This window comes from Oncorhynchus mykiss, chromosome 20 (genome assembly GCF_013265735.2).
Source record: "Oncorhynchus mykiss isolate Arlee chromosome 20, USDA_OmykA_1.1, whole genome shotgun sequence".
Classification (NCBI taxonomy): Eukaryota; Metazoa; Chordata; class Actinopteri; order Salmoniformes; family Salmonidae; genus Oncorhynchus; species Oncorhynchus mykiss.
Window position 1 is genome coordinate 5,208,570 of NC_048584.1, and position 288,358 is coordinate 5,496,927.

The 288,358-nt window shown below is 44.4% G+C and overlaps 1 protein-coding gene across 4 annotated transcripts; it reads right to left on the minus strand.

The window, feature by feature from the left end:
• Positions 1 to 20,352: 20,352 nt before the first annotated feature.
• Positions 20,353 to 184,532, minus strand: LOC110498837 (retinoic acid receptor alpha). Of its 4 annotated transcripts, XM_036955628.1 has the most exons (10): positions 184,367 to 184,532; positions 148,717 to 149,317; positions 42,336 to 42,484; positions 33,825 to 33,966; positions 31,781 to 31,897; positions 27,842 to 28,002; positions 23,773 to 23,949; positions 23,190 to 23,394; positions 21,724 to 21,882; positions 20,353 to 21,399 (listed from the first exon to the last, which is right to left on the minus strand). In XM_036955628.1, the coding sequence occupies exons 2-10, from the start codon at positions 148,859 to 148,861 to the stop codon at positions 21,197 to 21,199; spliced, it is 1,458 nt and encodes a 485-aa protein (XP_036811523.1). In that variant the 5' UTR covers positions 148,862 to 149,317; positions 184,367 to 184,532; the 3' UTR covers positions 20,353 to 21,196. The 4 variants fall into 4 exon arrangements, with proteins under 4 accessions (XP_036811523.1, XP_021431162.2, XP_036811522.1 ...); XM_021575487.2 differs by lacking the exon at positions 31,781 to 31,897; XM_036955627.1 differs by lacking the exons at positions 148,717 to 149,317; positions 184,367 to 184,532 and adding an exon at positions 84,245 to 85,289.
• Between the last annotated feature and the right edge of the window lie 103,826 nt (positions 184,533 to 288,358).

The following is a 288,358-nucleotide window of genomic DNA, read 5'->3' on the forward strand; positions in this document are numbered from 1 at the left end:
GCCTGCACAAATACCCAGCGGGCCTAGTGCCCTTAAATAGCCTACAAACAAACACTAACTCAAAACAGGTGTACCCAATTAAACCCAATAAACAGAAACAAACGGAAAGGGAATCGATGGCAGCTAATAGGCCGGCGACGACGACCGCCGACCGAACAGGAAGAGGCACCATCTTCGGCGAGATTCGTGACAAAAGGTTAATTACTTGCACATGTGGCTACATCTTGCATGCGATGTCATACATGAAGATGAGATTGATGTTCTTGCCTCTCATCCCCCCCTTCATCTCTCGCAGCAGCTACACTGCATTTGACAAATTACAGAAGAGGTACATCATTATGTATAAACTAAATTAATCAAACACTGGAAAAAAATACTGAAAAAGATAACTGCAATCCCACCTTTCACATTTTTTCATGTTCAGGAAGTGAAGTGGGTGCTCATACTTCTAGGAAACCCCCAACACGCCTGTCTCATCCAATTTCGCTGTTTTGGGTTTGGACCTGATGGCGTTGCTCACTTGAAATCCATGTCAACCCTAAAAAATATAAAACAATACCAAGTACAGGAATAACATACTGAGCAGTGGTACCAGGTTCAGTGCCTAATTGGATGTTGCATGAGACAACCAATAATATTACATTCAACATACACAATACCAACATACCGTCTCCAACCATCAGACCACCAATAATATTACATTCAACATACACAATACCAACATACCGTCTCCAACCATCAGACCACCAATAATATTACATTTAACATCCACAATACCAACATACCGTCTCCAACCATCAGACCACTGAGACCACCAATAATATTACATTCAACATACACAATACCAACATACCGTCTCCAACCATCAGACCACTGAGACCACCAATAATATTACATTCAACATACACAATACCAACATACCGTCTCCAACCATCAGACCACTGAGACCACCAATAATATTACATTTAACATCCACAATACCAACATACCGTCTCCAACCATCAGACCACCAATAATATTACATTCAACATACACAATACCAACATACCGTCTCCAACCATCAGACCACTGAGAACACCAAAAATATTACATTTAACATCCACAAAACCAACATACCGTCTCCAACCATCAGACCACTGAGAACACCAATAATATTACATTTAACATCCACAAAACCAACATACCGTCTCCAACCATCAGACCACCAATAATATTACATTCAACATACACAAAACCAACATACCGTCTCCAACCATCAGACCACTGAGAACACCAATAATATTACATTTAACATCCACAATACCAACATACCGTCTCCAACCATCAGACCACCAATAATATTACATTTAACATCCACAATACCAACATACCGTCTCCAACCATCAGACCACTGAATCAACCAAAATACCAACATCCAGCCATCAGACCACTGAGTCAAACAGATGAAGTGGAGGGAAAACTGCATCATTTAAATATGAATTAGTGGCCAGGTTTGATATCATGAGTTCAAATCATTCTAGATTTAGTTCACATTCCCTTCCAGTTGTGCATAAAATAACAATGGAAGGTATCCTTAAGATGCAGTGCATATTACATTCAGGAATCACCCCCGTTGGTGATATGGGCTTACAAACTAATCGATGCACATCAGCTTGGTTTGCAAACTACTTTTCTCCATGTTTTGATGGCTCATAACTTGATCCAGATGACTTTTTCCTTGGCATACCAAAAAGCCTGCTACCACCACTGTTATCCTGTACAGATATCTCTAATATACAACGGAATAGTTTTTGGACCTCAGGAAGAGTAGCTGCTGCTTTGTAACAGATCATGGGGATCCCAATAAACAAATGTTATTTTTATTTTTTTATTTCACCGTTATTTAACCAGGTAGGCTAGTTGAGAACAAGTTCTCATTTACAACTGCGACCTGGCCAAGATAAAGCATAGCAGTGTGAACAGACAACAACACAGAGTTACGCATGAGTAAACAATAAACAAGTCAATAACACAGTAGAAAAAAAATAAGAAAAAAAGTCTAAATACATTGTGTGCAAAAGGCATGAGGAGGTAGGGGAATAATTACAATTTAGCAGATTAACACTGGAGTGATAAATGATCAGATGGTCATGTGCAGGTAGAGATACTGGTGTGCAAAAGAGCAGAAAAGTAAATAAATAAAAGCAGTATGGGGATGAGGTAGGTAAATGGGTGGGCTATTTACCGATGAACTATGTACAGCTGCAGTGATCGGTTAGCTGCTCAGATAGCAGATGTTTAAAGTTGGTGAGGGAGATAAAAGTCTCCAACTTCAGCGATTTTTGCAATTCGTTCCAGTCACAGGCAGCAGAGGACTGGACGGAAAAGCGGCCAAATGAGGTGTTGGCTTTAGGGATGATCAGTGAGAAATGAAAGACTAGAAGTCTATTAGTCTGTCCTATTGTTTGACAAAATTGGAACAGATGTTTCTAATACATATTTTGTGTTAATAAAAGAGGGAGACATCACAATTGATAACTTATGTTTGATGTGTTTTTTTGGGGGTGATAAAACATTTAATAGGTTAAAAAAATACAACCAACCTTGGGACAGAGCGGGCACTGGGTTCCATTGGCAGTTTCTGGGGCCAGACGACGGCAACAAGTTCCGACAGGGCAGTATACAAGTCTCTTCCCTGAAGTGGATGAAATTAGTCATTTAAAGGCATTCATTACTGCATTTCATCAGAGTAGGCCATCAACACATACAGCAAATGCATCTTCACATACAAGTAGCACATGGTTTATATGACACATCTGTTTATCAAAGCAGGAATTTGGTTACGAACGTTTGCAGACAAAGTAGACCTAGTATAGAATCAGATTATAACAGTGATTACTGACTGACCTATGAGGAGCATTTTATGACAGGCATATGGCTCTGAGTGAAACACCACTCTCAAGCTGCAGGCTGGTTATCTGTGAGCAGTAGTGAGCAGTGAGCAGACCACTGCAGTCTGAGGCTGGCGTGGTGTGCAAGGCCAGAGCATGTACCTGACCAATGACACTGCTTCCGGCTCACACTGGCAAAGCCCTACTCGCACATCATGCACTCGGCCTGAAAGAAGAAAAATAGTTATTCATGAAAAGTTCCATAAAAAATCATTTCCCCATTGCAAATATAAATTGTTTTCTTTGACATATCTGTGATGCGTAACGGCACAATCCGCAGTCGGGAATTCAGTTTCACCGTCATTCAGCGTCAACAACGTAGAAATCTTTGCATTTCACATAGTAAACATAACCAACAAGTGTAAGAAGTTTAGGTTTTGTGAAAAATGTACGGGAAATAACGTTAACTCTGGGTGCATTATAATTAGCCTTGTCCCAGCCATGACAGCCCATAGGGAAGAAGCCTTTCTCCTGTGTCAGTAGTGTGAGGCAACTCGATATACAAGTATACCCCTTGGACAGGTTGCTAGTGTGGGCCGACACCCCAAGGCCACTGAGTTGATGGGTGCATTCTGCTTTAAATAAACAACGTCCGCTGCAGATTGTCAGCTGTTGTAACCTAAAACCTCAAGTCACAACTTTCTCCTTCCATGATTTGAGGGCAATCACTTACCGAAACTGTCCTGTTCACTTTTAATATCTGCAAAACCATGTCTTCCGAGTTGTAAAGGGGTGGCCAGCCACAATTAGTTATGAGTCTCCCATGACAACAACAACTATCCCATCGACTATATCCAGTAATAGTTTCTTATTGTTCTATTTATAATATCAGGACACAGTTACGTGACTACAATTAAGGCACGAGACATAATCAAGGGGTATTCACTGAGTAAACAATCATTGGGAACACCTTCCTAATATTGATTTACGTGACATCAATAAAGGATTGTGTATTTTACCTGGTGAATCTATACCATGGAAAGAGCAGGTATTCTTAATGTTTTGTATACATCATTTCTAAATGCAAACAAAATTGCCTTGAACTTCTCGTGGAACAACATTTTCAAAGGAACTAAAAAGGTTATGTAGAGATGAAGTTGAAAATGTTTTGTTTACTGTAAGATATTACTAACAAATGCTTTATTATTTACCAAAGTCATCAAATATCCTCAGAAGTCTACTGTGGTAGACTGAGCCACTTATGGCCATCTCTCCGCCTCCAGGGCCAATCAAAAGCAAACAGAAGGGTCCTATTAAATTGACCAACCTTAAGGGGAAGAGTATTGGTTAAGAGTGTGGGCTTGGTTTCAGTGATTTAGCCACAGCTAAAAAAATGACCTGGTGAAAATAAGCACATTGTGGGTGGAAATATGTATCAGATAGACAGAGAGCAAATACATGTCGTTGTTCAGTTTAAGTGCAACTGCAAATAGTACAAATGCTTGGTTAAGGTGATGACTGTGATCTTCTGTGGGATAAACCTCTGCGAAGGCCTCAGACACTGACCATTTCACTTAACTTATGTTTGAGAATTGGGCACATGATGAAACATTGTCGATGATAATTACCTGCCAGATCTTCAGGCAGCGCACAATCTTTTTGTCTTTGTGGGTGGCCACCACACAGTCACAGCGAACTCTTGTCTCAGCCCCACAGTCAGTGCACCGCCAAATGATCTCTGGCTCGATCCCACACATGGAGCAGATGGATTTTACTGGGGGGGCATGTTCTCCACAAGGATGTTGTGCAGCTGCTCCCTCATCCCTCTCCATGCAGCCACTGTTTCCCCTTTCCTCCTTTGAGCATTGGTAGTCTGGGTATTATTTGGAGCTGGACATTGGTCCTACCTTTGGGCTTGAGGAGGTTCCGAGACAGAGGTGCAGCACTGAGGGACAATGTGCCTCTTTTGCATCAGAGCCTTGCCCAAATTTGGGAAAACAAAAATCTTTATCGTGGGAAAGGAAATTCCATTGAGAGGCATTGTTGCACAATTCTAAAACAAAGAAAGTTATGAAGAATCAGATGAAATACATATAGATGATCACAAACTCAAGGAAGGCAAGAAGCCAGAAAATTCTTGTCCACTTTCAAAAGGTATTCACCATATGTCTGTGATGTTTCACAAATCTTTTGACAAGACTTTTGGCAACATTTAGGGCAGGGAACATCAACTAGATTTTTCTTGAGCGCAGAGTCGGGGTGCCGGAACATAAAACAAATATTTGTAGATTGCAAATTGACTTCAAGAAGCCTAAACGGCTATAAATATTTGACTAAAATGGACATTTGACTAAAATTGACATTTCCCTGCGTAGGGTTCCGTCTTTCGGATGGGACGTTAAAACGGGTGTCCTGACTCTCTGTGGTCATTCAAAATCCAATGGCACTTATTGTAAGAGTGGGGGGGGTTTACCTCAGTGTCATGACTAAATTCCCAACCTGGCCACATTCAATCATGGTCACCTAATCATCCACCTCATTCATAATTGGCTTATATCACTCCTCACCTCTCCACCTGATAGATGATGTGGTCGTTTTGGCACAAAAATGGTTGGGTACTACACAATGATGGTGGATGAGGTGAGTTATACCTACTGCGCTTTGAGTATCTCAGTTGGTAGAAAAGTGCTATATTATTTATTATTTGTACACGATCACAAATGTCTCTCTATTATGCGTGAGAATTTTTGGGAAAAGATTTCCAAAATTAAATAAATTGCAAGCTGATTTCCTGGTGTTATTAGTCTTATGTACAACAAGAAAAAAATATATAAAATTATAATACCCCCCCAAAGATAATAATAACCATTCAAAACTTTGGGGTCACTTAGAAATTTCCTTGTTTTTGAAAGAAAAGCTGATTTTTTTGTACATTCAAATAACATCAAATTGATCAGAAAATACAGTGTAGACATTGTTATTGTTGTAAATGAATATTGTAGCAGGAAACGGCTGATTTTTTTATGGAATATCTACATAGGCATACAGAGACCGATTATCAGCAACCATCTGTGTTCAAATGGCATGTTGTGTTAGCTAATCCAAGTTTATAATGTTAAAAGGCTAATTGATCATTAGAAAACCCTTTTGCAATTATGTTAGCACAGCTGAAAAATATAGTTCTGATTAAAGAAGCAATAAAATTGGCCTTTAGACCAGTTGAGTATCTGGAGCATCAGTATTTCTGGGTTCGATTACAGGCTCAAAATGGCTCGAAACAAATAACTTTCTTCTGCAACTTGTCAGTCTATTCTTGTTCTGAGAAATGAAAGCTATTCCATGCGAGAAATTTACAAGAAACTGAAGATCTCGTACAACGCTGTGTATTACTCCTTTCAAAGAACAGTGTAAACTGGCTCTAACCAGAATAGAAAGAGGATTGGGAGTTCTCAGTTGTCATCACTCAGTAAAACATCTGTCAGTCAGCCGGAGTCTGCAGTAAAGCAAATAATGGATATTCGGAACTTCTACCAAAATGTGTGGGGGGGGGGGGGGGGCAGTGAATGAAGTGGAGAGGGCAGGACAGCCAGAAAGTCAAAGTGCAGCAGCAGAGTTAGCCACATGTTTAAGCACTCAGCATCCTTAAGCTATTTGGGTGTCAGTCAGTTATTTAACAGCATATTTAGTGAATGGGCAAGCTAAGGACGTTGACATAAGTCATGATATTAGGAAAAGCATTTATGTCCAGCTAGTGTATTTGATGGGTTTTGTTTCTGTAGGTAACTTGGCTGGCTAGCCACTTTGGTAACTAGCTGGTTAGCAGCTGAGATGAAGCATGAGAGAAGGTTTTTCTGACTGAAGCATATATACAGTATCTTCTGACAGTGACAGTGTCCCCCTGTGGACTGAAGCTGAACTTTACTACAACTTGATTTAACCCTGTTTACAATAGGCAGTGTTGAGGTGGTTGAACTTACAGAATAGGAAAGGGGATACCTAGTCAGTTGCACAACTGAATATAGAGGTCTTATAACCTAGGTCCATTCTACAGGTAAACATGCTTGACTCATGTCTGTTATTTCCACATAGGCTATGTATCTATTTGTAAAAAACGACCTATTATTAAATTGGTGAAATTATTGAATTGAGCTTTTATTTGATTGATTCTCTTTTTATTCACTTAGCTACTTACTTTTTCTATTGTTGTGTAGCGGGTTTCATATGTACCACAGGAGAACCAAGAAATGAAGAGCGACACCACGTTCTTATGTACCACAGGAGAACCAAGAAATGAAGAGCGACACCACGTTCTTATGTACCACAGGAGAACCAAGAAATGAAGAGCGACACCACGGCTGTCTTTTAGGCTTTTATGTTGATCTGCAATAGTATTGTGAAAAGACAGGACAGGAACACATCAGTCTCCAATGCACCATCTGACAAGTTGTTCTACACAGGAGCATGAAGAAAGGTAAAACCCATATCCTGTCTCACATCCCCAATACATTGCTAGGTGCTTTCAGTGTTGACAGAACCAAAATACAACAACTCATGTACAAAAACACTGCAACATAAACAAGTTACAACGTGAAATCGCCTCTATTCCATTCACACCGTAGATGACCAAACTACATCTCCCATAATGCAAAGCATGCACCAGTCGGCAGCTCAGCTAACCGTCTGCATCACAGAAAGGCATGCTAGCTAGCAACGGCAGCACTTTTAGCACTTTGTAAACTATAATAACAACAATAAAACTCTGAAAGGTACATGTTTCAATACTCTCACACTCCCTTATAACAATCTCTACAGCATTAACCATGGGATTTTTATTTATTTATTTCACGTTATGGACTTCTACAAAGGAGTAAACTGCAGCACATACCTTACTCTCTCAGTGTTTTCTCGGACTGAGGAGACCGGGAGCAACGGGTAGTACCAGGGTGTTAGTAGGTGACGCAAGCACCCAGATGAAATAAAATACATTGAATGAAACAAAACCCGAAGATGTTAACATCATTCCGATACTATAGCAGCCTACCTAACATCAACAGGCAGCACCAGAAGCGCAACAATTAAAAATAGACACCAAAAGTAAAGTTCCTGGCGATCATAGCGATCTGACTCCCCCCTTCTGTCTGAACTTGGAATATTCATGTTCCCGGTTTTGGCCACAACTTCTTCCATTTGAGAATGATGGAGGCCAATGTGTTATTGGGGGACCTTAACCTTTGGAACCCCTTGACAACGAAGACAGCGCGCAAAATTCAAAAATATATTTTTAGAAATCTGTAACTTTCACATATTAATTTAACAAGTCCAATACAGCAAATGAAAGATAAACATCTTGTTAATCTACCCATCTGTCCGATTTCAAAAATGCTTTACATCGAAAGCACAACATATGATCATGTTAGGTCATAGCCAAGTCGAAAAAAAAACAGCAGTTTTCCAGCCGATAATTCGATAATGTGCATATTTATATCCAAAAATCTCAGTTTACATTGACGCCTTACGTCCAGTAATGTTTTGATTCCAAAACATCCGGTGATTTTACAGAAATACTCATAATAAACATTGATAAAAGATATAACTGTTATTCACAGAATTAAAGATAGACTTCTCCTTAATGCAACCGCTGTGTCAGATTTTTTTTTTTTTTACAGAAAAAGCATAATCTGAGAACGGCGCTCAGAACCCAAAACAGGCAGAGGAATAGCTGCCATTTTGGAATCAACAAAGTTAGAAACAACACCATAAATATTCACTTACCTTTGATAATCTTCATCAGAAGGCACTCCTAGGAATCCCAGTTCGACAATAAATGACTAATTTGTTGAATGTTGGAGACCTAGCTCCCCCACAGCCCGGTTCGACCTGTGCCTGCGCTCTGGAGGTGCCGGGCTAAAGTGGGCATTCAGCCGGGAAGAGTGGAGCCAGGGATACGCACCAGATCTCCAGTGCTTCCCCACAGCCCGGTCCATCCTGTGCCTCCAAGGACCAGGCCTCCAGTAGGTCTCCCCAGCCTGGTTCATCCTGTGCCTCCTCCAAGGACCAGGCCTCCAGCGACTGTCCCCAGTCCGGAGCCTCCATCGACGGTCCCCAGTCCGGAGCCCCCAGCGACGGTCTCCAGTCCGGAGCCCCCAGCGACGGTCTCCAGTCCGGAGCCCCCAGCGACGGTCTCCAGTACGGAGCCTCCAGCGACGTCCTTCAGTCCGGAGTCTCCAGCGACGAGGGTGCCCAGTCCGGGGCCAGCAGCGAGGGTCATGGGGGGGGGGGGGGGGGGGGGGGGGAAATACTGTCACACCCTGACCTTATAGAGCTTTTTATATCTCTAATTTGGTTTTGTCAGGGTGTGATTTGGGTGGGCATTCTATGTTCATTTTTCTATGTTTTGTGTTTCTTTGTTTTGGCCGGGTATGGTTCTCAATCAGGGACAGCTGTCTATCGTTGTCTCTGATTGGGAACCATACTTAGGCAGCCCTTTTTCCCACCTGTCTTTGTGGGTAGTTGTCTTTGTTTGTTGGCACTATAGCCTTAAGGTTCACGGTTGGTTTGTGGATTGTTTATTGTTTTTTGTCGGCGTCATATGAAATAAAGGAATATGTACGCTCACCACGATGCACCTTGGTCCAGTTCTTTCAACGGCCGTGACACAGACTGTTTTCTCTGCTACCACACAACAAGCGGTACCAGAGCACCAGGTCTAGGTCCCCCCACGCTGCTGATACTCTCTGTTATTATCTATGCATAGCCACTTGAATAACTCTACCTACATGTACGTAATTACCTCAATTACCTTGACACGGTGCCCCCGCACATTGACACATTAACTCTGTACTGGTATTTACTGCTGTTCTTTAATTTTTTTGTTATTCTTATCTCTTAATTTCAATTTTTGGGGTATTTTCTTAAACCTGTATTGTTGGTTATGGCTTGTAAGGAAGCATTTCACTTTAAGGTGTGTTGTTGTATTCAGCGCATGTGACAAATAACATTTGATTTGATGGAAAGAGACTCTAGAAGAACACAACAGGCCATAATAGAAGAAGATAGACAAACGAGAAAGTAACAAACAAGAACCTGAGACAGCAAGAGACAAGACACAGACAAGACAAGCAACAGACAAGACAAAAAGAAAGTGAAGAGATGGAAAGAGAACAGAGGTGGGTTGAGCACACAGTAGACTGTATCATTTCAAGTTGCTCTATAGATTATAATTAGTTTTATTTATTTACACAAATTCTAACAGATGACATAGAGACAGTGAAAAAGTAAAGCATGGTTTACAAAGAATTTGCAGGCGAGGTGGAAAAGCATGTGAAATGACTTAAAACAATTATTGACTTTTACACATTTCACAACCAGGACAGAACGAGAGAGGATAGACAAAAGACCGCAACATAGAAGTGTGAGAGAGAGAGAGACCGTGTTTGGGGCTGTGGCATTCTTTAATCAGTTTGACTCATTGGACAGGTCAGACTATGTTTGAAGTTGTTGAGTGGTATGGAGGGTTTTGGCAATACACTGTATACATCCACTGTCTATGTATCTGTTCCAGACTAGACCTACAGTAGCTGCTGTAAAAAAACAATTTTACAAGGCAAGTCAGTTAAGAACAAATTCTTATTTTCCAATGACAGCCTAGGAGCAGTGGGTTAACTGCCTGTTCAGGGATAGAACGACAGATTTTTACCTTGTCAGCTCGGGGATTTGAACTTGCAACCTTTTGGTTACTAGTACAACGCTCTAACCACTAGGCTATCCTGCCACCACCCACTAGTCTACCCTGCCGCCCAATTGAGTAGTTGGGAAGGTGGCAGTTGGGAAGTTGCAAGTTACCTGAAAAATATCTAATCTCTCAATGTTAATCTCAAAGTGCATCGTTTAACTGTTGAAATTCTTTCTTTTTTTCAGGGGGAGGATGCCCCCAGGACCCTCCCAAATCCTTGAAATGCCCCTGCTGTAAAATAAATGTAATCTGTAGCCTAATAAACTGAAAACTTTCCTGTGTAGTGGGAGCCTTCATGCAACAATGACTACCGCCCTGTAGCACATACATCTGTAATCATTAAGTGCTTTAAGAGGCTGGTTATGGCACACATTAACTCCACCATCCCAGATACCTTAGACACACTCCAATTTGCATACCGCCCCAACAGATCCACAGACGACGCAATTGCACACTGTCCTCACCCACCTGCATAAGAGGAATACCTATGTGAGAATGTTGTCTACTGACTACTGCTCAGTGTTCAACATCATTGTCCCCTCCAAGCTTGTCACCAAAACTTAGGACCCTGGGACTTGACACCTGCCTCTGCAACTGGATCCTTGACTTCCTGACCGACCCCAGGTGGCGAGGGCAGGCTACATCACCTCTGCCAAGCTGACCCTCATCACAGGGGCACACAGTGGTGTGCGCTTAGTCCCCTCTTGTACTCCCTGTGCACACACGACTGCGTTGCCACGTACAACTCCAACACCATCATCAGATTTGCTGACGACGCGATGGTGGTAGGCCTGATCACTGGCAACAATGAGACAGCCTACAGGGAGTTAGTGACCTGGCAGTGTTGGGCCGGAATAACAACCTCTGGTGCGGGTCGAGAGCTTCAAGTTCCTTCGTGTCCAAATCACTAAGAACTTAAAATGGTCCGCGACAGTGCCTCTTCCCCCTTAGGAGTTTGAAAAGGTTCTACAGCTGCATCACTGCTTGGTATGGCAATAGCACCGCCCTCGATCGCATGGTGCTACAGAGGGTGGTGCGGACAGCCCAGTACATCACTGGGGGCCATGCGCCCTGCCATCCAGGACCTCTATATCAGGCGGTGTGAAAGGAAGGCCCGGAAAATCGTTAAATACTCCAACCACCCAAGCCATAGACTGTTCTCTCTTCTTCCGCACAACGAGCGGTACTGGTGCATTAAGTCTGACACCAACAGGCTCCTGAACAGCCTCTATCCCAATGCCATAAGACTGCTAAATAGCGAACTAAATGGCTACAGGGACTGAGTTGACCCTTGTATTTTATTCTTATTTTTGCACACTCACAGGGCCCTACACACTACACACACTGACACTCCAACAGGCATACAAACACTCACTCTATCATTTGCTCACACACACATAACATGCACACACATTTACACTAACTCTACAGAAACCCACTCACATACAATCATCATATACACTGCTGCTACAGTGTATATGATGTTTATCTATATGTTTATCATATATCCTGATGCTTAGCCACCTTACCCCTATAAATACACTATATATACAAAAGTATGTGGACACCCCTTCAAATTAGTGGATTTGGCTATTTCAGCCACACCTGTTGCTGACAGGTGTATAAAATTGAGTGTGACAGTATAATTTTAAACCGTCCCCTCGCCCATACCCGGGCGCGAACCAGGGACCTTCTGCACACATCAACAACTGACACCCACGAAGCATTGTTACCCATCGCTCCACAAAAGCCACGGCCCTTGCAGAGCAAGGGGAACTACTACTTCAAGGTCTCAGAGCAAGTGACGTCACCGATTGAAACGCTATTTAGCGCACACTGCTAACTAAGCTAGCCGTTTCACATCCGTTACATGAGCACAATCAAATCTATTTACAGTGCCTTGCGAAAGTATTCGGCCCATTGAACTTTGCGACCTTTTGCCACATTTCAGGCTTTAAACATAAAGATATAAAACTGTATTTTTTTGTGAAGAATCAACAACAAGTGGGACACAATCATGAAGTGGAACGACATTTATTGGATATTTTAAACTTTTTTAACAAATCAAAAACTGGAAAATTGGGCGTGCAAAATTATTCAGCCCCCTTAAGTTAATACTTTGTAGCGCCACCTTTTGCTGCGATTACAGCTGTAAGTCGCTTGGGGTATGTCTCTATCAGTTTTGCACATCGAGAGACTGACATTTTTTCCCATTCCTCCTTGCAAAAGAGCTCGAGCTCAGTGAGGTTGGATGGAGAGCATTTGTGAACAGCAGTTTTCAGTTCTTTCCACAGATTCTCGATTGGATTCAGGTCTGGACTTTGACTTGGCCATTCTAACACCTGGATATGTTTATTTTTGAACCATTCCATTGTAGATTTTGCTTTATGTTTTGGATCATTGTCTTGTTGGAAGACAAATCTCCGTCCCAGTCTCAGGTCTTTTGCAGACTCCATCAGGTTTTCTTCCAGAATGGTCCTGTATTTGGCTCCATCCATCTTCCCATCAATTTTAACCATCTTCCCTGTCCCTGCTGAAGAAAAGCAGGCCCAAACCATGATGCTGCCACCACCATGTTTGACAGAGGGGATGGTGTGTTCAGCTGTGTTGCTTTTACGCCAAACATAATGTTTTGCATTGTTGCCAAAAAAGTTCAATTTTGGTTTCATCTGACCAGAGCACCTTCTTCCACATGTTTGGTGTGTCTCCCAGGTGGCTTGTGGCAAACTTTAAACGACACTTTTTATGGATATCTTTAAGAAATGGCTTTCTTCTTGCCACTCTTCCATAAAGGCCAGATTTGTGCAATATACGACTGATTGTTGTCCTATGGACAGAATCTCCCACCTCAGCTGTAGATCTCTGCAGTTCATCCAGAGTGATCATGGGCCTCTTGGCTGCATCTCTGATCAGTCTTCTTCTTGTATGAGCTGAAAGTTTAGAGGGACGGCCAGGTCTTGGTAGATTTGCAGTGGTCTGATACTCCTTCCATTTCAATATTATCGCTTGCACAGTGCTCCTTGGGATGTTTAAAGCTTGGGAAATATTTTTGTATCCAAATCCGGTATTACACTTCTTCACAACAGTATCCCGGACCTGCCTGGTGTGTTCCTTGTTCTTCATGATGCTCTCTGCGCTTTTGACGGACCTCTGAGACTATCACAGTGCAGGTGCATTTATACGGAGACTTGATTACACACAGGTGGATTGTATTTATCATCATTAGTCATTTAGGTCAACATTGGATCATTCAGAGATCCTCACTGAACTTCTGGAGAGAGTTTGCTGCACTGAAAGTAAAGGGGCTGAATAATTTTGCACGCCCAATTTTTCAGTTTTTGATTTGTTAAAAAAGTTTGAAATATCCAATAAATGTCGTTCCACTTCATGATTGTGTCCCACTTGTGTCCCACTTGTTGAAATACAGTTTTATATCTTTATGTTTGAAGCCTGAAATGTGGCAAAAGGTCGCAAAGTTCAAGGGGGGCGAATACTTTCGCAAGGCACTGTATAAAGCCCTTTTTACCTCAGCCGATGTCACACAGTGCTATACAGAAACCCAGCCTAAAACCCAAACAGCCCAAACAGCAAACAGCAAGCAATGCAGATGTAGAAGCACGGCGGCTAGGAAAAACTCCCTAGAAAGGCCAGAACCTAGGACGAAACCTAGAGAGGAACCAGGCTCTGAGGGGTGCCCAGTCCTCTTCTGGCTGTGCTAGGTGGAGATTACAGCACATGGTCAAGATGTTCAAACGTTCATAGATGACCAGCAGGGTCAAATAATAATAATCACAGTGGTTGTAGAGGGTGTAACAGGTCTGCACCTCAGGAGTAAATGTCAGTTGGCTTTTCGTAGCCGATCATTCAGAGACAGCAGGTGCGGTAGAGAGAGAGTCGAAAACAGCAGGTCCGGGACAAGGTACACAGATTACAGCCATGCAATCTTCATAGACAAACATTGTCAGTAGAATGGCCTTACTGAAGAGCTCAGTGACTTTCAACGTGGCACCGTCATAGAATGCCACCTTTCCAACAAGTCAGTTTGTCAAATGTCTGCCTGCTCAGCCGTGAAGTGGTAGGCCACACAAGCTCACAGAACGGGACCGCCGTGTGCTGAAGCTCATAGTGCATAAAAATCGTCTGTCCTCGGCCTCAACACTCACAACCGAGTTCCAAACTGCCACGGGAAGAAAAGTCAGCACAATAACTCTTCGTAGGGAGCTTCATGAAATGGGTTTCCATCGCCGAGTAGCCGCACAAGCTTAAGGTCACCATGCACAATGCCAAGCGTCAGCAGGAGTGGTGTAAAGCTTGCCGCCATTGGACTCTGGAGCAGTGGAAACACATTCTCTGGAGTGATGGATCACGCTTCACCATCTGGCAGTCCGACGGACAAATCTGGGTTTGGTGGATGCCAGGAGAACGCTACCTGCCCCAATGCATAGAGCCAACTGTAAAGTTTGGTGTAGGAGGAATAATGGTCTGGGGCTGTTTTTCATGGTTCGGGCTAGACCCCTTAGTTCCTGTTAAGGGAAATCTTAACTCTACAGCATAGAATGACATTATAGAAGATTCTGTGCTTCCAACTTTGTGGGAACAGTTTGGGGAAGGCCCTTTCCTGTTTCAGCATGACAATGCCCCTGCACATTTTAAATATGATACTGGAACTAACCCTGTATATAGTATGCTTACTTACTTTTTTCAGGTTCTTCTTATTAGTTTTTGTTGTTGATATTGTGTTTTTGTTCTACCTTGTTATTTTTAGTATTACATTGTTATTGATTACTGCATTGTTGGTGTTAGAGCTAGAAATAAAGGCATTTCAATGTACTTGTGCATGTGACCTTAAAACTTCAGCCAGATGACCACAGAACAATTATGTTTACTTCAATATCATGGTCATTCTATCAATATTTGCGCATTAAGGCATTTCCACCGCTATTGCTGGTATAATTCCTTTTACAGACACAAAAAGATCACCAATGTCAATCAAACAAATTGTCTGTCTGTTACAACACTTCCTGTTTCCATCCCAACTATCGTGATTTTTTTTAATGACTTTACTCGCATAAAACTATGGATGAAAACTTGGTTAGAGAGTCAGTTATATTATTAGCCTAACTAGTACCTATCCAATCTTGGTATGAATAGTAGGCTCTCTTACATGAGTCTGTAAATACAATACCTTATCATAAAAGGTATATGTTTGTTGCTTCCCTTAACTTGAAACTCACGTGCAGCCTATGCTATGGGATAATGTTGACTGTCAAAGTGCCTGCTTGCTACTCCGTCAGAAGAACTCAGTAGCCTTCATTGGTGGTTGAGGGCCTAACGTTTGTATGGTCGTTGTAATGCCCCTTGCGGACCCAGGTGCCCCAGTATTTGCTCTTTTTAAACGGTTTCCATTGCAAGACGTAATGAACACACCCACGATAACACCTGCTCCAATAAGGGTTAACCCTTTTGGAGGGGATGTTAACAGACAATAGGTGCAACACTATCCCCTCCATTCAGGAGAGCGAGCCCCCACACTTCACTATACCAACTCCCTCACGTGTGCACGCCTCTCCGATGGCCCCAAGGCACCATCCCAGCTCTGCCACCGGTGTAGCGATTATTGCGAACGGCTAGTGTAACGCCCCTTGCTGGTCTCGAACCCAAGTATCCCAGCTCGTAGGCAGACTGTATAACCACTGAAATGATTGTCAATAAATGGTAGCAGTTGCCTCTATGACTACATTTCAGAAGAGGTGTGTATCTGACAGAGACATGTCTCTACATGCCTGGTAAGTAATGCGGGTCAAGTACATGACTGTGGTGCAGAAGACTCCTCTAGATGGCAGTATAAGACTATTTGACTAATTTCTTTATGTCTGAAATCAAATGGATATTTAATCAAACAGGCACAAAGAAACAAACACTGCAATTATTAAATTCCGATTTCATTTGGTTTTAAGTCGCCTGATAAATCTTGACAAAAATTGCAACGTATTCCAGACTTTTCAAATCGAGGGGAGTCTGTTGCTATTCCCGATTTGCTGCCGAGGGAGACGTGCGATGTTGTGGACAGGTGTAGTCCTCCTGATTGAGGAAGAGAAGTAGCTTTGACTGGATGAAAATAAAGAAAATACTAAATAAACATTTATGATTCCTAGAGACTCCATATTGACATCCTCTTCGTCGCTCTTGCTGTTCAGACCAGTCTCTCTGCAAAGTCCCGGTCTAGCAGGGTTAAATAGAGTGATTGTAGGGTTGTAGAACTCAGGGGCTCAGTAGCAGGGGTTTGTGTGTGTCAGTGTGTGCGACCGAAGGCGGGGTGCAGCACAGTGGAAATTCTTACAAAGAACAAGCGACACACAGAGAATGATCCTTTCCTGAGACATCGGTTTGTGTACAGTGATGAATGTTTGAGCGAGCTGCATGTGAGAATCAAAAACTAGCCTCAGTGGTCATGTTTGGCTTCTACGAAGAATCCCACCAGGGGGTGGGGGGGAATTAGTGTTTCTCACTGTACAAGTTCAGGTAGACTCTCCCTGAAATTGCAACTAAGTAACATGTTCGCTGCAAACAAACAGAGTTCAAAAAGTGTTCTAAGTCCATTTTCTTTTGTTTGATGCCTAATGTATACGATCCAGTGCATTCGGAAAGTCTTCAGACCCCTTCACATTCTTATGTTACAGCCATATTCTAAAATTGGTTAAATACAACATTTCCTCGTCAATCTACACACAATAGCCCATAATGACAAAGCGAAAACAGGTTAAAATGTTTGTAAATGTACTAAAATAAAAAACTAAATACATTATTCAAGTATTAATATACCTTATTTGAGTATTCAGACCCTTTGCTATGAGACTTGATATTGAGCTCAGGTGCATCCTGTTTCCATTGATCATCCTTGAGATGTTTCTACAACTTGGAGTCCACCTGTGCTAAATTCAATTGATTGGACATGATTTGGAAAGGCACACATCTGTCTATATAAAGGTCCCACAGTTGACAGTGCATGTCAGAGAAAAAACCAAGCCATGAAGTTGAAGGATTTGTCCGTAGAGCTCAGAGTCAGGATTTTGTCGAGGCACAGATCTGGGGAAAGGTACCAAAATGTCTGCAGCATTGAAGGTCCCCCAAGAACACAGTGGCCTCCATCATTCTTAAAATGGAAGAAGTTGAGGCACCAAGACTCGTCCTAGAGCTGGCCGCCTGACCAAACTGAGCAATCGGGGGAGAACGGCCTTGGACAGGGAGGTCCAGTTGGACAGTGACCAAGAAGCCGATGATCACTCTGACAGAGCTCCAGAGTTCCTCTGTGGAGATGGGAGAACCAGAAGGACAAACATCTCTGCCCCATTCCAGCAATCAGGCCTTTATGGTAGAGTTGCCAGACGGAAGTCAGTCCTCAGTAAAAAGTCACAACAGCCTGCTTGAAGTTTGCTGGATTCACCTAAAGGACTCTCAGACCATGAGAAACAAGATTCTCTGGTCTGATGAAACCAATATTGAGCTCTTTGGCCTGAATGCCAAGCAACACGTCTGGAGGAAACCAGGCAACGCTCATCACCTGGCCAATTCATCCCTACGATGAGGCACAGTGGTTTCAGCATCATGCTGTGGGGATGTTTTTCAGCGGCAGGGACTGGGGGTCCTCAGTCAGGATCAAGGGAAAGACGGAGCAAAGTACAGAGAGATCCTTGATGAAAACCTGCTCCAGAGCACTCAGGACCTCAGACTGGGGTGAAGGTTCACCTTCCAACAGGACAACAACGCTAAGCACACAGACAAGACAACGCAGGAGTGGCTTTGGGACAAGTCTCCTTCAGTGGTCCTTCAGTGGTCTCCTTCAGTGGTCTCCTTCAGTGGCCCACTGAATATCCTTCAGTGGCCCAGCCAGAGCCCGGACTTGAACTTGATCGAACATCTCTGTGAAGAACTGAAAATAGCTGTGCAGCAACGCTCCCCATCCAACCTGACAGAGCTTGAGAGGATCTGCAGAGCGGAATGGGAGAAACTCCCCAAATACAGGTGTGCCAAGCTTGTAGACACAAGGCTGTAATTGCTGCCAAAAGTGCTTCAACAAAGTACTGAGTTTTAAGGGTCTGAATACTTAAGTATAAACACTTTTTTTTGTTGCAAAAATTTCTCTAAACCTGTTTTTTTCTTTATCATTATGGGGTGTTGTCTGTAGATTGATGAAGGAAAACATGATTTAAAACGGCCATTACGCAACAAACTGTGGAACAAGGGTCTGAATACCTACCGGATGCACTACAGTTGCAAAAGCATAGACAACTTTAGTTCAACTTCTTTCACCATGGAGAGGGAACACTAGATTACTCCCTCAACCACAGGATCATTCTGGAGCTTCTTATACTGATCACTGGAAATACTGTACTCCATCCTTCACATTGTCATCCATGTGTGCCTACTGCCTAGTCTCTGTGCCTTGCTGGACGAACCCAGAACCCTGGATCTCAACTCTCCAACTCCAAACCTTGCCTGGTTACCCTTCCACATCGTTCCAGCCAAATAACATTTCTTCTCCACAATGAGTCTGGATTTGTATGTAGTGATTGATAAAGTAGTAGACATAAATTCAGGGTGAGTAATTAGGCAATGTTCAGCTACAAATCATCATACAGCCTCAATATGGGTACTATGGTTCTCTTCTCTTTTTTTATTCATGGGAATTCTGTTGTAATTTAAAGGGACTGAGAATGAACTAAATTGTGGCTGCTGTATGTAAGAATCATAGTGATAAATATGGACCTGTCCCTCATTTAAGGGGACAAAACACATGGATGAATTTCCTTCAGTAAAATGTGCTCAAAATGTTTTTTTTTTCTTGAAACAGAAACCTATAAACAAAACACAAAAGGTATTCATTTTTGAAAGTTTTTTTAGAAAATCAGGTTAAGGCTAAACTTTTCATAGTTTAAAGAAATGAATGCAGCTTATATACATGAACTCAAAGGCAACTTAAAATAAAGACTCTTCATTAATCTGATATCTTGAAGGACCTGTGACCATAACATACAATCATTTTTTTTCCCATTCTCATTGCGGCAACAAAAAAAAGAGGAAAAACAAACCCAGAATAGTGTGACAATTATCGGAACTCTTTTCTGTGCGTGTCTGTCTGTGTCTGTCTGTGTGTCTGTCTGTGTCTGTCTGTGTGTCTGTGTCTGTCTGTCTGTGTCTGTCTGTCTGTGTCTGTCTGTCTGTGTCTGTCTGTCTGTGTCTGTCTGTGTCTGTCTGTGTCTGTCTGTGTCTGTCTGTCTGTCTGTGTCTGTCTGTCTGTGTCTGTCTGTGTCTGTCTGTGTCTGTCTGTGTCTGTCTGTGTCTGTCTGTGTCTGTCTGTCTGTGTCTGTCTGTGTCTGTCTGTCTGTCTGTGTCTGTCTGTCTGTGTCTGTCTGTCTGTGTCTGTCTGTCTGTGTCTGTCTGTCTGTGTCTGTCTGTCTGTGTCTGTCTGTCTGTGTCTGTCTGTCTGTGTCTGTCTGTCTGTGTGTCTGTCTGTCTGTCTGTCTGTGTCTGTCTGTCTGTCTGTGTCTGTCTGTCTGTCTGTGTCTGTCTGTCTGTCTGTGTCTGTCTGTCTGTGTCTGTCTGTCTGTGTCTGTCTGTGTCTGTCTGTGTCTGTCTGTGTCTGTCTGTGTCTGTCTGTGTCTGTCTGTCTGTCTGTGTCTGTCTGTCTGTCTGTGTCTGTCTGTCTGTCTGTGTCTGTCTGTCTGTCTGTGTCTGTCTGTCTGTGTCTGTCTGTCTGTCTGTCTGTGTCTGTCTGTGTCTGTCTGTGTCTGTCTGTGTCTGTCTGTGTCTGTCTGTGTCTGTCTGTGTCTGTCTGTGTCTGTCTGTGTCTGTCTGTGTCTGTCTGTGTGTGTCTGTAAATTGAAAAATCAATTTCAACTTCTTGACTTTTGTTAATTAGAACATTGGTATGTGATAAAACAATGGAACATTTCTCTTTTGATACTTTTGATACAATTAAAACAGTGGAGGAATATAAGAGCATTTAATCAACAAAAATGAACCTTCTCAAACCTGTTATTCCATCATGTACAAGTCAATCACAATAGTTCCTTACTTTTCTATATATATTTATATATCTTTTGTACGAAATCTGTTTTTCCAAGTTGGAAAAGTAGAAAGACCCAGTCTTTTTGTGTGGTCTTCTTTGACAAGTCCATGCCTGCAGTCCTCCTCTGAGAAACGCAAAAAGTGTCTGGTGTTAGTCTCTCTGCTTGTCCTGTCCGTTTGTCTGTCCCCATTTCCGGCCAGCCTCTCTGAGTGGACCAGTGTTTACAACTCTGACTGCTCCTTCCTGTTCCTCCCCTCAGTCTTTCAGGTAGAGGTGGGGAGAGGTGATTGTGGAGGAGGCAACGGACGGAGGAGATGTCAGCAGTGTTCCACAGTATGGTCATTCAGAGAAATCCTTCCGCCACCTTTACGCCATTTTCCAGACAGTGTCTTTCAGGGGGAGTTGCGGGAGAGGGTGTGTCACGCGGGGGGAGGAACACTTGAAGAGTACGCCGGTCTCTGTGTCCAGCGAGGACCCCCCCAAACCACAGGGAGATTGAAGAGAATGAGGAAAAAGGAGGGCCTGCTACGGCGACTGTGTGGTGGGGCTGGGGCTGCTTTGGGCGGAGCTGGGGGACAGGCTGGGGCTGCAGCTGCCTGGGGGGGCCCCGCTGGTCCGGGTGCCTGTGGCCCCGCTCTCCAGACCCTCAGAGTTCTCCAGCATCTCCTGGATGAGAGGGGGCATGGAGCCCGGGATCTCCATCTTCAGGGTAATGACACGCTCAGCTCCTGAGGAAGGGTGGGGGGACAGAGGGGAAGAGGAAGGCATTGATTAGGTAGGAGGACCAATATACGGTGTTAGTCTGTTGTGGGCATTCAACCCCTTTATGAATTAGTCACATTTGACTTGGATCTACAATACATTTGCAATGACAGAATAGATCATGTAGACCTTTACAATCCTTTATGGACAGTTTAAACGTTCATGGACATTGCAAAGTAAGTACCTTAATTGCGATACATAGTAGGAAATATAACATAAGGCTAATTGACACAGAAGTATATGACTGATCCACAGCTGTGTGTAGATCGATGTCTCGGACTGCCTCTCACCTTTGGCGCTAATGCTCCTCAGGTCGGTGATTTTCATCAACATCTTTGGGAACATGTGTGGTTTGTGAGGCCTCCTCTTCCTCACGTAGATCTTCAGAGCCTCCAGTAGGGGCTCCTGTAGTACGTCCACCTTGTCTGCCTGCTCCAGGTCCTGCCGATCTACACACAGCCAAACACAATACCGGGTGTGTTCAGTTAGGTGGAACGTAATAAAACAGAGCTCACACTAAGCTGTATTCTACAATGCGGTTCATCATATTTGCACGACATTACCAGATTAGCTACACCTCCTGAACTATCGCCAGGTAGGTCAATACTGAGAATGTCTAAGTACACATTGTAAAATTTGTACTGTTAACCCTTAGCCTACAATTTCTACGGCCCTGGGGAAATTCTAATCGTCCGCCGTATCTGCGGTGAAAGGTGGCAGAGATGGAGCGGTGTCTGTCAGACCACGAGAAAATCCCCAAAATCAGTCTTCTCGTGAAAACGTGTGTAGCGTCCGAACGGTTTGGCCTACACACTAATATGACCCCTCTGTGGACAGCTGAGACTGAACTGTTTGGCCTACACACTAATATGACCCCTCTGTGGACAGCTGAGACTGAACGGTTTGGCCTACACACTAATATGACCCCTCTGTGGACAGCTGAGACTGAACGGTTTGGCCTACACACTAATATGACCCCTCTGTGGACAGCTGAGACTGAACGGTTTGGCCTACACACTAATATGACCCCCCTGTGGACAGCTGAGACACACATTAGGACACCCCCAGCCTCACAAGACTCTTCTGCAGGTCCCCTGAGACCAGTTTAAAAAATGGGAGATTGTTTAGTGCCTATAATAAGGGGATGAATACATGTCATAATTTCCTGATCTTGCTTATATCTCTCAGATATTGTACAGACACTTCAGAACTAACTTTCTTTACATTAATTTGTTGGACCATCTATTGTTGCATGTAGTGAATATGTTATTCAATGTGTTTCTATTGGATAACAGCAGTAATGCCAAATTCAATGTTTCATCAAATAATAATAATAATAATAATCCTCCTGTATTTCTTTGATACCTTAAGGGGTCTTAAAATTCTAAATCAAGTAGATAAATGATCCTTGGTATGACCATCTTAAAACAACTCCATATGTTAGCTTGGAACCCCCTCGGCTTAGACTCTAGAGGTTTAAACCACTAAATGGTTCTCAAGATACAGCACTAGTCCACATTCCTAGTTTTGGGCCTGTCCAATGTGTGAATGCTGGAATACGATAGTGTTAGTGGCCTATAATGAGAAGAGATGTGACCAGACCTATTTGTTTAAGACGGAGACACCTTCACAGCCAAATGAAGATGAGGCAGATTAACCCCTACCCTACCTGGACACAATGTCATTGTCAGCTTCAATCACTGTGTATGGGTGCGTGTGTGTATGCAGTAGTATAGGGTCCAAACAGCCGCAGTACCTCCACACAGCAGACAGATGGCGCTGAGCAGCCCCGTCTCGGCGTCGTCCATCTCCAGGGGGAGGAGCTGGTTGGCGAAGGCGAACACCAGGTCGGTGAGCGGTCCGAAGCCGGCATTGTGCATCTGGGTGCGGTTTAGCGTCAAGCCATCAGAGAACGTCATGGTGTCCTGCTCCGGCGTGTAGCGCGTGCAGATCCGCAGAATCTGAAGGAGCATGTCAACAAATCCAATGTGTGGGCCAATCATGCATAGCACAGGGATGAATCGATAAGTAGCTGACACGTCAGCAATGCTATGATCAGATGTTATATAATAACAGTGGTCACCACTCACTTATCCTGGGCCTGAACGACTAGATGGTGTGCAGGTTTTTACACCACCCCAGCACTAATACATTCGTTTCAGCTAATTAAGGTGATATGGTGTTTTAATGCTGGAACAAATGCCTGTAGTCCCCCCTCAGATGGACCAGGGCCAGTGTTGGTGAGCCACTCAAACCTGACCCTGAAGAGCGATCTGAGATGGTGCGCAGGAATTTGTTCCAGACCACCATTAGCAGAGTGAACCAAAGGCGGTCCTTACCAGTATGTCCAGACAGGCGGCCTTGAGCAGGGTGATCTGGTCAGCGATGGTGAGCGTGGTGAAGCCAGGAAGCTGCTTGGCGAACTCCACCGTCTTGATGATACACTTGGTGGACAGCTCACTGAACTTGTCCCACAGGTCCACGTCCAGAGCCACACGCCTCTCCGAGCTGTTACTCTGAACGAGAGAGAGTTAAGAGTTTGAGTGCTAACAAGTATTTATTGGACGAAGTGTTACATTCAAGGCTCCACACAGACATGTTTTACAAAACAAATCAAATACATGTACTCTGGATATGAGCATAAAAGGTAGCAGCACCAATAAGGTTCTGAAGCAATACTTAAACAACACTTTGAAGAATAATTTGGTAACCCTTTTACTGCAGTGGGCTAAATCAGGGTCACACAGAGTGTTTCTTTGTAGTCTTAAACAAAATAATACAATGCCTTTGGAAAGTACTCAGACCACTTAACATTTTGTTACATTACAGCCTTATTCTAAAATGGATTAAATGAAACATGTCATTAATCTACACACAATACCCCATAATGACAAAGCGAAAACAAAGAAATACATTAGAAATACCTAATATACCTTATTTATTTAAGTATTCAGACCCTTTGCTATGAGACTCAAAATTGAGCTCAGGTGCATCCTGTTTCCATTACTCATCCTTGAGATGTTTCTACAACTTGATTGGATTCCACCAGTGGTAAATTCAATTGATTGGACATGATTTGGAAAAGGCACACACCTGTCTATATAAGGGCCCACAGTTGACAGTGCATGTCAGAGCAAAAACCAAGCCACGAGGTTGAAGGAATTGTCCATAGCGCTCCGAGACAGGATTGGGTCAAGGCACAGATCTGGGGAAGGGTACCAAAAAATGTCTGCAGCATTGAAGGCCTCCAAGAACACAGTGGCCTCCATCATTCTTAAATGTTAGAAGTTTGGAACCACCAAGACTCTTCCTAGAGCTGGCTGCCCAGCCAAACTGAGCAATCGGGGGAGAAGGGCCTTGGTCAGGTAGGTGACCAAGAAGCCGATGGTCACTCTGACAGAGCTCCAGAGTTCCTCTGTGGAGATGGGAGAACCTTCCAGAAGGACAACTATCTCAGCAGCACTCCACAAAATCAGGCCTTTATGGTAGAGTTGCCAGACAGAAGCCACTCCCCAGTAAAAGGCACGACAGCCAACTTGGAGTTTACGAAAAGGTACCTAAAGACTCTCAGACCATGAGAAACAAGATTCTCTGGTCTGATGAAACAAAAAATTGAACCCTTTTCTGGAGGAAACCTGGCACCATCTCTATGGTGAAGCATGGTGGTGGAAGCATCATGCTGTGGGGATGTTTTCAATGGCAGGGACTGGGAGACTAGTCAGGATCGAGGGAAAGATGAACGGAGCAAAGTATAGAGAGAGATCCTTGATGAAAACCTATTCCAGAGAAGTTAGTATCTGGTAGCATTGCCTATAAATTGTTTAACTTGGGCGTCCCACAATAAGTTGGGTGAATTTTGGCCTATTCCTCCTAACAGAGCTGGTGTCACTTAGTCAGGTTTGTAGGCCTCCTTGCTCGCACATGCCTTTTCAGTTCTGCCAACAAATTTTCTATAGGATTGAGGTCAGGGCTTTTTGATGGCCACTCCAATACCTTGATGTTGTTGTCCTTAAGCCACAACTTTGGAAGAATGCTTGGGGTCAATGTCCATTTGGAAGACCCATTTGCGACCAAGCTTTAACTTTAACTGATGTCTTGAGATGTTGCTTCAATATATCCACATAATTTTCCTACCTCATGATGCCATCTATTTTGTGAAGAGCACCAGTCCCTCCTGCAGCAAAGCACCCCCACAACATGATGCTGCCACCCCCGTGCATCACGGTTGGAATGGTGATCTTCAGCTTGCAAGCCTCCCCCTTTTTCCTCCAAACATAACGATGGTCATTACGGCCAAACAGTTCTATTTTTGTTTCATCAGACCAGAGGACATTTCTCCACAAAGTACGATCTTTGTCCCCATGTGCAGTTGCAAACCATAGTCTGGCTTTTTTATGGTGGTTTTTGGAGCAGTAGCTTCTTCCTTTCTGAGCGGCCAGGTTATGGAGGACTCGTTTTACTGTGGATATAGATACTTTTGTACCTGTTTACTCCAGCATCTTCAAATCAAATCAAAGTTTATTTGTCACGTGCGCCGAATACAACAGGTGAAATGCTTACTTACAGGCTCTAAGGTATGTGTGTTTGTGTGTGTAGGTAAGTAAAGAAATAAAACAACAGTAAAAAGACATTTGAAAATAAGAGTAGCAAGGCTGTATACAGACACCGGTTAGTCAGGCTTATTGAGGTAGTATGTACATGTGGGTATCGTTAAAGTGACTATGCATATATAATGAACAGAGAGTAGCAGTAGCGTAAAAGAGGGGTTGGCGGGTGGTTGGACACAATGCAGATAGCCCGGTTAGCCAATGTGCGGGAGCACTGAATGGTCGGGCCAATTTAGGTAGTATGTACATGAATGTATAGTTAAAGTGACTATGCATGTGATAAACAGAGAGTAGCAGCAGGGTCTTATAGCTTGGGGGTAAAAACTGTTGTGAAGCCTTTTTGTCCTAGACTTGGCACTCCGGTACCACTTGCCACGCGGTAGTAGAGAGAACAGTCTATGACTGGGGTGGCTGGGGTCTTTGGCAATTTTTAGGGCCTTCCTCTGACACCGCCTGATGTCGAGGTCCTGGATGGCAGGCAACTTTGCCCCAGTGATGTACTGGGCCGTACGCACTACCCTCTGAAGTGCCTTGAGGTCGGAGGCCGAGCAATTGCCGTACCAGGCTGTGATGCAACCATGCTCTTGATGTTGCAGCTGTAGGTCCTTTGCTGTTGTTCTGGGATTGATTTGCATTTATTGCACCAGTACGTTCATCGGGCTGTATCACCGCCTGGTACGGCAACTGCTTTGCACACAACCGTAAGGCTCTCCAGAGGGTAGTGAGGTCTGCACAACGCATCACCGGGGGCAAACTACCTGCCCTCCAGGACACCTACACCACCCGATGTCACAGGAAGGCCATAAAGATCATCAAGGATAACAACCACCCGAGCCACTGCCTGTTCACCCCGCTATCATCCAGAAGGCGAGGTCAGTACAGGTGCATCAAAGCAGGGACCGAGAGACTGAAAAACAGCTTCTATCTCAAGGCCATCAGAGTGTTAAACAGCCACCACTAACATTGAGTGGCTGCTGCCAACACACTGACACTGTCACTGACTCAACTCCAGCCACTTTAATAATTGGAATTGATGGAAAATACATAATTAGCCACTTCAAGCAATGCTACTTAATATAATGTTTCCATACCCTACATTACTCATCTCATATGTATATACTGTACTCGATACCATCTACTGCATCTTGCCTATGCCGTTCTGTACCATCTCTCATTCATATATCTTTATGTACATATTCTCTATCCCTTTACACTTGTGTGTATAAGGTAGTAGTTTTGGAATTGTTAGGTTAGATTACTCGTTGGTTATTACTGCATTGTCGGAATTAGAAGCACAAGCATTTCGCTACACTCGCATTAACCATCTGCTAACCATGTGTATGTGACAAATACATTTGATATGATTTGGAATTTGATTAATAACAAGAAATTTGTGGAGTGGTTGAAAAACGAGTTTTAATGACTCCAACCTAAGTGTATGTAAACTTCCGACTTCAATTGTATGTGAATTTCAGTTTATTATTTAAAACGTTGGCAAAAATGTAAATAAAAGACAAAAAAAGACACCTGTATCATGTCAGATATAGAGTTGAAATGTATTCCATTTGGAGTTTGCATGCCAATATTACACTTTATATATATATATAACAGAAGACTGAAATAACAAAACCGTTTGACATAGAAAGACTAGATTTTTTTTATGAATCATGAAAAATATGAATAACATTCCACCCATGAGGCCACTAGGTCATTAGACTGCAGGAAAGGGCTACAATATCAAACAACAGATGAGTGAATTCGCTGCACTGGTTTGTCTAGAAGATTGTATTGTGGTGCTCACCGTAGTGTATTTGCCCAGTTGGCAGAGCGAAGGGAAGGTCTCCTTATGCGCCTTGCTGACCCTGTTGATCATCTGCTCCGTCTCAGTGCTCAGCACGTAGCTCTCTGTGCTCTCCTGCTTCTTCTCATCCTTCTTCTTCTTGTTCCGGTCGTTCCTCACCGCTGAAGGGAGAGAGAAGGAAGAGAAGCAGGGTTTAGATACAGGGCGGATATTTAGTAGTGGAATGTAGAAAACATTTCATGTTTTGTTGAAAAGGGGGCTTTTACAAACAGTCTAGGAAGGATACTGCATTTCCCGCCTAAACTAGAAAGCAATTCTGATATCAACGACAGAAGGAAAACTTAAATCAAACGGCAAGACCATCAGTGAAATTAAACTGTGGGTGAAGCACCCAGGACTTCACTTGTGTTGGAACAAATCGTGGAACATTATTCAAATTGCGTGGGTATCTAAACCGAAACCAAGAGGGGACTGAGATATAAACTAGAGGTAGCAAAAGGGCAAGAGCAGGAGGTAGTGTAGGTAGGCTAGCTAGCAGGACAGGTACACGATGGAAGAGGATGATTAAGTTGAGGTAGGAGAACAAAAAGCTGCAAGGGCCACTGTAGCTAAGAAGCCACAACACATTCCAGCTCTGATCCCAGCTGGGAAGATAAACGACCATGAGAGGTCAGTGAAGGGGGGGGGGGCGATATTACTGAGGAAAAGCCCTGGAATAATCCAAAAGGAAAGCTGGAGAAATGCCATTCCCTCCGCGAATGTAGCTACACTTACTCCCGAAATGACAAACACACCAGGCGTCGGTCGCTGTTTTAAGGACTGGAAAGCCATTAGGGTATATCCAGCCCTCTCCCTCCTTCCCCCACCCCCTCCTCGGGGTGTATAGGTCTGACAGGGGGGTGAAGGGGGGCAGTGGGGGGAGGTTAGGTGATAAATAGCGTTGGGGGATAAGGTTGTACGTAATGCTGATAAATTGCTACTGCTTTCATTAGAGGCTCCGGCTAATCTAATAACATAATATGACAAATATCCAGGCAGTAATGGTTTAAAGGGCTCGACTGAGCCCACAGCCCGCACGCTGCACAACCCCCTCCAGCATTCGCGCTCTCACTCACTCACTCTCTCTCGCTTTTTCTTTCTTTCTTTCGTTCTTGCTGTTACACATTCCTCTCTTGCTCTTGTCTAATCCTCACTAGCTAGCTTGCTCCCCCTGTCCCGCTCTCTCTCTCCAAGCGTCACATGTTATCTGATAGCTCTTCCCTGTGTTTTTGTTTCCCTCTTCTCTCCTCCCTCTCTCTCTAGTCACCAGCTGTAGCCCCAGTTAGTGGTGTTGTTCTGTGCAGACCCAGTGGTCCCAGATTACGACCCAGAGGTTACCCTTACAGATCTTGGATCAGCTTCCCCTTGTCCAAATCCTAACCTTTAACCATTAGAAGGGCACACAAAATTTACCATAGATTAGTGTCTGTCTAAGGGCAACATCTGACAGGGGGGGACTGGCCCAGGGCCAGCCAGAGAGGGATTCACCATACAGGGACAACGCTCATTAATCAGTTCACAGACAGGCCTCCCTCCCCTGGATTACTTAGAGAGACAGGGGGCTTCAAGTCTAGGAGTCAAACATTAAACAACAGCAGAACCTTTGCTTTGCTAAGTAAGCTCACCCTCACATCACTAAGACACAAGGGACTGCAGATGAAATTAGCCAAAAAAAAAAAAGAAGCTGTAAAGTAAAGAACTTTCTTTACATCTACACAGCTATGCATGGCCAAATGCTATTTGTCCTTACCACGAAGTCCATCCACCTTTAAAGGAACTGCCAGGCGAGGAGAGTTGAGAATTCCAAGTGATGTGAGAATGTGTGTGCATGTGTGTGAGAGAGAGAGTGTCTCGGGCCCCCCTCTGCTCTCTGTGGCTGCCACAGTGACTCAGCGGCCCCAATGCCATGTGTGTGAGAGAGAGTGTCTCGGGCCCCCCCCTGCTCTCTGTGGCTGTCAAAGTGACTCAGCGGCCCCACCGCCATGTGTGTGAGAGAGAGTGTCTTGGGCCCTCCCCCCTGCTCTCTGTGGCTGTCAAAGTGACTCAGCGGCCCCACCGCCATGTGTGTGTGAGAGAGAGTGTCTCGCCCCCCCCCCCCCCCCTGCTCTCTGTGGCTGTCACAGTGACTCAGCGGCCCCACCGCCATGTGTGTGAGAGAGAGTGTCTTGGGCCCCCCCCCCCTGCTCTCTGTGGCTGTCACAGTGACTCTGCGGCCCCACCGCCATGTGTGTGAGAGAGAATGTCTCGGGCCCCCCTCTGCTCTCTGTGGCTGTCACAGTGACTCAGCGGCCCCACCGCCATGTGTGTGAGAGAGAGTGTCTTGGGCCCTCCCCCCTGCTCTCTGTGGCTGTCAAAGTGACTCAGCGGCCCCACCGCCATGTGTGTGTGAGAGAGAGTGTCTCGGCCCCCCCCCCCCTGCTCTCTGTGGCTGTCACAGTGACTCAGCGGCCCCACCGCCATGTGTGTGAGAGAGAGTGTCTCGGGCCCCCCTCTGCTCTCTGTGGCTGTCACAGTGACCCAGCGGCCCCACCGCCATGTGTGTGAGAGAGAGTGTCTTGGGCCCTCCCCCCTGCTCTCTGTGGCTGTCAAAGTGACTCAGCGGCCCCACCGCCATGTGTGTGTGAGAGAGAGTGTCTCGGCCCCCCCCCCCCCCCCTGCTCTCTGTGGCTGTCACAGTGACTCAGCGGCCCCACCGCCATGTGTGTGAGAGAGAGTGTCTCGGGCCCCCCTCTGCTCTCTGTGGCTGTCACAGTGACTCAGCGGCCCCACCGCCATGTGTGTGAGAGAGAATGTCTCGGGCCCCCCTCTGCTCTCTGTGGCTGTCACAGTGACTCAGCGGCCCCACCGCCATGTGTGTGAGAGAGAGTGTCTCGGCCCCCCCCCCCCCCCCCCCTGCTCTCTGTGGCTGTCACAGTGACTCAGCGGCCCCACCGCCATGTGTGTGAGAGAGAGTGTCTCGGGCCCCCCTCTGCTCTCTGTGGCTGTCACAGTGACTCAGCGGCCCCACCGCCATTAGGGGTCTGCTGGAGACGTTAAATTAATTCCTAAATAAAAGTAGGGCATCCTTAACGCAGAGACATTACCCGTGCTGACAAATTGGCACTGCAATCATAAGCCGCACAACACAATTTAATGCAGTCATTAAAGAACCATTAGCCGGGACTCGCGATCAGTCATGGAGAATTGCCGCGTGCAATAACTGGCGGGAGATCCATAGCAGGGCTAGCGAGGAGGAGAAATACAACAGCCATCCGCATTGTTTTGTGTGTGTGTGTGTGTGTGTGTATAAACCGTGAATAGTGTCTACGTGAATCCTTTGTCTGATCTATGAGGGATTACATCTAGCATTCTCAAACGGTATGAGCGTGTAGCAAGGTCTTGCCCACTGATATGAACCAAATACTAGCAGTATCTTTATTGTAGCAAACAGTATTGTATTGTGTGTGTAATGCTAGAAGCAATACACAGACTCCCATCAATCAATAGTGGATTTCATAATACTGAAGGCTACTTTTGACAATGTGTCTGCATGAATCTGTATGAATATGTGCACGTGTGTATACGCCTGTATGTACGAGAAAGATAGAGGGGGCCGGCAGACAGACGGATAATTTGAGGGAGGAAAATGAAAACTGCGACAGGTCGTCCGTCACACAGATTAAATTCAATGGAAATATAAAAATGTCAACGTTCCCCTGCTTCTCCTGCCTGCCTCTCTCTCGCTACTCTGTAGCGGTGGAACAACGATGAAACTTGTTCTCCCTCCCGCTCCTACCCTCCTCTTCCTCTCATACACGCTGGAGATGCTAGGGCACAGCACGGGAGATGAAAACAGGGGATGAGGGATGGAGGGAAGAGGGTACAGAGGAAAGGGGGTTGGGGGAGGAGGGGGCTGCTTACCCGGGGGAGCTGCCCTGTCCGCCCCTGGCCCCCCAGTCTGTCCCCTCCCGGTCTCCAATGGTGGGGGCGGCGGCTGGGGGCCCAACACCATCCCGCCTTTGGAGCTGGTGCGAGGAGCTGAGGCGACAAAGGAGGGGCACAGGTTTACCCCCTCGACAGGGCACAAAGTAACGAACACAGGGCTCCCCCTAGTGCAGTAAAGCCAACCCCACCCTACCACAGTAACACAGGGGGGAAAGTTAATGCTGGCAGGATGGGGTCATGTATACTGAAATGAACCATCATATAAACTGAATGTTAATAATACAATTCAAAACAACTCAACAAACCCTACAACTTGAATGGGCACATTCTCTGTCTCTGTCTATATTCTACACACAAATTCACCGGTAGACAACAGATATCATACAAACGGAATAACATGTAGTACATCTGGCTCACTTAGTTAGAAACCAAATACAACCCCCCCCCCCAACTTCATAACATAAATCAACTCAACATTCACACGTATACAGTAATCACCAGCAGGTTTGTCAGAGTTTCAACGGAACGCCTAAGAAGAAGAAAAAAAAAAGGTAAACATTGACATTAAAAAAGAGCATTTACCAGCCCTGCCTTTCCTTGACACCACTCAGGCTCTCTCAGTCTTTCCATAGTAACCCACATCCCTCTCTCTCTCTCTCACTCTGCCTTGGCATGGCCATCTGGCACTGGTACTGGCAGTGATGTTGGAGTTGTCGAGCGGATGCAAGGTCACCGAGATGTCCCCTAGCAGAGTGGCCGGTCCTCCCAGCCTCCACGGTGGCTCCCCGCAGGCCCCCAGATGGCCAGATCCTCGCCCCCCCCCCCCCCCCACCACCCCTTTCGAAGTAGCACTGCAACACGGCTAAAGTTATCAGCCAGGACACAGGCACACAAATCAACACTACACCCTCACTTACCAGACACCAACATAACCCTCTAGTACAAACACACACAGACACAATTACTAAATAGGAGGGAGTATGGGAAAAAGAGTGAACCTATATGGGTTCTTCTTTAACTTGACATAGAAGTTAACCCTTAACAATTAGGGAGATGGACAGAAGAAACATCTGAGCCTGTATCGGTTGTTTTTAACATCAGCCGTGCACTAGACTATCTCCCGTCTGTCCCTGTTGTGGGTGTTGCAGAGCTGCCTGCCGTGATCGTTATAACCATGATTAATGGGCCCATTCAGAGGTAAGGAGCGCTGAGGATAACTTACTTTGCAGTAAGCCTCAGACAGCCCGCCGCGTGGGAAACTCGCAGAGCATTACAGTATCATGAAGAGGGTAAATACCATAGCAGAGAGACGACAGAGAGAGGGATGGAGGAGGGAAAGGGCGGTGAGGGTCTGTGTGTGCTTGCCTGCGTATGAGTGAGTATATTTACTATGTATACAGTTTGGACCTGTGTGTGTGTGTGTGTCGGTAGGCTGAGGTAAGGCCCTTCCAGCCATAGGTCTTCCCTATCACCTCCACCAATTAGCTTGGGTGGTCTGACAGTGTGTGTACTGTGTGTGTTCACACAGCCCCCGGGATGCCCTGATCAGAGGCGAAGCCTGCTCTTTCACTCTCTGCAGGTGCTAACATATTCATCACAGAGGCCCACCAAGCTACCACCATTACTGTGCAAAGCCAAACTGTGCATTGGGGCAGTGCCGCACGCACACGTACACATTTATGAGGCTTTATGACAGAGGATGATGGGGATCGGAGTATGTGTTGCCTGTTGGCTCAGAGGTTATAGGCTGGAGTGGCTGGTGTAGTGTAGTTCAGTGACGCATGATATCTTATCAATCAGAACTCAATCAAATAGCTAGACATTTCATCCCAGATGGGACCCAGTCGAACGACAATGAAAGGACTGTCCCGATCCTCTGTGCATAGTTTGGATGACGTCCTGCCCTCTGACTGCAGTGCGGTTGATGACATGACTGGAAGGTGTAGTGTATAGTGTACCGAGGTTAGGGTTGGCACTGTCAGGGTGCTGTAGTGTAATACAGTAGTGCACTACTACTCACACTCCTTGGACATGCCCACTTCCAAGCATTTCTGCAGGCGGCAGTACTGGCAGCGGTTCCTGGTGACCTTGTTGATGATGCAGTTCTTCTCCCGGTGACATGTGTACACCATGCTCTTCTGGATGCTCCTCCGAAAGAAGCCCTGGAGGACAGAGGGATGAAGAAAGAGAGAGAGATAGGAGAAGAAAAAGAGGGAGCAAGAGAATGGAAGGAAGGAGAGAGACATTGTCAGTGTGTGTGTGTGTGTGTGTGTGTGTGTGTGTGTGTGTGTGTGTGTGTGTGTGTGTGTTTAGATTCAAGAACCTATAGATAACAGTATGAATTGTGGCCATATGCTCCACAATTAAAGGCAATGAGCTACCAAACACTGAGCTCTTGAAAGTCTTAGCAATGAGTCATCTGTAGGATAATAAATATTAACTCATGTTGCCATCTCATGAGATCACCCTCCTACCTTGGCAATGGAGCACTGGGGACATTGAGAGATGCTTTAAGGATGTTAAGTAAGTCAGAACGGTTTGGGGATACAAAACGCAGAGTCTACTAGCCTCTAGCTACCTATCAATGCCCTACTTTAAATCTTGATATGGCCCAGCAAAAACAATTCTGGGTGGAGGCCAACATCATTACAGAGAGAACATTGGTTTAAAACGCTTACAAGTACTCTGAATCTAAAAGGATGAGCGGACATCTGAAACTAAATTAAAGGACAGGAAGGGGGAGGGGGGGGGGCGCTCCCCAGCAAGAAAGCACATCAAAATGGTCTCGTCTCTCATTGTGAAGAATAGACACTAGAGTGAAACCTTTGTCTTTTTAAAATGAATCAAGAATGGATATCACAATACACGAAACCATGAGTCTCAAAGCTACAAAACCTAAAAACCATAGCAATACAATATCGACCATTCGAGGCATCCACCCACTTTGTGTATTCCCAAAGAACGCAATATGGCACAAAGGCAGATACTGTAGAAGATGCCAGGAGGAGATTAGCTCTCTGGTCGACAGATGGCCCATGCACTAAAGACCACAATTTGTCCTTCCTGGATCATCATCTATCCTTCGCTCTCCTGGTCCTCCCCTCCTGAGAAGAGAGATGGGAGGCTGGTGGGACGCGTTTCAAGTTGTTTTAGGTCGTATGTACAGGACACACATTGTATATACTGTCCAACGAAATGCTTATTTGGAGGTTCCTGCTCGACTATGCAACAATAAGACATTAAATAGAAGAATAGGAACATAAAGTACATGACTCAGTAGAATAAACATTTAACCATAAGTATAATACAGGAAGGTATGAATTATACTACAATATTTACACATGTATCAGGGAAAGAGGGATTGGTGGGCAAGTGTTTAAATTGTGCACTATTAGCAATAATAAATAAGCAGCTGTGATGTGTGTGTAGCATGAATGTGTGTGTACGTGTATATACGTGTCTATGTGGGTGTGTGCGTGCTAAGGTGTGGAGAGTCAGTTCAGGTGGTCTGTCCAGTTCAAGTGTTCAGCAGTCTGATGGCTTGTAGATAGAAACTGTCCCTGAGCCTGTTGGTATCAGACCTCATGCTCTGATACAGTCTGATGGTTTGTAGATAGAAACTGTCTCTGAGCCTGTTGGTATCAGACCTCATGCTCTGATACAGTCTGATGTCTTGTAGATAGAAACGGTCTCTGAGCCTGTTGGTATCAGACCTCATGCTCCAAACCAGTCTGACGGTTTGTAGATAGAAACTGTCTCTGAGCCTGTTGGTATCAGACCTCATGCTCTGATACAGTCTGATGTCTTGTAGATAGAAACGGTCTCTGAGCCTGTTGGTATCAGACCTCATGCTCCAAACCAGTCTGACGGTTTGTAGATAGAAACTCTCTGAGCCTGTTGGTATCAGACATGCTCTGATACAGTCTGATGGCTTGTAGATAGAAACTGTCCCCTGAGCCTGTTGGTATCAGACCTCATGCTCCGAACCAGTCTGCCCGACGATAAGGGAGTGAACAACTCGTGGCTGGGGTGTGTGGGGTCCTTGATGATGCTGCGGGACTTCCTCAAGCACCATTTCAAGTAGATGTCCTGGATGGCTGTGAACATGGCCCCAGTGATGGACTGGAGGGCCTTGCTGTCGTTGACTGAGTGATTCCTGTACCAGGCCGTGATGCAACGGGTCAAGACGCTCTCGATGGTGCAATGGTAGTACTGAGAGGGCCCGGGGGTAGCATTTCTTTAGCAGCCGTAGGACGAAGAGGCGCTGTTGCGCCCTCTTGACATGAGTGGTGTTGTTGTTGTTGGTCCAACTCAAGAGGAGGGACTTAAAACGGCCGACTCTCTACTGCAGTCCCGTTGATGTGGATCTCTGCAGGCCGGACCACACCCGGCCTGCACAGCGGAGCAAGGAAAACAGCTCGAGTCGCACAATATTCAATGTAACGTTTCAGATTACGTTTGGAATGACACATTTTCATATGTACAACGTCTAAAGTACCGTATCACTATACTGAGAACAGTCTTTTTTGTCCATGTTTTTTCAGGGCCCCCATACTGCACAACGAGAATGAGGAAGTGATTCACTGTCTGGGGTAAGTTTATCAAAAACAAGTGAAATCACAAAAAAGGTGTCTGGACTCTCCTATAACATACCATTTACATGAAGAAAAACAGATTTGGTTGTAAAAAATAACTTATCCTTTAATGGATTATCACTAAAGATATGCAGGTTTGTATGCCGTCCCAAAATAGATGGGAACGGGCTGAGACTCTGTTTCCAAGCTCTAATTACACATTTTTTGCACGAAAGATATATTTGAACAATGGCTTGTTAGTCTTGCATTAGAGCACTAACAAATACCTACAAAAACCTGCATAGCATCAAGACTACTTACATCTAGGCCCGCTCTCTAAACAAATTAGGATCCACAGTCATAACATAAACAAAATACACGACAACAAGCTACGGCTTCAAAGCCAATCAATAGCCGATATCTAACGACCTGCCAGTGACCCCGGTGCGTCTTCCTGTGATCCGTTGGTGCCCCGACCCTGACCCTGCTGGCCACGGGAGGATTGACCCAGTCCCTTTGACGTATAAAAGGGGACAACCCAATCCCTCCAATTCCACGCCTCAGGTGGCCCAGGGGATTGGACCTCTCCTCGTGGTTAGCCATTGTCCCTCCCCTCTCCATCCCCATTAGGAGTCATTGCTTCCTGCGCGCCTTAAGCCTCTTTGTATAAGCACTAATCCGCCAGACGACAAGAGCCCTCAGCAGGCCTGTCAGCCACCCTGCAGCGTTCTGAGGAGAGGAGCCCGGAGAGATGAAGGGGGGGAGGGAGGAATGGAGAGGAACGGAGGAGATGGGGCAGGAGGGGGGTTAATTATGTATGTGTGTGTGTGGCTTGAATAATCCATTCTGTGTACTGCAGATCTGCACCTGATGTATGGGCGGCAGGTAGCCTAGTGGTTAGAGCATTGGGCCAGTAACCGAAAGGTTGGTGAATCGAATCCCTGAGCTGACAAGGTAATCTGTTGTTCCGCCCCTGAACAAGACAGTTGACCCACTGTTCCATCATTGCAAATAGGACATCATTGTAAATAAGAATTAGTTATTAACTACCTTACCTAATTAAATAAAGGTTCAATAAAAAATAAAAAACAGAATTTCTTGGCTTGCAATGTCTCGCAACTTCAGTAAAGCAGGATTGGATATTGTACACGCAAAAGACTAAACACACTCCTATCATTAGCGAAGAGAAAGTGCAGGGAAACCATCTGCACTGTGATTAACATTTTGAGGGGGATTTAAAAATGTACGGAATGTGTGCGCGCGCGTGCACGTTTCTACATTTGTATGCGTATGTGGGTATGTGTTGTTTATTAATTTACTGATCAGTCTATGAAATGCCCTTTTTTAACCAATTTAACCAGAATTATGCATAACGCACATTACCTAATAATGACTAACTTCTTGTAGCAGCCATTATAGAACATTAACACAGATCTCATAAACAAATCAAGCAAAAGCCCATGTGCTAGTGAGTAGCCAGCTAATCTTTATATTTCAAGTTGAGCGAACTTGGATAGATTTGCAAGCTAAGAAGGTAGAACGGTTGAATTGTTATGAACACACCCTTCTGTCCTGTCCGTCTCCAACTGTTTTAACAGCATGCTAGCCTGTCCACTTAGTTCAGATGTTCAAATCAAGTGCCCTACCCTATTTCTCACAATGAGAACGAGTTTCAAAATCCTTACATAATTGTGTTTCATGCTTATTGCACATGTATAAAACACAGACTAGACAGCTAGTATAATGGTTTTTGGCTAAAATGCTGCTGGTGGTACCGACAAGACTGAGCATACATTTTCCAGAATCAATGTTTATTGATACTCCTGTTTTAGTAGGTCTGCTGTGCAATTTGAGGGGTTGAGACATAAAAAGGGTTCATTAGAAATAATGCCTCAATGTGTTTCAAATGCAAGTAGCGAGTTAAAACCGCTCGTCACAAAGGAAGAAGTGAGCTCTCATCTTTGTTGTTGTGAGTGGCAGGAAGAGGGGCTTGGTGTGTGTGTGTGTGTAAATGGGAAGATGCACACAGCACAGAAGAAGCGAAGGAGTCCAGACCAAAAAGACAACATGTGAACAAGCGGACATAAACGCCCATAATAACAAATGATTCGCGTGGTACTGGCATTTGGAATATCGCGCTAAAACAAATGCAAATGAATTTGATCTAAAAATCAGCCAACCCTACGACAGGCACATTACTAAAGATGTGAGTCTTTAACAAGGCCAGCTAAAAACACTGCAACATTAGAGAGAGGAGCGATGGTGGGGGCTTAAGATGTTAAGTGTCTTCGCGTCGCAAAAAAAAAAGAAAGAAGAAAAAAGGCTTCATGTTGTGCATCGATGCCTCCGAGACAATAAATGAGGAGAGCGTACACATTTTATGTTAATGTGTTTATATCTAGGAGAACGAGAAGGAACGAGAGATAGAAAAAAAAGAGACTCCACTTCAACAGCAAACAAATGAGCCATCTCTAAGTAGTTTGGTCTGACATGATTTCTCACCGCACCCTAGGGTTGGGTTTTGTAGTTGGGCTAGTTAAGGAAATGCTAAGTTGCTAACCGTCAACTTACCCCAGTCTCCGATGAGTGGCCTTCGCAAAGTATTCAGACCTTCCCCTTTTCCACATTTTGTTACGTTACAGCCATATTCTAAAATTGATTCAATTGTTTTTTCCCCCCCTCATCAATCGACACACATTACCCCATAACGACAAAGAAAAACAGGTTGACATTTTTGCTAATTTATTAAAAATAAAAACTGAAATATCACATTTACATAACTATTCAGACCCTTTACTCAGTACTCTGTTGAAGCACCTTTGGCAGTGATTACAGCCTTGAGTCTTCTGGGTATGACACGACAAGCTTGGCACACCTGTATTTGGGGTGTTTCTCCCGTTCTTCTCTGCAGATCCTCTCAAGCTCTGTCAGGTTGGATGGGGATCTTCACTGCACAGCTATTTTCAGGTCTTTCCAGAGATGTTTGATCGGTTTCAAGTCCAGGCTCTGGCTGAGCCACTCAAGGACATTCAGAGACTTGTTCCGAAGTCACTCCTGCATTGTCTTGGCTGTGTGCTTGGGGTCGTTGTGCTGTTGGAAGGTGAACCTTCTCCCCAGTCTGAAGTCCTGAGCGCTCTGGATCAGGTTTTCATCAAGGATCTCTGTACTTTGCTCTGTTCATCTTTGCCTCAATCCTAACTAGTCTTCCAGTCCCTACCGCTGAAAAACATCCCCACAGCATGATGTTTTCACCACCATGGTGCCAGGTTTCCTCCAGGCGGGAAGCTTGGCATTCAGACCAAAGAGTTCAATCTTGATTTCATCAGACCAGAGAATCTTGTTTCTCATGGTCTGAGAGTCTAAGTGCCTTTTGGCAAACTGCAAGCGTGCGGTCATGTGCCTTTTACCTAGGACTGGCTTCCGTCTGGCCAATCTACCATAAAGGCCTGATTAATGGAGTGCTGCAGAGATGGTCCTTCTGGAAGGTTCTCCCAACTCCACAGAGGAACTCTAGAACTCTGTCAGATTGACCATCGGGTTCTTGGTCCCCTGCCTGACCAAGGCCTTTCTCCCCGATTGCTCAGTTTGGCCGGGCGGACAGCTCTAGGAAAAGTCTTTGTTCCATTTCAGAATGACGGGGGCCACTGTGTTCTTGGGGACCTTCAATGCTGCAGACATTTTTGGTACCCATCCATCTGTGCCTAGAAACAATCCTGTCTCAGAGCTCTACGGACAATTCCTTCGACCCCATGGCTTGGTTTTTGCTCTGACATGCACTGTCAACTGTGGGACCTTCTATAGACAGGTGTGTGCCTTTCCAACTTTCCAATATCCAATCAATTGAATTTACCACAAGTGGACTCCAATCAAGTTGTAGAAACATCTCAAGGATGATGACTGGAAACAGGATGTACCTGAGCAAAAAGTCTGAATACTTATGTAAATAAGGTGTTGTTTTTTTTTTTTTTTTACAAATCCCCCAAAAACTGTTTTCGCTTTGTCATTATTGGGTATTGTGTGTTTAAAAAATCTATTTTAGAATAAGGCTGTAACATAACAAAATCTGGAAAAAGAACCAGGGGTCTGAATACACCTGTTGTGTTGAAATATTGAGGATACAAAGCTCCCTCATCTCCTGTTTAGAAGACTAGGAGAGAGGAGGCGGGGTGCGAATGCTGAATTTTTCAGTTCTGCTCTCCCCAGGACGCCCGGCTGGGGGTGGAGACTAGCAGCTGGCGTTGGGGTAGCTACCACCCGGAAGGGATGTGCACACAAACATGTACGTATGCACGCACAGCATCCTGAGTCAGTGAGTTTAAGCAGAGCAGGAAAGTGACCTTAGCATGGGTGCCAGTTGGTTTCTGATTTAGCCAACAAAGTCATACCCATGCTTTCACACTGACTGAGACCACACACACACACACACACACACACACACACACACACACACACACACACACACACACACACACACACACACACACACACACACACACACACACACACACACACACCCTTATTAGCCTATTTAAATCAGGGCCTATTAGTGTGAAGTTAAGAAACACATTAAAAGCTATTGAGGACGTGCAACAGGCAACTCCGTCAAGTGGGGCTTTTCAGCCCCAAAAAGGCAGGTTAAGGCTTTATTTACTTGGTATACATTTCTTTTAGAGGTTCAGTTTCAATGAACGCCCAGAGGCGAGACCTTGCCTCGTGCTACTGTGTTAAAACAGGACTGTGTGCTCAAGAAAGTCTACTCGTTTTTTCTCCCCTTTCCATCATCTCGACTCGCCTCCTCTCCGGTCCTGTCCATCTTCTCATCTGTCCTCTCCTCCTTACCGTCAACTTAATCCCCTCATCTCCACTCTGGATGCAACCAGGTTCCCCCCTGCAGCGCCTCTCTCCAGCCATTCCCCCTACAAGCCAGGTGTTATCTTCCCTGGGCCCAGCCATGTGAGGCAGGCCTAATGGGCACCTGTCACCACCACAGCCAGTCATCCAGCCTCCCTCTGCCTGCCAGTCTCAGACCATCGCCCTGCCCTCAACTTCCATGCATTACAGATGAACAGCGAGTCCTCCAGAGCACCACTGCTAATGCAAGCTTTCGCAGGCTTCCACAACCCCGTCTTGTGAAACACGGTGCTACAGATAAGGAAGCGGCAGCCAGATACCACTTCAGAGCGCAGACGGTTGCCTGACAGGACAGCGTGGAAGTCAGCGTAGCCGGTGTTCTCGTAACACGTCTCACATGAAAGGCTGGACAGGCCGTATTAAAAAAGGGTAAGACCGGGAGGAAAGGACACATATGATATTCAAGGACGTGCTGGAAACCGAGATAACGTATGACACAAACAAGGAGAGCGGTGATGACAAGGGCCCACGTCGACACTTGCTGAATGAGGGCGTAGCTCCTGGATTAAATGCCACCTGGCAGGAACACCCACTCGAAGACAATGACGTCATTTGGAGTTGGACAGATACAGCAGCTAGATAGTCAAACTAAAGCCACTTAAAGAAACAACTCCTCATACAGTTAATGAGAAGTGTATAGGGCAGTATTGAAGCATAGCCCAGATGATCTGGCAGTCCCATCATGTATAGATATAGGAGGGAAGCCATAAGCAATGACATACGCAATGGCCCAGTTCACTCTTTATAGGGCGTCCCCAAATGCACCCTAACCAATCTAGGTATATTCTGAACTTCAGATCATGCTGATGCTATGCATAGTATGTGCATGAATTATAGTAGGGCCTTAGGGTGATGGCCCCCTGGGACTGGGTACTCCCTTTCCAAACCAGGACAAGTGTTATAAATATCAACATGGGCACGCCAATATGCATTGGTCCAGCCCATTTACAGAAAACCCCTCAGAAGCAACTGACAATTTAACCCTGGATCAAATAGTATAGAACATAATGGAATAGAATGTATGGCTACATACGGGTGTGTCTCACCTTGCAACCTTCGCAGGCACTGACTCCATAGTGGTATCCTGAGGATTTGTCCTGGCACACGAAGCAGGGCTTGTAGACCCTCGGGGGAGGAGGCGGCGATGGCGGGCTTGGCACTATCTCCTCTGAGCTGGTACTCTGTGTCTCTATCGCTGCGGGAGAGAAAAGAGAGGGAGGCACACACACTCAGTGACAGAGGACATGGACAATATCTTGACAGGCTACTTCCGTATCCTGGACAAGAAAGACTACTCTGGATGTTGGCGAGAGTGTGTGTAAGAGCACTTGGCACAGTGAATCAAAGCAAGGCTGGAGATGCAGAGAAGAGAAAAGCAGGCCATTCTTGTTTACCAGTAACCTTAGTGGTTCCACATATCAATCAAGACAACGTCAGCAGTGGAGAACACAGATAAGGGTGTCCTGAATGGCTGTAGTGAGAAATTGGCTCGCCTATCAGGGAAGGAACTAGACATAATAGTTCTCTCTCTAGGCTGTATTAGAGTTAAGTGTGTGTGGCCGGAACGGAGTTGTATCATCATGTTTTCTCAAAGAGAGAAAAGGGAAGGTGACCTAAGCTAAGATTAAGGTGGACATTGAGAACCAAATACCAAGGCTGTCCACACGGAGTCAGCCTCCCGACCTTCCCCCTCTTCCTCTCTTGCCCTCGTCCTCTCTCTCCCTCTCCCGCCCTTGTATTCTCTCTCCGTCTCTGGGGAAAATAATAAACAAGACTAAAGACAAGAGTCACTCTCCCCCACGTTCTCTTTCCCTCTCTCCTTCTCTTGCTCTCCTTCCCGGCCCTGAAAACAAACAAGGCTTAAGACGGGAGAATTAACTGAGATAAATCAGTCGGGATCCCTTGTTACGAGACGTAAGATTATTATTCTTGAAATAGATAGGAACGAACAGCTGACTGGAGACTGTGCGGCCAGGCGTTCGAGTCTGTTTCTGCGGTAACATGGACTCTTAACGCGATCAAACTTTTTTACTCCTGGCAGAAACAAGCAAGGTGTTTGCAAACTTCAGTTACCTAGGCAACACTCCCCACAATCCAGCAGCAGCAAACATAGCATGAAAAGAACAGGTTTGGAACCTCTAACCCTGGCAATTTGACTGGTAAACTCATGGGTACACCTGCAACGGCTGCCTGGTATTGTGATCCAATAACTTCCATGGTCATGTAGAATGTTCATTCAAATGATGTTAACTGATGTAATGGAAAGTCTTTTTTTTGTAATGTAAGTTGAGTTGAATAAACAAATCACAACACAAATTGAAGGGTACTCTTCCTGCTTTTACTTCCTTTGCTCCTATGGGTACATTCAGAATGGCCACCAGTAGGGTTGGGTGGTTTCCAGACTTTCATATCTTCCTTCTCTCATTCTGGGATTTACGGCTTAGTACACAAGGGGGTGCCAAAAAAACACAAAAAAGACCATTGGGCATTTGTTATCAGAATGCTACTTAAATTAGCAAAACTAATAGCGAATACCATACATACATACATACATACAATATCTTATAATGACAAAGCAAAAACAGGTTTTTATCCATTTTTGCAAATTAAAAAAATAAAATAAAGAAATACTTTATTCACATAAGTATTCAGACCCTTTGCTATGAGACTCGAAATTGAGCTCCGGGGGCATCCCATTTCCATTGATCATCCTTGAGATGTTTCTACAACTTGATTTCAGTCCACCTGTGGTATATTCAAAGGTGTACATGCTGTGTCAGAGTAGAGTCACGAGGGCAATGGGCCTGCCTGCTCTGCTAGGAGAAGATTGGGGAGGAGCCGTGTTGAGAACAGAGGAGAAAACGGCAAGCAAATCCAGATAGCAGTGGCAGCTGTACATCCAAAGGGCTTTGACTTCTCAAACACGGCAGAAAGCTTACCTTACACAATACGATGCCCTGTCACCTTATTAAATTAGTCAATTACTAAGTAGCAAGTTAGGGGTCACGTCAACGCAGAACTGTTCTTTCTTTATGCGGAAAGAAATAAAATACGGCTCAGAAATCTCATGCAGCGTTTTGTAAATGCAGATCTAAAATGCTTCTTCCTATTCATTTCTGCCGGGCAACAGACAAATGTTGTGCTTGAGCACTAGGGCTGATGTGTAGCATTTTACTTGGTGTAGACGGACTACTGTTCTCTGGTAAAATAACTGAGAAAAATATTAGGAAGTGTCGCTGGCCACAGCCATTCTATGATAAACATACAAAAAATACGATGGTCATGCATTGTTTTTGCAACAACAAAAGAAGTTTACCCCTGTAGCTGCCAGCCAAACAGCGTTCCACGTCTGTTCATGAAAACAAATATTTCAATATAAATGCGACCCATCAATACACAGCTGGGCTCACCTGCTCCCGTCTTCTCCCGTTGTGCTATTTACAAACACGTGACTGGCTCAACTGTTCCGGGGAACTAAACATCATTTACATTATGAAGCTGTAAAGGGTGAAATGAAGAACGTGCTTTACAGTGGAAAGAAAATGATGTGAAACTTTTGGAATTACCTGGATTTATGCAGAAATTGGTCATAACATTTGATCTGATCTTCATCGAAGTCATAACAATAGACAAACAGTCTGATTAAACAGATAACACAACTAAAAATTAGACATGTTCATGTCTTTGTTGAACACACCATGTAAACGTTCACAGGGGAAAAGGGAAAAGTATGTGAACCCTTGGATTTAATAACTGGCTGACTATTCTTTGGCAGCAATAACCTCAACCAAATGTTTTCTGTAGCTGCGGATCAGACCTTCACAACGGCCAGGAGGAATGTTGGACCATTCATCTTTACAAAACTGTTTCAGTTCCACAATATTCTTGGGATGTCTGGTGTGAACCGCTCAAGGTCATGCCACAGCATCTCAAATCGGGTTGAGGTTAAGACTCTGACTGGGCCACTCTATTTTCTTCTGTTGAAGCCATTTTGTTGTTGATTTACTTCTGTGTTTTGGGTCGTTGTCCTGTTGCGTCACCCAATTTCTGTTGAGCGTCAATTGGCGGACAGATAGCCTTACATGCTCCTGCAAAACGTCTTGATAAACTTGGGAATTCATTTTTCCGCCAATGATGGCAAGCTATCCAGCAAAACAGTCCCAAACCATGATGCTCCCTCCACCATACTTTGCAGCTGGGATGAGGTTTTGATGTTGGTGTGCTGTGCCTGTTTTCTCTACACAGTCTTGTGTGTTCCTTCCAAACAACTCAACTGTAGTTTCATCTGTCCACAGAATATTTTGCCAGTAGCGATGTGGAACATCCAGGTGCTCTTTTGCAAACTTCGGACGTGCAGTAATGTTTTTTTTTGGACAGCAGTGGCATCTTCCATGGTGTCCTCCCATGAACACCATTCTTGTTTAGTGTTTTACGTATCGTAGACTCATCAACAGAGATGTTAGCAAGTTACAAAGATTTCTGTAAGTCTTTAGTTGACACTCTAGGATTCTTCTTAACATCATTGAGCATTCTGCGCTGTGCTCTTGCAGTCATATTTGCAGGACGGCCACTCCTAGGGAGAGTAGCAACAGTGCTGAACTTTCTCCATTTATAGACAACTTGTCTTACCGTGGACTGATGAACATCAAGGCTTTCAGAGATACTTTTGTAACCATTTCCAGCTTTAGGAAAGTCAACAACTCTTAATCTTAGGTCTTCTGAGATCTCTTTTGTTTGGGGCACGGTTCACATCAGGCAATGCTTCTTGTGAATAGCAAACTGAAATGTTTTTTTTTTTAATAGGGCAGGGCAGCTCTAACAAACATCTCTAATCTTGTCTCATTGATTGGACTCGGGGTTAGCTGACTCCAATTTGCTTTTGGAAAAGTCATTAGCCTAGGGGTTCACATACTTTTTCTAACCTACACTGAATGTTTAAATTATGTGTTCAATATAGATACGAAAAATACAATGACTTGTGTGTTATTAGTTTAAGCACAGTGTTTTTTTAGTGTTGCGACTTAGATGAAGATCAGATCAAATTTTATGACCAATTTATGCAGAAATGCAGGTAATTCCAAAGGATTCACACACTTATTTTGCCACTGTATATCCTAACGCTTTGCACAAGATGACAGCGAGTATTTACTTAAAGAAGCTACAAATATCAAAAATGTATAGAAATAGTTCAAATAAATAGCTTCAACGGTACTGAAAAACCATCCTGTGGTTATTTCCAAATTCCCCAGTATACAGTTTACCGCCCAGGCCTAGCCGCCAGTCCCCCCACTTAGCCATCCTCGACTTGAATGGGGACGCCCGCTCTATTCGATGGCAGCACATGCATCAGGAGAAAATGTGCATCCCACAAAACGTTGCTATTCAAACGGTTATTACGGCGACAGCGGTCATTTCGCTGGCCAATTACCATCATCCCAAATTCCATTGCCACCACAGCCCTAGACACACACAAGCAGACGTGGGTGCCTGCATGCACACACTCCTACGCAGAGACACATATACAATAATCACGGTTGCGTAAGCACAATTATAACATGTTCTGTGCTGTGAAATTATTCTATTTTATAAAGCGTGGGTTTTTCTGTGTTTGTGTGTGTATGCTCTGCGTCATGACCTCTCCCCTTCTGCGTCAGCTCTGGTAGTAAGGATTGTGACGTCTCTGTGCAGCCCAAAGGCCCGGGCAGCACTCGTGTGTAAATAAGCAATCTATATTTAACACAAAGCTCACAGGTTCACCAGGCCGGCAGTTCAGCTGGCAATGGGACGCCATGTGACGCGGCAGACAGACGGTCACACACACACACACACACACACACACACACACACACACACACACACACACACACACTATTTGGCTGACAGCCACAAAAGTGTTTGTGTCTTACGCGCACAGACAAACACTTATATCCATCGTCCACCTAAACGCACTCCGTTGCTCTTTCTCTCTCACGCACAGCCACAGCTTGGGCTCTCCTTTTAATGTGTCCATGGATACCTCTGCTTGTCGATCCCAGTGGACATGCTCCTGAAAAACACCTGGGAAGACTATATTCAGTCAACCAAAAATAACCAGGCTGATACAAACCAACATGCTCACTGCCAGAGAAACAATTGAGAAATGTTATGCTAAAACCAACCCCAGATTCTCCCATATCAGGAGACAAAATAGCAAAATGCCTTTCAGATCCTGATAGCAATAAAGCAGCTAACTGTAGAGAGAACTGCAATAAAGCAGCTAACTGTAAAGAGAACTGCAATAAAGCAGCTAACTGTAAAGAGAACTGCAATAATGCAGCTAACTGTAAAGAGAACTGCAATAACGCAGCTAACTGTGAAGATAACTGCAATAAAGCAGCTAACTGTAAAGATAACTGCAATAAAGCAGCTAACTGTAGAGAGAACTGCAATAACGCAGCTAACTGTAAAGAGAACTGCAATAAAGCAGCTAACTGTAAAGATAACTGCAATAAAGCAGCTAACTGTAGAGAGAACTGCAATAACGCAGCTAACTGTAAAGAGAACTGCAATAAAGCAGCTAACTGTAAAGATAACTGCAATAAAGCAGCTAACTGTAGAGAGAACTGCAATAATGCAGCTAACTGTAAATATAACTGCAATAAAGCTGCTAACTGTAGAGAGAACTGCAATAAAGCAGCTAACTGTAGAGAGAACTGCAATAACGCAGCTAACTGTAAAGAGAACTGCAATAAAGCAGCTAACTGTAGAGAGAACTACAATAATGCAGCTAACTGTAGAGAGAACTACAATAATGCAGCTAACTGTAAAGAGAACTGCAATAAAGCAGCTAACTGTAAAGAGAACTGCAATAAAGCTGCTAACTGTAAATATAACTGCAATAAAGCTGCTAACTGTAGAGAGAACTGCAATAAAGCTGCTAACTGTAGAGAGAACTGCAATAAAGCAGCTAACTGTAAATATAACTGCAATAAAGCAGCTAACTGTAAAGAGAACTGCAATAACGCAGCTAACTGTAGAGAGAACTACAATAATGCAGCTAACTGTAGAGAGAACTGCAATAATGCAGCTAACTGTAAATATAACTGCAATAAAGCTGCTAACTGTAGAGAGAACTGCAATAAAGCAGCTAACTGTAAAGAGAACTGCAATGAAGCGCACATTGCCGGGACCAACAGCAACACTAATCAGACCCAGGATATGAAGACAATCTCACTCCTGTCTCTCAGTGAAAACTGGAAGGAAAATGGAGAGACCTCGGTCTTCAACAAACAGCATATTGTAACATGTGAGAATAGTTTTCCAGTATTACTGATCTATTGGTTGACAGTATATGTGGCCTCTTAGTTTAGCATTAGGGGAGAAACTGAAGTTTATTTTGCTAGTGTACAGGGTGGTCTTCATTAGTCAACCCTGCCAGCAATGTCCCACAGTTATTACGAGATCAATTCTGTGGGTTTCTGCTAAATTCCACATGCAACCCTTGTGACTCTCTACAGAATGCCATGCCGAGTTCTTACCCAGTCAAGTCAAAACCACACACAAGGGACACGGACTCAACGGGGCACTAACCGCACCACCGGTGTATGGAAAACGACCTTTAAAAACCTTCTCATCTCAGGAAAACATATATTTTTTTTCATCCCTGGGAGGGGGGGGGGGGGGGGGTCTTGCCTGTGTGTAAAAACAAACCAGCCCAGGAAGCACTTCAAAGCCTATGATCGGCCTGTGCCTTTAAAATACTCCTATAGAGGAAATTAAAGGTGATCTCGCAAATGCTCCCTGGGGGTTTCTACTTCTGTACATCTATATGTGCCCCCATTGCACTCACTGGTTCTTTTAAAGGCATTTTTTAGTGTCATTCCGTCAGACATGGAAAACGACCTATACTATGACTAGGTTTCAAAGACTAGAGGATGCAGCCAAGATGGAAGCACCTGTATGGCCAAAAGCAAGGCTGCACGATGAATGTTTAGCAAGGAGTCTGGTAGGTAGTGAACTATAAAGTCTATAGGCTTCCTATAGTAACCAGGCCTGGTCAAGACTGGAGGCAAATTGACAGTTTACTGCAGCCTTACTCACATGGCCCTCCACCGTGGTCTGAGAGCGAGCAGGGAAAACTTGTTGTTACATATGCCTAAAGTCTCTGATACACCTTTGTGTCGTGCTTCATCCTGTAAGCTCATCCAAACGAAAACCAGAGCACTGTTTATCATGACTTCCCTTTATTGCTGTGCATACATGCAGTAAACAGTATTAACCATGTTATGTATTGGTTTACTTAACCCAGAGGACAAGCTTAGAGGGAAGGCGAAATACAGAAAACACTCAAATCGGCATGAATGAAATAGGGTCCGCTATTCGTTTCAACTGATGGGGGACAAGACGAAGCGAGCTTAAAGACCTTTCTTTCCATCAGGACGTGGATCAGGGAACAGGTCACACGCTAGTAAACAAAACTTCACCTTTTATCAGCTAGGCGGTAATGAATAGCTCGGGGGCAGTTAAGGAGAGATGCACTCAGAGCACCCTCTTTTTCATTTGGGGTGGGGTGAAGGGTTGAGGGAGGGAGGGATGCAATCTTTTGCTTTCATTGCCCTTTGTTATTGTCATCAGTGCTGTCAGTCTTTGCTGATGCCATTGGCCCTGGCTGCCAGTCATTACGCTCATGTCAAACAAATTAAACTTAAATAGAGCAATCTTTACGTAACACACCACATTTTCTCTCATTAGCAAAAGCGCATTTGCCATTTCCCTTCCTCTCACTCGCCCTCTTACTCTCTCTGATGTGGAGCCATTACAACCTTGCATTATTACCGGGACATTCACCCATATTAAAGCTGCCTTCATTAGACATATGTATACAAACACACACAAATGTACAGGACACACGCACACAAGGGCAACAGCCCTTCAGCACACACACACACACACACACAAACTGCCCTAATGAAAGCACACAAATATTTTTGTAGAAAAAATCTGAGCCAGAAGGACAAGTCTGTGAGGGGACTGGCTACTGTAATTAAACACAATGGCTCAGTTCTGGAGTGCCGAGCGGAACAATGCTGTTCTTGTGGGATGGAGAGGGCTGACTCAGGAGGACAGAGCCTGCTGCTACTGCACAGGGCCACACCAGCTCTACCAAAGCACGGACAATAGAGTACATCTGGGCAGTTGTTACCCAGCACTGATAAGGCTAAAGCAGCCTCTGTAGGCACCATGAAAGAGAGGGTAACTTTTCTAAACTGTATAAGGGTCTGCTAGATAGAGGACAGGCTAGGTCCTTTTCCAATCATCTCGACCTCTATGACCTCTATGAGTATGTTTACATGCAGGGTAATAAATTGATATTAAACTGATTATGGCAGTAAGCGTGAGGTCAAAATCAAAGTATACGCCGATTAAAACACCTGGTTTTCTGAGCAGTCTTTAGAATTATTAGGACACGTAAACACCTTAAAATCGGCGTTGCAGTGGTGTATTTGATCTGCGCATCTGCTACAGTAGCACCAGCTGAGCGAGCCCGAGTTCGGAAAACAACTGAATGTATTGCGTCTTATAAGTAGTTCACATTCACAACTTTATAATGTCCGAACTCAATCAAATATGCTTACCAAAAATAATATGCTCGCAGTGGCAGGACGTTTATCTTGATTGGCGTTTTTTCTGCATTTATCAGAGTGCCATCGGGCAGCTTGATTTCAGTGTCCATGTAAACAGGATTATTAGAGACGTCGGAAAGCATTCAAACTTTATAATAGAACTATGATTTTAAATCTGATTCTCCACAATAAATCACATTATATGTGTGCATGTAACCGTACTCTACGACCATGATACAACAACTCGTTGATTTCTCAGAACTCCCTTTGATGTTCACATTCCCAGACAAACATTCGGAAACAAAGTGTGTGCTGTGTTTTGTCGGCAGCCAAAACATGTTAATGGTTTAACTTAATGTGCTTGCAGGGCAGCGGCACCTAAAGCACCAGTGATTTAATTAGCTTGAGTGTTAAGGGTCTCAAAATGTCACTCTTCAGATTCACTTTGCATATTTGATGAGTCAACCATTGTGCTCACATTAGACATCTCTTCAGTACTCCGAACAGCAGGACGAAGGGATGATCCAAAGAGGCATAATCACAACAAGGTAGGCTATATCAAAAGTTCTGATAATAATCCGAAACTAGCCTGATTACCAGTCAATTTAACTCCTCTGTCATTGGCTAGTGCAGAAACAGAGTGGCACCCAGGCTATTTATAAACGCATATGGACAACACAACTGGCCATCTTGTAATAAAGCTAGGCATCGTTCTTTGGCCTATTCCTGGTCTGTGTAAGGTTCAGCTCTGGGTTATAGGCCAGGGAGATTTTATTAACATCATCCCCATGGGTGACTGGGCCCAGCTGTGAAGCATATTAATGAGATTTCAGCGTCATTAGGGGGAACGGTAACTACATTAGCGAACGGGCTGGCGAGGCTAGCAGTCGTCGGGCAGGGTGAGGGGGCATTCGCGGGGTCTTCCAGTGTACTGTCCTTTACCACCAGGCACAGGATTGTGTGTTTTCTATTACATTAGACCCCAGACACACACAGCCAGAGATGAGACCAGACCAGACCAGACATGACAGACCGTATTAGGGACTCGTTGATGTCCGACCAAAATAATGAACAGAGAACATGATTGAGAATGGATGGAAAGTGTCTCGTCTACAGCAAAGGGGTATCTAGTTCTAGTCAAAAGTATCATAGTTCTCAAGAGTCCAGACAGGCTTCACATTTACAGACCTTTGATGTGTAGTCAAATATGGTATGGCCTAAGAGGAGAGAAACAGAGGATGATAGAAGATGCAGCTGTGTTTTTTCTGGTATCGGTGTTAGAAATGTGGGTAAGCAGGGAAGACACACACGAGGATGCTTGGTCAGCGGTCTACTAACTTCTGGGGAAAATGGGGCCTTTTCCTACCCCAGAGGGAAGTCCTGTCATTCACCAGCACAACTTGAAGCCAGATCCCGAACAACTAATAGATCATCAACACACACATGGACAGGCAGATGAGACAGAGAAAGAGAGAGTTACCCAGGGGAAAGGGAGCAGAGACAGAGTCTTTCACATATATCGTCTCTCTCCCTCCTCCTCTTCAGCCCTCTTGCGCACAGTGCATGTGTGCATGCCTGTGTGAGTGGTGCACGAGTGTGTGCATGCTTGTGTGTGTCTGTATTACTGTAAGAAAGAGTGAGTGTGACGATTACCAGTGCAGGGTAAGCACCCCACAAAGCTGCTGCTTGTCTGCGATGAGTCGGGCTCCCTGTCCATCTCAGCCACATGTGCTCTGGTGACGAGGAGGAGTGATCGGCGCAAAAGTCTCCGCCCCCCCTCCCAGATCCACAAAGCGCAGCCCTTCCAACTCCCGGATGCCCCGCCCCCTGGCCAGATTGGAAGGAGATTTAAAAAATATACATGTTTAGATGAAATAAAACTGCAGCCCATAATCCCGTTTAATACGATTGGATGGGAGCGTGAGATTTATTATGTCCAGGTAGTGTTAGGAATCTGGGATTCAGAGAAATTAGGCCCTACCACTTGTTGGACTGGGAGCTATTAGATTGCAATTGGTGGGGGGGAGGACACTGAGTGAACAGCTTTCAAGTTCTCAGTAATGCAAAGACAATTATAGCAATAATTCTCAAATGTCTATTATAAAGAGTGGACAAATGGACAATTTTGCTCAGTGTTTAAAAAACGTTTAAAATTGTTTTTCCCATTAAAATGGTAACAAAAAAAATAAAATGTGACGTCAATTCACAATGCAGGATAATGGTCCTATTACATATGTATGACCACTAGGGCAGGATAATAAAGTTAGATCTACCGCTGTCATAGACCATTGAAAGCGCCTCGGCTACGGCATGTTTGTTTGTATGTAAGGGCACACCACGGCTTTTTAAATGCCAACACTAAACATTTTTCTGTAGATAACTTCAAAGCGCCACTGAACGGGTATTATACTTGTCTGGAAAGGAATGCGGCTCCTGAAGCAGTACTAACGTTCATCACTTGGAGTCCAGAACTGTCAATCAAATCATCTCAAGCTGCTTGCACACAAGACCACTCTCTCCTAAAAAAAAGTACTTTCAAGTTTGTTACATACCATGACTTACCAAGACATTTAGTAGAAAGACTCCTAAGATTCACTATTTTTGTAACAGAGGTGACTGATTAGTTGCCGTACTTCCAGGAACACAAATATTTGCATCTTTCATGGTGAGGGACAGAGTGAGTCAGAACAGTGTGCCCATCTATCGGCAAGCAAAACCTGAATCTAGCAATGATCTACTGTATTTCGGGGCGGCAGGTAGCCTGATACTGAGCGTTGGCCCAGTAACCGAAAGGTTGCTGGATCGAATCCCCAGGCTGACAAGATAATAAACTGTCGTTCTGCCCCTGAACAAGTTCCCCGGTAAGCCGTCATTGTAAATAAGAATTTGTTCTTAACTGACTTGCCTAGTTAAATAAAGGTTAAATAATAATTCTGAATTTCTTGGCTTGCAATGTCTTGCAACTTCAGTAAAGCAGGATTGGATATTGTACACGCAAAAGACTAAACACACTCCTATCATTAGCGAAGAGAAAGAGAAGGCAAAGCATCTGCACTGTGATTAACATTTTGAGGGAGATTCAATTTTTTTCTCTTTCAATTAGGCATTTTTCTTAACTTTAAGGATCCCAATTTCATTTAAACGTTCACCAACCCACTACTCAAGAGCCAAAAATTAAGTCAAACCCGGTACAGACCCCTTAATGGACGAGGGCCCCAGGAGAAGCAGAAGGGTACAGGTAAGAGTGGGCCAGGATCACTCCTCTCCTGCAGGAAATGGCCATGTTAGAGTAGAGCCCGAACTGGGGCAAACGCGGCAGGCTGCGTATTAGGAGGATCATTTGTGCTGTCTTTACACATGGGTGAAGTGGGAGGGGGTGTGTGGCGTGAGCTCTTTTCTTATCTCCCAGGTCTGGATTGAATCAGCCAATTGTCTAGGACACTCAGACCAGGCTTATGTTTTCCTTTGTGTTCCCAGCCCCTTTCTCAGGGGCCCAAGTTAATTTCTCGTCACTGGCAGGATTGTAATAATGTTTCAGTATCAGCCCATTACTTGTTGGTGCAAAGGCAAACGGAGGAGACTAAACATATGTGGCCAGACTGGGCTAGGGGGAGAGGATCGAGGAGCAGATGGAAAAGATTAGGTCGAGAGAGCGAGAGTCAGAGAGATCTTAGCCATACTGAGTTACAGAGCCTTGCGAAAGTATTCGGCCCCCTTGAACTTTGCAACCTTTTGCCACATTTCAGGCTTCAAACAAAGATATAAAACTGTATTTTTTTGTGAAGAATCAACAACAAGTGGGACACAATCATGAAGTGGAACGACATTTATTGGATATTTCAAACTTTTTTAACAAAAACTGAAAAATTGGGCGTGCAAAATTATTCAGCCCCCTTAAGTTAATACTTTGTAGCGCCACCTTTTGCTGCGATTACAGCTGTAAGTCGCTTGGGGTATGTCTCTATCAGTTTTGCACATCGAGAGACTGAAATTCCCATTCCTCCTTGCAAAACAGCTCGAGCTCAGTGAGGTTGGATGGAGAGCATTTGTGAACAGCAGTTTTCAGTTCTTTCCACAGATTCTCGATTAGATTCAGGTCTGGACTTTGACTTGGCCATTCTAACACCTGGATATGTTTATTTTTGAACCATTCCAAGATGGCGTAGCAGTAGGATGTGTCGTGTTGTCGTGTCCCTTGTATATATCGTTTGTTTTCGTTTCGTTTTCGTTTTTTTTTCTTCACATATCTTTAAAACTTTTTGCTGAACCTCAACTTCTTCTAAATACTCTCCTGCAACCCGCCTCACCCAACGTAGCTTTTTTCCTAAAGTATTTATATTTACTTCGGATCTGGAACCCCTCAACTGAAGCTAGCCAACTAGCCAACTAACTACCAGCTTCAGCAAAACATTGCTAGCGGTCTTCAGCTAACCGGTCAGCTAACCGGTCATCAGCTAACCTTTAGCTCGGAAAGCTTTCGCCAGTTCGAACAACGCGACTCTAACCAGAGCATAACGGACCTATCTATTATTTTATTTTTATTTTTCACCCCCGGATTCCCATCGCAAACGGAACATTTTGAGCTCCTGGGCTACATATCCAGACCCACGACCGGTCCATTGATGTCACCGCATGAAGAGGAATAAACAGACTCCCCCCATCGCGACGTCCCCAAAGGCTAACTCTCTAGCCCTTGCTATCGCCTTGCTTGCAAATTCGGCCTGCTAACTGCTAGCTTGTTTAGCCCGGTCCGCTAACTGCTACCGTGTTTAGCACCGTCTACTAACTGTTAGCTTGTTAGCACAGGCCTGCTAACCATCTGAATCGCCGCGTCCCAAACACTCACTGAACCCATATTTACTTTCTATCCCTTTTCGATTTTTAATTTGTTTATACCTTCCGGTAACCTGCCTCACCCAATGTGATACGGAACCGCTATTATCTTTACATTTTTAGAACACACTCAAGAACCTTCAGAAGCTAACAAGCTAACTGGATACAAGCTATTTAGTCATTGTTAGTTTTCTAACCTGGATAACACTCGCCAGTCCAGCTTCCCTGCCCCATCCACCGCTGCCCCTTGGACACTGATCACTTGGCTACATAGCTGATGCATGCTGGACTGTCCATTAATTCACGGTAATCCATTCTGCTTGTTTATGTTTTATCTGTCGGCCCCAGCCGCACTTAGGCTCTGTGTGTAGTTAATCCGACCCTCTCTGCCTAATCAATCGCCATTCTACCTGCTGTTGTTGTGCTAGCTGATTAGCTGTTGTTGTCTCACCTACTGTTTTAGCTAGCTCTCCCAAGTCAACACCTGCGATTACTGTATGCCTTGCTGTATGTCTCTCTCAAATGTCAATATGCCTTGTATACTGTTGTGCAGGTTAGTTATCATTGTTTTAGTTTACAATGGAGCCCCTAGTTCCACTCTTTATACCCCTGATACCTCCTTTGTCCCACCCCCCACACATGCAGTGACCTCACCCATTACAACCAGCATGTCCAGAGATACAACCTCTCTCATCATCACCCAGTGCCTGGGCTTACCTCCGCTGTACCCGCACCCCACCATACCCCTGTTTGCGCATTATGCCCTGAATATATTCTACCATGCCCAGAAACCTGCTCCTCTTATTCTCTGTCCCCAACGCCCTAGGCGACCAGTTTTGATAGCCTTCAGCCGCACCCTCATACTACTCCTTCTCTGTTCCGCGGGTGATGTGGAGGTAAACCCAGGCCCTGCATGTCCCCAGGCACCCTCATTTGTTGACTTCTGTGATCGAAAAAGCCTTGGTTTCATGCATGTCAACATCAGAAGCCTCCTCCCTAAGTGTGTCTTACTCACTGCTCTAGCACACTCTGCTAACCCTGATGTCCTTGCCGTGTCTGAATCCTGGCTCAGGAAGGCCACCAAAAATTCTGAGATTTCCATACCCAACTATAACATCTTCCGTCAAGATAGAACTGCCAAAGGGGGAGGAGTTGCAGTCTACTGCAGAGATAGCCTGCAAAGTAATGTCATACTCTCCAGGTCCATACCCAAACAGTTCGAACTACTAATTTTGAAAATTACTCTCTCCAGAAATAAGTCTCTCACTGTTGCCGCCTGCTACCGACCCCCCTCAGCTCCCAGCTGTGCCCTGGACACCATTTGTGAATTGATCGCCCCCCATCTAGCTTCAGAGTTTGTTCTGTTAGGTGACCTAAACTGGGATATGCTTAACACCCCGGCAGTCCTACAATCTAAGCTAGATGCCCTCAATCTCACTCAAATCATCAAGGAACCCACCAGGTACAACCCTAACTCTGTAAACAAGGGCACCCTCATTGACGTCATCCTGACCAACTGGCCCTCCAAATACACCTCCGCTGTCTACAACCAGGATCTCAGCGATCACTGCCTCATTGCCTGTATCCGCTACGGAGCCGCAGTCAAACGACCACCCCTCATCACTGTCAAACGCTCCCTAAAACACTTCTGTGAGCAGGCCTTTCTAATCGACCTGGCCCGGGTATCCTGGAAGGACATTGACCTCATCCCGTCAGTTGAGGATGCCTGGTCTTTCTTTAAAAGTAACTTCCTCACCATTTTAGATAAGCATGCTCCGTTCAAAAAATGCAGAACTAAGAACAGATATAGCCCCTGGTTCACTCCAGACCTGACTGCCCTCGACCAGCACAAAAACATCCTGTGGCGGACTGCGCTAACATCGAATAGTCCCCGCGATATGCAACTGTTCAGGGAAGTCAGGAACCAATACACACAGTCAGTCAGGAAAGCTAAAGCCAACTTCTTCAGGCAGAAGTTTGCATCCTGTAGCTCCAACTCCAAAAAGTTCTGGGACACTGTGAAGTCCATGGAGAACAAGAGCACCTCCTCCCAGCTGCCCACTGCACTGAGACTAGGTAACATGGTCACCACCGATAAATCCATGATTATCGAAAACTTCAACAAGCATTTCTCAACGGCTGGCCATGCCTTCCGCCTGGCTACTCCAACCTCGGACAACAGCTCCCCCCCCCCGCAGCTACTCGCCCAAGCCTCTCCAGGTTCTCCTTTACCCAAATCCAGATAGCAGATGTCCTGAAAGAGCTGCAAAACCTGGACCCGTACAAATCAGCTGGGCTGGACAATCTGGACCCTCTATTCCTGAAACTATCCGCCGCCATTGTCGCAACCCCTATTACCAGCCTGTTCAACCTCTCTTTCATATCGTCTGAGATCCCCAAGGATTGGAAAGCTGCCGCAGTCATCCCCCTCTTCAAAGGGGGCGACACCCTGGACCCAAACTGTTACAGACCTATATCCATCCTGCCCTGCCTATCTAAGGTCTTCGAAAGCCAAGTCAACAAACAGGTCACTGACCATCTCGAATCCCACCGTACCTTCTCCGCTGTGCAATCTGGTTTCCGAGCCGGTCACGGGTGTACCTCAGCCACGCTCAAGGTACTAAACGATATCATAACCGCCATCGATAAAAGACAGTACTGTGCAGCCGTCTTCATAGACCTTGCCAAGGCTTTCGACTCTGTCAATCACCGTATTCTTATCGGCAGACTCAGTAGCCTCGGTTTTTCGGATGACTGCCTTGCCTGGTTCACCAATTACTTTGCAGACATAGTTCAGTGTGTCAAATCGGAGGGCATGCTGTCCGGTCCTCTGGCAGTCTCTATGGGGGTGCCACAGGGTTCAATTCTCGGGCCGACTCTTTTCTCTGTATATATCAATGATGTTTCTCATGCTGCGGGCGATTCCCTGATCCACCTCTACGCAGACGACACCATTCTATATACTTCCGGCCCGTCCTTGGACACTGTGCTATCTAACCTCCAAACGAGCTTCAATGCCATACAGCACTCCTTCCGTGGCCTCCAACTGCTCTTAAACGCTAGTAAAACCAAATGCATGCTTTTCAACCGTTCGCTGCCTGCACCCGCACGCCTGACCAGCATCACCACCCTGGATGGTTCCGACCTTGAATATGTGGACATCTATAAGTACCTAGGTGTCTGGCTAGACTCTAAACTCTCCTTCCAGACCCATATCAAACATCTCCAATCGAAAATCAAATCAAGAGTCGGCTTTCTATTCCGCAACAAAGCCTCCTTCACTCACGCCGCCAAACTTACCCTAGTAAAACTGACTATCCTACCGATCCTCGACTTCGGCGACGTCATCTACAAAATTGCTTCCAACACTCTACTCAGCAAACTGGATGCAGTTTATCACAGTGCCATCCGTTTTGTCACTAAAGCACCTTATACCACCCACCACTGCGACTTGTATGCTCTAGTCGGCTGGCCCTCGCTACATATTCGTCGCCAGACCCACTGGCTCCAGGTCATCTACAAGTCCATGCTAGGTAAAGCTCCGCCTTATCTCAGTTCACTGGTTACGATGGCAACACCCATCCGTAGCACGCGCTCCAGCAGGTGTATCTCACTGATCATCCCTAAAGCCAACACCTCATTTGGCCGCCTTTCGTTCCAGTTCTCTGCTGCCTGTGACTGGAACGAATTGCAAAAATCGCTGAAGTTGGAGACTTTTATCTCCCTCACCAACTTCAAACATCTGCTATCTGAGCAGCTAACCGATCGCTGCAGCTGTACATAGTCTATTGGTAAATAGCCCACCCATTTTCACCTACCTCATCCCCATACTGTTTTTATTTATTTATTTTTATTTTTCTGCTCTTTTGCACACCAATATCTCTACCTGTACATAACCATCTGATCATTTATCACTCCAGTGTTAATCTGCATAATTGTAATTATTTGCCTACCTTCTCATGCCTTTTGCACACAATGTATATATAGACTCCCCTTTTTTCTACTGTGTTATTGACTTGCTAATTGTTTACTCCATGTGTAACTCTGTGTTGTCTGTTCACACTGCTATGCCTTATCTTGGCCAGGTCGCAGTTGCAAATGAGAACTTGTTCTCAACTAGCCTACCTGGTTAAATAAAGGTGAAATAAAAAAAAAAAAAAAAAAAAATTGTAGATTTTGCTTTATGTTTAGGATCATTGTCTTGTTGGAAGACAAATCTCCGTCCCAGTCTCAGGTCTTTTGCAGACTCCATCAGGTTTTCTTCCAGAATGGTCCTGTATTTGGCTCCATCCATCTTCCCATCAATTTTAACCATCTTCCCTGTCCCTGCTAAAGAAAAGCAGGCCCAAACCATGATGCTGCCACCACCATGTTTGACAGTGGGGATGGGGTGTTCAGCTGTGTTGCTTTTACGTGTTTGCAAACATAACGTTTTGCATTGTTGCCAAAAAGTTCAATTTTGGTTTCATCTGACCAGAGCACCTTCTTCCACATGTTTGGTGTGTCTCCCAGGTGGCTTGTGGCAAACTTTAAATGACACTTTTGATGGATATCTTTAAGAAATGGCTTTCTTCTTGCCACTCTTCCATAAAGGCCAGATTTGTGCAATATACGACTGATTGTTGTCCTATGGACAGAGTCTCCCACCTCAGCTGTAGATCTCTGCAGTTCATCCAGAGTGATCATGGGCCTCTTGGCTGCATCTCTGATCAGTCTTCTCCTTGTATGAGCTGAAAGTTTAGAGGGACGGCCAGGTCTTGGTAGATTTGCAGTGGTCTGATACTCCTTCCATTTCAATATTATCGCTTGGGAAATAAAGCTTGGGAAATATTTTTGTATCCAAATCCGGTATTACACTTCTTCACAACAGTATCCCGGACCTGCCTGGTGTGTTCCTTGTTCTTCATGATGCTCTCTGCGCTTTTAACGGACCTCTGAGACTATCACAGTGCAGGTGCATTTATACGGAGACTTGATTACACACAGGTGGATTGTATTTATCATCATTAGTCATTTAGGTCAACATTGGATCATTCAGAGATCCTCACTGAACTTCTGGAGAGAGTTTGCTGCACTGAAAGTAAAGGGGCTGAATAATTTTGCACGCCCAATTTTTCAGTTTTTGATTTGTTAAAAAAGTTTGAAATATCCAATAAATGTCGTTCCACTTCATGATTGTGTCCCACTTGTTGTTGATTCTTCACAAAAAAATACAGTTTTATATCTTTATGTTTGAAGCCTGAAATGTGGCAAAAGGTCGCAAAGTTCAAGGGGGCCGAATACTTTCGCAAGGCACTGTATGTGTTCATCGGATCTGATGGTACGATAGCCTTGTCTATAATAACAGCTTTTGAATGATTATTTAACCATATTCGGCTCCGATTCTGAACACAAACAAAACAGTCAACTACAATACATTGACTCAGATTAGAAGAGTTCAACAGATGGCTTCGATGTTGCAACAGGCTTGTGTTCAGCACATCTGAGTAACATTTGAGCTGTAAGAACAGCTTTTGAGTTTCAGAGCTGAACACATGCATTAAGCTAACAGTCTTCTACTGTCCATTGACTCAGATTAGAAGAGATCAACAGATCGACTACTACCCACTGTGGGCAAACAACTTTCTCTGGCAGATCAGCTGTCTAAAGCTGCTGATTGACACCGGGGTCATGTGTGCTGGCACCTGCCTGGGGTGACTCAAGACATTTGGCATGAGCTGATGGTGGGGGACAACATGGCTGAGAGATGGGGCAAAGGGCAGCCGTAACAGGGGATGCCAGGGCATGGAGGTGCGTGAGTGGCGAGTGGAGAATTTTGCCCTTCACACATGATGTCGTCCAGTGTTGGTGCAACTTAGGCTCAGTCAGAAACATAGGAACGCTGGTAAAAGAGCTGTGTGTGTGTGTGTCTATGTACGTGTTTGTTTCTTCCATAATGGCAGGAAAACTGTGCGGTCATCTCTCAGACACTGCTATGCTACATTATATAGAACGCCAGCGCTTACAGTGTTTCGCAACACAATCATCTCCTTGGTCTTTCCCAGAGTCTCTATAAGAGCCGTTAAAAACATGCACTTCAACAGTGACACAGGCTGCGTCCCAAATGGCACCTTATTCCCTAAATAGTGCCCTACTTTTGACCAGAGCCATACGGGCCCTGGTCAAAACGTAGTGCACAAACAAAAGGAATAGGATGCCATTTGGGACGCGGGCCAGCATCAACACCTACAGCCGAGTTGGCCCACATACCGCCTACTGCAAGGAGAGGAGAGACATGATGATCTGAGCTGGTAGACGGCTTAAGGAACGGGGAACTGTGACACGAAAGGAAAACATGTCAAAAGGTTCCCGAATAAAGCCCTGAATGCCGGCTTGTTTGTTCTAGAAGGACTGTGTTAGCACTAATACAGCCTAACTTTTGGCAAATCCCTGCCCTGTACCGCCCCATACCTTGTGACACACTTCTGCTGTGGACTGCCTAGCCCTAGTTAGCCAGGGTCACGTGACAGTAATCGTACACCAACGATCGTTATGCTCAACTGTGAATTAGGCTGATGTCTTAACAAACCAGCTTTTAAAATGAGAACTGTGTCAAAGTGTGAAAGTGCTGCATCAAACATGGAGATGATCCCTCTTTTTTAAAGGATGCGTTAACTGGGTGGAACTATGTAAGAGTGTGTGTCTCACGCTCTCTCTCTCTGATGTGCAGCTGCAGACACAAGGCCTGTGCCAGCAGACATGAGGCATGGTGGGGCATCGCATAATAGTGCTGTCAAGGTCAGGTCTGGAGATGCATTCAGTGTGTGGCTGGACTGACTCTGTATTCTTCAGTGTGCACTATGCAGTACACTAGAAAACAGCAAAACATGTGCCCCCTCCAAAGTTCTCAGTCTTCAAAAGTAAACAACAGGGTATCACCTCAAAGATCAACAACGATTAGCAAAGCACTCACTTAATTAGTAGTTTTCAAAGACTTTTTAAATCCATAGAGATACAAATCTCTATGGATTTACTATGCCACGAAAAGCACGTTTGTGCGCCAACACCCTTTAGTGAATTTGTATATTAACTAGGGCTAATAAACTGCATTAGCCCAACACCACACACAGTGACAGGGTTCTCACGTCTGTGGGCCGACAGAAGTTCAAACATACCTGTGTGTTTGCTCTCTCCAGAGGTTCTGCACATTGATAGGGCCTAATCCATTGTGACAGGCATTTATTCAGCCCACTGTTCTCAAACGCATATTCAACACTAGAGGAAGTGGGCCAATATATGCAAGGGGAGGCTGGGTGGGGGGGGGGAGTTGAAGTGGAGAGGTAGGGGAGGGTTATGAGGGGATGGGTGAACAAGGTATTGAGAGAAAACAGAGAGAAAACAGAGAGAGAGTCAGTAGCGAATTAGTGGGTTGCTGAAATCAGGCTTTGTCATGTTAAACTAAAACTCCCTGCCTCGCTCTCGCTCAACCTCTTCTTATTTCTCTCCCTCTGTGTGGAAGACAATAGTCTTTTACAGGGGAGAGGATTACCACCAGTTGATCTCTGCAAACTCTACGGTTAATTAACTTAATAATAATTGATTGGATTTCTATAGTGCTTTTCTACCAACTGAGGTAGTCAAAGAGCTTTACATAGTAAGGGAGAAACTCACCTCCTCCACCACCACAGTGCGGGACTGACCTGGGTGATGCACGACAACCATTTTTGTGCCAGAACGCCCACACACCAGCTATCAGGTGGAGAGGTGAGGAGTGATACATTCCAATTAGGATGATTAGGTGTGTGTGTGCATGACTGACTGACGTGTGTATAGCATCGCGACCGGATCATCTCGTTTCCATCTCCGACTTTAGATCGCAGATAACAAGCGATCACTTGTCAAAGTGATTTTAACCTTAATAATTCTAACTGTCATTCATGTATGTTCTATCTCCATAGATGTCACAGCTCGATAATGGTTCACATTCCTGTACTGCCCAGTGTTGGACAGAACAGGAAAAGAATGGACAGGACAAAAACAGTCCCTACATAAAGGACAACCAGCACAATGTCAGGTGCATGTTCAGGTTAAAAGCAATAATTGCTGTGGTAAATCCAAAGAAGACAACCCATGTGTCTTGAGGAGTGGGTGTTGGGTTAAGACAGGAGAGAGACAGTGAGTGTGCGATTATCCTGTCAGTAGACAGTTTTTTTTATTTATTTAACCTTTATTTAACCTTTATTTAACCTTTATTTAACTAGGCAAGTCAGTTAAGAACAATTTCTCATTTACAATAACGGCCTACCCCGGCCAAACCGTAACCCGGACGAAGCTGGGCCAATTGTGCGCTGCCCTATGGGATTCCCAATGACGGACAGTTGTGATACAGCCTGGAATTGAACCAGGGTCTGTAGTGACGCCTATGCCTAAGCCTATGCCAGTGCTATGTCCCAACCGTCCGACCCCGTCGTTAGCCATGGACACACAAACACGACTCAACAGCTGATCCCTGTTCTAGTATTTCTGTGTTAAGTGAGAATTGGATGTTAATCAGTAAAGGAGACTCGGCTCTTAAAAGAAGCACAACACACACGGTCGTTTTTTTATATAACCAAAACCGTACATGACCGCACAGAACACCAAAGACGGACAGCACAGACCTAGCAAACAGAGCTTCATTTTGTATTTGAACCCTAGCCACCCAGCCTATGTCATCATGGAGGAGCACAGTAGAGCAGAGTACAGCTACCCCTGCCCTCAGATCAGCCTCCTCCTCATTCCCCCTAATGATGACTGATGACACACATTTGATTCAGCTGTCTGCCGAGCCGAGTCAGGGGGCTCCTTAGCAGCGGATTTGGGTCGAGCTAGGGGAGGACAGACTCATTTGTCTTTAGCACAGGTCGCTAATGTGGAAAAAACAGATATAGTCCCAAATGGCATCCCATTCCCTTAGCCTGACGACTCACACCGAATTCTTCCGCAGCACAGTCATTCGCTACACACTTTATTTAGTCTGAGACTGTCGTCACTGAAGTCGTTTGCGGTGGGTGACGAGAGGCACGAGGGGCGGTGCACAAAACAATGTGATTCGGATCGTCTCTAACCAATCACAGTATGAAAGCCAATGACAGATTTTCAAACCACCACTTTACCCACGTGTGTTCTGGCCCAACCTATCGGCTTCTGGACCAGCCAGACGACCCTGAATGTGTTTGCTTTCAGTGAAGGGTCAGGGAGGAACTCAGACCCAGACTCATTTCAGAGAGGAAACTAATGTCCGTGGGTGTGGCGTAGCGTTTGCCCAGAGCAATGAGTCTGGGTAGCCAGACAACTATTCCTGTCTGGGGGATATAACAGGGATGTTTCCAGAATTTAATGAAGGACGTTAAGCTTTGTCTGTCAGTGTTAATTTCGTTTTTCCCTAGTAGTGTGTGTGTCAGTATGCATGGAACAGACAAGCATCCCCTCTCTCTGCAGACACTCATTTCCTGCATGGATCCCTGACCTTTCCACAAACAGCCTGAGGGGAGCCATGTAATCATGGCTGTAACACACACACACATACACACACACACAGCTAGATTTCCTCTGACATGGCTGGCCACCAGCATGTCCACTGGTACTAGACAATGATATTCCCCTGATCCTCTCTCCCCCTGACAGCCTCATGTGGAGGCAGTTTGCATGTGTGCGTTTGTGTGTCTGCATATGTTTGTGTGTGTGGGTTTAATGGACTGTGTGCGAAGAGTGAACTCGGTGGTAACCTGAGGCTGCGGTCGGCCAGGTGAGAGGCGTTAATCATTCCCCGTTAACCTGCACGCCCGTCTGACCCCAAACTCAACGTTTGACCTGCCGGCCGTGTAGCGGCTACACCTGAGCCTCCAGGACCTTCCCAGTGAACTGTCAATTAAGCTAAGTGGCCCATCCATAATGCAAGCCTCCCCCCAATGCCTTATTCACAGAGCGGGAGCTTTTCAGAAATCATGGCACAGTAGGAGAGAATGGGATGCAGTATAGGCTAGGTAGAGACCCTAGTTTCTATGCTAAGCTACAGGATAGGACAGACAACCAATGGGGGGGTGGGGGACAATACGAACGTGAGTCTTATGCAGACGTTTTATTTTTTAAAGAGCCCTGCCGAGAGGGTTGAGAGATGGGAGCTGACAGAGTAGGACAAGAGAGAGGCAAATAGCAGTTGGCAACAGAGAGATGGAGGAGAGTCAATGGAGAGAGAGAAACAGAGAGGAAGAAAGATAGCGAGAGAATGAGAAAACCGAAAGAAAGAGATAGACCGAGCATTAAAAAAAGCGACGTAGCGGTGGCTGTCTCTGCGTCAGTCCTGAGGGGATAGCGAACGCAGCCATTAAGCCTCTGCACAGAAGGCACTGGTCCACATCCAGCAGAGTGTAGTGGTGTCAAGGAGCCTCCGCTGAGTTGACTGGCTGCTTCACAATGAGATCAAACTGACTGACTACAGCCAGGCTCAAAAAGAGGCCACGTCAGGGGAAGCAGCAGGTTGATCAGGCATCTGAAGAGAGGGCTCTGTGTGGCTGTGCCTAGGAGAGTACAGGTAGCCTTTACCAGGGGAATCCCAAACCCTCTTCTTCTCCATCTACCAGACAGTCGGCTGACCATGATTCCGTGCGCCTTGTTTTCTCTGTGTTGCACAAAAAGGAGAGGTTAGTTATAGCGTTCCTCTTCACATGATGAGGTACTCCTAGTGGCCTTCAACACAGATAAGGCCTTGCCACCTACTGGATTTTAGTGGCATCTCTTTCTCTCTTTGGGATTTAGGAGAAAAGTGGAGAATGGACGAACTAGCCTATATTCCTTACCTCAGTCTACCTCTGCACGTTTTAGCCGTGGATGTCGGGCGAGGTGCGGGGGGCTTTCGAGCTGGTCTTACCCTTTTTTTTTTTTTTTGTGGCCCAGGGTGTTCCAGTCCCTTGCATCCTGCTGCAGACACCTGGTTGGTCACCTTCGCACCGACAACAGCGCAGCAGGACCAAGACGTTTGCGGGGGGGGGGGGGCTAATTGCTGCATTACACCCAATCCATAATTCACACAGAAGATTTCACCACCGAGAGAGAATTTAGGCAGCCATGCAGACGGCACGCATAGCAACACACCCTTCGGCGACAGGCGACGACAGCTCAATGACTTAACGTGGGCAGCCAGTCAGCGGTTCTCGCTTCACTCTGCACAGCTAGTGTATGCCGGTACCGTCCTCCGTTTTTGGGGCAACATGGACGCGGTTTCCAAATTGTGGAGCGGTGTCGATGGAAACTGCCCTAATCGGAGGGCTCTTTGTGGGAAGGGTAGAATCAACAGAGTCGCTGCTGGGTCATTAGGATTGTGTGGGGCTTTGGCACCATATGTCACAGGAGAGGACGTGAAGAGGGTGGGGGAGGGTGGGAAAGGCGGATGAAGATAAACATTGGCAACGGTGTAATGCTGCTAAATAGGACGGCATATAGGTCATTCAGTACCAGACTCAATTTGCCAACGGGCCCGTTTCACAGAAAACTGATTCCAGGCCAAGTCTCCATCAGTCGAAACATAGAGCCCACAAATAATGAGTCCTTCCAGCAAAGCCTCTGCTCTCACTCTCTTCCTCCCTCACTCGCTCCCTCTCTGTCTCTCAACCCAGTCTCTTGGTTTTGTTCAAAGAAGAAAAAGGGCAAAATACCAGGAGCCAAAAATGACATTAAACCGTGCGACTGCTCCAGAGGGATGAGGGTTTGAAAATGCCAGCAGCACGTTTTCTCCAAGTGAAACCTCGCCGCTCAGGGTGCTGACAGAGTAATCCGTCGCTATTGTGTATCAGCCGCGCCTGTGCAAAAAGGTTTCACACGTACGTTATGAGGGAATAAAGACCTGTCTGTTGCGTGGAGGCAGCAGGGATTCAGAGACAGCGGGACTACACTCCAGTACAGAGAGCAACTAGTCTACCCAGTGTGGTGGCTCGGTCACGACAGTTTCAATGTGTCACCGACGTTTAGTCACATCCTCGGGTGGAGAGAAGGGGAAAAGTAGACTGCTGTAGTAAGAGTGTTTCCTTAACTACCGATATGATCGGTGTTACGCTGTCCAGTACAGCACCCTCTCAGTTCTGGTCTTGATGTGTCCACAAACATTACTCACTGTGTGAACACAGGTGTGTACGAGCAGAAAAGGAAATATTTGCGGCTGGATATCCTGTACTTGCAGCACTTTGTGAGACTCTCATTGGGCAACTAACTTCAGTTATATTGGAACATCGGAGATGGTGTTGCTAAACAGCGAGGTGTTTGTTTGCCTACAACGGAACAGCAAAAATAGCTAAATAAAAGTCCAAACAATCATATCAAAAGCTATTCTCTTATGAGACAAATACATAAATGCCTCCTTTCTCTGCCCTCCTCCTTTTTAGCCTACTCTCAAAAGCTTCCCTCAGGTTCCTGACAAATTCCCCCTGATATAACACAACCAGACTCCCCACCGCGCAGACGGCACACCATAAAGATCATCAAGGACAACAACCACCCGAGCCACTACCTGTTCACCCCGCTATCATCCAGAAGGCGAGGTCAGTACAGGTATATCAAAGCTGGGACCGAGAGACTGAAAAACAGCTTCTATCTCAAGGCCATCAGACTGTTAAACAGCCACCACTAACAGAAGAGTGGCTGCTGCCAACACACTGACTCAACTCCAGCCACTTTAATAATGGGAATTGATGGGAAATGATGTAAAATATATCACTAGCCACTTTAAACAATGCTACCTAATATAATGTTTACATACCCTACATTATTCATCTCATATGTATACGTACAGTGCCTTGCGAAAGTATTCGGCCCTCTTGAACTTTGCGACCTTTTGCCACATTTCAGGCTTCAAACATAAAAACATAAAACTGTATTTTTTTTGTGAAGAATCAAAAACAACAATCATGAAGTGGAACGACATTTATTGGATATTTCAAACTTTAACAAACAAAAACTGAAAGATTGGGCGTGCAAAATTATTCAGCCCCCTTAAGTTAATACTTTGTAGCGCCACCTTTTGCTGCGATTACAGCTGTAAGTCGCTTGGGGTATGTCTCTATCAGTTTTGCACATCGAGAGACTGAAATTCTTTCCCATTCCTCCTTGCAAAACAGCTCGAGCTCAGTGAGGTTGGATGGAGAACATTTGTGAACAGCAGTTTTCAGTTCTTTCCACAGATTCTCGATTGGATTCAGGTCTGGACTTTGACTTGGCCATTCTAACACCTGGATATGTTTATTTTTGAACCATTCCATTGTAGATTTTGCTTTATGTTTTTGATCATTGTCTTGTTGGAAGACAAATCTCCGTCCCAGTCTCAGGTGGTCCTGTATTTGGCTCCATCCATCTTCCCATCAATTTTAACCATCTTCCCTGTCCCTGCTGAAGAAAAGCAGGCCCAAACCATGATGCTGCCACCACCATGTTTGACAGAGGGGATGGTGTGTTCAGCTGTGTTGCTTTTACGCCAAACATAATGTTTTGCATTGTTGCCAAAAAGTTCAATTTTGGTTTCATCTGACCAGAGCACCTTCTTCCACATGTTTGGTGTCTCCCAGGTGGCTTGTGGCAAACTTTAAACGACACTTTTTATGGATATCTTTAAGAAATGGCTTTCTTCTTGCCACTCTTCCATAAAGGCCAGATTTGTGCAATATACGACTGATTGTTGTCCTATGGACAGAGTCTCCCACCTCAGCTGTAGATCTCTGCAGTTCATCCAGAGTGATCATGGGCCTCTTGGCTGCATCTCTGATCAGTCTTCTCCTTGTATGAGCTGAAAGTTTAGAGGGACGGCCAGGTCTTGGTAGATTTGCAGTGGTCTGATACTCCTTCCATTTCAATATTATCGCTTGCACAGTGCTCCTTGGGATGTTTAAAGCTTGGGAAATATTTTTGTATCCAAATCCGGTATTACACTTCTTCACAACAGTATCCCAGACCTGCCTGGTTTGTTCCTTGTTCTTCATGATGCTCTCTGCGCTTTTAACGGACCTCTGAGACTATCACAGTGCAGGTGCATTTATACGGAGACTTGATTACACACAGGTGGATTGTATTTATCATCATTAGTCATTTAGGTCAACATTGGATCATTCAGAGATCCTCACTGAACTTCTGGAGAGAGTTTGCTGCACTGAAAGTAAAGGGGCTGAATAATTTTGCACGCCCAATTTTTCAGTTTTTGATTTGTTAAAAAAGTTTGAAATATCCAATAAATGTCGTTCCACTTCATGATTGTGTCCCACTTGTTGTTGATTCTTCACAAAAAAATACAGTTTTATATCTTTATGTTTGAAGCCTGAAATGTGGCAAAAGGTCGCAAAGTTCAAGGGGGCCGAATACTTTCGCAAGGCACTGTATATACTGTACTCTATATCATCTACTGCATCTTTATGTAGTACATGTATCACTACCCACTTTAACTATGCCACTTTGTTTACATACTCATCTCATGTATATACTGTACTCAATACCATCTACTGTATCTTGCCTATGCCGCTCTGTACCATCACTCACTCATATATCTTTATGTACATATTCTTTATATTTATTCTTTATCATATCTTTATTCTTTATTAGCTAGATTACTTGTTGGATATTACTGCATTGTCGGAACTAGAAGCACAAGCATTTCGTGACACTCGCATTAACATCTGCTAACCATGTGTATGTGACAAATCAAATTTGATTTGACATCTCCATTTTCTCCCAGATGTAAGACAACAGCCAGTGGATGAAAAAAAGAAAAAAAAGTGGCCTAAATGAGGAAGGGACAGTCATAGTCATTTAGATATTTCATATGTCTGTCTGAAACGTCTGTCTGAAACGTCAAAACACGGAGCTGTAGGCTAGAAATCCCCAGGGTGCCGTTTCTCCTCCTTCACTGAACAGTGTCTGTCTGAAACGTCAAAACACTGGGAGCTGTAGGCCAGAAATCCCCAGGGTGCCGTTTCTCCTCCTTCACTGAACAGTGTCTGTCTGAAACGTCAAAACACTGGGAGCTGTAGGCTAGAAATCCCCAGGGTGCCATTTCTCCTCCTTCACTGAACAGTGTCTGTCTGAAACGTCAAAACACTGGGAGCTGTAGGCTAGAAATCCCCAGGGTGCCGTTTCTCCTCCTTCACTGAACAGTGTCTGTCTGAAACGTCAAAACACTGGGAGCTGTAGGCTAGAAATCCCCAGGGTGCCATTTCTCCTCCTTCACTGAACAGTGTCTGTCTGAAATGTCTCCAGATGAGAAGTATAGTATTCCTATCGAGGTCCATAGCCAGAAACTGGACTATGAAGCAGTGAGCTTTAGCCTAGATATTACACTTCTTCAGGAGATGGGGTCTGTCTATATAGCATTACTGCTAACCTACCATAATATCTCCACAAATACTAGTGTTGTCACGATACCAACATTTCACTAACGATACTGGTACCAGGCCTAGTATCGCGATACCACGGGGGTATCGCTCCCACGGGGGTATCGCTCCATCTTCCAGACGCTTGTTCCGGTTTTCTAAATGATATGGTATACACAAAAAACCTGTCACTGATATTCACTCTTCTACTCAAGACATGTAGCATTTAACTTCACAATGTATAATACAATACTGCATAGAATGGCTGAGATGATCATATTTGCAAAAGCCTACCTGTGATTTGGCTGGAGGAATGGAAGGTATATACAGTGCCTTCAGAAAGTATTCAGACCCCTTGACTTTTTCCACATTTTGTTACCTTACAGCCTTATTCTAAAATGGATTAAATAAAACATTCATCAAGCTACACACAAATATTCCATAATGACAAAACGGAAAATGTATTAAAAATAAAAAACAGAAATACTTTATTTACATGGGTATTCAGACCCTTTGCTATGAGACTCAAAATTGAGCTCAGGAGCATCGTGTTTCCATTACTCATCCTTGAGATGTTTCTACAACTTGATTGGATTCCACCTGTGGTAAATTTAATTGATTGGACATGATTTGGAAAAGGCACACACCTGTCTATATAAGGGCCCACAGTTGACAGTGCATGTCAGAGCAAAAACCAAGCCATGAGGTTGAAGGAATTGTCTGTAGAGCTCTGAGACAGGATTGTGTCGAAGCACAGATCTGGGGAAGGGTACCAAAAAATGTCTGCAGCATTGAAGGTCCCAAAGAACACAGTGGCCTCCATCATTCTTAAATGGAAGAAGTTTGGAACCACCAAGCACGGTGATGGCAGCATTATGCTGTGGGATGTTTTTCAGCGGCAGGGACTGGGAGTCTAGTGAGGATCGAGGGAAAGATGAACGAGGCAAAGTACAGAGAGATCCTTGATGAAGACCTGCTCCAGAGCACTCAGAACCTCAGATTGGGGCGAAGTTTCACCTTCCAACAGGACAATGACCCTAAGCACACAGCCAAGACAACACAGGACTCTCGGAGTGTCCTTGAGTGGCCCAGCCAGAGCCCAGACTTGAACTCGATCAAACATCTCTGGGGAGACCGGAAAATATCTGTGCAGTGACACTACCCATCCAACCTGACAAGACTTTGAGAGTATCTGCACAGAATAATTTGAGAAACTCCCCCAAATACACGTGTGTCAAGCTTGTACAGTAGCATCATACCCAAGAAGACAAGGCTGTAATCGCTGCCAATTTATGTAAATGCGACACATTTGCATACATTTCTAAAAACCTCTTTTTTGATTTGTCATTATGAGATATTGTGTGTTGATGAGGGGGAAACAATGTTCATCCATTATAGAATAAGGCTGTAATGTAATAAAATGTGGAACAAGTCAAGGGGTCTGAATATTTTACGAATGCACTGTACATACGTCTTCTGCATATTCAGAATATGAAGATCACATTGAAAAGAAGGGTCGCTTTGTGGGCTGATTGTGTTCAGATCTGGGTGCGGATTCTCCTCAGTCTGGACACAATCAGGCTACCGAAAGCGCATACAGTGGGCGATGCCATCAGCACTCCTCCCACAAGTCTCCAGAAAACGTATGTTGTGGGACGGAGAGACACCTTTTCAGTAGTGATGCACCGATATGACATTGTTGGCCGATACCTGATATTTCCTCTCCCCCAAAAAAATCAGATACCCAATATTTCAATATTTAGCTGCCTTTTAAGCATTCTAGAACAGTTGAAAATAGTTCACACACACACACACACACACAGGTCTACGGCACCGCATCTCAGTGCAAGAGGCGTCACTACAGTCCCTGGTTCGAATCCAGGCTGTATCACATTCTGCTGTGATTTAGAGTCCCATAGGGCGGCGCACAATTGGCTCAGCATCGTCCGGGGTAGGCTGTCATTGTAAATAAGAATTTGTACTTAACTGACTTGCCTAGTTAAATAAAATGTTACACACACCAAAAAGTTATTTTGTTGTCATTTACGTATGTCCTCATTACCAGTAAAACATCATCAGAACCTATTTCTTTCACTTACTTGCTGTGTTGTTTCATTGTTCATTTGTTCAGTCGTTTCATTCCCAACCAGGATTTCTATGGAACGCGTTTGGTTCTTTGCGTGTCAAAAAAGACACTATTTAACGTGTCAAATAAGCTTGTTGACCTATCAGGACCTGAATAGCATTCATACATTTTTTACGCAGTTATTACACATTGATTATACTATCACTCGTATTACATATGTCACAACGATTCATTCATCAATACATATGCTATGATGCTGGTAAAGTTGTCTCGCGCACCTACAGTGCAGGTCATAACAAAAAGCTAGCTTGCTCATGGATGCAAACAATGTTCTTCCCCAAAAACACAGCAAAACAACAATCTGTTTCAGTAGTTATATATATATATATATATATATATAGCTAACTTGGTGTCATCATCTAAAATAACTAATTTATAAGACAGTTCTTAGCTGATTAATGGTGGTCGGACCATCTATGTGAAGCTAGCCACAATAAGGATTCGCCACAATAGTGGAATTTGCGGTTAGCCTTCAAAATAAAAGCATGGAATAATTATACTATTTGTTTTCATTTGCATCACTGTCAATGACATACTTTTATTTTGAAGGCAAACCGCAAATTCCACTATTGTGCCTAATCCTTATTCTGGCTAGCTTCACAATACATAACCCGGTCTGGTCAAGCCTCACTAGCCAGATGAAACTAGCTAACTGCTTATAACGTTAGTTTTGGGCAACAGGGTTAAGTAGTTGACTAGCTATTCATTTTCATGAACTGAAGTTCAATTTCAATAGGCGAACAACTTGACAAGTGGCAACCTTGCTAATACTTACAAGGATTCCTAAATCATTGCTAAGAATAATGAACATGGCTGCAGTTTCCACTGGTCATTATTTTCAGGCTGGTTGTAATTGGTGGTAGCTAGGTACCAAGCAAAGCTAGCTACCCCAAAAGTTACGGTCGAAAAAACGCTTTATTACCAATGCGGTATTGTAAACACATCGTTCATGGCCATTATTTGCTTATTTTTTTGTACAGCTTTGACAGTGCTACTGTATCTTTTTTGACACACAAAGACCCAAACAGCGTTTCATAGTATATACATGTCATGAAGCTAATAGCAGTGATGCTATTACTGTGTAACTCCGGTAGGGCAACATCGGAAAAATAGCGCACTTGGTAGTGTTAACCGGTGCTCGACCAGTCAGCCAAAGTCAACATCACCCACGACAGAGAGCGGTTGATTATCAAGGGCAATGAATTCTATTATCTTGGCTTTAATGGATTTCGCCTTTGAGTTGCCTCGCTGAAATGTTGTTACTCTTTCAAATAACTGCTCGACTTGTTGACTGCTTGATCCTTACAGCAGACATTGTGGGCTAGGTTAGGTGTTGCACGTATAGCGCAAAATTTTACGTGGCGTATTTACGTCATGTACATTCGTTATATAGGTATACAAGTCAGCTTTGACATCGGTTTTGCACATTGGGCGTTAAACTAGACATCGGCCAGTACTGATGTAATTTTTTGTGAATATCGCCAATTCCGATATGTTCACCGATATATCGTGCATCCCTACTTTTCATTATAACGTAGGAGGAAATTCATTCCCAGCGTGTGAGAAATGTTTTTGCTGGACTTATGCTAAACCGTTTGCAATCCCTTTAGCGTTGCTTGCTAGCTAGCGACAGAGATTAGCTGGCTAGTTAGCTACTGCCCTCAGATGTCGTTTTGTTATTAGCATATTTAGCCAATTACAACATTTGAAGAACGCATACTGGCATTTGAATATACCGCGGGAAAAGGGAATCTGGACACGCCGTAGACACAGTAGACATTTAAATGTAGGTGTAGCGTTCGGAATTCCATGATCAGAACTCTGATCACAATACTAAAGCTGCATGAACTGTCAAGTCTAGACACGGCCTCACAAACACAGACAACACTATTGTGACGGCAGAGCAAATAAGGAACCAGCTTCTGTAACCGCAATGAGATCATCTGAGCCACAGAGACTCAATGGCTTGTTTCTTTTTGTGCTCAGGCACGGGTTGGCCTCCTATTATTAAAACTAGGTCCTGGTGCAGAAAATGAGACGGATACACTTTCATGAGAATAAATAAAATAGATTGTGGATATATGATATGACCTTCAATTTCAAAAAAAAATTAAGAGCAGTATACAGTCTCCATAATGTAGATGTATTATAAGCTCCTCCTGAGTGCCTATTTTGGCGAGAGATTAAAACTCACTTTGGTGGCAGCAACTCTTTCTCTCGCAGATGCAGGAACACTGCCATTATTTTTAGCGTGCTAACCTTTGCCCCATTTTCTGGGCTATTCGCAGCATTTGGTACGGATGTCCCACTCTCTAAATTCCATTGTGTGGAGACATACAACCTGAGACGTACACAGCTGGCTGGCTCTCCATGTGATGATGTAGCAACATTCAGACTCTCCAGAGGAGCACCAGAGGGCATGGCGATTGGCAGACGCCAGACGGACATCTTGTTTTGCGTCAAAGGGATAGAGTTTGTGGGGGGTATTTCACCCTGCTGCAAGTGGAGAGAATTATGCAGTTTCTGATGAAATATGATGACTTTCCTTGTAATAACTCCATGTACAGAGAACACATGAACAGGAAACTAGTGTCAAATAAGAATAAAAATGAGGACAGCCTAAAGACGAATAATTCCAGACCGAGAGGTTCTAGATTACCACCTAGGCATCATGTGAAAGAATGCAACCATGGAACAGGCGGAAAAAGAGAAAAACTTTGGGAATGAGAACACCTGCTAGATGAAATCTGGGGTGATAAATGTCCTCGGTTCGATACCTCAATGAATTTATGCATGTTCTATTATCAGGGGGTGTGGATGAGACACGAAGAGGGTGGTGGGGAGAGAGTTATTGAGAGAGAGACCAGGAGCTCTTCTCAATATGCTGTGTAGCCAGCCAAGCAGAGCACATTGCGAACAAACCATCTGTAGAGATAAGTAAAGAGGTGATTACAACAAGCCGGCTCAATTTCTGACAGTCTGACGCTTGGCTGCCTTCATATACCCAGAATTGATTTAAATAAAGAGGCTATGAATATTTTAAAGTAGAACCACCTTAACCTAAGCCATTGCAATCGTCTGTCTGTCTGTCTGTCTGTCTGTCTGTCTGTCTGTCTGTCTGTCTGTCTGTCTGTCTGTCTGTCTGTCTGTCGACAGAGGGAGAACGTCATTATCGATAGTGAGATTACGGCCTATAGTCACAATGTCTGCAATTACCAGTCCCCCTTAAGCTCTAATGAATCAATGACACTGACTGAATCCATTCGGTCCGCTTTGCTTTGTTCATCGAAGTGGGCTTTGCAGCATAACCCACCCTTCTCTGGGGATTTAGCGTCAAAACCAGATTGCGTACAGTACTCTGACCAATGCCCCTGGCTAATTCTCTCTGCAAACAAGCCGGAGTCTGTTGTTGGATCCAAGGGTGAGTTTGTGAGCATAAACACAATCTCCGCACAAATATGCTGAATTCCCCTCATGATTGAGGTCTAAAGAGGTTCTTACTGTGCCGCCCACATGACATTAAAACCCTTGAAGTCAGCGCTGTTTTTTGTGTGTACGTGAAACATGTGCAGTGCCAAGTGCCAATACTGAAGGTGATGAACCACACACATTTAGCTCCTTTTTAAAAAACAATAATGCGTGAGTGTGCCGCGTGACCTGGATGCCGCTGGTAACCTGGTTAAAAGAGGCGTCTGTATTTGGTCAATTATGCATGGCATTAAAGCGATGACTGCTTTGAAGGTTGACAACAGGGGGCCATTTGAGAAGGCGAGTGACGGCAGGTTGTGAAATGCTGCCTCGCGGCCTTTCCCAGGCACGGCGCTGAACTCCTTTCACCCCGCGCCATTACAAACATACCTTGATGACAAAGCAGGTTATTGATGTGCACCTGAAGGTGAAAGCGGGCGTCGTTCTGTGGAACATTGCGCTCTGGGCTTCCAGCCGTCCGGCAAGGCCACTAAATCACTGTCTGAAGGGCTGACAGGAGCAGGCGGACGCACGTGAGACTGTGTCTGCTACTCACCCTGTTAAAACAGGGGACCTTGCCCAACACAGGCCTGTCCATCCATCTAGCCTGTCCCATCAGGTTCAAGTCCACACAGTCTCAAGGGAAAAAGACCCTGTCCATAAAAGCACTAAAAGGTACTCGAGGAGTCTGGACATGAAAGAGTATGCAGAAAATATATAGGGACATGGCATTGACACAAAGGGTAAATGCTGTGGTTCAAAATGGTAGGGTAGCAAAAGGCCTGCAGTATTCTAGTGAAAGAACACAAACTCAAGCACATGACCAGTGATTTACAGTAAACTAATCTATACTGAACGAAAATATAAACATCATTTTACTAACTTACAGTTCATATGAGGAAATCAGTCAATAGAAATCAATTCATTAGGCCCAAATTTATGGATTTCAGATGACTGGGAATACAGATGTGCATCTGCTGGTCACAGATACTATGAAAATAATAAAGTAAGGGTGTGGATCAGAAATCCAGTCAGTATCTGGTGTCACCACCATTTGCGTCTTGCAGCGCCACACATCTCCTTCGCACAGAGTCGATCAGGCGGTTGATTGTGGCCTGTAGAATGTTGTCCCACTCCTTTCAATGGCTGTGTGAAGTTGCTGGATATTGGCGGGTACTGGAACACACTGCCAGACATGTCGATCCAGAGCATCCCAAACATGCTCAAATGGTGTCATGTCTGGTGAGTATGCAGGCCATGGAAAAACCGGGACATTTTCAGCTTCCAGGAATTGTGTACAGATCATTGCGACATGGGGCTGTGCATTACCATGCTGAAACATGAGGTGATTGTGGCGGATGAATGGGCCTCAGGATCTCGTCACCGTCTCTGTGTGCATTCAAATTGCCATTGATAAAATGCATGTGTTTGTTGTCCGTAGCTTATGCCTGCCCAAACCATGACCCCACCGCCACCATGGGGCACTCTGTTCACAACGTTGACATCAGAAAACCGCTCTCCCACACCATGCCATACACATGGTCTGGGGCTGTGAAGCCTGTTGGATGTGCTGCCTGATTCTCTAAAATGACATTGGATGCGGCTTATGGTAGAGAAATTAACATTAAACTCTGGCAACAGCTCTGGTGGACATTCCTGCAGTCAGCATGCCAATTGCATGCTCCCTCAAAACTTGAAACATCTGTGGCATTGTGTAGTGTGACAAAACTGCACATTTTAGAGTGGCCTTTTGACCCCAGCACAAGGTGCACCTGTGTAATGATCATGTTATTTAATAAGCTTCTTGATATGCCACACCTGTCAGCTGGATGGATTATCTTGGCAGAGAAATGCTCACTAACAGGGATGTAAACAAATTAGTGCCCAAAAGTTGAGAGAAATTAGCTTTTTGTGCGTATGGAAAATTTCTGGGATCTTTTATTTCAGCTCATGAAATATGGGACCAACACTTTACATGTTGCGTTCAGAGTATATAGAACATCAGATTCAAAATGCGAATCCATTCTACCACAAGCCTGGTTGGTTTTTCCCACAGTTGTTATGCTCAGCATCTCCACATTGCAGTGTTACAAAACACCATCTTTTTGGGGGTTTAGTGAAACTGCCGTCTTTTTATGCAAAGTTCTTTATGAACTCTTTCAAGTCCCTGGTGCATGCTGCCAGGTGCAGCTTGTATGTCAGGGGCGGAAACAATATCCATAGCTCATTTGCAAAGCCAACACCACAATCGTTTGGCAATGGCAGCGTCCAAACAGACCTGCCACAGTTTCCATGCGCTGTAATAACAGCACAAACAATTACAGGGCATTCTCGCTACGCTGTATGACGCTGTAAGTCCTCAACCCTAGGAGAAACCGCACGGGTTTACACTTCACAAGCAAACTGGAACTCTTCCCCTTAAACTAATTCCCTCTTCACTCGCCCTGCCCAAAATTGCTCCGGCTATTACAGTCCTTAGCATTGGAAAACAAAAATACCATCTGTTTTTTCTACCAAATTCCCCCCACTCCGAAAGGACTTCCGCACTTAAATACCACGAGTCCGATTAGGCAAGCAGTTAACAACCCCCTCCAATACAGGCGATTAGAGCCAATAGGTCAGTATTTGGCAGCTCTGCCTTGATAAAAAAAAAAGAGTCAGTCAAAACTCTGCTCCCATGGGCTGGTGTCGGCCCGCAAACCCAACAAACCATATGACAGCCTCAGAGATGGAGTCCAAGCCGGAGTTCTCTTGCAGTGACTGGAGCCCACCATGTGTCATCCTTACCCCACCACCAACCCCCCTCCCCGTGCAGTGTGTGACAGTCATGTGAAAAGGGCCATGCGCATTCCTTCACGCATGAGCCAGTAATTGCTGTAAGGATTCTGGCGGCAGCAGCCCTCTTGAAAGGAATGGAATCAAGTGCATTTAAATCTGCTTGAACCCGTCGATGAGACCTGGCATTGTTCTACAACACAATAACAGATTACTACTGCGGTTGTTGTTCCCTTTGATGAACGCGACTCACTGACATGGCTGGATGGTGACAACACCGCTCACCTGGAGCATGTGAATATATAATACGGTGACTAGTGGCAGCTGATCATGTTTCTTAGAGGCAGTTTTAGACTGATTTCACTGAATGTACTCAGAGTTGAGAGGACTTCTGAAGGGTCATCTGATGAATAATGGAGATAGGTGCACCAGACATTGGACTATCCTAGCCCTCTTTGGTTAAGATATATACCCCCGCAAATAGAAACAGAATCTTGTACTATTTTTTTTTATTTTTATACCCGTTATCCAATAAGCCTCCAAAGCCATGTGATGACACCAAAGGACATTATGTACACCCACACCAACTCCCTACCCTCCGACTCCCTCCAACCCCCCCCAGTTTCCCCCATTGGGCACTAAACTTTTTATCGCGTCCAGGCAGTAAGGCAGACCTCTCCCCACTGCTCATATGAGCACAACAATGTGTACCAGAGCTTGGGGTCAGAGATCTTTTCCTGGCTTTCCCCTCAGCTAGCCTTTCGCATATTAGCTCACATGGTTCAAATCAATGCCACGACTAGAGCCGCTCACTGGACCAATACAATAATAGTGTACAGGGTGGAGTCCACAGCTCAGTAAGGGCTTTTGATGCCTGTGTGGTGTTGCCGAGGAGTTGTATTGCTTTAGAGATGTAACCTCCCAAACAAGACCAGCAGCATGTGAGGAGTTTGTCTGTGATTGGTGTTGTTGTCAATATGGTTCTCAATGTCTAATCCCCATCCAAACCTTATGACTTTTAGTAAACACAGAATCAGGTCAGGCAGGACGGATATTCATATGACAAACCCTGGGGCCTGGGTACATTTGTCAATACCCTGATGAGAAATACACGTTCTCATTTACATAGTCCAGATTTACTGAGGATATGTTCCGTTCTCAGGATATGAGAGGCTGTTTTGGTCACTCAGCAGTAATGAACAAGCAGACCACTTCTACCTTAAAGTTCCAGTGTGCTTTGTCACTAGTGGCACAGCAGGTTACCCCCAGCGGAGGTAGAGAATGGTACTTTGTTGCCACAATAAAATGATCTCCATTGCTCCAGATATAATCTAGAGACAATTCTGTGAGTGCAGCAGGGGGGACCATTTTCCTCCACCTGTACACTGTTTATAGAATAAATAATAACTTCTGATGACATTTGGTCATTGAAGCACTTTTTGTTGTTGACTTATATGCTATGCTATATGTTCAGCAATATGCCACTATCCCCATTTGACATATGGGGATAGCCACAACTGTCAGTAAGAGTGTCCATGATTGAGTCTATGAATCTCTTCCTTCAAAGAATCAATCATGGACACTCTTACTGACTGTTGTGGCTGCTTTGTGTGATTTATTGTTGTCTCTACCTTCTTGCCCTTAGTGCTGTTGAGAGACTCTAGACCTGCTCTGACTTTTTGTGACGCCATTTCCGGTCACAACTTGCAGACTTGTTTACGTGTTGCTGTGCGTTTTGTTGCCAACCTTACTTTGCTACCTGACAACTTTACGGTTTTTACTTTTTAATTACAGTTTATATTTTTAGTTTTCCATCACTCAACTTTTTTCCCATTCAACCTTTTCACTCCGGACGCTTTATCTGGACGTGGTTCGTCAGGACCTCCAACAGCCGAAGCTAAGTAGTAACATTAACATGAGACGCCGAAGACTCCCACCATTAGCTCTGACAAATTGAAAACTCTAGTCATTGGCGACTCCATTACCCGCAGTATTAGACTTAAAACGAATCATCCAGCGATCAAACACTGTTAACAGGGGGCAGGGCTACCGACGTTAAGGCTAATCCGAAGATGGTGCTGGCTAAAGCTAAAACTGGCGAGTGTAGAGAGTATAGAGATATTGTTATCCACGTCGGCACCAACGATGTTAGGATGAAACAGTCAGAGGTCACCAAGCGCAACATAGCTTCAGCGTGTAAATCAGCTAGAAAGATGTGTCGGCATTGAGTAATTGTCTCTGGCCCCCTCCCAGGTAGGGGGAGTGATGAGCTCTACAGCAGAGTCTCACAACTCAATCGCTGGTTGATAACTGTTTTCTGCCCCTCCCAAAATATAGAATTTGTAGATAATTGACCCTCTTTCTGGGACTCAACCACAAACAGGACCAAGCCTGGCCTGCTGAGGAGTGACGGACTCCATTCTAGCTGGAGGGGTGCTCTCATTTTATCTACCAACATAGACAGGGCTCTAACTCCTCTAGCTCCACAATAAAATAGGGTGCAGGCCAGGCAGCAGGCTGTTAGCCAGCCTGCCAGCTTAGTGGAGTCTGCCACTAGCACAGTCAGTGTAGTCAGCTCAGCTATCCCCATTGAGACAGTGTCTGTGCCTCGACCTGGGTTGGGCAAAACTAAATGGCGGTGTTCGCCTTCGCAATCTCCTTCGCAATCTCACTAGGATAAAGACCTCCTTCATTTCTGCCATTATTGAAAAAGATCGTGATAACTCATCTCAAAATAGGGCTACTTAATGTTAGATCCCTTACTTCAAAGGCAATTATAGTCAATTAACTAATCACTGATCACAATCTTGATGTGATTGGCCTGACTGAAACATGGCTTAAGCCTGATGAATTTACTGTGTTAAATGAGGCCTCACCTCCTGGTGACACTAATGACCATATCCCCCATAAATCCCGCAAAGGCAGAGGTGCTGCTAACATTTATGAGAGCAAATTTCAATTTACAACAAAAAAATGACATTTTCGTCTTTTTGTGGGCTATACTCGGCCTTGTCTCAGGATGGTAAGTTGGTGGTTGAAGATATCCCTCTAGTGGTGTGGGGCTGTGCTTTGGCAAAGTGGATGGGGTTATATCCTTCCTGTTTGGCCCTGTCCGGGGGTATCATCGGATGGGGCCACAGTGTCTCCTGACCCCTCCTGTCTCAGCCTCCAGTATTTATGCTGCAGTAGTTTATGTGTTGGGGGGCTAGGGTCAGTTTGTTATATCTGGAGTACTTCTCCTGTCCTATTCAGTGTCCTGTGTGAACTTAAGTATGCTCTCTCTAATTCTCTCTCTCTCTCTCGGAGGACCTGAGCCCTAGGACCATGCCTCAGGACTACCTGGCATGATGACTCCTTGCTGTCCCCAGTCCACCTGGCCGTGCTGCTGCTCCAGTTTCAACTGTTCTGCCTGCGGCTATGGAATCCTGACCTGTTCACCGGACGTGCTACCTGTCCCAGACCTATTATTTCACCATGCTGGTAATTTATAAACATTTGAACATCTTGGCCATGTTCTGTTATAATCTCCACCCGGCACAGCCAGAAGAGGACTCGCTACCCCTCATAGCCTGGTTCCTCTCTAGGTTTCTTCCTAGGTTTTGAGATAAAAGCTGATCTACGATGGGCTATATAAATACATTTGATTTGTCTGTGCCCAATAATGTTTGTACCCTGTTTTGTGCTGCTACCATGTTGTGTTGCTGCCATGCTGTTGTCGTCGTTGGTCTCTCTTTATGTCGTGTTGTCTCTTGTCGTGATGTGTTTTATCCGATATTTTAATTAGATTTATTATTTTTAATCCCAGCCTACATCCCCGCAGGGGGGCTTTTGTCTTTTAGTAGGCCCTCATTGTAAATAAAAATGTGTTCTTTACTGACTTGCCTAGTTAAATAAATGTTAAATAAAAACAAATAGAGCAAATTCCAAAACAAAATAGTGTATTAATACACAAAAACATATCAATAATCATATAATGACTACAGATCTGCATAATTACCCGTACAGGTCTTCAAAAAAACATTTCAGAATTTTTAATGAGGTGTGTATCTAGAAGAGCTTATTGCAGTTCTATTTTTTATTTATTTAACCTTTATTTAACGAGGCAAGTCAGTTGAGAACATATTCTTATTGTCAATGACGGCCTAGGAACAGTGGGTTAACTGCCTTGTTCAGTGGCAGAACGACAGATTTGTCAGATCAGCTCAGGGATTCGATCCAGCAACGTTACTGGCCCAACGCCCTAACCACTAGGCTACATGCCGCTCAATAACGCCAGCAGGAAAGTTTGATAGGATTATCTTTGGTATGCCTAGATAAAACCTCGTGATTATTAATCAAAATCCAATGGCTTGGATAACATTGCCTGCTTTATAGGCTACCGTAGGCTTTATTGCGATAGAGATATCTTAACATTATTGCAAAAAAAGCTGAACGTGGGTTTTTGAAGGCTGGAATCCAAACGTGGGTCAATTAAATGCAAGGTTATGATGTAAGTAATACAGTAATTACCATTTAATAGGCTACATGAGATATAAACGAGTGATTATTAACCTGATTAAAACGAATTTAATAGGCCTAATAGTATGCTATATGTGAAATAAAATGTCATCCGTTACAAATGAAAGCGCAATAATTCACTACACTTCAGAGAACAAATATCATGAATATTTAGCTCAGAAACACCGTGGCATAGTTGAGCGTAAAGGGCTTCGTGTGAACTTCGCCAATGAGTGAAATGAAATGAACAAGGCAGTGAAAATGCCACCTACAGTGATTCGAGCCGTTCCAGTGTTGATTTCTGATGGACGTGCTGTAGTGATGAGGCGCTCCGGGCACAAGTCCTTTCTCTGGGATCAAACATCCTCTGCTCTGGTTGTAGTAATCCATCATTAAAAACGGGTTCGGGCTGGGATTCAGTCCCACGACGTCCACACTCTCATACATCGTACGTAGAGAGAAAGCGGGACGATTGTTGTCCGAGGAGAGCGAAAGAACGTCTGCTGCGCGCAACGAGTTGGGCACACGAAAATAGGAGCAGCAGACGTGTGGTTTTCAGTTTGCCACCAGTAGACTGTGCAAAAGGGTAAAAACTACAATACATTCAAAATAAAGGGAATAAATCCGTTCATAGACACGACACTTGAGGATTCGGGTCCACTAGTTGTTTAGAGTCAATCCGCTAAAAAAACTAAAATAATTGTATGGAATATTGACCCACACTCAATTTGAACACATCATTCAAAAGAATGGCCAACGTCATGTCAAAAGTGAGGTTTGAAATGCGCCGAACGATTCGTTTAATCGAAAAGCCGACCGGAATAACTTCATCGGATCAGTTCAATGGCCTTGCCTCAAATAGTAAACTAGATCGAAATCTAGATAATATACCCTACAAACTCCAATAATACCTGAAATCACGCCAAGGGGTCCAAGTCCATTTCAATAACACAGCACCCACATCAGAATAGGCAAAAGAGATCAGGTGCTGATCAATCAGAATGAAATTCCGTATTTAGTTCCAACTCGTCCTCTGGCATAAGTAAAATAGTCCACACAAATCAAGAGCGCAAACGGGACAATCAGCCTGCTGTCTGTCCGCCGATCCACTTATTTTGTCTACCGTGCAACACCAATGCACGACTACTCGAGTTGCTACATATCTTGCCCTTCTTGCATTTAAAATGTCCTGATTCGCACAACACATTCGGTTCTTCTTGTTTTGTATTTCGAGAGGAGCCGAATTCGCTCCCACACAAATTGCGTGGCTATCATGTTCTGCAGAAAGTGACCAGGCACAGCAGCTGGCATGTGGCTCCACCTACACTCGGTTCTTCTGTAACCCTTCACAGACATCCCCAACCAGAGCGGGGCGTTGGAGAGGGAGGAACGAGGCCCGCAGGCGCCTCGGCCTGCCTCTCTCTATTACAGAAGTGCGTATTGAAAGATAATTAGGTTTAGTAAACTCTTTAAATTAACCGTATGTATTTTCAGCGAGCTCATTAACATAATTGATTATTCCATGTGCCTATAACTATTTTCCTAAAAGTTTTCTACCCTCCCTCGTCATTTGGGCTCGTCCTTCCAACTAATTTGACTCCTTCTCCGTGTTCTCATCGTTCACTACCCTCCGTTTTTTCCCTCTCAGTCTGCTAATTCGCCTAACGCTATTCGGCTGAACTTTTCTTGAACTCAAGGAAACAGGCAGCCTCACCTCCAAATGACCCAGATGCTGACTCGGATTTGCCTCTGCGCTTCTCACCTGACATCATTCAAGGTTTCCCACCTTGTACACCCGATATTACACAATCACACTCCCTAAAGTGCTGCTCAATGAACAAGCGTAGATTACTTCTGCTTTCTGCTCAGAGGCTAAGAGTCACAGTCAACCAGGCACTGTAACCAATAACGGGCACTTTTTACAACCACAATCAAATATATAAAGTTGTTTATAATAGTTGAAGGAAGTTGTCGACATCAAGTTGGTGTGGGTGCAACATTGTTGCCACTTCCTTAAAGGAATACACAACACTAGTTTGTATTCAATTGTTATAACCATGTTGAAACACCTTCCATTTCCATCCAAATAATAGATAATACAAACTTTATAACCATGATGATATATATATATATATATATATAATATAACTATCATATAATAGGAAGAATTCAGAATAAGTTGGAAAAGCAAAAAATGCCCATCTTCTGTAACCTCTTCAGACATCTATCCAATATATTAGCCCATCACACGATACATTTCTGAAATCCTCAGCATGTTTCCTAATCACACACAAAAAAACTTGGCATCATATTCACAAGAGGCATGACACACCCATTTACGTAGTCGAGTCAAAACCATATTTTCAGTTCACATTTGCTAGACTGGGACAGCATGTTAGATAAACTGGGACACCAATATTATAATACTAATTGTACCCCAATGATAATCAACTTGAATGTTGTGTGATTGGGAAACACCTGAGGATTCCAGGAATGAACAGTATCATGTGTTGGTTGGGCTAGAATGTTGGACAGATGTCAAAATAGGTTACAGAAGATGGAAATACAACACCTGTCCCATTCTGTCTGAATTCACTCAAATAACAGACCTAATAAAAGCACTACACGAAACAAACAGGATATAGTTCTGCAAGAACCAGAGCCCTGACTAAAATGTACTGTACAAGGGGTCGCTAATGTAAACGGGTTGCATTTCCTCCATTGGAAAAGCCTATAAGACTGTCCCACTTTTGCTACTCCAAGGTGTCCTACTTTAGCTACATATGGCTGGTAAAGCAGGACAAAAAGACAATTACAAAATTGAAACATAATATTGCCTTTACTTTTATATTTTGATGCACCAGTACACCAGTGCATCGTTTATGCAGTTTTATAACCCTAACATCAAAACGGAAAAATGAACTGTCACTGATCTTACTGTGTGCTTCGCTTCCTGTTTGAAGCTTGCTCTGCCCCCCTCTATGATGTCACACCAATGAAGTGACATGATTTTGATCATGTGGTTTTTCTCTGCAAGGGTTTAGTAACAATAGTTTTGATTTTCTCGTCAAACAAAGAAATAAGTGCGCCAGGATTAAGCTGTCCCAGGTTATATGATGTCCCGCTCTTTCAGAATTCCCACTACATGTCGTTTCAGGCCTGATACCTGTGTATATCACAGTACAGGTTTTAGCCAGTTCCCCATCCAGGGCTCATAATTGGTAATAATGATGCGCGGGTTGACTCACAACCCGCAGTCCCCACGGAGTGGACGGGTTTAGGATCACAAAATGTGTGGATGAAGGGTGGTTGGGGTGGCGGGTTAAATAAAAAGAAAACAATGCATAAAAACAAATCCATAAATGTATAATTCTTGTGCAATTCATATCTAAAAGGCAACATTGAGGTTTTTTATGCACTAACTTGTGCGCGCTCCAAATGCAGATGGCCTAAATGGAATAGTAACTGAAAGTCTGGAAACTGACTAGGTCTATAATCTCTCACATAGCCTAATATAATATCAACTCCTGCAGAATTAAGCATTTCTTGCAGTAATACGTTACACAAAATGTACATTTTGACTCTGGAAGAGGAGTGGAGAAATAGGATCGATTTCTTTCAGCATCTTAAGAGAATGAATGACTGGTTAGGGACCATCTGTAAAGGTCCTATCTTTATTAGCATCATAAAAGCTGATAGTATTTACGCCACATAAAATATGCATTCAAGCCGAAACTGAAATCTTATAAGAAACATGTTGGGTCGTTTTCACATCTTTCAATTCACTAAAAACCAGTCAAACTGATGTCATTTGGAAATTCTTTACATTTATTGTTTTGTTATTGCATTAACTCTCCGGTCCATAAATGGCTTTGCTGCGAGAGAAAAACCGAGATGAAAGAGAAATCTTTACAGATGAAGCTAGACTCCTAGATTGAAACATTCATTATATTGATGTATGACATTGTATGGTGAGCAACAGTTTATTTAGTTTTCTAGGGCAATAAGTAATGACATGCAGCTTCTCTTCTATCTAATTACAGACAAGTTGAATAACAAATAGCCTACCAAAATGTTGGAAATTATAAGCAGAAACCTACCTAACCAGGCTTGAAAAATAAATCCCGCACCCCCTGTCCAAAAATCTTTATGCCATCTCTGACTGTACAGCGCATTTTCTGTATTTGCAGGTTAGGGTCGGGTGCGGGCCTCAGATTTTCACTTTATCACATTCGGGCCGTTGCGGATGGATTATTAGCAACTGTGGGCAGGTGAACAAACAGCTGACCCACGCATCACTAATTGGTACATCCCAGCGTCTGGCCTACACCTGAACCCAATGACAGTATATATGTATATATGAATGGACAATGCTATTGATCACGTGACACCACCATGTCAAATCAAATGTATTGTTCACATACACAATTTATCAGATGTGAAGCCAAGGAAGTCTTAAGATGGCGTCTCATGTGGGAGATTTATGTAGACATAACATGCTCAGTTTGAGCTACTCCAGGAAGTGCTGTTGCAGGTTAGCTCAGTGCTGACCACTCTTATTCAGTATCTCAAGTTGATGGCCGAACAGGGTACTGCAGGCTGCCATTATCAACTAAATTATCATAATAACTTCTTCTGTGTGCAATTTTAAAATAATCAGTTCAAGGACATACATCTTGTGTAATAGAAGCCATTTGTTAGTTTTTTTCCACAAAGATTGCCATCTTCCCATTCGCTATAATGGGGGATTCTGTTTTCTGCAAACAATGCCTGCAGTACCAGGGTCAGCCTTGAACTTCGTGGCTTCAATGAGAGGGGCAGTCGTTCTCCCCTGCCTGAACCATGGGGCCATGACTGGGCCTGACTGAGAAGGTGTTAGAGGGATTATTGCCATTATCCACAGAGGGGGGTGGCCTGCTCCTCTGACTGTGACCCTTATCTAATGCAGGGCCCAGACTGTTTACTTTGACTGATAATGAGCCCACAGAGAGCCAGCTCTGGGCAGATACCACTGAAGAAATTCCTTCACAGGATTGGCCTCAACGAGTAATGGTGTCAGAAAACGCAAATATACTCTGCCTGTTTATTTCTCAGATTGGGCAGTGTTTAATTGACCTCTACATTGTGATGGCACAGCCAGAATGGTAGATAATGGTTGACCTACAAAGACTTAAAATGGTCCAAACACACGCGCACAGTCGTGAAGAAGGTACGACAGCGTCTCTTCCCCCTCGGGAAGTTGAAAAGGTTTGGCATGGGCCCTCAGATCCTCTAAAAGTTCTACAGCTGTCCCAATGAGAGCATTTTGACTGGCTGCATCACTGCTTGGTATAGCAACAGCACTGCCCCCAATCGCATGGCGCTACAGGGGATGGTGTGGACATCCCAGTACATCACTGGGGCTGAGCTCCCCGCCATCCAAGATCTTCTTATCAGGTAGTGTGAAAGGAAGACCCGGAAAATGGTTAGACTCCAGCCACCCAAGACTGTTCTCTCTGCTTCCGCACGGCAAGCAATACCGGTGCATCAAAGTCTGGCAACTGATAAATAGCTAACAAAATAGCTCCACGGACTGAGTTAACCTTGTATTCTCAACCTTTTTTTCCTTCTCAATTGTTGTCTCTATGCACACTCACAGGGCCCCACACACTCACACACACACTGCATCATCTGCTCACTCACACATAACATGCACATACATTTATACGGACTCTACACACATACGCACCACTCACATGCAAGCTGCTGCTACTCTGTTTATCTTCTATCCTGATGCCTGGTCACATATCTACCTCCATGACTCCAGTATCCCTGCACAATGTAAATAGGGTATTGGAACTGACCCTGTATAGTATGCTTACTTATTGTGTTCTTTATATGTCTTATTTCTCAGGTTTCTTTTTCTAGTATTACATTGTTATTGATTTTTGCATTGTTGGGTTTTGAGTTAGCAAGAAAGGCATTTCACTGTGTTTGTGCATGTGACATTAAAACTTGGATTGTTGATCATTTCTCGTCATGGAGAGGAGGCATGGGAAAGCTTGAGGAACCAACCCTCTTCTTCAGGCCTTCTGAGGACGTCACATTGTCGGACATGAAAAGCAGCAGAAGTCAATGCCAAATAGAGTTCCGTCAAAACATAACGAATCATTCTGAATCTATGCAGGCGCCAGGAGACTTAATGAGTGCCGTTTTTCAGGCTGAGTGAGTGAGTGAGTGAGTGAGTGAGTGGAGAGAGCGAGTGAGTGAGAGAGAATGCACGCACGCATGACTAAGTCGCTTCGGATAAAAGCGTCTACTAAATGGCATATATTATTATATTGTGTTGCTTGTCAGCTATGTAGCAGATCGCTAATTGCTCTGATACATCCTCTGCTCCCATGGTGCATTGGGCTGTCCTACTCATCGTCTGACCCCATGATATCAAAAGAGGTGCTTATTCCCTTTCGGCATGGGGATATTACATCAGCGTTAGCTGGGAGAATGAGGGCGCTGGCACGCTGCCATGTGGTGCCCAGTCATATGTGCCCACGGCCCCTGGCTTTCAAGGACAGGTCTCTGGAGCCAGTGGCTCGTTTGGACATTAGGAAGTGAGAGAGAGAGAGTCGGGATTGTCACACGCAACACCGAGCCAAAGGAGGCAAGCTCGTCTAGTTAGAGGTTAAGTGAACGTGGTCAGTGGCTTCTGGCACAAGTTAGCGGGCGTGTGTGAAGGCAAAGCCTAGGAGGAGGAGGAGCCGGTGCCAGCTAGCCAGCCTACTCAAATATGCCGGAGACAGAGAGTGGCTTCAAAAGCTCCACACTCCTGACAACACAGAAAGCTACAGAGATTGGACCTGTGTGTGTGTGTGTGTGTGTGTGTGTGTGTGTGTGTGTGTGTGTGTATGTATGTATGTATGTATGTATGTATGTATATATGTATATATATAAAACTCTATTGCATGGCTCAGGCTTCAAAGCGTGGTTACTTAAAGCCTCAACAGCCCACTGATGGAAAGGCCTTGATTAAAGCACCATTCAAGCATTATTGCCTGGCAGAAATGGCACTGTTATGTAAGTGCAACATAATAAAAGAATATGAGGGTAAACACAATGCCCTTGATTAAGGAGCGAACTTGGAGGAGAGATTGGATGGGGGATGGAGAGAAAGGGTTATTTGAGGGAATTCAGAGTGCTTTAAGGCTGCGGCCTGAACCGTGAGGGTGTCAAACTCTTTTTACAGCCACTCTCTCCTTGCCCCATCAAGGGTGTTAAGAAGCAGTAAAATGTTGTCCCTCACCATTCACCCCCATAGGACAGGAGATAGCTAGCGGTTGGTCTACAGGTTAGAACAAACAATAGGTCATTGGGCTAACTGCTATAGTGCTGAGAGGGTCAAATGAAAAGGAGTTATTTGGCAAAACCATCACAAAATCTTGACTTACAGGCATAGAACCATGCAAGATAAGGAGAATGTTTTTTTTTTGCTAACGTTGGCCACGATTCAGCAACATCTGTCCCTTGATGCTTGTGTTCTCACACTTTTCAGATTTGTATTACCCCACTTACTTCCTGTAACAATATGTTCTTTATCGGAGTGGACAGACAAAAAAAACATACTTTCGTCAAAAAGTCAAGTGTTTTACGGCTAAGTTGGGTAAAAGAGTGGGGAAGTAGTGTTTTCTATCAGTTAGTCTGCTCGACAACACTTAACAGGGAGTAGACCCGTCTGCTGACTAGATAACGACGGACATGTTTGAGTCAGTCCAGCCCTGCTCGTCTAATTTTGGATTTCCCATCATCTGCTAGTATCCAGATCCCCGTTCTCCACACATATCCTCCCCCACGCTAGCTCTAGCACATTTGCCAACAGATGGTTAATACTAGCACCCAGACGAGGAGATCAGAGATAGCTGAGGAAAGCCAGGTTTGCAAAGCTTTCCTTCTTTTTTATAATATCTTATGTGCGACCTAATAAGGCCGACCAGCAGGAGAGACCAAATAGAGAAAGAACTTAAGAGGAAATAGAGGCAAGGTCCAGTAGCTTTGCAAAAAAACACAAAGGCACCGAGACACAGATAGTGCCTACTCGTCTCTATACTCTTCTGCTTTGCAGCAGTTCGTGTGTCCTGCATGTCTCTGCCATTATCCCACGACTGGCATCGCTGCACAGCAAACTTCCTCATGTGTCTGCCAGTACTCCACTTCACAGTGAGCTGCATGTGTCTGCCTGGCCCAGGAGCCCAGGTGTTTTCACTATACCGGAGATGGCATGGGCTTAGCGACATTGCTGTTATCACCCTGCTCCCCGCTGCCAGCCATGTGTGTGTTTGTGTGTGTTTACACAGCTGGTTTTCCGCAGCCCGTGTGCTCGCCGCGGCTGGCCAAAAACAGCAGCTGCACCCACTGACAGTGAGTTGACGGTGTAAAGGACACGGCTCTCCATGTGAGAACAAGCTGCGGTATCGAGAGACATGGCCCCACTTCCACCTCTTCCCCCCTTCTTCCTATGGTTCCATCGGACCCAGGGCAGGAGCCTTCTATGGATCCAAAATCAGAGAGGTGGCACTCAAATGTGTCTGTGGTGGGTGGGGGTTTCTGAAAGGCTATTATGCGGCTTTCGCAGGGATCTTTATGAAAGCCCCATGTCCACTTTAATGCCCCTCAAATAGCAGATTCTGGCATTTATGGCACAGGCCTATCTCCCCATAAAGGCTTTTATTGTTTGGCCCAGTCTATGGCGGCCGTAACCTGGTTTCTTGTTTTACGGGAACCTTCACTAGGACATAATTATCTAGGCAGCCATCAAGAAGAAAACCTATCATAGATGAGGCCATTGGGCATATGGGCGACAGTAAATAATTGCAAATAATCCCCCAAATCAAGAGGGATCACCTTGAAAGGTCAACCTAGAATACAGCCAATAGAATGGGTCATGAATTGGGTTTGAGACATTGTCTTACGTTTAAACACACAAACGGACACCACTGTTTCTATCTAGCGCTTAGAGAGAGGAGGGCCAGTCTTAGCTACACTGGACTGGAGCCTTAGTGCTAATCGAGGAGAAGGATGATTAAATCATGACACAGGAAATAGCAGAGGCAGTCAGGGAGGGAGGAAGAGACGGAACAGGCTTGCTGGCTGGCAGAGAGCCCTGCTCTACCAAGGCCCTACAACCTCATTAGACTTTGATCAGTGAAGCAATTCCAGCTCTTTGTTCATTCCACCCATCCATCTATCTATTGTATTCACCCATCCCGGTCTGGCCTCTACTTCAGAGCATCAGTGAACCTAGAGAGAGAGAGCGAGAGATGGACAGAATGAGAAAACAGAGACAGAGCCCTCATCAAAACAGACTTAGCTGGCTTTGATTCTCTCCTCTTCTCTCTAGTCTAGTGTTTCATCTCTAGCTCTCCCCAACAGAGATCTCAGGCCTGCATCACCGGGGCAAACTACCTGCCCTCCAGGACACCTACAGCACCCGATGTCACAGGAAGATCATCAAGGACATCAACCACCCGAGCCACGGTCTGTTCACCCTGCTATCATCCAGAAGGAGAGGTCAGTAAAGGTGAATCAAAGCTGGGACAGAGAGACTGAAAAAAAAGCATCTATCTCAAGGAAATCATCAGACTGTTAAATAGCCGGCTTCCACCCGGTTACACAGTTGATTTCTTCAAACCAAGCTGCTTACCTATTGCAGTTTCAGTCTTCCCAGCCTGGTGCAGGTCTACAATTTTGTTTCTGGAGTCCTTTGACAGCTCTTTGGTCTTGGCCATAGTGGAGTTTGGAGTGTGACTGTTGGTTGTGGACAGGTGTCATTTATACTGAAAACAAGTTCAAACAGGTGCCATTAATACAGGTAATGAGTGGAGGACAGAAGAGCCTCTTAAAGAAGAAGTTACAGGTCTGTGAGAGCCAGAAATCTTGCTTGTTTGTAGGTGACCAAATACTTATTTTCCACCATAATTTGCTAATTAATTCATTAAAAATCCTACAATGTGATTTTCTGGATTTTTTTTCTCATTTTCTCTGTCATAGTTGAAGTGTACCTATGATGAAAATTACAGGTCTCATCTTTTTAAGTGGGAGAACTTGCACAATTGGTGGCTGACTAAATACTTTTTTGCCCCACTGTATATCATGTATTCTATTCTACTGTATTTAACTCAATGCCATTACAACATTGCTCAATCTAATATTTATACATTTCTTAATTCCATTCTTTTAGATGTGTGTGTTATGAATTGTTAGATACTACTGCACTGTTGGAGCTAGGAACCCAAGCATTTCGCTACACCCGCAATAACATCTGCTAAATATGTGTATGTGACCAATAAAATTTGATTTGCCTTGCTACCTGTCAGGTTCTGCCTCAGTCTCAGCTTAGGGCTTTAGGCCCTGTATAAATGCCTTTATTCTCTCTCTCAGAGCTTGGAGTCTGAAGTGAAGTGAAGAGCTGAAGAGGGAGGATTTCCTATCGAGAAGTGCTGACCGGCGGGGTTCACTTTAAGTGGATTTTCCCTTTCCCCTCGCCTAGGCCCGCGGCATTATGACACCCTCGCCAGTGACCTACACTTGAGACGTGCCCAGGGAGGTGCCAGTAGGCGCTTTGTTGGGCATGGCTGATTGTTGAACAGCACAAAGCCGAAGTGTGAGCAGACGGATGGTGGGTGGGTGTCTGGATGGATGCGCAGTGCAGTTAGCGCACAGCCCTGGGCTGTGCAGTGTGGGTATCATTAGAAATAATGGTATGTCCTGTTTGTGGTCGTACTGTACAGTGCTTCCCTTCCATCCACCTAGTCCAGGCCTGTTGTAGGCCTGACCTGGTGAGCCACCCCCAATTGTAAAAATGTGCAGAGCCATTTCAAATATAAATGGCACATCTAAAATCCCCTGCTTAGCCAGCAGGTTGTGAGGAACAAAAGCCTGCAGCATGACAAATGCTGCTACTGCTGTAGTGCTGTGGTGCTGGGGGGGGGGGGTCGTCTAGGGGGTGGTGGGGTTAGGGTTAAACCCATTGGAGGTGATGGGGTGTGGGGGGAGGTGGTAACGGAATGGATGACTCCATTGCCCCAAACCACATTAAAGAGAAGAGAGGCAACGATGGGGAGTGGTGGTGTAGGGAGGTCAGGCAGGGTGGGGTGGGGGTGCAATCATCAACATTTCAAAAGAATGGGGGCCAGAGAATTCAGATGATAGCGGTGGCTGGGCTCCTCCCACACCCCTTCCCCTGCCTCAGCAGAAGCCCTGTGGCTGATGATGATACTAGCCCGTCACTGTGTGTCTGTGTGTGTGTAGGGGACAATGAGAGAAGAATGTCTCTCCCTCCATCCCTCCTCCACTGGATGAGAGCTGGACATTTTATCCACAACTCTGTGTGGGTCAACGTCACTGGAGACAATCCTGACAGTGGAAGTGCACTATTAGGGGAGAAGAGTTTCATCGAGGGGCGGCAGGGTAGCCTAGCATTGGGTTAGTGACCGAAAGGTTGCAAGATCGAATCCCCGTCGTTCTGCCCCTGAACAAGGCAGTTAACCCACTGTTCCTAGGCTGTTATTGTAAATAATAATTTGTTCTTAACTGACTTGCCTGGTAAAATAAAAGGTTCAAATTAAAATAGCTAGCATTCGGTTAGCTTCAAAAATGGAAGAGACATAATTCCACAGCCTCGACATATCGTTCTTAGTGGAACATGCCTGTCCTATGTATCAACGGCTTCAATGGAGAGATTCTGTAAAAATATTACAAGGCGTTCTGAATTCCACTCATTTTCTTGCCCTTGACAAATTACCTAGTTGGTCGCACATTCAAAATCCAAAACTGTCGTGTCGGCCGTGCGATTAGAATTACATGGCCTTTACTGGATTTATACAGATGAATATAAATGGATAGGTATGCACAAATAAAACTGTCACTCAAACAGCAATAAAGAGAACAACTCAACAAAGCTCGACTAAGTTCCAAAGGGAATCTTTACTTATGCAAATAGTGCTCGACTAAGTTTCTTTGAGAGGTTTCTCCATCTTCAAGACAAGTTCTGATCAATTTACTATTGTCTTGGGAGATGGTTAACTTCTTACCCTTTAAACCGAGACTCTGAATGCTTCCCCAGATTCGCTGACAGTGACAGAGATACATAATCACTATGGATACCCGAACCATCTGTGTTGCAAAGCAGTACAGAGAAAGAGAGCTCCAGTCTCTCAATAGTTGGTAAACAGTGCATTACAAAGGGAATGGCCCAGAAGGAGAGATCATTAGCCTTGCGGACCGTTCTATTCTCGGAGTGCGTAGGGGGGTTTGATACAAAAGAGCCTGATAATATTTAACCAGGGGAGATTGATGATCTATCTTCCCCTATCCCCCCTACTTTCACCCCTGGGTCTTCCCCATTGTCATGCCAGCCCCGGCCCCCATTCACTCCGTATTCAATATTTCAGGGCCATTGTTCCACCTTACATACCCCTCGAAGCTCCATTACTTTTCCCACTCACTCCTCAAAGAAGGGGTTAGCCGAAAAAAAACCATCATATGTTATGGCAGTGTCAGGGGGTAACAAAACATGTCTCTACACTCACACACACGGAACGGAGGTTTGCATGCACACACACACGCCCATACACACCAGCCCCACCAATCCTGACCCGGTGGGTCTCTGCCTGGCTCTTTGGATGAAAGAAAAAGTCATTTATCCGACTCATCCTCGCAGCACCTTCTAAAACACTCTTTATTCCCCAGCCGCCACGTTAAAGCCGCACCTTGCTGACAGCATGATGAAGAGTCACGCTCCTTTTCCCCTGTCCTTTCTCCCTCTGGAGCTTCCCTCACTTCCCATCCCCAGGTCCACTCCTCACAGGAAAATACCAGCTTTTGTGCCCATGCATGTGAAATTGTGTGGAAATGCATAAAAGTATGAGTGTGTCTGCTAAGTGATTGTGTGTTTATCTGTGATCGTAAATTGAAACAAAACTGTGCATGTGTTTGGGGTGTATGTAGCACATGCTGTTAATGCGGTGGGTGAGAAGAGGAGTGTCAGGGGGAAGCTGAGAGGAGTGTCAGGGGGAAGCTGAGAGGAGTGTCAGGGGGAAGCTGAGAGGCCTGGCATGACAGAGCTCATTTGGAGCTAACAGGGCCATCACTCTCTTCTCGCTCTCCTCTTTCTTTTGCCACGTCTCTTTTCTCTCTCTTACTACCGCTCTCTCTCACTCTTTCCTTTCTCTGTCACTTTAACTAATGTTCTACCTCTCAGTCTCCCTCTGTCTCAGTCTATCCATCCCTCCCTCCCTCTCAGCTGGCTGGTAGGGCAGTAGGCTGGCACAGTGCCGGCCTCTGTTCTCATAGAAGCACCCCCAGGTGTGTCTGCCAGCTGGATGGCCAGGCAGCGTATTATCTGGGGTGTTCCTGAAATGCCCTGCTTGAGCCTCAGCCAAAATATGAGCTGGGGAGGTGCCCTGATGGGCTGGTGGGGCGCTGTGTGTGTGTGTGTATGTCTCAGGGTTTCTGAGAAAGAAAAAATAGAAAAAAAGCAGAAAAATAAAAAGTCTCTGGCCAATTGTCCAGGAGAAAATCCTTTTGCAAAATAATACTTTTTAGCCTATTCAATTATGGAAATACCAGTCGATGGAAATACATTTGACCGGTCATGCTTATTGTCGATTGGTTCATTTGCATAATTTGTTGGAATTATATAGGCGCGTGCGTATTTTCGTTAGTCATTATGCATCATGATATTTATCACACGTGCACATCATACAGATACTATAGCGTGAGAGCTGTTGCTATAGAAATTAAACATTGCACAACAATTCTAAATGCAATCGTGTGTTAAAAACAGTTGATGGACACGATTAAAAAGAGCTACTATTGTCTACTGGCAATTGAAGCGCACTTCCCATTCCATCGCATAAGGTAGGCAGGCTTCAACGCGTCTCACTTTGCAACGTGAGCTGGACGCAGTATGAATATTGAAAACATATAGGCTACTGAATTGTGTGAAACCTGAACGTTTTTACTTCACATTATGAAGCATGTCTTACCTTGCTTCAAAGTACCCTAGTCAAAATCCGGACCCAATAATTTTTTTATAAAGACTAACACATGGCATTGAAACAAGTAGCTTATTTATTTTAGCTTAACAAGTAGCTTACTTAGCTCATGTTCACAGATCGCGGTCATGAAAACGCTCGCATTGTGTATTGCGCTTCTGACAACGTGTTTTCCCACTAATTGCACTATGGAACGAACATTCGCGCGTAGCCTAATACCATGTGCGCATTGCGGTTCTTAGGTGAATAATATTCTAATCTGTTGCATCAGCCTTATTTCTTTAAAACTTGTTTTGATGTACTGGTTCTTTGAATTTGGGATCTATCGTCCCACAACTGTCCCAGAGTCTGTTTGGAATAGTCTATTTCTTTCTTGCACAGAACGACAAGTTGACCAATAGAATAGGTCTACCTTTCTACTATGGGGGAATAGTAGATTGACACTCGACTGATTTTACTGTTTGTTACACGTCTTGATGGCTGAGTTTAAAGTAAACGAGGACAGTTATTCTAACATCTTCAAAGTCTGCATTGGAATTAGGTAAGATGGGCGCACATTGCATTCTCGAGTTCAAATCAAAACGTATTAGTCACATACGTCAAATACGTCATACAACAAATACAACCCTACAGTGAAATACCGAATACAACAGGTGTAGACCCTACAGTGAAATACCGAATACAACAGGTGTAGACCCTACAGTGACATGCCGAATACAACAGGTGTAGACCCTACAGTGACATGCCGAATACAACAGGTGTAGACCCTACAGTGAAATGCCGAATACAACAGGTGTAGACCCTACAGTGGCATGCCGAATACAACAGGTGTAGACCCTACAGTGAAATGCCGAATACAACAGGTGTAGACCCTACAGTGACATGCCGAATACAACAGGTGTAGACCCTACAGTGACATGCCGAATACAACAGGTGTAGACCCTACAGTGAAATGCCGAATACAACAGGTGTAGACCCTACAGTGAAATGCCGAATACAACAGGTGTAGACCCTACAGTGTAATGCTGAATACAACAGGTGTAGTAGACCTCGCAGTGAAATGCTGAATACAACAGGTGTAGTAGACCTCACAGTGAAATGCTGAATACAACAGGTGTAGTAGACCTCACAGTGAAATGCTGAATACAACAGGTGTAGTAGACCTCACAGTGAAATGCTGAATACAACAGGTGTAGTAGACGTCACAGTGAAATGCTGAATACAACAGGTGTAGTAGACCTCACAGTGAAATGCTGAATACAACAGGTGTAGACCCTACAGTGAAATGCTGAATACAACAGGTGTAGACCCTACAGTGAAATGCTGAATACAACAGGTGTAGTAGACCTTACAGTGTAATGCTGAATACAACAGGTGTAGTAGACCTTACAGTGTAATGCTGAATACAACAGGTGTATACCCTACAGTGAAATGCCAAATACAACAGGTGTAGACCCTACAGTGAAATGCTGAATACAACAGGTGTAGTAGACCTCACAGTGAAATGCTGAATACAACAGGTGTAGTAGACCTCACAGTGAAATGCTGAATACAACAGGTGTAGTAGACCTTACAGTGAAATGCTGAATACAACAGGTGTAGTAGACCTTACAGTGTAATGCTGAATACAACAGGTGTAGACCCTACAGTGAAATGCCAAATACAACAGGTGTAGACCCTACAGTGAAATGCTGAATACAACAGGTGTAGTAGACCTCACAGTGAAATGCTGAATACAACAGGTGTAGTAGACCTCACAGTGAAATGCTGAATACAACAGGTGTAGTAGACCTTACAGTGAAATGCTGAATACAACAGGTGTAGTAGACCTTACAGTGTAATGCTGAATACAACAGGTGTAGTAGACCTTACAGTGAAATGCTGAATACAACAGGTGTAGTAGACCTTACAGTGTAATGCTGAATACAACAGGTGTAGACCCTACATTGAAATGCTTACCTACGAGCCCCTAGTTTAAAAAAAATACAGATAAGAGATAAAAGTAACAAGTAATTAAAGAGCTGCAGTGAAATAACAATAGGGAGACCATATACAGGGGGTACCGATACAGAGTCAATGTGCACCGGTTATTTGAGGTAGTATGTACCAAAAGGTGGGACCAAGTCATTGTTTTACAAGTCACAAGTAAGTCTCAAGTCAAGTCCCAAGTCAAGACAGGCAAGTTCGAGTCAAGACAGGCAAGTATCAAGTCAAGTCTCAAGTCCTAAACTTTGAGTTTCGAGTCCTAAACAAGTCATAATGTGCTCTTCACCAAATGTAATACCATTTCATATTTTTAACAAGAGTAATAGTTAGTATATTACATTTATGCAAATCATGAATGCTTTTAAAAATATATATTTATTACTTTCCAAATAAACATTATATTTCCATGGAAAAACATGCGTAGCCATAAGAACCCCCCCCCCCCCCCCCCCCCCCAGGAGGACAACCATCTCCGTAGCACTCCACCAAACAGGCTTTTATGGTAGAAGTGCCAGACAAAAGCCACTCCTCCTTAAAAGGCACATGACGGCCCGCTTGGAGTTTGCCAAAAGGCACTTCAAGGACTCTCAGACCTTGAGAAACAAGATTCTCTGGTCTGATGAAACCAAGACTGAACTCTTTGGCCTGAAGCAAAGCGTCACGTCCGGGGAAAACCTGGCACCATCTCTACGGTGACACATGGTGGTGGCAGCATCATGCTATGGGGATGTTTTCAGCAGCAGGGACTGGGAGACATGTCAGGATTGGGGCAAAGATGAACGGAGTAAAGTACAGAGAGATCCATGATGAAAACCTGCTCCAGAATGCTCACAACCTCAGACTGGGGCAAAGGTTCAACTTTCAACAGGACAATGACCCTAAGCACACAGCCAAGACAATGCAGGAGTGGCTTCAGGACAAGTCTCTCATTGTCCTTGAATGGCCCAGCCAGAGCCTGGACTTGAACCCCATCGAACATCTCTGGAGAGACCTGAAAACAGCTGTGCAGCAACGCTCCCCATCCAACCTGACAGAGCTTGAGAGGATCTGCAGAGAAGAATAGGAGAAACTCCCCAAATACAGGTGTGCCAAGCTTGTTGCGTCATACTCAAGAAGACTCGAGGCTGTAATCGCTGACAAAGGTGCTTCAACAAAGTACTGAGTAAAGGGTCTGAATACTTTTGTAAATGTGTCAGTTTTTTATACATTTGCACACACACAAAAAACAACATTTTTGCCTGGTCATTATGGGGTATTGTGTGTAGATTGATCGATTTAATCAATTTTAGAATAAGGCTGAAATGTGTGTGGAAAAAGTCAAGGGGTCTTAATACTTTTCGAATGCACTGTGAATAAATATATGCTAAATTGATTGAATTATAGTATTCATGAATGCATGGTAACTGGTTTAAACACTGACCCATAACCTACTTGGCTGAGGGCCTTGCATTTCTCTCTTTTCTTCATCTTGATCATTCATCACTCCCTCCCGCTCTTCATTCAGACTGCATCCTGATCAGCACTATAATGGACATTACTGTAGGAGGAAATAGTGGTATGATTAGAACTATAGTGTTACTGATATGATGGCGATTCGTGGTATTGTGTCGTGTAGTAGTATGGTGCAGTAGTAGTTGACATAGAAGTAACAGTTGGCAGTAGTAGTTGCCTGGTATTAGTAACCAATCAAGCAGTAATCATATTACTTGCAGTAGTAGTCCACTGCGATAGACCACTCACCACACATCAGCTATCACAGAGTCACAGTGGTCGATGGCACGAGTGAACCCCGTACAGTGTACTGGAAAGTGCTTTGAAACTTAGTGAAAAACCCTGTATAAAATGTCATCCGTTAATAGTAGGCCAGTATCCTCAGTAATATTCCTACGTAGTATGCTGATGACAGTTCTAGGCAGCCGGTGCAGTGTCATGCTCCAGTTGATCCACCCACAGTGTGATGTGATTGGAGGAAGGCGGGCTCTCACGGAGTAAAAGAGTCATCAGGCCTAGGCAGGCCAGCCATGCACGGGTAACAGGAGACAGGCCCCGGCCTGGTGGCCCATATTACGGTTCTGCTTTCAACAGCCCTCAAACCCTGATAGGCTACGGGCAGGGGAGCACTCCAAACTACAGGGACTGTGCTACGGGTTTGATGTTGGTGCTGTGGGGTTGATATGGGGTGTGTGTGTTGGGGGATAGTGTGTGTGTGTGTGTAATCTGAAAGTGTGTGTGTGCGTCCATGAGCACTGCACCGGTGTGTGTGCATACGTGTCTGCTCATTTGCGTGTGTGTAGGGCTCGGTACTGGAGCAGAGATACTGAGTGTGTGTGACACAGGTGAGGAAATAGCGTGTGAATAATTCATCACAAAGAGAGAGAGCGGGACAGTAAACAGGGCTGTGCTAGTCACAGGACACCAGCGCCCCGTCCATCCATCCACTGTACACCCCTTTATCTATCCCTCTCTCTTTTTCCATCATTCCCTCCCTCTGCTCTGGGGAGCTCAGATAAAGGATAATGGATTGGCTGACATTCAACTGTCCCACATAAAGATTCTCATTAAATAACCTGGTTAGTAGGGAACGAAACACACACAAATACTGGCACACACACACACACGTGCTCAAGCCCTCACTAACCTTTTTTTCTACATTTGTGTGTGTGTGTTTATGTATGTAAGCTTAGCCGTTTGTTTGCGCCACACCCAGTGTGATTAACACAGTGAGCTGGTTGGGCACTAGACATCAGCCAGGCCTGCAGCCTTCCACCCGCCCCAGCCAAGGACCTGTGGGTGTTAATTGCAATCGGAAGTAGAGCCGCCACAAAAAAATGGCTAATCACTGGCCATAGATACAAACATGCACACACACAAACAGCAGGCATGTATGACGAGGAGACCTGGCAGATGCTACCTACCGCTGACTGAACGGCAGCTGTTGGCTGTGTGGAGAGCTCGGCCAGCAAGCATTGTTTCAACGTAAATACGCACACACACACGAGAGTAAAATATGAAAGACACACACCCACTGATAAAATACACAGACCCCACACAAACCAACAGCAGGATCACAGCATTAGCAGCGTGCACCCACACAACCATTCCAGCAACATGACAACAATGGAGGTCGGGCTGCTGCCAAAAGAGCCGTAGTCTGTCAAAACAGCTGAGTGGTACAACATCAAGAGCTATAAGCCTGGGGGAGTTCAGACTGTTTACAGTCCACACAATATGCTGAGTTATCTGTCGCACCCACTAAGCAATGTCGCTTCAGTTGGAGGCTGATGAGATGATATTCAGACATTATAAGTGGTTTATAGGCCTTTGTGCTTATGACAAGTCTTACATGACGTGCTACATAACGCAATGTACCGGTTGGTCTATAAAACTGACCTTAGATAAGCTTGTCCTGTTCTGACTGTCAGTCATAGCTATGTCAAGGGTGGGGTGGAAGAGATCTGTATTCCCCCAGTGCCATCCCTCGTGTCCCTTACGCTAAATGGGAGACGTCTAGTTATGTGCATCATATCCAGGAAGACACGTCCGATCTCCTGCTCTCACATTCTCTTTTTCTTCCACTCCCTCCAAGGATCCAGTCCAGACCATATCATTAACTTAACTGCTTTGCTGTCTGCCGATTCCGTTTCTGGGCCAGACCAGCTCTGTGTGCTGCCTGCCATGAGGCGTGCTGCTCAACTGTTCCCAGACTGGGCTACTTACAGGGCTATAAACTCCATCCCCATTAGCTGCCCACTGCCTGGAGACTACAGTCTATAGAGAGCTGGCTACTGTGGGACTGGGGATTAGTAACCAGTAGGTCCGGGGGCAAAGGTTTCCCAGGAGAGAGAGAGAGAGCACGCGCGTGAGACCCACACCAACCCTTGGCTTCAACCAGTTACACCAGCTCTAACTCTACACTGATGTCAGTAAATTGTGAGAATGACTGCTCCCCTTATCAGTCTATGCTCCCTGTGGGCTGCTTCCAGTCCAGCTGTTTTGAGGGGTGGAGAAAAGAGGTCCTCTGTACTACAGTACAACTCGTTTTTACACTGAACCAAAATAAAAAACACAACATGCAAAAATGTCAAAGATTTTACTGAGTTACAGTTCATATAAAAAAATCAGTCAATTGAAATAAATTCAATAGGTCGTTAACTATGGATTTCACCAGACTGGAAATACAGATATGCATGTGTTGGTCACAGATGCCTTAAAAAAAAGGTAAGGGCATGGATCAGAAACCAGTCAATCTCTGGCGTGACCACCATTTGCCTCATTCGGGGCAACATCTCCTTCACAAAGAGTTGATCAGGCTGTTGATTGTGGCCTGTGGAATGTTGTCCCACTCCTCAATGGCTGTGCAAAGTTGCTGGATATTGGGGGGAACTGAAACACGCTGTCATACATGTCGATCCAGAGCATCCCAAACATGCTCAATTTGTGTCATGTCTGGTGAGTATGCAGGCCATGCCAGAACTGGGACATTTTCAGCTTCCAGGAATTGTGTACAGATCCTTGCGACATGGGGCTGTGCATTTTCATGCGGAAACATGAGGTGATTGGCTGAGGATGAATGGCATGACAGATCTCATCACGGTATCCCCGAGCATTCCGATTGCCATCGATAAAATGCTATGTGTTTGTTTATGCCTGCCCATATCATAACTCCACCGCCACCATGGGGCACTCTGTCTCTCCATTCACAACATTGACATCAGCAAACAACTCACCCACACGACGCCATGCACGCTGTCTGGCATCTACCCAGTACAGTTGAAACCAGGATTCATCTGTGAAAAGCACACTTCTTCAGAGTGCTACTGGCCATCAAAAGTGAACATTTGCCCACTGAAGTCGGTTACGACGCTGAACTGCATTCAGGTCAAGACCCTGGTGAGGACGACGAGCATGCAAATGAGCTCCCTGGGATGGTTTATGACAGTTTGTGCAGAAATTCTTCGGTTGTGCAAACCCACAGTTTCATCGGCTGTCCAGGTGGCTGGTCTCTGACTCCAAGTAGGCCAGAGTAGACTGATAAGAGTGCTTGGATTCGGTGGACTGATATACAGTGCCTTGCGAAAGTATTCGGCCCCCTTGAACTTTGCGACCTTTTGCCACATTTCAGGCTTCAAACATAAAGATATAAAACTGTATTTTTTTGTGAAGAATCAACAACAAGTGGGACACAATCATGAAGTGGAACGACATTTATTGGATATTTCAAACTTTTTTAACAAATCAAAAACTGAAAAATTGGGCGTGCAAAATTATTCAGCCCCTTTACTTTCAGTGCAGCAAACTCTCTCCAGAAGTTCAGTGAGGATCTCTGAATGATCCAATGTTGACCTAAATGACTAATGATGATAAATACAATCCACCTGTGTGTAATCAAGTCTCCATATAAATGCACCTGCACTGTGATAGTCTCAGAGGTCCGTTAAAAGCGCAGAGAGCATCATGAAGAACAAGGAACACACCAGGCAGGTCCGAGACACTGTTGTGAAGAAGTTTAAAGCCGAATTTGGATACAAAAAGATTTCCCAAGCTTTAAACATCCCAAGGAGCACTGTGCAAGCGATAATATTGAAATGAGCTGAGGTGGGAGACTCTGTCCATAGGGCAACAATCAGTCGTATATTGCACAAATCTGGCCTTTATGGAAGAGTGGCAAGAAGAAAGCCATTTCTTAAAGATATCCATAAAAAGTGTTGTTTAAAGTTTGCCACAAGCCACCTGGGAGACACACCAAACATGTGGAAGAAGGTGCTCTGGTCAGATGAAACCAAAATGGAACTTTTTGGCAGGCAACAATGCAAAACGTTATGTTTGGCGTAAAAGCAACACAGGTGAACACACCATCCCCACTGTCAAACATGGTGGTGGCAGCATCATGGTTTGGGCCTGCTTTTCTTCAGCAGGGACAGGGAAGATGGTTAAAATTGATGGGAAGATGGATGGAGCCAAATACAGGACCATTCTGGAAGAAAACCTGATGTAGTCTGCAAAAGACCTGAGACTGGGATGGAGATTCGTCTTCCAACAAGACAACGATCCAAAACATAAAGCAAAATCTACAATGGAATGGTTCAAAAATAAACATATCCAGGTGTTAGAATGGCCAAGTCAAAGTCCAGACCTGAATCCAATCGAGAATCTGTGGAAAGAACTGAAAACTGCTGTTCACAAATGCTCTCCATCCAACCTCACTGAGCTCGAGCTGTTTTGCAAGGAGGAATGGGAAAAAATGTCAGTCTCTCGATGTGCAAAACTGATAGACATACCCCAAGCGACTTACAGCTGTAATCGCAGCAAAAGGTGGCGCTACAAAGTATTAACTTAAGGGGTCGAATAATTTTGCACGCCCAATTTTTCAGTTTTTGATTTGTTAAAAAAGTTTGAAATATCCAATAAATGTCGTTCCACTTCATGATTGTGTCCCACTTGTTGTTGATTCTTCACAAAAAATACAGTTTTATATCTTTATGTTTGAAGCCTGAAATGTGGCAAAAGGTCGCAAAGTTCAAGGGGGCCGAATACTTTCGCAAGGCACTGTAGGGTACGTACCATTTTGAGATTATAATTAGAATATACTAATACAATAGAATGGCCCGTACTGTTCTTCATTCACAATTGGTGATGCCACAATAATGCATTGTCCGCTTCCCCTCTCTCATCAACTCACCCATTCTACCCAATCATACTTTACTTCATTTATTTAATTGGCTATTATGTGTGAAATTAGTTAAATTCAGTTTCAAGGCGATTATCAACTGGCCACTGCACCTTCCAATGTTGGGGAAATGAGTGGAGCAGGCCCTACTGTCGGAAGGAGGAGCAAGGGGGGGAAACCATCCCAATAATGATCCTCCTACAACTGGCTATAGCTCTGTTTGTGATACTATACTAATAATGGCATCGCTTTTAAATGCATGCTCTTCAACCGATCGCTGCCTGCACCTGCCCGCCCGTCCAGCATCACTACTCTGGACGGGTCTGACTTAGAATATGTGGACAACTACAAATACCTAGGTGTCTGGTTAGACTGTAAACTCTCCTTCCAGACTCATATCAAACATCTCCAATCCAAAGTTAAATCTAGAATTGGCTTCCTATTTCGCAACAAAGCATCCTTCACTCATGCTGCCAAACATACCCTCGTAAAACTGACCATCCTACCGATCCTCGACTTCGGCGATGTCATTTACAAAATAGCCTCCAATACCCTACTCAATAAATTGGATGCAGTCTATCACAGTGCCATCCGTTTTGTCACCAAAACCACATATACTACCCACCACTGCGACCTGTTATGCTCTCGTTGGCTGGCCCTCGCTTCATACTCGTTGCCAAACCCACTGGCTCCATGTCATCTACAAGACTCTGCTAGGTAAAGTCCCCCCTTATCTCAGTTCGCTGGTCACCATAGCAGCACCCACCTGTAGCATGTGCTCCAGCAGGTATATCTCTCTGGTCACCCCCAAAACCAATTCTTCCTTTGGCCGCCTCTCCTTCCAGTTCTCTGCTGCCAATGACTGAAACGAACTACAAAAATCTCTGAAACTGGAAACACTTATCTCCCTCACTAGCTTTAAGCACCAGCTGTCAGAGCAGCTCACAGATTACTGCACCTGTACATAGCCCATCTATAATTTAGCCCAAACAACTACCTCTTCCCCTACTGTATTTATTTATTTAGCTCCTTTGCACCCCATTATTTCTCTACTTTGCACATTCTTTCACTGCAAATCTACCATTCCAGTGTTTTACTTGCTATATTGTATTTACTTTATCTCACCTCATTTGCTCACATCGTATATAGACTTATTTTTCTACTGTATTATTGACTGTTTGTTTGTTTTACTCCATGTGTAACTCTGCGTTGTTGTTGTTGTTTGTGTCGAACTGCTTTGCTTTATCTTGACCAGGTCACAATTGTAAATGAGAACTTGTTCTCAACTTGCCTACCTGGTTAAATAAAGGTGAAATAAATACAATTAAAATACTCATTAAGGAAAAGTCAAGGACCAGAAGTCCCCGCAAGAACAGTAATCAAACAAAAATGTCCCACAAGGAAAAAGGCTATTTCTAAGGGGTTTAGGGTTAGAATTTGTGTTAGAAATAGAGGTTAAAACGCTTAGGAGTTAGGAGTTAGGGTTAGGTTTTGGGGTAAAGGTTAGGTTTAGGGAAAATAGGATTTTGAATTGGAATCAATTGTGTATCTCCACAAGGTTAGTAAAACAAGGCTGTATGTATTTGTGCATGTCCGGTCTACTTTTCACAGACAGCTCTTAAAGTACAGTTGGAGTGGGAGAGAGATGAGGAGAGAGAGAGGGGGAGTAAGATGAGCGAGAGCAAGACAGAGAGAGAAGAAGTAGAGAGATAGGGAGGGGTGACATTGGCGTACAGCTGCTAGTGCAGATAATCAAAGATGACAGCTAGGCAGCACAGAGCTAAGACATAATTAGCACAAGTGAACATGCATCATGTGTCAGCTGTGTTCTTCATCTTCTCCTCTGACTCACACACGGGGTGGAGACTGGTGCTGGGGCTGGGAACCTCTTAAGGTCTGTATGCTCACTGGTGGGGGTTCGGGTTTTTCTGGGAACATTGTATGACTCAGTAGAGGCTCCTCAGGAGGAAGGGGAAGGAACATTCTCAGTGAAATTCCATAAAAATAATAATTGTAAAACAAAAAAAGTTAACCTTTTTTGATAACTATACTAAATATATTAATATGTCACCAAATAATTTATTAAAGCAAACTGTTTTGCATTCAAGATCTACAGTAACGTCAAAAGCACTCTGGGGTAGCACCATGGTATAGCCGGAGGACAGCTAGCTTCTGTCCTCCTCTGGGTATATTTACTTCAATACAAAACCTAGGAGGCTCGTAGGCCTCAACCCCTTCCATAGACCTACATGGTAATCATGTTTTTTGGAAAGTCTGAGTCTTGGGCGAAAGGGGGGGGGGGGGGGGGGGGGGGGGGGGGGTAACAGTGACCTGAAGAACATCGATCTTTTAGCTAAACGGCAAAACAAAAGCAGGGAGCATATAAATGGCCACATCAGATTCAAGCTTCTGGGGAAAAAGCCGTATCGATCAGGACGAAGGTCTGCGTGTTCAAACTGCACAACACAACAAGAAATTAAGAAGAAACAGATGTTCTCAAGCGGCTTATCAACACCACTGCATTTTTGGTCGTTGAGGAATTGGAGGACACGACGAGAGGGCAACTTGTAGTTGCCAACAAGGGCAACTACAAGGGGCTTGCAGAAGTATTTGCACTATACGATACTTTACATGCTGAACATATTGAACTTTCTACTGTCTTATCTGAGATGTCAAAATCAATTCAGAATGACTTGATAGCTTCCATTGCATCATCCATTAAAAGTTCAATTAAGAGAGAGATTGACGCAACACATTTTCTTTGCGCTCAAGTAGGCTTTCCATCTTCCTCCAGTATTTATTTAGTAAAGATGATAACACATAATCACTCAAGACAGACACAATCACAAACTCATGACATGAATGTTGCAGCAGCCTACACCTAAACATTAGACATCTGACATGCTGTATGGGATGAAAACAAGACTATTTTTCAGTCTGATCAACTGTAGGCTACTAAACATTAGACATCTGACATGCTGTATGGGATGAAAACAAGACTATTTTTCAGTCTGATCAACTGTAGGCTACTAAACATTAGACATCTGACATGCTGTATGGGATGAAAACAATACTATTTTCAGTCTGATCAACTGTAGGCTACTAAACATTAGACATCTGACATGCTGTATGGGATGAAAACAATACTATTTTCAGTCTGATCAACTGTAGGCTACTAAACATTAGACATCTGACATGCTGTATGGGATGAAAACAAGACTATTTTTCAGTTTGATCAACTGTAGACTACTAATAAGAGCAGCTGCATACAGCCTGTGCGCTGTCAATCTGGTCAAGGTAACTAATTGGTGACGCTATGTATTCATAGTCTATTTGTGTGTCAGGAAAAAATGTGAATGTGATCAAACTTGGTTTATATTCAAAATTGGGCTGGCTAGGTTGCCTATACGTTTTCAATCCAAAATTATTGACTGGAATTAATCAACATAATAGTGATGACAGATGTGAGTACATGTTTGTAGAAGCCCTACAGTTGCATAGGCCTCCAGGATGCAAACATGCATAAAGCAAGCTCAGCCCTGAGTTCTATTGTCTGTCAGTTGTCTGTGTCTGGGTAGAGGAAATCCCCCTCTGAATCTAGTCTAAATATCATTTATATGAATAAATATAAGGTAGCCGCAGTTTGAAAGGGTTTTTATCCCTTCCCATGCCAGTTTTTTAAAACCACGTGACCTGATTAGGAAAAACTGGTCCCATCATAGACCTTATTAAACCTTTTTACAACTGATTAATCACCGTCATACCTTAGAGGGTAAGTTTTTTTCCCCCAGAGTTTTCCTGGTTAGGTTAAAAGATAAGGAAAACCTCTGGGCCCCAGGGGGTAGAAATTGTCCCACCAGTCTGCTTGCAGTTGTCAGTTATCATCAGGTATGTGGATGATCAGGGGTTTAATTCAGGAAAGATTATTGGGGTAGTCTGTTTGACTTAGTGAATTTTGTGATGTCTGAGTTTAACTTCATGGAGAAATATGTTATTCAATCCTACGATGGCGCAGCTGTAATGGAATGCATCTGCTATTAGTATTAACAGCGAAGTCCCCTGTTCTCCCTCTTTCCTCTCCAAGGACTGAGTACCCCTATCAATTTTCTCTCATTACTGTATGTAGAGTCAATCTCATACATAATCACATTACTACACAATGATGTTACTCCTTGCTTGGACTAACTCATTCTTAGCTCTGTTGTCTACCTGTGTAGTGTGTTGTGTTATTGTTTTTGTCTTCCCAGTCAAATCCTGTCCTGCACTGGTCCAGCCTCTGAACACCTCAACTCATGCCTCATACCCTCATTCAATCACTGCTGTGATCCCTTCTCAGCACACTGTAAGTAGCCCTCTCATTCCCATTCCCCATAATATTGTACTATTAATGTCTTCATTAAATGCTTTAGGTAAAAAATAATTAGTCTTTGACGATTTTGAAACACACTTTGGTCTCTGCGTTCCGTGACTATACCGTGGGTCTCCCATCCTCCTCATGTTTTCAAGTCACCAGACTCCGCTGATCTGCACTGCACACTATAAATGTCTTTATCAAATGATTTGAGGTTAAAATCATTTGTATTCAATGATTTTTGAAACACACTGTCGTCTCCATGCGTTCGGCACCTTTACCGTGGGTCTCCCATCCTCAATTTCTCAAGTCACCAACCTCCACGGTCATGGCGGTCTGTTACATGCATATGTACATGCACACGCTTACACACAAACAGGCTCGTCGTTAGGGGAGAATCCCCTTTGAACACGCGTGCCTGTAGTCTGCAACATCCTATACTAACCATATGCTGGGGAAATACACAATACATTTAACCCACCATACAGTGCATTAGGAAAGCATTCAGAAGCCTTTTCCTACATTATTACTTTACAGCCTTACATTTGTTCAATTATTTTCTCAGCAATCTACACACAACACCCTACAATGACAAAGTGAACTGATTTCTAGAAATGTTAACAAATTATAGAAAACATAGGTATTCAGACCCTTTTCTATGAGACTCAAAATTGAGCTCAGGTGCATCCTGTTTCCATTGATCATCCACAGTCCACCTGTGGTATATTCATTTGATTGGACATGATTTGGAAAGGCACACCTGTCTATATAAAGTCCCACAGATGACAGTGCATGTCAGAGCAAGCCATGAGGTTGAAGAAATTGTCCGTAAAGCACAGATCTGGGGAAGGGTACCAAAAAATGTCTGCAGCATTGAAGGTACCAAGAACACAGTGGCCTCCGTCAATTCTTAAATGGAAGAAGTTTGTAACCACCAAGGCTCTCCCTAGAGCTGGCCGCCCGGCCAAACTGAGCAATTGTGGGAGAAGGGCCTTGGTCAGGGAGGTGACCAGGAACCCGATGGACACTCTGACAGAGCTCCAGAGTTCCTCTGTGGAGATAGGAGAAACATCCAGAAGGACAACCATCTCTGCAGCACTCCTCAGTAAAAGGCACGACAGCCCGCTTGGAGTTTGCCAAAAAGGTACCTAAAGGACTTTCAAACCATGAGAAGCAAGATTCTCTTGTTACAATAATGCTTGTACGAACTCAAACCCAGGCACAGAGAAAAGAAAGCAAGCAGAGGTGGGGGTAAAGCCAGCTATTTTACTTAAACTCTTGACAGAAACAAGGCAAAAGCAGACACAGGCCAACAGAGGAACCTAAGTAGCAAGGCAACCAGGTGCACAGAAAAGATAATTAACCACAGGTGAAACCAATAAGTAATGATCAGGGTAACCTGGAACCTAGAAAACAAGGGTGCCCTCTAGCGGTAACCAAAGGAAACAACAATCAAAGCAAAACTGACATCTTTGGTCTGATAAATCCAAGCATCACGTCTGGAGGAAACCTGGACCCATCCTTACGGTGACGCATCCTGTGGGGTTGTATTTCAGTAGTCAGGATCGAGGGAAAGATGCGAAGATTCAACTTCCAACAGGACAACAACCTTAAGCACACAGCCAAGACAACGCAGGAGTGGCTTCAGGACATGCCTTTGAATGTCCTTGAGTGGACCAGCCAGAGCCTGGACTTGAACCCAATCTAACATCTCTGGAGAGACCTGAAAATAGCTGTGCAACAACACTCCCCATCCAACCTGACAGAGCTTGAGAGGATCTGCAGAGAAGAATGGGAGAAACTCCCCAAATACAGGTGTGCCAAGCTTGTAATCATACCCAAGAAGAGTTGAGGCTGTAATCGCTGCCAAAGGTGCTTCAACAAAATACTGAGTAAAGGGCTTGAATACTTATGTAAATGTGATCTTACTTACAGTACCAGTCGAACGTTTGGAGAAACCTACTCATTCAAGGGTTGTTCTTTATTTGTACTATTTTCTACATTGTAAAATAATGAAGACATCAAAACTATGAACACATATGGAATCATGTATTAACAAAAATATAACCTGCAAAATGCTGTGGTAGCCATACTGGTTAAGTGTGCCTTGAATTCTAAATAAAATCAGACATAGACCGGTGCTTTGCTGGTGACAAAAATATATTTTGATTTGTTTAACACTTTTTTGGTTACTACATGATTCCATGTGTGTTATTTCATAGTTTTGACGTATTCACTATTATTTTACAATGTAGAAATAATAATAATTACAAACCTGGAATGAGTGGTATGTCAACTTTTGACTGGTACTGTATGCAAACGTGATATCAATTTTTTTTCCCTATTATACATTTGCAAAGTGTTCTAAAAAATGAAACATAGGACCAACACTTTACATGTTGCATTTATATTTGTGTTCAGTGTACAACTAAAACATACATGTTATTAGAGGTCTGACCATCCACGTGTGTCTAAAAAGCTGTAAATATAAAGACGTTCATACAGTACATTTCTCCCTTACATTCCATCATGACGGGAACAGTACTGGTGCTCATCATTGTTTGCATCCCAAATGGCACCCTATTCCCTTTCAGTGCAGTTGTCCCTGGTCAAAAGCACTAGAAGGGGAATAGGGTGCAATTTGGGACATATCCATTAGCTTATGCCTCTCCTTAATGGAGGTGGTTGTGGGATAAGCTTGCCATGTTATTTTAAATCAACTCAGCCATCCGCCAACCATTATTCAGTAGGTTGGTGGATTGGGGAGCCCAGGGGAAAGGAAAGAGGGGGGATCTGATTAAGGGCTTTAGAACAGGGGGATGAAGGGAGGTAGGAGAAGAAAGTACAGGAAAGAGTGAGATATGAGAGATGCAGCACAAAGGAGAGGTAGGGAGGGCCAAAGACATAGGCCCTAGTCCTTACGACCCCGAGAATCCCAAATTAAACAGAGAGGAGAAAAGAGAGGAGGGAAAGAGCAGGAGAAGATAAACTAAGCCTAGGGGAGGCATGGGTGCAGCGCAAATCCAATACTCGGGGGCTCTATGTTCTGATTCCTGCTGGTTGAGGCCCCCTGTGGTGCCCAGTATGTCCCCCGAGGATGGGTGAAATAGGATTGGTCAAGATGGGGGATAAATTATGTGGCGGCAGAGATGGGACCGAGTCCCCTAGTGATTGAAGCGTAATTGTTTGTTGGAGAGGAGAGATTGAAAGAAAGAAGGTTGGCCGCACCGTGATGTAGCACCATCCCGAGGCGAAGCCGGTGTGTGTGAGAGAGTGTAAGCGTCTTGGAGAACAATACTCACACAGTGGCGGCGGAGGGGGGAACAGAGCACCCCTGCTGACACTCAGTGGGATGACACAGAAAGCTTAAAGGCAGGCAGGCGCAGAGAGAGAGACAGAAGAGAGAGGATGAGAAAAAGGGAGGAAGATGAGAAACAAAGAAACAGAAGGAACAGACCGAGAGTAAGGTAAGGAGGGAAACTGCAAATTCCCTCTTTCTCTCCTCCCCAATCCACAGAAGGATGCCCTGATTTGCCAGAAAGGCCCTGCATGCAACTAAATCAAGCCGGTTAAATCATCAGGTTTTGTTAATGACCAATTTTTCCCTGCTCCCCCCTCCCTCTCTCTTCTCTAAAAGCGCTTGCACCCAAGCTCTGTCATCCCTAATTCATCGTCTCAACTGAAAGGGGAGGAGAGAAGGAGGAGGAGGAGAGGAGGTCCCCTGGTCCCCCTACTGCTTACTGTATAAATAATTTCCCAGAGTGCAATCTGACTGCGTTCTGAAATTATGTTGTTCTCCTGCGTCGCTCTGACTTAGGCCCGCTGTGCGCTGCTAGCTAGCATAGCGAAGGCTAGGTAAGTGGATGACTTGTGTGCAGCTATGCTCGCTACAGTAGTGAAGGCTATAGGTGGGCAGGTGACCAAGACATTTAGGTCTTCAAAGTCCGCAAAGGGCACATTCAACTCCAAACATGATACATCCCATCCTCAGTAAGCCAAACAACTGATCAAAGCACGTTGAAAAGGACTGTTGGTTGAAAAACTGTACTGACACTATGGAACGATATCGCCCTATCAAAGATATCAAGTCCAACCACAACAGCGTTTGGTTAAATCCAGCTACGCAGCACTCATATTCAAAATGACTCAACATAGTGTTCCCGGGACCAACCAAGGTTGCATGTTTCTTATAGAAAGACCAACTTATGTAAAGAAAGCATTGTGTTTGCTCACAATGGCTCGGTCCTGTAAATAAGAACGTCAGATATAAATTACAGGCTAATCCGCCATTGATCCAAGATGGCGTAGCAGTCAGATGTCCTTGTCCTGTCGTGCCCCTTGTATATATCGTTTAACATTTTTCGTCGCATATCCTTTAAAATATTTTGCTAAACCTCATCTAATTACTCTCCTCACCCAATGTGGCGTGGATCTGCTTTTTTTCCCTAAAGTATTTATATTTACTTTGGATCTGGAATCCCTCAACTGAAGCCAGCTAACTACCAGATATCAGGCAGCAAACCATTTCCAGCGGTCATCAGCTAACCTTCAGCTCGGAAAGCTCTTGCCAGTTCGAACAACGTGACTCTAACCAGAGTATAACGGACCTGTTATTTTTATCCCCGTATTCCTACCGCAAACTGAACATTTTCATCTGGATCTTCACAACTAGCTAACCACAATCCCGGATGACTACTCCTGGCTAGCGTTTCCATCCCAGAGCAAGCACCAATTTAGCTTGAAGCCAGCCCGGCCAGGGCTCCTGTGCTACCACCGAAGCATACTCCTGGGCTACCACTGAAGCATACTCCTGGGCTACAATCTCGGCCTGCTAGCTACCTAGAGCTACTTGGAACCCTACTAATTCCACGACTGGTCTGTCGACGTCACCGCACGAAGGGGCAAAAACAGACGTACCCCCATCGCGACGTCTCCCCCCCAAAAGGCTAACTTTCTAGCCCCTGATATCTGCTTGCTTGCTAACCCGGTCTGCTAACTGCTAAACTGCCAGGCCCTGGTCTGCTAACTGCTAGCTTGCCTGCCCGGTCTGCTAACTGCTAGCCCTTGTTAACTGCTTGCTTGCTAGCCAGGTCTGCTAACTGCTAGCTTGCCCTGGTCTACTAACTGCTAGTCCTTGCTAACTGCTTGCTTGCTAACCCGGCCTGCTAACTGCTAGCTTGCCCTGGTCTACTAGCTGATAGCTTGTTTAGCTCCGGCCTACTAACTGTTAGCTTGTTAGCATGCTAACTGTCTGAATTGCCGTGTCCCCAGCCAGCCCAACCACTCACTGGACCCATATGTTCACTTGGCTACGCATGCCTCTCTCTAATATCAATATGCCTTGTCCATTACTGTCTTGTTTAGTGATTACTGTCTTATTTCACTGTAGAGCCTCTAGCCCTGCTCAATATGCCTTAACCAACCATGTTGTTCGACCTCCTACATATGCGCTGACTTCTCTCTTCATTACTCAATGCCTAGGTTTACCTCCAATGTACTCACATCCTACCTTACCTTTGTCAGTAAAATATGCCTTGAATCTATGCTATCGTGCCCAGAAAACTGCTCCTTTTACTCTCTGTTCTGAACGTGCTAGACGGACAGTTCGTATAGTCTTTAGCCGTACCCTTATCCTACTTCTCCTCTGTTCCTCTGGTGATGTGGAGGTTAATCCAGGTCCTGCAGTGCCTAGCTCCACTCCCACCCCCCCAGGTGCTCTCATTTGTTGACTTCTGTAAACGTAAAAGCCTTGGTTTCATGCATGTTAACATTAGAAGCCTACTCCCTAAGTTTGTTTTACTCACTGCTTTAGCACACTCTGCCAACCCAGATGTCTTAGCCGTGTCTGAATCCTGGCTTAGGAAAACCACCAATTTACTGCAAAGATAGAAAGTAATACAGAACTCTGCAGGCTAAGTCTGTACCCAAACAATTTGAGCTTCTACTTCTAAAAATTAACCTTTCCAGAAACAAGTCTCTCACTGTTGCCGCTTGCTATAGACCTCCCTCTGCCCCCAGCTGTGCCCTCGATACTATATGTGAACTGATTGCCCCCCATCTATCTTCTGAGCTCGTGCTACTAGGTGACCTAAACTGGGACATGCTTAACACCCCGGCCATCCTACAAACTAAGCTTGATGCCCTCATTTTCACACAAATTATCAATGAACCTACCAGGTACAACCACAAATCAGTAAACACGGCCACCCTCATTGATGTCATGCTAACTAATTCGCCCTCCTAATACACCTCTGCTTTTTTCAATCAAGATCTCAGCGTTCACTGCCTCATTGCCTGCATCCGTAATGGGTCTGCGACCAAACGACCACCCCTCATCACTCTCAAACGCTCCCTGAAACACTTCTGCGAGCAGGCCTTTCTAATCGACCTGGCCGGGGTATCCTGGAATGACATTGACCTCATCCCGTCAGTAGATGATGCCTGGCTATTCTTTAAAAGTGCCTTCCTCACCATCTTAAATAAGCATGCCCCTCTCAAAAAATGTAGAACTAGGAATAGATATAATCCTTGGTTCACGCCAGACCTGTCTGCCCTTGACCAGCACAAAAACATCCTGTGGCGTTCTGCATCGAATAGCCCCCGTGATATGCAACTTTTCAGGGAAGTTAGGAACAAATATACACAGGCAGTTAGAAAAGCTAAGGCAAGCTTTTTCAAACAGAAATTTGCACCCTGTAGTACTAACTCAAAAAAGTTCTGGGACACTAGAGTCCATGGAGAATAAGAGCACCTCCTCCCAGCTGCCCACTGCTCTGAGGCTAGGAAACACTGTCACCACCGATAAATCCCCTATAATTGAGAATTTCAATAAGCATTTCTCTACGGCTGGCCATGCTTTCCACATGGCTACCCCTACCCCGGTCAACTGCCCGGGACCCACCACAGCAACCCGCCAAAGCCCCCACCATTTCTCCTTCACCCAAATCCAGATAGCCAATGTTCTGAAAGAGCTGCAAAATCTGGACCCCTACAAATCAGCCGGGCTAGACAATCTGGACCCTCTCTTTCTAAAATTATCTGCCGAAATTGTTGCAACCCCTATTGCTAGCCTGTTCAACCTCTCGTATCGTCTGAGATTCCCAAAGATTGGAAAGCTGCCGCGGTCATCCCACTCTTCAAAGGGGGTGACACTCTAGACCCAAACTGCTACAGACCTATATCTATCCTACCCTGTCTTTCTAAGGTCTTCGAAAGCCAAGTTAACAAACAGATTACGGACCATTTCGAATCCCACCATACCTTCTCCGCTATGCAATCTGGTTTCAGAGCTGGTCATGGGTGCACCTCAGCCACGCTCAAGGTTCTAAACGTCATCATAACCGCCATCGATAAGAGACATTACTGTGCAGACGTATTCATCGACCTGGCCAAGGCTTTTGACTCTGTCAACACAACATTCTTATTGGCAGACTCGACAGCCTTGGTTTCTCAAATGATTGCCTCGCCTGGTTTACCAACTACTTCTCTGATAGAGTTCAGTGTGTCAAATCGGAGGGCCTGTTGTCTGAACCTCTGACAGTCTCTATGGGTGTGACACAGGGTTCAATTCTCGGGCCGACTCTCTTTTCTGTATACATCAATGATGTTGCTCTTGCTGCTGGTGATTCTCTGATCCACCTCTACGCAGATGACACCATTCTGTATAATTCTGGCCCCTCCTTGGACACTCCAGACGAGCTTCAATGCCATACAACTCTCCGTCCGTGGCCTCCAACTGCTCTTAAACGCAAGTAAAATTAAATGCATGCTTTTCAATTGATCGCTGCCTGCACCTGCTCGCCCGTCCAGCATCACTACTCTGGACGGCTCTGACTTGGAATACGTGGACAACTGCAAATAGCTGGGTGTCTGGTTAGACTGTAAACTCTCCTTCCAGACTCACATTAAGCATCTCCAATCCTGCAAATACGCCAGGCAATCAAACAAGCGTCAGTATAGAGACAAAGTAGAAACTCAATTCAACGGCTCAGACACAAGAGGTATGTGGCAGGGTCTACAGTCAATCACAGATTACAAAAAGAAAACCAGCCCCGTCACGGACCAGGATGTCTTGCTCCCAGGCAGACTAAATCACTTTTTTGCCCACTTTGAGGACAATACAGTGCCACTGACACGGCCCGCAACTAAAACATGCGGACTCTCCTTCACTGCAACCGACGTGAGGAAAACATTTAAATGTGTCAATCCTCGCAAGGCTGCAGGCCCAGACGGCATCCCCAGCCACGCCCTCAGAGCATGCGCAGACCAGCTGGCTGGTGTGTTTACGGACATATTCAATCAATCTCTATCCCAGTCTGTTGTTCCCACATGCTTCAAGAGGGACACCATTGTTCCTGTTCCCAAGAAAGCTAAGGTAACTGAGCTAAACGACTACCGCCCCGTAGCACTCACTTCCGTCATCATGAAGTGCTTTGAGAGACTAGTCAAGGACCATATCACCTCCACCCTACCTGACACCCTAGACCCACTCCAATTTGCTTACCGCCCAAATAGGTCCACAGACGATGCAATCTCAACCACACTGCACACTGCCCTAACCCATCTGGACAAGAGGAATACCTATGTGAGAATGCTGTTCATCGACTACAGCTCGGCATTTAACACCATAGTGCCTGCCCTCCAAGCTCGTCATCAAGCTCGAGAACCTGGGTCTCGACCCCGCCCTGTGCAACTGGGCACTGGACTTCCTGAGGGGCCGCCCCCAGGTGGTGAGGGTAGGCAACAACATTTCCACCCCGCTGATCCTCAACCCTGGGGCCCCACAAGGGTGCGTTCTGAGCCCTCTGCTGTACTCCCTGTTCACCCACGACTGCGTGGCCACGCACGCCTCCAACTCAATCATCAAGTTTGCGGACGACACAACAGTGGTAGGCTTGATTACCAACAACGACGAGACGGCCTACAGGGAGGAGGTGAGGGCCCTCGGAGTGTCAGGAAAATAACCTCACACTCAACGTCAACAAAACTAAGGAGATGATTGTGGACTTCAGGAAACAGCAGAGGGAACACCCGCCTATCCACATCGATGGAACAGTAGTGGAGAGGGTAGTAAGTTTTAAGTTCCTCGGCGTACACATCACAGACAAACTGAATTGGTCCACCCACACAGACAGCATCGTGAAGAAGGCGCAGCAGCGCCTCTTCAACCTCAGGAGGCTGAAGAAATTCGGCTTGTCACCAAAAGCACTCACAAAATTCTACAGATGCAAAATCGAGAGCATCCTTTCGGGCTGTATCACCGCCTGGTACGGCAACTGCTCTGCCCACAACCGTAAGGCTCTCCAGAGGGTAGTGAGGTCTGCACAATGCATCACCGGGGGCAAACTACCTGCCCTCCAGGACACCTACACCACCCGATGTCACAGGAAGGCCATAAAGATCATCAAGGGCAACAACCACACGAGCCACTGCCTGTTCACCCCGCTATCATCCAGAAGGCGAGGTCAGTACAGGTGCATCAAAGCTGGGACCGAGAGACTGAAAAACAGCTTCTATCTCAAGGCCATCAGACTGTTAAACAGCCACCACTAACACTGAGTGGCTGCTGCCAACACACTGACTCAACTCCAGCCACTTTAATAATGGGAATTGATGGGAAATGATGTAAAATATATCACTAGCCACTTTAAACACAATTATTCAGCCCCCTTAAGTTAATACTTTGTAGCGCCACCTTTTGCTGCGATTACAGCTGTAAGTCGCTTGGGGTATGTCTCTATCAGTTTTGCACATCGAGAGACTGACATTTCTTCCCATTCCTCCTTGCAAAACAGCTCGAGCTCAGTGAGGTTGGATGGAGAGCATTTGTGAACAGCAGTTTTCAGTTCTTTCCACAGATTCTCGATTGGATTCAGGTCTGGACTTTGACTTGGCCATTCTAACACCTGGATATGTTTATTTTTGAACCATTCCATTGTAGATTTTGCTTTATGTTTTGGATCATTGTCTTGTTGGAAGACAAATCTCCGTCCCAGTCTCAGGTCTTTTGCAGACTCCATCAGGTTCTTCCAGAATGGTCCTGTATTTGGCTCCATCCATCTTCCCATAAATTTTAACCATCTTCCCTGTCCCTGCTGAAGAAAAGCAGGCCCAAACCATGATGCTGCCACCACCATGTTTGACAGTGGGGATGGTGTGTTCAGCTGTGTTGCTTTTATGCCAAACATAACGTTTTGCATTGTTGCCAAAAAGTTCAATTTTGGTTTCATCTGACCAGAGCACCTTCTTCCACATGTTTGGTGTGTCTCCCAGGTGGCTTGTGGCAAACTTTAAACAACACTTTTTATGGATATCTTTAAGAAATGGCTTTCTTCTTGCCACTCTTCCATAAAGGCCAGATTTGTGCAATATACGACTGATTGTTGTCCTTTGGACAGAGTCTCCCACTGCAGCTGTAGATCTCTGCAGTTCATCCAGAGTGATCATGGGCCTCTTGGCTGCATCTCTGATCAGTCTTCTCCTTGTATGAGCTGAAAGTTTAGAGGGACGGCCAGGTCTTGGTAGATTTGCAGTGGTCTGATACTCCTTCCATTTCAACATTATCGCTTGCACAGTGCTCCTTGGGCTGTTTAAAGCTTGGGAAATCTTTTTGTATCCAAATCCGGCTTTAAACTTCTTCACAACAGTATCTCGGACCTGCCTGGTGTGTTCCTTGTTCTTCATGATGCTCTCTGCGCTTTTAACGGACCTCTGAGACTGTCACAGTGCAGGTGCATTTATACGGAGACTTGATTACACACAGGTGGATTGTATTTATCATCATTAGTCATTTAGGTCAACATTTGATCATTCAGAGATCCTCACTGAACTTCTGGAGAGAGTTTGCTGCACTGAAAGTAAAGGGGCTGAATAATTTTGCACGCCCAATTTTTCAGTTTTTGATTTGTTAAAAAAGTTTGAAATATCCAATAAATGTCGTTCCACTTCATGATTGTGTCCCACTTGTTGTTGATTCTTCACAAAAAAATACAGTTTTATATCTTTATGTTTGAAGCCTGAAATGTGGCAAAAGGTCGCAAAGTTCAAGGGGGCCGAATACTTTCGCAAGGCACTGTATATGTCTATACTGTACTCTATATCATCTACTGCATCTTTATGTAATACACTAGCCACTTTAACTATGCCACTTTGTTTACATACTCATCTCATATGTATATACTGCACTCAATACCATCTACTGTATCTTGCCTATGCCGCTCTGTACTATTACTCATTCATATATCTTTATGTACATATTCTTTATCCCCTTACACTTGTGTCTATTAGGTAATAGTTTTGGAATTGTTAGCTAGATTACTTGTTGGTTATTACTGCATTGTTGGAACTAGAAACACAAGCATTTCGCTACACTCGCATTAACATCTGCTAACCATGTGTATGTGACAAATACAATTTGATTTGATTTGATTTGATCCAAAATTAAATCTAGAATCGGCTTCCTATTTCGCAACAAAGCATCCTTCACTCATGCTGCCAAACATACCCTCGTAAAACGGACCATCCTACCGATCCGCGTCTTCGGTGATGTCATTTACAAAATAGCCTCCAATACCCTACTCAACAAACTGGATGCAGTCTATCACAGTGCCATCCGTTTTGTCACCAAAGCCCCATGCACTACCCACCATTGCGACCTGTACGCTCTCGTTGGTTGGCCCTCGCTTCATACTCGTCGCCAAACCCACTGGCTACAGGTTATCTACAAGTCTCTGCTAGGTAAAGCCCCGCCTTATCTCAGCTCACTGATCACCATAGCAGCATCCACTCGTAGCACGCGCTCCAGCAGGTATATCTCACTGGTCACCCCCAAAGCCAATTTCTCCTTTGGTCGTCTTTCCTTCCAGTTCTCTGCTGCCCATGACTAAAATCTCTGAAGCTGGAGACTCACATCTCCCTCACTAGCTTTCAGCACCAGCTGTCAGAGCAGTTTACAGATCACTGCCTATCTGTAAACAGCCTATCTACCTACCTACCTCATCCCCATACTGGTATTTATTTATTTAATTTGCTCCTTTGCACCCCAGTATCTCTACCTGCACATTCATCTTCTGCCGATCTACCAGTCCAGTGTTTAATTGCTATATTGTAATTACTTCGCCACCATGGCCTATTTATTTCCTTAACTTACCTCATTTGCACTCACTGTATATAGACTTTTTGTTTTCTTTTGTTTTACTGTATTATTGACTGTATGTTTTGTTTATTCCATGTGTAACTCTGTGTTGTTGTGTGTCAAATTGCTACGCTTTATCTTGGCCAGGTTGCAGTTGCAAATGGGAACTTGTTCTCAACTAGCCTACCTGGTTAAATAAAGGTGAAATAAAAAATAAATAAATTCAGACGAGGACAGACATTCTGAAAACAGCTGTAGAACTGTAATTGGAAAAAAGCTCATGTCACAGAATGAGAGACATGATTCCATAGAATATTTTTTTATTTTACCTTTATTTAACTAGTCAAGTCAGTTAAGAACACATTCTTATTTTCAATGACGGCCTAGGAACAGTGGATTAACTGCCTGTTTAGGGGCAGAACGACACGGGGATTTGAACTTGCAACCTTTCGGTTACTAGTTCAACACTAACCACAAGGCTACCCTGCCGTGAGTAACCTTATTAGCGGTTGGGACAAATGGAGTGGTAAAAGTGGTTTCTAGCGGACTGAGCCCATCCCTGGAAGCAAAAACTCAGGAACATGTACATGTTTTATGTTTCCACCTACCTCACAAGCTAAGCTGTGCAGGACTTGTTAGACGGGACAGTGATGAATCTGCACAGAATAACTGAAGGAAATGACTTCATTCTCCACAAACGATCATACATAAGATTGTTTGATGATCATCATCCTTGCCGTTTTCCTATACATTTCTGATGCATTTCAATCACTCCACAGCATACTTCCTTCTAGGGTTGTAACAGTTTACCAAACCCACGGTTGCGGTTTTGGGGTCTAGGTTCGGTTTCAGTACAGTGGGAAAATTAAATGGCAACAGTTACTGTAGTTAAATTTGCAAAGTGTTTGTACTCCTGATTCCATATGTGATCATGAGTGATAGAATGTTCGATGAGTGCACAATCAGTAAAACCAACACTTTTTATTTTCCTTAAATTAAAAACACACGATTACTCATCAACAACACGAAAATAAAATGCGTGTGAAATCAATACGTAAACATGGCTCCGACTTTGTATGGCCTACGCTATATTGTTTTCTTACAAATATAAAAATATGCACACTTGCGAGACTCTCATAAAGGGGGCGTGTCTGTAGCAAAGTACTTCTAATTTCCCACTCCGGGGTAATGTGATGGGCTGTCACTTAAAACTTCTTCAGGATTGGTGGGTCCCCTGCGGGATGATTGAGCTAATGTAGGCTAATGCGATTAGCATGAGATTGTAAGTAAACAATAAAATTTACCAGGACATAGACATATCTGATATTGGCAGAAAGCTTACATTCTTGTTAATCTAACTGCAGTTTCATTTGGGTATGTAATTTTAGGAGAAAAATTGGGGAAAAAGGGGTAAAGAGGTAAAAAAAAAGGGCAGTTATTTCTCAATGCCAGAAACACATATAATAGTAACGTAGAGGACATTCCCAAATTACAAACTCTTAAATCCATTTTTATAGTACTGTAATATTGCTCTAAAAGTTGGGTTTGAGGTTTTCCAAATCAGCTCCAACTTTGGAAACAATCTCTAAAACGTCACACAGTGTGGAAATAAAAATCAATGCCCACCCTTCATATCAGTGCTTCATGTACTCATGGGGGAAAACAAACAAACATGTAGGATAGTAGTATGGAGCTAGCTAGGAATTGCATTTTTACTCATCAAGATGGTCAAGCTTTGTGTGGTAGCAGGGTGTAGCTACATTTACTATGCAAATGTAAGTATGCCTCAATGGCCATGCATAAGAAAAACGTAGAAAAAAGTTGAATACATTTGTGCGAACGAGGCGGGGGCAAATTGGGCATGTTATCGTCAATCTGCAGGGCACATTTTATCCTTGAGAACTTTCATGGCTATTAACAAAGGAGGGCTTCAGCAAATCCTTGGTTTTCAAAGTGGATACTGTCCCTACCGACAAAGTGGATACTGTCCCTACCGACAAAGTGGATACTGTCCCTACCGACAAAGTGGATACTGTCCCTACCGACAAAGTGGATACTGTCCCTACCGACAAAGTGGATACTGTCCCTACCGACAAAGTGGCATATAAAAGTATCAAACAGGCAGCAGCACCAGCAGAGACACAATTATCAGGGCTTCACTGAGTAAGTAGAAGAGCTAGCTTACTACCTCCTATGCTAACGTTAGCTAGCTATAGAGCTAGCACTTCGTCTCGCTCTGTGTGTGGATGGCTTGTTGGATGGTGTCTGTGAACCAGGGGATTTTTCTATAGAGCCTGCCTGTGGGCTAAATTGAAAAGTGACCCTTTGGCCATGGATCTGATTGTGGATCTGGGGTCATTTTGGAGAAGTCCCGGACACAGGCTTTCATTGGAGGGGTGGATTGTGGATTTTATGCAATGGGAAAGTAACATTTTGATCTTAGGATAAATGTCATAGCTGATGCCTCTTCAACAAAAAGCAACTAACGTTCGCGATCTATCCTCTTCCTCCGTTTCTGAATTAATTTATTGCCGTTTCTTTCTAGCTGGCAAAGTAAGTGAGCAAGATTTTGTTTGTGTACTGACATATGTTGATAACATAGCAGTGTGTCACTGGTATGGGCCAGTAAATATCCTAAAACTAACTCACTAGACAGTGATAGACGCAAGCTAAAACCTGGGAGCGAGGGACGAGATAATTCACTTTGTTTCATCTGCTAATTAAATGTTTCATCTGGCTTGATAATGTCAAATGTTTTCCACATGTAATTGATAAAATTAGATTTTTATCCTATAAAGATAGTAATTGTATAAATATGTTATGAAAAATCCTCAGTGTTTTTCGATACTAAAATGGGAAGTACAACTTTGTGAACAACGGCTTACCATGTAGTAGGCTCACCATGTTTGTCATCAAAATTACGATCTTGCGTTCGGGCCTTTCCGGCAATCTTCGTGGCTTTTATATGCAGGGAACATAAATTGTACACTTGTAAACTAACAAAATAATTGTAAAAGTGAGTTAATATACAGTACAGCACCAACAACATAAATATCTGAAAGGGTCCATTATCTGCTAGCTGGACGTTACGTAGCTTCCTGTAACCCTGGAGGTCCATCCATCTGTAGTGCGCACAAAACAGGGTGACAACATCGACTTTAGCTTGCTTATATATAGAGCAAATACTACCGGTTTACTGAAATGGGTGCATGAGGACAAAATTCATAATGTTGCTCGAGCACCTTCACAATGTGCTTAAACCCCCTATTCTTCTCAACAACCAAAAATGGGTGCATATCCCACAGCGATAAAACTACCTATCACGATTGTAATTTCTTTGGCCTGGTCAGTCCACTGCGAAGGGCTGCTTGAATGCAGTTTCAGTCTTGCTCCGGTGGTAGGAATACTGGGGTGACATTGGTTTAAATGTGCCAACATTTTTGAGGTGACGGCAGCTGCGTAAACTATTCTAGCTGAGCAGTGGGGTGGCATACTTTCTGTCCATCGCCGTTGTAATCTACTGGGAAGCGAAAATCTTCCCAAACTGGAGATTTAAACTATGGAGAATCCTCCTGGTTTATCGACCCCACCAGCCGCCATCGTACATAACTAGTTCGTGGCTGCGCCTCACAAAAGGACAGTTTGAATTTGGATTACAACGTGTGCAAACGCTCTAGTTGTTTTAACGGAATAGCCCAAAATGTTGTTTTTTTCCAGCTCAGATTTACTCAGACATACAACGCAGCATTGGCATAGCCTATAGGCCTAGTGTTTTTATGTATATTTGTTTTCATGTATTCATTAGGGTTCACAGTGTGGGCCAAACTGAGGTCCCTGTACTGAACGGTTCGGTACAAATACGTGTACCGGTACACCCCTACTTCCTTCAGATTTGCCATTACCTGATATGACATTTCCCGAAATGTTGGTAAATTAGCTTTTACTGTTGAACTCTTTTGGGATAGGGAGCAGCATTTTCACTTTTGGATGAATAGCGTGCCCAGAGTGAACTGCCTCCTACTCTGTCCCAGATGCTAATATATGCATATTATTAATAATATTGGATAGCAAACACTCTGAAGTTTCTAAAACTGTTTGATGTCTGTGAGTATAACAGAACTCATATGGCAGGCGAAAAACTGAGAAAAATACAACCAGGAAGTGGGACATCTGAAGTTTGTAGTTTTTCAAAGCTTGGCCTACCGAATACACAATGAGATATGGATCAAGTTGCACTTCATACGGCTTCCACTAGACGTCAACCGTCTTTAGAAACTTGAATGAGGATTCTACTATAAAAGAGGGGCTCATGAGACCTCTTTGAGTCAGTGGTCTGGTAGAGTGCCTTGGTCTCATGACGCACGCTCCCGGCAGAGTTAGCTCTTGTTTCAGTGCTTTTCTTCAGACATAGGAATTCTCCGGTTGGAACATTGATGTTTTATGTTAAAAACATCCTAAAGATTGATTCCATACATCGTTTGATATGTTTCTAAAGGACTGTAACGGAACTTAGAGTTTTTGTCTGGACGAAATGCTTGTGCCTCATGAAGATGGATTACTGGGCTGAACACGCTAACAACAAGTGGCTATTTGGACATAAATTATGGACTTTATGGAACAAAACAGTAATTTATTGTTGAACTGGGATTCCTGGGAGTGCCTTCTGATGAAGATCAAAGGTAAGTGAATATTTATGGTGTTTTTTCTAACTTCTGTTGACTCCAAAATGGCAGATATTCCTCTGGCTGTTTTGGGTTCTGAGCGCCGTTCTCAGATTATGCTTTTTCCCAAAATATTTCTTGAAATCTGACACAGCGGTTGCATTAAGGAGAAGTCTATCTTTAATTCTGTGAATAACACTTGTATCTTTTATCAATGTTTATTATGAGTATTTCTGCAAAATCACCAGATGTTTTGGAATCAAAACATTACTGCACGTAATGCCAATGTAAACTAAGGCGCCAATGTAAACTGAGATTTTTGGATATAAATATGCAAATTATCAAACAAAACATACATGTATTGTGTAACATGATGTCCTATGAGTGTCATCTGATTAAGATCAAGGGTTAGTGATTAATTTGATCTACACTGCTCAAAAATAAAGGGAACACTAAAATAACACATCCTAGATCTGAATGAATGAAATATTCTTATTAAATACTTTTTTCTTTACATAGTTGAATGTGCTGACAACAAAATCACACAAAAATGATCAATGGAAATCAAATGTATCAACCCATGGAGGTCTGGATTTGGAGTCACACTCAAAATTAAAGTGGAAAACCACACTACAGGCTGATCCAACTTTGATGTAATGTCCTTAAAACAAGTCAAAATGAGGCTCAGTAGTGTGTTTGGCCTCCACGTGCCTGTATGACCTCCCTACAACGCCTGGGCATGCTCCTGATGAGGTGGCAGATGGTCTCCTGAGGGATCTCCTCCCAGACCTGGACTAAAGCATCCGCCAACTCCTGGACAGTCTGTGGTGCAACGTCGCGTTGGTGGATGGAGCGAGACATGATGTCCCAGATGTGCTCAATTGGATTCAGGTCTGGAGAACGGGCAGGCCAGTCCATAGCATCAATGCCTTCCTCTTGCAGGAACTGCTGACACACTCCAGCCACATGAGGTCTATCATTGTCTTGCATTAGGAGGAACCCAGGGCCAACCGCACCAGAATATGGTCTCACAAGGGGTCTGAGGATCTCATCTTGGTACCTAATGGCAGTCATGCTACCTCTGGCGAGCACATGGAGGGCTGTGCGGCCCCCCCAAAGAAATGTCACCCCACACCATGACGGACCCACCGCCAAACCGGTCATGCTGGAGGATGTTGCAGGCAGCAGAACGTTCTCCACGGCGTCTCCAGACTGTCACGTCTGTCACATGTGCTCAGTGTGAACCTGCTTTCATCTGTGAAGAGCACAGGGCGCCAGTGGCGAATTTGCCAATCTTGGTGTTCTCTGGCAAATGCCAAACGTCCTGCACAGTGTTGGGCTGTAAGCACAACCCCCACCTGTGGACATCGGGCCCTCATACCACCCTCATGGAGTCTGCTCAAATGGTCAGAAACAGACACATGCACATTCGTGGCCTGCTGGAGGTCATTTTGCAGGGCTCTGGCAGTGCTCCTCCTGCTCCTCCTTGCACAAAAGCGGAGGTAGCGGTCCTGCTGCTGGGTTGTTGCCCTCCTACGGCCTCCTCCACGTCTCCTGATGTACTGGCCTGTCTCCTGGTAGCGCCTCCATGCTCTGGACACTACGCTGACAGACACAGCAAACCTTCTTGCCACAGCTCTCATTGATGTGCCATCCTGGATGAGCTGCACTACCTGAGCCACTTGTGTGGGTTGTAGACTCCGTCTCATGCTACCACTAGAGTGCAAGCACCTCCAGCATTCAAAAGTGACCTAAACATCAGCGAGGAAGCATAGGAACTGAGAAGTGGTCTGTGGTCACCACCTGCAGAACCACTCCTTTATAGGGGGTGTCTTGCTAATTGCCTATAATTTCCACCTGTTGTCTATTCCATTTGCACAACAGCAAATTTGCACAACAGCAGTGTTGCTTCTTAAGTGGACAGTTTGATTTCACAGAAATGTGATTGACTTGGAGTTACATTGTGTTGTTTAAGTGTTCCTTTTATTTTTTAGAGCAGTGTTTATTTCTGCTTTTTGTGACTCCTATCTTTGGCTGGAAAAATGGCTGTGTTTTTTCGACTTAGCTATGACCTAACTTGCTGCTTTCCCTGTAAAGTATTTCTGAAATCGGACACGATGGGTAGATTAACAAGATGTTTATCTTTCATTTGCTGCATTGGACTTGTTAATGTGTGAAAGTTACATATTTCTAAAAAATATTTTTGAATTTTGTGCGCTTCCTTTTCAGCAGAATGTTGTTGAGGGGTTAAAAAAATGAATCAATGCAGTAATATGAGATATGTACTGTGCATTCATTCAGACCAGATCCCCTTTTCCACATTTTATCACGTTACAGCTTTCCACATCAATACAATACCCCATTATGACAAAGTGAAAGCAGGTTTTTCAAAGCTTCAAGCCAGAAGATGTCATCGCTGCCAAAAAGATGCTACAAAGTACTGTGTAGAGGGTCTGAATACTTATGGAAATGTGATATTGCCGTTTAAAATATTTTTTAAATGTGCTAAATATCTAAAAACCTGTTTTTGCCTTGTCATTATGGGGTTGTGTGTGGAGCTTAATGAAGAAACAATGAAATACATTTTTGAATAAGGCTGCAACGTAACAAAATGTGGAAAAAGCCAAGGTGGCTGAATACTTGAGGATATATTCATATCCATAATGATGTATTTCTGTGTAGTACAGATAAGGGACCCATAATTAAATAATGTTACCAGGTGTAGATCATTGCTGACACCCCACATCTCTCCACAGATATCGTGGAATCTCAGAGCAGATACTTAACATTGGTCTTATAAAAAGCTGAGATGTTAAAGAAATTCTGTTACCAAACTTTGCATCGGCACAATTTCTCCAGTGAATGTGTTTTTGTAAAATGTTCAGTGTAAATTGTTAAGTTTTCCTTGTGCACAGAGTTGTATGATTTGTTAAAACTTTGAAATCAATGGTTTTTCTTTGGTATACATTTTAAAGTGTTACTGTGGAATTGCCCAATGCAAGGCATCTACAGTTGAAGTCCAAAGTTTACATACACCTTAGCCATACATTTAAACTCAGTTTTTCACAATTCCTGACATTTAACCCTAGTAAAAATTCCCTGTTTTAGGCCAGTTAGGATCATCACTTTAATATAAGGTAAAATGTCAGAATAATAGTAGAGAGAATGATTTATTCCAGCTTTTATTTCTTTCATCACATTCCCAGTGGGTCAGAAGTTTACATACACTCAATTAGTATTTGGTAGCATTGCCTTTAAATTGTTTAACTCGGGTCAAACGTTTCGGGTAGCCTTCCACAAGCTTCCCACAATAAGTTGGGTGAATTTTGGCCCATTCCTCCTGACAGAGCAGGTGTAACTGAGTCAGGTTTGTAGGCCTCAGTTCTGTCCACAAATTTGAGGTCAGGGCTTTGTGATGGCTTTGGAAGTATGCTTGGGGGGTTATTCTCCATTTGGAAGACCCATTTGCGACCAAGCTTTAACTTCCTGACTGATGTCTTGAGATGTAGCTTCAATATTTCCACATAATTTTCCTACCTCATGATGCCATCTATTTTGTTAAGTGCACCAGTCCCTCTTCAGCAAAGCACCCCCACAACATGATGCTAACACCCCTGTGCTTCACAGTTGGGATGGTGTTCTTCAGCTTGCAAGCCTCCCCCTTTTTAATCCAAACATAATGATGGTCATTATGGCCAAACGGTTCTATTTTTGTTTCATCAGACCAGAGGACATTTCTCTAAAAAGTACAATATTTGTCCCCATGTGCAGTTGCAAACCGTAGTCTGGCTTTATGGCGGTTTTGGAGCAGTGTCTTCTTCCTTGCTGAGCAGCCTTTCAGCTTATGTCGATATAGGACTCGTTTTACTGTGGATATAGATACTTTTGTACCTGTTTCCTCCAGCATCTTCACAAGGTCCTTTGTTGTTCTGGGATTGATTTGCACTTTTCCAAAGTACTTTCATCTCTAGGAGACAAAACGCATCTCCTTCCTGAGCAGGATGACGGCTGCGTGGTCCCATGGTGTTTATACTTGCGTACTATTGTTTGTGCAGATAAACGTGGTACCTTCAGGCGTTTGGAAATTGCTTCCAAGGATGAACCAGACTTGTGGAGGTCCTCAATAGTTTTTCTGAGGTCTTCTTTTGATTTTCCCATGATGTCAAGCAAAGAGGCACTGAGTTTGAAGGTAGGCCTTGAAATACATCCACAGGTACACCTCTAATTGACTCAAATTATGCCAATTAGCCTATCAGAAGCTTCTAAGGCCATGACACATTCTGGAATTTTCTAAGCTGTTTAAAACTAGAATTGTGATACAGTGAATTATAAGTGAAATAATCTGTCTGTAAATAATTGTTGGAAAAATACTTGTGTCATGCACAAAGTAGATGTCCTAACCGACTTGAAGAAATTTGTGGAGTGGTTGAAAAACAAGTTTTAATGACTCCAACCTAAGTGTATGTAAACTTCCGACTTCAACTGTAAATAAATGAACACATTTTTCTCTGCAAAGTCCACAAACAACCCCTAACACATTCTCTCGCGCGCTGTCTCCGTCTATCTGGCTCACTCTCGGTCTCTTGCTCCAATTATTGCTTTCTCCCTCCCTTCCTCTTTCCCCACTCTACAGTCGCTCCCTCTAGTCTAGTGAGTGACAGGGAAGAAGCTACATCCAGTGCAGTAATACAGTACAGGCTGTTAGATGTTAGACCAGGCACAGATCTCCCTGAAAAAGACTGATCCCCACTAATCCGGCCTCATCCATCATACTCCACACACTAATACCACTGATTACATGTGGACACGTCACAAATAGCCCCCTAATCCCTATATAGTGCACAACTTTGGCAATTCTCTTGAACATATAATAGGGAATAGGGTTTCATTTGGGACACATCTCCAAAGTCTAGCAAAAAGAGAGAGGGTATGTGTGTGTTCGTGTGCACGCATGCATGACTTTAAATTAATCTATCCATCCCCGCCAATAATGAAGGAATTACTTACTAAAGAGGGATAGAAAGTGCGGGATAGAGAGAGCTACAGGTCTTCTGAGACTATGCTTGGACCCTCTTAAGTAGAATCAAACCTGGTAGCAATTTGGGGTCTCCTGGTAAACCAGGCAAGGGAAGGAAATGTCTATTTGGTTTGTGGTTTCATTTTTCAATCAAATAAATCAGGACTTACAGAAAATAAATTCCCTATTTTATAATGGTCCCTCCAGCGTTTGAAGTCTTCAAGAAACAGAGCTTTGAAGTTAAAGGCTTCTCTGTGTCTCTCCGCGCATTTAGCGCGTATGTGTGTGCCTACATAATGTGTGTGTCGAAGTGGGCATCTACCCCCTTAATATGCCCAGCTTGCCAGGTCTTAATGCTGTGCATTCATCCCATAACATCGAACAGGGCCAGAAGGGTAGGACGACTATGAAGACAGCAGGTTAGTCAAATCAAATTTCTCACATACGCCAAATACAACTGGTGTAGAGTAATATAATTAAAAAAATATATATATTATATATATTAACACGAGAAAAATAAAACCACAAGAATGGAGATACAGTGTAGACAGGGAGAACCAAATCACTATGTAGAGGTACGAGGTACTAAATGACACATTTATTAAAATGACAAACTGCTACCGTACACACCTCTCACTCCTCCTAGTTACAGACAGACCACATTGAAACTGTGTCCAAACAGCACTCTATTAAGTGCCCTACTTTCAACCAGGGCCAACCTTGTTCCTGGAGAGCCACCCTCTTGTAGGTTTTTTAGTCCAACCCCAGTTTTAACCCGACCAGCTAATTATTAGAATGAGGTGCGCTAGATAAGGGTTGGAGAGAAAACCTACCAGATGGTATCTCTCCAGGTACAGGGTTGGAGAGAAAACCCACCAGATGGTATCTCTCCAGGTACAGGGTTGGAGAGAAAACCCACCAGATGGTATCTCTCCAGGTACAGGGTTGGAGAGAAAACCCACCAGATGGTATCTCTCCAGGTACAGGGTTGGAGAGAAAACCTACCAGATGGTATCTCTCCAGGTACAGGGTTGGAGAGCCCTGATATAGGGAATAGGGTGCCCATAAGGGACATACCTTGACTGTAAGGGTGAATAAAAAATAAAAAAAACACTGTACAATAATACCCCATTACACCATACAGGCCTGTTATTATAGAGTGAAAAAAACATGAAAGTCCTAATATATCTATACTATTACAATACGGTACAGTAATGATAATCTTCATCGCAAAACGAGAAGGTAGTAGACAGACTAGATGGTGTATGATGGCCATTTAATCAAACCAAGGGCATATTGGGCCCGGTAAACATCTGTACTATTTCTTTACCCACTACCCATCCTTTATGTATTATGAGCGAGAGCCCATTTACCAAGAACAGATGTGGTATGGGACAGATTGAGGGATGAGACAGTCAACTAGATCCAAGACGGAGGAGCCACGTGAGTGAAACAAACCCTCTCCACCGGCAAAAAAAGCTGCTATCAATTAGCGAGATAAATCGATAGACGGAGGGAGACGGCGTGAGTGAAAAGGGGAGAGCAACAAGAGACTTGGCCCGAGTGGCAGAGGTCTAAGACACTGCATCTCAGTGCAAGAGGCATCACTGCAGTCCCTGGTTCGAATCCAGGCTGCAGCACATCCGGCTGTGATTGGGAGTCCCATAGGGCGGCACACAATTGGCCTAGTGTGGTCCGGGTTTGGCAGTCATTGTAAATAACAATCTGTTGTTAACTGACTTGCCTAGTTGAATAAAGGTTAAATAAATAAATGATTGACCTCGAGATGGAGGACAAAATCCAGTTGATAGAGGGAAGAGATAAATCTGAAATATTCTTGACGCCTCTTCAGATGTAGGCTCTATTCACCCTGAGGGAGGGTTATGAATAGTTTGGGCTCCTATCCCCCAATCAATTATTGGCTTTACTGAACAGAGTCAGAGCTTCATGTTCACGACCACACATGACCACAGACCCTACATAGCAAACAATATCCTTTGTGATTTTACCGTCTTCGTGACTACAGGAAGACAGGGAGAATACTAGATTTCTGCGATAAAGACCTAAATTCTCTCCCTAAATGGTATGTTTTGATTCTTACTTTAACAAACCCGTCTAGGCTATCCAAGATGTCTGTTTGAGAAAAGCCAGTTGACGCAGTACAGCTGGAGTCTCGTTTCTGCTCTCGTCAAGAACTAATACTTGTCCCCCGACCAAAAGCACTTAATCCGACCCAGACGCAGGCAGACAACCAGCAAAGCCCCTATTTGTGGTGACATTCTCCCAAAACGTGCACACACAGAAATACACACACACACACACACACGACCTCCGTGAATCCACTAATTAAAGCAATATCAGCGTAGATCAAACCAGCTGGCCCGTCTAGCACACTGAATAAACAGCTCAATTATCAAATCAGTTTGAAACAACACGGTTAGAGGCACTTCACATCTCCCTGCCTGGCGTGGGCCCTCCCTCATTACTGATACGCCTATAGGAGGGAGAGAGGAACCTTATAAAAATAGGTAATTAACGGGAGAGGAGAAAGTTAGGAGAGGAAAGGAAAGGGTTAGGAGAGGAGAGGGTTAGGGGAGAGTTAGGAGAGGAGGGGGTTAAGAGAGGAGAGGGTTAGGAGAGGAGAGGGTTAGGAGAGGATTAGGAAAGGAGAGGGTTAGGAGAGGAAAGGAGAGGCTTAGGAGAGAGTTAGGGGAGGAGAGGAGAGGGTTAGGGGAGGAGAGGGTTAGGGGAGGGGAGGAGAGGGTTAGGGGAGGGGAGGAGAGGGTTAGGGGAGGGGAGGAGAGGGTTAGGGGAGGGGAGGAGAGGGTAAGGGGAGGGGAGGAGAGGGTTAGGGGAGGGGAGGAGAAGAGAGGGTTAGGGGAGGAGAAGAGAGGGTTAGGGGAGGGGAGGAGAGGGTTAGGGGAGGGGAGGAGAGGGTTAGGGGAGGGGAGGAGAGGGTTAGGGGAGGGGAGGAGAGGGTTAGGAGAGGAGAAGAGAGGGTTAGGAGAGGAGAGACAGGAGATGAGAGTCGGGAGAGAGGAGAGAGAGTCGGGAGAGAGGAGAGAGAGTCGGGAGAGAGGAGAGAGAGTCGGGAGAGAGGAGAGAGAGTCGGGAGAGAGGAGAGAGTCGGGAGAGAGGAGAGACAGGAGAGAGGAGAGACAGGAGTCAGGAGAGGAGATGAGATGAGAGTCAGGAGAGGAGATGAGATGAGAGTCAGGAGAGGAGATGAGATGAGAGTCAGGAGAGGAGATGAGATGAGAGTCAGGAGAGGAGATGAGATGAGAGTCAGGAGAGGAGAGGAGATGAGAGTCAGGAGAGGAGATGAGATGAGAGTCAGGAGAGGAGATGAGATGAGAGTCAGGAGAGGAGATGAGATGAGAGTCAGGAGAGGAGATGAGATGAGAGTCAGGAGAGGAGATGAGATGAGAGTCAGGAGAGGAGATGAGATGAGAGTCAGGAGAGGAGATGAGATGAGAGTCAGGAGAGGAGAGGAGATGAGAGAGTCAGGAGAGGAGATGAGAGAGTCAGGAGAGGAGATGAGAGAGTCAGGAGAGGAGATGAGATGAGAGTCAGGAGAGGAGATGAGATGAGAGTCAGGAGAGGAGATGAGATGAGAGTCAGGAGAGGAGATGAGATGAGAGTCAGGAGAGGAGATGAGATGAGAGTCAGGAGAGGAGAGGAGATGAGAGTCAGGAGAGGAGAGGAGTTGAGAGTCAGGAGAGGAGTTGAGAGTCAGGAGAGGAGTTGAGAGTCAGGAGAGGAGTTGAGAGTCAGGAGAGGAGTTGAGAGTCAGGAGAGGAGATGAGAGTCAGGAGAGGAGTTGAGAGTCAGGAGAGGAGATGAGATGAGAGTCAGGAGAGGAGATGAGATGAGAGTCAGGAGAGGAGATGAGATGAGAGTCAGGAGAGGAGATGAGATGAGAGTCAGGAGAGGAGATGAGATGAGAGTCAGGAGAGGAGTTGAGATGAGAGTCAGGAGAGGAGTTGAGATGAGAGTCAGGAGAGGAGTTGAGATGAGAGTCAGGAGAGGAGTTGAGATGAGAGTCAGGAGAGGAGATGAGATGAGAGTCAGGAGAGGAGTTGAGATGAGAGTCAGGAGAGGAGATGAGATGAGAGTCAGGAGAGGAGATGAGATGAGAGTCAGGAGAGGAGATGAGATGAGAGTCAGGAGAGGAGTTGAGATGAGAGTCAGGAGAGGAGTTGAGATGAGAGTCAGGAGAGGAGTTGAGATGAGAGTCAGGAGAGGAGTTGAGATGAGAGTCAGGAGAGGAGTTGAGATGAGAGTCAGGAGAGGAGAGGAGATGAGAGTCAGGAGAGGAGAGGAGATGAGAGTCAGGAGAGGAGAGGAGATGAGAGTCAGGAGAGGAGAGGAGATGAGAGTCAGGAGAGGAGAGGAGATGAGAGTCAGGAGAGGAGATGAGAGTCAGGAGAGGAGATGAGAGTCAGGAGATGAGAGGCTTAGGACAGGAAAGAAGACAGTTATGCCATGCCCAGATCAGATTGCGTCATCGTGCCCAAATTGATTTTGTCCCCCCGACACCAAACGCTATCACGACATGCAGGTTGAAATATCAAAACAAACTCTGAACCAAATATATTAATTTGGGGACAGGACAAAAAGCATTAAACATTTATGGAAATTTAGCTAGCTAGTTTGCAGTTGCTAGCTAATTTTTCCTGGGATATAAATGTTGTTGTTATTAATCCACACATAAGAGTCAACCATATCATTTCTAGTCATCTCTCCTCCTTCCAGGCTTTTTCTTCTTTGGACTTTATATGGCATCTACAGTTAAGACGGAAGTTTACATACACCTTGCCAAATATTTAACCCTAGTAAAAATTCCCTGTTTTAGGTCAGTTAGGATCACCACTTTATTGTAAGAATGTGAAACGTCAGAATAAATAGTAGAGAGAATGATTTATTTCAGCATTTATCATCCAATAGTATTTACATATGTTAATTTTGCTGAAAATAAACGTAGTTGACATGAAATCAGTCAACCACACACACCTAATGAGAGAGAGAGTGTGTGTAAAAAAAAAGTTACGTCCTCTCACTGTCAACTGCGTTTATTTTCAGCAAATTTAACATGTGTAATATTTGTATGAACATAACAAGATTCAACAACTGAGACATAAACTGAACAAGTTCCACAGACACGTGACTAACAGAAATGGAATAATGTGTCCCTGAACAAAGGCGGGGTCAAAATCAAAATTAACAGTCAGTATCTGGTGTGGCCACCAGCTGCATTAAGTACTGCAGTGCATCTCCTCCTCATGGACTGCACCAGATTTGCCAGTTCTTGCTGTGAGATGTTATCCCACTCTTCCACCAAGGCACCTGCAAGTTCCCAGACATTTCTGGGGGCAATGGCCCTAGGCCTCACCCTCTGATCCAACAGGTCCCAGGTCGAACAGGCTCAATGGGATTGAGATCCGGGCTCTTCGCTGGCCATGGCAGAACCCTGACATTCCTGTGTTGCAGGAAATCACACACAGAACGAGCAGTACGGCTGGTGGCATTGTCATGCTGGAGGGTCATGTCAGGATGAGCCTGCAGGAAGGGTACCACATGAGGGAGGAGGATGTCTTCCCTGTAACGCACAGCGTTGAGATTGCCTGCTTTGACAACAAGCTCAGTCTGATGATGCTGTGACACACCGCCCCAGACCATGACGGACCCTCCACCTCCAAATCGATCCCGCTCCAGAGTACAGAGGAGCCTCATCTCTCTAACTAGGCTGCAGACCTCTGATGATGCTGTGACACACCGCTCCAGACCATGACGGACCCTCCACCTCCAAATCGATCCCGCTCCAGAGTACAGAGGAGCCTCATCTCTCTAACTAGGCTGCAGACCTCTGTCAAGGTCTAAGTGCTACAAAGAGAAAGAAAAAAAATGGGCAAATGTTCTGTCCTGTAACTACAGGTGTTTTCAGCTATTAAGAAAAGGCTAAGAGGGAGGGGTGAGAGTGAGGGAGAGAAATAGAGAAAAGGAAGAGGAGGGCAAGAGGGCAAGAGGAGAGCAAGAGAGTGATGAAATGCTACTCACACCTGTCAGTAATGAATACAGTAATTATTATCTCTATTGGCTTGTTTCCTTAGCAGCACTAGTGTATGCTGTGACTTGGTTAATGCTCTAGTGTTGTTTTTTGGGAAGTGGGTTTCCATAGCTAGGGTGGACATTGAGGACTTGTGAAGAGCAGAATCAACAACCTCTGTATCATCTAAACAGTTGTTGCCTTACCCTGAGTAGGCTCTGTGTTAACAGTATGACTGTGTGTAGAGCCCCATTCTCCCTCTCCACTGGTCTCAAATAATCTCAGCAGAGTTTCTTAACCCCACGGCTCCTTTGTTGGGTTGTTAAAGCTACCTGCTAGAAAGGCATCCCATGACAACCAGCACAGGGCCTTCTGCTTGATGATTCAATGACCTCACGCCTGCATCAGATGGGATATTTCCATTTCTGTTTACTCCTATGCCGCATAGCTGCCGGCGGCACGGTGGTATTTCTGTAGTTGTTATGGTCCGACTAGATGGAAGCGCTGCTCTAAATTTACAGAGAGTGTGTGTGTGTACTACTGCGTGTCAGTGAGCGTGTCTGTATTGAATGTGTGGGGCTCAGAAAATTGAGCCATCCGCCAGATTATCAGAAGACAGCTCTTTGGAAAGTAGGGTCCTCATTTGCATAAGCGGACAGAGAAAGAGACAGAGAGCTAGAGAGAGCGAGAGAGAACAGGGAGAGCTAGAGAGGGAGAGCTAGAGAGGGAGAGCTAGAGAGGGAGAGCTAGAGGGAGAGCTAGAGGGAGAGAACAGAGAGAGAGAGAACAGAGAGAGAGAGAACAGAGAGAGGGAACAGAGAGAGAGAGAACAGAGAGAGAGCCGGCCAAGAGATAATGCTCTGGCTAGGATAAAGTATTCTGGGCAGTGAAGGGATTTGGCCCCTGGTTCCCTCAAAGCAAATGGAAATGTGAAATGAGTAAATAAGTGGAATAAATGGGGTGTAATTATAGCACTGTGGAGTGGGAGAGATAGTAAGGAGGAAGAGGATGACACCGAGGCCTGCAGGTTCTCTTGTGGAAGTCCTGTCGATGAGCGGATGGTGGTTGGGCAGCTCTCACCAAAAACACCATGCTCTGCCAAAGCCTGTGTGCACTACCCCGGGCCTGTCTCCCTCCCTCTCATTCATTCGTCTCTCCCTCCCCTTTCTATACATCCCTCACTCCCCTCGGTGTTGTATCAGCCTCCTGCTAAAGAACTGACGTCACACACTTCCAGAGCAGAGTCACCTTGGAGCGGTCAGTGGCCATAGTGCCAGCTAGGCTCCAGGGCTAACAGCTCAGAGGACATTACACTGGCCTTGGATCTGATGACCAGACAGAAACACATCAGACTGGTGGTACTGTTGACATCACTGTGATAACTGGACACTGGGAGCCATTTTGTTGCAACAGAATAAACACACTTTACAAAGGAAAGGTTAAGGCTACATGATTTTCCTTGTTCAAACATCTCTATATATTTAATTCAAATTCAACTGTCATTCAATGACAGACAGAGAATGCTGAACAAAAAGCTTGTGGGGAAAACGTGGCGTATTTAACTTAAAAATTAAAGTCATCACAACATACATATTTGCCCTACTGCTCTTCGACTACTCACTCTACAGTCAATTACCAACTGTTAATTAGTCATTAGGGCTAAATGACTAACTGACGGAGAGCCAGCATGGTGAGACATGTTTTACATGGCCTGTTTAATAAGCATGCGTCCTCAAAATCATAGTATTAGCAGTGCTTAAATGCGTTTCCAATAATGACCTGATCTCCTGAGAGGTTCCCTCTCTCTCGTATGTGTGTGTGTTAGAGAGGGCCTGAGTATTGAGAACAGTGAGTGCTATAGGCAGTGTGGCACTATGCTCAGGTTACCAACACAGTCTCATGTGTGTGTGTGTTAGAGAGGGCCTGAGTATTGAGAACAGTGAGTGCTATAGGCAGTGTGGCACTATGCTCAGGTTACCAACACACAGTCTCATGTGTGTGCCGTACAGGTACAAGGCCAATGTCTGGAGTTAACCTGTCCATTCCAGCCTGCTACTGTGGCTTGCCTTCAACGTATATATGGACAGACTAGTAAACTAACTACTGTTTGTCCACTTTGTTTACCTACAAACAAAAAGTTGACCTGCTGCTTCATCCCTCAGCAATGGAAGGACAGGAGGGGAAGGAGGGTGGAGTTTCTGCTTTGGCTTGTGGCCCGCTCTTCCCTCCGACATGGCGTCTCGGCTTGTCCCTGGGAAGTCCCCCCAGAGTGCCGTGGACCACCAGGGAAGACACACACCACCTGTCTGACCAGGCCACCGCACTCACCACACACATTGCCATATCCATATTTACACAGACAGGAAATTCCACCTTGTACCGTTTAAAATACTGCTGAGGTTGCCAACACTGACACACATACACACTGAACAGGGGTCCTAATGTTACCGGCCTCTGAAAAATTTGTTTCATATTACCCCCCACTCACTCTCTCTGAAAAATACATAATACATGCCAATTTGCCGCTCGTAAAGTCAAAATCTGCAGCACACATTGGCCGGGCGAGGGTTGGAATTCCCCACCAAGCAAGGACTAAAGTATAACAGTGAGTTCTATGGAGGCTATAATAACAACATCAGTAGCCAATAATTATGTAATTAGTCTACCATAATACTAGAGCAAGCGTAACATCAATACATTTGCTAGGAATGAATCAGTAGCCTAGCCGCTAGCCTAGTTTCCCATACCCTAGCAGCATAAATGCTAAAGGCTAAATGAGCTCCCTACAGACAGAAGGGATGGATTAGGTAAGGGCTTAGTTCCAGGGTTGGGTTCCTTTACCTCATCAGAAAATAATTGGCAAAGACACACCTCTGGAAGTTAGGTAAGGTTGCGCTGGGCTGTGTTACCCCAGCACAGATGGATTAACCCTTCTGCTCTGTTTGGCCCAAATAATTGGCCTGCGGGGGCTGAACTGGAGAACAGCTTTGTCTGAACCAGGTCACTGCTCTCTGGCCTCAGCCAAAAGCACCTGGAACACTGAGTAGGCTGACTATTTGAAACCATTCAAATACTTCAAGCGTTTGCTCTAGCCTGCCTGAAGTGGGTTTGCAGTTTTGGGACGTGTCTATTGGTCCATTAAACCAGGCAAGCTCAAATCAAGCACAGATAAAGTATTTGAAATGATTACAATTAGTATTTTAACCCAGGTCTGCCAGGGGGTGCGAGTATGATTTATCTAAAAATAGTGAAATGACAGTTGAATGATCATACAGTATCATATTTCACTCAACTGACTTGGTCATGGAATCAACCAATCTTAACAATGTAAAGAAGTAAACAAGAGTGACAGTTGAAATGGATGATAATAAGGCTGTGTCATGCTATTCTGAATGATTTTATAAGTGATTTAGTTTGTCCTGAATTGTCCAGCCAAACCCAAAAACAGCCTGGGGCCGGGGAGTCCGCTATACACGATGTTGCTAAGGGGAAAACGTTTGCCACACAAACAAATAACTTGGCAGCCATGTGCCGACACCAGTGCTATTGCTAGCAGTAACAGAATGTTCACTATATTTCTGGCCACAGATCTGCTAGAGAATTACCAAGGCTGAACGAGACAAATCGTTGCCCTAAGACTTCTGCCAGTTGTGTGTGTTTAGCCTGCATTTGGAACACAACAGTGTTGTAATGCATAACCCCCCCCCCCCCCCCTCCCCTCCCCCTAAAAAGGGTTGGATGTCCTCCAACACTGAATTCTTATATTTTAAGCTCCAAACAAACGCTCTCCAGCATTTTTGTTGTTGAGTGAATTGAGTGGCTGGAGCTTAACTGTGTTAGGGTTTCATGAGACTGGTTCTGTGTGTGTGTGTGTGTGTGTGTGTGTGTGTGTGTGTGTGTGTGTGTGTGTGTGTGTGTGTGTGTGTGCCAGGGAGAGAGATGGGGTGATGGTCAGAGAGAGAAACTAAGCGCGTGCAAGACTTTATGGACAGCAAGATGGATTGGTGTTGATAACAAGTTCATGGAAAGATAAGAGGAAGGCTCTGTGTGTGTGTGACGTATACACCGTTATGGCACAGGGACGGTATGAAAGGTATGAACATATGGATAACGCTGGACCCTAGTCCAAGCAACCATTTAAAACAAAACTGTAGGCCTATTAGAGCAAATAAAAATGTATGACATACAGTGCCTTGCGAAAGTATTCGGCCCCCTTGAACTTTACGACCTTTTGCCACATTTCAGGCTTCAAACATAAAGATATAAAACTGTATTTTTTTGTGAAGAATCAACAACAAGTGGGACACAATCATGAAGTGGAACGACATTTATTGGATATTTCAAACTTTTTTAACAAATCAAAAACTGAAAAATTGGGTGTGCAAAATTATTCAGCCCCCTTAAGTTAATACTTTGTAGCGCCACCTTTTGCTGCGATTACATCTGTAAGTCGCTTGGGGTATGTCTCTATCAGTTTTGCACATCGAGAGACTGAAATTTTTTCCCATTCCTACTTGCAAAACAGCTCGAGCTCAGTGAGGTTGGATGGAGAGCATTTGTGAACAGCAGTTTTCAGTTCTTTCCACAGATTCTCAATTAGATTCAGGTCTGGACTTTGACTTGGCCATTCTAACACCTGGATATGTTTATTTTTGAAACATTCCATTGTAGATTTTGCTTTATGTTTTGGATCATTGTCTTGTTGGAAGACAAATCTCCGTCCCAGTCTCAGGTCTTTTGCAGACTCCATCAGGTTTTCTTCCAGAATGGTCCTGTATTTGGCTCCATCCATCTTCCCATCAATTTTAACCATCTTCCCTGTCCCTGCTGAAGAAAAGCAGGCCCAAACCATGATGCTGCCACCACCATGTTTGACAGTGGGGATGGTGTGTTCAGGGTGATGAGCTGTGTTGCTTTTACGCCAAACATAACGTTTTGCATTGTTGCCAAAAAGTTCAATTTTGGTTTCATCTGACCAGAGCACCTTCTTCCACATGTTTGGTGTGTCTCCCAGGTGGCTTGTGGCAAACTTTAAACGACACTTTTTATGGATATCTTTAAGAAATGGATTTCTTCTTGCCACTCTTCCATAAAGGCCAGATTTGTGCAATATACGACTGATTGTTGTCCTATGGACAGAGTCTCCCACCTCAGCTGTAGATCTCTGCAGTTCATCCAGAGTGATCATGGGCCTCTTGGCTGCATCTCTGATCAGTCTTCTCCTTGTATGAGCTGAAAGTTTAGAGGGAAGGCCAGGTCTTGGTAGATTTGCAGTTATCTGATACTCCTTCCATTTCAATATTATCGCTTGCACAGTGCTCCTTGGGATGTTTAAAGCTTGGGAAATCTTTTTGTATCCAAATCCGGCTTTAAACTTCTTCACAACAGTATCTCGGACCTGCCTGGTGTGTTCCTTGTTCTTCATGATGCTCTCTGGGCTTTTAACGGACCTCTGAGACTATCACAGTGCAGGTGCATTTATACGGAGACTTGATTACACACAGGTGGATTGTATTTATCATCATTAGTCATTTAGGTCAACATTGGATCATTCAGAGAAGGGACTGAATAATTTTGCACGCCCAATTTTTCAGTTTTTGATTTGTTAAAAAAGTTTGAAATATCCAATAAATGTCGTTCCACTTCATAATTGTGTCCCACTTGTTGTTGATTCTTCACAAAAAAATACAGTTTTATATTTTTATGTTTGAAGCCTGAAATGTGGCAAAAGGTCGCAAAGTTCAAGGGGGCCGAATACTTTCGCAAGGCACTGTATACAAATAAATCACTATGGAAATCTAGGCTATTTAGAAAATGTGCAATGTCAGTGGTGGTGTGAGTGGTTATTTCAACTAGAATCATGGGTGATTGAGCCTTGGACAAGATAAACAATATTGTAGAAAGCTGACTAGAAATCTCATTCTATATGTTCTTTAGCTTTTTTCGACCACATTTTGATAGGTTGTCGCCTCAATCTATAAACACCCCATAACAGAGCAAAAACGGGTTTTTAGACATTTTAGCTAATTTATTAAAAATAAACTGATATCACATTTACATACAGTACCAGTCAAAAGTGTGGACACACCTACTCATTCCAGAGTTTCTTTATTTTGACTATTGTCTACATTGTAGAATAACAGTGAAGACAAACTAGTACACTGGAACACGTCTAGCTACAGCCTGGTACGCTGGAACACGCCTAGCTACAGCCTGGTACGCTGGAACAAGTCTAGCTACAGCCTGGAACACGTCTAGCTACAGCCAGGTACGCTGGAACACGTCTAGCTACAGCCAGGTACGCTGGAACACGTCTAGCTACAGCCTGGAACACATCTAGCTACAGCAGGGTACGCTGGAACGTGTCTAGCTACAGCCAGGTACGCTGGAACACGTCTAGCTACAGCCTGGTACGCTGGAACAAGTCTAGCTACAGCCAGGTACGCTGGAACACGTCTAGCTACAGCCAGGTACGCTGGAACACGTCTAGCTACACCCTGGAACACATCTAGCTACAGCAGGGTACGCTGGAACGTGTCTAGCTACAGCGAGGTACGCTGGTACACGTCTAGCTACAGCCTGGAATGTGTCTAGCTACAGCCTGGAACGCGTCTAGCTACAGCCTGGAACGCGTCTAGCTACAGCCTGGAACGCGTCTAGCTACAGCCTGGAACGCGTCTAGCTACAGCCTGGAACGCGTCTAGCTACAGCCTGGAACGCGTCTAGCTACAGCCTGGAACACGTCTAGCTACAGCCTGGAACACGTCTAGCTACAGCCTGGAACACGTCTAGCTACAGCCAGGTACGCTGGAACACGTCTAGCTACAGCCAGGTACGCTGGAACACGTCTAGCTACAGCCAGGTATGCTGGAACATGTCTAGCTACAGCCAGGTATGCTGGAACATGTCTAGCTACAGCCTGGAACAAGTCTAGCTACACCCTGGAACACATCTAGCTACAGCCTGGTACGCTGGAACGCGTCTAGCTACAGCCTGGAACACGTCTAGCTACAGCCTGGAACATGTCTAGCTACAGCCTGGAACGCGTCTAGCTACAGCCTGGAACGCTGGAAAACGTCTAGCTACAGCCTGGAACGTGTCTAGCTACAGCCTGGAACGCTGGAAAACGTCTAGCTACAGCCTGGAACGCTGGAAAACGTCTAGCTACAGCCTGGAACGCTGGAAAACGTCTAGCTACAGCCTGGAACACTTCCAACTAAAGCCTGGAACGCGTCTAGCTACAGCCTGGAACACGTCTAGCTACAGCCTGGAACACGTCTAGCTACAGCCTGGAAGGTGTCTAGCTACAGCCTGGAACATGTCTAGCTACAGCCTGGTACGCTGGAACACGTCTAGCTACAGCCTGGAACATGTCTAGCTACAGCCTGGAAAACATCTAGCTACAGCCTGGAATACATCTAGCTACAGCCTGGAATGCTGGAACACGTCTAGCTACAGCCTGGAATACGTCTAGCTACTTCTTTCCGTAAGAAATATTATAGTTTGATTACATTTTAGGGTATCTGAGGAGTTAATAGAAATGTATTTTCACTTGTTGAAACCAAGTTTAGGGGTAGAGTTTCGGATTCCTTTCTCTGCAAGTTGAATGAGTGGATTACTCATCGATGGTGCCAACTAAACAGACCTTTTGGGATATAAAGAAGGATTTTATCTAACAAAACGACACTACATGTTATAGCTGGGACCCTTTGGATGACAAATCAGAAGAAGAGTTTCAAAAAGTGAATATTTAATCACTATTTGTGAATGCATGAAACCTGTGCCGGTGGAAAAATATTTTTATGTGGGGCGCCGTCCTCAAACAATCGCATGGCATGTTTTCACTGTAATAGCTACTGTATATTGAACAGTGCAGTTAGATTAACAAGAATTTAAGCTTTCAACCGATATAAGACACTTATATGTACCTAAATGTTTAATATCCATCATTTTTATTATTATTTATTAGAATTGCGCCCCCTCCAGTTTCACCGGAAGTTGTCCCGCTAGTGGGACGCCTTGCCCTAAGTTAAAAGGGTACACTCGGTATGTATTTTCAGAATTTTTAAAACAGGTTGTAAGTAAATCTTTCATTTTATATGCACTTTTCTTGAAAATTAGGGCAGCATACATTAGAAATGTTTAAACTTTGATTTTTGACTTAATTTGTACACATGCACAATACAATATCAGTTCTCTGTTTGACAGGTAGTATGGAGCTGCGGCTCAAAGTATTTTTTCTTCATACTATGAAATGCATTCTCAATGAATTTGGTCATGTTTTTTCCCCTGTTCAGAGAAATTAGTCATTGAATTTTAGGTTTATGTCCCATACAACATCCTGATATTACCAGGTTCTGACCACTAGACAGTGCTGTTCCTGCCATTAGGCTTAATTTCTCAGACATCCAATTACATTTCAACAAAATAATGTTGCAGGAATGCTAAGCTTAAAGGTGTCTAACTCCAGAAACAATTTCAGAACAATCTGAGATGGTGGGTGTCATGAAATGACCCAGAAACTATGTCAATGAGAGAGTGTACGTGTTTGTGTGTGTGCGCATGAGTGAGTAGGAAGCGGTGGTCAGTGTCCCAGGAAGTGTTTGTGCGGCTTAAGTGAAGGAACCCCGCCTCCCCTCTCGTCAAACACTGGGAGAGAGTCCTGACAGACACATGCGCCACACACACACACACAAAAAGGCCACAAGAGATAGCGATGCAGTGTCCACACACACAATGTACCACTACCATTCGAATGTTACTTATTCAAATTGAATAGATACAACTCAAATGAGGAATAGGATGAAAAGCATGTCCCAGTCTTTCAGGGCTCAATGAGGAAGTGGACATGACTGACTGCTAATCAAAGTTCCTCCTCTTGCTAATCCCATTGAACACCATGCTAATATGACCAGATGGAAAGTCAATACACTGACCCCGAGCAACCTGGCTGACTAAGTCTCTCATAACAATATGTAGTCATTTTACATAGATAAGGTTTAGTGGCTTGTCCATTTTCAGATGTCAGGTTGACTACCCTGTCCTCTTGTCCTTGTGTGATCTAAGACGTTTTCATGGTGTGTGTGTGTGTGTTAGAGAGGGCCTGAGTATTGAGGACGGTGAGTGCTGTAGGCAGTGTGGCGCTATGCTCGGGTTACAGTCTCATGTGGGACTGGTCTAAACAGGCCAGATGAAAGCTCACTCCCCCTGCACAATAAAATCTCAGCATCTCTGTTGATTTCCTGTCTCTCCAACATCCGATCCTCAAAAACCAATAAATAGTGAAGCTAAATAGTTTGATGCAAAATATGCCAACAACTGCAGGACACAGGTAACATTGCAATTATATCATTCCATTCCCGCCATCAGCCTCTACGGATGATCAGACCGCATGGCACAGGAACATTTTCTCTGCTAATGAAGACAACTTTTTCTGAGGAGCAGAAACCACTCGGAGCTCAGGGTTCTTCCTCTTACCTCGAACGTTCCAAAAAAGACAAAGCAGGACTGTGGTGTATCCAAGATGCCCACACAACCAAAATCTCAGAGCCTTATACAAGACCTTAGAAACGGTCCACCATAACTCTAGTAGTAGGCTGTTTAGGCCAACATGCTTAGACTCAAAATACTGCAACAGGCCAATACTCTGATACCTTGAGCGCCAGACCGTTTCTGCAATGTTTGGCATGGCAATGACAAAGGAGTTGGCTATACCAAAAAAACAGGCTAATATTCTGAGGCAAAGCAGACAACAGCACAGCCAAAACAAATGTGCTTTAGCAAGCACCAACACTACACCACACAGTCAATTGAAACAGCAGAGAGAAGGTTGAGGACGTACAATAGGGGTACTTACTGGCTGGCGAGGGCGTGCTGTAGCTACTCAGGGGCAGGCCGGGGGGAGAGAGCCCCCCCAGCATGTGGGGGAAGAAGTAGGAGTAGTGGGGCATGGGGAAGCCGTTGAGGTGTGGGCCCGGGACCGGGTTGCCCTTCCCAGCCATTTTGGGTTCAATCCAGCGCCACCGATGATGACACCCCAAACACTGTGGCCATACAGGGCTCAGAATGGTGTCAGTGTGGGTAATGGAGTGGTTTTAGCCCCCATATGGGCGATGGACATGCGTGGTATTCCAGTGGCGTTGTGACTGGAGAAATGCCTTCTGAATTAGGCACCTGGAGTTGTAGTCTTTTGGAGTTGTAGTCTCTTGGAGTTGTAGTCTTCCCCAAAGTTGCCGCCTGTTTGTTACCTCCTTTGACTGATGGCGAGGAGAGGTGCAGGATAGTGGTCATGAAGGAGGTTTTGAACCTTCACAGGCAGGGTATAACAGGTCTTCTGTGGAGTCGGTTCCAGACATGGGGAATACGTAGAGATATGACGACTATGAAAGAGTCCTCTCTGGTATAGCGCTAACCGTTCAGTGTCTCGACTCTCTCTTTGAGTGTCCTTCAATCTTCACCTAGAGAGAAAGATAATTAAAAATGTTGAATCCCCTTTGGGACAATATCATAGATACCACAAACACACTTTAAAAAACATTACATGTCAGCTCTCGCATCTACCTGCAAAAGAAGCTATGGTCGAAAGGTCAACTGCAACACACAAACACAGCGAGAGAGAGAGAGGAGCGAGAGAGATAATTATATAAAGAAAATATATATTTTCCCTCTATTTAAAAAGGGAAAAACATGCATCTATGTGACGCTAATTACTGGAAATGTCGAGTCTGAAATGGTAAAAAAACGAATTATCTTATGGAGCATTAAAAGCCATGAACAGCATGCAATGGGTATGTGATAGCTCGACCAGTACACACACACTCATTACCAAGGCTAGAGTGAAAACCCTGGGGGAATGTCACCGAGACATAAATGAAACAAAAGAAAACGTAGCTAATTATGACTATCGTTAGTCCCGGATGTCTTTCACAAACACGCACAGTCGAAGCCATAGAGCAGGTGCGCACACACACACACACACACACACACTCGTCACTTGAGTCCGTATACATCATGTAATGTAAGAATGAAGATCCAATGTTACCAACATTAGACAAACAGAATACAATACACTCAATTCTAGCCCATTTTTAGGCGAGTCTCTAGCTACAGCCTGGTACACTGGGAACATTGTCTAGCTCCAGCAGGCCTCTGTATAATTCATGGAGACCATTTGATCATTTTTTCAGCGTAATGATCTCGTTATGAGTCAGGGGTCTTAACACAAACGGGGCAACGGCGTAAGAAACCTTGACAACGGGGGACACACAACCACCTAAGCAAGATGTGGCGTGTGGTAAAAAATGATTGCTCTAGCGAGCATTACACATGAATGAAGCAAGGAGGAAAGTATTTTTTTTGTGTGTAGACTAACAGTGAAATGCTTACTTAACGGCCCTTCCCAACAAGAAAATAGAAAATTAAACACATAAATACACAATGAGTAACGATAACTTGGCTATATACACGGGGTACTAGTACCAAGTCGATGTGCAGGGGTGCAAAATAATTGAGGTAGATATTAGAGTCGACCGATTAAATCGGAATGGCCGAGTAATTAGGGTCGGTTTCAAGTTTTCATAACAATCAGTATTTTTGGACACCGATTACACTGCACTCCACGAGGAGACTGTGGCAGGCTGACTAGCTGTTAAGCAAGTGCAGCAAGGAGCCATGGTAAGTTGCTAGCTAGCATTAAACTTATCTTATAAAGAAACAACCAATCTTAACATAATCACTAGTTAACTACACATGGTTGATGATATTACTAGCTTGTCCTGCATTGCATATAATCGGTGCGGTGCCTGTTAACATTGAAGCACAGCCTACTTCGCCAAAGGGGTGATTTAACTAGCGCATTCGTGAAAAAAAAGTTGTTTATGGTTAGGTACACATTGGTGCAACATCAATGCCTTTCTTAAAATCAATTCACAAGTATATATTTTTAAACCTGCATATGTAGTTAATAATGCCTGCTAACATGAATTTATTTTAACTAGGGAAATTGTGTCACTTCTCTTGCGTTCTGTGCAACAGAGTCAGGGTATATGCAGCAGTTTGGGCCGCCTGGCTCGTAGCGAACTGTGTGAAGACCATTTCTTCCTAACAAAGACCGTAATTCATTTGCCAGAATTGTACATAATGACATAAATATGTATTGCGTATTTCACTGAAAGAATAAACTTGTTTTTCTTCTTGAAAATATAGTTTCCGGATTTGACCATATTAATGACCTAAGGCTCATATTTCTGTGTGTTATTATATTATAATTAAGTCTATGATTTGATAGAGCAGTCTGACTGAGCGGTGGTAGGCAGCAGCAGGCTCATAAGCATTCACTCAAACAGCACTTAACTAGCAGCTCTTCGCTGTGCTTCAAGCATTGCAGTTTATGACTTCAAGCCTATCAACTCCCGAGATTAGGCTGGCAATTCTATAGTGCCTATAAGAACATCCAATAGTCAAAGGTATATGAAATACAAATGGTAGAGAGAGAGAGAGAGAAATAGTCCTATAATTCCTATAATAACTACAACATAAAACTTCTTACCTATTGAAGACACATGTTAAAAGGAATTAATTTGATATATCGCCCAGTCTATAGTTAGAGATTAAGTGACTAGGCAACAGGATAGTCACTTAAGATGAACTCTTGGATAACATTTGTATGTCTCGGTGTCCAGTATGAAGGAAGTTCAGGGTGGCTTTGCAGACCAATGAGAACTAGCGTTAGCGCAACGGCTGGAAGTCTGTCTCGCAGACATGGTCTATATGGGGCCCTGGTGTGTCCGTCTCTCCATCAGGCTGAGAGCATGGCTTTTTTTGTCTCTCATCCTTCTATTAGCTGCCTTATTTTTATTGATCGGGGGCCAAAGTGCTCTCCAAATCACCCTGTAATATGGCTGGGCAGCCGGATACACAAGGATACCACAAACACAGACACACACAGGACACACTGACAAACAAAAAGGAGGCCACTGCACAAGGGGTGTATTTGCATTAGCTAAAGAGCTTTCACGAACATCTTTAAAAAGCCCAAGGGTGCTGGTCTTTGTTTTATTTCACTTTTAAAACCTCCCTACTACTACCCACCTGTAAAACTGTTGTTTTGAGTCATATTAAGAGGACACAGGCTTCATAACAGCCAAGGTTCAGTTACGTATTGGTCCGTTTCAGATGTCAAAGCAAATCAGATAACCATGATATGTGCAGGCTCACACACACACACACACACACGAAAATGCATTAACATCCCCTATAATACATTGACTGAAAAACCTTACAGGACTGCATATTAAGATGTGGTGGCTATAATCTGTAGGTTGTGTTACAACAAGGTGCTAACTGAGGCCAGGGGAAAGGTTGCAGGCTGAAAATTGGCAAATTGCTAAGTAGTCTATCACAAAGCCATCTGGCACGCATGTCAGCTCAGCTGACCATTTTGAAACATAAGTTACGTGACCTTACAACAGACCCCTTGTACGGAAATACAGATGCGGACTGGAAATCCATATTGCACTGCATATTTAGATACAGTAACTTAGCACATTGTTGATACACAACCAATAGCCTAACTGAGGCCAGAGTAAAAGATTGCAGGCTGAAAATTGGTCCATTGCCAATGTATTCAATCACCAAGCCATCTGGCATGTACATAATATAATTTAATACAAATTTAGCAGACTCTTTAATCGAAAACGACTTAGTCATATGTGCATACAGTTTTTACATATAGGTGGTCCCGGGAATAACACCCACTATACTGGTGTTGTAAGAGCCATGTTCCACCAACTGAGCTACATACGACCACGTCACCTACGCCGGCCATTTTGAAACACAAGCTACTTGACCTTTAAAAACAGTCTCATTGTACAGAGAACAGATCTCACATCTAGCTTATCTCACTGCATTCGAGAGATCTCCTTTTCTTTCTCTGCATGTTAAGTTGTGGAAACCTGGGAGAGAGATTGGTCTACAATTCACTTAAAGGTAACATAAGGTATTAGTGTTGCACAGTATACCGAAACTTCTGTACTTTTCGATACAAAAAAGTAACTGTTTGGTACTAGAATTTTTGATATGTTCGATACTTTTATTTTAATTTGTTTAATTTCATACTTTTTACCCCTTGGATATCACAAAATTGGTTAGAAAAATTGGTAGTTACAGTCTTGTCCTATCACAGCAACTCCCGTATGGACTCAGGAGAGGCGGAGGTCGAGAGCCAAGAGTCCTCCGAAACACAAGCCTGCCAAGCTGCACTGCTTCGTGACACACTGCTTGCTTAACCTGGAAGCAAGCCTGCCAGCCGCACCAATGTGTTGGAGGAAACAACTGGCGACTGAAGTCGGCGTGCATGCGCCCGGCCTGCCACAGGAGTCGCCGCTAGAGTGCGATGGAACAAGGACATCCTGGTTGGCCAAACCCTCCCCTAACCCGGATGACGCTGGGCCAATTTTGCGCCGTCTCATGGTTCTCCAGGTCACAGCTAGCTGCGACAGCCTGGGATCGAACCCAGATCTATAGTGGCGCCTCAAGCCCTGCGATGCAGTGCCTTAGACAGCTGCGCCACTCGGGAGATGTTTGGTACTTCTGTCAAACGTGTCTCACGTGATTGAGAGGACCAATTCTGTGTCAGCGCAGCACCTTTATAGCATGAAGAGCAATGTGCCTGCTCCACTTCATTGCTAGAGCTGTCTGGGCAGCATTGGCTCCCCACTCATGTTGCACCAGAAGTTTACACACTTGAATACTGCAACACGTTATGTAGAAATGTTGAAACTGTTTATTACTGTTCGCAAAACAATGTCCATACAGGCCAGAACACTTTTGTGCAATATGATACCGGTAGCGTCCAGGTTTGTAGGTTAACTTTCCTTGCTAGCTTACAGTTGATTTCCCTACCCTAGTAATTTGTTTGTGATAATATGCTAACCATAAAGAAAAATATTCTGATTTCAAAGCAGATAGTCACCAAAAACTTGATTAATTCACTTAGACTCCCTAGCCACCAAAACCTCCTTCATTACTTCAACTCCTGTCTGGTTTCCTCCATAGCCAAAGTCAGATTCCACAGCCACATTCTGAATGACATCCATTTCTTAGAGAAAGCACACACTTTTATAAAAAGAGATTGCTTCTAGTATGCAAACGTTGTTTATCAGTACAATAAAATAAGTGTTAAATGGAAGGGATTGTTTGTCATCTGTAGCCCCTTGAAATCAGCTAAAACAAGCTCAATAACAATGCATGCACACACTGCTTTTGAATAATATGCATTCACCTTCATTGTGAGTAGACCTAGGCTACATCTGGATTTACAATTCAAATAAATTACCATTGTTGTTTTGTAGTTACCAAAGTTTTACTTATCTTCATCTAAGTCACAACAGTAGACAAACACAGTCTGCTTAAACTAATAACAAACAATTCTACATGTTCATGTCTTTATTGAACAGACTGTAAACATTTAGTGCAGGGTGCAAAAAGTGTGTGAACCCTTGGAAATAATAACTGGTTGACCATCCTTGACCATCCATTTTCTGTAGTTGCGGATCAGACCTGCACAACGGCCAGGAGGAATGTTGGACCATTCATCTTTACAAAACTGTTTCAGTTCAGCAATATTATTGGGATGTCTGGTGTGAACCACTCGAGGTCATGCAACAGCATCTCAAATCGGGTTGAGGTTAAGACTCTGACTGGGCCACTCTATTTTCTTCTGTTAAAGCCATTTTGTTGTTGATTTACTTCTGTGTTTAGGGTCGTTGTCCTGTTGCATCACCCAACTTCTGTTGAGCTTCAATAGGCAGACAGATAGCATTACATTCTCCTGCAAAACGTCTTGATAAACTTGGGAATTTTTTTTCCCGTCGATGATAGCAAGCTGTCCAGGCCCTGAGGCAGCAAAGTAGCCCCAAACCATGATGCTCCCTCCACCATAGTTTACTGTTGGGTTGCAGTTGATGTTGGTGTGCTGAGCCTTTTATTCTCCTCACATAGGGTTGTGTGTTCCTTCCAAACAACTCAAATTTTGTTTAATCTGTCCACAGAATATTTTGCCAGGAGCGATGTGGAACATCCAGGTGCTCTTTTGCGAACTTAAGACGTGCAGGAATTATCTTTTTGGACAGCAGTGGCTTTTTCCGTGGTGTCCTCCCATGAACACCATTCCTGTTTAGTGTTTTTTTACGTATCGTAGACTCGTCAACAGAGATGTTAGCATGTTCCAGAGATTAGTTTAGCCTTTAGTTGACACTCTAGGAATCTTCTTAACCTCATTGATCATTCTGCGCTGTGCTCTTGCAGTCATATTTGCAGGACGGCCACTCCTAGGGAGAGTAGCAACAGTGCTGAACTTTCTCCATTTATAGACAATGTCTTACCGTGGACTGATGAACATCAATGCTTTCAGAGATACTTTTAACCATATCCAGATTAATGCAAGGCAACAACTCTTAATCTTAGTTCTTCTGAGATCTCTTTTGTTTGAGGCACGGTTCACATCAGGCAATGCTTCTTGTGAATAGCAAACTCAAATTTTGTGAGTGTTTTTTTAGGGCAGGGCAGCTCTAACCAACATCTCCAATCTCGTCTCATTGTTTGGACTCCAGGTTAGCTGACTCCTGACTCCAATTAGCTATTGCAGAAGTCATTAGCCTAGGGGTTCACATACTTTTTCCAACCTACACTGTGAATGGTTAAATGAAGTATTCAATATAGACAAGAAAAATAAAATAATTTGTGTGTCATTAGTTTAAACACACTGTGTTTGCCTATTGTTGTGACTTCGATGAAGACCAGATAAAATGTTTTGACCAATTTATGCAGAAATCCAGGTAAACCAGATCACTAACTGTTAAGGTCAATTTTCTCAAAAGTGGGGTGACAAGTTTATCAACTTTCAAAGCAGAATTACTTTCCGATTGTTCCTCAACTGCAGTGTATGACATACAATTTTCTAGCTCTGAGTCTGTACTCAAACACATGGTAAAATCCCTGAACAGTTTCCTTCCTTGTCGGCAAATGAGTTAGGAACAACGTCTGCATCTTTGCAGTGACGGTGTATTGATACACCATCCAAAATGTAATTAATAACTTCACGGAAGGTATTAATTAAAGGGATATTCAATGTCTGCTTTTTATCTTTTTTTTTAACCCAGCTACCAATAGTTGCCCTTCTTTGCGAGGCATTTGAATACCTCCCTGGTCTTTGTGGTTTAATCGGTGTTTGAAAATTCACTGCTCAACTGAAGGACCCTACAGTTAATTGTATATGTGTGGGGTACAGAGATAAGGGTAGTCATAAAAAAAAAAAGATGTTGAACACTATTATTGCATACAGAGTGAGTCCATGTAACTTATGTGACTTAATATGGAGTAGGTCCCCCATTTGCTGCTGTAACAGTCTCCACTCTTCTGGAAAGGCTTTCCACTAGATGTCAGAACATTGTTGCAGGGTCTTTCTTCCATTCAGCCACAAGAGCATTAGTGAGATTGGGCAATGATGTTGGGTGATTTAAGCCTGGCTCACAGTGGGCGTTCCAATTCATCCCAAAGGTGTTCGATGAGGTGAGGGCATGGCTCTGTGCAGGCCAGTCAAGTTCTTCTACAATGATCTCGACAAACCATTGCTGCATGGACCTCGCTTTGTGCACGGGGGCATTGCCATGCTAAAACAGGAAAGGGCCTTCCCCACAAAACAAACATTATGGGTCACTCCTTGTGCCTGTGCTCCACTGACATAGCTGAGCAGGGGAGTAAGTGTGTGTGTGTGTGTGTGGAGAATGCAGGTCGGAGGTTATGTTATGTAGTAGCAGGAGCCAGTGACTAATAGGATCTGACAGCCGATGATGAATTAATAATCGAAAAGCTCCAATGGGCGGAAGGGTTTAAGGGTGGACTGCACTCGTAACGTCTGCAGGGAATGGCAAAAGCATACATGCGCGCACACACACTCTCTCACTCTCCCTCGCACATGCATGAACGCACAGACAAATCAAAAAGGTCAAAGGCAGGGAACAAACAAACACGAGCTGCCCCGGTCAAATGTAAGTGCTGTTATTGTGAAATGGAAACGTCTAGGAGCAACAACAGTTCAGCCACAAAGAGGTAGGCCACACAAGCTCACAGAACGGACCACTGTGTGCTGAAGCGTGTAAAAATTGTCTGTTCTCGGTTGCAGCACTCACTACTGAGTTCCAAACTGCCTCTGGAAGAAAAGTCAGCATAATATCTGTTCGTCGGGATCTTCGTGAAATGGGTTACCATGGCCGAGCAGCCGCTCACAAGCCTAAGATCACCATGCACAATACCAAGCATCAGCTGAAGTGGTGTAAAGCTTGCCGCCATTGGACTCTGGAGCAGTGGAAACGCACGCGTTCTCTGGAGTGATGGATCACGCTTCACCATCTGGCAGTTCAAAAAATTAATCTGGGTTTGGTGGATGCCAGGAGAACACTACCTGCTCCAACGCATAGCACCAACTGTAAAGTTTGTTGGAGGAATAACCTAGAGTGAGTGAGAAAAAGAAAAAGACAATTCTTGAACAAGGGGTGAGACATTCTCAATAATTTGTAAATAAAGCCAGTTTATTATTTAGAACGATTTATTTCTGGAGGAAACTTGATTTATCAGACATCACTTGCTTATACTTTGTCAACAAGATGGCATAGCAGTCTTTTGTCCTCGTCTTGTCCCGTGTGTGTGTGTGTGTGTGTGTGTGTGTGTGTGTGTGTGTGTGTGTGTGTGTGTGTGTGTGTGTGTGTGTGTGTGTGTATATATATATATTTACAACTTTCTTCGCATACCTTTATATATATTTTTTTATTTTCCATAAACTCATCTTCAAAACACTCTCCTGCAACCCGCCTCAACAATTTATACATAAAAAAAAGTATTATTTACCTCAAATCTGTAATCCTCCATAGAAGCTAGCCAGAAGCTAGCCAGCTTCTTTACTGGCTAATAGTTAGTATTCAGCTAACCACGGTTTGTGCTCATCAGCTATCCATTAGCTCGAAAATCTAAAAATCTGCAGTTTTGTATGGCGCGGCTCGGACTGGAACATTTTTTCTCTCCATGTCCCCGGATTTCAACCGCAAGCTCTGGACATTTATACCTGGATCTCGCAGAAGGCTAGCTGCTATCCGTGTGACTATCGGCTTACGTCGATCCCGGAGCAAACATCAATTATTCCGGAGCTAGCCAGCTGAAGAGTTCCATCAGTCACTCCTGGGCTACAATCACCTATCCGGACCTGTTTTACTGCCAACGCGGAGCCCCACCGGGCCTTCACAACTGGACTACCGACGTTATCTACCCGAGGGAGTTATCCGGCTGGCTCCTCCGTCGCAACGTTACCTGAACGCCCATCTGCGGTCCACTAAATCGTTAGCTGTCTTATCGGCTGCTATCTGAATAGATCTATCGGACATTTGTTTTATTTTTTCTTGGGCCTCTATAACTATATACATTTTTTTGCGAATTGGATTCATCCCCTCTACCACACGGAACCCCACTAATCCTACCGACGGAAACGCACGAGGTGACTAAAAACAGACCTCCAATCCTATGCTAGCTTGCTACCGATGGCCCGGCTAGCTGTCTGAATCGCCGTGACACCAACCAACCTCACAACTCACTGGACCCTTTTGATCACTCAATCTCCTTAATGTCAATATGCCTTGTCCATTGCTGTTCTGGTTAGTGTTTATTGGCTTATTTCATTGTAGAGCCGCTAGTCCTGCTCACTATACCTAATCCAACCTATGCGATGACATCTCCTGGTGTCAATGATGTTTCTAGAGACAATATCTCATCACTCAATACCTAGGTTTACCTCCACTGTATTTTTTATGTTTTTATTTGACCTTTATTTAACTAGGCAAGTCAGTTAAGAACACATTCTTATTTTCAATGACGGCCTAGGAACGGTAGGTGAAATGCCTCGTTCAGGGGCAGAACGACAGATTCACCTTGTCAGCTCGGGGGATCCAATCTTGCAAACCTACAGTTAGCTAGTCCAATGCAATAACGACCTGCCTCTCTCTCGTTGCACTCCACAAGGAGACTGCCTGTTACGCGAATGCAGTAAGCCACGGTAAGTTGCTAGCTAGCATTAAACTTATCTTATAAAAAACAATCAATCATAATCACTAGTTAACTACACATGGTTGATGATATTACTAGATATTATCTAGCGTGCCCTGCGTTGCATATAATCTGACTGAGCATACAAGCATCTAAGTATCTGACTGAGCGGTGGTAGACAGAAGCAGGCACGTAAACATTCATTCAAACAGCACTTTCGGGCGTTTTGCCAGCAGCTCTTCATTGTGTGTCAAGCATTGCGCTGTTTATGACTTCAAGCCTATCAACTCCCGAGATGAGGCTGGTGTAACCGAAGTGAAATGGCTAGTTAGTTAGCGCGCTAATAGCGTTTCAAACGTAACTCCTTCTGAGCCTTGCAGTGGTTGTTTCCCTTGCTCTGCATGGGGGGGGGGGGGGGGGGGGGGGGGGTGGCTGTTGTCGTTGTGTTCCTGGTTCGAGCCCAGGGAGGAGCGACGAGAGGGATGGAAGCTATACTGTTACACTGGCAATACTAAAGTGCCTATAAGAACATCCAATAGTCAAAGGTTAATGAAATACAAATGGTATAGAGGGAAATAGTCCTATAATTCCTATAATAACTACAACCTAAAACTTCTTACCTGGGAATATTGAAGACTCATGTTCAAAGGAACCACCAGCTTTCATATGTTCTCATGTTTTACGCAAGGAACTGAAACATTAGCACATATTGCAATTTTACTTTCTTCTCCAACACTGTTTTTGCATTATTTAAACCAAATTGAACATGTTTCATTATTTACTTAAGGCTAAATTTATATTTTTAGCTTTCTTGGGAACAGGAACAATGGTGGCCCTCTTGAAGCATGTGGGAACAACAGACTGGGATAGAGATTGATTGAATATGTCCGTAAACACACCGGCCAGCTGGTCTGCGCATGCTCTGAGGGCGCGGCTGGGGATGCCGTCTGGGCCTGCAGCCTTGTGAGGGTTGACACGTTTAAAATGTTTTACTCACGTCGGCTGCAGTGAAGGAGAGTCCGCATGTTTTAGTTGCGGGCCATGTCAGTGGCACTGTATTGTCCTCAAAGTGGGCAAAAAAGTTATTTAGTCTGCCTGGGAGCAAGACATCCTGGTCCGTGACGGGGCTGGTTTTCTTTTTGTAATCCTTGATTGACTGTAGACCCTGCCACATACCGCTTGTGTCTGAGCCGTTGACTGGAGATTCTACTTTGTCTCTATACTGACACTTAGCTTGTTTGATTGCCTTGCGGAGGGAATAGTTACACTTAAAATTCGGTCATGTTTCCAGTCACCTTGCCCTGATTAAAAGCAGTGGTTCGGGCTTTCAGTTTCACGCGAATGCTGCCATCAATCCACGGTTTCTGGTTTGGGAATGTTTTAATCGTTGCTATGGGAACGACATCTTCAACGCACGTTCTAATGAACTCGCTCACCGAATCAGCGTATTCGTCAATGTTGTCTGACGCAATACGAAACATATCCCAGTCCACGTGATGGAAGCAGTCTTGGAGTGTGGAATCAGATTGGTCAGACCAGCATTGAACAGACCTCAGCGCGGGAGCTTCTTGTTTTAGTTTCTGTCTGTAGGCAGGGATCAGCAAAATGGAGTCGTGGTCAGCTTTTCCGAAAGGAGGGCGGGGCAGGGCCTTATATGCGTCGCGGAAGTTAGAATAGCAGTGATCCAAGGTTTTTCCAGCCCTGGTTCCGCAATCGATATGCTGATACAATTTAGGGAGTCTTGTTTTCAGATTAGCCTTGTTAAAATCCCCAGCTACAATGAATGCAGCCTCCGGATAAATGGATTCCAGTTTGCAAAGAGTCAAATAAAGTTCGTTCAGAGCCATCGATGTGTCTGCTTGGGGGGGAATATATACGGCTGTGATTATAATCGAAGAGAATTCCCTTGGTAGATAATACGGTCGACTTTGATTGTGAGGAATTCTAAATCAGGTGAACAGAAGGACTTGAGTACCTGTATGTTGTTATGATCACGTCACGTTAACCATGAAACCAGCTGGCTGCACCAACTCCGATAGCGTCTCTCCAGTGAGCCATGTTTCCGTGAAGCAAAGAACGTTACAGTCTCTGATGTCCCTCTGGAATGCTACCCTTGCTCGGATTTCATCAACCTTGTTGTCAAGAGACTGGACATTGGCGAGAAGAATGCTAGGGAGTGGTGCACGATGTGCCCGTCTCCGGAGTCTGACCAGAAGACCGCACCGTTTCCCCCTTTTACGAAGTTGTTTTTTTGGGTCGCCGGCTGGGATCCATTCTGATGTCCTGGGTGAAAGGAAGAACACAGGATCCGCTTCGCGAAAGTCATATTCTTGGTCGTACTGATGGTGAGTTGACGCTGCTCTTATGTTCAGTAGTTCTTCTCGACTGTATGTAATGAAACCTAAGATGACCTGGGGTACCAATGTAAGAAATAACACGTAAAAAAACAAAAAACTGCATAGTTTCCTAGGAACGCGAAGCGAGGCGGCCATCTCTGGCGGCGCCGGAAGTGCTATTCATGGTCATGGTCGAATTTCAGCAAAGAAACCACTACTAAAGGACACCAATAAGACGGACATCAATAAGAAGAGACCTGCTTAGGCCAAGAAACACGTGCAATGGATATTAGACAGGTGGAAATCTGTCCTTTGGTTTGATGAGTCCAAATGTGAGATTTTTGGTTCCAACCTCCGTGTCTTTTTGAGACAGAGTAGGTGAACAGATGATCTCCGCATGTGTGGTTCCCACCGTGAAGCATGGAGGAGGTGGTGTGATGGTGTGGGGGTGCTTTGATGGTGTTTCATTTAGAATTCAAGACACACTTAACCAGCATGGCTACCACAGCATTCTGCAGCAAAACACCTTCCCATCTGGTTTGCACTTAGTGGGACGATCATTTGTTTTTCAACAGGACAATGACCCAACACACCTCCAGGCTGTGTAAGTGCTACTTGACAAAGAAGGCAAGTGATGAGTGCTGCATCAGATGACTTGGCCTTCACAAATCACACAACCTCAACCCAATTGAGATGGTTTGGGTGGAGTTGGACCGCAGAGAAGGAAAAGCAGCCAAAAAGTGCTCAGCATGTGGGAACTCCTTCAAGACTGTTGGAAAAGCATATCAGGTGAAGCTGGATGAAAGAATGCCAAGAGTGTGGAAAGCTGTCATCAAGGCAAAGGGTGGCTACTTTGAAGAATCTAAAATATAATTTGCTTTGTTTAACACTTTTCGTTACTACAAATAAAGAAAAACCCTTGAATGAGAAGGCGTCTAAACTTTTTACTGGTACTGAATGTAAATTAGATATCAGTATTTTATTTTCAATACATTTGCAAAAAAAAACATGGTTTTTACTTGGTCATTATGGGATATTGTGTTAGAAAAAAAATATTAATCCATTTTGAATTCATGCTGTAACGTAACAAAATGTGGAATAAGTCAAGGGGTATGAATACTTTCTGAAGGCACTGTGTTCAACCTGGCTGCGCGTAACACACACCCTAAGGTGTTTGGTCTAAAGAAAATAGAGTCACGATAAGTCTTTCCCGGTCCTTCACGATGACTGTCAGCTCAGGCACAGTGGCAGGTGGGGGCAGCTTTGCACACTGACTGAATCAGCTGCTCTATATAAAAAGACACAGTACAGTGAATATGGCTTGGCAGTTGGCACAAATAGTCCAGCGTGGCTGCGGCAGCAGCACGATGCACTGAAACTTTTATGAGGAGAGGGCTGTGTGGGTGGTTGCAGGAGAAGGTATATACGTAACGGGTGCTTGTCCAGTACACTATGTGTGGAAAGTCATGTCCACAATTACAGTGCACATTTGGCATGTCATGGCAGCATCCCCCAGGACAGTGTTACAGAACATTACCGTACATTATGGGGTCACATAACTTCACTGTACAGTAGCTGAAACAGCTTGGCTAAGGAGGCTAAGGAGGATGAAAAGACACAGGAACAGGGGGGGGCTGGGGCTGAATGGACCCTACTCAGTGACGGTGTGTGGGCGCGTCCACGTGCATGCAACCCAGTAGTGAAGGGAGGCTATAAGATTCTAAGTGAACGGGGTGGTGTGTGAAGCCTGGTGGTTTGGCCAACAAGGCCTCCCCTGATCGCAGGTGACTACACTTGTTAGCAGATAAGGCAGACTGACATTTCTGCCTCCCATTAAAAAGGTTAAGCTTTAATTATCTCAAATGCCAGCAAGCATGCACCTGCAAAAATAGGCCCGGGGATGATCTGTGTGTGTGCGCCTGTGGTGGTGGTCTCCTATCCAGCCCTGCCGTACCACACACACACACACACAGCTGCACTGACAGATCTACGGCCAACGCATGCATGCACACACACCCTGAGCGTGCCATCAGACTAAGCATCTTGCAACCAACCAGTCAGCATCACTGACCTACAGTGATTCTTAGAATTACACCAGCATACTAAGAATCACAAAGCTATATTAAAGAATCCCATGATTGACATCAGAGGAACGTCAGACTCCAATGGCCTAGAGTGAAGAAAACACACCAGCAGTAGATAGAGGCAGCCAAACAGTCTTATGAAATCAAATATGGGCCAGTTCTGCTCTATAAACAGCATTGTTTCTGCCCCATCATCACTATTGTTTCATTTATCACTCTTCGCATCTTTCGAATTAACGGTGATCGAGTAACAAGTTCGGGCAACAGCAGACAAAGGGCTATTTCCTGTGTAAAATGCACACAATGTTACATGCACATTTGACACTGTATTAAAGTGTGGTGTTCAGAAAGAATCACATTGCATGAGAAATGATACACAGATACTGATACACAGTCAAATCATACACACACAGATACTGATACAGTCAAACCGTACACACACAGATACTGATACACAATCAAATCGTACACACACAGCCGTACACGCAGCCCCATATATCCACTCTTCGAGAGACAAAGGGCCATAGATCATCAGCTTGCGCCTGTGCCATGGCGTCGGGCTCCTTGTGTCCAGGTTTTTCCTTTGCATCATTTCTGCCTTTCTCTGTGAGAAAACATGCACGGCTGGCCCCGCTGTTTACACAGCTGGTCGCGTGGAAAGGATTGCTTCATTTGAAATATGAACAGAGGTGAGAGGGAGCAGGAAGAAAAAAAGGGAGCGGGGGGGGGGAAATAGAGCCAAGTAGAGATAATAGGACCCGTATGGAGACAGAGCTAAAGGCTAAATGTAGAGAGAGTTTATGAGGGGACAGCAGCCTGTGAGAGAAGGAGAGAGTGTTTATGAGGGGACAGCAGCGTGAGAGAAGGCAAGAGAAAAATAGAGAAACACACTGAGGTTTCCTCCTGGTGTGAGTCGTGCTCTTGTGGTCTAGTGTTGTCTTTATTATTCTTCCCCCACAATCAGTCAGTTCCATACTGGCAAACTTCTCTGTACGTAGTTCTATCCCCTACTACCCCCAACAAAGTCTGTCTGGCTAGGTCTTCAAAAGCTTACTGACCCCGTGTCCTTTCCTTCACGACCACTAGCCTAACCTGACAAGAGATGACTGAACACAATCCGATCTTACCGTTATCTATCAGTGTTTACACTGGAGGGCTCTGCATTTTCTTGGTCTAGTCACTTGGTTAGAGAAAACTCCAGGCTTGAATCATGAAGGAAAGGAGACAAGGAAATGTGAAAGGAAAGGAAAAAGAGGAAAGGCAGCTTTGTCCAGAGTTTTGGAACGGTGCCAGTCTGAACTTCCCTTTGTGATCTCCATGTTTTTTTGAGAGGAAACAGTCATTTCTCCCTGCTTGCCTTAAGAGTCGAGTCAGCTGTGAAGAATTCAATAGCACACCAGCAACTACACAGACAAGCCTAAACAGAAGGTCTACACTTAGAAATGTCACCCGTCTCCAATTTCTGTATCACAAGGTTGTGCAATGGAGTGGAGTAACCCTTCTGAAAATTGTAGAGGCTAGTTGTAAGAGCAAGACCCTAACATACCATTCATTTGACCCTTCACCGTCTCTCTGGCATTGTTATTGTGGAGCTTTGGCTCTGATGGCTGGGAACAATAAGGACGGTTTATTAAAGAAGGGGAAGGGGAGCAGAGGGATCTGCATGTGTGTGTGTGTGTGTGTGTGTGTTCTCGTTCATCTCCACACACAGAGACAGCAGTCTTCCAGCCATCAATCACTTCCAGGAAGAGAACAGCTCTCCACAGCAGGGCTTCCAGCCCTCGTCACACTGAGCAGGAGAGACCCACTCATAATAGGGACCATATTGCAGAACACAACCCCAGCCCCTTCAGCTAGACACAACACTTTCCCCTCACACACCTCAAAAGAGACGGCTGCTTCGGCTCTATGCCTTCACTGTGTGTGTGTGTGTGTGTGTGTGTGTGTGTCTACTTGTGCGTACCCAAACCAGTGCCTCGCTAAACAGGGTGACAAGTGCTGCCACAGTGCTACCAGCCTGCTGTGTTTTAGCGTTGCCCTAGTTGTTTTTATTGCCGGGCAAAAAAAACACGTCCAGCTTGCCAAGCTAAATGTCACAAGGGCCTATTACGGAGGGCCTATTTTAGAAGCTTGTTTACTGGGCCACTAGCATCTTGGAGTGGATTCAGGTCCAGAGCAATTAAAGTGAATTCAATTATAAGACGGATCAAGTAGATGAGGAGTGTGGCCTCGGCGTGTGTTTATGTCAAGGGGGCAAGCAGGCTGGCAGACAAGTCGGAAGGTTGCACAAGGTGTTAATTGTCTGTGTCCCAACATCTTCCCCATTGCCTTATTGGACTATGGCTTCATTTAGTGGGTGCCACAGGAATCTCCAGAAATGAAGGAATACATTCATATGACTAATCTCCATTCTTTCTGCAGCTCTGACATCTAATGTCGCTCCCTACTGTATCTCATGGCTAACCGCCTGTATATCCCTACTCCCTATTGAGGGGTATTGGATCTATGAACTTCCGGGGCGGCAGGCCAGGCTACGGCATTTGGGCCATGTCAGCACAAGCCTGGAGCAGTATGTGTGTGTGTGTGTGGCCTGGTCTGACCCTGGTGTAGTATGGGGGAATGGAATGCCACAGGGGTTTGTGGGTCAGGGCTGAGAGCTGAGGGAGGCTGCAGCTTGGCAATGATATACCATGACCTCACTCCGTTGTCAGTCACATTGAACACACTTGCATAAGCTCATAGCCACACAAACAGACATACTGTACACTGGAAGTCACACACAAAAGAATGAAAGCTGTATATTTACATTAGTCATTTAGCAGATGCTCCTATCCTGATTGACTTACAGTAGTGAGTGGATACATTTTAATACACCCCCCACACACTGTTTCCCCGTGGGAATCAAACCCACAACCCTGGCGTTTCAAGTGCCATGCTCTGCCACACTGGACACACACACACCCTCTAGTGTGTGTGTGTGTGTAAGGGTAAACCTTTCATAGACCTTTACTGACAAGTTACCCCTAGAGTGACACTAGCTAAGCCACTGTAAAGCTCCTCCATCCCTCATTCACATTTAAACACAGCTCCAAAGCTCCAAAATAGCCTGAAACCACCTACAGAGAATAAAACATCATATGCACAATAAAAACCCATCTCAGTCTCACATCCGGTATGGAGGGAATAAATGTGTACCAAATTTCTCCCCGAAGTCCAGTAAAAATCTGAGGGCTACATACTGCCAGCCTATCCATTAGTGGTGTTAGACTGTAGGCTCACAAAGCTGGGAGCTAGCTGAGAATCTCCCACTCATTAGGGGTTCAGCAGTGGCAACGAATTGCATGGAACATGATATGCATCTATGGAGAAAGGTCTACCAGCAACATTTTCCAGACTAGTACCTAAAACAACATGGCTGTTATTGACTAATAAGCATTCACGTGGTCTGGCATTTACATGCATGAAAGTAATCAGACGTTGACCTTTTTCCACATTGTTACGTTAGAGTTTTTCTAATATGTATTAATGTTTTTCCTTATCAATCTACACACAATACCCCATAATGACAAATACATTTTTAGAAATGTTTGCAAATTTATTAAAAATAAAAACAGAAATACTTTATTTACATAAGAATTCAGACCTTTTGCTAAGAGACTCAAAATTGAGCTCAGGTGCATCCTGTTTCCATTGATCATCCTTGAGATGTTTCTACAACTTGACTGGAGTCCACCTGTGGTAAATATAACTGATTGGGCATGAGCTGGAGGAACACATCTGTCTATCTAAGGTCCCACAGTTGGCAGTGCATGTCAGAGCAAAAACCAAGCCATGAGGTTGAAGGAATTGTCCATAGCGCTCCGAGACAGGATTGTGTCGAGGCACAGATCTGGGGAAGGGGACCAAAAAATGTCTGCAGCATTGAAGGTCCCAAGAACGCAGTGGCCCCCATCATTCTTAAATGGAAGAAGTTTGGAACCACCAAGACTCATTCTAGAGCTGGCCGTCCGGCAAAACGGAGCAATCGGGGGAGAAGGGAATAAAAACTCCTGTGTTCCAATGGCATGTTGTGTTAGCTATTCCATGTTAATACATTTAAAAAAAAAGGCTAATGGATCATTAGAAAAACCTTTTGCAATTATGTTAGCACTGCTAAAAACTGTTGTTCGGATTAAAGAAGCAATAAAACTGTCCTTTAGACTAGTTGAGTATCTGGAGCAGGGGTGTCAAACTCAAATACCCAGTGGGCCAAAATGTAAAACCTGAACAAAGTCACGGGCCAACATTGAACAAATTAACCTTTTAATGTGGACCCAAACAAGTTTTGCTTTAACATTGAATATGGAACAAGCATCGCTTATTACCATACAATATATAATTTAATAGTGGAGACATGCAAAATCGAATTTCAAATGAAAAAACACATCAATGGCATCCATTTATTAAATAAATAAAATTTAAATAAAAATTGTATGCCTCTTTTCTATTTACAGCCTTCTGATTTAAATACCAAAATAAACTTTTTCCACTGGCTAATAATTTTACAAATAAAATGATAATAAATCAATCAACCATTCAAGCCCATGCCTTGTAGCAAGAAAAAGTGCATAAAGAAAACGTTAATTATTGCACACTGGTCTAATCTGATGTGCCCAAGCCAGATACCTGGCATCTCTTCTTGGATGCTAGTTCATCAATGTCTGGGCTCAAGCTCTGAGCTGAAGAAATCCTCAGTATCGAGCGAAGATGTTCATCAGTCAGACGTCTCCTGTGAGTTGTTTTGGTCATCTTCATCGAGGAGAAAAGTTGCTCGCATAGATAAGTGCTGCCGAACATGGAGAGCATCTGAGCAGCTTGGGTGCGGAGCTGAGGCATTGTGTCAGGGATGAACCGTGGAAACTGTGCGGCGCCCACAGCATCATACTTTGACTTCAGCGTGTCGTTGCACTGGAGTTCAATCAGCTCCATTTGGATGTTGGTTGGTACATTTTCCACATCAACTGCGAAGGGATTACTAAGCAGTTCAAACTTGCATTTCTGGGCATCGAAGTCGGCAAATCGCCGGCTAAACTCAGCGGCGAGAACACTGAGTTTTTCAGCAAACTGTGCGCATGGGAACACGGCGGTAGAGATCTGCGCTTTTATGGATTGGCAGCAGGGAAAATGGCAAGGGTTTCCTTGCAGCATCTGATTCTCCCACAGGCACAGTTTAGTTTTGAAGGCCCTCACTGCAGCGTACATGTCTGTGATGATGCGCCCCCGCCCCTGAAGCTGCAGGTTCAGCACATCGAGATGGCTCGAGATGTCACAGAGAAAGGCCAGCTCACACAGGAACTTTTGCTCCCGCAGCTCTGCTGTATTCTTCCCTTTGGTTTCCAGGAATTGACATATTTCCTCACGCAGCTCGAAACATCTGTTCAGTACTTTTCCTCTGCTTAGCCATCTCACCTCTGTGTGATACGGCACGTCTGCGTATTCCGAACCACACTCCTCCAGAAAAGATTTAAACTGGCGGTGATTTAGACCTTTGGCTCTTATAAAGTTAACTACCTGTGTTACTGTGGTCATAACATGTTCCATCTTTAGGGCTTTGGCACACAGTGCTTCCTGATGTATGATGCAGTGGTAAACAGTTAGCTCACCTGCACAGTTCTCTTCCCGCATCTTCTCCCGAACCATGCCCACCAGTCCACTCTTTTTACCGCACATCGCTGGCGCACCATCTGTCGTTAATCCAACGAGTTTATCCCACGGCAGCTTTATTTCAGTTACACATTTGGAAACCTCCTCAAAGATTTCCTTTCCTGTGGTTGTGCCATGCATTGATTTGAATCCTAATAGCTCCTCCGTAACACACAGATTTGAGTCCACTCCACGGATGAAGACTGACAGCTGAGCAGTATCAGATGCGTCGCAGCTCTCATCCACAGCGAGGGAGAACGCAACAAAATCTTTTCCCTTTTCCATCAGCTGGTCATACAGATTGGTGGCAAGATCACATGTGCGATCAGCTACTGTGTTCCTGCTCAGGCTCACGTTTGAAAATGCTTGTTTTTTCTCTGGGCATACGAGGTCACAAACCTTCATCATGCACTTTTTCATGAACTCTCCCTCATTAGAGGGCCGGGCTGATTTTGCGATCTCTGCTGCCACTATATAACTAGCCTTTACAGCAGCCTCGCTTTGTGATGTGGCTTTTTTAAACATATTCTGTTGTGAATCCAAACTTCTTTTAATCTCCTCTACTTTCTGGCTCCTTTGAGTCATGTCCAGGTCCTTGTATTTGTCATGGTGTTTCGTTTCATAGTGTCGTCTAATGTTGTACTCCTTACTTACAGCCACGTTGACTCCACAAACAAGACAAACAGGTTTGTCTTTTACATATGTAAACAGATATTCTGCCTCCCACTTGTCCAGAAAGCTCCTGTTTTCTGCCTTTCTTTTCACCATTTTTGGGAAGGGTTAGCTCGCTGACAGTTGTAGCGTCTATGTTGCTATGACTACTGTCACAGAGGAGAGAGCGTTTCTGGGTCCTGTCCTGATTGGCGCGCGAAAACAGCAGAGCATTATGGGATTCGTATTATTAGTGGTGAATGCGCTGTATAATACCGGCGGGCCAGCTCTAGTAGTAATTTGGTATTGTCTCGCGGGCCAAATATAATTACCCCGCGGGCCAAATTTGAGTTTGACACCCATGATCTGGAGCACCAGCATTTCTACAACACCGTCTACTACTCCCTTCACAGAACAGTGCAAACGGGCTCTAACCAGAATACAAAGAGTGGGAGGCCCCGGTGCCCAACTTAGCAAGAGGACAAGTACATTGTTTCTCAAATGAGAGACACTAGACTCCTCACAAGTCCTCAACTGGCAGCTTCATTAAATAGTACCTGCAAAACACCAGTCTCAACATCAACAGTGAAGAGGCGACTCCGGGATGCTGGCCTTCTAAGCAGAGTTGCAAAGAAAAAGCCATCTCAGATTGGCCAATACAAATAAAAGATTAAGATGGACAAAATAACAGACACTAGACAGAGGAACTCTGCATAGAAGGCCAGCATCCCGGAGTCGCCTCTTCACTGTTGACTTTGAGACTGGTGTTATGCGGGTACTATTTAATGAAGCTGCTAGTTGAGCACTTGAGGCATCTTTCTCAAACTAGACACTAATGTACTTGTCCTCTTGCTCAGTTGTGCATCGGGGCCTCCCACTCCTCTTTCTATTCTGGTTATTGCCAGTTTGCACTGTTCTGTGAAGGGAGTAGTACACAGCGTTGTATGAGATCTTCAGTTTCTTAGCAATTTCTCGGCAATTTCTCACATGGAATAGTCTTCATTTTGCAGAACAAGAATAGACTGACGAGTTTCAGAACAAAGTTATTTGTTTCTAGCCATTTTGAGCCTGTAATCGAACCCACAAATGCTGATGCTCCAGATACTCAACGAGTCTAAAGGCAGCCAGTTCTATTCCTTCTTTAAATCAGCACAACAGTTTTCAGCTGTGCTAACATAATTGCAAAACGGTTTTCTAATGATCAATTAACACACTGACTCAACTCCAGCCACTTTAATAATGGGAATTGATGGGAAATGTAAAATATATCACTAGCCACTTTAAACAATGCTACCTAATATAATGTTTACATACCCTACATTATTCATCTCATATGTATACGTATATACTGTACTCTATATCATCTACTGCATCTTTATGTAATACATGTATCACTAGCCACTAACTATGCCACTTTGTTTACATACTCATCTCATATGTACAGTGCCTTGCAAAAGTATTCGGCCCCCTTGAACTTTGCGACCTTTTGCCACATTTCAGGCTTCAAACATAAAGATATAAAACTATTTTTTTTGTGAAGAATCAACAACAAGTGGGACACAATCATGAAGTGGAACGACATTTATTGGATATTTCAAACTTTTTTAACAAATCAAAAACTGAAAAATTGGGCGTGCAAAATTATTCAGCCCCCTTAAGTTAATACTTTGTAGCGCCACCTTTTGCTGCGATTACAGCTGTAAGTTGCTTGGGGTATGTCTCTATCAGTTTTGCACATCGAGAGACTGAAATTTTTTCCCATTCCTCCTTGCAAAACAGCTCGAGCTCAGTGAGGTTGGATGGAGAGCATTTGTGAACAGCAGTTTTCAGTTCTTTCCACAGATTCTCGATTGGATTCAGGTCTGGACTTTGACTTGGCCATTCTAACACCTGGATATGTTTTATTTTTGAACCATTCCATTGTAGATTTTGCTCTATGTTTTGGATCATTGTCTTGTTGGAAGACAAATCTCCGTCCCAGTCTCAGGTCTTTTGCAGACTCCATCAGGTTTTCTTCCAGAATGGTCCTGTATTTGGCTCCATCCATCTTCCCATCAATTTTAACCATCTTCCCTGTCCCTGCTGAAGAAAAGCAGGCCCAAACCATGATGCTGCCACCACCATGTTTGACAGTGGGGATAGTGTGTTCAGCTGTGTTGCTTTTACGCCAAACATAACGTTTTGCATTGTTGCCAAAAAGTTCAATTTTGGTTTCATCTGACCAGAGCACCTTCTTCCCCATGTTTGGTGTGTCTCCCAGGTGGCTTGTGGCAAACTTTAAACAACACTTTTTATGGATATCTTTAAGAAATGGCTTTCTTGCCACTCTTCCATAAAGGCCAGATTTGTGCAATATACGACTGATTGTTGTCCTATGGACAGAGTCTCCCACCTCAGCTGTAGATCTCTGCAGTTCATCCAGAGTGATCATGGGCCTCTTGGCTGCATCTCTGATCAGTCTTCTCCTTGTATGAGCTGAAAGTTTAGAGGGACGGCCAGGTCTTGGTAGATTTGCAGTGGTCTGATACTCCTTCCATTTCAATATTATCGCTTGCACAGTGCTCCTTGGGATGTTTAAAGCTTGGGAAATCTTTTTGTATCCAAATCCGGCTTTAAACTTCTTCACAACAGTATCTCGGACCTGCCTGGTGTGTTCCTTGTTCTTCATGATGCTCTCTGCGCTTTTAACGGACCTCTGAGACTATCACAGTGCAGGTGCATTTATACGGAGACTTGATTACACACAGGTGGATTGTATTTATCCTCATTAGTCATTTCGGTCAACATTGGATCATTCAGAGATCCTCACTGAACTTCTGGAGAGAGTTTGCTGCACTGAAAGTAAAGGGGCTGAATAATTTTGCACGCCCAATTTTTCAGTTTTTGATTTGTTAAAAAAGTTTGAAATATCCAATAAATGTCGTTCCACTTCATGATTGTGTCCCACTTGTTGTTGATTCTTCACAAAAAAATACAGTTGTATATCTTTATGTTTGAGGCCTGAAATGTGGCAAAAGGTCGCAAAGTTCAAGGGGGCCGAATACTTTCGCAAGGCACTGTATATACTGTACAGTAGATGGTATCGAGTATCTTGCCTATGCCGCTCTGTACCATCACTCATTCATATATCTTTATGTACATATTCTTTATGTATAAGACAGTAGTTTTGGAATTGTTAGTTAGATTACTTGTTGGTTATTACTGCATTGTCGGAACTAGAAGCACAAGCATTTCGCTACACTCACATTAACATCTGCTAACCATGTGTATGTGACAAATAACATTTGATTTGATTTAGCCTTTAAAATGATAAACGGATTAGCTAACACAACGTCCCATTGGAACACAGTAGTGATGGTTGCTGATAATGGGCCTCTGTACGCCTATGCAGATATTCCATTAAAAATCCGTTGTTTCCAGCTACAATAGTCAGTTACAACATTAACGATGTCTACACTGTACTTCTGATCAGTTTGATGTTATTTAACAAAATATATATATACATTTCAAAAACAAGGACATTTCTAAGTGACCCCACACTTTTGAACGGTAGTGTACGTGTTTGTGAGAGTCTCACCTTTCCACAGAGGGGTCATAATAGTTTGTAGGCCAAACTTCTCGGACGCTACAGACGATTTTGTGAGAAGACCGATTTTTGGGATGTCTCATGGTCTGACAAACACCACTCTAGCTCTATTTCCTTTCACTGCAGATGTTTCAGTGTGACACAAGCGGGTGTGGTGGATTGATACAACAAAAAATGCTACAAATGCAACAAAAAGATATCACTAGATTAAACGTACATTTTAAATGGGGATTTGTTTATTATGCTAATTAGATTTCAGCCGGGTGCGAACATCCACCTTAGGGGGTTAAAAAAAACTGACCTATAGTGTATGCTAAAAAAATAAATAAAAAGTGATAAATCATTTATTATATTAATCTAATTGGTCAGAAAAAAATATTTTTTGTCCCTCAGAGGTAGGGGTCAAAAATGATTGACACGCCTGTTTTCAATACCTTAACCTTGCGAAGAAAACAGCACTGAGCCTTTTTCTACAATGTTTTAGGAGTTGGAGAACACATTGGAAGGGATTCTTGACCCTTCCTCCTTCCAGATCCTTCATCTGCACTGATGGACTGCCCCTCTTCAATTCAAACTACAGGAGACAGATTGCCATTGCAAAATGTTGATTTTGAGGCCAATTAATCATTTCTGGATTTTGCCCGTGTGCCTGGGGTTATTGTCTTGCTGGAAGAGCCACTTGTGGCCAAGTTTCAGCCTCCTGGCAGAGGCATCCAGGTTTTAGGTTAAAATATCCTGGTACTGTGCAAAGTTCATGATTCCATTGACCTTAAGGGCCTCAGGACCAGTGGAAGCTAAATAGCCACATAACATCAAAGAGCCACCACCATATTTTACAGGAGGGTTAGGGTTAGGGTTAGGGTTAGGGTTAGGGTACAGTAGGTATGGGGTTATTTTCTGCTTATGCGTTTTTAGCGGTGTCAATAATTGAGCCCTTACCTTTTGAGATCTTTTTTTATTACAAATCGCTTTCTCTGAACAATTGTATTAGTATGAAATAATACTTTTGAGCATACAATATAGCACAGTAATTTGTTTATTTTATAGTAATTTTTGCTCACCTTTATCAAGTGTGTCAATCATTTTGGAACCCACTGTATGTATATAACGACATGTTTGATGTACATTTGTATCGACTACACCTAAGATTAAATTAATTAAAGTCCTCTTCTATTCCACCAAATTAAATTCCATTCCCATTCATTCAAATTGCAATTCTGTATCCTGTTCACTTCTTAAATTCAAATTCAATAATTGAAATTAAATTAGAAATTCTTAATTAAATTCTGAATTAAGCCCAACCCAGATACGTCCATGTGCGTGAGCGCTGAGGGGATCCGCCTTCCAGTTGGCCACATCTTTAGCCTGTGCAGCTAAGAGGTGAAAAGTAACTGATTGGACTGGTTCTATGAGCCTTTTCCTCGGCCCTCGGGGGCTTACTAGATGACTATTGATTGGTGAATTGATTGATTGATATATCTTGGAGACAGTGAGTCAACAACATCATCGCTCTTCATATCGAAGAGGGGAGGCTTTTTTTTTTTTTTTTCCTCCTCAGGGCTTGCAAGCAACATGATTGGTGATGGTTGTTAGACACACACAGGCGCATGCTCACAGCCACACAGTCAGTTTTAAAGCAGATTTCCTGCGATTCTACATATTCTGCCATGGAACTAAGAGAACATTTTGCAGTTTTAAAGCCAAGTCCCTGCAATTCTATGCATTTTGCCATGGCTAACGCTGTGCTTTTTGTTTCTCAAACATAACATTTTGCGCAAACATAAAATATATACTGCTAAATTCATTATTTTGGTGAACATTAATTCTCAAATATTACATTATAAAAAAATATATCAGTCCAATATCCTTTCTACATACTTTATCTGATTTTACTCATTTATGTTCACACTGAAAGTGGAATTCCATCCCGAAAATGATTTACTGAAAATGTATTAATTACTGTTTGGACATATGCGACCCGCAAAAAAAAAGAAAAAAAAAGACAGCCCACTCAAGGATTTCAATGCAGAAGTATCCCTGTATACAACATTAAAGGACAAGCCTCCATGATGGCATACAGTAAGACAATACCACAATGAGGAGCTTGCTGGATAGAAGTGTTACATCAGTGGAGGCTGCTGAGGGGAGGACGGCTCATATAAAGGACTTGAACGGAACAAATGGATACCATTCCACCTATTCCGCTCCAGCTATTACCACGAGCCCGTCCTCCTTAATTAAGGTGCCACCAACCTCCTGTGTGTTCCATACACAATAATTATACGCCTTCTACTGTACTGAATGAAGCAGTTGTGTAAAATATTGACGCAAAATGCACTTTATATTGTTGTCCAATTCTTTGTTGTTTCTATCGAACTGTATGAGGTCTGACATGTCTTGAAACCTCAGGGAATCAGAACAATAGAAGAAATCACCATCTACAGTTGCACACACACGAAGAGGTCCCACACACCGGGGAGCCTTGTTAACAGTTTCCACTCTCCACTGCGCTCACAGTCACACTGAGCCTCTCTCACACAGAGAGCGAGAGAGACAGAGCGACAGAGAGCGAGACAGAGAGATAGAAAGAAGCAAAGGACTGCTCACAGTCACACTGAGCCTCTCACACAGAGAGCGAGAGAGAGAGCGACAGAGAGCGAGACAGAGAGAGAAAGAAGCAAAGGACTGAGGGAGGCAGACATCGAAAAAAGAGGAATGGAGGGGTATTGGGAGAAAGATTTGGGAAGACTTTCTTCAAGCTTTCACGCACACATTGCTCAGAGTTATTCAGAAGCTAAGACAGCCCCATCAAAGAGGAAAGGGGGAAGAATACAAAAGAGAAATAGGCTGACAGGTAGAGGGAAAGATTTCAGTCCCTGAGAAGCCAATCAAAAGGGACAGCAGCCAAACGGGTACCCAGTACCCACTGTAGCAGACAGGCATACAGACATACAGACACATGCTACTACACCGTTACAAAGAAAACCAGCTAAATTAAATCCCCAATATTAAGCTGCTACATGACCTGAAATTACTACTGATCTCCTAAACGAAGGCAAACAAGTCCAGCAGAAAAACAGATCCAGTTCTCAACGAAGATATGCGACACCTACAACTAAAAAGGTTCAGGTCACAGATATCGCTCCATCTCAGGACCTCTAATAGCGGATATTGTAGCTGGTCTTTTCTAGCATAAACCTTCAACCGAGCCAGGAGATTGTATTAGCCTCGTGTCTCCTCTCCTTTACCGTGTGTGTGTGTGTGTGTCAGCATGCATGTCGGTCTGCTGTGCGATTCTGCATGCGTGTCCCTCTTCCTCCACTCAGAGGAATGAAGTGAGGGTGACACACCGATCCTCCTCCTTTCTCCACTCAGCACAGCCACCACCAACTGTACTAGGATTACAGCACTCCATCAGAGAGGAATGAAGGTGACACACCGATCCTCTTCCTTTCTCCACTCAGCACAGCCACCACCAACTGTACTAGGATTAGAGCACTCCATCAGAGAGGAATGAAGTGAGGGTGACACACCGATCCTCCTCCTTTCTCCACTCAGCACAGCCACCACCAACTGTACTAGGATTACAGCACTCCATCAGAGAGCTTGCAACTTCTCAGATATCAGATGGCTCCAATCTGCAGCCTGGAGCTCTTCATCTCATCTGGGAGTGGAATATCAGTTCCTCCCACAACAGGATGAAGGGAAGTGACCATCTAGGAGTAAAGCATCACTCACCTGCTCTGATGACCATGTGTGTTATTGTAAGCGAGGCCATCTAGAAGACTAAAACTACACAAGTTAGAAACATTCGGTGCAAAAAAATTGGTTAACAGCAGGGGTTGGAACAGGTTCAAGGAATAGAACAGAATCAAAACCGGGAACAAAAGTGAACTATACTGTTCCAGAACAGAACCATCATTTTAAAAGCATGGGAAAGAGTTTAACGTTATTTTACATTCCGGGATTATAATGGCTTTTCACACAAAAAACACAATGTGCCTATTCAAAGCCCTCAGTCACTCAAACTTATTCCGGTGTCTGCCTGACAGCCGAATATGTTTATCACTATGTGTGCATAGATAGACTACCTGCCCCTCCCCACCATAGTCTATTACTGTCGTTACAAGCGTGATTCAGAATAGGGAGAAATATTTTTAATTTGAGAAGAATGGATTAACTTTTTCAATGCTAGTTAAGGACAATATAGTTTCACATTTCACATTGAATGAATGGACTACAAAAAAGGTAAGACGTGTTTATTGTAATTCTGGTGCCATTCTGCAAACACACAAGCTTGTTAGCTAGCTAGTTTTGGTCCTACATTGAGCCAACACTCTGAAGTTCAAATATATTCAAAGTAAATTCGTAGGTATAATTATGTGGGCCTAATTCAGATAATGAATGTCATCACAAGATGGCCAGCGCCTCAAGCCAAGCCTCCTCCACCCTCTCTCCCCATCCACAAAATTTCAGTCACATCTCACACCCTACACTTGTCTGTCCAATGCATGTATGCATGTCCAATGCACGCTTCATTGCAATCTGCTCCATCTGCACTGATTGGTGAAGTAATTTAATTTTCAAACTAAAATTAAAAAATAAAAAGTTTCAGATGTTTCAAAAGGAACGGTATAAACAGCTGCTTTTTGGGGGAGTTCGAAGCAGTTTTGCTGGGTCGGAACATTTGAACGAAACGAGAAAAAAAATGGTTTTGTTCAGAATGAAATTGGAAAATTATTTTGTTTCCAAACCATGGTTAACCTCTCTAGGCGGGGGTGGTATTTTCACGTCCGGATGAAAAGTGTGCCCAAAGTAAACTGCCTGCTACTCAGGCCCAGAAGCTAGGATAAGCATATTTTTAGTAGATTTGGATAGAAAACACTGAAGTTTCTAAAACTGTTTGAATGATGTCTGAGGTGACAGTGTTTTCAATGGGTTTTCTATGTGGATCAAGATTTCTAAGGCACTTGCTTGCAGTTCCGATCGCTTCCACTGGATGTCAACAGTCTTTAGAAATTGGTTGATGTTTTCCCCTTTGTGTAATGAAGTAGCCATTTCCTATCTGGGTGGATAGCCAAGTGTTCTGTTGTGGTTGGGGCGCGAGACCTGAAAGCTCTGTTTTTATCCGCTATTGAACGCAGTTTATCCAGTCTTAAGTTGGATTAGGAAAGCGGTTTGAAATGTTTAGACCAAGATTACAGGTAATATATTCGATAATGTGTAGTCATGTCGGGCGAGTTGGAACCGGTGTTTTTCTGGATCAAACGCGCCAAATAAAATGGACATTGGAGATATAACCAACGGAATTTACCGAACAAAAGGACCATTTGTGATGTTTATGGGACATATTGGAGTGCCAACAGAAGATCTTCAAAAGGTAAGGCATGAATTATATCATTATTTCTGAGCTTTGTGTCGCGTCGCGCCTGGCGGGTATGAAATATGATTGTCTGTGTTTGTTTAATGGGGCGCTGTCCTCAGATAATAGCATGGTTTGCCTTCGCCGTAAAGCCTTTTTGAAATCTGACATGGTGGCTGGATTAACAAAAAGCTTTACATTTGGTGTATTGCACTTGTGATTGTATGAAAGTTCAATATTTCTAACAACTTAATTTGGCGCTCTGACATGTCACCGGATGTTGTCAAATCGATCCCGTTAACGGGATTTGATCCCTAAGAAGTTTTAACATCGGCGTTAAAAGATAAGTGATCAGGAAAAATCACTTGACTCTATAGTTGAATGATTTTCCTCTATGGAGTGCAAAGTTAAATGAACTAGCCTATAAAACAGCACTGAAATTACACGTGCTATTTCATCTGGTCTTCCTATGACGACGTAAGCCTACTAAACATGGACGAAAAGGTATTTACCAATATAGACAGAGATGAAGAACACAACCTTAGTGGGTTGTTTTGTAGTGCTTGTGAGTAGAGTACAACAGACATCAAATGAATAGGCAAGCATGGGCACATAAGTTTCCAGTCATTTCTCATGGCATATGGACAGGACAATGACAGAGTGAGCGAGAGCAAAGACAGAAAAGAGCGAGAGAGGAGAAAAGAGCGAGAGAAAGCAGGAAAAATGAGGCAGAGAGAACAGTAAAACAAAGAATCATTCCTAAAATAAAACCGTTTGGACGGCTGCCTGAGATGAAGAGGAAAAAAAAGGTACAAAGCGTGATGGTGATCAAATACAGTACTGACCTCATTTCTATGTGGCGCAGACAGGAAGGAAGCGGGGAAAAAAGATCCAAATGTAACATTTGAGAGGGATCTGAAAAATCGGGGAAGACAATGTATTCTGCCATAACGAATAAGAATTGTCAGTGTGGGGGGTAGGCAAAGACAACATGGGCTTAGATTTCATGTCCTGAATAAAAGTGTGTGTGATAGTGTCTCGCTCTCAGATCAGATCATGAGGCCTGCTACCTCACACAGAGTGTCCTTACACACAACCATTATAATGCAAAGCTTTTAAAAGGGCTCCTATTTGAGAATGAGTGACCAGAACATTGTTTGCAATCACTACTGCTGAGTTCCATTTCTTCCCCTTACTTTTGGGGGTTTGGTAGGGCCATTGTTAGCAACCTACGGACAAAACTACTCTCATACATGCATTGTGTTGGCGCAAAGATGTCAGATGAAGACGATAACGCACAACTTCCAGACAAGCGTTTTCAGGGAGGTAAACAGGTTGACCCCCAATGTCATTTTGAACACTTTTGACACCAGCGAGCAATTCCCCATTAGCGCCTTGGCTGAGGCTCCCCCCACCCGACGCCGGGGGAACATTCACCAATATAATGTATAGTAAGGCTGAGGAAGCAAAAAAAAAACATCCATAGTAAGTGAGGAATCCATCCTTCACTAGTGTCCATTAGATGCACATACCTCTAGTAATATATAGTCCAATGCATCTTTCACTCCATATTTTATGATACATATCCTCACCAGAGCCAAAAAGGTAGGATAAAAGAAATTGAAGGAGGGGGAAAAAAAAGGTTTTAGTTTCAATGCATGGTCAATAAAGTTCTTCAATTCTAAACAACGCTCCCCAGGACATTTCTCCATTCCATCCGAGCTTGTGGGACCGCTAAGAACATAGCGTCAAAGCCAGAACAGCTCTGCTCAGAGTGGGCCTTGGAGGAAGCTGAATTGGTGGTATGATCTTTGCCCAAAATGCATTTAAGTGCCATTTCAGAATACTGAGCAAGCAGTGTGTGTGTGTGTGTGCGTGCACAGTGTGTCAGGAGCCAGCCACAAACTTGCCAGAGTAATCAACAGCTCTCCAGCTGCCAAGATCAACTTCACAGGCAGTCGCCACTCATTTACGAGGCCGTGTCGCCCGCTGTCCGGGCGAGCAATTATTAGTGTTTGTTATTGTCATACTATTTACACTGTTGCCTGAAAATATTTTTTATTCTCGGCAGCGCCAAACACTGTTCATTGATTGGGTGGTGCTTGGAAACTACTGTAGTGTGATATTAACTGTATTGTTGGTCATATTTGCTCAGGATATTGCAGAAGGATATGGCCGTTGTGCAATGTCTTGAGTTAGGAAATTGTCTTCATAGGGGGCCCCAGTCTTGAGGGCAGGGTGCAGGAGGAGAGTGGGCAGATCCCTGGAGCATTATGTGATGTGATGTGTATGTGTATGTGTATGTGTATGTGTATGTGTATGTGTATGTGTATGTGTATATGTATGTGTATGTGTATGTGTATATGTATGTGTATATGTATATATATATATATATATATATATATATATATATATACACACACACACATACACTGCCTATTTGTTCCCTCTGTACTCCAGAGTTCTTTGTAGGAAAGACAACTACCTTTCTATACACTGAGCATACAAAACACGCTGTTTCCATGACATAGACTGACCAGGTGAAAGCTATGATCCCTTATTGATGTCACTTGTTAAACCAACTTGAATCAGTGTAAATGAAGGGGAGGAGTGGGGGTTAAAGAAGGATTTTTAAGCCTGGAGATAAATGGGACATGGATTGTGTATGTGTACCATTCAGAGGATGCTGCTGGGTTTTCCACACGTGACAGTTCTCCGTGTGTATCAAGAATGGTCCACCACCCAAAGGACATCCAGTCAACTTGACACAACTGTGGGAAGCATTGGAGTCAACATGGGCCAGCATCCCTGTAGAACGCTTCAACACTTTTTAGAGTCCACGTCACGATGTATTGAGGCAGTTCTGGGGGGGGGGGGGGGGGGGGGGGTCTTATTACCTGATTAAAATGATCATTATCTAAATGGAATCCTCCTTTTTCCCTACCAGGACTGTGAGCCACACTACCACCTCAAGAGAAAATACTAATTCACTGATTAATCATAGATCTGTGCATAACTCAGTGGTGAAGAGGGGTGAGGGGGCCCAACAGTGCTGCTTAAAAACATTTGTATAAGTTGTATATAAGAAGTGCATGTGTGGGAGGAAGTGAGAAAAGACCGAAGTGCTAGGTCTGGGAGCCATGTGTTCAGTTGTATTGAGAGGCGGTGGAGACGACGCTATTTTCCCTGGGTCCCTCCCTCTCCCTCAAGCAGGACGGTCGGGGCTACAGCCAAGCTGAAAATGATTCCAGAGAGGGAGGGGAGAGATGGTGGGAGTGAAAGAACGAGAGGGAGCACAGCCATCAGCCCATCGGTCTGTGGTTATGGATTAATCTGTCCTGATGGCCCTGCCCCCACACCATCTGCCCCAGACCCCCACATCTCCACACAGAGACTGATATAATACTGAAAGAGGGAGATTTATAAAGAGAGAGGGAGAGATATACTCTAGTCAGGAACGGAGTAGGTGAGGGAGAGCGAAGATTGATCTCAAACTAAATGGGAAAAAAAGAGGGCCGAAAAAGGGAAGAAAGAGAGATCGACAGGCAGCGACTGGGAAAGGACGCCTTTTCCCGCCCTCCATTTGCACAAGACTTTCATTACCACCAATTTAGGCAAGGAGCCATATCTGTGCTGCCATTATGGCTGGCCCACATAAATCAGTCTAATCTTCCTCACAGGCCCTTAAATTACACCTCCGAGTTGGTTATTAAAATTTGTCACCCGTCTCACAACACCCGGCGCGGCTGGATATTAGACAGGGGCCCCAGACAAATCTGTTTCAGGGGGAGAGAGAAAGAGGGAGGCCTAGTCTGTCAGCCAGCCCATACCGCCATACCTAACAGGCAGGTAGGGGGAAGAGAAATCTGCCGGCTCAGACTGAGCAAATCAGAGTAGCAGGAGGGAGGCCCATCATCTGGTTTGATTTATAGACTCCTGTAGATCTGGTTCAGACTTGCTTGCAACTCTCCCTCAAGTACCTATATATAGAGCACTTCTAAACCCCCCCCCCCCCCCAATTCCATTACCATCAACCCCCCCCTCCCTCAATCAAACCCACGCCCAGATAAGACGCATGATGAATGGCCTAATTGAAGGGAGCGCTGGGTAATGTTGCGTCGCTCAGGTTTGGAGGCGAGAGCCGAGGGTGATTAGCCTGTAGGATTTATTGTTATTGCTGCATTATTAAATAATACAGACACGTCTGGGTGGGTTACCACTGGCAGACACAGAGCCCTGTAGGTGGAGGGACTGGCAAGCTCATACATCAGACGTTTTTTCCTATGGATTTCATCGAACTCTTGTAGTCCCACACGGGCAACGGTAGGACACTTGCACTTTAAACGTGTCCGAAAAGAAACAGTGATCTATAATTCATGCCCATGAGATTTCGGCTTTACCCTCTCCTACCCCCCTTCCAGCTCAGAGAAATATAGGACCTTGTTTTTCCTCGCGTGGAGTCGGTCTCGACAAAATCAAAATGGGCCGAGGAAAACCCGTGTGGAACGGTATTCGGAAGGAAAAGGGATAACACAAAATACTCAAGTCAGAAGAGTCTTTCACAATTCAAAGCTTTCGGGCCTCATCAACAGGAGGGGGGCAAGATCTAGGGGTCGGAGCCAGGACTGATTTGCTCACGAGAAGAAAATAAAGACATTTCTCTGTAACCGCAATTACTATGTGATGTGAGTTTAATTGAAGAGGAGATATGTCAACCACGACTGAATTCTGTGGTAGATGCTTCTGATCATCTTCATTTTAGGCTGTAAATGCTTGTTCTAGTGGTCTAAGCTGATCCTAAACGGGCCCCTACTTGTGGCACATGGGGAAGTGATTCAAATTAAGGGGAAGCCGAAATGGGATGTACTGGTATTTTGTAATACAGATCTTATAGCGTCGATGGTGATACACTCAGGTCCTGTTAAAGAGTTTACACTTTGACGAAACACCCAAAGGATGTCGAAAATGAAATCTACCTGCGTAGGGTTGTCACAATACACTACTGCGATACTACACTACCTGACTTTCCTTGGCAAAAAGGCAAAACAAAAAGCAGACTAAACTCTATAGTCCTTTAAAAAGAAAAATACTGTCTGAAAAATGTGCTATAGCTTGGAAAATAAAAGGTGATTCTGGGTGACAACACAAGGCTGTTTGTTTCCAACATAAGGACCGTTTTCCCTCAGGAAATTTAGTCCGCTTCATGTTTTGTTTCCAACATAAGGACCGTTTTCCCTCAGGAAATTCTGTCCGCTTCATGTTTGGTTTCCTTGCCACGATACCTTTGAGTATACTGGTATCGCGACAACCCCACCGCATACCATTTTCCAGCACAAGCTGCATCACACGCAATCAGCAGGAGAGGAAAAAAAACAAGCCTCGCCACAGAGTTTACATTTCAAACAAAGACCAGACATTTACAGGGAAATGTACCTGTGCCATTTTCCACCTCAAACACTCCACAGCGATAGCACAACTTCCTCTCCAAATTAACACACAGCTGTGCATTTACACACACTCCAATGAGCGTGTGAAAGCCCACTACCACATAAATTATAGGGAAGGAGTAAGTATGTCCACACATACACATAGCAATCAAAAACTAAGCACAAGTGAACTTTACATAGGGAGTAGCTCGGTCTACCATTCGGACACAGTGCAGTGGAGAAGGAATAATACAGTAGGCTGTAGTAGTGAGCGAGAGTGCGTGATCCTACCGGTGCTCTCCTCCTCTAATGGCAGTGCTCAGCCTGATGGAGTGGTCTGCTCACCGGCCAACTACGCTTCCGGGTGGATGCTGGATGGCAGGCGGCATCGATATCCCTCCTCTATCAGAGAGAAAAAAGGGAAGAGCGAGAGAGACAGGAGAGAAGGAGAAATCAAAAATCTAAATGAGGGATAGAGGAAGAGAAGCAAGAAGCAAAAGCAAGAGACCGAGAGAGGGACAGAAAGAGTGGGACAAAGTGGGAGAAAAGGAAAATACCATTAGCTCAAATTAAGTTTATTAGCTGTATCAGTCTGGGAGCCTTTTTAGCCCCCCCCCCCCACACACACACAAATGACAGCCAATTGGGACTGGCTCAGCTGGGAGGGTCAGTCATGACGGGAACACATTACAGCTTCCTCACTCACTATACTACATTTAACTGGGTTTCCTAATGGTCACTCACACTGACAAATGTGGCTACTGTAACAATGTTAGGAGGCAGTGCTTTAAATTCATAGATCGGAGTGGAACGCAGGTTGAGAGACCGACAATGCATTACCAGTCAATGAAAGGGTTTTGTTGTGTGCAACTACATATGGGTTGTATTCATTAGGGAAACAAGTGTTTATTTTGTACAAGTTCAGGTTGTCATTCCCTGTTTTAGTCCATTTTCTTCTGTTTGGTACTAATGGTTATGACCGTGGAGTCATGGCTTCAGCCATGTTGTAAAAGCATTCTTTAATACAGGGAGAGGAGATTCAGTCCCCCATGTATTGTACCTCAGGGGACAAGCCTGTCCTCCAAACAAGTGACAGATATGGGATGAAGTGAAAGAGGGGAAATGGTGATGGGTGGGAAAACAGGATAAGTTCAATGTTTCATCTCTCCCCTGCAGTCCTTCCCTCCAGTCTGAAGGCAAGCTGAGCTACTAATGTTCAATGTGCCTGGCGAGAAGGGCCTGCCTGACTGAGCGTGTCTGGCACAAGAATGTATACGAGTGTGTGTGTGAGTAAATGTATCTTACTACAGTTTGTCTCTCTCTGTGTGTGTGTGTGTGTGTGTGTGTGACAGGCAAACATATGGGTATACGAGTGTGTGTACAGAGTGATTGACCGGTGTGTCTGTGCGAGTGTGCAAGTCGACTGATGTGTGTGTGTGTGATAAAGAAAGGGTAGGCCATCATGGCTATCATATGCAGCTATCATATCCCCCAGACAGACAGGTCCCACTGACCGAGCTGGATAATGAGACCCATTATGATTAACATGCCAAGAAGAGCCTGACGCAGAACAAAGACACACACAGAGCAGGAGGGGTGTGCGTGTGTACACTGAGCACATATGGGTGAGGTAATTGAGAAAAATGGAGTGCGTTTGCCAATGTGTGCCTGTGAGAGCTTCCACTGTTTCAGATGTCAGTCTTTTCCCCCCTCCCCCCTGAGCTGGTTGCTCCTGCCTCTAGGGGTGCATGCTTTGGGTCATTTTTTGTTTGCAACCAGAAGGCTTTTGAAAAAGCAACCGCTTTGAAAGATTTAAAGCGCGATGCATGTGCTACAGCTAACTCCGATCAGCCCTACAGACAGAGCAAAGGTAACGTTCCTACTGCATCTCAAATGAAGACGGACTAGTAGCCCAGTAGAACGTGTCAGAACTGGAGAGTGATTTGTTCAATGTTATCAGTTAGAGGGTTTTGTTTGTTTGTTAGCTGAGAACTGAGTCAGCTGTTAAAACACTGTAGATATTGCTTTATTGCAACCTTTGGCTCTGGGAATGCATTCTTATTGACTAGCTATGCATTCTTATTGCCTAGCTATGCATTCTTATTGCCTAGCTATGCATTCTTATTGCCTAGCTATGCATTCTTATAGGCTAGTTATGCATTCTTATTGCCTAGCTATGCATTCTTATAGGCTAGCTATGCATTCTTATAGGCTAGTTATGCATTCTTATAGGCTAGTTATGCATTCTTATAGGCTAGTTATGCATTCTTATTGACTAGCTATGCATTCTTATAGGCTAGTTATGCATTCACTGGTTATTGACGCAAACACAACAAAGCATAATGAAGGCTCAGGCTAGATATGATTTATGTAACCTGGCAGTGCAGGATTTGGAGAGAGAAAGAACGTTAAAGTAATTGTTGTTTTACGATTTGTTTCTTTGAGGCTGCAGCGGCCTAATCATCCAACGATCGAATCAGATAACTCCCTTTTCTCACACACAGTCATTTGGTGGGAAACAATGGAGGGACTCTTGAAGCTGGGGTTTATGGACTATTCAAATGATGCCAGCTCAATTAGAGGCCCAAATGCCAAGGAGCAGAGCAAGGCCCTCTTCAGCTAGAGAGATTCACTGGGGAACAATGAGGACACTTGACTTCAGGGTGCACCGGGTCGAAAAAGGGATATGGAGAGAGGGATAGAGAAAGAAAGAAAGTAGAAGATTAAGGGGAGGGGGCCTAGGCAGTGAGAGAGGAAGGGGAGGGGGCCTAGGCAGTGAGAGAGGAAGGGGAGGGGGCCTAGGCAGTGAGAGAGGAAGGGGAGGGGGCCTAGGCAGTGAGAGAGGAAGGGGAGGGGGCCTAGGCAGTGAGAGAGGAAGGGGAGGGGGCCTAGGCAGTGAGAGAGGAAGGGGAGGGGGCCTAGGCAGTGAGAGAGGAAGGGGAGGGGGCTAGGCAGTGAGAGAGGAAGGGGAGGGGGCCTAGGCAGTGAGAGAGGAAGGTGAGGGGGCCTAGGCAGTGAGAGAGGAAGGTGAGGGGGCCTAGGCAGTGAGAGAGGAAGGGGAGGGGGCCTAGGCAGTGAGAGAGGAAGGGGAGGGGGCCTAGGCAGTGAGAGAGGAAGGTGAGGGGGCCTAGGCAGTGAGAGAGGAAGGGGAGGGGGCTAGGCAGTGAGAGAGGAAGGGGAGGGGGCTAGGCAGTGAGAGAGGAAGGGGAGGGGGCCTAGGCAGTGAGAGAGGAAGGTGAGGGGGCCTAGGCAGTGAGAGAGGAAGGGGAGGGGGCCTAGGCAGTGAGAGAGGAAGGGGAGGGGATAGGCAGTGAGAGAGGAAGGGGAGGGGATAGGCAGTGAGAGAGGAAGGGGAGGGGGCTAGGCAGTGAGAGAGGAAGGGGAGGGGATAGGCAGTGGGCAGAGGGACAGTAAAGCAAACACACTGGACAAATGCCCACCAGAAAAAGACCTGGGTGGTGGACTGCGAAGGCCCCTCATGCGAGCCTGCCTCTGGTCAGATACACCCCCTCCCCAGACACACACGAATTTCTATCACCAAATGAGATTAGCGCTATTGCTATTCCAGCCAGCATGCAGTCATCCATCCATGATACTCCCTGCGGAGGGAACGGACACACAAAAGGGCCATGTACCCAACTCCCCGTCCAGTCTTCATATAGTGACCTTGATCCTTAAGGCCACTATTGACCACACAGAGAATACGACAAACAGAGAAATACACACACTTAATTAACCCAACTAGTCCAAATAACAAGCAACACTACACCGAATTAAAGTGTCAAAACAGGCCAAAGAGCCCAATGAAGATCAGATAGGTGAATTTTTTGTTGTTGTTGATTTTGCAGATGGTTAATTCCAATTGATACTGCCCACACCACCAGGGGAACAATGACAACATTGATCCTTGGGTCTCTTACAGTAAATATGTATCCTCAGCCAAACCTCCAAATTGGGTTCAACAATACCTCAGTAAACTTTGACGAGTCGAACACTTTTTTTTGCTCCTCTGCGCTGCAGGTAATCACCGCGCGGCCCAGGTGGTCCTCGTTGACTCGACAAACTCCTCGGCGGGGCGCCGTGCCAGAGGACATTGGCTCGTCCGCAGTACATTTATCGCACTAGCAAGCACCGCCGAGCTAGCTGAGGCCTTTCAATTCAACACCCGTTTTTGTGTCTCTTCACTCTGGCTCGAGGAGCCTTTCAGCAGCCAGTTATCCAGCTGCCCCAGCGCAGCTGGGAGCCTTAGGAGCAGCGTTGGGGGAGAGGATCCCATCCAAAGGCACAATTAACGACAACCTTTTCTATTAGCCTAGCCTACTAGAGCCTAATTTGGGCTGGGTTATGGTCCTTTCCTTATTTAATATCATCTGGGGATAATAAGGGGCTCAGCTTCCCTCCACTGTAGAGGACTTCCTCTTTAATGTAGAGGCTATTGGATAATAGGGGTTCTTCATGCTGCAAGAGCTGTGGAGATGGTCCATGGGACCATCATCAAAAAGTGTCATGGCAGGAGTGCTGATCTAGGATAAGATTGCCCGTCTATATAATCTTATTCATTATGATTTAAAAAAACAAAAAAAAAACAACTGATCCTAGATCAGCTTATACGGTCCCAGGTGTTTAGTGTCATTGTTCAATGGGGATGAGTGCCCCCTACTGCCCATCCCTTCAACAGCAACTCATCTATTGAGGGAGGTTAATCTTTTGTTTTTAATAGATCTTTCGCTGCCATTCTGTGTACAACCGTGTTGCCGATCTTGCCAAGCCATCTTGTCAACAAGAGGACCACAATGGAAATAGGTCCCAGACTTTTCCTCGTGTACGTCTTTTTCAAGTTGTGACTTGTTTTTAAAAAAATGGTCAAATGAATAAACTAAAAAGGGAAGCCCCCATTTGAAGAAGTACCTGTCGGGCAGTATATGAAGATTAATTATTTTCCATATAATTTGCACCCCAATTTATGCAAACCAGCCTGTGCACCCATCTCCCTCCTTAGCTAGGCTAACTAATCAGCAGAGGAATTGATCATAATCTTGGCTGTGTGTGTGTGTGAGGTCATTTGGGCTGTGTTATTGCCTTCTCTCACTGTGTGTCAGTGTTAATAGTGCAGACCCAGTGGGGCGCTGTGGAGCAGGAGAGAGAGAGCCCCAGGCAAGCCCATTAAAGGAAGGCCTTCTCATTTAGACAGGCACAGCACTGCTGAATGTGGGACAGGGACAAGGAGGAGCGCTCATCTTCCTCCTCACTGCTTTGTATTGTTCACGGTGAGCTCCGCAAACACGGAAACAAAAAGGATCTATCCGACCACAACCTCGAGACGTTTTCCTCCACTCAAGTCTTCTCTCTCATACATATCCCTGAATCCCCCAACTTTCACTGCTACTACACCATTCTTCTCCCCTTCTCTTCTTTCCATCGCTCGAACACTCCTTTCTACTCTGCCGTTTTGTCTACTCTCATCCCTTGTTCTTCTACTCTACTTTCCTCCCTCTACGTTCCCCCCTCCCCTCCCTCTTGTTCTCCTCTCCTCTTAATTTCTCCTCATTCTCTCCTCCATCATGGGGCCCACCACTTACTGTAGTATCTCTGACAATTTATGCATCGTCCGCCAGAGCAAGGCACCTTCTGCCCCACTGTACAGCCAACTTTATGGATCGGCCTATCAATAGCCACGCGTCCTGTAAAAGCTTCCCATTAGAGACGTCCCGCGATCCATATCCGCTAAAATCTAATTGCTAACTGTGCCGGCCCTAAAAAAAACATGTATTTTTGAACGGAGAGTAAGGACTTTGAGGGGTTTTCTGTTTGAGTGAAATATGAAATAATTATGGTTTGAAGTATAAGTGCTGTATGTGGGCTGTGTTTCCAGCCAATGCAAACAAAAGAGTAAAAGATAATTATGGTATATAGTGCTAAGATGGAAATGTGTGTACGGGGTTTGTACAGATCCTGTCATGATTTAAACACAGTGACTCGACTAAATCACTGAATCGGAGCCTAAACCTAGAGTCCGAGTCCCAAGTCCCCTGTGCTTGAGTCACCAGTGGTCGAGTCACGAGTCCCTATGGCCTAAATCAGAGCAGCCTAGTTGTAGAATGGGCCACGATATGGTTAATGAATGGAAATGCGCGTGCCTCAAAAGTAAACATAGGTAATATGAGTCATAACGTCTGAACAGTTTGGGCTAGAAACAAGACGTTTCCTCTGTAGAAAAGAGGGAGGCTTGTCTGAACCTGGCTATGGGATACAGTGGGGAAAGTGGGAGGGTTGAGCGAGATGGCAAATTCAAAGACAGCCTACTTTGCTATACTCAAGGGGGAGAGAGAAACATAGCTAGACAGTTTGACTATTAAACTAACTGCCATTGTTTTAAAATGTGGTAAAACAGCTTGTTTCTTAACCTGGATAAGAGTAGCTAACAAGGACTGTGACTGGTTAGCATCTAGTAATGCTCATATTCTGCTCATCATTGCCTATCCAGTCCAAGTGAAAGCGAGAAGGAGAGTACAATCCGAGTCGCCCATGGTAGAGTCTTAGTCAAATTACAAGTCATGAAATCCAGGACTTGAGACAGACTCGAGTCCTGGTCCTGAGCCTATTTCTGTATGCTACAGCACCCATGCTTTGTTCTGCTCTAACAACTGGACAACCCAAACTCCTTAGCACTCACTGGTAAAACTGGAATCACACAGCAACCCCCCCCCCCCACCCACCAAAAAATATAAAGTGAGCGAAAGAAAGTGATAGATAAAGAAGTAGAGGGAGAGACTAGGTTTACCTCCACTGTACTCACATCCTACCATAACCTTGTCTGTAAATTAAGCCTTGGATCTATTCTTCCGTGCCCAGAAATCGGCTCCTTTTACTCTGTTCCGAACGCACTAGACAACCAGTTTTCATAGCCTTCAGCCGTACCCTTATCCTCCTCCTCTGTTCTTGTAGAGGTCAACCCAGGCCTTGCAGCCCACGCGCAGCCCGCCCATTCCCCAGGTGCTCTCTTTTGTTGACTTCTGTAACCGTAAAAGCCTTGGTTTCATGCATGTTAACATTAGAAGCCTCCTCCCTAACTTTGTTTTATTCACTGCTTTAGCACACCGCGCCAACCGTGATGCCCTAGCCATGTCTGAATCCTGGCTTAGGAAGGCCACCATAAATCCTGAAAATCCTATCCCTAACTATAACATTTTAGGACAAGATAGAACTGCCAAAGGGGGTAGATAAGCAATCTACTGCAGAGTTCTGTCATACTATCCAGGTCTGTGCCCAAACAATTTGAGCTTCTACTTTTAAAATCCACCTTTCCAGAAACAAGTCTCTCACTGTTGCCGCTTGCTATAGACCCCCCTCAGCCCCCAGCTGTGCCCTGGACACCATATGTGAATTGATTGCCCCCATCTATCTTTAGAGTTTATTCTGTTAAGTGACCTAAACCGGGTCATGCTTAACACCCCAGCTGTCCTACAATCTAAGCTAGATGCCCTCAATCTCACACAAATCAAGGAACCTACCAGGTACAACCCCAAATCTGGTATCCGAGCTAGTCATGGGTGCACCTCAGCCACACTTAAGGTCCTAAACGATATCATAACCGCCATGTGACTGCCTCGCCTGGTTCATCAACTACTTCTCAGATAGATTTCAGTGTCAAATCGGTGGGCCTGTTGTCTGGACCTCTGGCAGTCTCTATGGGGGTGCCACAGGGTTCATTTCTCAGGCTGACTCTTTTCTCTGTATATATTAATGATTTTGCTCTTGTTGCTGGTGATTCTCTAATACACCTCTACGCAGACGACACCATTCTGTATTCATCTGGCCCTTCTAAGGACACTTAAACCTCCAAACAAGCTTCAACGCCATACAACAATCCTTCCATGGTCTCCAACTGCTTTTAAATGCTAGTTAAACTAAATGCATGCTCTTCAACCGATTGTTGCCCGCACCAGCCCGCCTAGCATCACTACTCTGGACGGTTTTGCAACAAAGCCATCACTCATGCTGCCAAACATACCCTCGTAAAACTGACTATCCTACAGATCCTGGACTTTGGTGATGTCATTTACAAAATAGCCTCCAACACTCTACTCAACAAACGAGATGTAATCTATCACAGTGCCATCCATTTTGTCACCAAAGCCCCATATACTACCCACCACTGCGACCTGTATGCTCTCTTTGGCTGGCCCTCACTACATATCCGTCACCAAATTCACTGGCTCCAGGTCATCTATAAGTCTTTGCTAGGTAAAGCCCTGCCTTGTCTCAGCTCACTGGTCACCATAGCAACACCCACCCATAGCACACGCTCCAGCAGGTATATTTCACTGGTCATCCCCAAAGCCAACACTTCCTTTGGCCACCTTTCCTTCCAGTTCTCTGCTGCCAATGACCAGAACGAAATGCAAAAATCTCTGAAGCTGGAGACTTATCTCCCTCTCTAACTAAGCGTCAGCTGTCATAGCAGCTTACCGATCACTGTCCTTGTACACAGCCAATCTGTAAATAGCACATCCCTATATTGTTACTTATCCTCTTGCTCTTTTGCACCCCAGTATCTCTACTTGCACAGCTATCGCTCCAGTGTTAATGCTAAATTGTAATTATTTCATCTCTATGGCCCATTTATTTCCTGACCTCCCTACATTTACACACACACACTGTACATATATTTTTTTATTGTGTTATTGACTGTACATTTGTTTATGTGTAACTCTTCTTTTTTTTCTCACACTACTTTGCTTAATCTTGGCCAGGTCGCAGTTGTAAATGAGAACTTGTCCTCAACTGGCCTGGTTAAATAAAGAGGAGCCCAGAGGTTAATTTCTCTCCCTGTCGGCTTCCCCCACCCCTTCTCTTCCCGTGGAGATCTGGATGCGTCGCAGGACATTTTCCAGGTGACACCTTGTGGCAAAATCTGCACGGAGCCTTCACCGTGCACTGCCACTTTAAGAGCGCATGAGCAGTAAGGAAGGAGGAAATAAAGAGAGCTCGTTCAGCTCTTTGGGGAGGAGCTCTTTGGTGGCGCGACAGTTTGATTTTGTGTGCTGTGCTGCAGAAGTTTTGTTTGTTTTCAGCGTGTGTAGTTTATAGAGTATTTGACTCAATCATCGGTGTAATCGCTCTAGGTCGTGGTTGTTTTCGTTTGGGACCGCGCCCGTTATGGATCGCATGGATTAGTAGCAACATTGTTGCGAAGCTTTAACATGCAAACCAACAAAACATCGGACAGTCAGACAGTACACCTGCACGCCTGAAGACCACAGCTAAGATCTCTTGTTCTCTTTCTCTTTTTCTCTTCCCTCTATCGTTCCAGTGCTTTACCCTGCAACAGACTCTCTGTTTTTCCAATGCACTTCCCATTGAAGTTCATTAGAGCTGGACTATTATTGCCCTGCCAGAAGTATTTGGACATTTTAGTTAAAAGGGAGGTTGTTTGCAAGTTGTGTATTGTTATGTGAACTGTATTGAGATGTACTAATGACATGTGGCCGAGAAGACTGTGGACATTTTTAAGGCCTTTGTTGTGTCGATGAACACCCCCTCCCCCCCCCCCCACATTCATACCCTCTGCACTCATCCCTCTCTAATAAATACCGCTACAGAATTGGCACCCAAACAGGGACTTGAAGAGAAACACCCATGACACCATCCACACAAGGTTGAATCATGTCTTTTGTTGGAACCCCATACTGTGTCAATGTGGACACACCGGATGGCAATCATGTTTGAGATTCGTTCATTGTGGAAGGACTCGATGAACTAATGGAGTTGGATAGCACTGCCCCTAATCCCCAGGCTTCTGGCTCACCTATAACATCTCCACCATTACCCTCTCCTCAAACCCTTCCGGTTACCCTGTCCAGAGAGACTGGGAGAGGTGTCTCTGTGATCACTGGACAACTGGAACATCAATGGACACACACCAATCATAGTTTGACAATGCAGGAGAATGCCATTCGCAAACTCAGTGAATGTGTGGAGGCTCATCAGACAGATGTGCAGAGGAGGTTGGATTACCTTCCCTGTCAAATGGAGGAAAACCAACAACAAATTGTTCAGAGACAGAAATATTTACAAGATTCTCTGAAACAGGATATTCAAGGTAAACTGCACCGGTTCAAAACACAAATGGAAACTAACCATCATCAAGTCATACTCTTTCTTGAGGACGAACAAAAACAGAGAGCAGAGGAGTCAGCCTCTATTGTGAAGGGAAGTGTGTTCTTATCTGAAGGAAGTTATGGAGGACATGAATAACTCTCTCACAGGGGAACTACGATTTTTGATTGAACAGACTCAAAAGGACACCGTTAATGAGATGGAAAAAGCACAGAAGGCCACAGACCTTCAACTGGAAGGGCTGCACCAGGAGGTAATGCAGTGGTTTTCCCTTCTGGACAAATCTTCTGCACCTCCCTCAGGTTTTACCTCTGCCACTGGCTTGGCCAGTAATGGAATAGGAACAGGTAGCACTACAAAAACCCCTCTGAAGATACTGTTAAACAACAGAACTCCCGCTGCCACTGTCATGTCTCCTCTAGAGCGCTCCCTCCCTATAAAACTACTTTTCCCCACTTTTGGCAGCCCAGAAGATGATGTTGATCCACTGTTTTTCTTATCTAAGTGTAATGATTTTCTTTCTATCCGGCCCCTTACTGACTTGAAGGTTCTTGCCACCCTCCGCAGTGTTCTCCATGGTACAGCAAGAGACTGGTGGGAGATAGCCCGTGAACATGTGTCAACCTGGGAGGAGTTTCAAAAAATATTCCTCTCAGCCTTCCTCTCAGAGGACTATGGGGATGAACTGGCGGAATGTGTTCGTAACAGAGTCCAGGGTGAAGCAGAGCCAATACGGGACTTTGCCTTCTCCTATCGAGTTCTATGTAGGAGATGGAAGGCTGACATTACTGAGCAGGAGATGGTCAAACTCCTTCTTAAGAACATGGTTCCCCGCCTTGCTAGTCAACTTCGAGAACGTGTGCAAAATGTGGATGATCTGGTGCGTCTTGGGACTCAGTTTGAGAAGGACTGGAAGCACCACCTCCAAACTAAAAACCCCGTTCCCTCATCCCAGTATACCCATAACTCTCCTAGGGCTAAACCGTCTCAGATATTTGTACCCAAGATCCAGGACAAATGTCCAGTTGTGTGTTGGAGGTGTAAAGTTCAACATCCTCCAGATTCTTGCCCGCTCTATGTCCAGCGTCAGGATTCAGGAAAAGGTCAGAAAGGACCGAAGACTGAAAGTCTAGACAGGCGTGGTGGCTTGCATACAATTGGGTCAGCCTTAATGCCCACCATGAAGCCTTTAGACAGCACAGCTAGCGGCCTTATTCCTATTCCGCAACAACTATTGGTTCCTCTGACTGTTAGGAACTGGAGAGGGAAGGCCATAATCGACACAGGGGCATCTTACACCCTGATGCAAGAGGCCCTGTGGCAGAACATGGCATTACGTCATGAGGAGCTACGAATATGGGAGGAGGGACCATTGTACTTGACCAATGGAGAACCTACCACTCCCTTGGGCTGGATTAGTATAATAATAAAACTGCATAGTGAGACTATTAACCTTCCTGTGGCTATTCTTGCAGATTCAAGCCTTGCATTTGCTGTAGTCCTTGGCCTAGACTTCCTGTTCTTCAGTGGACTGACCATCTCGATGTCCGAACCCTCCTATCGGCTGCACTCTGACTATTCTCAGCCTCATCCATTTCAACCTGGTAATGCACTGATTTCAGGTTGGAGCCTGCTACATTATGCAGAGTCCGGACAAGGTCAAGTCAGAGACAGAGAAAATATAAAGAGACAAAGACAAAAACATGTTCCACCAGTGAAGTCTGAGAACCCAACTATCACCCTGATTACCGCCGTACCCCACCTTCTATCCGAGAGCAAAAGCAAACCTGATGCTGATTTCTACATCAAACAAGCGGTGCAACAGGCATGTCTGTCGGATGATGAAAGGTGGCAGCTATCCCAGATGTTGGACGTGAACAGTGAGGTCTGTACTCTTACACTCGGCCGTACAACCGTCTTCAAACACAAAATCTATACCCGGCATGAGTTCCCCATTAAGCAGCGTCCCTACAGGCTGTCCCCCGCCAATCTGGCAATTCTCAATGAACAGCTCAAAAGCATGTTGGAGAATGGAATTGTGGAACCTTCTTTTTCTGGATGGGCTTCTCCGGTTGTCCTGATTCCTAAGAAAGATGGTGGATATCGATTCTGTGTGGACTACAGGAAGCCGAATGCCATAACAGAAAGCGATGCCTACCCTCTACCAAACATAAATGACATACTGGAATCTCTGGCAGGAGCATCCATTTTTAGTAATCTGGATCTGAACAGTGGCTATTGGCAGGTGTCAATGGATCCTGCTAGTCAGGACAAGACTGCCTTTGTCACCCCTGCTGGTTTGTACTCCTTCAAAGTCATGCCTTTTGTTTTGAAGAATGCTCCAGCAACCTTCCAAAGGTTGATGGAGACTGTCCTGGGAGATCTGAGGGGTAGAAATTGTCTTGTGTATCTGGATGACATCATAATCTACTCCTCCTCTGTTGCGGATCATCTGCAAGACATTCAGTCTGTCTTCGACAGACTAAAGGCTGCAGGTTTGACCTTGAACTTGAAGAAGTGTCGTTTCTGTCTGCCAGAACTCAAGTTCCTTGGTCATGTGGTTAATGCTGAAGGTATCCATGCAGATCCAGCCAAAGTTGCAGCCATGCAGGAATTCCCAATTCCCACATCCCTCAAGGCTGTTCAGCGGTTTCTGGGTATGGCTGGATGATACCACAGGATTGTGCCTGACTTTTCAAAGGTAGCCGAACCCCTCAACCACCTTAAGAAGAAAGGTGTGAAATTCCAATGGACCCCTGCATGCCAAGGTGCATTTGAAGCACTCAAAAACAGTCTAATTACTCCTCCAGTGCTTGGACATCCTAACCTGAATGCTCATTTCATTGTGTACACGGATGCAAGTCAAACAGGACTTGGAGCAGTCTTGGCTCAACAAACAGGACTTGGAACAGAAGAAGTTCTTGCCTATGCAAGTCGCACCCTTAATTCAGCCGAGAGGAATTATTCAACGACTGAAAGGGAGTGCCTTGCTGTGGTCTGGGCTTTGGACAAATGGAGCTACTACTTGGAGGCAAAGATCTTCACCGTTGTCACAGACCATGCTGCTCTGCAGTGGGTTCTGGCATCAGGCAAGACCAACAGCCGTCTTATTCGCTGGTCTATCAGACTGCAGAAGTTTGACTTCATCATTGAGTACCGCAAAGGAAAACTGAACGTTGTACCAGATGCCCTTTCTCGGATTACAGAGACTGCCAATGTTTGTCCTCCCTTGTGCAGTACTTATACTACCGCTAAATGTCTGGATGATTCCTTTCCTCTGGATGATGAGTGTGTGGAGAGCACAGCAGAAGGATGCTGCCATCATGTCGATCCACAAGAGTCTGTCTGAAGAAGACTCCAAGAGTCGCTTCAATGATAAGTATAGCATAATTCAGGATAAAGTGTATTGAAAAACTCCAAGAGGAGATGGAATACACAGCACCCATTATCGCATCTTCATTCCCTCTACATTGTGTGACCAGATAATCCAAGCTTATCATGCCAATCCCATGAGTGGCCATCTTGGAGTTAAAACTTATTGAAGACTACAAGAGGTGGTTTACTGGCCAGGCATGTGGGTTGATACCCGGAAGTTTGTACAGCAGTGTGAAGTCTGCCAGAAATACAAACCAGACATTGGCAGACCTGCCGGAAAAATGCAGCAGACCGTGGTGAACCATCCAAATGAAATGTTGGGAATTGACCTCATGGGACCTTTTCCTCCCAGCCGTGGGACACGGAATGAATTTTTATTGGTGGTAGTGGACTACTACACACACTGGGTGGAGTTGTTTCCCCTCCGCAAAGCCACTGCATCAGCCATTGCTCTAATTCTGAGAAGGGAGGGCTTTACCAGATTCGGGATTCCCGACCAAATCCTCTCTGACCGAGGTCCGCAGTTCACATCAGGAATATACAAAGAGCTCTGTACCTACTGGGGTGTAATTGCCAAGCTGACCACAGCCTACCATCCTCAGACCAACCTGACGGAGAGGGTAAACCGAACCCTGAAGGGGATGATTGCTTCATTCGTGGGGGATCAGCACACGAGGTGGGATCAGCATCTTCCAGAATTTCACTTTGCACTGAACTCTGCCGTGCAGGAGACTTCTGGGGTCACTCCCGCCGAACTCCACCTGGGAAGACCACTAAAAGGTCCGATGGACAGGGTCTTGCAAAGTTTGAATGTTTCACCTGACTGCCTAGCGTTTGATGCCGTACAACACCACCACACCTTGCTAGCCAGAGTGGAGGCCAGCAAAACCAAAGCCAAACAACGACAGCTGAGAAACTATGACAAACATAGACGAGACGTGTGTTTTCCACCCCAGTCTCGTGTCTGGGTACGTTCACATCATCTGTCAAAGGCATCTAAGAAGTTCACTGCCAAGCTAGCTTCGAGATGGAAAGGTCCATACCGTGTAGTGCAGCAGTTGGGACCGGTGAACTACTTGGTCTGTTTGGAGGACACTGGGGAAGATGTCAGAACAGTGCATGTTGTTGACCTAAAGCCCTGCTACCCTATGGCAGAAGAGCTGGATCGCAGGCAAAAGCAACACCTGCAGGACCTCTTCGTGGAGGACTCTGATGAGGAGGACTTCCCTGGTTTTGTGTAGCAGGAACATGAACTTGTGTAGTTTAGTTAAAAGGGAGGTTGTTTGCAAGTTGTGTATTGTTATGTGAACTGTATTGAGATGTACTAATGACATGTGGCCGAGAAGACTGTGGACATTAAGGCCTTTGTTGTGTTGATGAACACCCCCCCCCCACATTCATACCCTCTGCACTCATCCACTAGAAAGGAATACAGATTATTGCAAATCCTCTGTTGATGACTGGGTTCGTTCTTGTATGAAGTTGCTGTTGAATTGCTCTGCCATTATTAGTATTAGTATTATTGTATGAGGTATTCTTGTTGGGGTTACCCCTATGCTGTGATGTGGGTTTTATATGGTGTGTATTCTCTTTTATCTCCACTGGCTATCTGGTAAACAGGCTACACTCTAGGCAGTCTCTTCTGCTGATGTGTGTGGGTCTGGTAGTGATTCTCTCTATTCTACTCTTTTCCTTTCGGCATGGTTGATACCTGCCTGGCGCCCGAACAAAATCTTTCTTTACCCCTCTCTAATAAATACCGCTACAACCTCATCCTGAGCTATGCGACAGGCGCTGACAGCTCTCATCCAAACAAATTATGCCGGGGTCGAGTTTGTCAGGGCCTGCTCCGAAGCGACAGCGCCACAGCAATAGGCTCCGCCCATTGAAAAACAACATTAGACCAAACTAGCCTTCCCTGAACTACTCAACAAAGTACATTGTTTTCCATGAGCTCAGCTTGAAGTGGTCTGACAAAGAACCCCCCAAACATAAATAAACGTATTCCTAAAATGTCTTTAAGAAAATAACAAGTTAACCTCTGGTCTCTTGACACAATCATCTCTACATGGGTATAACAGGAGAATAGGGAGAAACAATTAATCATTTCAAAAGGACTTGGAGCAGATAAAAATGTACTTAAAAAACAGACTGACAAATGAAGATCACATTGCATTATAGCAGAGTTTCCATTAGCCTGATGAATTTTTTGTTTGTTGAAAAGCTGGTAAATAAAAATGGCGAATGGGTCCGGTAAATTTCTCAAATGTTCGGTGCCACATTTTCCTGACAGAAACCATGCAGTATAGGCATACAGCAGAGTTGAATTCAATTCTAAATAGATTCTTAGTTGAACTACACATGGAAGTCATTAAGAGTACAGCTAAAAAAATTCCTGAATTGACTGAAATGTATTAAAATGTACCCCTACCCAGCTATACACCTACACAATGTCAATGACTTATCTAACCCACTCATTTCAAAAGAATGACATGAAAAATGAACTGCTCCATTTAAAACTAAGTACTCTAGCAAGCACTTCCCTCTCTGACTGTTGTGTGATGTCTACTCATCTATTATCACACTCTTCATTCATATTACCCACACTCTCTCTATCGGCATCCCCCAGTGATGAATGTGTTCCTTTTTCCACCTTCCAGAAGCTTGTGTGGAAGTCGAAGATAAATAAAAGAGGGGAACGTAAAAACGAAGGGCAGGAAAAGAAACAGTGCTGGAGTGATGCTTCTTGTTGGAAAGGCCCTTGAGAGGCGCATTCAATCTTTCAATCAATACGTGGCATTGCCGGGTGTACACCATCATTAGAGGACGCTTCCCTGTTCATTTATCAATGAGACGTGCACCTGACTACTTCCTGTAAACAACCACTCAGTATAGTATTCAGACCCCTCGACTTTTTCCACATTGTTACGTGCAATTTACACACAATGACAAAGCAAAAACAGGCTGTTAAAAAAAGAAAGCATGCTCCCAAGTGGAGCATCAGTCGAAGGCACTGCATTGCAGTGCTAGAGGTGTTATTACAGACCCGGGTTCAATCCCGGGCTATGCCACAACCGGCCATGGGCGGGAGTCCCAAAGGACGGTGCACAATAGGCCCAGCTTCGTTCAGGTTAGGGGAGGGTTTGGCCAGGGGGTCTTGACATGGCTCATCGCACTCTAGCGACCCCTTGCGGCAGAGAGGGTTCCTGCATGCTGACCCCAGTAGCCAGTTTAACAGTGTTGTTTCCTCCGGCACACTGGTGCGGCAGGCTTCCGGGTTAAGCTGGCGGGTGTTAAGGAGTGCGTTTAGGCGGGTCATGTTTTGGAGGACACATGACTCCATCGTCTCCTCTCCCGAGCCCGTTGGGGAGTTGCAGCAATGAGACATGATTGAAATTAGGGAGAAAAGGGGTGGTAAAATAACAAAACAGAAAATAATTTAAAAAACAGAAATACCTTATTTACATAAGTATTCAGAACCTTTGCTGTGAGACTTGAAATTGAGTTCAGGTGCATCCTGTTTCATTGATCATCAAGATGTTTCTACAACTTGACTGGAGTCCACCTGTGGTAAATTCAATTGATTGGACATGATTTGGAAAGGAAAACACACACACACACGTCGGAGCAAAAAACCAAGCCATGAGGTTGAACTGTCAGTAGACCCCGGAGACAGGATTGTTACGAGACACAGATCTAGAGAAGGGTACCAAAACATTTCTGCAGCATTGAAGGTCCCCAAGAACACAGTGGCTTCCATCGTTCTTAAATGGAAGAGGTTTGGAACCACCAAGACTAGAGCTGGCTGCCCGGCCAAACTGAGCAATAAGGGGAGAAGGGCCTTGTTCAGGGAGGTGACCAAGAAGCCGATGTTCACTCTGACAGAGCTCCATAGTTCCTCTGTGGAGATGGGAGAAAATTCCAGAAGGACAACCATCTCTGTAGCACTTCAACAATCAGGCCATTATGGTAGAGTGGCCAGACTGAAGCAACTCCTCAGTAAAAGGCACATGACAGCCCACTTGGAGTTTGCCAAAAGGCACCTAAAAGACTGACCATGAGAAACATAATTCTCTGGTCTGATGAAACCAAGATTGAACTCTTTGGCCTGAATGACAAGCGTCACATCTGGAGGAAACCAGGCACCACCCCTACGGTGGTGGTGGCAGCATCATACTGTGGGGATGTTTTTCAGCGGCAGGGACTGGGAGACTAGTCAGGATCAAGGAAAAGATGAACGGAGCAAAGTACAGAGATCCTTGATGAAAACCTGCTCCAGAGCACTCAGGACCTCAGACCGGGGCGAAGGTTCATTTTCCAACAGGACAACGACCCTAAGCACACAGCCAAGACAATGCAGGAGTGGCTTTGGGACAATGTCCTTGAGTGGCCCAGCCAGAGCCCAGGCATGGAACCCGATCAAACGTCTCTGGAGAGACCTGAAAATAGCTGTGCAGCAACGCTCCCCATCCAACCTAACAGAGCTTGCGAGGATCTGCAGAGCGGAATGGGAGAAACTCCCCAAATACAGGTGTGCCAAACTTGTAGCGTCATACCCAAGAAGACTCGAGGCTGTAATTGCTGCCAAAAGTGCTTCAACAAAGTACTGAGTAGAGGGTCTGAATACTTATGTTACTTGAATACTTGGTTTATTTTTTATAAATTAGCAAAATTTTCTAAAAACCTGTTTTGTCATTATGGGGTATTGTGTAGATTGATGAGGGGAAAAAACAATTTAATCCATTTTAGAGTAAGGCTGTAACGTAACAAAATGTGGAAGAAAGTAAAGGAGTCTGAATACTTTCCCAATGCACTGTAGCTTAACGGTTTAACCAACTATTTTGTACTTGAATAAAGGAGGGATGTTACCTGGTATGTTTATTAATAAAAATCCATGAGGCTGTTTTACACCCTGTGTGTTTGTGGTGAGACTAGGCTTGCAACTACTACCAATGAGTAGAGTAGAGTACTACTACTACTACTACTACTAGTAGTGAGTGCAGCTGCATCTCTGTCTGTTGCCCACATTCATCTTTAGATGACCACATTAATCAAGTTAAGGTCAGAGTCAAAGGTTAACTGACCACATTGATCATTTGGACAATCAGTCACTATAGTAATGACTTTGGGGATGAGTCAAAAGACACGTGTCTCTACGCCTGTAGAGTGTAGAATCAGGGTTTGATATAGAGCAATGGGAGTAGATAACTGTCGAGCGCCGAGATCTCTTTGTTTCAGATGGATGATAAGGAGGGATGGTGGAATGAGCTCCCCTGCTTCGCTGATGCTGTTTGAAGTGGAGCGGTTGAGTTCATCTTCGGATTGGGGGGTGGTTGTGTGTGTGCGCGCACGGTTGCATGTGGGTCGTTAGAGGTCGACCGATTAATCGAAATGGCCGATTTCAAGTTTTCATAACAAATCGGAAATTGGTATTTTTGGGCGCCGATTTTTTTTTTTTTTATACCTTTATTTATTTAACGAGGCAAGTCAGTTAAGAACACATTCTTAGTTTCAATGACGGCCTAGGAATGGTGGGTTAACTACCTGCCTTGTTCAGGGGCAGAAGAGAGATTTTCACTGTCAGCTCGGGGGATCCAATCTTGCAACCTTACAGTTAACTAGTCCAACACTAACCACCTGCCTCTCATTGCACTCGACGAGGAACATGCCTGCCTGTTAAGCAAATGCAGTAGAAGCCAAGGTAAGTTGCTAGCTAGCATTAAACATCTTAGAAAAAACAATCAATCACAATCACTAGTTAGAACTACACATGGTTGATGATATTACTTGTTTACCTAGCGTCTCCTGCATTGCATATAATCGATGCAACGCAGGGGGATGATTTAACAAAAGTGCATTTGCGAAAAAAGCACAATCGTTGCACACTGTACCTAACCATAAACACCATTGCCTTTCTTAAAATCAATACACAGAAGTATATATATTTTTAAACCTGCATATTTAGCTAAAAGAAATCCAGGTTAGCAGGCAACATTAACTAGGTGAAATTGTGTCATTTCTCTTGCGTTCATTGCAAGCAGAGTCAGGGTATATGCAACAGTTTGGGCAGCCTGGCTCATTGCGAACTAATTTGCCAGAATTTTACGTAATTATGACATAACATTGAAGGTTGTGCAATGTAACAGCAATATTTAGACTGATGGATGCCACGCGTTCCGTATTTCACTGAAACATTTTGTTTTTGAAATGAGTTTCCGGATTCGACCATAGTAATGACCAAAGGCTCGTATTTCTGTGTGTTATTATGTTATAATTAAGTCTATGATTTGATAGAGCAGTCTGACTGAGCGGTGAGAGGCAGCAGCAGGCTCGTAAGCATTCATTCAAACAGCACTTTCGTGCGTTTTGCCAGCAGCTCTTCGCAATGCTTCAAGCATTGCGCTGTTTATGACTTCAAGCCTATCAACTCCCAAGATTAGGCCGGTGTAACCGATGTGAAATGGCTAGCTAGTAGGTGGGGTGCGCGCTAATAGCGTTTCAAACGTCACTCGCTCTGAGACTTGGGAGTAGTTATTCCCCTCGCTCTGCAAGCACCGCGGCTTTTGTGGAGCGATGGGTAACGCTGCTTCGAGTGTGGCTGTTGTCTATGTGTTCCTGGTTCGAGCGCAGGTAGGGGCGAGGAGAGGGACGGAAGCTATACTGTTACACTGGGGGATCACTGGGTGGCTTTTGGCCATTTATTAGGATTCCTCAAGTCGAACTCATTGTCAGAAAAAAAAAGTTGGTCCAAATCAAATATTAGGTATTATTATTAATGAATAGTATATGAATCCTATAAGTAAAAAAACAAAAATGACCAATCAATTAGCTTTATTACTCAGAGATGAAATTATATTTCAACAAAATTATCTTATGTTTCTAACAGATGATGATGATTTCAGAACAATTTGTGGAGTCGAAATCCTCTTTCTTTTGCATTTTGAGGTGGAACGACTGTGAGTGTGTGTGTGTGAGTGTGTGTGTGTGTGTGTGTGTGTGTGTGTGTGTGTCAGCCTGAAGCAGGTGGGGATTTTGGATGTGGACAAATTACCTAGGAGAAGACAAATAGCTTTAGCAGGAGGGCAAGTGACATTCATGTTTCATGTGGTTATGGACAATGACCCCTGGGGGTCAGGGTGCAAATGAGGCAGAGGCCCATTCCAGCACATGTGCTAACCCTGAAACCTGAGCCAATCCAAATAGGGCTCTGACTGTCACACACAAACACAGTGAGGAAGACAGAACATCCGCCACAGTGCATTCTTCACCTCGGACCGCAAAGGTTGAGTGCCCAAAATACCCAGGAAGAGAGTGGTTGAGTGGTGTGGGTGTTGTTAAGAGGCTTCCTGCCCTGTGTTCACGCCAGGCTCCTGAGGAAAGAGGCTAGTTTATACTGTTTGTAACAGCTTTGTGGTAATAATACCAAGCCCCTGCTACTGCAAGTAGCATGCTCAGTCAAGTGAAACTTTGCCTGGAAGAACAGACTCTTTGGCAGCTAAGAGAGAGAGAGAGACAGAGACAACGCAAATGAGCAGACTCAAGGTTTCAGAACAGGGGAGGAGGGAGTGAGGAAGGAAGGGAGCGAGGGATGACCTGGATTGCTGCCAAGGAACAGAGGAGGCAGGAGAGGAGAGGGTACACCCCTAGCCATGGCAGCAGGTGTTTATGCAATGTACACAAAACAGAGGACTGCAATAAAAGGCACAAGGTGCATACATAAAATCTGATACTTACGCAAATCGGACAAGGGTGAGAAATGGAACAGACACCCCCTGTGGAAAAGAGGGAAAGAGCTCAGTGCCGAAGACACATCAGTAGAGATTTGGACAGGGGGATGAAATAGAAGGGATAAAAATAGCGGTCGTACCTTCACCCATGGCTGTATAGAGTCATCGATTCAGCCAAAAAGAGGCACATGGGAGAGTAAAGCGGTGACAATGAGTAAATACGCTGTCCGACGCGGTCAAAACATCCACAAGCCGAACGGAGGGAAACAAGTATAGCCAATAAAAGTTTAAGGATGCCGACAACTACTATTATACTACTGCACACATTTCAGTGTATATCACACCCTCTCGCAGCATTGATCCCCATTTTCCTTTTCTTCGTGTAGTACATTACACACACTCATTTGAAAGCTGTAGGAGCAGAGCACATGCTTGCGATTAGTTGGATATTTCCTGGAAAAGCATGTAAACCTTGGAAAGGAAGGCAATTACAGTTGCGTCAATGCTGCCCCCCCCCCCCCACACACACACACACACCACCAGGCTGATAAAGACACTGCACCGAGTCGCACGACTGTCAACACTAAAAGCTAGCGACAACAATATTCTGATTTGCTACATAGGAATGTGTTTAAAAAAGAAAATGTCTTTACAACATTCTTGCTGATAAAAGCCTAATTTATGTAAAGCCTAAAAGAGAACAGAAGCATTCAGGTGTTGAAACATATTTTTATTGTACCGATACATTTTTATTACCTATAAAAAAAACAACCCATGTGCCTCTGCCATAACATAGGCTTAGATAAGGACGAAAGCAAATCATGGTAGATATCATTAGTGCATATACCCACTATGTATGTGCACAGACTAACAACTCTTCACATGACGCAGCAACTGTTGAGCTCTCCACACACAGCAAATGGCATAAACAGAATGTTGACTTGACTCCACATGAGTAAGGGCTATATAAATGTACATAGGACTAATACAGCAGAGGATGCCCAGTCATCCATTTCTCCTCTCCTTCGAAGCACTTTTATTTTTATTTACATTAGCTCTGCTCTATCGGGGTCGTTGTCATCATTAATCAAGTGGCCTCTAACAAAAACACAGGACCAGATGAGACAAAGGGAAGAGAAGAGGGGAAGAGACCAGAGGGGTGGACTCACTGAGCTGGGTAAGGAGGAACGGAGGTGGGGGACGTGGGAGCAATGTACCCTCTATACTGCTCCAGTGTGCAGATGCATAGTATCCCCCAAGACCGCAGGCAAGAGCACCAACCGGTTGATCTCCAAGGCATTCCTAGTCGATCGCAAAACATTTCTGTAAAAAACCCAATGATGAGGTCTTGTTCCTATTTTAATTAGTCTCAGGCTCTTGGCGGTAGGGGCAGCCGATTCATCTGCCCTGCACGCCGGGTAGGTGAACTGTTGCTATTTTGTCTAAAGGTATAAACTATGCCTTCACAGCGGGCACGGAGAGCAAATCTGGCCAATCGAATGGCTCAGATCACCTCTTTCGTAGCTTTCCAAAGACTGGAAAGCTGCCACGGTCATCCCCCTCTTGAAAGGGGGTGACACTCTAGACCCAAACTGCTACAGACCTATATCTATCCTACCCTGCCTCTGAGGCCTTCGAAAGCAAAGTTAACAAAACAGATTACCGACCATCTTGAATCCCACCGTACCTTCTCCACTATGCAATCTGGTTTCAGAGCTGGTCATGGGTGCACCTCAGCCACGCTCAAGGTCCTAAACGATATAACTGCCATCGATAAGAGACAATACTGTGCAGCCATATTCATTGACCTGGCCAAGGCTTTCGACTATGTCAATCACAACATTCTTATTGGCAGACTCAACAGCCTTGGTTTCTCAAACTACTGCCTCGCCTGGTTCACCAACTACTTCTCAGGTAGAGTTCAGTGTGTCAAATCGGAGGGCCTGTTGTCTGAACCTCTGGCAGTCTCTATGGGGTGCCACAGGGTTCAATTCTCAGGCCGACTCTCTTCCCTGTATACATCAATGATGTCGCTCTTGCTGCTGGTGATTCTCTGATCCACCTCTACGCAGACGACACCATTCTGTATCATTCTGACCCTTTGGACACCGTTAACCTGTTGAGTGTAGGGGGCAGTATTTTGATGTTTGGATGAAAAACGTATCCAAATGAAACTGCCTATTTCTCAGGCCCAGAATCTGCATATAATTGTTAGATTAGGATAGAAAACAGTCTAAAGTGTCCAAAACTGTCCAAATATTGTCTGAAAGTGAAGAAATAATAACCAACAAGTAATCTAACTAACAATTCCAAAACTACTGTCTTATACACAGTGTATAGTGGTGGCTGTTTAACAGTCTGATGGCCTTGAGATAGAAGCTGTTTTTCAGTCTCTCGGTCCCAGTTTTGATGCACCTGTACTGACCTCGCCTTCTGGATGATATCGGGGTGAACAGGCAGGGCTCGGGTGGTTGTTGTCCTTGATGATCTTTATGGCCTTCCTGTAACATCGGGTGGTGTAGGTGTCCTGGAGGGCAGGTAGTTTGCCCCCGGTGATGCGTTGTGCAGACCTCAATACCCTCTGGAGAGCCTTACGGTTGTGGGCGGAGCAGTTGCCGTACCAGGCGGTGATACAGCCCGCCAGGATGCTCTCGATTGTGCATCTGTAGAAGTTAGTGAGTGCTTTTGGTGACAAGCCAAATTTCTTCAGCCTCCAATTCAGTTTGTCTGTGATGTGTATGCCGAGGAACTTAAAACTTACTACCCTCTCCACTACTGTTCCATCGATGTGGATGGGGGGGGGGGGGGGGGGGGGGGGGGTGTTCCCTCTGCTGTTTCCTGAAGTCCACAATCATCTCCTTAGTTTTGTTGACGTTGAGTGTGAGGTTATTTTCCTGACACCACACTCCGAGGGCCCTCACCTCCTCCCTGTAGGCCCTCGTCGTTGTTGGTAATCAAGCCTACCACTGTTGTGTCGTCCGCAAACTTGATGATTGAGTTGGAGGCGTGCGTGGCCACACAGTCGTGGGTGAACAGGGAGTACAGGAGAGGGCTCAGAACGCACCCTTGTGGGGCCCCAGTGTTGAGGATCAGCGGGGTGGAGATGTTGTTGCCTACCCTCACCACCTGGGGGCGGCCCGTCAGGAAGTCCAGTACCCAGTTGCACAGGGCGGGGTCGAGACCCAGGGTCTCGAGCTTGATGACGAGCTTGGAGGGTACTATGGTGTTGAATGCCGAGCTGTAGTCGATGAACAGCATTCTCACATAGGTATTCCTCTTGTCCAGATGGGTTAGGGCAGTGTGCAGTGTGGTTGAGATTGCATTGTCTGTGGACCTATTTGGGCGGTAAGCAAATTGGAGTGGGTCTAGGGTGTCAGGTAGGGTGGAGGTGATATGGTCCTTGACTAGTCTCTCAAAGCACTTCATGATGATGGAAGTGAGTGCTACGGGGCTGTAGTTTAGCTCAGTTACCTTAGCTTTCTTGGGAACAGGAACAATGGTGGCCCTCTTGAAGCATGTGGGAACAGCAGACTGGTATAGGGATTGATTGAATATGTCCGTAAACACACCGGCCAGCTGGTCTGCGCATGCTCTGAGGGCGCGGCTGGGGATGCCGTCTGGGCATGCAGCCTTGCGAGGGTTAACACGTTTAAATGTTTTACTCACCTCGGCTGCAGTGAAGGAGAGTCCGCATGTTTTCGTTGCAGGCCGTGTCAGTGGCACTGTATTGTCTTCAAAGCGGGCAAAAAAGTTATTTAGTCTGCCTGGGAGCAAGACATCCTGGTCCGTGACTGGGCTGGTTTTCTTTTTGTAGTCCGTGATTGACTGTAGACCCTGCCACATACAGTGCCTTGCGAAAGTATTCGGCCCCCTTGAACTTTGCGATCTTTTGCCACATTTCAGGCTTCAAACATAAATATATAAAACTGTATTTTTTTGTGATGAATCAACAACAAGTGGGACACAATCATGAAGTGGAATGACATTTATTGGATATTTCAAACTTTAACAAATCAAAAACTGAAAAATTGGGCGTGCAAAATTATTCAGCCCCTTTACTTTCAGTGCAGCAAACTCTCTCCAGAAGTTCAGTGAGGATCTCTGAATGATCCAATGTTGACCTAAATGACTAATGATGATAAAAATAATCAACCTGTGTGTAATCAAGTCTCCGTATAAATGCACCTGCACTGTGATAGTCTCAGAGGTCCGTCAAAAGCGCAGAGAGCATCATGAAGAACAAGGAACACACCTGGCAGGTCCGAGATACTGTTGTGAAGAAGTTTAAAGCCGGATTTGGATACAAAAAGATTTCCCAAGCTTTAAACATCCCAAGGAGCACTGTGCAAGCGATAATATTGAAATGGAAGGAGTATCAGACCACTGCAAATCTACCAAGACCTGGCCGTCCCTCTAAACTTTCAGCTCATACAAGGAGAAGACTGATCAGAGATGCAGCCAAGAGGCCCATGATCACTCTGGATGAACTGCAGAGATCTACACCTGAGGTGGGAGACTCTGTCCATAGGACAACAATCAGTCGTATATTGCACAAATCTGGCCTTTATGGAAGAGTGGCAAGAAGGAAGCCATTTCTTAAAGATATCCATAAAAAGTGTTGTTTAAAGTTTGCCACAAGCTACCTGGGAGACACGCCAAACATGTGGAAGAAGGTGCTCTGGTCAGATGAAACCAAAATTGAACTTTTTGGCAACAATGCAAAACGTTATGTTTGGCGTAAAAGCAACACAGCTGAACACCCCATCCCCACTGTCAAACATGGTGGTGGCAGCATCATGGTTTGGGCCTGCTTTTCTTCAGCAGGGACAGGGAAGATGGTTATAATTGATGGGAAGATGGACGGAGCCAAATACAGGACCATTCTGGAAGAAAACCTGATGGAGTCTGCAAAAGACCTGAGACTGGGACGGAGATTTGTCTTCCAACAAGACAATGATCCAAAACATAAAGCAAAATCTACAATGGAATGGTTCAAAAATAAACATATCCAGGTGTTAGAATGGCCAAGTCAAAGTCCAGACCTGAATCCAATCGAGAATCTGTGGAAAGAACTGAAAACTGCTGTTCACAAATGCTCTCCATCCAACCTCACTGAGCTCGAGCTGTTTTGCAAGGAGGAATGGGAAAAAATGTCAGTCTCTCGATGTGCAAAACTGATAGAGACATACCCCAAGCGACTTACAGCTGTAATCGCAGCAAAAGGTGGCGCTACAAAGTATTAACTTAAGGGGGCTGAATAATTTTGCACGCCCAATCTTTCAGTTTTTGATTTGTTAAAAAAGTTTGAAATATCCAATAAATGTCGTTCCACTTCATGATTGTGTCCCACTTGTTGTTGATTCTTCACAAAAAAATACAGTTTTATATCTTTATGTTTGAAGCCTGAAATGTGGCAAAAGGTCGCAAAGTTCAAGGGGGCCGAATACTTTCGCAAGGCACTGTACCTCTTGTGTCTGAGCCGTTGAATTGCGATTCTACTTTGTCTCTATACTGACGCTTAGCTTGTTTGATAGCCTTGCGGAGGGAATAGCTGCACTGTTTGTATTAGGTCATGTTACCAGTCACCTTGCCCTGATTAAAAGCAGTGGTTCGCGCTTTCAGTTTCACGCGAATGCTGCCATCAATCCACCGTTTCTGGTTTGGGAATGTTTTAATTGTTGCTATGGGAACGACATCTTCAACGCACGTTCTAATGAACTCGCACACCGAATCAGCGTATTCGTCAATGTTGTTATCTGACGCAATACGAAACATATCCCAGTCCACGTGATGGAAGCAGTCTTGGAGTGTGGAATCAGCTTGGTCGGACCAGCGTTGGACAGACCTCAGCGTGGGAGCTTCTTGTTTTAGTTTCTGTCTGTAGGCAGGGATCAGCAAAATGGAGTCGTGGTCAGCTTTTCCGAAATGAGGGCGGGGCAGGGCCTTATATGCGTCGCGGAAGTTAGAGTAACAATGGTCCAAGGTTTTTTCAGCCCTGGTTGCGCAATCGATATGCTGATACAATTTAGGGAGTCTTGTTTTCAGACTAGCCTTGTTAAAATCCCCAGCTATAATGAATGCAGCCTCAGGATGTATGGATTCCAGTTTGCAAAGAGTCAAATAAAGTTCGTTCAGAGCCATCGATGTGTCTGCTTGGGGGGGGAATATATACAGCTGTGATTATAATCGAAGAGAATTCCCTTGGTAGATAATGCGGTCGACATTTGATTGTGAGGAATTCTAAATCAGGTGAACAGAAGGATTTGAGTTCCTGTATGTTTCTGTGATCACACCACGTCTCGTTAGCCATAAGGCATACGCCCCCGCCCCTCTTCTTACCAGAAAGATGTTTGTTTCTGTCGGCGCGATGCGTGGAGAAACCCGCTGGCTGCACCGCCTCCGATAGCGTCTCTTCAGTGAGCCCTGTTTCCGTGAAGCAAAGAACGTTACAGTCTCTGATGTCCCTCTGGAATGCTACCCTTGCTCGGATTTCATCAACCTTGTTGTCAAGAGACTGGACATTGGCGAGAAGAATGCTAGGGAGTGGTGCACGATGTGCCCGTCTCCGGAGTCTGACCAGAAGACCGCCTCTTTTTTTCTTTTGAAAGCGAGTCAGGTAAACTTTTTCGTGATATCCAATTGCGATCTTGTCTCATTGCTACAACGCCGCAACGGGCTCAGGGGAGGCGAAGGTCGAGTCATGTATCCTCCGAAACATGACCTACCAAACTGCACTTAACACCCGCCTGCCAGCCACACCAATGTGTCGGGGGAAACACCGGAAGTCAGCCTACAGGTGCCCCGGCCTGCCTCAAGGAGTCGCTAGAGCGCGATGAGAAAAGTAAAGCGCCCCCGGCCAAACCCTCCCCTAACCCGGACGACGCTGGGACAATTGTGGCCGCCCTGTGACTCCCAGTCACGGCTGGTTGTGACACAGCCCGGGATCGAACCCGGGTCTGTAGTGACGCCTTAGACCGCTTCGCCCATCGGGAGGCCCGTAAACAGCTTTTTGTCGTCTCAAAGGGGCAGCGTTATATTTTCAGACAGGCGTGAATAAGCTAAGTAGCCAATAGCCAGAGGGTAGCATAAATTGTCTGATTCTCTGTAATAATGGTATGAGAATAATAAAGCATTGTATTTTGTAAAGTAGTTTCCTGCAGCAAACAAAACATTCAGGTCACTTCCTTGTCTGAAGGACAAGTGGATAAACAGGTTAATGTCAAGCCCTGCATGTTTTTTTCAAAAGTGTTATGGAATGTACAGTAGACCTACAATGAACACCACACATTGGCTGGTACTGTAGGCTGAGTGATAGAACAGCTATTGTTTTTGATGGTAGGCCACTCGGGTAGGCCCACATTATGATAAAATAGCCACAGTATGCTACTTGACCACTGTCTGAAACTACAACTTAAAGCGGGTAGTCTCAGTGTTAGTAAATGCGTGCTCGAAGTTGCACAGAATTTTCACAACTTTCATGTTTGCGCTCTGCAGACCTGAAATTTGCTCAGTGACTAAACAAATTAAACATTGCATCAAATACCTTCAATAAATCACCTGTTAACAATAAGAAGCACCGTTTCATGTGACTCCTCGATTGATTCATCTGTTTGAGTTGTTTTCCCCTCTGTTTTTTGAATGGATGTGAAATAATGTGGACTGTGAAATGGTTTCGGTGTGTCTTATTCGCTCCAGTCATGTGATAAAGTTTGTGGTAAGTGTGACGGCACCTTTTTTTGTGTTAAGCTTTATTTGCTCTGCCACCATTGACTGTTTGCATGCCTTTCCAATACAGCCAAGGTCTGTTAACGTGATTGTTCAATACATGTGAGCACACATTGAACAGCAGACACACACACACACAGCAGGATGTGAAGTACCCTCCAGAGACTCTTTGCGAGGTGTGCATCGATCGGAATTGAGTGTGGACAAGGAGGGCCGGAGATCTATGGGCGGCCATTACAGGAGATGTGCGGAGTAGGCCTGAGTACAACTGTGGCCCTCCACGCCGTCACTACCTCCCTTGTCTACTGGAGCTTTTCCGCCACTGAAGCAAACGATACCACCACACCGGGGGCTTGTCACTCCTCTTGCTTTCACCCTTGCTTTTCCCCCCTCTTTCTCTGGCAGTCTATCCCCATTTCAACGCTTGCTTCCTCCACTTCCAGTCTTCTCTACAACAGGGGACCTCAGAGCCCCCTGCTGTGTTGAGACATCTTCCTCCTGTGCTTTGCTTGGTCACCACTGTCTGGGCCCTGCTCTGTCAGTGGAACAGCTTGATCCTAAGGCTCTGTTAGACACTCCTACTGCACACAGTCAGGGAACGGTGAATGTTCTATTCCTCTGCCTTGTCACATTCGGAGCGCAGAGGAAGACGTATTACAAAATGTGTGGCAATGACATAAGTAATTGCTCGTTTTAAGGATGAACTATACAGAAATCACTGACATTTCCTGGTTGCTGGCAAAAATTTGAATTGTTTGCCTAATTTCAGTTTGTGACAAAACAAGCAGTGATTGTGTAGAGAATCATTGTACCATCTAAACCGCTGTGAAACATTTTCCATAGCCAAAAATAATTTATATTTCAGCTGTTTGAAGCTGGTGTATAAAAATCGAAAGACACAAAAACGAAACTTCAGAACGTCAAGCATAGAAATAGCACACATAGAACAGATACCGGTTCTTCGACTTGCTTTCAACGATAATTAAAAATCTATAACTCAAATTGCTATGTGAATTGGGTCAGGTCGCCCAAAAAGTTAGATATTGTAGCTTTAAAAACAAGTTTAGTGTCTGTGCCAATTCACAATACTATGTAGCCTTTGTCATTTGATAGGAGACTTTAAAAATTAAGAGATAAAGGTTAACATATGATCAAACCCTTTTAGTTTGTTACTTGACATTTAAAAACCTGTCACCACCATCAGGAATCTAAGATCGAAAACATAGCATTTCACTACACCCCCCAATACCTCTTCAAAATGTGTATGTGACCAATAACATTTGATATCTATCAGGTTATTTGAGATCTGCAGGCCCTCTCAATAGGCCAGCAAATTAAACAAATGTAGGCAGGATGTGTAGCTGGCTGTTCAGTCCAGCCCTGCTCCAGCAGCATAGGAAAGAGACCAGCAACTTACCAAGATTCACTAAAATATAATACCTCACTATCCCCCCCCACTCCTTCTCCACTGTATATCTTGCCACAATCATTAGGAGCTGGATGAAAATTGTGAGTTTGAATGATGTGGAGACGCAGTGACTATTAAAAAGCAAGGCAAATGACTTTACCAGTTTTTGCGCTGGGCTGCCAAGGCAGGGCCCCGGCGCTGTATCCCCATCTAAAAACCTTCTTCGGCTGATCAAAAGATCTAGCTAGCTGACTCTTCCCCCCCCTCCCTCTGCTGAAGTGCTGCTGGGCTCCCATGGCTATAGAGATCAAGCCCTTTTGGCTTGGCCGTCCACAGCACTATATAACAACTTCTGTCTCCCCGCCCTTTAGTAGTGTGGTTGTGGGCCCTCTGTTGCAGCGATCTGGGTTCTTGGGTTTGGCGAATGACCAGGGCACTAGCGCTCACACACAAAACCGTGCTAAGTGGAGAGAGAGAGAGCAGATATGGTGTGGAACTAGGGGCTCTTTCTTCCATAATGGATTACAGGGCCTGGACTTCCTCGCTCCACATCCCCAGAATGCAACATTGCTGATTTTTTCCCCTATTTCACTTCTTTGCTGGCTCTGCAAACATTTTTTTATTTTAAAATAAAGTATTCAATTTTGGGTCCCTTATACTGTGGTTTCCCTCATCCTGTTGTTCGTAATCTCAGCAGACGTCTACTGGCTGGACAGCAACACGCATCAGACTGAAACAAGGCTGCAGTACAGCGCTTCTGTAATCTGTCTTGTATTGTAGTCTATGACACGGTGGTCCGTGGAAGTGGTATAGCCACCCTTTAAGGTCTTGAGGGGGGCACATGGCCCTTTAAGAGCTTGTTATTCTTCACAGCTGGCCCACGCTGAGCTGTGCATGTATGGTAACAGGGAGAGGCTCGGCAAGCCGCCACTCTAGAACGGCACAGAGAATTTGTTTATGTTTCCTGCTGCCAAGATCCTGTCAGGAGGCGCCCCAAAGCTCCAGAAGAGGAAGTCCAGACTGTTCAGTCTCTAGCTAGCGAGGCCTTCTCGCCTATATGCTCTTGGGATTTTTACTATTTCGGCATTTATTGTAAGGGGCTCCATGAATCAGGAGATGACCCTTCCTCACCCCATCCTCCTCCTCACTCTTGCTCCTAACAGACTGCAATGGAGGAAGGATGCAAAACAAAACCAAGTTTTAAAGTATCTTTAGTCAAAGCACTACAGTGATCACAGTGCTAAAAGTGTTTAAATTCAAAACACCTCCAGTTAAGTGTCAGAGCACAGACATGTGAAGTACTGTAATGTTGGACATGAGCATCACCCATGTCATATCTGAAAAGGTTTGTCCCACCTAACCCGCTCCTCAGCCTGGCCAGACTCTACAGTAGACAAAAGGCGGCTGGGAAATGGCCTCAACTTCTCAAAGCCCTGACCTGCTACAGTCCAGACACTGTATTTTTTTATTTTAAGTTAAGAACAAATTCTTATTTTCAATGACGGCCTAGGAACAGTGGGTTAACTGCCTGACCTTGTCAGCTCGGGGATTTGAACTTGCAACCTTCCGGTTACTAGTCCAACGCTCTAACCACTAGGCTACCCTGTCGCCCCACACTGTAGCAGTGTCAAGCACTGGGACTGTTCGTCTTCATTGAGAGAGTGTAGAGTGTAAAGGGGGGGGGGCGAAGGAGGGTCAGACAAGTGCACAGGAAGGGGCATGTGATCTAGGATGCCGAAGCGGAGGAAAAAGAGGGAGAAAAACAAGATGGAAGATGGCGGGGGACGAGATATGGAGACTGGTGTGAAACAAAAACAGGAAGCAATCCCTTTTCAGTGATGAGATTTGGGTGGGCCACACACAGTGCCAGAGGGGAGTGAGGAGTCCCAGCATTCCACAGCTTTACGGGAAGTTAACCGCCAACAAACTGGAGCAGAGAGCCACTCAACTATCAGTGTGTTAGCTAGGGGTGTGCAGACATGGCCATACTCGGAAATTGATAGTCGTGATCAAATTATTAACGTGCCTAAGTAGAGGTTTGCAAAACCTCCATCTCTGCACGTTTATAGACCAAACAAGCTGCAGCAAATGAGCCGCGGCGTGGCGAGTGTGTCTGACTTGTCTGTCCGCTGCAAGTTGAGGAGACAAGTTTGCCTTCAGTCAGAACGCACATAGGTATTTCATATTTTTTCCCCCTTACCTTGTTAGATATTATGCAGATTGATCGTAAACGTAAACAGTTGATTTGGCAGCAGCTGTCTGAATGATCGGACCGAAACAGAGAAGTGAAAGTGATCAGGTGAAATGCTTAGGTGAGTGGACAGAGAAATACAGCATCACTCTATCCAACCAGAGCAGCAGGATCAACATACAGCCCGCCCGTTTCTTTACAGACAGGCGAAATAGCCAGTTGACTTTAGACCATGTAGTAACCTCAATTGACATGAGAAAGATGGGTGCTGGTACCCGAAAACCTATTTTTCCCTTCTTTTCGATCACAGATCAATACAAAAATAATAATAATAATAATAATAATAATAAATAAATAAAATATACTCTGATCATAATCTTATCCGTTACGATACTCATTTTGTCCGACTACACGGCACACCTCTAGTGTTCGCAGTCATAAGAAACCACAGAATACCTTTGTAGTGTTCTTTGTTAGCCTACAGAAGAAATCAAAACATTCCCTTTCTACGTTTCATGGAATAGCTCAATTTTTTAAATTTTTTTAAATCTGAACATTCAAGGGCTTTTGCAAGAACTCAAATATAATGTACTATTCAAAAACTACACAGTAGAAACGTTTTCTAAGATACCGGAACATGCGTGAGCGTCAAATGAAATGCCACAACAATACAATTAGATACAATTAGTTCCCTTAGGATTCACACAATGGGCCTGATGGGCCTGGTCGGGTTTCATAAGATACAAATTCGACATTACTTTCTGTAAACAGGACCAACGTAACTTAACTCAATGTCCCATAAAAAAAATAGAGCCCGACCGATATGTTCCTATTTATGGGGGGCCAAAACTTCCCAATACATCTGCCGATATACTGTTCTACAGCAGGGAAATTAAAGAGTCTTATTTCCACACTGAATGGTCAAATTGCCATCCTCGTCCTCCCGGGTGGCGCAGTGGTTAAAGGCGCTGTACTGCAGAGCCAAACTAAGAGGAAGTGATATATCCTAGGGTTAAATATGATATGACATAGGAAGGTATTAGCCTAGAGCAGTGGTTCTCTATCCTGGTCCTGGGGACCCAAAGAAGTGCACATTTTGGTTTTTGCCCTAGCACTACACACCTGACTGCACTAACCAACTCCTCACCAAACCTTTGTGGAAACTAGGACCCGGGTTTAGAAATACTGGGAAAAAGTAGAAACAATGCCCCCAGCGTATTACATAGCTTCCGTGAAATCAATAACATTTCACGTAAATACCACTAATGAAAGTCACTCAGAGAAAACGTTGAAGAAAGGACAGAGAGAGGAGACCCCAGCCAGCCATATGCCAGACCAGTGAGAATGTGGTTAGCTACCCTAATGGTATTTTTTGCCAGGCGACTTGTCAGCCATAGTTTAGACACATGGACATTCTCTGTGGATGCAGTCTGTCTAGACAGGCTGGCATTCGTCTGGCTGCAGACTGGAGCATGGGGGGCAAGGCTTGAGCAGGTTAGAAAAAGGAAAAAGACTAGCCAACAGACAGTTCTCCCAAACAGAATAACCACAAAACCCCTTAATATAAACAGTGGCACACAACACAAAAGACTTCAAAACGCACAAAAACAATAGGCGCTCGCTGCCTCTTAAATACGAGGAAAGATTGATCACTCCAAGTTTGACAGGGTCGACAAATTCTGGTTTACCCCAAAAATGTCAATCTGCCCTTTTTTGGGCTGAGGAAATCTACCAGTCAATTGATTGCAGCTCCTCAGTTCTGTGAGAGAGCCCCTTAAAAACAGGGAGCTTTGGTCCTTATCCACATGCTGCAGCCTCACTCACTCTCCCTCGCTTTCTGTACCGTGGCAGTGCTAGTAGCAGTCGCCTCCCAATCTCTCTGGGAGTTGGCGATGGGTTAGATAGTAGTTGGATGGGGTGCTTTGTACAGATGCATTCTGTTTTTTTACGCTAAAGAAGCCGGTACTAAATCATAGCGAGTGTTTAACAGGTATAGCCATAAATGAAAATTGTAACAGTCACATGACAATTATGACCTTGATAAACACCACGTTTTCAGTGGAAGACTGAATGTGCCAGGACGTACTTCACCAAAAGCAACATGACATTAATTGCAGCCCGGGATATCTGAAAAGACATCCTATAATTGATATCTTAGTTGAATCTTTAAGAATAACAAAGCGGTTTTGCAATTAAAAGTCGTGGCCAGGGACAACCACTTAAAATGGAAAATGGGTCCTTGTCAAATATAAGCACTGTAAGCTCGTTTTCCCGGTCCTTGCTCTTTAAAACAGAAAGCAGTAGCTAGTTACTAGAGCTCTGCTACTCGACCTGAGTCCGACATTATACATCCGGTTAGGGCCTGTTTTCTCGTCAATAACTAGGGTACGGGAAGGGCTCTGGTATTACTAAATTGATCACTAACATTTTGCTATTTGTTCGTGCTCTGCAGTTCAGTAAAATATGACCAAGATCATAACACGTCAGAAGTGCTTCAACCTCATCAAATATAAGACCGGAGAGATTGTTTCACAGAAAATACATCTTCTTTTGAGTTGTAGGAGTCGAGTGACGAAAAGTAGCTAACCGTTAACAGGTCTCACAATATTACAGAAAGTTAATTATGTCACATCTTGGAAAAGATTTGCAATGTTGTACTTCCTGTTCACAAAACTCATGCAAATGTTCAGTTTTTGAAATTGTACACAATTGACTCCCATTCATCCCTTGAAGCAGAATCACCCAGAATACACCACGTGTCCCATTGCCAACACAGGGGCGCTAATACAATTCCAATGGAGTTTCTCCATGTCCTCAAAACCATCTCTGGCAGAGCAAGCTGCCTGCATGCAGGGAGTACGCTACAGAGAGGAGCAGCTAATGGATTTACAAATGTTATTTCGGGCAGGGGATTACATTTGGAAGAAGCAAATCGGGCCTGGGTAGGGCCTGAAAGTGGTGGGCATGGGTAGGGCTCTGGCTTGAAATGCATGCCTGTGCAGGGCTCTAATTACTACTAGCTAGCTGACATCACACGGGGAGTGGAGTGAGTTAGTGTGTAAAAGATGTTCCACTCCCTCTCTTATCCTATGTCCTATATCCTATGTCCAGCTGCTCACCTGCTAGCTCACTGCAGCACCCTCTTCCTGTTTGCAGGTGTGTCCTATATCGGAGTGGAGTTCTGCGCTCCTCTCGGCTGCTGCTGGTGCAGCATGTCAGCTTTGCGTGTAACGGGCTGGCATTTTGCTGACCCACTAGGCCCTTCACAGCTTAATTTAAAGGCTGCATGTGGCTGGGAATGTGGTTGGGTGCCCCGCCCCCTGCCCCGCCCCCCTTTCGGAAAAGCTGACCACGACTCCATTTTGTTGATCCCTGCCTACAGACAGAAACTAAAACAAGAGGCTCCCACGCTGAGGTCTGTCCAACGCTGGTCCGACCAAGCTGACTCCACACTCCAAGACTGCTTCCATCACGTGGACTGGGAGATGTTTCGTATTGCGTCAGATAACAACATTGACGAATACGCTGATTCGGTGTGCGAGTTCATTAGAACGTGCGTTGAAGATGTCGTTCCCATAGCAACGATTAAAACATTCCCTAACCAGAAACCGTGGATTGATGGCAGCATTCGTGTGAAACTGAAAGCGCGAACCACTGCTTTTAAATCAGGGCAAGGTGTCTGGTAACATGACCGAATACAAACAGTGCAGCTATTCCCTCCGCAAGGCTATCAAACAAGCTAAGCGCCAGTACAGAGACAAAGTAGAATCTCAATTCAACGGCTCAGACACAAGAGGCATGTGGCAGGGTCTACAGTCAATCACGGACTACAGGAAGAAACCCAGCCCAGTCACGGACCAGGATGTCTTGCTCCCAGGCAGACTAAATAACTTTTTTGCCCGCTTTGAGGACAATACAGTGCCACTGACACGGCCTGCAACGAAAACATGCGGTCTCTCCTTCACTGCAGCCGAGGTGAGTAAGACATTTAAACGTGTTAACCCTCGCAAGGCTGCAGGCCCAGATGGCATCCCCAGCCGCGCCCTCAGAGCATGCGCAGACCAGCTGGCCGGTGTGTTTACGGACATATTCAATCAATCCCTATACCAGTCTGCTGTTCCCACATGCTTCAAGAGGGCCACCATTGTTCCTGTTCCCAAGAAAGCTAAGGTAACTGAGCTAAATGACTACCGCCCCGTAGCACTCACATCCGTCATCATGAAGTGCTTTGAGAGACTAGTCAAGGACCATATCACCTCCACCCTACCTGACACCCTAGACCCACTCCAATTTGCTTACCGCCCAAATAGGTCTACAGACGATGCAATCTCAACCACACTGCACACTGCCCTAACCCATCTGGACAAGAGGAATACCTATGTGAGAATGCTGTTCATCGACTACAGCTCGGCATTCAACACCATAGTACCCTCCAAGCTCGTCATCAAGCTCGAGACCCTGGGTCTCGACCCCGCCCTGTGCAACTGGGTACTGGACTTCCTGACGGGCCGCCCCCAGGTGGTGAGGGTAGGCAACAACATCTCCTCCCCGCTGATCCTCAACACTGGGGCCCCACAAGGTTGCGTTCTGAGCCCTCTCCTGTACTCCCTGTTCACCCACGACTGCGTGGCCACGCACGCCTCCAACTCAATCATCAAGTTTGCGGACGACACAACAGTGGTAGGCTTGATTACCAACAACGATGAGACGGCCTACAGGGAGGAGGTGAGGGCCCTCGGAGTGTGGTGTCAGGAAAACAACCTCACACTCAACGTCAACAAAACTAAGGAGATGATTGTGGACTTCAGGAAACAGCAGAGGGAACACCCCCCTATCCACATCGATGGAACAGTAGTGGAGAGGGTAGCAAGTTTTAAGTTCCTCGGCATACACATCACAGACAAACTGAATTGGTCCACTCACACAGACAGCATCGTGAAGAAGGCGCAGCAGCGCCTCTTCAACCTCAGGAGGCTGAAGAAATTCGGCTTGTCACCAAAAGCACTCACAAACTTCTACAGATGCACAATCGAGAGCATCCTGGCGGGCTGTATCACCGCCTGGTATGACAACTGCACCGCCCTCAACCGTAAGGCTCTCCAGAGGGTAGTGAGGTCTGCACAACGCATCACCGGGGGCAAACTACCTGCCCTCCAGGACACCTACACCACCCGATGTCACAGGAAGGCCATAAAGATCATCAAGGACATCAACCACCCGAGCCACTGCCTGTTCACCCCGCTATCATCCAGAAGGCGAGGTCAGTACAGGTGCATCAAAGCTGGGACCGAGAGACTGAAAAACAGCTTCTATCTCAAGGCCATCAGACTGTTAAACAGCCACCACTAACACTGAGTGGCTGCTGCCAACACACTGACACTGACTCAACTCCAGCCACTTTAATAATGGGAATTGATGGGAAATGATGTAAATATATCACTAGCCACTTTAAACAATGCTACCTTATATAAATGTTACTTACCCTACATTATTCATCTCATATGCATACGTATATACTGTACTCTATATCATCGACGGTATCCTTATGTAATACATGTATCACTAGCCACTTTATACTATACTATGCCACTTTGTTTACATACTCATCTCATTTGTACATACTGTACCCGATACCATCTACTGTATCTTGCCTATGCTGCTCTGTACCATCACTCATTCATATATCCTTATGTACATATTATTTTTCCCCTTACACTGTGTACAAGACAGTAGTTTTGGAATTGTTAGTTAGATTACTTGTTATTACTGCATTGTCGGAACTAGAAGCACAAGCATTTCGCTACACTCGCATTAACATCTGCTAACCATGTGTATGTGACAAATAAAATTTGATTTGATTTGATTTGATTTAATAGGCTCCGCACCAACACTGATAAGAATAGACAGGAGTAGCCTGGGGTAAATCACATCTTCATCTTTACTGATGGAGACCACGCTCTTGCAGACGCTAATCTCTTAACACACACACTAAGGGAAGGGCAGGTTGGATGGCTGCCAAACACTTACGTCTGCTTTTAGAATGGAACCCAATAGCCGTGACCCATACCATTCGGTTCAATCAGGATGTAGCCGTCGCAAGGGTTTGAAATGATAACAACGGGGCGATTGGGAGCACAGCGCTGGCTCCACCTGCAAGGGACCGGTTCCTCAACAGGAAGCCGGAGCCAGCTTTCAAAAGATTCATTCATCCACTCCGGATGTTTTCTAACTCATTCTGACAGTGGCACCCTGCAATGTTGGGCTGTGAAATATGAAAGTGTAAATAAACTAATGTGGCGGGGGCAAAGTGTGGTTACGACAGCAGACTCCACACAGAGTAATTTGGAAATGGTAGCTCTGTGACGAGAGCCATGAGATTGGCATTAGACTGACAGCATGTTGTTTTAACCAGACCCACTCTATAAATACACGCCCGCCCTCAGACCATTGGCTCACGGTGGTTCGCCCCCCACACCCACGTCCCAGAGGACAGTGCTGCAATCTAAAGATGCACATTCACGCCAAATCCAGGGTAAGTACCCCAGAACACCATTGTCCTTCAGACCCTTCAAAACAAAACAGGAAGGGTCACGCAACATACCTATTGAACCTGAAACCACAAAGACCATGGTTGTCAGTAGAGAGACACAGCCCACTCGTACAGGACCCCTAATACTCTGATAATGAGATATGACAGAATGTGCAGCATATGACCAGGTGGGGATAAAGGTGTTTCTCAGATTTCCAAATCATATGATGGATAGAGGGATTTCAACTTTGCCACAATACATCTCACTATTTCACCATTTGGCATTTTGTCCTGTCATTCTTGTTCGCGTTTAGGAATTAAAGCCAACAGTAGCAATCATGAAATTAAGCTACACAATAAGGATGACATTGGTCCAGCCACTAGAAGTAGACACTATTCCTGCACCAATATTACATTTCGTAATGTTTGCCCACAGGGCAGGTACAAAAAAATGATTAACAAGATGCTAAATCATATTGTATGTTTATAATTTAATAAATGGTCAGTATGATGATTAGAATGTTCCATGTGCCACCAAAATAATGAGAGGTTGGTCAGTTTTTAAACTGCATTCACAAAAAGGTAGGCCACAAAGGCCTGGATGGAATGATACTCCTTCCTCTCCCTGTCATATGCAGAAAACTGTTGGAGTTTTGACTGGTCTGATTGTAAATGATTCAGGGTCATTCTGCTTTTTCTTTGGTTCTGTTTTTTTTATTTTTTATGATGTGGGATGTGGGATGGATCATACATCACCATGCTCATTAAGTCTCTTCGCCACCTGTCACACAACCCAAACATTCCTGCCCTAGACGACCACCCACCTAAAGACCCGTGCACTAATAACCCAATCTGCCTTCAATCGAGTAATCCCCAAACACTCGTCCGATTACAAGTTTTCAGAGGCAATCACAGAGAAAACTGCCTTGGTGACTTTTATGGGGGGGAACATCTGAGTGAATGAACAGCACTGGGTTTTAACCAAACATTTGCCCTTTGTCTCGTCACAGACAAAAGTGCAAAGAGGAATTGACGCAGACCGATAAGGAACAGCGAATCAATACCCTGACGGCTATTCAAAAGTGCTGAATGCACAGCAAACACAACACAGTGGCATGGTTTCAAAATGGGAGCCTGGGCGTATATTGATGGTGCATCAGTGGTAAAACACATCGTAGCTGGAGAGGCCCCAACTGTCACCATCTACATGACCTACCTTCAAATAAAGAAAAAGCTCACCAGAAGCAGGCGGGCGAAGCAAGCAGAGCGAGGCGGATGGGAAGGACAGGACAAGCAGAGCAATAACTGTATGCTACTGTAGCAGGACAGTGATACCTCCAATTATCTTTGCTCATAGTGATTGGAGTGGATGAAATTGGTCCAAATTAGCATGTATGGTGAAGCCTGAACCCAAAACCTACCTCTAATTCGAATGGAGGTTAAAAAAGAATGAATAAAAAGTTTTTAAAAAATGTGATTAATTAGTCATTTTGCGTGATTACAAGTGCCAGCGATAAAACACAAACATTTAGAAATGTTCTAACTGAATGAGGCGTCAAAGCAGAGTACCCGCCCGCCCAGCTGCGGTTGGGTCATTATAAATCAATACAATATATTTAGAAATAAAAGCACAACACACTGGCTTTTGGTGAGGTGAGTTTAGGCCATAAGTCAGCCCCTCAAGAAAAGTTGGGTAGTCTCCTGCTGTGCGGACTTGCAGTTAGTCAGTCGAACTAGACGACTGCACACAAGCACTGTGCTGTGCATTCCATCACTTCAGATCAGAGCTGCTCATGATCTAGGTCTAGGAGGAAAACTGAGGCAAACTCCCTAGGAAAAAAATGAATAGTCCTCCTACATTTTTCATGATTCACGGCATTTCAAAAACGTCAACCTTTGTAACCTCAAATTGCTTAGGCAACATGAGGCGGTGAGAGGGGGAGTTTGAGAAACCCTGCAAGAGACTTCCGCTTAACTACCTAGTGCTGAAACATTACAAAGAGTTTCTGGATATTTTCAATTCACCACTAGACAAGCTCCTTTTACAGAAATGCCTCACCTAACAAATGCTCCCCCACCCTTTTGCTATTTGAAAATAATTCTTAAACGCAGATTTAAAAAAAAAAGTGGCACTAAAATTAGTCTAATCCATCACAATCCTCAACGTGAGGTCATTTAGAAAGTAGATTTGCCAAGCCTTAATTTAGCACCATTCCTTCATTATAAAGAGTGACTCTTAATGTGGTTTAGCTGTGCGAAAGTGCTCAAAATCAGTCTCATGTGAACACTGAAGTGGGAGGGGGGGGGGGTCATCTGAAGACTTCAGCAAAACTTGGCAACGTGTTAAAGACATTATTACGTTATGGTCCCACTCACCTGTACCACACTCAACTAATATTGGCAGCCTTAGTAAATATGAGCAAAACGTGCTGTGAAAAAAAAAAAAAAAGTCTGCCGTTTATCGTCTTGGTCTTTCATTCACAAAAATCAAACCTTTAATTGAAGTAAAAATATTATTATTATTATTCTTTTTAATTGTGAAATAAATGAAAAATATTTATCTGAAACATGTGCCACAATTGGCACCCCTAGAAATTATTCTGAAAATCTAACTGAAGTATATTCATATTTTACATTTAAGTTCACCTGAGTAATTAGGAACACAAGTGGTAAACCATGACTTCCTGTTTCACTGGGGTATAAATATGAGGTGACACACAGGCCAAATTCCCATAGTCATCCATAGACCCAAGAATACAGTAATGATGTGCAACAAAAAGTTGTTGAGCTGCACAAGTCAGGAAACGGCTATAAGAAAATAGCTCAACCTTTGAAAATGCCAGTTTCCACTATCAGGGCAATAATAAAGAAGTTTAAAGCAACTGGAGATCTTAACAATCGGCCCAGGAAGAGTATGTGTCTATATTGACCCCACGCACAAGTGAGAAGGATGGTTAGAGTGGCCTAAAAATCTCCATGGATTACAGCTGGAGAATTGCAGACGTTAGTTGGGTCTTGAGGTCAGAAAGTCTCAAACTACGATCAGACGCCACCTACATAACCACAAGTTGTTTGGGAGGGTTGCCATAAAAAAAAGCCTTTGCTGTCATCAAACAATAAACTCAAGCGCCTACAGTTTGCAAAAAAATTACTGGAACTTTCAAAATGGGACCAGATTCTATGGTCAGAGATCAAAATACGGTTTTGGGAAACAAACACCAGAGGTGGGTTTGGCGCAGACAAAGCTAGTCATGCAGAAAAGTACCTCATCCCCACTTAAGGGGTGGAGGATCTTTGCTGTTGTGGAGATGTTTTTCTTCCAAAAGGCCCTGGACAACTTGATTGGATACATGCGATCATGGACTCCAAGTACCAGCAGATATTAAATCACAACCTGACTGCCTCTGCTATGAAGCTTAAACTGGGCCGTGGTTGGATCTTCCAGCAGGACAATGATCCAAAGCACACCTCAAAATCAACACAAAAATGGTTAGCTGAACACAGAATCAATCAAGGTTTTTCCATGGCATCTCAGTCCCCTGACCTAAACCCCATTAAAAAAAAAACCTGTGTGAAGAGCTGAAGAGGAGAATCTACAAGTATGGACCTCAGAATCTGGAGAGATTCTGTATGGAGGAATGTCTCAGATCCCTTGCCAAGTGTTCTCCAACCTCATTATGCATTATAGGAGAAGACTCAGAGCTGTTAACTTGGCAAAGGGAGGTTGCACAAAGTATTGAATGAATGGGTCCCAATAATTGTGGCATACATGAGAAAAATATTTATTTTAAAATAATACATTTTCTTTCAATTGTTTTACTTTAATTGAAAAGGTTAGATTTTTGTGAAATTTTTTAATGAAAGACCAAGAGGATAAACAGTAAAAAAAAATGTAACAGCCCGTTTTGCCAATATTTACCAAGGGTGCCAATATTAGTGGAGGGCACTGTATAGTGCATTTTCAACCAACAATTACCATTCACTTCCAGAAGACTTGACAGTGGAGAGCAGTTTGGCTTGGGTTCAGCAGAATCTAGGGCAGGGTGGTGGTGTATTGTGTAGCAAGGGCTGGGCACTGGAGGCTGTTTTTTTTTATCAGACTAGCTTAGGCATGGAGCCAGCTGTAGACATTACCAGATGGATTTTCAAAAACAGGAGTTGCCATGCAATTCTTTGCACTATGCAGTTTCTCTGTGCCGCACCCCTTCCTCACCCAAATTTGCTAAATATTATTTTCCAGATAATCTACCACGGTTCCCCCATTTCCTTATCTCCTTGGTCAGATCGAAAAAAATCTGTGGAGGAAAGGTCAGACCAAAGCTGAGGGAGGAGAGGATATCTGGCAAAACCTTCTGTTTCGAATCACGAGCCAAAGTTACAAGGCCAAATAAGATATTTTGCACAAAGGAATTGGGAAAGAATCTAACAGTGAACTGTAAAACAAGGCAGTACACATTTAGCTGTTATTTATAAGTTGGAGCAAAGTAGAAGACCGGTGTCAAAAAGTAAAAATAGATAAACAAATTCGGCCTGTTGCAGGGTATCCATGGGCTGACAGATCGAGGTGGTTGGGGTTAAGGGCACCTAGTTTACATTCATGTGGCAATGGGTGAGAACTAAATGAGAACCAAGAAGACTTCTTTAAAACTTCTTCAGGATCAGTGTCCCATCCATGGGACGGTTGAGCTAACGTAGGCTAATGCCATAAGCATGAGGTTGTAAGTAACAAGAATATTTCCCAGGACATAGACATAGCTGATACTGGCAGAAAGCTTACATTCTTATTAATCAAACTGCACTGTCCAATTTACAGTAGCTATTACAGTGAAAGAATACCATGCTATTATTTGAGGAGAGAGCACAATTTTGAACATGAAGTTATTAATAAAAATTTAGGCACATTTGGGCAGTCTTGATACCACATTTTGAACAGAATTGCAATGGTTCATTGGATCAGTCTAAAACCGTGCAGATACACTGCTGCCATCTAGTGGCCAAAGTCTAAATTGCACCTGGGCTGGAATAATACATTAAGGCCTCTAGCATTTCAAAGATGTACACATTTTCTTTTTACAAATGAACGGTTGGTTTTTCTTTCTATTATCTTTTACTAGATCTATTGTGTTATATTCTTCTTTCACATTTCCAGGGACTGAGCTACAGTCAGTTAGATTTGGGTATGTCATTTTAGGCAAAAGAATTTCAACCTCACATCTACGTCAACCTCAACGCTAATGAAGACTTACTACAGGCAACCAGATGACCAGTGTTTATGAGAGAGACAAATACTGGAATCCCTGAATGGAAAAACATGCCATGCTGGCATCAGGCAGCAATGAAGCATTGCGTCATTTTGACAATTTAATGACTGTGGTCTGGATCATATCAGAAGTTTAAATACCTGCCAGAGCCAAAATAAAGCTCAATATTTCATGCTTCATGAGGGCAGTTAAAATTATATTTGGCTTGATAGGAAAACAATGCCAGGGGTGTGTGTGTGTGTTGTGGTGAGTGCTAGCTACAACACAATTCTTAGCTGTCCAGATAAACAAAATGGGAGCTATATGAATATAGGCAATACAGAGGTGGCACACAACAACACTGAAATTCATCAGGGGGATGACAAAGGGCTGAGTGAGAAATAGATTTGGCAAATGCTTATCAGAGAACACCCCACACCCGGGGGTCCTTCCCACTAAGCATCTCAGAACAGTGTGCAGCCCAACTTGGTTGCTGCGCTGCAGATGAGTAGAGCAGAGCGAGTGGGTACTGAAGGCTAGGGGCCAACTGAGGATGAACAGACGCTGTTGTGCAATATGGGACCCATGAACACTAGGACAATGGAGAGGGACACGCTCACGCAAGAGAAATCATCCTTAAAAGAGAGAAAAGATCAGTTTACAGAGAGGAAATTCGCTCACATGCACTTCCATTAGTTCCCATCCATTTTAGTTATTGCCTCTATTTTCAATTGAGGCCAAATATAACTGTACAAAGTAAGAGCACTGCAACACAACATATGGTAATAGAGCACCCAAAAACAGAACACAACATACAGTAAGAGCACTCCAAAACAGAACACAACATACGGTAAGAGCACTCAAACAGAACACAACATACAGTAAGAGCACTCCAAAACAGAACACAACATACGGTAAGAGCACTCCAAAACAACATACGGTAATAGAGCACTCCAAAACAGAACACAACATACGGTAAGAGCACTCCAAAACATACGGTAATAGAGCACTCCAAAACAGAACACAACATACGGTAAGAGCACTCCAAAACAACATACGGTAATAGAGCACTCCAAAACAGAACACAACATACGGTAAGAGCACTCAAACAGAACACAACATACAGTAAGAGCACTCAAACAGAACACAACATACAGTAAGAGCACTCCAAAACAGAACACAACATACGGTAAGAGCACTCAAACAGAACACAACATACAGTAAGAGCACTCCAAAACAGACCACCACAACACAACATACGGTAATAGAGCACTCCAAAACAGAACACAACATACGGTAAGAGCACTCCAAAACAGAACACTACAACACAACATACGGTAATAGAGCACTCAAACAGAATACTACAACACAACAGGTTAAACATAAACATTTTATTTTTAAAGCCGAACTGAGAAATTGCATTTAGGCCTACATAACGAGTGTATGGACAACCAAGAAAAGTAGGTTACGCTAAATCTTGACACCCTTATGAAACAAGACAATCTTAACAATCCTGCTCAGCTCAGACTGCCTTATCGACACTTGTTGGCATAAGAATGCGTTAGCTGAACACAGTTATGTAAGCTACTGAAAATATGTCACAAGTTAAACAGAGCCTGTCAAGATAAGTATGAGTGTAATAGAGAACATACTAAATTGTGTTAAACCTTTTTTTTCTAGTAACTTGTATAGTTTCAGCTTGGCTGACTGTGTCCGTTTCCACAGCACCCATTTACAGGCCAAGCTCCATGCACTGGTGTAGCATACACCTCGGCAAGGCGGGATTCGAGTTGGTGACCCCCTGGAGGTGTGACCCCCAGATAGCATATGGACATGTCATAAGCCTAGAGTTTTTTTTATTACAAGAAATGAGCTTCCCAAAAGCAACATTCTCTCTAAAATAGTGAGGTTAGCTATGCAACCACATAGTTAAGACTTTAAATACTAGAAAGGACATTAACCTTGTTATGAGGACCTAAAGGGCAGCCATCTTGGTCAGGGAATTGGTCAACCAGTTTTATAAATATTCATATTTTTTTATTAACTGACAATATTCCATTCAAACAATGCAGTCAATCCACAGCCATATACTAGCTGAAATCAGTTGATAGAGAAGCTGTAAATACAACAAGTGCTGATATTGTATTATATATTAGCACTCAACTTTTCAAGAAAACCAAACATTTAGACATGGTGTGCTAACATTTTTGGGGGGGCTATTTCTACAGAAACTGTATACAATCCAAAAACTATTTATAATTATATTACAATATTTTAGGTTAACAATAGTTATATTACACAATTTCTGATATATCACATGCCTTTTATTTTCCTGCATAAGAAGGATTATGCCTCTACTGCCATTCATTGCAACAGAACCTTCCATTACTGTTACAACCTCGGGCAACATTTTCCCGTGGTGCCCAATTCCCCCTTCGAACTACTGGCAAAATCCCCTAACAACGATCTCAAACTGTGTTTTTAATACACAATGAAATTAAACAGACTACCCCTTGCTAATCAGGAGACTCTCGGGTATGTTGTGGTGGACTGTCATTGCAATTTCTTCACGGGAACCTGGTCAAATTAAGGTTGTTGTGTGGCTAGCCACTGGAAGGCTCAGAATGCACTGTCAACATGCAGCCAAAGTCTAACCTCTTTTGGAGCTAACTAGTATGCCACAGCCTTATTTGAGAGGTCATGAAATTTTGTCAGCCGGTGATGTCAAGCAAATAACTGCCGGTCTCACGGTAATTGACATTTGATTAACATAAACCCATTTATAATCTCCTGGCTTCCACACACAGTCTACAAGCCACTGATGCAGACCTACATTTTAAAAAGTCTACGAAATCCATGCAATATAACCTACACCATCACAATCAATACTTATTTATTTTAGACAGGTCTAGAGAAACATGATATGAAGAAAATGTTATCTATTTCAGAAGAACAGAATATCCTACTCGCATTTGTCCTTATGTTAGGCCCTGATCTGGCTATGCCATATGGCTGTGGACTACACTAGTTCCTTTAGCAGACAAGGTTTGCTTAGAATTCTGTGGCATTATTTATAGTAAAGAAAACAAAATATACATAGCTGAATAAAAAAATATATTTTCTCCCCAAAAAATTGAGGGCGTGCGTACATTGTAATAATTATGCAACTTTAGCTGTGAAAGAAATTTTTGGCTAGTTTATACTTTTTATATATTCTAAAGCTGCATGATGTGACTAATGATGGTTTGAAAAAAGTAGCATGAAAGGCATGAGCTATGCTTTGTTTTTTGCGCAGACAGCACACACTTTAGTCTCTCATTCACAATTTGACAAGCAGTTGATAATACCTTGAATTTCCTTGCACAGCCACTTTGTGTTGCCCCTAACAAAAACCATGCCTTTTGTGGTCAGTGGCTGTTGTGCCCTTGGGCTGAATATATTAATTATAATTCCCTTCTCCTGGCTGCATGCTCCGAAGCACCCCTCACTCGCATGGCTCTCTCAGATATCTCAATTCTTACTAGCCAATGCCCGTCACGTGATCAGGTTCTTCTGGCTACAAGTAAAGACAGACATCGGGGAAAATATTGAAGAACTGCCCACATTTACTTTAAGTCAGCCAACAAGATGAGTAGGCCTAATGAACAGAAAACACACTAGCCTGTCATCCACTATCCCCCATAGTGAAAAAGTTGACCTATTCTATTGGTCAACTTGTCCTTCTGTGCGAGAAAGAAATCTTCCAAACATAGTCTGGGACAGTTGTGGGATGCAATAGATCCCAAATTAATACAAACACTAGCATTAAAAAAATAATGTTTAAAAGCAATGAGGCTAATGTAACAGATCAGAATGTTTCGCTTAAAAATGTTCTAACCTTCATTTAACTAGGCAAGTCAGTTAAGAACAAACTCTTATTTTCAATGACGGCCTAGGAACAGTGGGTTAACTGCCTGTTCAGGGGCAGAACGACAGATTTTTACCTTGTCAGCTCGGTTACTAGTCCAACGCTCTAACCACTAGGCTACCCTGCCGCCCCATAATTTGGTGTAGAGCCTAACTGGTGTAGAGCCTAACTGGCATACATAGGCGTTTGAGTTTCAAGTTTGTGGAAGATAATTTTAACCATTTTAAAGATGCACCTTTTTATAATAAAGTATGACATGCATAAAGCATTTTCGGAAATTTGAGAATGGTGTTTTCCCACTAATTGGTTTCATTTTGGAACATTCGCACTTATACCCTACTGCCATGTGCGTATTGCTGCACTTATAATGGAAAGAAATGGCCTAATCCAGGCTGTATCACAACCGGCTGTAATTGGGAGTCCCATAGGGCGGCGCACAATTGGCCCAGCGTGGTCCGGGGTAGGCCATCATTGTAAAGAAATTTGTTCTTAACTGACTTACCTAGTTAAATAAAGGTAAAATAAAAATAATGTGCTTCATTTTAAGAAGTTATTTGACCATTTTAGTTGTGATACAAACCGTTTCAAAACATATATGTAGGCCTATGGTCTAGGCTACATGAGGTGTGCGACTAATTTGGAAAAAGTCACAAAAAAAATATTACAAGCTGGGCATCATTCACAAGTGATCGACTAATAGTCGATACCCACCAGACAATTCTTGATTTAATCTGGTCTTTACAAATACAAAATAATGTGTGAACACTTGTTTTGATTTAGAATGGACCATTATCATGCACCTGTCAACAGAAGGAGAAAAAAATGCACTTCTAAAGTGAATGGATAACGCTTTTCCAGTGGTTCGTCTTCATGCCAGCCAGGTTGGCTATACTCCTGTTGTAAAGAGAAGCAATGCGCTTAATATTAGGAAAGTTGACAAATAAATATAGTAGGCCTTGCCAATAGAAAGCTGATTGCATTTTATTAAAACGAGAAGGATCCAATCAAAACTATTTTCTCACGCAATTGCCTAGCCTACAAAAATGTTGCGCAACATGAGCTCATCGCATTAAGTTTTGATTAGATTTTTCAATTACATTTATGTCAGAGTGATTAGACAAGAGTGCTGAGTTTCAGCAAGTTTGGTAGGCTACTAATGACCAGCAGCATCATAGCTTGGAGAAGTCTAGTTACCATGACTAAGCGGTCACGTTGAATTTGACTGTGGTCATGACTCGTGCCTGCTGGTGTGGCAGTAATACGGTCACGGTAACAGCCCTACTCTCAAATCGTATCCTGATGTCGACAGCAGATGAGTTTAGTCATAACATCGCTAACTTAACTAGTTAACATACATTTAAACAAATATTAAAAAACTTCTGTACAAGGTAGGGTTGGTATACAGAAGATAGCTCTATTTGGTAAAACACCAAGTCCGTATTATGGCAAGAACAGGTCAAGTAAGCAAAGAGAAATGACAATCCATCATTACTTTAAGACATGAAGGTCAGTCAATGTAGACCATTAAGAACTTTAAACGTTTCTTCAAGTGCAGTCGCCAAAAACATCAAGCGCTATGAAACTGGCTCTCATGAGGACCGCCACAGGAAAGGAAGACCCAGAGTTACCTCTAAAAATTGCTGTAAAGAAACCACTACTAAAAAGGACACCAATAAGAAGAGACTTGCTTGGGCCAAGAAACACAAGCAATGGACATTAGACCGGTGGAAATCTGTCCTTTGGTCCAAATTTGACTTTTGGATTCCAACAGCAGTGTCTTTGTGAGACGCAGAGTAGGTGAACGGATGATCTCTGCATGTGTGGTTCCCACCGTGAAGCATGAAGTAGGTGGTGTTATGGTGCTTGCTGGTGACACTGTCAGGGATTTATTTAGAATCTAAGGCACACTTAACCAGCATGGCTACCACAGCATTCTGCAGCAATACACCATCCCATCTGGGTTGCGCATAGTGGGACTATCATTTGTTTTTCAACATGACAATAACCCAACACACCTCCAGGCTGTGTAAGGGCTATTTGACCAAGGAGGAGAGTGATGAGTGCTGCATCAGATGACCTGGCCTCCACAATCCCCCGGTCTCAACCAAACTAGGGTGGTTTGGGATGAGTTGGACTGCAGAGAAGGAAAAGCAGCCAACAAGTGCTCAGTGTATGTGGGAAATCCTTCAAGACTGCAGGTTTCGAGAACACCAAGAGTGTGCAAAGCTGTCAAGGCAAAGGGTGGCTACTTTGAAGAATCTCACACTTTTTTTGGTTACTACATGATTCCATGTGTGTTATTGCATAGTTTTGATGCCTTCACTATTATTCTACAATGAAAATAGTAAAAAAAAGATAAATAAAAACTTGAGTAGGTGGGTCCTAACTTTTGACTGGCACTGTATATTAGGTCATGTTTTATGTGGAGTAGCTGATGCTTTTGCAGCTTTTGGAGCCTAATAAATACCAAATATATTTAGTAATTTAGCAGATGCTCTAATCCAAAGTGACTTACAGTAGTGAGTGCATACCTTTTCATACTGGTCCCCCATGGGAATCGAACTCGCAACCCTGGCGTTGCAAGCGCCATGCTCTACCAACTGAACCACACAGGCCCTGTAATGAAGCAGCCAATAAAACATACATTATCAAACATTTGCCAAAAAAGCATTTAGCGGGAAAACATTTTAAACAGCACACCTTCCTTGTGACAGATGAAAATCTGGTAGAAATTTAGAGAGGGGGGGGGAGAATATAAAGATGCAACAACTAGGATGGGTTGCTAATATGACCAATAGAACAGGAGAGAGATGGCATAGCGGTAGGTCCAATAGGGATGTAAATGAAAAATGATAGAGTGCCTTCAGAAAGTATTCACACCCCACTTTCTCCACATTTTGTTGTGTTATAGCTAGAATTTTAAATATATTAAATTGAGACTTTTGGTTACTGGCCTGCACACATTTTTTAAATGAATAAAACATTTTTTTTTTAAAGTTTAAATTGTCTTGTGTTAGCACGTATTCAACCCCTTTGTTAGGACAGGCCTAAATAAGTTCAGGAATAAAAAAAAATTGCTCAACAAGTCAATTAGTTGCATCGACTGGTCCCTCAGTCGAGCAGTGAATTTCAAACAAACAGATTAAACCACAACGAACAAGGAGGTTTTCCAATGTCTCGCAAAGGGAACCTATTGGTAGTTGGGTAAAAAAATAAATACTGACTATCCCTTTGAGCATGGTGAAGTTATTAATTACACTTTGGATGGTGTATTAATACTCCGTCACTACAAAATGTACAGGCGTCCTTCCAAACTCAGTTTCCAGAAAAGAAGGAAACCGTTCAGGGATTTCACCAAGAGGCCAATTGTGACTTTTAAACAGTTCGAGTTTAATGGTTGTGATTGGACAAAACTGATGGCTCAACATCATTGCATCTGGCAAAGCCAGTAACTTTGTCCTGAATACAGAAAGTGTTATGTTTGGGGCAAATCCAATACATTACTGAGTACTACTCTGCATGTTTTCAAGCACAGTACTGGCTGCATCATGTTATGGGTATGCTTGTAATCATTAAGGACTGGGGAGCTTCAGGATAAAAAAAGAAAGAAACCGAGCTAAGCACAGGCAAAATCCTAGAGGAAAGCATGGTTCAGTCTGCTTTCCACCAGACACTGGGAGATGTATTGACATTTTAGCAGGACAATAACCTAGACCACAAAAACGAAAAAGTCATTATTGAAATTAAACTGTTCCATGAATGATTTTGCATATGAAAATCGTAACTGGCACGCAGAACAGTTATAAAATGGTAAGCTTCCCCAAACTTGAAACTCACCCCACTCGCCTATGAAGTCTTAATAAAATAATTGCCATGGTCAGATTTTGCCTATTGGCTACTTTAAAGCAAGGGAAGACATGCCTCATAATATGAAATAAAACTCAGGTTTCAAACAATGAAATATGATTTTAAAAATGCATACTGCCTCCAGCTCACATTGTAAAATGGTGGGTGACACTCAGCCTATTGCCTGCACACGAAAGGTGAATGGGAGGAGTGCTTCAATTAGCAGTTGAGAAATTAAAAATAGTGGCCCTTTTAAAATCGTGCACCAAAACGGTTTAACACACAATTGCATTTAGAATTGTTGCGCAATGAATGGGCTTATAAAAAGCGAGTTTTACTCCAGCAGCAACCACCTGAGATGCAGGAGAAATCCCACTCAAAACAGGCTGTATGCGTGTGATAGTTGTGTTGGATAAATTTAATTCCACTAAAATATGCAAATTAACCTTTAGACTGATAAGCATGATGATCAAATGTATTTACGTCAACTGATATTTCCATCAATGAATAAAAATATGTATTTTTTCCAATACTGGTCATTTTGCCCCGCCAACTGATTGATTGAGTGATTGAGTGATTGAGTGATTTTAAATTAAAAAAAATATATATTAAATTAAAAAAATATATATTAAATTAAAAAAAATATATTAAATTAAAAAAAATATATATTAAATTTAAAAAAATATATATTAAATTAAAAAAATATATTAAATTAAAATATAAATTAAATTAAAAAAATATATATTAAATTAAAAAAATATATATTAAATTAAAAAAATATATATTAAATTAAAAAAATATATTAAAATTAAAAAATATTAAATTAAAAAATAAATATTAAATAAAAAAATATATATTAAATTAAAAAATATCTAGCCTGGTTCTGCGTTGCGTATAAATCGATGCAGTGCCTGTTAATTTATCATTGAATCACAGCCTACTTCGCCAAACGGGTGATTTAAAAAGCGCATTCGCGAAAAAAGCACCGTCGTTGCACCAATGTGTACCTAACCATAAACATCAACACCTTTCTTAAAATCAATACACAGAAGTATATATTTTTAAACCTGCATATTTAGTTAATATTGCCTGCTAACATGAATTTCTTTTAACTAGGGAAATTGTGTTACTTCTCTTGCGTTCATTGCACGCAGAGTCAGGGTATATGCAACAGTTTGGGCCGCCTGGCTAGGTGCGAACACATTTTTTTGGTCCTCCAATAAATCGGTATCAGCGTTAAATCATAAATCGGTCGACCTCTAATGTTGAAATTTAACATTTATTTTAATCGAGGCCTGCGAAACTTGACAAAAAGTATTGATCCAACACCTTGAGGTATGATAAGCATAGCTAAAGACCAGACTAAGATAGCCTTATATCCAGGGAGGGAGCAGCAAGTTGAAAAGGCAGAGAGGGCTTTGAGAAACAAGGAGTGGCTGATGTGTGTACAAAATGAAACCCTGGAACAATGCAGCGAGCCTTTCCAGGAACACGGTCAACACATCTTACATACACAGGATGCCAAACTACATGCTTGGGGTCCCACGTTCATTTTGATGAATATGGGACTCCGAGAAGAAATGAAGCCATTTTTAACTCCCTCCAGTTTGCTCAGTCTCTGTTAATGTGCCCAGTCAATGGCCTGTGGATCTATTCAACTGCAGGCAGCCCACAGCACATGAATAATGAAGGGCAACTCACACTAAAGCCTAAATCACCATTGTGCCGTCACCTAACAGAGAAGATTGCGTGTTTAATTTACTGCGCTGCATTCGTCTCAGTTCTGCCCAGCTTAGTTTCGCAATTTCAATGACTGAGTAATCCAGGTATATATTTATCAATATGCTTTTCTCCCAATACCATGAAATGTAAATGCTCATGTACCTGCTGCAGTGTGTGCGCACGCGCGTGTCTGCACGTGCACACAAATGTCATAGGTCTCTGACAAACCACAGCTTGAGAAACAAAAGCAGGGTGAAAAGAACCATCTACATTTTAGCTACAAAGCTTATTATACAATGTAGTTCAATAATAGTGATAAATTAAACTTTTTTATTGATAGTTATATTGGGATATTATGTTTGATGCTATGATAAACTATGACCCCTTCCCTGTAAGCCCACATAGTCTTCTGTTTCCACCTACAAAGCTGTGCAGGGCTTGTTAGTTATTCTGTACAGATTCATCTCTCCATTCTGAGGGAAATTAATTGATTCTCCACAAAACGATCATCCATTACATTTTCCTGAACTTTCCAATACCTTTAACACATTTCAACATTCATTACATTATTTTAAACATTTGTTTATGATACCTCAGGCTGATGGCAGAACCCACAGTTAGGACACTGTAGTCGGTGTTAGAGGTCGACCGATTAATCGGAATGGCCAATTAGGGCCGATTTCAAGTTTTCATAACAATCGGGAATTTTTGGGTGCCGATTTGCCTATTTTTTTATATACACCTTTATTTAACTAGGCAACTCAGTTAAGAACACATTCTTATTTTCAATGACGGCCTAGGAACGGTGGGTTAACTGCCTTGTTCAGGGGCAGAACGACAGATTCACCTTGTCAGCTCGGGGGATTCAATCTTACAGTTAACTTGTCCAACGCAATAACGACCTGCCTCTCTCTCCTTGCAGTCCACAAGGCCTGTTACGCGAACATCCAATAGTCAAAGGTTAATGAAATAAAAATGGTAGAGGGAAACAGTCCTAAAATAACTACAACCTAAAACTTCTTACCTGGGAATATTGAAGACTCATGTTAAAAAGGAAACACCATATTTCATATGTTCTCATGTTCTGAGCAAGGAACTGAAACGTTAGCTTTCTTACATGGCACATATTGCACTTTTACTTTCTTCTAACACTGTTTTTGCATTATTTAAACCAAATTGAACATGTTTCATTATTTACTTGAGGCTAAATTGATTTTATTGATGTATTATATTAAGTTAAAATAAGTGTTCATACAGTGTTGTTGTAAATGTCATTATTACAAATACATTTTTATTTTAAAATCTGATTTTTTGGTCCTCCAATAATCGGTATCGGTGTTGAAAAATCGTAATCGGTCGACCTCTACTCGGTGTCCTATTTAGTCAGCCACCAATTGTGCAAGTTCTCACACTTAAAAAGATAAGGCCTGTAATTTCCATCATAGGTACACTTCAACTATGACAGACAAAATAAGAAAAAAAATCCAGAAAATCACATTGTAGGATTTTTAATGAATTTATTTGCAAATTATGGTGGAAAATAAGTATTTGGTCAATAACAAAAGTTTCTCAATACTTTGTTATATACCCTTTGTTGGCAATGACAGAGGTCAAACGTTTTCTGTAAGTCTTCACAAGGTTCACACAATGTTGCTGGTATTTTGGGAGAACTTGCACAATTGGTGGCTGACTAAATACTTTTTTGCCCCAATGTACTACTATCTACGTCACTTACAAAGTTTCTCAGCTTGTTAAATCATCAGTCAATGTCAGCTGACATGGTCAGACATCACCACAGGCACAGTGCAGGCCTGTACCCAATAAAGACTGATGTGGTCCGAATCTTGTCCTTTGGCAAGGCGGGCCAGCCAGGGTAATTTGTGGCTCATCTTGGCTCCCCTCTCAATCCTTACACTGGAATCTCATCAGCTAGAGAACAACAGCAGTCTCTCTGTAGCATGATTGAGATCGAGAGATGGGATTTTATATTTATCTAGGCAAGTCAGTTAAGAACAAATTCTTATTTACAATGATGGCCTAGGAACAGTGGGTTAACTGCCTTGTTCAGGGGCAGAACAACTTCTCCCTGGCTCTGATGTGTTAACAGGCCATAGAGACAATGGTAGCAGCAGCAGGCAGCAGCTTACAAAATAGTCTTGGCTGGAGAGCAGAGAGCACAGTCTGACAATGACGCTATGAGCTGAGCTCTTGAATTTGCAGAGGCAGCAGTAGCCGCCAAAGCATTACCAGCTCTGTTATGGGCCATTATCCTCCCGTTCACACAGATCTGGCACTGGCCTCAACTAATGTGCAGGCAGACAGCAGGGTGATGCCGCTATCTATGCCCACCTGGCACACACACACACACACACACACACACACACCACGGCAGAACCACAGAGACCACGGTTCTAAAAAGGCGTCATGGCAGGCAGGACGATCTATCAATGCCTCTGCTTTGACAGATGCCCAACAGGTTGACTGAACAACAGGTAAAAAAGGTCCCCAGATATACAAGCACAAAGAAACAGAGACATGCATGCACACAAGCTACATTTGTGAGCTAGTTGGTGTAGTACTCTTTGCTGAAGTGACCCCAGGCTAACTGTTGTCAGCAGGGGGTTAACTCCTCAGCAGGGTGAAGCTGCTATAACAATAATATGAATAGCATTTTTTCTGGCAGGGTGGGAAAATAACATTTTGGTCCAACAGCTACTGTGTCAGGTAGAAAAATCTGCCAGCCACTCAGATTTTTTTACCAGCCAAAATATATTTTGAGCTATAATTACACACTCACAAAAAAAAAAGGATGAGCATGCTTTCTGTTTTCTGAAACAAGAAATGTACTACTAGTAATAAATAAATGGGGTAGACAGACAGCTTCATTTTAAAAGAAAACCACTTAAATACATTTGCAAAAACAGAAACAGTTCTACAACTGAACATCAAGAATCAACAAAGTGCCTACCCTGCCACAGAAGGCTGAGTGACATGGCTTATTTATTATAGTTCAGGGCTCTACACTGACATGGTGTACTCCTAAGTAGAAATGTAGAAGCACACAAATCTAGGAGAACAATTAAAGTATGAGTGTTTCTTAATGGTAAGAAATTACTAAAGGTTAATGAATAAAAGATGAGTGATCCATGCTCAATCATTAGGTGAGACAAAAATGTTCAGCTGCCCCTTTAAGGGACCGTGGTAACTTAGGCATTCCGCTTGTCTGTGATGAAAAACATTCCTGTTGCAGCAAACGCAAACCAACATTGAAAAACAAACCTAGAGTGTGAACAAAATTATATAACAGTCCAAGAAAACATGACGACAAAGCCACACTTTAGTAGCCTTTGTCAATTCGACAAACTTCTACATGTGGCCTTGGATAAAACTGCTACTGGGTGTACAGGCTATTCCTCCAGCCCTGCTCAAACACACCACATTGTAAAAGGACCTTGGTAAACTGTGTTTGAGCAGGGTTGGATAAAAAGCCTGCACACCCAGCAGCTCTCCAGATGGGGGATTGGCGGACCACAAGTTTTTCTACAGTAGCCTATCAGTGCAGTGTTTTACTTTGTGGGGGGGGGGGGGGGGGGGGTTAAGTGCCTAACGAGATAAAATACATGGGATCAAAGAGCATCAGCCTTCCATTGTCAATACCAGTGATAATAAGTTATTTTGTGAAGTAGTTCCTTGCATCATACAGCTCCAATTTTCAGTTACCTTTTTGGCCCATGGTGCTACAGACCATTTCTTGTTTTTGGGCAAGTAAACAAAACGTAATATCTGTCCTAAAAAAAAGCAAATGTCATGCCCTGGAGAGCACTGAGACAGAGAGTGGTGCGTGAATCCGATTTCCAATGACAATGTGCTTAAGAATCCTTTTTCAAAAGACAAAACATATGATCGGTCAACGTTAATGGCAGGGTCCCAAGGAAAATGAAGGGGAATGGATGCCATTCATTAGGAAAGGGGTAGGAGAGCAGCCTGGCTAGCCCAGCTGATAGCCGCCCCAGGAAAACAAATATACACAGCCCATTATTTATTTTCGCATTCCCGAGGTAGCAAGCCAGCCACGACTATCAGTAAGATGGCGCCGATAGACATGGCAGCTCTGCTTCTAGCTCCTTAGCAAGTTTTTTTTGTAGTTATTTCTTACACTATTAGCACAGAACGTTTGTTTTATTACATACAGCACATTGGACTGTAGTACTCGCGCTAGGAAAACACGCATCAACTGTTATTCTCTCTTCCTGGATGCCTACAAGGCCCCACAACAGGAAGTACCCGTGCTAAGGTCTATTCAACACGGGTCTGACCAATCAGAATCCATGCTTCGAGATTGCGTGATCACGCAGGACATGTTCTGCATAGACTCTGAAAATAACATTGATGTATACACAGACACAGTGACTGAGTTCATCCGGAAGTTTATAGGGGATGTTGTACCCACTGACTATTAAAACCTACCCAAACCAGAAACCGTGGCTAGAAGGTAGTATTCGCGCTAAACTGAAAGAACGAACCACCGCCTTTAACAATGGTAAGGTGACTGAGAATATGGTTGAATGCAAACAGTGTAGTTATTCCCGCCGTAAGGCAAGCAAGCAGGCAAAACGTCAGTACAGAGTCAAGAGAAGTCGCAATTCAACGGCTCAAACACGAGATGTCTAAAGACAATCACTGATTACAAAGGGAGAACAAGCCACGTTGTGAACGCCGACGTCTTGCTCCCAGACAAGTTAAACACCTTCGTCCACATTGAGGATAACACTGTGCCATCAACGCAGCCCACTCCCAAGTACTGTGGGCTCTCCTTATGTGTCCGACGTGAGTAAGATATTTAAGCGCGTTAACCCTCGCAAGGCTGCCGGTCCAGACGGCATCCCTGGCCGCGTCCTCAGAGCATGCGCAGACCAGCTGGCTGAAATGTTTACGGACATATTCAATCTCTCCCTAACCCGGTCCCGACTTGCTTCAAGATGTCCACCATTGTTCCTGTACCCATGAAAGCAAAAGGTAACTGAACTAAATGACTATCGTCCCGTAGTGCTCACTTCCGTCATCATGAAGTTCTTTGAGAGGCTAGTTAAGGATCATACCTGACACCCTAGACCCACTTCAAAACATGCTTACCACCCCAATATATCCACAGACGACAGTCGCCATTACACTGGCCTATCCCATCTGGACAAGAACACCACCTATGTAAAAATGCTGTGCATTGACTATAGCTCAGCCTTCAACACCATAGAACCCCCCAAGCACATCATCAAGCTAGGGGCCCTGGGTCTGAACCCCGCCCTGTGCAACTGAGTCCTGGACTTCATGATGGGTCGCCCCCATGTGTTGAATGTAGGACACAACACCTCCACTTCACTTATCCCCAACACAAGGGTGCGTGCTCAGCCCCCTCCTGTACTCCCTGTTCACCCATGACTGTGTGGCCACACACACACACACACACCTCAATCAAGTTTACAGATGACAACCATAGTAGGCCTGATTACCAACAATAAAGAGAGCCTACAGGGAGGTGGTGAGGGCCCGGGCAGAATGGCGCCAGGAAAATAACCTCTCCCTCAATGTCAACAACATGAAGGAGATGATCGTGGACTTCAGGAAAAGGGAGAGGGAGCACGCCCCTATCCACATTGACAGGACAGCAGTGGAGAACGAGGAAAGCTTCAAGTTTCTCGTCTTACACATCACTGACGTTCTGAAATGGTCCACACACACAGTGTGTGTGGTGAAGGTGCAACAGTGCCTCTTCAATCTCAGGAAGCTGAAGAAATGTGGCTTGGCCCCTAAGACCCTCAAACTTTTACAGATGCACAATTGAGAGCATCCTGTCGGGCTGTATCACGGAGCAGCAACTGCACCGCCCGCAACCGTAAGGCTCTCCAGAGGGTAGTGCGGTCTGCCCAATGCATCACCGGGGTACACTGCCTGCCCTCCAGGACACCTACAGAACCCGATGTCACAAGAAGACCAAAAAGATCATAAAGGACCAACCACCCAAGCCACAGCCTGTTCACCCCGCTATCATCCAGAAGGCGAGGTCAGTACAGGTGCATCAAAGCTGGGACTAACAGGTTAGGCAACTCCGCACCTTAGAGGCTGCTGCCCTACACATAGAATCGCTGATCCGTTTAATAATGTTTACATACGGCTTTACTCATATGTACATACAGTATTGTATTCAATGCCACCAACATTCCTCATCCTAATATTCATACATTTCTTAATTCCATTATTTTACCTTTAGATGTGTGTATTGTTGGAGTCAGGAACACAAGTATTTTGCTACACCCGCAATAACATCTGCATATGGCCAATAACATTTGATTAAAATGGTTTTTCATGCTACAGAGATATTAGACCAGCTGCACGGGATGGAAAGGGATAGGTCAGAGCAGGGGTACTAAAAATATTATTCGAGAAGGTTCAGTCACAAATGGTTTAGGCCGCAAAGGTCCAGATTGGGTGGGTGGGGGGTGGGGGGGGGGGTGGGGGGAATAAATAAAATAGAAAAATGATAAATCGGCATTTTATCGGCGTTGCGACAAACCCCCTCGCGACCCAAAACTGTTCAAACCCCACTTATTGGCGGTGACAACATTATGCAGTGTTAAGGCTCATATCTTGCAATTCTACATATTTTGCCATGTCTTATGTTGTGTGTTCATAGATGTCAGAGTGAGTGACTCAAACAGATTTCTTTTTTTTACCTGGGCTTGATAACTACAAGGTTTAGATAGTAATATCCAGTTGATCAGCTGACAGGTTATAAATAGCTCTAAGGTCTGTCAGTAAGCACGTTTCCATCCACAGTTTGAGTCAAGTCATACCGTATAAATTTAAGTTTCAGTACAATTTCATTCAAATGCCGACAGATCAATTGTTCGACATAGTGGGATCTTTGTGTCGGTAAAATGAATTATGCGAGAAATGGTGGTGGATGTGCCTTTAAGGGCATATATTGATTTAATTACCATCATATCAAAATAAACTTGAAGTCACGCGATGATATGGTGTGTGTTTCCTCCCACTACGACTCGTGAAACCATGCAGTTTATTAGGCTACAGATTAATAAGTTATGAACGTCACAAGATATTGGGAAGGAGCATCATGCTCACCGTGCATTAACTAAGGGGTCTTATTTAGGCCTGACCCCATTTAGTCGACTGGTCGATTGTTTGGTCTGTTGGTCGACTCGGTTTCTTTAGTCAAGCAGTAAAAAAAATTAAAAAGGTAATGGTGTAAAAAAAATATTTAAAAAAAAAGTATCCGAGTCGTGCCTATCAGAGTGGACTAATCCATTGTGGAGGCCGTGGGGGTGGTACGGTCCATCACTCAAAGTAAGACGTGCTACTGAAATGGTGTATGGTGATATTATTTCAAAACAATGGTGCAATATTTTATAACAATTGCGCTCTCCCGCATTGGAAAGAGGTCGCTGTCCGCGGTTCTGAAACACATCAGTGCGCTGTTGAATTAGTACCTTTTCCTAGACCACATATCTATGCGCATAATAGCAAAGTTAACCAGCATATTGGGTGTTGAGAACAACGTAGCAGAGGCAGGAGATGAGAACAGACCTTGCCTTAAATGTCTAAGAAAAGTGAGGACAGAGGTATCCAACTTAATTAGGTCAATCAATAGCCTAACTTTAAAATATATTAAAGACAGGCACATTTTATTTCACCAGGTAGGCCAGTTGAGAACAAGTTTACAACTGCGACCTGGCCAAGATAAAGCAAAGCATTGCAACAAAAACAACAGTTACACAAACACAATAGAAACATCTGTGTGCAAATGTAGAAGAGTAGGGAGTTAAGGCAATAAATAGGCCAGAGGCAAAAATAATTACAATTTAGCATTAATACTGGAGTGGTGCAAAAGAGCAAGAGGATAAGTAACATTATGGGGATGAGGGAGTTGGGTGTGCTATTTACAGATTGGCTGTGTACAGGCACAGTGCTCTGACAGCTGATGCTTAAAGGTAGAGGGGGAGATAAGTCTCCAGCTTCAGAGATTTTTGCAATTCGTTCCAGTCATTGGCAGCAGAGAACTGGAAGGAAAGGCGGCCAAAGGAAATGTTGGCTTTGGGGAGGACCAGTGAAATATACCTGCTGGAGTGCAAACTACCAGTGGGTGTTGCTCACTGGTGACCAGTGAGCTGAGATAAGGCAGGGCTTTACCTAGCACAGACTTATAGTTGACCTGGAGCCAGTGGGTTTGGAGACGGATATGTAATGAGGGCCAGCCAACGAGAGCATAGAGGTCGCAGTGATGGGTAGTATATGGGGCTTTGGTGACAAAACAGATAGCACTGTGATAGCAAACTAGATGTAGTCTGAGTAGAGTCTTGGAGGCTATTTTGTAAATGACGTCGCCAAAGTCAAAGATCGGTAGGATAGTCAGTTTTATGAGGGTATGTTAGGCAGCATGAGTGAAGGAGGCTTTGTTGTGAAATAGTAAGCCGATTCTAGATTTAATATTGGATCGGAGATGCTTAATGTGAGTCTGGAAGGAGAGTTTACAGTAAGGGCAGCAATTGGTTGAAGAGCATGCACTTATTTTTACTAGCATTTAAAAGGACGTTGGAGGCCACGGAAGGAGTGTTGTATGGCGTTGAAGCTCGTTTGGAGGTTTGTTAGCACAGTGTCCAAAGAAGGGCCAGGTGTATACAGAATGGTGTCGTCTGCGTAGAGGTGGATCAGAGAATCACCAGCAGCAAGAGCGACATCATTGATATATACAGAGAAAAGACTCAGCCCGAGCATTGAGCCCTGTGGCACCCTCATAGAGACTGACAGAGGTCCTCCGATTTGACACACGGAACTCTATCTGAGAAATAGTTGGTGAACCAGGCGAGGCAGTCATTTGAGAAACCAAGGCTATTGAGTCTGCCTTGACCGTGGCTGAGGTGCACCTATGACCAGCTCGGAAAACAGATTGCACCGTGGAGAAGATACGGTGGGATTTGAAATGGTCAGTGACCTATATGGATAAATCTTCCATATACATCTACAGGAATAAGACAGAGCCTGCTTCTGTTGCCTGTTTCAGTGTGTTTAAATAGTATACTGATTCCATGAGCACCAAGCCTCACGCAATCAAAACTTGTGATTAACAATTGCAAAAAAATATCTAATCTTTGCTGTGCTAAAGCCTTTACACTTTTTTTCAATATAAATACCAAAGGCTGTTCTAATTTATTTAGTTTGCACTGTTCAAAATTGTATGAAAAAGAATAACTAATTTTCTTGAACTTCATGTTACTTTTATAATAATAAAAATAATAATAATAATAATAATAATAATAATAATAATAATAATAATGTCATGATCACCGCGAGGCTTAATATAGCAGCATTGTATAACCACCACCGAGCTGTAGGCCCATCTTGCTTAGTCTTAATACCGTAATTTACTTAAAACCTACAGTGCATTCGGAAAGTATTCAGACCCTTTCACCTTTAACACATTTTGTTACAGCCTTATTCTAAAATAGATTCAATAAATGTTTTACTCAATCTACACACCATAATTACAAAAGCAAAAACAGGTTCAGAAATGTTTGCTAATATATATATATATATATATTTTTTTTTTTTACATAATTATTCTTATTTACATAAGTATTACATAAGCATTCAGACCCTTTGCTATGAGACTCGAAATTGAGCTCCGGAGCATCCTGTTTCCATTGATCATCCTTAAGATGTTTCTACAACTTGAAATGTTTGCAAACGTATTAAAAATAGAAAACTGATATTACATAAGTATGCAGACCCTTTATTCAGTACTTTGTTGAAGCTCCTTTGGCAGGGATTACAGCCTCGACTTTTCTTGGGTATGACCTCCCTGAACAAGGACCAAGCTTGTAGCGTCATACACAAGAAGACGCAAGGCTGTATTCACTGCCAAAAGAGCTTCAACAAAGTACTGAGTAAAAGGTCTGCATAGTTATGTAAATGTAATATCAGTTCAATTTTTAATACATTTGCTAACATTTCTACAAACCTGTTTTTGCTTTGTCATTATGGGGTAGTGTGTAGACTGATGAGAAACGATTTAAACCATTTTAGAATAAGACTAACGTAACAAAATGTGGAAAAAGTCAAGGGGTCTGAATACTTAATGAATGCACCCTATTGCAATACTTATATGGAGAACAAGAGCACCTCCTCCCAGCTGCCCACTGCACTGAGGCTAGGTAACACGGTCACCACCGATAAATCCATGATTATCGAAAACTTCAACAAGCATTTCTCAACGGCTGGCCATGCCTTCCGCCTGGAGATCACTCTGTCATGCTGATTGAAGCGTCTAGTCTGTTATTCAAACTCAAAAGGAGGGTGGTGCTTGGAATCATTGTTCTTCCTGTCAACCATGGTTACCTGCAAGGAAACACATGCAGTCATCATTGCTTTGCACAAAAAGGGCTTCACAGGCAAAGATATTGCTGCCAGTAAGATTGCACCTAAATCAACCATTTATCGGCTCATCAAGAACTTCAAGGAGAGCGGTTCAATTGTTGTGAAGAAGGCTTCAGGGCACCCAAAAAAGTCCAGCGAGCGCCAGGACCGTCTCCTAAAGTTGATTCGGCTGTGGGACCGGGTCACCACCAGACCAGAGCTTGCTCAGGAATGCAGCAGGCAGGTGTGAGTGCATCTGCACGCACAGTGAGGCGGAGACTTGGAGGATGGCATGGTGTCAAGGGCAGCAAAGAAGCCACTTCTCTCCAGGAAAAGCATCAGGGACAAACTGATTCTGCAAAAGGTACAGGGATTGGACTGCTGAGGACTGGGGTAAAGTCATTTTCTCTGATGAATCCCCTTTCCGATTGTTTGGGGCATCCGGAAAAAAGCTGTCCGGAGAAGACAAGGTGAGCGCTACCATCAGTCCTGTGCCATGCCAACAGTAAAGCATCCTGAGATCATTCATGTGTGGGGCTGCTTCTCAGCCAAGGGAGTGGGCTCACTCACAATTTTGCCTAAGAACACAGCCATGAATAAAGAATGGTACCAACACATCCTCCGAGAGCAACTTCTCACAACCTTCCAGGAACAGTTTGTTGACAAACAATGCCTTTTCCAGCATGATGGAGCACCTTGCCATAAGGTCAAAAGTGATAACTAAGTGGCTCGGAGAACAAAACATCAATATTTTGGGTCCATGGCCAGGAAACTTCCCAGACCTTAACAAACCTCCCAGACAAATACCCACGAATTCCAAGCATTGATTATACAAGAATGGGCTGCCATCAGTCAGGATGTGGCTCAGAAGTTAATTGACAGCATGCCAGGGCGGATTGCAGAGGTCTAGAAAAAGAAGGGTCAACACTGCAAATATTGACTCTTTGCATCAACTTCATGTAATGGTCAATAAAAGCCTGACACTTATGAAATGCTTGGAATTATACTTCAGTATTCCATAGTAACATCTGACAAAAAAATCTAAAGTCACTGAAGCAGCAAACTTTGTGAAAATTAATATTTGTGTCATTCAACTTTTGGCCATGACTGTAGACTACTGTAGCAATCAATCTTTTGTTTAGGTCATCACAAATCATTCATGATTTGAAATAGAAATCATGCATTTAGTTTTATAATAAAAGCGACCATTGAATAATTACATGCTGACCAGACAAGTCACGTGCGTCACAAAATTTAGAAATCCACGTTATTCAATTATTACACCCACACTGCACACGCGCCAACGAGCGTCTGCTATGCCAAGGGCTAAAATAGAACTCCTTTCTATTTCTGACTAGAAACTGCCTCTCCCATCTTCTCATTGGTTTATAGAAGCAGGTACCCACGTGCCATCTCCTCATTGGTTATACCCACGTGGGTGATTGAAAGACGAAATGTTTTGCCGGTTGTCGTGGTAATACTATGAGAGTGTAGATGCCAATCACCATATGTTCAAAGATGAAAAAGCCTGGACGGAGGAGAGATGACTAGAAACTATTTGGTTGGCCGTTGTGTGGATTAATTGTCTGAGTAGAGGACCTTGTGCATTTCAGGTAAAATAACTCAATGTTTGGGTTCCGTGTTAGCGTAAACAATAAGTAAACCGTTCCATTTTGGAAACTTAACAAATTAATGCGACTGTTTTTAGTCTTTGCTGTAATATAGGATTCACAATTTTTTGTACGCTTATTATTGATTTAGTGTTGTTTACATTGCTCTAAAAGGTCAAAAATAATGAGCAATCGGGGGAGAAGAGCCTTAGTCAGGGAGGTGACCAAAACCTCAATGGTCACTGACAGAGCTAAACAGTTATTCTGTGGAGATGGTAGAACCTTCCAGAAGGACAACCATCTCTGTAGCACTCCACCAATCAGGCCTTTATGGTAGAGTGGCCAGATGGATGCCTCTCCTCAGTAAAAAAGGCATATGACAGCCCGCTTGGAGATTACCAAATGGCATCTAAAGGGAGTCTCAAACCATGAAAAACAAGATTCTCTGGTGTGATGAAACGAAGCTTGAACCCTTTGGCCTGAACGCCAAGAGTCACGTCTGGAACAAACCTGGCACCATCCCTACGGTAAAGCATGGTGGTGGCAGAACCATGCTGTGAAGATGTTTTTCAGCAGCAAGGACTGGGAGACTAGTCAGGATTGAGGCAAAGAGGAACAGAGCAAAGTTCAGAGAGATCCTTGATGAAAACCTGCTCCAGAGCACTCAAGACCTCAGACTGGGGCAAAGGGTCCCACGCTATGCTTGTTCCTTACCTAATTTTTCTAGATCTCCAGTATTTTCTACAACTAGTCAAATTTATTCCATTCATCTGACTTCCCCTAACTCTCGAGCAACCAGTAAACAATTCCCGTTTCTAGTTTGTCACGTCCTCTGCACCCATTTTGCTGTCGCGTGTGTTACGGTGTTCAGTTTGTTTTAACCTATTTATTGATGCGATTTTGATGTGCTATTGGTCAAGTTCATGTGATGCATACATGTGTCACAGAGAGAGCAAGGTTTGAGGCAATGTTTTTCCTAAACAAATCCGGGACTTCGGTAACAGAACGTTTCAGTCTGAAATGGCTGTAATCATGTTACAGCTTCAGCAACACGAACATCGCGATAAACCCTGTTGATGTTCTGTGATGGTCGCTGCAGCAAGGAGGAGTGACAGACAAGAGTTCTGACAGAGTTCCCGCAGTGTGCCTATTGAGTATGGGTGGGCTGCCACTGGTAATGAAGAGGTTTCACTGCCTGCCTGGACAGGCTGGGAGGAGAATGAGCCTGGCTTTTTACAGCAGTGTGGATGTACTCAGAAAAAGAAATTGATACCATTGTTTTATGGAGAGGGGGGTGATTAACTAACGACAAAAGAGCTCTTTCACTGGAAATGTCAGCCGTCAAGCTGAGAGACTGTCCGACTGGGCAATAGAGTCGATGAAATCCAAGTTACAAAATGGATGTGGAAAAATGTCATGGAATTGTATGACACTGCCACAATATCCCCACACAAATTGTGAAACGCAATAGGTCTCATGTGGTAAAAAATATTTGGCTGACAGTGTGTACATGTTAGAATGCCAGACCAATGTGAAATGTACCACAATAGACAGTATGAACACCATAACACAATTCATAGTAGCCTAAGTATTCAACCACCTTCTTTCTATACAACAGTCTTCAAATGGATTGATAGACAAAATTCATGTTAAACTATAGCTTTGTTTTTCTCACAGAGATCAGAAAAACAATGCTATGTAGGCTAAATCTGATCATAATCGCAATGTCTAAATCAATAGTCTTTTCAATCACATACAATAACAGCTCAGTGATCAGTCTTAAGCTTAGCCTGATTTAAAAAAAAAAAAAAAAAAAGAAACACCCCTAAATCTTCAGGAATATTGAACTGGTGAGGGACTTCAAATATAACCGATTATCCATTCTAGGCTGTTTTTTTTCTGATTAGATTATACAATAGCCGATAATATTAATCACAGCAGCCTCCTTGCATTTTTCAGATAACAATGGCCTTGGTCTCTAAGTTCCAAATCTGAGATTTAGGTACAGTTGAAGTCGGAAGTTTACAGACACCTTAGCCAATTACATTTAAACTCAGTTTCTCACAATTCCTGACATTTAAGCCTAGTCAAAATTTAGGATCACCACTTTATTTTAAGAAATGTGAAATGCCAGAATAATAGTAGAGAATTATTTACTTCAGCTTTTATTTCTTTCATCACATTCCCAGTGGGTCAGAAGATTACATACACTCAATTAGTATTTGGTAGCATTACCTTTAAGTTGTTTAACTTGGGTCAAACATTTCAGGTAGCCTTCCACAATAAGTTGGGTGAATTTTGGCCCATTTCTCCTGACAGAGCTGGTGTAACCGAGTCAGGTTTGTAGGCATCCTTGCTCGCACATCCTTTCTCAGTTCTACCCACACATTTTCTACCATGACTGAGGTCAGGGCTTTTTGATGGCCACTCCAATACCTTGACTTTGTTGTCCTTAAGCCATTTTGCCACAACTTTGGAAGTATGGTTGTCCATTTGGAAGACCCAGTTTCGACCAAGATTTAAACTTCCTGACTGATGTCTTGAGATGTTGCTTCAATATATCCACATAATTTTCCTACCTCATGATGCCATCTATTTTGTGAAGTGCACCAGTCCCTCCTGCAGCAAAGCACCCCCACAACATGATGCTGCCACCCCCGTGCTTCACGGTTGGGATGGAGTCCTTTGGCTTGCAAGCATACCCTTTTTCTTCCAAACATAATGATGGTCATTATGGCCAAACAATTCTATTTTTGTTTCATCAGACCAGAGGATATTTCTCCAAAAAGTACAATCTTTGTCCCTATGTGCAGTTGCAAAACGTAGTCTGGCTTTTTTAATGGCGGTTTTGGAGCAGTGGCTTCTTCCTTGCTGAGAAGCCTTTCAGGTTGTCGATATAGGGACTCGTTTTACTGTGGATACATACACACACACACACACACACACACACACACACAGTGGGGCAAAAAAGTATTTAGTCAGCCACCAATTGTGCAAGTTGTCCCACTTAAAACTTGTTACGGAGGTGGTCTCTGCACAGGAACAGCTCAGCGGAAATTTCAGAGCGCCACCTATAGTACTCGAGTATAGTACTCGATAAATCTCAAACTTTCATAAAAATACACATGCAAGGTACTGAATTAAAGCTACACTCGTTGTGAATCTAGCCACCAAGTAAGATTTGTAAAATGCTTTTCGGCGAAAGCATGAGAAGCTATTATCTGATAGCATGCACCCCCCCCCAAAATACCAGCACGACACGTAAACAACAGATTTTGCGGTAGCCGGCGCTACCCAAAACGCAGAAATAAAATATAAAACATTCATTACCTTGGACGAGCTTCTTTGTTGGTACTCCTATATGTCCCATAAACATCACAATTGGGTATTTTTCCCGATTAAATCCGTCATTGTATACCCAAAATGTCATTTGCTGAAGGCCAGTCTGATGCTGAAAAAAGCCCATTTACAAGACGCAACGTCACTTTTTAAAATTACAAAAGTCGCCTATAAACTTTTACAAATCACTTCAAACGACTTTTCTAAACCAACTTTAGGTATTAATAAACATTAATGATGTATCAAATTGATCACGGGGCGATCTGTATTCGATAGCAGCAAGTCTGGAAATCATCGTCCATTTTTTCAGTTTCACAACATACAGTGATGCGCCTCAAGAAAGGAGGGGCCTATTCGTGTTGTAACCAAGGATAAATTAGTTAGAAAATGACAGCAATAGCATTTATTTTAGGTCGCCTTAAACAATACATTGAATGGCGGACAAATATTTTTTTTGTGTTTTTGGTAAACAGTTTAACCAGGGATTTTTACTCCTAAAAACGTTCTGTTATAGCCACAGACCCGATTTAACCAGTTTTAGAGACTTCAGAGTGTACACACATACTTATCATATGCATATACTATATTCCTGGCATGAGTAGCAGGACTTTGAAATGTTGCGCGATTTTTAACAAAAAGCTGCGAAAATTCGCATCATCCATAACAGGTTAAAAAGATGAGGCCTGTAATTTCCATCATAGGTACACTTCAACTATGACTGACAAAATGAGAAGAAAAAAAATCCAGAAAATCGCATTGTAGGATTTTTAATGAATTTATTTGCAAATTATGGTGGAAAATAAGTATTTGGTCACCTACAAACAAGCAAGATTTCTGGCTCTCACAGACCTGTAACAACTTCTTTAAGAGGCTCCTCGGTCCTCCACTCGTTACCTGTATTAATGGCACCTGTTTAGGTAAGCAGCTTGGTTTTAAGAAATTAACTGTGGGAGCAATTATTAGGAAATGGAAGACATACAAGACCACTGATAATCTCCCTCGATCTGGGGCTCCACGCAAGATCTTACCCCATGGGGTCAAAACGATCACAAGAACTGTGATCAAAAAGCCCAGAACCACACGGGGGGACCAACGTGAATGACCTGCAGAGAGCTGGGACCAAAATAAAAAAGCCTACCATCAGTAACACACTATTCCGCCAGGGACTCAAATCCTGCAGTGCCAGACTTGTCCCCCTGCTTAAGCCAGTACATGTCCAGGCCATCTGAAGTTTGCTAGAGAGCATTTGGATGATCCAGAAGAAGATTGGGAGAATGTCATATGGTCAGATGAAACCAAAATATAACTTTTTGGTAAAAACTCAACAAAGAAGGCTGAGTTGCATCCAAAGAACACCATACCTACCGTGAAGCATTGGGGTGGAAACATCATGCTTTGGGGCCGTTTTTCTCCAAAGGGACCAGGACGACTGATCCATGTAAAGGAAATAATGAATGGGGCCATGTATCGTGAGATTGAGTGAAAACCTCCTTTCATCAGCAATGGCATTGAAGATGAAACGTGGCTGGGTCTTTCAGCAAGACAATGATCCCAAACACACTGCCTGAGCAACGAAGTAGTGGTTTCGTAAGAAGCATTTCAAGGTCCTGGAGTAGCCTAGCCAGTCTCCAGATCTCAAGCCCATAGAAAATATTTGGAGGGAGTTGAAAGTCCATGTTGCCCAGCAACAGCCCCAAAACATCACTGCTCTAGAGGAGATCTGCATGGAGGAATGGGCCAAAATACCAGCAACAGTGTGTGAAAACCTTGTCAAACGTTTTCTGTAAGTCTTCACCTCTGTCATTTGCAACAAAGGGTATATAACAAAGTATTGAGATAAACTTTTGTTATTGACTAAATACTTATTTTCCACCATAATTTGCAAATAAACTCATTAAAAATCCTACAATGTGATTTTCTTGATTTTTTTTCTCATTGTCTGTCAGAGTTGACATGTACCTAAGATAAATTACAGGCCTCATCTTTTTAAGTGGGAGAACTTGCACAATTGGTGGCTGACTAAATACTTTTTTGCCCCACTGTATGTTTGAAGAACTTTAATTATGGGATTTCTGTTTTGAATTTGACGCTCTGCAGCTTCACTGGCTGTTGACGAGGTGAGACGCTACCGTCCCACATACCCTAGAGAGGTTATCAAGAAATTTGTGGACTGGTTGAAAAACGAGTTAATGACTCGTAAACTTCCGACTTCAACTGTATATTAGAATTGTAACTTGAGGTGAGGTGCCCTGCCACGAAGACTTAAATGAAGTGGAGTTATTCTACTACTCGAACCTAATTGCGCTCTCTCCCTCATGAACACGGGAGAGCTGTGCACACTGACATGCAATGATTATTTAATACCATCAAAGCCATAAAGGGAGAAATAAAAGGAGTCAATATAAAGGGGGGGGGGGTGACTTAACCCTTTCATCATGCACAGGGAGGACTAGGAGAGTAGGAAAACAGACGGTGGACTGTATTGAGACAGAATCAGTATGTGTGAGCTGGCCTGTCAAACCCCCATCAGCCTGGCTGACTCGAGCTCCCATATCCCTACATCACAGGGGCTTTACTTCCCCAATCTACTCTTCACCCCAGCTAGCGGCTCCCACCCTCCTCCTCTCAGTCTTTCCCACACTCACCCCATTCCCAAAAGCAGCAGCTATGTCAGCAAGCACCTCAGCCAAAACGACTATAACATTGCAATTTATTTCTACTCATTCAGCAAGTGGCAATAGCAAAAAAACAACTTTCTCTCAACACAGAAACCAACATGTCTTTATGAAAAACAACTAAAGAGAGCCGGAAGACTGACACCACACTACTGCTCATTATAACAAACCCCAAATGTCTGACGTCTTTTTTTCATAACAGGGATCCGAAGCCTCAGCTCTCGAAACTGTGGTTTCACTCAGATCTGAGCTCCTCGCTACTGAAATTAAACCCACACAACTCTGGCGTCCCAGCGAGCGAGTGGGTCGACCTGGTTGAGGTATTTACCATTTAGCGAGGGCCTTGTGACATCTCTGGGGTAACCTGCCATTGTGGGGGACCCATCTCATCCGTCACAACCTGATGAGTTTCTCCTGCAGAGTCTCAGCCTTGCGAGGCAGGCAAACACCGGCTAAAGTGAACACAAGGGACAGACAGGGCTGTGGTAAGGCTACGCACCACTATGGGCCTCTGCTAACCGAACTTCAAATGTGTTGAGATTTCCTTTTTGGTATAATCTCTAAACCAAATTTAGAAGTACGCTCTTTCACTACAATCAGTTGTGCAAACATCTCTGCCTACCCCTGAACCACACCACATTGCTAGGAGTCTTGCTCCCCACATCTTGTTAGACATGGGTGTGTTTGGCAGACAAACTATTTAGCTACAGTGTCATTTGAACTCCTTAAACAACATATAGATTTACCTTCAACAAGAACCTACAGATAGTAAAAGGCCAGTATTAGGAATAACACTGGGCATTTCCAAATACAAATCAGCGGCTCTGTGGGATACACATCTCATGTCCTGCAGTAAAGGTCTCCAAATGAGAACGCTCTCCCACCATCCTCCAATAACCCATCTCACTTCATCTGGCAAAAACAATGTGTTCCAAAGGTTACAAGAAAACCGAGAAAAAGTCAGCCCATGTGAAAAATAAATTGCCAGGAGCTTGAGTCACTGTCATGTTTTTCAGAGCAAAGTCAAATAATATTTTCCTTTCCAGTGTCACACTTGACTATCATTTTGAAGAGGAAGGAGAGGGGGGGGGGGTCCTGTCCGACTTAAGATGTATGGAGAGGAGGCAAAGTGAGTGAGCCATCGCCTCCATTGTGATGACACATTTACCGCCATGTGAAACCAAGTCGTGTGAGACTTCTAAGTCTAACTGGCATCGCTCACACAAGAAGGAATCCAACTTTCCGTAGAAGACAAGTCGCTCAAAACCGCTCTGGACTTGAGAAAAAGCATTTCACTCTTCTGCCTCTAATTATATCTGCATGCAAAATACTGTACTTGGCTATACAATAGAGTTTTCTGCTATTCTAAAACATATTGTACAGTCTAACCCTCAAACCTAGAATAGACAACCAACCAAAAAGAACATGTCTGCACTAGCATAGACAGTATCTGCCACAAGAGAAGCTGATGAACACGTTGATTGGATGTGCCTGCAAGGCTGAAGTTGGGCTGGCTGGCTCCGCTCTCATGTGTGTGTCCACACGGCATACTGTAACCTATTAGTTCAACAAACTCATAATACGGTGACCACATCTCAGATCCTGTTGCCCTTGAGGGGAGAAAGGCGAACCCAAGTACGATTGGATCGTTGACGGACACAGGGTACCAGACCAGTGTGTAGGTTAAATCCTTCACACAGGCCCATCATGAGTTGAGGACAAAACTTATACGACTGCATCATTTTCAACAGACCTGAAGGAACAAAAGCCAAGGGCAGTTAATGTTACAGTACCTTTCAGGATTAGCCCACTATAGTGGGGCTCCTGAGTGGCGCAGCAGTCTAAGGAACTGCATCTCAGTGCTAGAGGCGTCAATACAAACCCTGGTTCAATTACAGACGGTATCACACCCGGCTGTGATTGGGAGTCCCATAGGGCGGCGCACAATTAGCCCAGTGTAGTCCGGGTTAGGGTTTGGCCAGGGTAGGCAGTCATTGTAAATAAGAATTGAACTTGCCTAGTTAAATAAATAAAAAGTTAAATAGTGATAGTCATAACAGTTGTGAACGTACTGCTTAGTTAGGTTAGAACTGACTAGGGCATATCCAGCTATGGCTACGGCACAACATGCATCTGTGATTCACACCATGAGGAGAGGTGACAGGGTGGGAAAATCCTCAGACACACCAAATTTCCCCACTCCACAACTAAGCCTCCAATGCATCTTGCGCTGAATGTCACAGGTTTTCTGTAGAAAAGGGCACATACCTTTTTCACAACAAAAACACAGTAGTTTGTCGTGCACATTACACAGCCAGTCTTAGACACAGCAATGGAATAATCCATATGAATGCATTATTTGATAAGATATTTTATGGCGCATGATTGATTTAACAGAGTGATTAGGCTACCTAATCATACAGAATCACAAAAGGAAATATTATTACAGATCTAAATAAGAATTATTTTTTTAAATGACTTAACACAATATTTGCAAGAAATTGGTAATTATAAAAAAAATGTAAAGACCAAATCAGCCAAATTGAGATTGTGGCAACATAGGTATTATGACATTTTATTTGTCAGCTGCTCCTCTGAAGGCATTTTATCTTGAAAAAAACTGCATCAAATGTGTAAACAAATTGTGGGGGTTCTGTCAGTGTGGCTTACATTGCAGTCATTTGCTGAAATAAAAACACTGAGCACACGGTTTTGGGAATAAACGTGTGCACAAACTATTTTGGGATTGATTAACATCCATATTCCATTGTCTTGGCGTTCCATTGAATCGCAATGAAGCAAGAATTGTGTGCAACAGAAACAACTATAGTGGTTTAGCAATCTGAGCAACACTCATAACATGGTAAACGCAGTGAAAAGTTTACAAACTGGGTGACCTTGCTGCAAGGATTGGCGATGTAAATATCGAGTCAACTGTCAGCCTGTCAAAATGCGGCTAGCCAAATCGCTACTTATCGCTTGACGACGCTTACGTTTAGATTTTATTGCGTGGTCTATTTCATTCATGCGAAAATAATACGGCAAAATTGATAAATAACTGTTTTGCCATGTAATTAGAGAAGCCAGCCGACGTTTTGATAGTGTAACCAGGGTCAATCACGAGATTCATAACGAAATCTCACATCCCGCCGAACTGACATGCATGACATAGAAATCTTATAACGTTCGTGCACGAAATAAACTGGCAATGTAAGACGCAACTGAATATACGGTTGTCGTTGGGCTGAAGGAGTTCAACTGTTCGTGACATCAGCCTGTCGGTTTATGTTCATTTTGAACTGGACCGCACACTGTCCAAATGTTGACAAGGTAAGCCACCTCAAATAACAAGTGTCACAACAAATACCTTGGACCTGTTGCCTTCTCCTCCTGGTTCCGTGGTTGGTGAAGTTGCGCCTAGTATAATTGTTTTGATACTCCGAGGTTTTTGAGTGAAAAACATTTAGCAGTGGATAACAACCGGTGTCGAGCCAAACTACCCTCCGGCAATTCGTCGATGAGAGGCGGTGAACGGATTTCAGTGAGCAGAGAAGTTGAGAAGAGCTTTCGCAGCGGAGCAATTGAAGTCACGTGCTCCGGCAGTGAAAATCAACACCACCACTCTCTCTCCGCCCCATCTTCATTTATGGGGTGGTCCGCTGTCCTGTAAAATAGATACTTCAGGATTTTGGCCAGTTTGTAGTCTTAAAACCAGGGGGAAAAGTTACACTATATATACAAAAGTATGTGGACACCTCTTCAAATTGGTGGATTCGGCTATTCCAGCCATACCCGTTGCTGACAGGTGTATAAAACGAGCTCACAGCCATGCAATCTCCATAGCCAAACATTGGCAGTAGAATGGCCTTACTGAAGAGCTCTGTGACTTTCAACGTGGCACTGTCATAAGATACCACCTTTTCAACAAGTCAGTTCATCAAATTACTGCCCTGCTAAAGCTACCCTGATCAACTGTAAATGCTGTTATGGTGAAGTGGAAACAACTAGGAGCGACAGCGGCTCGGCCGTGGAGTGGTAGGCCACACAAGCTTACAGTAGCTTGTGCAAATCATGTGTCCTTGGTTGCAACACTCACTACTGAGTTCCAAATTGCCTTTGGAAGTAATGTCAAGACAATAACTGTTCGTAGGGGGCTTCATGAAATGGGTTTCCATGGCCAAGCAGCCGCACACAAACATAGATCACTATGCGTAATGCCAAGTGTCGGCCGGAGTGGTGTAAAGCTCGCCATCATTGGATCATGATTTATCATCTGGCAGTCTGACGCTACCTGCCCCAATGCATAGTGCCAACTGTAAAGTTTGGTGTAGGAATAATGGTCTTGGACTGTTTTTCATGGTTTGGGCTAGGCCCCTTAGTTCCAGTGAAGGTAAAACTTAATGCTTCAGCATACAATGACATTCTAGACGATTCTGTGCTTCCAACTTTGTGGTAACGGTTTGGGGAAGGCCCTTTCCTATTTCACCATGACAATGCCCCTGTGCACAAAGCGAGGTCCGTACAATAATGTTTTGTCGAGATCGGTGTGGAAGAACTTGACTGGCCTGCACAGAGCCCTGACCTCAACCCCATCGAACGAACACCTTTTCGATGAATTGGAACACAGACTGCAAGCCAGGCCTAATCACTAATGCTGTTGTGGCTGAATGGAAGCAAGTCTCAGCAGCAATGTTCCAACATCTAGTGGAAAGCCTTCCCAGAAGAGTGGGGGATGTTATAGCAGCAAAGGTGGGACCAACTACATATTAATGCCCATGAGTTTGGAATGAGATGTTCAGCAAGCAGGCGTCCACATACTTTTGGTAATGTAGTGTATCTCAGTTTGTTTTTATTTAACCTTAATTTTACTAGGCAAGTCGGTTAAGAACAAATTCTTATTTACAATGACAGCCTAGGAACAGTGGGTTAACTGCCTTGTTCAGGGGCAGAACAACAGATTTTTACCTTCTCAGCTCAGGTATTCGATCTAGCAACCTTTTGATAACTGGCCCAACTCTCTAACCACTAGGCTACCTGCTCAGCCATTTCTGTGTTTGAAAATCAACGGGGAATAGGGTTTTGGGATCAACAAAGAAAAAAAAGGTCTGAAGTTCTATGAGATAATACCAGTCAGATAACCTTGATGAATATGAATATGTGGACCACTACAAATACCTAGGTGTCTGGTTAGACTGTAAACTCTCCTTCCAGACTCACATTAAGCATCTCCAATCCAAAATTAAATCAGCTTCCTATTTCGCAACAAAGCATCCTTCACTCATGCTGCCAAACATACCCTCGTAAAACTGACTATCCTACCGATCCTTGACTTCGGCAATGTCATTTACAAAATAGCCTCCTCTACTTAGCAAATTTGATGCAGTCTATCACGGTGCCATCCGTTTTGTCACCAAAGCCCCATATACCACCATTGCCACCTGTATGCTCTCGTTGGCTGGCCCTCGCTACATATTCATCGGCAAACCCACTGGCTCCAGGTCATCTATAAGTCTTTGCTAGGTAAAGCCTCGCCTTATCTCAGCTCACTGGTCACTATACCAGCACCCACCCATAGCACGCGCTCCAGCAGGTATATTTCACTGGTCACCCACAAAGCCAATTCCTCCTTCGGCCGCCTTTACTTCCAGTTCCCTGGTGCCAATGACTGGAACGAACTGCAAATATCACTGAAGCTGGAGACTCATATCTCCCTCACTAGCTTTAAGCACCAGCTGTCAGAGCAGCTCATAGATCACTGTATCTGTACATAGCCCATCTGTAATTAGCCCATCCAACTACCTCATCCCCATACTGTTATCTATTTTATTTATTTTGCTCCTTTGCACCCCAGTATCTCTACTTGTACACTCATCTTCTGCACATCTATCACTCCAGTTTTTAATTGCTATATTGTAATTATTTCGCCACTATGGCCTATTTATTGCCTTACCTCCGTTATCCTACGTCATTTACACACACTGTATATAGACTTTTTCTATTGTATTATTGACTGTATGTTTGTTTATTCCATGTGTAACTCTGTGTTGCACTGCTTTGCTTAATCTTGGCCAGGTCGCAGTGGTAAATGATAACTTGTTCTCAACTAGCCTACCTGGTTAAATAAAGGTGAAATAAAATAAATAATAAAATAATAATTATAAAGCTTTACGTGTTTTTTCTTATTACATGAATGCTTCAAAATTCACAAAAAGTGACTTTAGCTGATGAAGATTATCTCATAGAACAAAACTCATAAGATTTTCTAAGCCTGTGTTTACCACATACCTTTTTTCCAAAAACCCTATAAAAACGCCATTCATTTCTACATAGGCTTTGTCCTACATACCATGGCGGAGTTAGTGCCTACAAAAAGACGCCATTGCTATTTCTCTCTATTTGGCCCTTTATCTACTTCCACAGAGTCAGATGGCCTTGTGGAGAGCATTTGTATGTCCCTGTGTACAGTATGAAGGAAGTTAGAGGTACTGTACTTTCATGAGCCAATGCTAACTATCATTATCGCAATGACTGAAAGTGGTATCCAGAAATGGTATCCATGAGTTCATCTGACTCTGGGGAAGTAGATAAAGGGCCTCGCTGCCAAAATCACAAAGTTTCCCTCAGATGTGCAGACGGTTTGTCTCTCATGATATCACACATTTGTATAGATATTTGTATTTATAAAAATCTTTGATATTATCTTATGATATTGTATTGAAATTGGATTATAAGGAGGGTGCCTTGCTAATGCAAACATTTATGATTATATTACTATTTCATACTTGCAAGTTGTCAGATCATGAAAACATTTTGCTTTGATTTACAAAATAAACAAAAACAACTTTGATTATATTACCAATTGAATAACATGTTATTGCATTTATCGTCTTGATAGATAAAGATGTTTATTGTATCGACAGTCAGACCTAAATTAGAGATGGACAAGCAATTTTTCTGTGTTTAACCTCTGCAATATATATTGGCACAGCATCCCTTTACAGTACAAAGACTGTAATTTAATTGAATTAGGTATGGTGTATTGGGAGTCAGCTGAGCATTATTTGTTGTGTGAACAGTGGACGGAAAGCACACATTTGTTTCTGCCCTTCAGGTTTGTTTGTTTATTTGTTGCTTTCCATGTCAAAACTTACTGCCAGAATTTAGAACATTATGTGAGAGGTTGCATTTTTGGACATCCTGGGACACACCACAGTCATTGAGATACTATACTTATCCCCCATTGCAACCCACCGCAAAGTTGACTGTTGGTCTCCTTCCCTGCAAACCTTGTATTGCGGGCGGCTATTCCCTGTCTTTCCTGGATGTTTTTCCAATGCCTACCAGGCTGCTGCAACAATGCTGTGAGTGGCACTGAGCTGTGTCAACTGTCACACATCAGCACAGAAGTGAGGAATGCTGTGCTGGGGGTGACATGGGGGGACACAGTCGTATGCGAGGACTGAGGACTCAGAGCAGCTCAAAGTGCGTTTTGGTGCAATTGGTTGCTGTCAAAATAGAGAGTATGAGTGTGAGCAGTTTTAGGCCTATTTCACAGGATTTTGGCAGGTGAAATTAGGCCCTGGCGTGATATCCTTATGTTCACAGATGTATGAAGAGTATACTTCCATTTGCCTGCAGACAGACTGTGGGACTTTACCTTATTGGCAGCCATAGCTGCTGAGTTCCCTCAAGGCGGGTGTCCTTGGTATAGCTGCATCCTGGATGTGCAGTCAAGTTTATCATCTAATGTTAGGAGGAGCGCAGTACTGTATCTTAATTGACTTATTGTATGGTACTGAACAGTTCCTATTTCGGTATGAGTTCAGTGCATGGCCATAAGGAAGATGTGTCATGCATAGTGCATACTGTAATTCCACGGCATGTTTTATGCATGCTTTGCATAATCAACTTTACACAAAAAAATAGGCTCAGGGATATCAAGCATAGTACAGTGAGTTATGTAGTGCATATTTCATGTAATGCTTTATATAACCTACTATACACAAGGGAGAAATCATGGGTTTGACATAGTTGAGAGCTCAAAGGCTGCAAATTTGTATCGCATCTTTTAAAGCATCACACCTGATGTCACAAGGAGTGACACGGCTGTCTGTAAAGGTTGACTCTGTGATTTATGTATGTCGAGGTATTCATGTATTTGGCCTGTATAGCTTTGGTTGGCATGACATTTTTGCTGACTATCACTGAGGTTGGTTCTTTTTAAAGCAGCAGGCTGAAATTATTTCAGGCTGGCTACGATTCGTCATTCACTCTACACATTGTAAACGCTCATCCTTTTAGCATCAAGAATAAGACCCTTTAAGAGGCATGACATGCATGGCGCTCAAAGAGTCTTCACAGTGCTATCCTGATCCTGGAATCCGAGAGCGAGGCGGTCCGAAAACTACTTGAATTACGTCAAGACTCCCGTAGTGTGGCAGACTAGGCTGCAGACTTTCACACGTTGGCCGCCGAGAGTGCCTGGAATCGGGAGTCCCTATTCGATGCCTTCCTTCACGGATTTTCAGAGGTGATAAAAGATGAGCTAGCTGCTCGGGTGTTACTGGTGGACCTCGATTCCCTCATCGCCCTCACCATTAGGATTGATGGACGTCTACGGGAACGCAGGAGTGAGAGGAGGTCTGGCCACACTCGTCCATTGTCACGCCCTGACCATAGAGAGCTTTTTATTCTCTATGTTGGTTAGGTCGGGGTGTGACTAGGGTGGGTTATCTAGGTGATTTATATTTCTATGTTGGCCTTGTATGGTTCCCAATCAGAGGCAGCTGTTTTTCGTTGTCTCTGATTGGGGATCATATTTAGGCAGCCATTTCCCCTTTGTGTTTTGTGGGATCTTGACTATGGATAGTTGCCTGTTAGAACTATTGTTAGCTTCACGTTTCGTTTGAGATTATTGTTTTGTTTTTCTGTTTCACTTACTGATAAAAGATGTGGAACCCAGATCACGCTGCGCTTTGGTCCACTTATTCTAACGAACGTGACAGAAGATCCCACCAACAACGGACCAAGCAGCAAAGCCCGGAAGGTAATGGCATCCTGGTCTTTGAAGGAGATTAGGGAGAGAACATCCTGGACTTGGGACGACATAATGGCAGAAGAGAAGAGCCTGTCATGGAAGCAGGCGGAAGCAGCGAAGGAGGGACAGCGACGAAGTCAGGGAGTAAGGCCATAGAAACCCCAAGAAAATTTGGGAGCAGTCAGCGGAGCCGAGTAGTAAACCAGAGCCAGTATGGGAGAAGAAGGAGAATTTGGAGAAGAGAGAAATGGGAGGGTTGTTGAGTTGGTGGAGGATGCACGGATTTGGACTAAAGCAACATGTTGTCGGTTTGGTGCCACCTGAGTCAGCTCACCATACTCGTTATGAGAAGTGTGTTAAAGTTCTGGAACAATTGATGCCGGCTATACGCACCAGGTCCCCAATGCACCTTCACTGCCCAGTATGTCCTGTGCCAGCTCCTCGCACTTGCCGTGAGCAGTGTGTTAAAGTTCCGGTACCATTGATGCCGGCTATACGCACCAGGTTTCCAGTGAGTCTCCACAGCCCTGTGCGTCCTGTGCCTCCACCCCACACTCGCCCTAAGGTGCGTGTCATCAGCCCAGTACCACCAGTGCCGGTCCCACGCATCAGGCCTCAAGTGCACCTCCACAGTCCAGTACGTCCTGTGCCTCCTCCGCGCACTCGCCCTGAGGTGCGTGTCACCAGCCCGGTGCCACCTGTACCGGTACCAGGCATCAGGGCTCCAGTGCGCCTCCACAGTCCAGTACGTCCTGTGCCTGCTCCTCGCGCTCATCCTGAGGTGCGTGTCACCAGCCCGGGTACCACCAGTGCCGGCCTCACGCACCAAGCTTCCGGCAACAGTTCCCAGTCCAGAACTTTCGGCAACAGTCCCCAGTCCAGAGCTTCCAGCGACAGTTCCCAGTCCAGAGCTTCTGGTGACAGTTCCTAGTCCAGACCTTCCGGCAATGTTTCACAGTCCGGAAACTCCAGCGACAGTCCACAGTCTGGAACCTCCAGCGACAGTCCACAGTCCGGAACATCCAGCGACGGTCCACAGTCCGGAACCTCCGACGACGGTCCACTGTCCAGAACCTCCTGAGACGGTCCACAGTCCGGAACCACCTGAGACAGTCCACAGTCCGGAACCTCCTGAAATGTATAGCCGGCATCAAGACGGTCCACAGTCCGGAACCTCCTGAGACAGGCCACAGTCCGGAACCTCCTGAGACGATCCACAGTCTGGGAACCTCCTGAGACGGTCCACTGTCTGGAACCTCCTGAGACGGTCTGTGGTCCAGAGCCTACAGCGACTGTCTGCGGTCCAGAGCCTCCAGCGACGGTCTGCGGTCCAGAGCCTCCTGCGAGGGTTCCCAGTCCGGAGGCTCCGGCGACGATCTACGGTCCAGAGTCCCCGGCGACGAACCACAGTCCGGAGTCCCTGGCGACGATCTACAGTCCGGAGTCCCCAGAGATGACCCATGGTCCGGTTTTTCCGGCGACGATCCACGGCCCGGAGCCTCTGGCAACGATCCACGGTCCGGTTCCTCCGGTGACGATCCATGGTCTGGAGCCTCCGGCAACGATCTATGGTCCGGTTCCTCCGGTGACGATCCACGGTCGGGAGCCTCCGGCGATGACCCACGGTCCGGTTCCTCCGGCGACAATCTACAGTCCGGAGCATCCGGCGACTATCCCCGCACCAGTGGGTGGGAGGAGTGGACCAGTGGGTGGGGGGTGTGGGCAGAGTGGGCACTTCGCCCCGCACCGGAGCCGCCCACCCGGACCCTCCCCTAGTGAGTCAGGTTTTGCGGTCGGAGTCCGCACCTTTGTGACCATAGAGAACTTTTTATTCTCTATGTTGTTTAGGGCGGGGTGTGACTAGGGTGGGTCATCTAGGTTATTTATATTTCTATGTTGACCTGGTATGGTTCCCAATCAGAGGCAGCTGTTTATCGTTGTCTCTGATTGGGGATCATATTTAGGCAGCCATTTCCCCTTTGTGTTTTGTAGGATCTTGACTATGGATAGTTGTCTGTTAGAACTATTGTTAGCTTCATGTTTCGTTTGAGATTATTGTTTTATTTTTCTGTGAGTTTCACTTACTAATAAAAGATGTGGAACTCAGATCACGCTGCGCTTTGTTCCACTTATTCTAACGAATGTGACATCCATCCACTGCGGCTCTCTCACCTCCGAATCAGTCCGGAAGTCCCCGAAGGCTGTTTTTCCGAGAGGATCCGAGACCACTCGAGCTCCCTCGAGAATCATTGACGACGGGTGAGTCAGATACACCGGAACGTATGCAACTGGGAAGAGCTAGATTATCACCTAGGGAACGGTCACGCAGGCTAAGCTCCAATAGTTATCTGTATTGTGTTGCTGTAGGGCATCACACCTGCCCAGTGAAGAGATCTGAATCCTTAGTATGTATAAGTGCACTGGTGAGCCTGACTTGGAACCCTCTAATTCCCATTACCCGGACTCCTTTTTATGTGATCTTGCTGTGGGTAGACCAGTCTAAGTCTCTCCGGGTGCTCATTGACTCTGGGGCAGTTGAGAGTTTCATGGACGCTACCCTGGTATCAGAACTAAGTATAACTACTCAACTCCTCTCTGTTCTCATGGATACCAGGGCACTGGACGGCCGCTCCATTGGAAGAGTCACGCACAGCACAGTTTCCATTAATATGCGGGTATCTGGAAACCACAGTGAGTCAATACAGCTTCTCCTCATTGAGTCTCCCCACATCCCTATTGTTTTGGGATTTTCTTGGCTCCAGAAGCATAACCCCGATATTGACTGGACCACGGGTTCAATTCTGGGTTGGAGCCTGTTCTGCCATTTACATTGCCTGAAGGCGGGGCTGCCTTCCCTGGAACGTCTGCCTCCAGGGATGAGTAGGGCCTCGGCTTTCTCTGCCGTTTCAGCAGAGTACCATGACCTCCTATAGGTTTTCAGCCAGGCTCGTGCTGCCTCCCTTCCTCCACATTGTCCTTACGATTGCACTATTGACCTCCTCCCGGGCACCACACCGCCTCGAGGCCGGCTATATTCCCTGTCTGGTCCCGAGACCAAGGTCATGGAGGAGTACATCGAGGACTCTCTGGCTGTTGGGAGCGTTCGTTCTTCTGCCTCTCCTGCTGGCGCAGGATTCTTCTTTGTGGGGAAAAAGGTCAAGACCCTGCGTCCATGCATTGATTACCGGGCGTCAATGACATTACGATCAAAAAGCGGTACCCTCTACCACTTCTATCCTCGGCTTTAGAACTTCTCCAGGGCGCTACCATCTTTTCCAAACTGGACCTTCGGAATGCCTACAACCTTATACGGATACTCGAAGGAGACGAGTGGGAGACGGCTTTCAACACTACCAGTGGACACTGAGTACCTGGTCAAGCCGTTTGGACTCTGTCTTCCAGGCCCTGATCAACGATGTTCTCCGGGACATGTTGAATCGTTTTGGTTTTGTCTACCTCGACGACATCCTGGTTTTCTCTCGTTCTGCCCAGGAACATATTCTCCATGTTCGACAGGTCCTTCAGGGCCTCCTGGAAAATCAGTTGTTTGTAAAAGCTGAGAAGTGCGAGTTCCACCGGTCCACTATCTCCTTTCTGGGATACATACATCGCTGACGACACCCTGAACTCTCGTGTATTTTCTGCACAAGAGTTTTTACAGCATACAGAAGTGCACTGGTTATCAAGGGGCCAAGTATTGACATGTTTTTTTTAATTAAGAGACGAGCTTAAAGTTTTCTTTACTGACCATAATTTTCACTTGTCTGACCGCTTGTACGATGACGAGTTTCTCACACGACTGGCCTATCTGGGTGATGTTTTTTTCTTGCCTGAATTATCTGAATCTAGGATTACAGGAACCACCGCAACTACACTGCTCAAAAAAATAAAGGGAACACTAAAATAACACATCCTAGATCTGAATGAATGAAATATTCTTATTAAACTTTTTTCTTTACATAGTTGAATGTGCTGAGAACAAATCACACAAAATATTATTAATGGAAATCAAATTTATCAACCCATGGAGGTCTGGATTTGGAGTCACACTCAAAATTAAAGTGGAAAACCACACTACAGGCTGATCCAACTTTGATGTAATGTCCTTAAAACAAGTTAAAATGAGGCTCAGTAGTGTGTGTGGACTCCACGTGCCTGTATGACCTCCCTACAACGCCTGGGCATGCTCCTGATGAGGTGGCGGATGGTCTCCTGAGGGATCTCCTCCCAGTCCTGGACTAAAGCATCCGCCAACTCCTGGACAGTCTGTGGTGCAACGTGGCGTTGGTGGATGGAGCGAGACATGATGTTCCAGATGTGCTCAATTGGATTCAGGTCTGGGGAACGGGCGGGCCAGTCCATGGCATCAATGCCTTCCTCTTGCAGGAACTGCTGACACACTCCAGCCACATGAGGTCTAGCATTGTCTTGCATTAGGAGGAACCCAGGGCCAACCGCACCAGCATATGGTCTCACAAGGGGTCTGAGGATCTCATCTCGGTACCTAATGGCAGTCAGGCTACCTCTGGAGAGCACATGGAGGATGCCAAAGAAATGCCACCCCACACCATGACTGACCCACCACCAAACCGGTCATGCTGGAGGATGTTGCAGGCAGCAGAACGTTCTCCACGGCGTCTCCAGACTGTCACGTCTGTCACATGTGCTCAGTGTGAACCTGCTTTCATCTGTGAAGAGCACAGGGCGCCAGTGGCGAATTTGCCAATCTTGGTGTTCTCTGGCAAATGCCAAACGTCCTGCACGGTGTTGGGCTGTAAGCACAACCCCCACCTGTGGACGTCGGGCCCTCATAGCACCCTCATGGAGTCTGTTTCTGACCGTTTGAGCAGACACATGCACATTTGTGGCCTGCTGGAGGTCATTTTGCAGGGCTCTGGCAGTGCTCCTCCTGCTCCTCCTTGCACAAAGGCGGAGGTAGTGGTCCTGCTGCTGGGTTGTTGCCCTCCTACGGCCTCCTCCACATCTCCTGATGTACTGGCCTGTCTCCTGGTAGCGCCTCCATGCTCTGGACACTACGCTCACAGACACAGCAAACCTTCTTGCCACAGCTCGCATTGAAGTGACCAAAACATCAGCCAGGAAGCATAGGAACTGAGAAGTGGTCTGTGGTCACCACCTGCAGAACCACTCCTTTATTGGGGGTGTCTTGCTAATTGCCTATAATTTCCACCTGTTGTCTATTCCATTTGCACAACAGCATATGAAATTTATTGTCAATCAGTGTTGCTTTGATTTCACAGAAGTGTGATTGACTTGGAGTTCTATTGTGTTGTTTAAGTGTTCCCTTTATTTTTTTGAGCAATGTATATTCAATGTGCAGGACAAAATTGAGGTTATGATTAAGATGATGGAGCTCTTCTCTATCTGCATTAACAAGGACACATGTCTTTCCATCATGTACAGTGGGGCAAAAAAGTATTTAGTCAGCCAACAATTGTGCAAGTTCTCCCACTTAAAAAGATGAGAGAGGCCTGTAATTTTCATCATAGGTATACTTCAACTATGACGGACAAAATGAGAAAAGAAAATCCAGAAAATCACATTGTAGGATTTTTAATGAATTTATTTGCAAATTATGGTGGAAAATAAGTATTTGGTCAATAACAAAAGTTTATCTCAATACTTTGTTATATACCCTTTGTTGGCAATGACAGAGGTCAAACGTTTCTGTAAGTCTTCACAAGGTTTTCACATACTGTTGCTGTTAATTTGGCCCATTCCTCCATGCAGAACTCCTCTAGAGCAGTGATGTTTTGGGGCTGTTGCTGGGCAACACGGACTTTCAACTCCCTCCAAATATTTTCTATGGGCTTGAGATCTGGAGACTGACTAGGCCACTCCAGGACCTTGAAATGCTTCTTACGAAGCCACTCCTTCGTTGCCGTGTGTGTTTGGGATCATTGTCATGCTGAAAGACCCAGACACGTTTCATCTGATGGAAGGAGGTTTTCACTCAAAATCTCACGATACATGGCCCCATTCATTCTTTCCTTTACACGGATCAGTCGTCCTGGTCCCTTTGCAGAAAAACAGCCCCAAAGCATGATGTTTCCACCCCCATGCTTCACAGTAGGTATGGTGTTCTTTGGATGCAACTCAGCATTCTTTGTCTTCCAAACACGACGAGTTGAGTTTTTACCAAAAAGTTATATTTTGGTTTCATCTGACCATATGACATTCTCCCAATCTTCTTCTGGATCATCCAAATGCTCTCTAGCAAACTTCAGACGGGCCTGGACATGTACTGGCTTAAGCAGGGGGACACGTCTGGCACTGCAGGATTTGAGTCCCTGGCGACGTAGTGTGTTACTGATGGTAGGCTTTGTTACTTTGGTCCAAGCTCTCTGCAGGTCATTCACTAGGTCCCCCCGTGTGGTTCTGGGATTTTTGCTCACTGTTCTTGTGGTCATTTTGACCCCACGGGGTGAGATCTTGCGTGGAGCCCCAGATCGAGGGATATTGAGTGGTCTTGTATGTCTTCCATTTCCTAATAATTGCTCCCACAGTTGATTTCTTCAAACCAAGCTGCTTACCTATTGCAGATTCAGTCTTCCCAGACTGGTGCAGGTCTACAATCTTGTTTCTGGTGTCCTTTGACAGCTCTTTGGTCTTGGCCATAGTGGAGTTTGGAGTGTGACGGTTTGAGGTTGTGGATAGGTGTCTTTTATACTGATAACAAGTTCAAACAGTTGCCATTAATACAGGTAACGAGTGGAGTACAGAGGAGCCTCTTAAAGAAGAAGTTACAGATCTGTGAGAACCAGAAATCTTGCTTGTTTGTAGGTGACCAAATACTTATTTTCCACCATAATTTGCAAATAAATTAATGAATTCCTTCTGGATTTTTTGTCTCATTTTGTCTGTCATAGTTGAAGTGTACCTATGATGAAAATTACAGGCCTCGCTCATCTTTTTCAGTGGGAGAACTTGCACATTTGGTGGCTGACTAAATACTTTTTTGCCCCATTGTATGTTTTTTTTGTGTGCAAATTAACTCAAGCTTACGGACAATTTCAAATGTGACATAGCGAAGCACCTAAGTGAGTTGGGTGCGCAATTACGCAGGTACTTTCCCAAAATGGATGGGGATTTGTTATCCCTTTCATGCCCATCCTCCAGTCCACTTACCGATATCTGAACAAGAGAGCCTCATCGAAATTGCAACAAGCGGTTCTGTGAAAATGGAATTTATATATATATATATATATATATATATATATATATATATATATATATATATATATATATATATATATAAATGTACCTTTATTTAACTAGGCAAGTCAGTTAAGAACAAATTCTTATTTTCAATGACGGCCTAGGAACAGTGGGTTAACTGCCTTGTTCAGGGGCAGAACGAATCGGGGATTTGAACTTGCAACCTTTCAGTTACTAGTCCAACGCTCTAACCACTAAGATACACTGGGGCGGCAGTGTATCAGAAGCCACTACCAGATTTAGTCAGAATTTAATCAGAAGCCACTGCCAGATTTCTGGATTGGGCTGCGCTTTGAGTATCCTGCCTTGGCAAATCATGCTGTTAAGACACTGATGCCATTTGCAACCACGTACCTATGTAAGAGTGAATTCTCAGCCCTCACTAGCATGAAAACTACATACAGGCACAGGCTGTCTGTGGAAAATGATTTAAGACTGAGACTCTCTCCAATACAACACAACATTGCAGAGTTATGAGCAACCTTTTAAGCACACCCTTCTCATTAACCTGTGGTGAGTTAATCACAATTTTCGATGAACAAATAAGGTTTTATATGTAAGACGGTTAAATCTAGAGCAAAATGATTGATTATTATTATTATCATTATTTGTGCCCTGGTCCTATGAGCTCTTTGTCACTTCCCACTAGCCGGGTTGTGACAGAAACTCACACTCATTCTTATGTTTAATAAATGTATTGTATAGTGTGTGTGTGACAGGCTTACAATGATGGCAAAAAAAAAACATTTGAGAGTGTGCTGACCCTGGTGCTAGAGGGGAGGTAAAATGTTTGAAGGGATACGGGACTATAAAAAGTTTGGGAACCACTGCATTAGAGGGTATCAAGTTAAGCGTCCTTTGGGACACATTATATTAAGATGGAAAATTTATGTATTTGAGTACCTGAATATGTCTGTTGCTATTGTTTGTAAGTACATGTGTACGCGCTCATTGAAGGGAGACATACAGTGCCTTGCGAAAGTATTCGGCCCCCTTGAACTTTGCGACCTTTTGCCACATTTCAGGCTTCAAACATAAAGATATAAAACTGTATTTTTTTGTGAAGAATCAACAACAAGTGGGACACAATCATGAAGTGGAACGACATTTATTGGATATTTCAAACTTTTTTAACAAATCAAAAACTGAAAAATTGGGCGTGCAAAATTATTCAGCCCCTTTACTTTCAGTGCAGCAAACTCTCTCCAGAAGTTCAGTGAGGATCTCTGAATGATCCAATGTTGACCTAAATGACTAATGATGATAAATACAATCCACCTGTGTGTAATCAAGTCTCCGTATAAATGCACCTGCACTGTGATAGTCTCAGAGGTCCGTTAAAAGCGCAGAGAGCATCATGAAGAACAAGGAACACACCAGGCAGGTCCGAGATACTGTTGTGAAGAAGTTTAAAGCCGGATTTGGATACAAAAAGATTTCCCAAGCTTTAAACATCCCAAGGAGCACTGTGCAAGCGATAATATTGAAATGGAAGGAGTATCAGACCACTGCAAATCTACCAAGACCTGGCCGTCCCTCTAAACTTTCAGCTCATACAAGGAGAAGACTGATCAGAGATGCAGCCAAGAGGCTGATCAGAGATGCAGCCATGATCACTCTGGATGAACTGCAGAGATCTACAGCTGAGGTGGGAGACTCTGTCCATAGGACAACAATCAGTCGTATATTGCACAAATCTGGCCTTTATGGAAGAGTGGCAAGAAGAAAGCCATTTCTTAAAGATATCCATAAAAAGTGTAGTTTAAAGTTTGCCACAAGCCACCTGGGAGACACACCAAACATGTGGAAGAAGGTGCTCTGGTCAGATGAAACCAAAATTGAACTTTTTGGCAACAATGCAAAACGTTATGTTTGGCATAAAAGCAACACAGCTGAACACACCATCCCCACTGTCAAACATGGTGGTGGCAGCATCATGGTTTGGGCCTGCTTTTCTTCAGCAGGGACAGGGAAGATGGTTAAAATTGATGGGAAGATGGATGGAGCCAAATACAGGACCATTCTGGAAGAAAACCTGATGGAGTCTGCAAAAGACCTGAGACTGGGACGGAGATTTGTATTCCAACAAGACAATGATCCAAAACATAAAGCAAAATCTACAATGGAATGGTTCAAAAATAAACATATCCAGGTGTTAGAATGGCCAAGTCAAAGTCCAGACCTGAATCCAATCGAGAATCTGTGGAAAGAACTGAAAACTGCTGTTCACAAATGCTCTCCATCCAACCTCACTGAGCTCGAGCTGTTTTGCAAGGAGGAATGGGAAAAAATGTCAGTCTCTCGATGTGCAAAACTGATAGAGACATACCCCAAGCGACTTACAGCTGTAATCGCATCAAAAGGTGGCGCTACAAAGTATTAACTTAAGGGGGCTGAATAATTTTGCACGCCCAATTTTTCAGTTTTTGATTTGTTAAAAAAGTTTGAAATATCCAATAAATGTCGTTCCACTTCATGATTGTGTCCCACTTGTTGTTGATTCTTCACAAAAAAAATACAGTTTTATATCTTTATGTTTGAAGCCTGAAATGTGGCAAAAGGTCGCAAAGTTCAAGGGGGCCGAATACTTTCGCAAGGCACTGTAACTAATTTTTTTCTTCCCCTAAAAATAATATGATTTTTCAAACCTCTGACAACCGAGCTTTTGCAGGATATATTCCGCGTTCACATGCTAGTCAGGAAACTCTGAAATTTCCGACTTGTTAACCCGGTTATAGTTCTGCACGTGCCAAGTTCAACGAATCAGCAAGTTGGAAGTTTCCTAGTCCCGACTAGCATGTGAACACAGCATTAGTCCATCTAATAACATGTGGTAAGCTTTGTGGAATGTCTCAAATGATTCCCAGATGTGCTCCGCAGACATGTTTAACCCCTTCCTTTCTGGCCGCAACCGGAGGAGAAAGTATATCAACAGGGCCTACGCGAGAGAAGGTTTGCAAAACCTGTCTCCCCTCTATGTTGATTTTTTGTTGCTTCAAAGTATTGGAGCCTGCGGAAGTATGGTTAAATGTAATTTAGTGTAAAGCTAAAGATGAAGTAAACTTATACTGCATTACACAAGTTTAAAGAATGTTAAAAAGCCCAGTTTATTCCAGATGACTCATCGAAGCATGGAGTTGACAAAGATTAGAAAAACACCTTTGTGGAGCGATGATATGTTTTCCTGACATGGTTACTTTTTGGAACTCCTCTCCTCTTCAGTTTTATTGGCTTTGTTTCCCAAGCAACCTGCAACAAATAGAAAAGCCTATTGTTTTATCTGACCTACAACAACGTCATGTTATCATGAACAGTGGCGATTTTGGCATGTACATCTTGGTGGGCAACAACAACAAAAAACTAGTGGAACTAGTGGAAAGCCACTACACAACACAACACTAAACAATACATTAATTGCACTATAACGGTGACAAACGGTGCCCACAAACTGTGAGGGAACACCCCCCTGGAATGTACAAAAATGTATGGGAAGTCATTGGCACTGGACAAACCATATACACGGTGTCCAATACAACTCAATTCGGCGTTGTTTCATTCAAAGTTGATTGCAAATGCCATATGGCAAATGCCAAGTGTAACACTTTAAAAATCCAACAGATGGCGAGTGCGGTCCACCGTGGTTTTTCATATTGCAAATGTAACACAAGTCAACATCCAAAAGTGAAATTTTGAAAAACTGAACATTTTTTCTAAAACTTATCACCCCCTTAAAAAAGTGCTTTCTGGACCGTTTTTCAAAATTCTTTTTATTTTATTTTATTTTTTAAAACTTGTGCATAAGGCATATGTTTTGTCTATTTGCAATATGATTTCATAGGAAGTCAAAAGTCAAAAGTAGCTACATTTTTGAAAAAAACTTATCACACCCTTAAAAAAGTACTTTCTGGACCGTTTTTTGAAATTCTTTCGAATTTTTTTGTCAATTACACATGTATAAGAACTGTATCAACATACTTTAGTCATATTTTATTATCATCATTTAAAAATTTTTTTTTACTTGTGCATAAGGCATATCTTTTGTCCATGTGCAATATGATTTCATAGGAAGCCAATTCTGGAACGTTTTTTTTTCGAAATTCTTTAGATTTTTTTGTTGACTGGCCTGATGAACACAGGATGGCTGGGCAGTGATAGTGGTTCCTCTCCATAACTCGTTGTGTGGATTTCATCATGTCCATTTGGTGATGTTTTTTCACTGTTGCAAATGCACTGTGCATTTGCAATATGGTTCAATGGGCATTTACCATCACGAATTTGGCATGCTCAAAAATCCTGCAGGAATGCGAAATTGACTGGCCCGATGAACTCGGGATGGCTGGGCAGTGATTCTGGTTCCTCTCCATCACTCTTTGGGGTTGATTTCAGAATGTCACTTTGGTGATGGTACCTCACTGTTTAAACATATTGCAAATGGACAAAAGTCACCAGCAAGTCACCGTCCATCAGTCAATTACATATCATTCTGACACCAAACTGATAAACTGACACCACACCCACTTTTTCCAACTCGTTTAGAAGCCAACTATCACATACTTCAGAACTTCATATGTGTGACTAGGTAACCCTCATGAACTTTAAATCAGTAATTTCACCAAACCCACTTTTTCCAACTAATTTAGAAGCCAACTATCACATATTTCAGAGCAGGCCCATAATTCACAGCGCCTTCAGTTTAAAACATAATAAAAACATAAAGCACATAGTTACGTTCTAGCTGCGGGTCCAGTTCTGACATTATGTGTAGGCCTATATGAGGCGACCCCGAATCCCGAGTTTCTGCTCGATAGGGCCTTCGGTGCCCGAGCAAGACCCTAATTGGTGCTGAAAAGCAAAGGATGTTGAGGGGCAGGCTTCATTTTGGGCCTACTTTGTGAGAGAGCTTTTTTTTTTACATCTGTGGGGAGAAATGACTGACTTACAGTTCATGAGGGTTGCCTAATCACACTTATGAAGTTTTGAAAAGATCTGACCTTTTTAACCCTTTGAAACAGCACCTATGACACTATTTTAAGGCACTTCCGGTTTACACAGGAAGCTGAAAGTAAACACATATCCTCCTTGGAGTAGGCAATTGTAGAATATTAAGTCTTTACGTCAAGAACTGACTTATTTACGGAGGGTTTAGTGAGTGTGTGTTATTTCAGAAAATCACAGAAATCTCGCAGAGCTCTGAAGCACACTTTAAAAAGATTCGTATGAACACGCTGCAACTGGATCTGTAACTGTTTAAAAAAAAAACTATTTTTGAACATCACCAATTTGACATTGTATGATTTCTCTTAACCAGTTAGAGCTCTAGGGGCGCTATTTCATTTTTGGATAAAAAACGTTCCCGTTTTAAGCGCGATATTTTGTCACGAAAAGATGCTCGACTATGCATATTCTTGACAGTTTTGGAAAGAAAACACTCTGAAGTTTCAGAATCTGCAAAGATTTTGTCTGTAAGTGCCCCAGAACTCATTCTACAGGCGAAACCAAGATGATGCATCACCCAGGAATTAGCAGAATTTCTGAAGCTCTGTTTTCCATTCTCTCCTTATATGGCTGTGATTGCGCAACGAATGAGCCTACACTTTCTGTCGTTCGCCCAAGGTCTTAGCAGCATTGTGACGTATTTGTAGGCATATCATTGGAAGATTGGCCATAAGAGACTACATTTTCCAGAGGTCCGCCCGGTGTCCTTTGTCTAAATTTGTGCGTAATCTTCAGGTGCAGGCATTTTCTCCTGGGATTCAGGAGAGAAACCATGTTTCCAAGAACGATGTATCAATGAAGAGATATGTGAAAAACACCTTGAGGATTGATTCTAAACAACGTCTGCCATGTTTTCAGTCGATATTATGGAGTTAATTTGGAAAAAAGTTTGCGTTTTGAGGACTGAATTTATGGATTTTTTTTGGTAGCCAAATGTGATGTATAAAACGGAGCTATTTCTAATACACAAGGAATCTTTTTGGAAAAACTGAGCATCTGCTATCTAACTGAGAGTATCCTCATTGAAAACATCAGAAGTTCTTCAAAGGTAAATGATTTTATTTGAAGGCTTTTATGTTTTTGTTAATGTTGCGTGCTGGATGCTAACGCTAATGCTAACGCTAAATGCTAACGCGAAATGCTAACTCTAGCTAGCTACTTTTACACAAATGATTGTTTTCCTATGGTTGAGAAGCATATTTTGAAAATCTGAGATGACAGTGTTGTTTACAAAAGGCTAAGCTTGAGAGATGGCATATTTATTTCATTTCATTTGCGATTTTCATAAATAGTTAACGTTGTGTTATGCTAATGAGCTTGCTGATAGATTTACACAATCCTGGATACAGGGGTTTTTTCATAGCTAAACGTGACGCAGAAAACGGAGCGATTTGTCCTAAACAAATAATCTTTCAGGAAAAACTGAACATTTGCTATCTGAGAGTCTCCTCAATGAAAACATCTGAAGTTCTTCAAAGGTAAATTATTTTTTTGAATGCTTTTCTGTTTTTTTGTGTAAATGTTGCCAGCTGAATGCTAATGCTAAATGCTACGTTAGCCATCAATACTGTTACACAAATGATTGTTTTGCAATGGTTGAGAAGCATATTTTGAAAATCTGAGATGACAGTGTTGTTAACAAAAGGCTAAGCTTGAGAGCTAGCATATTTATTTCATTTGATTTGCGATTTTCATGAATAGTTAACGTTGCGTTATGGTAATGAGCTTGAGTCTGTATTCACGAACCCGGATCCGGGATGGGGAGATCAGAAAGGTTAAATGACGATAGATAAATGGCTGGGTTAGGGTGTCAAGGCGTAGGTGTAATAGGTGGCAGGGAAGTCAGGCGCAGGAGAGTCAAATGGAGTGTAAAATGGAGTCTTTTAATAAAGTCCACGGAGTATGCTCCATAACACTAAATGTACATAAACACACAAACATGGGTACGAGGACCCGACGCGCACCTATACAACAATCACACTACACTTGTCAGGTGCGTGAATGAGGGCCCAAAAGCGAATTAGCAAAACAGAGTTTCTTTAATGACGAAACACACGTAGGCTCAGATGGACAGGCAGATTCCGACAGGACAGGACAAGGTTACATGAACAGGCAGATTCCGACAGGACAGGACAAGGTTGCAGCAAACACGACGATAGTCTGGTTCAGGCATGAGTAACACAAACGAGAATCCGACAAAGACAGAAGCAGAAACAGAGAGAGATATAGGGACCTAATCAGAGGGAAAAAGGGAACAGGTGGGAAAAGGGGTGAACGAGGTAGTTAGAGAAGACAAGGAACAGCTGGGGGAAAGAGGGGAAGAAAAGGTAACCTAATACGACCAGCAGAGGGAGACAGGGTGAAGAGAAAGAACAGGAACAGGACACAACATGACAATACATGACAGTACCCCCCCACTCACCGAGCGCCTCCTGGCGCACTCGAGGAGGAAACCTGGCGGCAACGGAGGAAATCATCGATCAGCGAACGGTCCAGCACGTCCCGAGAGGGAACCCAACTCCTTTCCTCAGGACCGTACCCCTCCCAATCCACTAGGTACTGGTGACCACGGCCCCGAGGACGCATGTCCAAAATCTTACGGACCCTGTAGATAGGTGCGCCCTCGACAAGGATGGGGGGGGGGGGGGGGGGGGACGAGCGGGGGCGCGAAGAACGGGCTTAACACAGGAGACATGGAAGACCGGGTGGACGCGACGAAGATATCGCGGAAGAAGAAGTCGCACTGCGACAGGATTAATGATCCGAGAAATACGGAACGGACCAATGAACCGCGGGGTCAACTTGCGAGAAGCTGTCTTAAGGGGAAGGTTCTGAGTGGAGAGCCAACTCTCTGACCGCGACAATATCTAGGACTCTTAGTTCTACGCTTATTAGCAGCTCTCACAGTCTGCGCCCTATAACGGCAAAGTGCAGACCTGACCCTCTTCCAGGTGCGCTCGCAACGTTGGACAAAAGCCTGAGCGGAGGGGACGCTGGACTCGGCGAACTGAGATGAGAACAGCGGAGGCTGGTACCCGAGGCTACTCTGAAAAGGAGATAGCCCGGTCGCAGAAGAAGGAAGCGAGTTGTGGGCGTATTCTGCCCAGGGGAGCTGTTCTGACCAAGACGCAGGGTTGCGAAAAGAAAGACTGCGTAAGATGCGACCAATAGTCTGATTGGCCCGTTCTGCTTGACCGTTAGACTGGGGGTGAAAGCCGGAAGAGAGACTGACGGAAGCCCCAATCAAACGGCAAAACTCCCTCCAAAATTGAGACGTGAATTGCGGACCTCTGTCCGAAACGACGTCTGACGGAAGGCCATGAATTCTGAAAACATTCTCGATGATGATTTGTGCCGTCTCTTTAGCAGAAGGAAGCTTAGCAAGGGGAATAAAATGAGCCGCCTTAGAGAACCTATCGACAACCGTAAGAATAACAGTCTTCCCCGCTGACGAAGGCAGTCCGGTGACAAAATCTAAGGCGATGTGAGACCACGGTCGAGAGGGAATGGGAAGCGGCCTGAGACGGCCGGCAGGAGGGGAGTTACCGGACTTAGTCTGCGCGCAGACCGAACAAGCAGCCACAAAACGACGCGTGTCATGCTCCCGGGTGGGCCACCAAAAACGCTGGTGAATGGAAGCAAGCGTACCCCGAACGCCAGGGTGGCCGGCTAACTTGGCAGAGTGAGCCCACTGAAGAACGGCCAGACGAGTAGGAACGGGAACGAAAAGAAGGTTCCTAGGACAAGCGCGCGGCGACGGAGTGTGAGTGAGTGCTTGCTTTACCTGCCTCTCAATTCCCCAGACAGTCAACCCGACAACACGCCCCTCAGGGAGAATCCCCTCGGGGTCAGTGGAGGCTACTGAAGAACTGAAGAGACGAGATAAAGCATCAGGCTTGGTGTTCTTAGAGCCCGGACGATAAGAAATCACGAACTCGAAACGAGCAAAAAACAGCGCCCAGCGCGCCTGACGCGCATTAAGTCGTTTGGCAGAACGGATGTACTCAAGGTTCCTATGGTCAGTCCAAACGACAAAAGGAACGGTCGCCCCCTCCAACCACTGTCGCCATTCGCCTAGGGCTAAGCGGATGGCGAGCAGTTCGCGGTTTCCCACATCATAGTTACGTTCCGACGGCGACAGGCGATGAGAAAAATACGCGCAAGGGTGGACCTTGTCGTCAGAGAGGGGGCGCTGAGAAAGAATGGCTCCCACGCCCACCTCTGACGCGTCAACCTCGACAACGAACTGTCTAGAGACGTCAGGTGTAACAAGGATAGATGCGGATGTAAAACGATTCTTGAGGAGATCAAAAGCTCCCTGGGCGGAAACGGACCACTTAAAGCACGTCTTGACAGAAGTAAGGGCTGTGAGAGGAGCTGCCACCTGACCGAAATTACGGATGAAACGACGATAGAAGTTTGCGAAGCCGAGAAAGCGCTGCAGCTCGACGCGTGACTTAGGGACGGGCCAATCAATGACAGCTTGGACCTTAGCGGGATCCATCTTAATGCCTTCAGCGGAAATAACAGAACCGAGAAATGTGACGGAGGAGGCATGAAAAGTGCACTTCTCAGCCTTCACAAAAAGACAATTCTCTAAAAGGCGCTGGAGGACACGTCGAACGTGCTGAACATGAATCTGGAGTGACGGTGAAAAAATCAGGATATCGTCAAGGTAAACGAAAACAAAGATGTTCAGCATGTCTCTCAGGACATCATTGACTAATGCCTGAAAGACAGCTGGAGCGTTAGCGAGGCCGAAAGGAAGAACCCGGTATTCAAAGTGCCCTAACGGAGTGTTAAACGCCGTCTTCCACTCGTCCCCCTCCCTGATGCGCACGAGATGGTAAGCGTTACGAAGGTCCAACTTAGTGAAAAACCTGGCTCCCTGCAGGATCTCGAAGGCTGAAGACATAAGAGGAAGCGGATAACGATTCTTCACTGTTATGTCATTCAGCCCTCGATAATCTATGCAGGGGCGCAGGGACCCGTCCTTCTTCTTAACAAAAAAAACCCCCGCTCCGGCGGGAGAGGAGGAGGGGACTATGGTACCGGCGGCAAGAGCTACAGACAAATAATCTTCGAGAGCCTTACGTTCGGGAGCCGACAGAGAGTATAGTCTACCCCGGGGGGGAGTGGTTCCCGGAAGGAGATCAATACTACAATCATACGACCGGTGTGGAGGAAGAGAGGTGGCCCTGGACCGACCGAACACCGTGCGCAGATCGTGATATTCCTCCGGCACCCCTGTCAAATCACCAGGCTCCTCCTGTGAAGAAGAGACAGAGGAAACAGGAGGGATAGCAGACATTAAACATTTCACATGACAAGAGACGTTCCAGGAGAGGATAGAATTACTAGACCAATTAATAGAAGGATTATGACAAACTAGCCAGGGATGGCCCAAAACAACAGGTGTAAAAGGTGAACGAAAAATTAAAAAAGAAATGGTTTCACTATGATTACCAGAGACAGTGAGGGTTAAAGGTAGCGTCTCACGCTGAATCCTGGGGAGAGGACTACCATCCAAGGCGAACAAGGCCGTGGGCTCCCTTAACTGTCTGAGAGGAATGTCATGTTCCCGAGCCCAGGTCTCGTCCATAAAACAGCCCTCCGCCCCAGAGTCTATCAAGGCACTGCAGGAAGCTGACGAACCGGTCCAGCGTAGATGGACCGACAAGGTAGTGCAGGATCTTGAAGGAGAGACAGGAGTAGTAGCGCTCACCAGTAGCCCTCCGCTTACTGATGAGCTCTGGCTTTTACTGGACATGAAGTGACAAAATGACCAGCGGAAACGCAATAGAGACAGAGGCGGTTGGTGATTCTCCGTTCCCTCTCTTTAGTCGAGATGCGGATACCTCCCAGCTGCATAGGCTCAGCACCCGAGCCGGCAGAGGAAGATGGTAGTGATGCGGAGAGGGGGGCAACGGAGAACGCGAGCTCCTTTCCACGAGCTCGGTGACGAAGATCAACCCGTCGCTCAATGCGAATAGCGAGTTCAATCAAGGAATCCACGCTGGAAGGAACCTCCCGGGAGAGAATCTCATCCTTTACCTCTGCGCGGAGACCCTCCAGAAAACGAGCGAGCAAAGCCGGCTCGTTCCAGCCACTGGAGGCAGCAAGAGTGCGAAACTCAATAGAGTAGTCTGTTATGGATCGATTACCTTGACATAGGGAAGACAGGACCCTGGAAGCCTCCTCCCCAAAAACAGATCGATCAAAAACCCGTATCATCTCCTCCTTAAAGTCCTGATACTGGTTAGTACACTCTGCCCTTGCCTCCCAGATTGCCGTGCCCCACTCACGAGCCCGTCCAGTAAGGAGGGATATGACGTAGGCGATACGAGCAGTGCTCCTGGAGTAAGTGTTGGGCTGGAGAGAAAACACAATATCACACTGGGTGAGGAACGAGCGGCATTCAGTGGGCTCCCCAGAGTAACACAGCGGGTTATTGATTCTGGGCTCCGGAGATTCGAAAGCCCTGGAAGTGGCCGGTGGATCGAGGCGGAGATGGTGAACCTGTTCTGTGAGGTTGGAGACTTGGGTGGCCAGGGTCTCAACGGCATGTCGAGCAGCAGACAATTCCTGCTCGTGTCTGCCTAGCATCGCTCCCTGGATCTCGACGGCTGAGTGGAGAGGATCCGAAGTCGCTGGGTCCATTCTTGGTCGGATTCTTCTGTCAGGTGCGTGAATGAGGGCCCAAAAGCGAATTAGCAAAACAGAGTTTCTTTAATGACGAAACACACGTAGGCTCAGATGGACAGGCAGATTCCGACAGGACAGGACAAGGTTACATGAACAGGCAGATTCCGACAGGACAGGACAAGGTTGCAGCAAACACGACGATAGTCTGGTTCAGGCATGAGTAACACAAACGAGAATCCGACAAAGACAGAAGCAGAAACAGAGAGAGATATAGGGACCTAATCAGAGGGAAAAAGGGAACAGGTGGGAAAAGGGGTGAACGAGGTAGTTAGAGAAGACAAGGAACAGCTGGGGGAAAGAGGGGAAGAAAAGGTAACCTAATACGACCAGCAGAGGGAGACAGGGTGAAGAGAAAGAACAGGAACAGGACACAACATGACAATACATGACAACACTTACAATAAAACAATCTCTGACAAAGACATGAGGGGAAACAGAGGGTTAATTACACAACAGGTAATGAATGGGATTGAAAACAGGTGTGTGGGAAGACAAGACAAAACCAATGGAAAATGAAAAAAGGATCAATGATGGCTAGAAGACCGGTGACGTCGAACGCCGAGCACCGCCCGAACAAGGAGAGGCAACGACTTCGGCAGAAGTCGTGACAGTACCCCCCCCTCCCCCCCTGATGCGCGGCTCCAGCTGCGCGTCGACACCGGCCTCGGGGACGACCCGGAAGGCGAGGTGCAGGGCGATCCGGATGGAGACGGTGGAATTCTGATAACATGGAAGGATCTAACACGTCCTCCACCGGAACCCAGCATCTCTCCTCCGGCCCGTACCCCTCCCAGTCCACGAGGTACTGAAGGCCCCTCGCCCGACGTCTCGAATCCAAAATGGATCGAACAGAGTACGCCGGAACCCCCTTGATGTCTAGAGGAGGCGGAGGAACATTAAGCACTTCAGCCTCCTGGAGCGGGCCAGCCACCATCGGCCTGAGGAGAGACACATGGAACGAGGGGTTAATACGGTAATGAGTGGGTAGTTGTAACCTATAACATACCTCGTTCACTCTCCTCAGGACTTTAAACGGCCCTACAAACCGCGGACCCAGCTTCCGGCAGAGCAGGCGAAGGGGCAGGTTTCGGGTCGAGAGCCAGACCCTGTCCCCTGGTGTGAACACTGGGACCTCACTGCGGCGACGGTCTGCACCAATTTTCTGGCGCCTTATGGCACGCTGAAGGTGGACGTGGGCTGCCTCCCAGGTCTCCTCAGCGTGCCGAAACCAATTGTCCACCGCAGGGGCCTCGGTCTGGCTCTGATGCCAAGGAGCCAGAACCGGCTGATACCCTAATACACATTGAAAGGGAGTAAGGTTAGTGGAGGAGTGACGTAGCGAGTTCTGAGCCATCTCTGCCCAGGGCACGAACTTCGCCCACTCCCCCCGCCGATCCTGGCAATAAGACCGCAGAAACCTACCCACATCCTGGTTAACTCTCTCCACCTGCCCATTACTCTCGGGGTGAAAACCTGAGGTAAGACTAACCAGGATCCCCAGACGCTCCATGAACGCATTCCAAACCCTTGATGTGAACTGTGGACCCCGATCAGACACTATATCCTCAGGCACCCCATAGTGCCGGAAAACGTGTGTAAACAGGGCCTCTGCAGTTTGTAAGGCCGTAGGGAGACCGGGCAAAGGGAGGAGACGACAGGACTTAGAAAACCGATCCACAACGACCAGGATCGTGGTGTAACCCTGTGAAGGTGGAAGATCAGTCAAAAAATCCACCGACAGGTGCGACCACGGCCGTTGAGGAACGGGTAGAGGTTGTAGCTTACCTCTGGACAGGTGTCTAGGAGCCTTGCACTGGGCGCACACCGAGCAGGAAGAAACATAAATCCTCACGTCCTTAGCTAAAGTGGGCCACCAGTATCTCCCGTCAAGACAGCGCATCGTCCGACCTATCCCAAGATGACCAGAGGAGGGTGACGTGTGAGCCCAATATATCAATCGGTCGCGGACAGCAGACGGAACGTACAGACAACCAGCTGGACACTCAGGGGGAGAAGGCTCTGCACGTGACGCCCGCGCAATGTCCGTGTCCAGCTCCCACACTACTGGCGCCACCAAACACGAAGCTGGGAGTATGGGAGTGGGATCCATGGACCGCTCCTCTGTGTCATACAGCCGAGACAATGCGTCTGCCTTAACGTTCTGGGAGCCTGGTCTGTAAGAAAGAGTAAACACAAAACGAGTGAAAAACATGGCCCACCTTGCCTGGCGAGGATTCAATCTCTTCGCCTGCCAGATATACTCCAGATTGCGGTGGTCAGTCCAGATGAGAAAAGGGTGTTTAGCCCCCTCAAGCCAATGCCTCCACACCTTCAAAGCTTCTACGACAGCTAACAGCTCTCGGTTCCCCACATCATAGTTTCGAAGCTTCAGTGGCGTACCCGAACGCTGAGAGAGCACTGCTCCTATCCCAGCTTCGGATGCGTCCACCTCCACTATGAATGGCAAAGAGGGGTCCGGATGAGCCAGCACAGGCACCGAAGTAAACAGAGTCTTCAGGTGCTCAAAATCCCTGTTCGCCTCAGCCGACCACTGCAAGCGCACCGGGCCCCCCTTTAGCAGTGAGGTAATGGGAGCTGCCACCTGACCAAAACCCCGGATAAACTTCCGGTAGTAATTGGAAAACCCCAAAAAACGCTGCAACTCCTTTACCGTGGTTGGAGTCGGCCAATTACGCACGGCTGTAATGAGGTCGCTCTCCATCTCCACTCCTGAAGTGGAAATCCGATGCCCTAGGAAGGAGATGGATTGTTGAAAAAACAAGCATTTCTCAGACTTGACATATAGATCATGCTCCAACAGGCGACCAAGCACCCTGCGCACCAAGGACACATGCTCGGCGCGTGTAGCAGAGTATATCAGAATATCATCGATATACACCACTACACCCTGCCCGTGCAGGTCCCTGAAGATCTCATCTACAAATGATTGGAAAACTGATGGAGTATTCATCAACCCATATGGCATGACCAGGTACTCATAATGACCTGAGGTGGTGCTAAATGCTGTCTTCCACTCATCACCCTTCTTAATACGCACCAGATTGTACGCACTCCTGAGATCCAATTTTGTGAAAAAACGTGCCCCGTGCATTAACTCAATAATCATATTGATCAGAGGTAGCGGGTAACTATATTTCACTGTGATTTTATTAAGACCTCGATAATCAACGCACGGGCGTAAACCGCCATCCTTTTTTTTCACAAAAAAGAAACTCGAAGAGATGGGTGAAATGAATGGCTGAATGAACCCCTGATGCAGGCATTCAGAGACATATGTCTCCATAGCCTCCGTCTCCGCTTGCGACAGGGGATACACGTGACTCTTGGGATATGCAGCGTCTACCAGGAGATCTATCGCACAATCCCCCCGTCGATGGGGTGGTAATTGAGTCGCCTTCTTTTTACAGAAGGCGAGAGCCAAATCGGCATATTCGGGGGGAATGCGCACAGTGGAGACCTGGTCTGGACTTTCCACCGTAGTAGCACCAACAGAAACCCCTAAACACCTACCTGAGCATTCTCGCGACCACCCCGTGAGAGCCCTCTGTGGCCAAGAAACAGTGGGGTTATGACAAACTAACCAGGGTAGGCCTAGCACCACAGAATACGCAGGAGAATCAATAAGGAAAATACTAATCTTCTCCTTGTGACCCTCCTGCGTTATCATACACAAAGGTGCGGTTACCTCCCTGATAAACCCTGACCCTAATGGTCGACTATCTAAGGCATGAATAGGGAAAGGCATATCCACAGGAACAATAGGGATCCCTAAACTATGAGCTAGACTTTTATTAATGAAATTCCCAGCCGCACCCGAATCTACTAGCGCCTTATACTGGGAATGCAGTGAAAAATCAGGAAAAGAGACAGAGACAAACATTAATGCAGCAGAGGGCTCTGGATGAGAATGGTGCCTACTCACCTGGGGTGACGCCAGAATGCCCTGCCTGCCCTCTCTATTCCCAGAGGAACCAACCCGGCACCGACCAGCAGTGTGCTCTCTTCGACCTTGAATGGTGCTCGAGCGGGAACCCCCTCCGGTCTCCCTGCTCACCATCCCTCCCAGTTCCATAGGTTCGGGAGAGAGGGTGCGGGAGGATGGAACAACCAGAACCCGATCTAGACGTCCACGAGTAGCCAGCATGTTGTCCAGCTTGATGGACATGTCCACCAGCTGGTCGAAGGTGAGGGTGGTGTCTCTACAGGCCAGCTCCCGACGGACGTCCTCACGTAGACTACAACGGTAATGGTCGATCAGGGCCCTGTCGCTCCATCCAGCGCCGGCAGCCAAGGTCCTAAACTCCAAAGCAAAATCCTGTGTACTCCTTGTCTCCTGCCTCAGATGATAGAGAAGCTCACCTGCTGCTTTGCCTTCAGGTGGGTGATCGAATACTATCCGGAATTGGCGGGTGAACTCCTCAAAATGGTCCAGCGCCGCATCCTCCCTA

Coding starts and splice junctions, on each gene's coding strand:
- LOC110498837 (XM_036955627.1), bottom strand. CDS start 84,419: ATGTATGAGAGTGTGGACGTCGTGGGACTGAATCCCAGCCCGAACCCG. Junction 23,395..23,772: donor CCGCCTGTCTGGACATACTG/GTAAGGACCGCC, acceptor ATGCTCCTTCAG/ATTCTGCGGATCTGCACGCG. Junction 21,400..21,723: donor GAGGAGCATTAGCGCCAAAG/GTGAGAGGCAGT, acceptor ACCCTTCCTCAG/GAGCTGAGCGTGTCATTACC.